The 288,358-nt window shown below is 41.9% G+C and overlaps 1 protein-coding gene across 1 annotated transcript; it reads right to left on the bottom strand.

Annotated features, from left to right (window-relative positions):
- Positions 1-102,074: 102,074 nt before the first annotated feature.
- LOC139687215 (zinc finger matrin-type protein 3-like) lies at positions 102,075-278,063 on the bottom strand. Its single transcript, XM_071584337.1, has 10 exons — positions 278,035-278,063; positions 277,783-277,934; positions 274,461-274,622; positions 270,909-270,997; positions 266,008-266,154; positions 257,870-258,036; positions 252,712-252,849; positions 249,967-250,106; positions 111,575-111,673; positions 102,075-103,799 (listed from the first exon to the last, which is right to left on the bottom strand). Exons 2-10 carry the CDS (start codon positions 277,799-277,801, stop codon positions 103,669-103,671), a joined length of 1,092 nt encoding a protein of 363 aa, XP_071440438.1. The 5' UTR covers positions 277,802-277,934; positions 278,035-278,063; the 3' UTR covers positions 102,075-103,668.
- Between the last annotated feature and the right edge of the window lie 10,295 nt (positions 278,064-288,358).

Genomic DNA, 288,358 nt, shown 5'->3' with positions numbered 1-288,358 from the left:
ATTTCACAGGATTTGGCCATGCGCAAGGTGTGCGCCAAGATGGTGCCGAAAATTCTGCCATGGCGCGCTCGCCGTCAGACAGCTCCTGGCCAAATACGGCGTTGCCACGTTGCCGCTCCCGCCCTATTCACCCGATCTGGCACCACCGGACTTCTTCTTCTTCCCCCTGATGAAAAGACAGCTCAAGTGACGACGTTTTGACTGGATAAAGGCCGTTCACGAGGCTTCGACGAGGGTCATCAACGGCATCCCCAAAGAAAATTTCCAGCGGGCGTACGGGGAATGGGAGCAACGTTATACTAAGTGTGTAGCAGCTCAAGGAGCATACTTGAAGATTATTAAGTCGATGTAAGTATATCGTCAATATAATTCTTGTAAAAAAATCAGTCCCACCACTTTTGGGTGCGACCCTATTCTAGTTCCATGTCAACGCGAGTTAAACAGCGTACTGTTATCAACTTGTCTGCCTTTACCTCATCGTCCGAGGTGTAATGATTACCCTCGAGCTATCTCTTGTGTTGAGGAGAAGAATAAAAATCGCAAGGCGCAAGATCGGGGGAATAAGGAGGGTGTGGAATCGGTTCGAATTTCAGGTTTCGCAGAGCCTCTCCAGTTGTGCGCGAGGTGTGTGGACGAGCGTTGTCATGTTGCAAGATTACTGGCGCCAGGCTGCCTTTAACACGACGAACTTCTTCCTTAGATATTCCAATATGGTTTGCGATTTGCTTTTGAGTGATTCGTCGGTCACATTGAATCAAATCTTCGACGAGATTGCGATGTTTATCGTCTGTGGCAGTGATTGGACGTCCGCTGCGGGTTTCATCAACAATTGTGGCCATTCCAGGCTCGCTCAACCACGACATTTTACTACCCATCGATTTACAGTAGACCTGTTAACAGCATCGTCACCATAAAAAGTCCTCAAACGACGATGAATCTCAGTAGGAGTCACTTTTCAGCAGTTAAAAATTCGATCACAGCACGATGTTTAACTCGCGTTGACATAGCACTGGAACACGTCTCCATATATTCGCTTCCAGAAATACGTTGGATGAATGAAATGACCTCAAACCTGCGCATGCGTGTTTAAGTGAAATGTTACTTCCACATGCGACCAAAGGTGCTTCTGAGGGTCATTTTTTTGCGATCTACAAGCATGTGTACATTAGTTTTCTGTCTACCCTTGCATAGATATGCGGAATAACTGAAAATAATTCATTGCATTTTTATTTTGATGAAAAAATAGAAGGCTAGAATATTTTAATCAGGATGAATATTGGTTGACAAACTGAAAACTTGAAAACCAGCTTCTCAAGAAATCTCATTAAAGAAGGGAAATGTTGGTTATTTTGTTTCGGGAAGTAATCTCAATTTTGTAAATTTCAATGGCTTTACATTGTAATGAAGGGGCTTTAGTTCTTATTATTTCCAATGGTTCTATACGGCAAAAAAGCTACATTTTATTCACCTTCCTTACTCAATGGAATATTTTGCTTTAGCGAAGTGATTCCAGTCTCAAGCATCCTTCCCTAATGGCGATGCATAAAAGAGCCCAGTCCGTAGGAAGTTTCATTGCCCGAATGTCGCTCATCAACACCTCGGCTGCGCTGAAAGGGCGCACTTTGTTCCAGCTAAGAGAGGGGAACACAAATTGAAGGTCACCTTCGATCCAAAGATGGAGGATCATTTCTTGCTCTCCCTTATCTAGAAGCCTCATCGCAGTAACATTTCCCAAGTCCCAAAGAACCCCCCCCCCCCCCCGAACCTCGGCCAAAGTCAGTCTGCACTCGCAAATAATTACTCAAGTTCTGCGAGCAGCGGAGGAGTAAAGACGTAATCATTTACATTTCTTGTGCGCATCACGGGTCCGATGTTTTGTGAGCCAAACATCTCGGCGGCTCCCCGCCCCCTCCGTACTTCTCCACCCCGTACTCCCCCCCCTCCGTCCCATCCCTCGCTATGATCACGCATGCGCGGATGCTGAACAAACTAGCAGAAGATGCAAACTCTTCGGTCCGGGAAATAATTCCCCATCTAAACTCCTCACCAAACGACAGAGATGCAGGAGTTAGCGAGTCGTCATTCATTTCGGCGGAGAATAGCTGACCGGAACGCTTGCACTTCACTCTGGAGGCTCCACGACTGGATCGAGGGAGAAACGAACGTGCCTAGTAAGATGCAGGCGGGTGGTCAGCGAATCTGAGGACACCCTCCCCCTCCCCCCCCCCCGTCGCCTCATCGCCCGCCAAGTCTTCCATTGTCATCCAGAGGCGACCCATAGAGCTGTGCTGGCTGGAGCAATGACAATTGCTCCTTTTAGGGTCACCCAGATGGATAGATGGATGGAGGTCTTTATTTCAGATAGGTCGAAGGGCAGGAGCCACACAAAAGGCAGTCCGCTCAGCCTGTGTTCCCCAGTGAGGCGGAGGTATGAGTGATGGGGTGTCAGGCTAAAAATACCATTGAGGAAGGCAACGGGAAATCACCTCAATTATTTGATTTTATGATTTTTTGAGGTAGGGGCGATGGTTGCAGAGTTTTGAAAGAGCTGAAATCATTCTATGGGATTTGCACGATGCGCAAAAATGCGCCCTGGAAGCACTTGACCGGACTTCTGAATATCTTCGGAAGATCTGCGCAATGACTCGAGATGCTTTGGTGGCGCAATGATTTTACCGTCTGGCGATTTCGGCCAAGCACTGCCATTGATTCGAAGATTGACTGCTGCCGACGAAATAAACGCTTACCTCAAATCATCAAATCTGTGGCGCTATGTGAAGAAACTTCAACTGACAACAAGCATTGCTGAAGATTTATCCAAGCAATCGTTGACTATCAGTAATGGCCGTGTTACTGTCGACCAATCTGGCGGATGGATTTCATTTCCTCACAATCTTTGCAACTTCTTTTCATCGAAAGATGAGCTCATCAACAAAGTGTCCCCGAACAACATTGATAACCACAAAAATCACAAATGGTGGAGTGAGCGAGCAATTTTGGCGGCTAAGAACAAAGATGTGGATGACTTAAACTTCGTAATACAGAATCAAATCGTTGGTACCCTGTATTCATTCAAATCTATTGACTATGTAACAAACGAAGACGGAGTCCCCAACTATCCATCTGAATGTTTAAACTTCTTGGATGTTCCTGGCTTACCACTGCGCAATTTACATCTGAAAGTTGGCTCGGTGGTCATGATGCTTCGAAACCTAAACCAACCAAAACTATGCAATGGAACGCGTTTGGTGATAAAAAAAACTGATGATCAATTAGATTCACGTGACTATACTCAAAAGGAACTTCAAAGATGAGGAAGTTCTCATTCCGAGGATTCCCATGATTCCAACTGGTATGCCCTTTGAGTTTAAACGAATTCAATTTCCAATTTGTGTTGTATGTCAACGTGAGCTTAAAAGCGTGCTGTTATCGAATTTTTAACTGCTGAAAAGTGACTCCTACTGAGATTCATCGTCGTTTGAGGACTTTTTATGGTGACGATGCTGTTAACAGGTCTACTGTAAATCGATGGGTAGTAAAATGTCGTGGTTGAGCGAGCCTGGAATGGCCACAATTGTTGATGAAACCCGCAGCGGACGTCCAATCACTGCCACAGACGATAAACATCGCAATCTCGTCGAAGATTTGATTCAATGTGACCGACGAATCACTCAAAAGCAAATCGCAAACCATATTGGAATATCTAAGGAAGAAGTTCGTCGTGTTAAAGGCAGCCTGGCGCCAGTAATCTTGCAACATGACAACGCTCGTCCACACACCTCGCGCACAACTGGAGAGGCTCTGCGAAACCTGAAATTCGAACCGATTCCACACCCTCCTTATTCCCCCGATCTTGCGCCTTGCGATTGTTATTCTTCTCCTCAACACAAGAGATAGCTCGAGGGTAATCAATCATCGCACCTCGGATGATGAAGTGAAGGCAGCTGTCAAGTCAAGTGGATTCGAGAAAAGTCGGAAGAGTTTTAAAGTGACGGAATGAAAAACATTTTACACGTTGGGAGAAATATGTTAGTCTTAACTATGACTATGTTGAAAAAAAATTATTTCGAAACTTAAGAGTCGTGCTTAAATGTGTATTTTACCCGATCTTGTTATTTGTTTTTGGTTGCGTTCCACATACATGTGTGCATTACTTTTCAGCCTCCCTCGTATTTATCACGGGGTCTGAGGATATTTTGCCTTAAGAGAGCAGATCAATTTTACAGCACCATAGTCCATTTCCAAAACCTACCTAATCCCGATAGACTACTGTTAATTACAATTCACTTTAAGAATAAAAACAAGTGACACTTACAGATGTCTAAATAATTCACATTTCGCAGAAGAGGATCGTGAGTAGGAAAGGTACTGATTTCTAATTTCTGACGAATATTCGAGCCCAGGAGTCAGCAGGCAACGAAAGAGAGGCAGCTTCACCCCTGAATCGACAAGTCAGTGCCCTTATCTTGAGTCACGTATCCGTTCTCTTTATTTGTGCTCGTTCAAAATATCAACCAACTCGCGTTTCACGTGAATCGTTCCGAACATGTTCGCGGCGCGTGTCTACCAAGTGCATAATATATATATATGTGACGCAATCCCAGTAATTATCACACGTGTTTGGAGCATTGCAAGCGACTCACGTGCGAACAGACGGGAGTCTGAACGCTCTTTCTCTCCTGCTCCCCCCCCCGCCCCCCACAATGGCCGCATTCCCGGGCTGAAAACGCATCTACACTCACCCACTCACGCCTTCCGCCCTCGCCCCCAGCTTCCCGTGCCCCGACGCGTACTCCCTGCGCCCCCACTCTCTCTCTCCCCCCGCCCCATCCCCCCTCACGCCCTTATCCCCGCGTTACTGCAAGCCCGTTCTTCGTGCGCATCCAAGTTTAAGTCCTTTTGTCCAATTAACTCGTGGGGCCAATCTAGTCTAAAAGCATTGGAATCTCTCTCGGTGTGAGAGAGAGAGAGAGAGAGATGAAGGGGGGGGTGGTGAAGGAGATGAGACAGGAGGGGAGGGAGTGGCGAAAGTTGGAAGTGGCCCGGGAGAAGAGTGTGGGACTTGAGATGGTGCCTGCTCGCTTACATAAGGGAGCATTCAACTTTACGGTTTCCATAAGATTTACGTCTGCAATCTCATAGATGCAGATGTTTCTCGGTCTGAGCTCCTGGGGAATAAAAAGCACGTGGGTGGAGGAATGCCCGAGCGAAAGAGTTTATTTTACAATCTCCTTCTCTTGGGAATACACCGTTTTGGCCGAGAGTCAAATATTATCGACGCGAATAGAAACTTTATAACCTAGGAGATGAAAAAGTCTCGCTTACGATACGGTGGCGATCGCGACTAAGGAAAAAGATCGTCAATTGATTTCGTGTAAGTTAAGACTATGTTTTTGGGTTCATGGCTCAATTATCAATGGTATATGTCCAAGAATAACTTAAATAGAAAAATTCCTGTTCCCAGGAATATTAATGCCAAGTTAATATTTCGTGAATATATCGCATTAACGGAAAGGTTACTGCATTAATGTATCACGCCAGCTCCCTTTATAGCATTTGCTATTACAATCGTCAGCCATGCAAATATCATTTGGGTTTCAAATAGAGTAGCTTCGGGCGTGATGTGGTGGAAGTCGAACAAATTTAATAACTGATCGAAGCACTTTTCCACTCGATAAAAGTTTTATTTCACGACCGGGTTTCGAGGTATTGCGATACATCATCATCATCAGGAGGGCGACCTGATGATGATGATGTATCGCAATATATTATATTTCGATGTAATACATCGAAACCCAGTCGTAAATTACAAATTTTAGCAAGTGGAAAAGTGTTACGATCAGTTATTCCTTATTTTGGTTTTGTTACCCCTGAAGCTGCGATGATAAATATTTTAGTCATTGTAAAAATGTAGATGGGAAATGCCGATAAATTCTTCCTAAACTTACTGATCTTTTTTAGAATTTTTAAACATTAAATCGCGTTCCATCCCATAGGTGCGTTGTTGACAGTATCTTGTAAAATATTTACAGACAGTGTAGATAATATGAAACCAATCAACTTAGTTCTTCGTGTAGCACGGAATAAGATGTTTGAAAAGTATTTTTTCTTAGGGCCTGATTTACAAAAACTATTCAATAGAGAATAATTCAACGAAACCAAGTAAGCAGGTAGCAAGACCCCTGCCACACACCCCAGCGGCTGCTTGCAGGATAATAAAATATCGCATTTAAAAAGTAAATTAATTATCTCCGACTCAAATTCATGGAATTTGCACAACATATTAAAATGATATGAAATTATTGACTGTAATTCCACACTTGTGTGGAATTTACAATAACTATTCAATCCATTTGAAGGTTATGGAACTCTAGTTTGGCATAGAAAATTATGAAATCTCTAACAAGAACATATTTTCTTGCGTTTATCCTCCATTGAATCGATGTGACTCTCTCTCAAAATTCCTAAGTGTCTTTTGTGTCAAAAACCATAAGATATGCGGGACTAACTTCAGCAATTTGAAACAGGGATATAAAATAAATTAGTTAATTCAAAAAGCAAATAGCTCAACGTTTAAATGGACCCGATGGCGATAACTTCAATCGAAGTATATATTTAAGAAGAATGAAATCACTGCGTGAGGCAAAGACTGAGGGGGCCGTGGCAGCACCACGTGGGTTCCATTAAGCGGGGGCGCGTAGCCGAACTTGGCTGCTTAAGTCGGTGATGCCCATAAGAGTCAAGGAGTGGTTGTAGGTTCGATCTTGACAATTTCGGGAGCCTCCAATGCCCTGAAGAGCCCCCTTGCCCTGTAGTCTCCCCGTGACCCGCCGCCGATGGGGCTCCATAAGGCAAGAGAAGCAATTTTGCCCCCACCCCATCCCCCTTCTTCTTGTCTTCTAGGGGGGGGGGAGTTCAGTCGAGGAGAGGAAAACCCAACGGGTGCGTCATCGTCCTTCCGCGGCGACGCCATTCACACAACCGACATCGATGCGACGGGATTGGTTCCTGCCTCGCCGGCAGTTTCGCCTTGCAATCGCTTGCTCTCTTGGAATACTACGTATTTGCATCACTAAGTGTACTTGGAACCCATCTAGGATCTAGCAATAGGATTGAAGTACTTGAAAAGCATCAAATCAGTCTATAATTGTAGGGGAAGCTTTCTACAACATCCCTTACCTATCCATTTGCATGGTATTCTGCCACTAGAGTACGGCTATAGTATGTGGTAGCAGGTGTTTACACATCAGCACTGCAATATTGAAAAGCATCACGCATATATATATATATATATATATATATATATATATATATATATATATATATATATATATATATATAAATATGCATGATACCTTTGCAGATTGAGATTATTAATCGAGAGGAATATAGAACACAACCAGGAGGTATTTGTCTGTTTCGCAGATTTCGAAAAAGCGTTTGATAGAGTGAATTGGGAAAAACTAATGAGTATTCTGCAGAAAATAGGAATAGATTGGAGGGAAAGGAGGCTAATCCGCCTCCTGTACATGTCTCACACTGCACAGGTGCAAGTGGGGAACGGAGAGTCCGATTGGGCAGTGTTAGGAAGAGGTGTAAGGCAGCGTTGCCAATTATCACCGTTGCTGTTCAACGTATATGCGGAGGAAATGATTAAAGAAGCATGGGAAGAACTGTAGGTAGGAATGAAAGTGGGCGGGGAATTCGTGAAATCAGTTCGGTTTGCTGATGACCAAGCTTTAGTTTGTCAGTCAGCCAAGGGGTTGCAGGCATTGCTGAGCAAATTGGAAATTCAGTTCGACAGGTGTGGGATTAGAATAAATTTTAATAAAACAAAGGTTATGTGATTTTCTAGAAAGAAAAAGGCTAAGCTAAACATTAAAATAGGAGGGCAAAAACTGGAGCAGGTAGAACAGTTTACGTATCTCTGTAGTGTTTTGGACCAACACAGTCAAAGTAGCAGGGACGTAAGGAGAAGAATTGCGCTGGGCAAAGAGGCTTTCACAAGGAGGAGGGAGTTGATGACAGGGACTTTGAGTAAGGATGTTAAGAAAAGACTCGTAAAAACTTTGACATGGAGCGTAGCTATGTACGGTGCGGAAACGTGGTCATTGAAGCAGGAGGATAGACGTAGATTGGAGGCTTTTGAAATGTGGGTGTGGAGAAGAATGGAGAAGGTGAAATGGACAGAGAAGAAAACAAACGAGGAAGTACTAGGTATGGTGGGCGAAGAGAGGGGTTTGTTGGGAGAAATCCTATGGAGGCAGGAAAAGTGGGTGAAGGGGGTATTGACCGGCAGTGGGATGTTGAAAACTGTAATTGAGGGGAGAATGTTAGGCAAACGAGGAAAGGGAAGGAACAGGATTGGGATGTTTGACGGGATGAAGGGAGGAAGAAAGTACTCAGAGATGAAGAGGGGTTTGAGGTAAAGTAGGATAATGGAGTTTGTATTTTGTCATTAGTCACAAAATATTTATTTAGTAGCTGTGTCCATCCAAAAACCTACCTTAACCGGTAGATTACCTAATAAGATATACTATATATATGTATATATATATATATATATATATATATATATATATATATATATATGCATATACATACATGTAACTGCAATAGCAACAAACAGCATAAGAACGCATAAAAATAACACTTCACGTTATTTATTAATAATTTCGGCGGAATTTAGCTCCGTCGTCTTCCTCAGAAGAAACAGTAGTACTGCCGTAGAAGGGCAGTACTACTGTTTCTTAAATTTCGGTATTCTGACCCATCGTGAGGCTATCAGGAGACAAGCTCTCTTACCTTATGATACATTTGCAGCAGAGTTCAATAAGTTTAGAAGCTAGTGAAATTTCTTCATGGTAGTTCAAAATATTGCATCTAATTAGCACAATTCTAAACAATTCTTGTCATGTCGATGAGTGCGCATTTTACGACACTTCTAGTTTTCTCAACATGGGCATTAAGCAATCACATTTCTTTAAAGGAAACTATCCAATTTAAACAATCATTGAACATGTCACGGCTTGCACTTCCTCAATTTGATTTTTTCTCCTTGTGCCTCTGAAAATCTAAATTAAGGAGCAGTGTGGAAAGTTGCCCCAGGTTCCTCTAAGCACATAAAAAACCAAATCCGCTGAAAATAAAGAGACTCAATGGCCCATTGGAATCCTTTGAAAAAGTTATAGCCACTAAGTGAAATGAAATCCAATACTTATCAAAGGAATTTCGGTCCATGGAACATCTTCAAAATGACTACCGGACGCCTGAGTATAAACTTAAATAGCGTACGTCTATGCAAGCACCCGTAAACCGCCAGCAAGGGTGTCTGGCGGGGGGTGTCAGCATACCAGTCATACATGCAGAGTTATGACTTAATTCGCACACACTTGAAGATCATGTGCAAATAAAAACACACGTTTCAGGCTTGATATGGTGGAATATCAGGCTAGTTAAAATTTGGCAATTTTTCACAAAATAAATTTTAATGCGACCGGTTTCAATGCAATTACATCATCCTCGGGTGTAGCTACATCATCTGACGATGGTATAGTTACATTGAAACCGGTGGCATTAAATTTCATACTGTAGAATATCGCCAATTTTTAATTAATCATACAGAAAACCTCTCGCGCACAGAGATGCCATTTTCAACGAAATTTCACCGTTCTTTATTATAGCGCACTACATATATCATCTCCGGTATCGCTCTGAGGGAGGCTGGGACTCCTTCACACCATATTTTACTAATTCTTGCATATAATGCAAAGGCACATTCATTTCTCCTTGAGGACATTTTTCGTTTCGTAAGATTGGTCAATTCCATAGGATACTTGACACCTCTGTCAAGAAGGAATACCAGTTTTTTTAGCATCACAACCTCATTTTCACTCCCACCTCCACGGATGCCACATTGGCATTGCCGTTGGTTTCCTACGAATGGGATTCGGCGCGATAAAATACACGCATGAACAACTTTCAACGACTTCCCAAGGCACGGCCGCCTGCAAGACCACAGCCAACCCCCGCACCCCTCCCTGGAATATCATTGCCCTTTGTGACAGATTGGGAGCGTGCGGGGAAACTTAAAAAGAGTCCTTATTTCGGCCGGATGCAATCGTTCGCTCGGGCGTCCGCCTGTGTACCTCTTCTTCTCCCCTCTTCTTCCCTAAATCTCCCTCCCTCCCCCAAGATCCCTCATTCTCCCAGCCCCCCAATGCCCCCGGCCCCCAATCCTCCCCACGGCCTCCATCTTTCTCGCCTCCTCCGCCCCCTTCTCCCTGCGCCCCCTCGCCTTTCTCCTACCCCTCCGACGCCCAAAGACTCCACTCCCTTCCATATTCACAAGCTACCCTCGCTCCGTACACCACCGCCGCCCCTCCCCCTCCCAAACCCGCTTTCGCCCTCTTCCCTCAATTTAGGGAGAACGGGGGAAACTCCGAAGCATTCGCAAGGAAGGGTGAGAAATCGAATTAAGTCCCGGAGAATTACAGGAGACGGGGGAAGATGCAGAGAGGGAGAGAGAGGGGGCGGGGGTGGGGGAATTGGGGGGGAGGCGAAGAGGGGCTCGATGCAAAGAGAAGGAGGTGGAAGAGGAGGGTAAGGGGAGGGATGAGGGGTGGTGCGGGAAAATATGGAAAAGGGGAGGCGAGGCGTATGCGCTTCAAACCTTTCGGCGGTGTTCGAAGGCGGAGGGTGGGGGAGGGAAGGAAGGTTACTACCTCTGCCGGTAATGGAAGCGGGGGAGGAGGAATCCAGGGTTGGGCGGGTGTGTGTGTGGAAGCGGCGGAGCATTCGGAGGAGGAAGGACCGCGGAGGTGAGTCCTGGCCCGGGCCGTCGCGGCGGAATTCTAGGCTTCCAATCGATGGCTGTTGAACTTCATTTCTTCGTGCACCGAGGCGGAATGGATCGGAACCACTGCGTGCTCGCGAGTGCATGCTCCAAGACGTGCGGTGCGGGGTGCTGCCATTTGAGTATGCTCCTCCGGTCCGACCGCCACCAACAACTGGTGCAGATCTTGCAGAGATTGCTCCTTCTTCTCATCTGAAAGGAACTCAATTTATACTTCCGTTTTTACACTTCTACATGGGAAGGCCCAGAAGTACCCAGCCTAACCAAGACATGGTGGTAGTTGTTTGAAAAATATCAATGAATTAGAAAGTACTCAATCTATAAAGCATGTGTATCAAGTTTGAACACGACACGTTCTTTAGTATTTGTTTGGCATCCATAAACAGTGAACGTTTTCAGTGAATTTGTGAAAATGGAGAAAATTAGCCATCGTTATGCTATACAATACTTTTACTTGAAAGGCCTTAGCCCAACCACTATAAAGGCTGAACTGGATTCTACTCTGGGTGAATCTGCTCTTTCGTTTACAGCCGTAAAATATAGGGTAGCAGTGAGGGTTTGGTAGTAGCACGAGGCAATACGAGCTGTCAAGACGAGCATCGCATTGGTCGACCAAATGAGCTGACGACTCCAGAAACGGCGAAGAAAATCCACAAAGTGATACTGGATGGTGGTCGACTGAAAGTGCGCGAGCTAGCAGACATAGTAAGCATTTCAAAAAGTGCGGTGCATTGCATATTACCTGAATACTCGTATTCTCAAATCCAAATGCGGCGATGCTTCTGCTGTCCGAATCACGCCTGTGTTTCTGAAAGTATAGTCTTCCGAGCGACCGCTAGGAGGGGTAGGGGGTTCCCGAGATCATTCCCGGGGTTTCGCGATAACTTCATTATTTTCACATAAATGCTTAGAGGTTTAATTTGTTTTTTCAATCTCCTTCTCTTGAAAGGTGGAGTTGTTGAGATGCGATGTGCAGTGTGATGACCTCATCGCTCGCATCCACACTCGGTTTGTCTATTGATTTCAATCATTTCCTTAGCTACTTTTTAAGCCTAGGCCAAGGGTGCTAAATTTTCTATTACTGGTCGTATAGTATAAAGAATCTGGGGAAATATGTTCATTCGCCTAAAAATCATTAAAATGTTTAAGATTTAATATTAATTCTTAAGTTATAATCCACGCGTTAATTAGTGATACAAATTCAATGCAACCATTTCAGAGTGTAAAAATCGTTCGCCTCGACTGGGATTCGAACCAAGATCCCTCGATGTCCGGCCGATTGCTTTAGCCAGGTAAGCTATCGAAGCGTCCTCTTAAACTCTGAAATTTTCAATTGCATTTCATTTGCGTTTGCATTGAAATTCATATCAGTGGATGACTCCGTAAAAAGTTACTGTTTGCGGCATCTCCCGCAGTTTTTCGGAAGATGAATTCGTTTCGTCCTAATAATCGGTTTTTGGGTGTTTTGTTTTTTTTAAAGTCATAAGGCGAAAAAATACTCTTAGATAACGTTTGGTATTCGGATCAAAAGGTTTTTACTACCTCTGGCTTGGAAAACTAATGCATTCGTTTTCCGAAATTACTTTGGCTTGCTCTCGGTACCCTTACAGCCCTCTCGTTAGCTCCCATCTTCGTTTATACAGGTCATACATACACTATGGAACCTCAATATCGTTGAATGAATCCTATTTCAAATATCCCCACATTTTCCCGAACACTTCATGGAAACACTTGATACTCGTATATTTTGCCGTTATATTTTTCACTAAGATTTTATTAAAATTCCTTACAATTAAATCGTTTTTTTAAGGCTCAACATAGTGGAGCTATCTCATAAAGGAGAGAAAAAGATACAGTTTAAAGCCTGTGTGTGCCCAACATGAATGATCAAAGTAGGAGAAACGAGGAGAAGAATGTCGGGGGGAAGGAATTGATGACGGGGACGTTGAGTAAGGAGGTTAAGAAACGGCTCGTCACTACTTCGATGACTTTACACAATTGATTTTTTTCGGTTCAACTAGGTGAATATAGAGTTATCTATTCAAAAATTGTCTGCCTGCTCGAAATCACCATTTTTCTGCAAATACCACGTTACAGAACGTTTTTAGAAATGTTTTTAACAAATAATGCTCAGAAAAGCTTAGAAATGTTTTAGATAGTTACTAAATGTTGATTCATGTCAAATCGTAAATCATGGGTTGTAGCCACTTAGTGTGCAGCCGTGTTTACAATCACGCACTTCTTCACGTTGAAATATTTACATTAAAACAACAAATAATTTAAATATTTTTATGCCTGCAGGTAAAATGGATAATTAGTCTTTAATCTTGCAAAATTTAGTCAGTGGGAGTGTACTAATTTCTAGTTTGAAATGAAATCACCTTATAACTCTTCAATTTTGTCTAAATATTTCGAGAAATGTGAAAGTGAATAGATATTGACAAATATTTGAATACTTTTAGTTAAACGCTTACGGCTGAGGTGCCTCCTCACTTCTGAGAAATGAGAAATCGATTTTGGGCTTTGCTAGAATGGTTGGGAGAGCAATTCCTCAAGAGCATGCATTTCCCTGCCGACTGGCATCCCACGGGACACTTCGGTTCAAGGAACGGTCTTCGCTTTCATTGATGGTGACTCACCATTGGTACCCAATTGCTTGGACTGCTACTTGGTTTCGCACGAGTAGTTTTGAATCCATAATATCCAAAATCCACAATGACGAAACAACGCCTTAATGCCCTGCAAAGTTCTCCGATTTAGTTGCAAACTGACGTTTGAACACGCTCGTATTACATCGATTTCATCCTCGATATCGTAGAGTGATGGGTCACCCATCTTGCCTCAATTTCAAATTTATGACGCAACGTAATTTCTACCCGTACACTCAAGATGCTAACAGCATTCGGAATTCTCACACATTTCCACACTTCTATTGAACGTTGCCATGCCATTAATGTATCAATCGAATCTGGATGGGAAATCTAGAAAATTCGGTGTCCTTTGCACTCATATGGGCACACTTAAAAAGTTGAAAACACTGATAAGTTATTTAATAAAACTCGGAGATTTAAAATACTACTCCCCAGTTTCTGTTCAGTTCCTTGGAGCAATCTGCCGTTCACAAAATAATCTTTTACAAACACTCGAAATTATCTTTCATCCATTTTTGGAAATGTGTAGACTCAAGTAAATACTTTGGGCGTTGCCCTCACTCACGATCTCTCCTGGGTGAAACACGCACGGGGAATATGTGGATAATCTAACAAAAAACTAGGATTTATTAAAAGAGTTCTAGGGAAATATGATGAAAAGCTCAAATAAAAATGTTATCTGTCGCTGTTTAGGCCTCATTTAGAATATTTCTCCAGTAAATGGGGTCCCCACGAAGTTGGATTAATTGTCGAATTGGATCGCGTGCAGCGCAGATAGGAGCTAGATTTGTAAAACGTTGTTATTATTAACTGAGTAGGGTAGCCAAAATATGAGCAGCTAGGCTCGGAATCACTTAATGGAGCGAAGGTTACAGATTGAAGCTCTTGCATATGAATTAGAAGGACGTCTCTTTAGCAGTGATGTTGAAAATGTATTATTATCCCCATCACAGTACTACGGTTGGAGAGATCAATGTAAAAAATAGAGATTAAGTGTAGAACAAATATGTTTAAGATGTCACTTTTTCCACGAACGATGAGGGATCTTAATAAGATTGTTCGACCGCGGTAGGGTTATGTTCGGGCAAAATTATTCTGGTGTGTATTCACCCCCTGCCCCACACCCTTGTGGTGGCTTGTAGGGTATACATAAATTTAAAAATTCAATATAAAAATCACCTGACTGGCTCGATTGAAACAAACGCCAAATATAGACCGACCAATTGGGTTGAATGTAAGTGTTCCTTCTCTCAAGAGATGGCGCTCCTTCACAATGGTGCATGCCATGCCATATCTCTCAGACTGTTCAAACTACCCTCGTAATTGAAAATGGTGACAATTAGGCAGAATTTCACGGCGCTTAGTTGAGATAGAACAAAAGAGTTTTCGGATGACTTCCGTCGACCCGCGCATCAGTGTCTCAGGTGCTGCAAACTCTGATCACTCGCCAAAGATATGATCGCCAGTCGGAGTCGAGACGGCAACCGGTCGATATTTGACGCGCGCACGTGTCGACGACGGTTCGGAATGCAAGGCCGTGCGCCAACCCCCCCCCCCTCCCCCCCCGGAGGAGCACACGACCTGCGGGCAGCTGCACGGAAGCGCGTGCACACTCACTGTAGACGGCAGTGATTTTGTTCCTCTTTCATCTTCATGCTGCCGCGCAAGACAACACTGGGCAGTGCGGCTCTCGGAGTGTTCGGTAACCATTAGCGGACGCGGAGATTGGACATTTCACGACATGCAAAAAAAGAAGTGGTGAAAAAACAAATTTGAATTCCCCTTCATATCGCGTCGCGATTGGCGTTCTTGAAAGCTATAGGCATCTAGTAAACAGTCATAATCTCAAAATGGCCGAGGTGTTACGTACAAGTGCGGAGTATACAATCGAAGAGTCGCTATTATCGAAATAAGTGTTATCGCGCTGGGCGTAATATTTTATCGAAATAGTTCGATTCTTCTTGCGGTACCCCACAGATTAACTGTATTTTACGATGTTGTGACTAAGTATAATGCTTGGGAGAAGTCTACTGGAGAAGGTTTCGCTGACCCGGCGAGGAAATCTCATTCGAGGAAACGCGTGCTTGTCCGGATTTAAGCGCCGCACCCTGAATATACGAATATACATATATATATATATATATATATATATATATATATATATATATATATATATATATATATATATATATATGTACACATGCATGCATATTAAAACACGACATCCCACCAAATGGCAAACGCATACTTATCCTAATGGATACAGTAACAAGGAAAATAAATCGGAACACATATAAAGAACGAACACGGGAGAGGTGGGGAAGGCTAAATCAAACAGATCACAAGCGCAAAAAAGGTTCCTAGACCTGGACTCGAACCACGGAACTTCAACTGGCCGGGCCGATGCTCTTAATCACTTGAGATATCGAAGAAACGTAAATTACATTGAAAATCCTGAGTTCGCCTTTAATATGCGCTCCTGTCCCTTTTCCTTATCTATATTTCCCTTTGAATGGATAAATACCGAAGCCCTAGATCGAAGAAATTCACCTAGGTGGAATCGAACCCGCGACCTCTGGATTCGCAGGTGAGGACGGTACTCCGCCGCCACCGGGCTCGGCAGTCAACATATATAAACTTAATTTGACATTCCATACCCGAGGTTACTCTAGCTGTGTAACACTCCGAAGTAAGACCTCCCCGTCTCAGGCTAAGTTCGAAGATCTCCCCGCTTATCATGCGATTACTCCAAGTTACTGTAATCAATTCCAAACATGATTTTCTTATGTGTGTGATAGAGTGACTTCTGAATACTTCATTGCTTCTCGTGATGATCTTAATTTTCCCTTTCGAATTTGAAAGTGTAGAGTGAATGCATTTATTTTCCCATTTATATTCCTGGCTACACATTCCCATTTACCCATGGCATTAATTCGTCTCTTTGAGATTTGTCACAATCCGTTTCACTAATTATGTCTATTTATTTTTACTTCTTCTTCTACTTAATACCCCGCAAACCGCCGCAAGGGCGTGTGGCGGGGGGTGTTAGGACACCACCCGTAATTTAGAAAAGAAAAAAAACCGCATGCAAAAACCACAAAATCATACATCCACAAGAAAAAAAACATGGCATACATTCATGCATGAACACTTACACCCCACACACATGCAAACACTCAAACTACATCTTACATACACATGCACCTGAAAGTATACCTAACAGCTTTGCAGTGTTTAACTTTTTAATTAAATGTTTTTTATATTTATTTTTATATATATTTTTTATTTTTATATTCAATGTTTATGTTTCAACGACTTTTAAATTCAATGTTTTTAATATTTCTAAAGTGACATCGGTTTCTTACTATTATGATTTCTGATTGTTCGGGGAAAGAGTGGGTATTTGTACCTATCTGTACTGGAATCTATCTCCCTTAGTTTATCTTTGTGATCTGATCTACCTAAGTAGTGTGGGGCCATTATAATTCCTTCAGTGTCATAGTTAAACTCGTTTGTTCTGAACCTTTCTAAAAGTCTAAGCCTCGCTTGCTCTCTCCGCACTTGAAGTGGTTCCCAGCCTAAATCCCCTAAGAGACCTGTCACACTTGTGTTTTTATCATAACAATTTTTAACAAATCTAGCGGATTTTCTCTGGACTTTATCTAATTCTTTTTGCCAAATTTTCTCCCACGGATCCCAAATACTTGCGGCATATTCCAAATGAGGTCTAACTAGAGCAAAATAACACCTCTCTTTAACTTTTTCATTACATTTCCCCACCACCCGTTTAATGAAGCCAAGTTTCTTTTAAGCTGATCCGCATATTGTCCTGATATGTGCTCCCCATGAAAGGCGTGGTGTTAGAACAACCCCCAAATATTTAACTTGATTGGCCGCAGTCAGTACTGAACCCTCTATTTCATAGTTTATATCCTGTTCCTCGCATCCTTTGTTCCAAAATTTCAAAACTGCGCATTTATCTATATTAAGTGTTAATCCCCATTTATTGCACCATTCCGAGATATTGTCTAAGTCTCTAGAGAGTAGCTCGCTATCTAGTTGGCTCCTTATTTCCCTGTACACCACCGTGTCGTCAGAAAATAACCTCAGATTGCTACCAACGTGTGTGCTTAAGTCACGGCAGTATATTTAAAATGCCTCGGGCCGTAGCCAAACTTCAATGATCACCACAGCACATTTGATTAATCATGCATCTATATTTTTAAGCGAAGCTTCCATTTGTAAAACGTTGTTATGATAAACCTAGTAGCGTATCCAAAATATTATAGCAGCTACGCTGGGAATCACTCAATGGAGCAAGGGTTAAATTATACATTGCAGCTCTTGAATTAATTGGAAGGGTGTTTCTTCAGCAGTGATATTGAAAATGTATTACTACTCCTATCATAATTGTGCTACGGTAGGAGAGATCATGTTAATAAATTTAGAGAGATTAATTGTAGAACTGATTATTTTAAGATGTCATATTTTCTTCGAACGATCGGAGATCTTAATAAGATTGTTCGACCGCAGTAGAGCCACGTGCGGGTAAAATTATTCTGATGTATATTCACCCCCTGCCACACACCCTGGTGGTAGCTTGCAGGGTATATGTAAATAAATAAAAAATAAATAAAAGCCCAACATCTCCAATTAAGCTGCTAATAACGTGTTAACTAATGTTGCAGGGTTCTAGGTCAGTTGGCTTAATCATTGCACAGACTTGACATATTAATTGATCAATTCAATAGAAGTGTGGTAATTGACCCGTTTTTTTTTATTTTCTACCAACGTGGCATCATTCCTTCTTCCGCCGCCATATTTGGAACTTCGACTCGATCCGTGCACCGCGTTTCCTTGCCTCGATTGCGTTCATTGCTTTGTTCCCAGCACTTCACCCCATTTCCCAATTGCACGATTTCATTTATTATCGACTACATTTTGGTCCGCATCCGTAACCAGGAAGCTCTTTGCTCGGCAATGCTGCGCCAAAATCAGTGTCTCACCAAAACGCACGTACTTTGACAAGTGCTTGCTAATCCAGGCATTTTCCATGCGTTCTTTTGGAGCTTGATACTTTCAGTTTCCTTTTCCTACAGGAATGACTTCAGTCATTCAATACTGGAGTAAGACATATCATATGATCATACATTTGAAATAAAAATACGTTTTGATCATAAGGTAATTATTCTTTGATTAAAGAACAGAAATACGAGGGCAGTCCAGAAAGTAACCAACGTTTCCGCCCAGCGTGACTACGGTGGTGGTCAGAACTAAAGCCCCAATCTTGGTGTGCCTAAACGTCCTTACACTCAGTGTGCACATCCCGCTGTGGTAATGTAATCAAACTGTGGTTCTTCTATACTTTGACTCACTCGGAGAACTGTTAAAATTTGCGCTGCAATTATAAAACCCCGCGAGTTGGAACTGCGACCAGTGATCACGTTTATTAATGGAAAAAAATAGCAAAAGCCAATTGAAATTGGTGTGGCACCACCACGTCCGATCACTGCCACAGACGATAAATGTAACAAACTCGTCGAAGATTTGATACAAAATGACCGGCGAATCACTCAAAAGCGTATCGCAAAACCATATTGGAATATATAAGGAAGAAGTTTGCCGTGTTAAAGGCAGCAGCCTGGCGCCAATAATCTTGCAACATGACAATCCTGGTCCACACACCTCGCGAGCAACTGGAGAGGCTCTGCGAAACCTGAAATTTGAACCGATTCCGCACCCTCCTTATTCCCCCGATCTTGCGCCTTGCGATTTTCATTTTCTCCTCAGCTCAAGAGACACCTCGAGGGTAATCATTACACCTCGGACGATGAGGTGAAGGCAGCTGTCCAGTCAAGTGGATTCGAGAAAAGTCGAAAGAGTTTTTCAGTGATGGCATAAAAAATACTTGTTACACGTTGGGAGAAATGTGTTGGCGTTAACGGTGACTGTGTTGAAAAATAAATATATGATTTTGAAACTTAATAGTTTTGATCAAATGCCCTATTTATTCCCGATATTGCTATTTGTTTTTGCGAATGGTCTGCAGGCATCTGTGCATTACTTTTCAGCCTACCCTCGCAATTCGGTGCATAATTTATGCTAATCTTAGGAGAAATGAAAATAGGATTTATCAATTAGCAGAAAATAAATTTAAGATTTTTAAATAGAGAACGAATCAAAACGGGATCAGCCAAATGAAAAAAAATTCCAAGTTCGGTTAACCTCGCCAAAACATTTTGGCGTGAACATGAAAATGAAATCATCGAGGAAGTACGAGTATGTGGCAAGCCATTAAGAAAAAGTTATCAGGATGCAAAATGAAAAGAGCATTTTACATTAGAGCTTGGGGAAATCTAAACCGAAAAGGACATGCAGACTATTAAAACGAAATAAGAGTGTGATCGGAATGAAAATTGTGATGGATGATAGAGAGTGCGCGTGCGTGCGTGCGTGTGTACAAAGCGAGTATTGGAGTGGGCGCAAATGGATGGCTGGAGTGGCGAGAGGAGGGACCGGGGTGGATTCAACACATTTTGGGAGGCGAAGAGAGGCTCTGAAAATAAATATTCCCTCCCTCCCGACGCGAGAGACTCTCTCGGGAGACCTTCTCTCCTTCAAACACACTCACACGCACACGTGCTCACCTCCCTCCATCCCTCATCCATCCCGGAGGCGCGGGGAGTCGACTCACGCGGTCGAGGTGGTAAGCTTTCTCGTTCGTGTGCAAAAGATACTGGATGATGCGGAGCGACGGAATCCGAGAGAACTGTGGATGGAGTGGACTCCTCTTATTTTTACATTGAAAACTATGTGATGTGAAAGACACATGGTCCCAAAAGTAAAAGGACTGAGTCGAATAGAAAGTATTTATCGCCAGAATTGATGAATTCACTCTGCAGTCGTCGAAGTATAGTACCCTTGTGCGTCCACACACCGCTGTGCCCTTAATCCACGCCTCGTATAAATTCTGGATGGCGGCGCTCGGAATGCTGCTAAGCTACCTCGTCAATAGCCTGTTGTTACGCTTCCACCGAGCCGAGGTGACGTCCTTTCAGCTCGGACTTGAGGCGGGGCAAGAGGAAGAAGTCTGCTGGGCAATTGTCTAAATAATTTGGATCCTCACTCACATCGTAGAGAAGATCTTGGAAGAGATCCGCGTGCGAGTTTCCTTTCGTTAGTCCGAGAGCACTCGCGGCACCAACTTCGGACACGCACCTTTCTCATGTCCATTTTTGGGGCACAAGTCGATGCTGATCACTTTTGGGCAAGCCAAGTTCATCAACAACCACGTGAACATATATTCCGCGACACCTGCCCAACAAAGCCTTTACTCTTGCAAGATTTTCGTCACTATTTGAGGTCGAAGGGCGTCCTGAACGTTTGGCGTACGTAATAAACGTCTGCCTGTCAAAAATACCGGATAAACAAATGGCGCTATCACTATTGGCTGCCTTGAGAATGCTGCATGAGCCTGCTTCCTGGTTTGGCCCAGTTTCACGCATTATTTGACGGCGTAGCGCTGTTCCAATAATCGGTTCATGACGGAGCGTAACAGGGGCACGTTACAGATATTTCGTGAACGAATGGTTCGCAATCTGTATAAGCTGATAGCCAACTGCCACCAGCCTCGAGCCTTTCCTGAGACTCCCCTCCCTCGAACCTAGCCAGAGAAACCGCCGCCCGCCCCTCCGGGAAAACATAAGTCATACTACTTTTGGGACACAGTATGTAGGAAGTAGTATTAGCACTCCCGAAGGATTGTTAATCATTCAGTTGATATTGCAGTACGTCGTGTTACCTACGCATCAAAGGAAGGTTCGTCGGTGAGGCATTTTTAATCGGTTCAGGAGAAACGAACGGGAACTCGATCCAATTGTAGCAGTGTACTCAACTATATCAACTACTAATTATAAGCCTGAGCAGCTCACATAATTATGTGGAATTCGGCAACCAATGCCAGAAAATATCAAACTGCTACCCTTTACGAATCTCTAGCTTGGCTAAAAATATCCTAGATCCTTCTTCTTCTTCTTAAGTTTCTACGACAATAACACACTTCATTGGAAATAAGCATTTGTACATAGATATACTTGAGGGCTCTCGTGGGACCCACCGAAAATAATCAAGGGAATTAATATAATTGATCACAGAGTAATGCAAAATAAAATTTACCCTTTAGGAAGGAAATCGTAATGGGTGTCTTAGGAAGATTGAGATTCAGAATACTAATTATTGCCGTGTGGATATCTGTACATGTCAATAAGTTGTTCCTAATGCCGATTGGGATAAGTTTCTTAATCGATGCCACAAAGTCTATTTAATAACTGCTACCAACATTTACCGTTTCGTGCCATCATTCTGGCCTGCAACAAATACCATATCTCTGATATTTTGTTTCCATTTTTAATTTGGAATGCTATTGATATTTTTTCTGCATTAATTAACCTAACTAGGTGTATTTGCGTACATGTACACCTTCTGAAAATGTCTTTCATGCACAGCAAATCAACATTTTTTATTTCATTTTCAATTATATTTTAAATCGCAATAACGAGGCTGTAACTTTATGCAATTTTTACCCATTTGTAAAAGTTTTTTTTTATAATTGTGGAACCAAAATATGTTCTTTTCCTTACATTGCGTAAAAGAGTTATTCCCGTTAAATAGATAAATAAGTCTGAAGAACTCGTATGTTCATTAAATACCGTTCGACTATCAGTCGGGTCATTCATCGGTCCTAGATGAACACTGTCAACTTGATCGATGAGATCGAGAGAGAGACACAGTGGTCTTTATTTTGGGGCAAGATTGAGACTATGGACTCTCTTCTACCACCCTTGAGAGTCGTAGGAAAATATTTTCCGCACGGTTATGCTGAACTCATGAAAAAAATAACACGGGAGCCGGAGAAGACACATTAACTGTCAACGAGCTCAGCCCAGCGTGAATTATGGAGGTCATAGAGGTAACTTTTGCCCGTTTCTCATCAGGTAACTGAAAATAAGTCTTGGAAACAATCCGGTCCCACAAATCAGAAGAAAAGCGCTCGAAGCGTTGACGTAATTCGCCTCAAACAACGAGGGTGGCTTAGAATCAAAGGGAGAACTGATAAAAAAGAAAGATATAAGTACGTCCATCCGACAGGTAGGTGCACACTTGAGGCATGGAAGGATTAAACAAACCGTGGACCACGGATGTGCCACGCAACCCATGCCTCATCTGCGTAAGTCCCCACGGGAGGGCTCTGAAGAATGAAAGAAAGCATTCACGGAAGAAAGATTAAGTCCCATGGAAATGAATTGCTGCAAAATGCACAGCCGACACCGTTTCATACACGACGATAGACGTCTCAAATAGCTTACAGAATATTTTATGAAAGCATATCCTTCGAATCACTTAATTGCCATTGAGTATTTCAGAATATATTAATATTCAGCAATAGTTCCCACACTCAAAATGCCTTGTCGTATTACTGGATCTTGGTGGTTCAAAGGCCAAGGGATTATCTCTGAACGTTTGTTTTTCTTAAATTACACCAAAATAATGAATGCGTTCTCATTGATTTGGCAGTGGACTCAAAAAAATATATTTTCTACTTTTATGAAGAGAAGCAATACCACATTTCTTAAAATGTTGTGCGGTTTTACTTCTTGAGTCAGCAAATACGTTTGTCCCACTTTGGAAATAAGAAATTCAACAGTAGGTCCTTTTATATTTATCGCAATGCTACTGCTTGGTATACGGCACATAATTTATAAAAAAGAAATTTTCGATCTGATGCATCATCAATCGACTATGGCATCATGATCAGGTTATCATCACGTAAATGGGTGTCGTTTCGTATTATTTGGAACCATTATTCTTTGCAACATATGCTTACATACCACAAAAACATACCTGATTCAATTTAGTCTATTAAAATAACTTTCTTTTCCGATAACATTTCATCAGGCATGCCAGCAATTGAAACCTAAATATCTCATAAAAATTTCTCTCATAAAATGTGGTTCTCATTGATGATAAGTCATATTACTTTTGGGACGGATCTTGTACAATTAATTTCAGTTGCCCTCCTCTCAGAAAAACTCATGGGTATACAGGGTGCGTTCCAAAAGTAATACAATTATTAATCAAAAGTAATTTATTGAATATATTTGCACAAACACTTAAAATTCTTCAAAGTACTGTCCTTAGGCCTCTATGCACACATTTTCACAGCGACTCTGCCACGACTGGTACGCGCCCTGTACACCTAATGTAACCTTTCTTCGATAAAGACTGAAAAATTCACGATGAAAATCTTTCATTAATTTATTTGTCGGCATGCGAAACCCCAGAGAACGGCAGAGTGGAATAAAGATTAACAATTTAAGTTTTATCCTCCGATATATTTAGGTACGCTACTACGGGTGAGGATCTACCACTTGGCGGATATCACATTTTATCCTTCCTATTTTCTTGTTGAAGCCCTAAACATTAATTACGCGCGCGGCTTAAAACTTCGCATTTGATTCTCGCTAGGTCCTTGCCCCACCCCTCCTCCACCGACCCCCCTTGAACTTGCATCCGCCGGAAGCATTGGAGATTTCGGAATTTCATATACTGCTCGCTTGCTTCCGGCAATGTGACCAACTCCCTCCTCGCCTTTATAAATACAGCAATGGCTGTGAGTATTGTTTACGTTGCCTGCTATTAGAGCAGCAACAACACCAAACCATGTCCTCCAAATTACTCAGCATCACATCACTAAAATCCAAGATGTCTCCTTAGAATTCACCTGCAATCCCTTAATTTTAAGGATCCTGCGATAGGAACTCAACCTTGACTTCAATCCTGTTTGATTTTCAAACCCGCAAGCGTGTTTTCGCATGGGTAATAAAGATGCTATAATAATATAATAAATTTCCGCATTAATTATATTAATTAAATTCAACAATTGGCAATTTTCCACAAAAATAAAATTTAATACGATCGGTTTCAATGTAACTACATCATCATCAGGTGACAGTCATGACTGTTACCTGATGGTGACTGATAGTCATGATGATGTATTTGTTTGCTGTTAGTCATGACTGTTATTCATGATGATGTTACCTAATGATGACTGAAGTCATGACTGTTACCTAATGATGATGTATTTTATTTTGTGGGAAATTGCCAATTTTTAATTAATTATGATATTCCATCATCCCACGCCGGAAATGTCTCATTTTAAATTTCTGCATTCACAAATGTTTGGATCAATTTATATTGGTTAAATAATCAAATCGTTGCATTGAATCTTTTAATTTAAAAATTTCAGCGGAGCGGGGGATCTATTTATATAAAATTCTAGTCATAGAAAAGATTGAAATGTTGTTCAACACCATGATTTAAAAATACCAATTAAGGGACCTTAAACGCTTAACGTTCAGGGACACGAAATATCTCCCAAATCCGAAGTTTATCGCCCGTCAAATGCGGTTGACCGAATAAAACTTAATGCCTGTGGCTGAGTACACAGCGTCGTCGGACGACGGAGAAGGCCTGACGCCAGTTTTTATGGCGAGATTAAAGTGGATATAAACCCTCCTTCGAGGAAGTGGGCGGGGAAGAGGGAATAAAAGTAACAGAAGGCACGCAGGATTATTAAGAAAGGAAATATTAGGGAGTTTCATGGCTTTTTTTCAGCTCCTCGTGTCATCCTTGATAAAGTCAGAAAAAACGCATTTGAAGCAAAACAAGCACGAAAGCAAAAAGTCCTCCCACTTCACTCGTTTCTCCAACCCGTCCGGCAACCGAGGGAAAAAATGCCCCATTGTCTCCGAGGCCTGGAAATGGCTCTGCATCAAAATTTTAATGCTAGCACTTAGATAGAACGACCGATATTAATACGTTGCTACTCCCGAAATAAAACTTGGGAAGTAGCTATAATAATTGGAATAAATGGTAGCAAAGTGAATCGCATGCAATAATGAGAATGCTTTGGGTTTATGCGGGTATTTAAACGGAAAAAATGAGGCTCTAGTAATCTTTACATATTTTGCTGAATATATGCATGTAGATGTTTAATTTAATTGCAGAATAGCGGCTACAAAGAAAATCAGATATAATAATTGAAATATGCTCAATTTGTCGAAGTTTTACGCGACCTCCCCCCCCCCACACACACACGTAAAAACAAAAAAAATATTTATTTATCTATATAAATGCGGGTCGCGGTAGCCAAGGGGGTAGAACGTTGGACTGCAGACCAGAGGGTCCCGGGATCCTTTCCCGGGCAAGGCAATCTGGGCACCTGCAGCTCCGCCCAAGCTATGTGATTTTTCGGGTACCAGGTCTTCCTACGAAACCATAACCGGCACAGGGAAAGGAACTGGGCCCCCTACCCTGATGTGTGAATTTCACACGCCGTCAAGCTTAGTACTGGGTGAGTTCCACCATCACCTACCAAATCAACGTTCGGGTTGATTATTGTGTTTATGGTTTTTATATATATGTAGTATCTATGAGGAAGGAATCTGGCCGGAAGACTTTGTGAGATCAGTTTTAGTTCCTATTCCGAAAAAGGTAAAGGCTACATCATGTGAGGACTAAAGGACAGTAAGTTTGATATCCCACCCAGCTACAGTTGTTCTGAGGATCATAAACAAAAGGATTGAGAGTAGGGCAAATGTTTACTTAGGGGATGATCAGTTTGGGCTTAGGAAGGGGAGAGGTACGCGTAATGCCATTGCAGTAATGAGATAATTAATCGAGAGGAATATAGAATACAACCGGGACGTATTCCCCTGTTTCGTAGATTTCGAAAAAGCGTTTGATAGAGTGAATTGGGAAAAACTAATGAGAATATTGAATAAAATAGGATTAGATTGGAGGGAAAGGAGGCTTATCCGCAACCTGTACATATCTCAGACTGCACAGGTGCGGGTGGGGAACGGGGAGTCCGATTGGGCAGTGTTAGGAAGAGGTGTAAGGCAGGGTTGTCCATTATCACCGTTTCTGTTCAACCTGCATGCAGAGTAAATGATTAAAGAGGCATGGGAAAAACTGGAGACAAGAATGAAAGTCGGTGGGGAATATGTAAAATCAGTTCGGTTTGCTGATGACCAAGATTTAGTTTGTCAGTCAGCCAAGGGGTTGCAAGCATTGCTGAGTGAATTGGGAGTTAAGTGCGACAGGTATTGAATGAGAAACAATATTAATAAAACAAAGGTTATACGATTTTCTAGAAAGAAAAAGGCTAAGCTAAACATTAAAATAGGAGAGCAAAAACTAGAGCAGGTTGAACAGTTACGTGCCTCGGAAGTGTTTTGGACCAAAACGGTCAAAGCAGTAGGGACGTTAAGGAGAAGAATTGTGCTAGGCAAAGAGGCTTTCACAAGGAGGAGGGAGTTGATGACAGGGACGTTTAGTAAGGATATTAAGAAAAGACTCGTAAAACTTGCGTGCGAACTTAAAAGCTGTGTTCATCCAAAAACCTACCTTAACCGATAGATTACCTAATAATAATAATAATTATATATATATATATATATATATATATATATATATATATATATATATATATATATTTATATATATATATATTTATATATATATATATTTATATATATATATATATTTATATATATATATATATATATATATATATACACATAATGTTGGCAGTGGCACTTGGAGAAGCTATCCTGGACCGAAGCAACGTTTATCGGTAGTGCAAAAGGTTCTCAGAAGGCCGAGAAGATGTGAAGAACGAAGAGCGTCCCGGATGCCTGAGCACGTCAACGACAGACGAAAACATTGATGAAATGGGGAAAATAGTATTGGCTAATCATTGAATCGCCGTTAGAGAAGTTACTGAGGACCTCAACATATCGACTGGCTCGTGCTATTTAATTTTTACCAATGATTCGGGCATGAAACGGGTCGCCGCGAAATTCGTACCAAAAATGCTCAATTTCGACCAAAAACAGCAACGAATTAACATTGCTAATGAGGTTTTAGACTCTGTTCACGACGACCTCTTTCTGGTCATAACTGGTGACGAATCATGGGTGCATGGCTATGACGTGGAAACTGAAGCTCAATCATCCCAATGGAAGCTGCAGCACGAGCCAAGACAGAAAAAAGCGCGCCATGTTGGGTCGAATGTGGAAGTTTTGGTTCGAGTTATCTTCGATTGCAGGGGCGTGGTTCATCATGGAGAGTTGTTGCCACAGGGTAAAACGGTAAATAAGGAATATCACCTGCAAGTAATGCGAAATTTGCGCGAAGTAATCCACCTCAAACGCCCGGATTTGTGGATGAACAAAAATTGGCTTTTGCACCATGACAACACCGCTCGTTACACATCGTTGCTTTTGCGCGAATTTTGGACCAAAAACAACGCACCAATGATGCGGCAGCCACCGTATTCCCAAGATCTGCCCCCAGTTACTTTTTCTTGTTCCCGAAACTGAAGAGGCCCATGAAAGGACGACGCTACGCAACGTTTAGCGAAACAATGGCTGCATCGAAGGAGGAGCTGAATAAGATCACAAAAGATGATTTTTTGAAGTGTTTCGAGGATTGGAAAAAACGTTGTCACAAGTGTATAATATCAAATGGGGATTACTTTGAAGGGGACAAAATAGATATCCATGAATAAATAAATAATTTTTGAAAAAACACAAAAGCCGTGATACTTTTTGACCAGACCTCCTATACGCACTGTTTGCACGCTATATGATGTTGTATGATTACTTACCTACAATACTATTCTGTTCTGTGCGTCGTCTATTTCTCCTTTGGTGGGTGAAACAGCTCCCTAACGCCATCTGTTGGCCGAAAAATCTGGGCACTTGGTTGCATAAAGCCCCCGCAGATCTCGAGGCATATTGCCTATAACAGGGCTTCTTTGTGAGTTGCATTGTAATATTTATAAAACTGTTATTGTTATACTTGTTACTGTTAAACTCTGTACAACTACTTGGTTAAATAAACATCTTTGAAAATGTGAATTACGTTTCCTGGATAGCTCAAGTGGTTAGAGCATCTAACCGGCAAGTGGAATGATCCGGTGTTCAAGTCCCGGTCAAGGAACATTTTGGCGTTTGTCATCTGCTCGATTCCGCCCTCCACGCCATTCTTGTGTTCGTCTTTTATACATGTCCCTATCCCGTTTTCTTAAATCTTTCTCAATGTGAAATAATATGTAACCGCCATTTGGTGGGTTTTCGTGTTATAATCTATATATGAGTGGGTGGCGGTAGACTTGGGGTAGAGCTTGGCCGGGATTTGCACCCGGAGGACCCGGGTGCAATTCCTGACCAAGTCTCTTTGGGCACCCACAGCTCCACACAAGTGATGTATGATTTTTCGAGTATCAGATCATCCTGGGTAACCATGATGGGCACAGGGGAAGGAACTGGCCGTATATTAAACACCCTTTTAATTCATACTTCACACGTCGTATAGGGTACTGGGTGAATATTACCATCGCCTAGCAAACCGACCTTCGGGTCAATTACTGTGTTTATGGCGCACATGCATATATACATACGTATATGCATACGTACTCAGGCAAAATTTAGTTTACATCGATTTTTTCCCCGTTAAGGTACTCTCCGTTCGTTGCTATACACTTATTCCATCTCCTTTTCAATCTTGTTTAAAGTACCCTTTGGAAGTCCTCGGCAGTTAGGCCTTTTAGTTTTCTCGTCATTTCTTCCTTTATTACGTCCCTATAAAGTCACAAGGGGTGAGTGATTGAATTTTTTGCCAGAAACTGGCGAACAACCAATGCTGAATGTGCAGCTGCATTGTCATGGTGAAGGAGCCATTCATGACGCTCGGTTAAAATAGTGTGCACTGTTGATTTTCCTAAATCCAGTTCATCGGCTATCATTCGGACAGTTTTTCGACGATCGATGTTTTCTTCAGAGCATCATCACCACAAGCAGGTGTCAGCATTTCAGTAATTTCTTGATAACTTTTACCGCACCTCACCAAAAAACTTGATGCTGATTCGTCTCTCCACAAATTCGTCAATTTCTATTCTCGACGAACAGTGAAAACAAGGACAACAGAAACTAACATAACTGGCACCATACGCACAGCTCGACGACCCGCCAGGCACGGACGGCTAATACGGTCTCAGGCAACTAGTGCCGCTAGTGGGCGGGGCTATAGTAGTCCGCGTCATTATTGCATCATTTCGCGCAATTATAGCACCGACGACGTACGCGAACGCTCTGTCCTTGGGTTAACACGTACGCCCCATAGCGCATTAATGAGCGGATCCAATATCGATCAGAAATCTACGCAGAAAGTAGGAAAACGAACTAGGCAACATTTTGGAATATCATGATATGACGAAACTTGGCTGATGCACATTTGACCCTACCCTTGGTCTAGCCTCATACCTTTCGATATTTTTCTACCTTTTCCTCAAACTAAATTAATAATTTTCCACGTTAAAAGGTAGAAAATGGAGATAGATTGAGTGAATTATCTAAATATTACAGTAGAATAACATTTTGAAGGGCTGCGTTGAAATGGGGCCATTAAGCTCCAATTCCAATCCGTGGGGTCCACTTTGAATGAGAGGTGCATACCCTGTTAATCATTGTTGCATATTTTCATTCCGTATTAATGTAATTATAAACAAACTCGCGTGAAAGTGCTTACGGGGGGAAAGAAAAAGATATGCCTTCATAAACACAGCCGGAAGATTTTGACTGAGAAAATACCGGAACAGAACACAGGGTGCGACGCTTAAATCCGGACAAATTTCAATTTGAATTTCCTTGAAAGCTATAGGCATCTAGTAAACTACCATAACCTAAAAATGGCCGAGATATTACGTTCAAGTGCGGAGTATACAATCGAAGAGCCGCTATTATCGAAAGTGCTATCGCGCTGGGCGTTATACTTTATCGAAATACTGTAGTTCGATTCTTCTTCGGGACCCCAGTACAGCTGCTTACAATATTGTGGCTAAGTATAATGCTTCGGAGAAGTCTGGGAAAAGTTTTGCTAACCCAGCAAGGAAATCTCATTCTAGTAAACGCGTGCTTGTCCGGATTTAAGCGCCGCAGCCTGGATATTTCGGAGCTAATTGTAATTGGGGAGAATGGAAATGAAGGAATCAATTTGGCGATAACTCCAGCGCATCCATCTAAGCAGGCGACACCACCCCTGGGTTGACGCACGAGAAGCGACATAGAGCAAACAGAAAACGGGGGGGCGTTCCTCTCAACCCCCCTGGTGGCCGATGGGGGACGCCCTCCCTACATAGGGGGGGATGAGCCACGGAAGAGGGGAAGATGGGGGCGGATGTTCGCGATGGGAGGCCGGCCACAAAGGCGGGGGGAGCAATCAGGGGACACGTCCGAGCTAGGGGCGACATCGCGAAACAGGAAGAGTAGGCAAGCGGAATAAGCGGGGGGCGGGGGGGAGCTGTTGGTCGGCTGGGAGGCGGAGGAGAAGGGGGAGAGGGGGTATACTACGGGAGATGGCGCCACCACACATGGGTGGCTCCTCCCTTCTCTCGGGTGCGTGGCAAACGGTCAGGGAACGGTTTCCGGCGAAAAAAAGGAGTTCCCGGTTCGGCCGGGAGTGAAAAGATGAGGAGGGTTGTCCCTTCTCCACTCGCGTCTCGTCTGAAGGTTGTTCGCGGGGAGGGGTGGTAGGGGGTGGGAGGGGGGAACGACGAAGGTCCCTCTTCCGGGAGTCCGGAGGTGGGAAGGGGTGGGCGAGAAGGTTCTAGCGGGGGGTGAAAGTACAAATCATCGCGAGTGAATGCTATGGATATCACCTCGCGCGAGAAAGGAGGGTGTGTATTGGGGGTTGGGTGAGGGGGGCGGCTGGAAAAAATATTGCTCGGAGGGTGGGCGGAGGGGGAGGAATGGCGGGCGTTTGGATCGCTGGGGGGGATGAGGGGGTGGTGCATATTTAGGACTGGCTTGTTTCGTTTCCAGCCATTTGAGCCCTCATTAAAAGCCCTCCTGTCAACATTAACGAGTCTCTTAGGGATTATTCATTGTTTCCAGTTTCTGGTGTATTAATCTTACTCCATGACTGAGACTTAAGACTTTCTTTATTTCTGTGTTTTACTCAAATGTGATCATTGGCCGCAGGTTATAAATTTTTATCTTCATTCACGCTCCCTTTTAATGGACTAATTTGACTGATTATATACGCCTTCAATACAAAAACACGGGATCGCCAGATACTCATTTGGCAGACTCTTTTTTTAAATGAGTGCTTGCTAGAAAAAATTGCTGTTGAAAGTTAAGAGTGGTTATGTTTACTCTTAAGCAAGATAGGATGTCGTTAAATGACCACTGCGGCCAAGGGAAAACACCCCCACGAGGTTTTCGCACGTGCTGCTTCTAGGGTGATATCAGGAAGATGTGCATCGGGGGCAAATATTTGGGGTGTAGCCCTACACGAATTTAACGAAAACTTCCCCCAAAAACGTTTTCAGTGTTAATAAATTATTGAAATGACTTACCAAATTAAAAAACGCACATGGGATACCAATGGTTGGATTTTATATGTACAGTTAACAAAAATGCCCGCTTAAAACAATGCGTTCAATTAGCAGTTTCTGGAACAAAACTCAATGCGGTTCAGACATCAAAATAACGATAACGTTATAGAGAAAAACAAAATTTGCACTTTTCCGCAGATTGATTTGTGATGTACAACGCGTTTCAGTTCATCGAACCATGTTCAGGTGCAACACCAGATTCAACTGGCGATGCATCACATATATTATACCTGTATGAGGAAAGGGGGGAAGAGGGAAGGAAAGAGTGAGGAGAGAGTAAGGTAGGCGGGGGACAAAGAGGGGAAATATGGAAAACCCAAAGAAAAAGGGAAACTGATGAAATCGAGGGGTAAAAAGAGGGGGTGAGGGAGATAAGCACTCGTGGTCGGTCATTATTTGAGAGGACGGTGGGAGGTAGCAGGCGTCCTGGCGGTGGGAAGGAGAGAAGAATAAAGAAGGTTTAAGCGGGAAGGGGCCATGGAAGAGATAGAGAAAGGTTGAGGGAGTTGTTCAGCACACACTGAGAGTGGATGGTAGGGGGTGGTGGTTGAATGGGAAATGCTCGAGAAGGGTGAAGTCAGTTGGAGAGAGAGAGAGAGAGTGTGTGTGAGAGTTTCACTTTTGCTGTGGAAACGGGATTCTGAGGAGAGGAGAGTGGTTTAAAAAAATACTGTCGTTTAAAATAATATTCATGTTTAATTTTGCAATTTCAATTTGCTCAAATATATTAAGTTATTTGCCCTTGTTTTCAAAATGTAGAATTTCCGGATAAAATTTACATGAGTGGGATAATTGTAGTATTTGCTTAGCTAGGAGTGATGTTTCATCGTAAGTCCTCCAAAATCTTTCATGACCTTTCATTCTTGTTTTGAAACTTCTACCGAGCTGGCCTATGGAGCACATATCACAGGAATCACACTTCAACTTGTTAATGCCGCATGAAACGCGTTGTAGGTTGCAAATAAATCTGTAGAAAGGTGCAAATTTTGTTTTTCTCATAATGACGAACTTCCACTGCATCTCGCCTGAATCTGTTGAATATATATATATATATGTATGTATATATATATATATATATATATATATATATATATATATATATATATATATATATATATATATATATAATTTCTTCGAAATGGAACGCTCTTCGGCGACGCACAAATATATAAAAACACAGATGTAGATTTTTAGAATATAGAGACACAAAGAAAGGACACTCACAATTTGTTATTTTACGTTTCGACAGCACTGCTGTCGTCTTCAGAATGGCGTTCTCGGGGAAGAGCGGAGAGGATGTGCGGGGGAGAGGTGGGGGAAGGAGAGGTAAAGGGACCAATAGGAAATGAACAAGGGGGTGGGGGGGATATGTAGGCAGCCAATTGATGCATTCAGTGGGCTTGGTTCAGCCCGGGCGGTTTGAATGATTGGGCCACCCAGATATGCGCCATCTCGCGGGTTCTCACCTCTATTATACTCGCAGATTTGGGAAGGATTTCAATCACCGAAACAGAGAAGCAGTCGTCAAAAGATTGGTTGTGGGAAGCGGTGTGAGTAGGGATGGGATAATTAAGAAAGGTGGGAGATTTGGTGGAATATCGGTGGTTATTCATGCGGAGGGAAAGTGCGGTCGTGCATTCGCCCACGTAGAAGGCAGGGCAGAAGTTACAGGAGAGGCGATATATAATATTTTTTGAGGTACAGGTGGCGAGTGGTTGGGAGTTGGTACTGAGTGAGGGGGAGGGTCTTAAAAGATGACAACATTTGCAGCGTGGGCGGTTGCATGGTGCGGATAGGGGCGGGGAAGAGACGGGGGTGCTTGAAGTTGGATTTGTGGACTTAAAGATGTCTCGCAAGTTCGACGGGCGTTTAAATGAAACAGAGGGACAGTGTGGGAATAAAAGGGATGTGGACTGAGTGTTATTGATAATTGGGAAGAGGTCACGGATTAGGTGTTTAATTTTGTGTGTTCCGGGGAAGAAAGTGGTGATAAGATTAGGGCATTTTGGGCGGTTTGGTTTGGGGAGGGGAGTGTATTGGGTTGACGGTTTGAGGATTTTACTATTTAGCAGTTTTTCAGGGTACCCACATTTTCTGAGGGATTCATGCAGCTGGTCCAAGTATGTCTGTTGGGAGGGGGTGTTGTTGCAGAGACGGAAGCCACGGATAGAGAGTGAGAATGGGATGGAACGCTTTGTGTGAGGAGGATGGCAGCTGTCGAAATGAAGATATTGTTGCTTATTGGTTGGTTTAATGTGGACTGAAGTGTGAAACGTATTGTTTTGGAGGTGAATATCGATATCTAGGAAGGTAATATTCGAGTCGGATATAGAAGAAGTGAATGATACTGAGGAGGAGGAGTTGAGAGAGGAAATGAAAGAGGATAAAGTTTCGCGTCCGTGGGACCAAAGGAGGAAAATATCATCGATATAGCGGGCCCAGAAAAGTGGTTTTAGGGTTTGTTGTTGCAGAAGGTCGTGTTCTAGTTTACCCATAAAAAGATTGGCGTATGCAGGAGCCATACGCGTGCCCATTGCAGTGCCTTTTATTTGTAAATATATTTGTCATTGAATTGAAAAGCATTCTACGTGGGCGAATGCACGACCGCACTTTCCCTCCGCATGAATAACCACCGATATTCCACCAAATCTCCCACCTTTCTTAATTATCCCATCCCTACTCACACCGCTTCCCACAACCAATCTTTTGACGACTGCTTCTCTGTTTCGGTGATTGAAATCCTTCCCAAATCTGCGAGTATAATAGAGGTGAGAACCCGCGAGATGGCGCATATCTGGGTGGCCCAATCATTCAAACCGCCCGGGCTGAACCAAGCCCACTGAATGCATCAATTGGCTGCCTACATATCCCCCCCACCCCCTTGTTCATTTCCTATTGGTCCCTTTACCTCTCCTTCCCCCACCTCTCCCCCGCACATCCTCTCCGCGCTTCCCCGAGAACGCCATTCTGAAGACGACAGCAGTGCTGTCGAAACGTAAAATAACAAATTGTGAGTGTCCTTTCTTTGTGTCTCTATATTCTAAAAATCTACATCTGTGTTTTTATATATATATATATATATATATATATATATATATATATATATATATATATATATATATATATATATATATATATATATATATATATATATAGGAGAAGAATTTGGCTAAGGAAAGAGGCTTTCACAAGGAGGAGGTAGTTGATGAGAGGGACGTTGAGTAAGGAGCGCAGTTATGGAGCGTAGCTATGTACGGTGCGGAAACGTGGTCATTGAAGCAGGAGGATAGACGTATATTGGAGGCTTTTGAAATGTGGGTGTGGAGAAGAATGGAGAAGTTGAAATGGACCGAAAAGAAAACAAATGAGGAACTACTTGGTATGGTGGGTGAAGAGAGGGGTTTGTTGGGAGCAATCCTATGGAGGCAGGAAAAGTGGATGAAGGGGGTGGAAAAGCCGCAATGGCAAATGGGGTATGTCGACGCTCCCAAGGGAAGGACTGCTTTGAAGAATTTTGAGGTATTGTAGCAATATATACTGAAATAAATCTATTTTTCTGAAAATGTTCCCGATGATTTTTGTAGTACAGTGTAGTACATCAATCTCTCTATCCACCACCAAAGGCGCACAGGAACGCCCGTTACATTTTCTTTAAACTTAAGAGATTGGCTTCAAGAGACGGACTTTTCCGACTGAGAAACCAGCCCGAGTAGCGACGGATATCCAACGGCAGCCTTAATAAATATAAGCTCTTTCTCTTATTCATGAAGCCCTTTCGTAATTCGTCATATTTTCAATATTTCAGTGGATCGATTGAGTTATCACAATTTATCAAGTTAGACAAATATTAACTCTAGATTTATGGGTACCATCAAATAAGTGAACTAATAAAAATCGAAGTAATTGAATTAAGGAATATCATTTACGCACTGGGCCACTCAGGAATGGAAGGATGAAACCGCAGCCTGGTTGAATGTACATAATCGGTTATCACCTCGAGTGCTTTCCGTAGGATTTTATGATTCGAATAATTTTAGTTTCGAGCTCATTTTTCGGATTTCTTGAATTTGAAATTATTCGATGCGGAAAATTTCGAGTCCAGCTAGACAGACAGATCTTTCGGTAAAAAAGATCCATTGACATAGGGCATCAAGATGTGAGCTTTGACGACGGCAGAAAAGGAAATCAACCGGAGAATGCATGAAAGGGAAATGCATTGAAAAAACTCTCTTGGAGAAATAGAGTGAGGGCTAATTACAACAAATAACAACCAGAAGGCACCAACTATCAACGGCAGTAATCAACCCCGAGACTGGTTTTCAAATTATGGGCAGAACTCACTTTGAACCAAGGGCATGGACCTCTTGGCAGTACCATTCCCTATGTGTGTCGTCTGCAGGAAGGTCTGGCACCCGAAAATATTTGACGCTGCTCGGGTGATACTGATGTTGCTTTTAAGCTCCCACGGTTGGAACTCAGACCCTCCAAAACCAGTGACTTAATACTCTCCCGAAAGAGTTTCACGGTGAACGCGAGCAAATAAATATTGGGATTAGCGCAGAATAAAATATTGGTTCAGGCCTCTGTGTCGACGAAACATAAAACCTTTCCCGCTGTCGAAATTCATATGAATGAATTATAATTAGGGAATTAAATCAAACGAGGCTAACCCTTATCATTTAGGCCGTGGTTCATTAAATTATTACTTATGCTTTGCATTGAGAATACTCCATTTCACTCAAAACTGCGCTGACCATAATTTAAAGTTAGCACGACGGTTCAAAACGGGACGAGTCTGCAGTCGAGGTTGCTCGGACCAAAACTCCAAACTCGGCATTCCCAACGACGAGTTTCAATTTGATCATCCCCAAGCGTTTAGGCAGAGAAAAACTATTCTGCCAACTCCACTCACGTCTTATGGAGAAACGAAAGAGTACAGGGGTTTCATGGGAACACGATAAGTCAAAAAAATCTGGCTTAAAGAAAGCACCCGTCATATTTCATAGTAAGCAGCTTCTCGGTCCAAAGGAAATCCTCTTCCTTCACTTGCGCTGTTAATCGTCAGGAGGGAGGGCCAGGAATGTTTCGAGGCTGGTCCTTCGTCCTGAAATCCTCCCGAGGGCCAAGCGGGAGATGCTATGGCGTGGGAGGCCCCTCTCACTCACCCGTGAGTTGAGGAGCCGATGCTAGTCGCGTTAAGTCCTTGGAATGGTCTTTGAAAAAAAAACCGAGGCGCCTTAGTTGAATAAATTTTTGGCGTGATCATTTGAGCCATTTTGTTAAAAATTAAAATACTAATTATCCATTAGATCAATTCAAATCACAATGGAAATAGGAAAAATTCATGACTAAATGTATCACAGAAATTTTAGACTTTTGGAAGGAGAAGATTACAAGCTTTGTGCAAAAAACAGGACGCCCAGATGGAGACGATTAGGGAATAATATTTCGTATCATTATCACGTGATGATTACCGTAAAATGTCAACCGGATTCCTGTTGAAAAAAACCCATTAACCAGGAAATCTCTCATTTTTAATACACCTATTAAAATAAATATATACACCAATTAGAGGCCTGGAACGTTATAAATTACATTTTCACTCACACTCATACAAAATACGCATTAAATTTCTCCCTTTCTCTCTCAACCAACTCCCGCGATGAACTCTTCAAAAAACGTCACCATCCCCCGATTAATAACAAATTGAGTAGTTTCAGGCGTGGTGTGGTGGAATTTGTGCGATAAAGAAACAATATGGAAACAATTTTCCACTGGATCAATATGACCGGGGTTTTGATGTATTTCATCATCTTCAGGTAATTAACTAAAAATTGGAAATTTTCCGGAACATAATTTTATTTATTCCACAAAATTTCAATTTTCAACAAAATTATTTAATGGTAAATTGCTAATTTTTTATTAATCCTGATATTCCATCATATCATACCTGAAACTTCTCTTTTTAATATGCAGGTAAGATCTGAAGAAGCAATGCATTGAAAGCAATTCGTGCCATTGAACTTATCAAGTGGAAAATTGTTACCATCTTTTATTTATTTATAACCCGATTAATATTTTTAATATTTAGATATTTTAGTACCCTGCAAACCACCGCTAGGGTAATTGGCAGTGGATGAATACACACCAGACTACTTATGACCCGAATATTTTTACCCCTACCGTGATCGGACAATATTATTCTGGTCCCTTATCGTCCGTAGAAAAGATGGCGTCTCTAAATTAATTTTGCCTACACTTAATCTCTCTCTCATTCTATTAAAATAATTTCTCCTTCCGTGGTAGGATGGGTTAATATAATACATTTTCAACATCACTGCGAAGGAGACATCCTCCCAATTTATTTATTTATCGAGATTAGTCTGTTGCGTCAATCACACACACATATAATGAAACATAAATAAACATTGTAGAGACCTCAGAAAGTATTGCAAAGATTATTCATGAGCGGTAGTGATTTCGTCAATGAATGCATTGCAAACATTGCTATTGCACATATTTGACTTCTTTCACTGTTCTAATTTCGAAAAAAGATCTATAGTATAAGCGACGGTATACATTATTGGTGATTTTTTAATTGAAATACCTCTGATATGTATAGTAGTCACATAAGCTAATATTCCATCGCCCCCCCGATGACATTACCCACAAATGTGAAGGACGCCGTCCTTCAGTCCCTCATTGCACGCAGCGGAGGGCTAGTCGTTGAACGCAGGGCGGGGTGAGGAAACTCGACAAAGGCGAGGCGAGGAAAGGAAGGGCGCGCGTGTGTCACCGAGGGGTCAATCCCCGAATCCCATCGGTTGAAAAGGCCGCCCCACCGCCCATTCGCCATTTACTAATTGGGTGAATGGCCACAAAATGATAATTACTTACAAAAATAATCAAGACTGGATATCTTTCAAAAAAGTATCTACACGAGGCATATTCATAAAGTGAGAGCCGTTTGCTTATATTTAAATATTGGCGCTTCAGAACACAGTTTTACTCCTGCAGTACCATCTACTGATTCATTGAGAAGCTATAGCAGCATTTGTTTTGTTTTGGAAGTCGTTTGCTTGTCCGTGCATGCAAACAACAATGTCCGCGACAATCGTTCATCCCGCCAGCTGTGAAGTGCATTGTTCTGCCATACGATTCTTGTATATGCAAAAGGATTGTCGGCTGCTGAAATTGAAATTCATCGGGGGTTATGCCTAGTTTATGAACCTACAGTTATGAGTGAAGTGCCATGATTTTAAAAATGGACGAATAATTGTCCATGACTAAGAGCGAAATGGCAGGCCTAGTATTCTGACCGATAAAATTTTTTCGCAAGTGGAACAAAAATTGCAATGTGATCGTCGATTGACGATTAATGGCCTGGCTTGGACGCAATACTGTCTACAATATTGTCACGGAAAACCTCGGACAACACAAATTGTGTGCAAGGTGGGTACTGAAACACTGCTGCTAAAACCAATAAGAAAATTCAAGGTTTTCATTGGGAACTCTGTGACCACCCACATTGCAATCCTGACCTTGCACCTAGCGGCTACGTCCTCTTCTTGCACTTGAAACAGTGGCTCGGTGGACAACATTCCGAAACTGAAGAGGAACTCAAGAACGGCGTTAATGTCAATTGGTTTAACTCTCAGGTGGCGAGCTTCTATGATCAGAGGGGTTAAGGAAGCTGGTGCAGCGGTACGGAAAATGCTTAGAAGTGAACGAAAATTACGTGGCGAAGTGAAGTAGGTTTGTATCTCACTAAAAGTGCGAATAAAATGTGTTTTAATACGAGTATATGTTTTCCCGTGACCAAACGGCCCTTACTTGATGACCATGCCTCGTAATTTTGTTTAGATAGTTTTATTCAGTACCCTGAGAGCCACCACAAGGGTGTGTGGCAGGGGGTGAATACACACTAGAATAATTTTTACCCAAACATGACCCCTATCGTGATCGAACAATCTTATTCTGATCCATTATCGTTGGTGGAAAAAAATGACATCTTAAATCTATCTTTTCTACACTTAATCTCTCTAATTTTATTGAAGGTAACCGTAGTACGATTGGGGTAATAACACATTTTCCAACATCATGGCTAAAGACTCGAGAAAGGAAACGGGAAAAGTATAAACATATATAAACATATAAACAATTTTTATTGCTCTGGGAGCAAAGTCCCTTGGAGCAGAATACAGATTACATTAGATTTTGAAACGTATGGAGTGACACTGGTTCTAAACTACTGAAACAAGACATAATTTGACATCAGTTGAACGAAACATATAGTACAATACATACATACAATACAAAGAACAATAGTTAAATATTTAGCCTGATAGAACAGCAATAAGGTCATTTTGGTAGTGTGGTAGACAGATATTCAAACATTTTCCGGTTGAATTGGGATGTGTTTCTGGATAATTTTACATTATTAGGTAAAGAGTTCCATAGTTTACAGGATGAAATACTGAATGACTTTTCATATATAGCCGTGCGGTATTTGGGAAGATGAAATATTTTTGTAATGCGGGTTGATCTTTTTGTCGTAAGAGAATTGAATATAAAATTTTCATATAAATATGAAGGGGTTTTTGAATTCAGAACTTTAAATAATTGTGAGGCCTTTTGAAGCATTCTCCTCTGATCGAGTTTTAACCAATTCAACATTTTATAGTAAGGAGTTACACGTTCATTAAAACGCATATTAAAGATGAATCGTAGACAAGAATTTTGGAGCCTTTGTAATTTGGTACTTAGCTCCTTATTCACATCAGCGTAGACAACTGAGCAATAGTCGAGATGTGGTAATACTAACGATTGAACAAGCTTCTGGCGTAACGTTATAGGGATTAGGTGTCTGAAATGCTTCATTGTGTAAAGAGTTTTGTGAACTTTATTAGAAATAGCATTTACTTGCTCGCGCCAGGTTAAGGTGCTGCTTAGATAAACTCCTAAGCTTTTCACTGTATTTGAGTAGTCAATTTGAATATTTAAAACACTTATTTTAGGGAGATCACTTGCGAGCAGCATATGTACATTGGCGGTGCTTCCAAAGATTATCGACTTGGTCTTTTTGGGATTTAGATTTAGCCGATTTTCGGTCAGCCATTCACAGATGAGTTGGATATCCTTGTTGACCAAGTCAATGGCATGGTTAAATTCTGAGGGGTAGGACTCAAGATATATCTGTAGATCGTCAGCATAAAAGTGATGTTTACAATGAGTTATTATGGTAGCTAGTTCTTTTATAAAAATAGTAAACAATAACGGCCCGAGAATTGACCCCTGTGGAACTCCACATAGGACAGGTTGGAAAACAGATACATTCCCGTCTTCATCTTTGACAGCTTGCTGACGATTAGACAGATAGGAGCGAAACCAGCGAAGGACAGAGTAAGAGAACTTGAGTTTGCTCATACGTTCCAGTAGTATGCCGTGATCTACTGAATCAAACGCCTTGCTCAAATCGAATTGGACTAAAACTGTTACCTTTTTTGCGTCTATGGATCTGCGTATATCATCAGTTACCTTTATCAAAGCCGACTGAGTGCTATAGAGCTTACGAAAGCCCGACTGATACTCATCGAAGAAATTGTGCCGCATAAGATGCTCCACTGTAACCGTATGAACGATTCGCTCGAGAGGTTTGGAAATAGAGCAAAGAAGTGCAATAGGTCGGTAGTCAGACATTTCTTTCGGAGTTGTTATTTTCATTATGGGCCGAACTAGGGCAGATTTCCACAGGGTAGGGAATGTAGAGTAGTTGAGTGAACAGTTATAGATGTTTAGTATCATAGGCATTACTACTGGGAGAATAACGTTTAGCATTCTTGCACTGATTCCATCGACGCCTGTTGAATTTGATTTTAACCTTTTCACTTGTGCTATCAGCATTTCAGGTGTATAGTGGGGGAAATAAAGCCTTCCATCGTCAAAGTCAGAGAATAATGCATGATCTAATGAAGTGAGATTATTTTGGGTTTGAGTAGAATGGTTACCATCCTCGACATCATTTTCATTCTTGAAAGCAGACGTGAGAAAGTAGCTATTTAAATCATCCAAGGGGAAGTTTATTTTGAATGGAGGACGTCTAGGCTTACCAAGTCCGAGGCGCCTCAGCTCCTGCCAAGTGGACTTTATGTCCCATTTATCGGAAAAGCACGAAACATAGTATTTTTGTTTAGCGGTACGGATTCGGTGCTGCACTTGATTGCGAGCCACTTTGTATTGTTCGTGAAGGTTCGGGAGTTGAGTTCTTCTGAAATTACGGCGAAGACGATCCCTAGCGGCCATGAGGTTCCTAATTTCGGAGGTTAACCATGGAGCTGGATGACGTTTTGGCTGAATAACTTTTTTTGGCGCATGTGTATCAAAGAGTTGCATGAGTATTGTATTGAAGATATTAATTTTTTTATCCACCAGATGGGTTTTGAAAAGTTCACTTAGATTAGTTTCAAGTGAGTCTGCAGCAAATTTGGACAAATCAAAATTCTTGAAATCACGAAAACACATATAATTAGGTTTATAAGTTTGCAATTTAAATCTATATTTAATGAAAACTAGGTCGTGTTCAGACAAAAAAGAGACAGGGAGCTGTCCATACTCTTCAACCTTGGACATGTCGTCGACAATAAAGAGGTCTAGGAGGGTACTGCTATTCACAAGATTATGGGTGGGCTGGTAGGGAATGAGGAATAGGTTACAACTAAATAGTAGGTCACTGAGATAGGTGCTATTGTGCGTTTTCTTCATGATGTCAATGTTAAAGTCACCACACAGAATCACGCCTTTGTAGCTAGGAAGAAGACGGATCAGAGAAGGCTCAAAGTCTTCAGACATATAGCCCGTTTTGGGGGGTCTGTACACGACACAAAACAATATTTTACCCTCCTTTCCAGCTATTTCAATGAACATATATTCTGGCCTGAAGGGGGAGCCATCAGACTTTAACAGCAATTTAAATGATAAGCTCTCGTGCAAGTACACACAAACACCACCACCAACTCTTCCTGGTCTGTCATTTCGCAAAATGTTGTAATTACTTAGTTTGACGGATTCCGAAGAGATGTTTTCGTTAAGCCAACTTTCAGAAACAGCAATGACATGATAATTTCCAGCAGAAAAGTAGTCCCGGAACTCATCGAGGTGTCTGAATAATGACTGTGCGTTTACATGGCACATTTTTAACATTTCTGTGGAGTTAGGCATTTATGTGAAATTACTGAGATCTTCGAAACAGGTAATCACACTTCGTTCCCCCCCGTCACTTATTCTCGTGTAAATCCTCCCTCCTCGTATCCAAAGATATTTGAATTTTCCTGCTCTTTTGAGTTCCCTAGCTTTAGCGTAAAGTTTCCTATTGAACTGTGTGAGAGCCTCGTTTATGTATATCGTCTGATTAGGGACGTTATTAAACCCAATGTCACGTGTACTAAGGTCGCGTTTAACTCTCCGCCGGCTAAGGAACTCGCTAACTATTCCTTGCCTCAAAAATCGAAGCATAATGATGGGGGGCCGATCTGAGTCACTACGAGTTTTCACACGATAGACGTAATCGATGTCCGATGTATCCACTTGAACTCCTATTGCCAGGCCTATCTGATGGATGATAGCACTGAGTATTTCGCCTTCTTTGATTGGAACCCCCTGGATCTCAACTACATTTCTCTTGGTTTCTTGCTCTAATTGGTGGGTGTATTGTAAGTAGTAACTGGGGGCATAATGATTCGTAATTTATAGAGTGGATTACTGTGATTGATGAGCTAACCAGTGAGATCACTTGTTCAACACATTTAGAGGGGAAAAATTTGCCTGGTTAAACAATAAATAATTAAAAACCATCGATTACGTGTTTCGCCGGACAAAGGAGCACGGAATTTTCCCAAAATAAAGCGTCATAAATGTACAGTAAACAAATTGAGTCCACCTCAACTGCCGATAACAACCAGTCTCAATATACCAGTCTCTTATGAATTGAATTGGGAAATACATCAAGCGACCTCTTATTCCGTATTTACGGCTCCATTTTCTCCAAATGTAGTCTTTCCCCCCCCTTGGATTCTTCGCCCAGGGACGTCAGCAGCCGGAGTCGTCCAATTCAAAACAAGGAAGGCATTTGGGGCGAGCTCAATTGAGGCCGACGGGAGAGTAATGGTTGAGGTTACCGCGAATGACGAAAGGGTTGCGGGAAGGAGAGCGAGGTGAAGGAAGCGAGCAAACAAACGCGGGGGATAGGGAGGGGTTGTTAAATTGCACGTGTGGACGAAGGAGAGGGAGTTGGAAGACCATGATGAAAGACGCAGGTGATATAAGGAGGGCATTGCTTGGGAAAAGGGGGGGCGCCCCTGAATTGTGGTGGGGGGAAGGAGGCCCTCCCTGTGTTTGCCGTGGAGGGCGGAACGAGGCCCTCCCTGGCTGGCTGGCGGGTGCTTCCGGCCGCCGGAAAAACATTGGAACGGTTACTGTGGCTTTCCGTGTGCCCTCAATAAACGCAGCAATTGGATAGGGGGAGGAGGACCATAAAAGGGAATGGAGCGAGGGGGCCGCACGGTGCAGGGTGGCGATGCTACGGCGGCAGACGGGGTTGGAAGCACCAGAGGAGCATCAAAAGGGGAGGCGGTTTGGACGTGGGTGGGGGGCGAATGCGGAGGGGATGGTGTAGAGGCTGCAATAAATTTCCTGCACCCCCCGCGAAAGGGAGGGCGCACGCCAGCCACCGAAAACCCCCTCTCCCCCACCCTATTGCCACACAGATCATGCACTCCCGGGGACGGAGATGCATGGCGCCCATTGTTGTGTGCGAGTGTTTTTCCCCCGACGCCATTGTCGGGGAGGCGTTTCGGATGGTTTCATTTGCACCGCGGCGACCTCTTCGACTCCTTGGCAATAGCGGGTTGGCGGAGGGGCCCTACCGGCAGAGGTTCATTCCACGAAGGGCCCTAATTAATGCCCTAGTAGACTGAGGCCGTCTTGGAGGTGGCTGGAAGATTCCACGGAGTGTTCAGATAGATATTTAGATATTTTAGTACCCCTCAATTCACCGCTAGGGTGTGTGGTATGGGGTGAATACACCCCAGACTAATTTAGGCCCGTCTTTGCACTCCTACCGCGGTCGGACAACGTCATTATAATCCCTTGACGCTCGTAGAAAAAATAACATCTTTATTCTATCTGTTCTACACTTAATCTCTCTGATTTTATTAGCATGATCTCTCCTACCGTAGTGCGATGGGGAAAATAATATATTTTCAGCATCACTGCTAAAGAGACGTCCTTTCAATCCATATGCAAGACACTAGAATCTAAAATTTAACCTTCGCTCCATTGTGTGAATCCCAGCCCAGCTGCTCTAATATTTCGGATACGCTACTCGGTTTATCATAACAACGTTTTCAAATCTACAGCTCCTCTACGCTGCACGCGATTCAATTCGGCCATTAATCCATTTTTCGTGAGGATCCCATAATATACTTGAAGCAGATCCTAAATGAGGCCTAACAAGCGACACATAATATTTCTCTTTGATCTTTTCGTCACATTAACCCAGTACTCTTCCAACAAATCTTAATTTTTTGTTATCTTGCCAACATATTCCCCGTATGTGTTTAACCCAGAAGAAATCGTAAGTGAGGGTAACGCCTAAGCATTTACTAGATGCCTATAGCTTTCAAGAACGCCAATCGCGACCGCCGGTGGAACTACGAAATGGCGGGAAATTCGAATTGAAATTTGTCCGGATTTAAGCGCCGCACCGTGTTTATGTAAGCCATTAACAGTAATCAACCCGAGGGTCGGTTTGGCAGGTGATGGGACGTGGAGCTCATCGATTACTAAGCCATATAAAAAATGTAAAATGAAGACATTAGCTGGGTATTAAGGGGGGACAGTTCCTTTCCCTGTGCCGGTTATGGTTTCCCAGGAAGATCTGGTACATGAAAAATCACGCAGCTTGGGTGGAGCTGCAGGTTCCCAGAGAGGCTTGCCAGGGAATTGAACCCGGGTCCCCCAGTCACTAGTATGTATTTATTTATATATTTATACGTAGATATATATTATTTATTTATTCACATGGACAGAGATATAGGATAAAGGAATAGGAAAAGATACATGAAAGACGATAACAGGAAAGGTTGGTCATAAGCAGTCCGGCACATCACAAGCGTAAAAAGGTTTCTTGGACGGGACTCGAACCATGGATCTTCAACATGCCGATGCTTTAGCCTTTGCGCTATTAGGTTTTTCGACCGTCCAAGTATTGAGCGGGCCGGACGCTTTAACTTAGAACCAGTGAACTCGGTGTGGAAGGAGAGGTAACGTAAATTAGAGTGAAATCTACGGGAGGTTTATGCTACCACTTGTCCCAATTCTTTGGCCAGAAGATGGCGTTGAGGAGCTACAATTATTTCACCCTCCATAGGAGTAATGGACTTTTATGTGTGTTCCTATTCCTCCCTTTTCCATACACAAGCGTAAGCTGAAATCTAATGCGCACATGCTTTTAGAGCACGAACAAAATGACCTTCAGAAGGACTTCTCATGGCATGTGGAAGTAACATTCCCTCTGAACGCTTATGCGAAGGTTTGAGGTCGTTTCATTCATCCAGTGTATTTTGAGAAGAGGAAGTATGGAGGCGTGTTCCAGTGCTGGCCAACGCATGTTAAACAGCGCGCTGATATCAACTTTTTAACTGCTCAATAAGTGACTCCTACTGAGATTAATCGTTATTTAAAGGCCATTATGGTGACCATGCTGTTCATAGGTCGACTGTAAATCGACATTCGTCTTCTCCTCCGGCGAAAAATTTCAAAAGACATCCATCCGCAAAAAAACTTCCTTTAAGTGTGTTTTGTGATGCTCACCGAGTTTATTTGGCCAATTTTCTGAAACTAGGGGCAACGGTAAATTCTTCTCAATATAAACAGACTCTTAAAACCCCTCCGACGCCGAGTTTGTTGCGTTAAAGGCAGCCCGGAGCCAATACCCTTGCAACATGACAACGCTCGTCCACACACCTCCCGCGCAACTGGAGAGGCTCTGCGAAACCTGGAACTTGAACCGATTCCACACCCTCCTTAATTCCCCCGATCTTGCGCCTTGCGATTTTTGTGTTTTTCCTTTAGCTCAAGAGACACCTCAAAGGGTAATCATTACACCTCGGACGATGAGGTGAAGGCAGATGTCAAGTCCTAGATTCGAGAAAAGTCGGAAGAGTTTTTCAGTGACGGCATGAAAAAAACTAGTTACACGTCGGAAGAAATGTGTTAGCCTTAACGGTGGCTACGTTGAAAAATAAATATATCATTTGAAAATTAAAAATTGTACTTTAGCGTACTTTTTGCCCGCTCTTACTATTTGTTTTTGTTCGCGCTCGACATGCACGGGTGCATAACTTCTCAGCCTAACCTCGTGTCTATATATATATATATATATATATATATATATATATATATATATATATATATATATATATAATACATAATATATATATATATTATATATTATATATATAACATAATATATTTATATATATATATATATATAATACATATATATAATACATAATATATAATATATATATTATATATATATATATATATGTATAAATATATATATATATTTATTTATATATATATATATATTTATTTATATATATATATATATATATATATATATATCCATGCGAATGAATATGTGTTTGCCATGTGGTGAGTTTTGGTGCTTTAATATGCGGTTGTATAGACACACACACGTCCTTAAAACCGCGCGCAGTGATTAGATTTCACGCATGTCCTCCCTCATTTCCTCTCCCTTTCCGCTCCTAACCTTGTTTCCAACCAATCCCTTTGAAGCAGTCATCCCTTTCGCCCTTATGAAATCCCTTTTCAAAGCATAACTGGCTAGACTTAAATTATCTGTGTACCTGTAAAAAAGTAATAAATATCATATAATGATGACCTGCCTCCGCTAAAATATGATCGCCACCTTTTAGGCAAAATTTGCAACGAATAATTTAGGCTTATTTTTACACTAGGCGCTGTCTACGCATTGCTAGCGGCACATAAAATATACAGAGAATAATAGGTGTAATTATTCCCCTACTTACGTAGTCCAAACACTATTATTCTCAATGAATCTTGATTAACACTGAGCTACAAACAGTGTAAGGCTATTTCATTCAAAAAGTACACGGAAAGGTAATTCCCCATGAGGAATTTCTTCGTAGAACAACGCAAACGGATGGTTTGAGATCAATAGCAATTAATTTGCAAATCTGATGGACGAGAATGCAGATACCTTTATCTGATAGATTATTTTAAGTTGAGAAAATCCACAAAAACTAACACATCATTTCTATGGTATATAATCGCAGCTTAATCATAAATTAACGTCGATTAAGAAACGGAGGCCATGACCCCGGGCTCCTCCAAGATAAGTACACCACTCCACTTTAAGCCTCGGAGTTGAAAATTTACAAATGTGCTGAAACGAGATTTTCAAGCTTGGGTAATCTCACACCCGGGGTGGCCATGTTTACGAGATACCAATACACCGTCCCAAACACGCACCCGTTCCAATTATCAACCTGGGATGACGCGGAATGATTACCATGAGAATGTCTTGTTTTTAGACGCTTAAAATCACAGTGATCGGTGTTTATCCTTTACTTCGCAAAATAAACGACTGAAAAACAACTGGTCAACCCGAATAAAAAATCCAACGCTTTCAATTGCTGATTAGATTAGATTCCGTTCTTTTTCCGCAAGGGTAACAGCCAATTAAATGAAATGGACGACCTTGAATTAAAACGCCTGTCCGCGTTACAGCAAGCCTTTGCCTGAAACATTCGACCACGGCACGAGTCACAATTAACGTATTTCGACGCACAATCACGCCCTCGATATTTATTCACTGATTAAACAGCCCACGCCCAAATAAATACACGCGTCCTCGTCTCTCGTAGATATTTACTACCCTGCAAGCCGCCGATGAGGTGTGTGGCAGGGGGTGGATACACACCAGACTAATTTGACCCGAGGGGATCTCGATGGTGTGGTGACTAACGTACAGGGTTCCCACAAAGAGGGCCCAACTTCAAATCCCGGAGGCAACAAATATTTTTCAGAGGTATCCCGATCCCTACTTGTGGAGAGCCCTTTGAGAGAGTACGCCGTCCGTTGGATGGGTCGTTAAACTTCGGACCCCTTGGCGCCTTTCGTTAAGAGTAGGCTAATGGTTCTCTCCACCCTTCATCCTTTCCTGCCCATCCCTAATGGCGCAAATGACCTTAGCTGTCGGTCACCTCCCATAAAAAACTTCTAATTTGACCCCAACCTGACCCATGCCTCAGTCTGAAAATATTATTCTGATCCCTTATCGTTCGTAGAAAAAATGACATCTTAAATCTATCTATCTACCTAAATAAAAATAAATCTACACTAAATCTACCTAATTTTATTGACATAATCTCTCCTATCGTAGTGCGATGGGTTAATATAATACATTTTCTAATTCATATGCAAGAGCTTCAATTTGTATTTCAACCTTCGCTCCATGGAGTGATTTCCAGCCTGGCTGCTCTAAGTTTATCCTAACAATGTTTTTACATATCTAGCTCTTAACTACTCTGCTCGCGATCTGATTCGCCTATTAATCCTACTTCATGAGGACTTGCCATGTACTTGTAGCATATTCTAATTAAAGCCCAACAAGTGACAGATGACATTTTCCTTTGACCTTGTCTTCACAATTACCAAGCACTCTTCCAATAACTCCAAACCTTTTCATTAGCGTTCAGGAGGGAATCGCTTTTTTCCAAAAATTCATCACTACGCACTCTTTTAAGTTTAATTCTAATTGCCAAGTGTCACACCAGCGTTGTATAGCTTTAAGGTCATCCGACAAAGCTGCTGTGTCCGCAGGATCATGGATATCTCGGTAAACCACAGCATCCTCGATATAAAGCGCGCATACGAGTAGAAAGCCTAAGGAGTTCTCTCAATCACAACTGAGGTGACTATGGCAGTTTCTATACAGTGACTATGGCAATGTTCATGTTTAGCCAAATCCTTACAAAGGAAATTAATGTCCGATGCATGTTTTCATAACAACGGCGAATATTTGAGAAAATAAGCTATATAATTTCCTTATATAATCATTCATTCAAAATAGATCTTCTTACAACTCATTTGTTTATGAAAAAGAGGCATACACAAGTTGAACAAATTACAGGTAGATATCAGAATTATGATAGTCCACACGGGATGTGTCGATCGAATCAATGACAAACCCTAAATGTTTCATAAATTATTTCATCATTTCCTGCGAGGCCATTCATAATCTGCGAGTCCAGAGATACTTGCCATTCTTACCGATGCCTCTTCTCCATTGTTGCTTGCCATTTCGGAAGCGTTAATATTCCCACGCTGAGGCCCCATAAGAAATGTTTCCGTGATTAATATTGAAACAAAAGTAAGTCGTGCAAATATATTGGTTCGGGCTCTCAATTAAATCCTAAGCATACGACATTATGATCGTTAGCTTCCATTACGGTAAGAGAATATCGTCTGCGGAGATTAACTCAGCTTACGGAGTTCGTTTACAAATGCATTCCTTCGTCTTTTACGATGATCTTGTGGATTTCGGGCAGATTTGAATGTCACGACTGCATTGGGCGGCCAGCGCCGCTTATACGAGGTCTGTCCAATAAAGTCGCTAACTGAGGCCATAAAAACTTTATTTTGCAAACTTTAGTCCACATCGATTTTGTTCCCTTTTCAAAGTACTCTCGAGTCATTGCTATGCACTTATGCCATCTTCTTCCATTCTAGGGTTTAGTAAAGCACACACTAGGGAAGTCCTCGGCAGCAGTTTAGGCTTTTTAGGTTTACCGTCGTTTCTTGCTTTATTGCGTCTTCCACATCTTCCCGGTGATGTCCCATCATCACATTTTTGCATTTTGGGGAATTAGGAAAAAATTCTGGGCGAGGAGAATTAGGAGAAAAGGGGGCGAGATCTGGCGAATTAGGAGGACGATAAAGTATGGTGATTGAATTTTTTGCCAGAGATTGCCGAGCAATCAATGCTGAATGTGCTGGTGCATTGCCATGGTGAAGGATCCATCCATCGCCTTGAGTCAAATTTGGTCGCACGCGATCTCTCAAACGCTTGAGAACTGTAAGGTAGAACTCAGCATTTACTGTTTGTCCTTCAGGAAGAAATTCATGATGAACAACACCTTCAACATCAAAGAAACCTAGGAGCACGACTTTGATTTCCGATCGGATCGAGGATTCCTCTTAAACTCTGAAATTTTGGGGCTTTTTTAAAAGAACAACATGTTTCGACGAAATTCCGTGCATACAATGTCACGGGCGTTTGTAGTCGTGCACGACGCGCCACTGTCCACGAGGGGTTAAACCAACTTTAAATAAAGGCTGTTTTTACCATTGACAAATCCCAAAGAAACTGCAGGAGATGCTGAAACAGTAACTTTTGGCGGAGTCATCCGCTAATATGCATTTCAATGCAACAATTTCTGAGTGTAAAAATCATTCGCCTTGATCGGGATAGCTTTACTAGCTACAGAACCGCACATCGAGGGATCCCAGTTCGATTCCCGGTCAAGGTGATTGATATTTAAACTCTGTAATTGTTGCATTATTATGCATGTTAGCGGATGACTCCGTTAAAATTTACTTCAGCGACATCTCCCGAGTTTCTTTAGAGTAACTCATAAAATTTCTCCATGGCCGTAGAATACCTCAAACCACCAAAATGGACAATATTGAGCAAGTAAATATGAATGAAAAAGCTTTAAATGAATTTTCGCTGATCGATTTACATGATCGCACTGAATACTGTAAGTTTAACAGGAGGAAAATATATGTAGATGAACAGAATTCAGAAGAATTAACTGATATTTCAGCGCCATTTGAGGCGGAAATAGGCTAACTGAATTTCTTTTCCTCTTTAAATTGAAGAAAATATCTGCAGCATGAACGTCCCGCTTCAGCGCACCTCAGTAAATGAAAGAATGAAGGTGTTTCGACAATTTCATTCAATGGCTTTCACCGTGAAACTGTAATGTGCTGGGTTTCCTAAGCGTAGAATGGCGAGGCTTGGCGGCACAATAATGCGACCCCTGGAGGGAGCGAGCGGTGAGGGGACAGAGGAAGATCAACCCATTCTCACACGCAATCAACATACTAATCATCAATTTGCCAGAACTCGACAGAAGCCTTCTCTCTTTAAATTTATTGAAATAACGTTCGCATTAATATCATCCTGAGCAAATACAAACCTGTAAATATTTCTCTTCCTCTCCAGTGGTAGTATTTAGGGGAGGCGACCGACAGCTATGGTAATTTGCACCATTAGGGATGGATGGGGAGGAAGGTTGGAGAGAAACACAGCGTCGGAATTAACCTACTCTGATAACGAAAGGTGCCAAGGGGTCAACAATTTAACGTCCCATCCGACGGGCGGCGTACTTACTCAAAACGCCCTCCACAAAGCACCTCAAGTAGGGATCGGGATACCTCTGAAAAAGATCTGCTACCGTCGGGATTCAAACCCGGACCCTCAGGGTGGGAAGCCAGGGTGGGAAGCACCGCACCATCCCGATCCCTTCTTGTAAATACTTATAGCCCCTCATTCTTGAGTCAACTCGCTTGGATCATGAATGTAAACTTCGGGAGACTAGGAGACTCAAGGACTCCTATTCACACTTCTCGACTCAGGATAGCAAAAATCTCACTTGCCACCCTCAGCGCCTTGGGAAGATTTAATAGGTCTATTCAATTGCATGCACTTTCACTTACCTCGTGTGGCAAAGACCTCCACAACGGAGGTGTCCCTCCCCCGTGCGTCGGGGGAGGGACACCTCCGTTGCCTGCCTGCTGCGGCGTGTCGCATTCCCTGCCTGTATTTATGGGGGCGATGACATGTGATGTATGTCCTCACGGGGGAGGCCTGTCACATGAGTCGTTTTGGTCATTTTTAATTTTCTCGTTTCGTATTGCAAATAACTAATTTATGTTGGCGAATTAGCCCTTGTTTTAAATGAAGCCCTCCTCCAGCATGTATACAAATTTGCACGTTATTGGATAGATTTTTAACGAATATTTTTCCCTTTCCTCTCCCACATCCTCCCTCAACACCTACCCTTCCCACCAGGTGCTTGCACCCCCTGCCCCTCACACACCTTATTCGTGGGTCGTGGGGTATTTACGCCGATGTCGAACTATGACAAATAAACGGGAAAACTGCCTTGCAAAATCTATATGGTTAAATCAATCAAGATCTCCTTATCGAGGCGTAGAGATATCCGATGAATTTTCATAAATCCACTGACCTTTGAAATAAGTGTTCTGACGATTCATGAGCGCCTCTTTTCGGCGTTTCTCATAAATGGGGAAAAAATGAAGAGGTCATCTCGATAACGCAAATAGCACTGGAGAGCACTTATGCCCGTTCTGCCGGTGTCGGTGTAAGTGCCGAGGGAGTGTGCGCGCCTTCTGGGCGGAAATTCAATCCCGAGGAACAAGCTCACCGTGAGCGTCGGAAATTCAAATCTAATCCAATCACTACTCACTGGAAATGTGCCTCCGTGCCCTGTGACTAACCCATATCAAAGCAGAACACCATCTCTCTTCCAAGATAGAAATTGTACTGAATTCTTCAAACAAATTATCACCACAAAATAGGTTATTAGGCATTTCCAATCGGAATCTTTGTCGGAAATGGCCTGGCAGGACATGGGAGGCCGAGTGACAAATTCAATGCGAGCCCTCTGGTTAAAGAGTTGCGTACAAAAGAGATTGCGAATCCAGATCTCATGCTAAAATCGCGAAAAGAGTGAAGGCGAGGGATTGGAAATAAATAATGGAAGATGCGTTCTTAAAAAAATGCGGGAGATACGGAATTCAGAGGGTTTAAGGTAAAGGATATATTGATAGGGAAGGTCGGATCCTTTGCGTGGGTTTGGGGGAGCAGCACTCCCCATTGGAGGAAGAGGAGCTTAAAGTCGGAGCAAAGACACGGAGAGGAACACCCCGCCCAGAACACCCACACGAGTGGCACACCGATTCCATGACGGGAATAAGCCAAAGGGTGTTTTGTGGGGGGACCGAGAGAAAGGGAGTTAAGTTTCGCATACGTCCTTCCTTCTCGAAGATCACGGAGATCTCCTTCAGCGTCTTTTGTTCGCTTCCTTCTCTTTGAGACATCATACTACATTCATTCCTTTTCCCGACTTGCTGTAAACTTCGGTGTTTTAATCCGTCGAAGGGTCGGGGTTCGTTTAGTCGAAAATGATTGCCCACCTCGGGTTGAAGCCAAAGCTGAGCGATTTATTTATGTGCATATGCGCCCACCCCCAAACCTCTTTGCGGGATCAACGTTCAAACACAAGTCCAAGTGTGGCGCTCTCAGCAGAGAGAGTTATGCGCGCGAGCGGAAGCTCCGAATAACGCAAACAAGCGAGCGATGGAGGGCGTTGCGAGGATTGGGACTGCTTCAAGACCAGTGCGAAGGGTCCGTCCCTTCGAAGAGCTACGAGAGTGGACGCTCCCGTCCGAGTCACGTTCGTGAATTGGGACCTGATTTCGTGAATGGAGTGTGGGGAGACGGAAGAGTAAGCGAGTCGGAATTGAGTGAATTATCGAGCCGGGACCAGACTGGGTTCCACTGGTGAAGATATAAAATACCATAGTAAAACACAACACTTGTGTGACACCAGAAGGTGATTGGCATGGAGTGCAAGTAACGGTGCCAAACAATGAGGAGCAAGCATTGTTAAATGGACTGGATTCGGAGAAGGGACCTTGAAATAGGGATGCTGATGTTTTACTTCAATGTAACAGAAGTGTGACAAATCAAAAATAAATACTCCTCAACAATACGTAGAAGGTTAACCATCGATGCATTCTAAAGGACTTTATTCTGTCAGCGCTGCCTTTGCAGAGTAATCAACCCACAGGTTATTTTGTATGAGTAAGAACCACATAGCAATATGGTTCAATAATGAGAGCTAAGTAAAATCTTGTTAATATAATTTATTTGATACTTTATTACCCTGCAAGCCACCGCTCGGGTGTATGGTGGGGGGTGAATACGCACCAGACTAATTTTGACCCAAATATGACCATGCTGCGATCAAAAAATGTTATTCTGATCACTTATCGTTCGTTGAAAAAATGACATCTTAAATCTATCTTCTCTGCAATAAATCTCTTTGATTTGTTTACATTGATCTCTCCTACCGTAGTACGATGGGAGTAATAATACATTTACAACACAAATGCTATAGAGACTTCCTTCCGATTCATATGCAATAAGAGATTTAATCTGCCATTAAATCTTCGCTCTATATTGGGCGATTCACAGCCTAGCTGCTCTTAATATTTTGAATACAACAACCGACCGCAATGATTACTTCCTCTTCCATTAAAGCAATAGCAACAAAAATCCACGTGAGCAGGATAGGGGGTCGAAGGGGTTGTTCCCCCGCATCCGTCCCTGTCCCGGTTCGGCGCTTCGAACGGCTCCGGCGACCTGTCGAGCGTCACAATGCGAGAGCGCTTCTACGAGAGAAATGGAATTCGTCGAAGTGGTACAGAATGAGGGTGATAGATGGCAGCAGCATCTAGGGGCAGAAGGTAGCTCCGTCTGCACCAAGAAGGGTTTCTGCCAAAGGAATGAAAAACTATTACACGCTTGGGGTCAAACCTGCTTCCTCGGACAGATTCACGCAATTTATAACTAAGATTTAGTAAACCCAAATCGGATGGAAATCTCAATGTGACCATCCCCAAATTTAGATAAGGGAACCGAAATATAATAATGATTTTTAAACTATTTAAAATGTTTTTTTTATTGATGATTAACTAACATTTTTGTCTCGTAAGTAGGGTATGCGAATCAACGCATCAATCATTTAATTTTAGGGCATGGGGAGATTTCACAATTTCAATCCGACGGAGGCGATCAAAAGGCGAACGAAGAAAGGGTTAGTATCGTGATCTTCACCTCAAATGACGGCGACCGCACCCTATGCGGCCAAGTCTGCGTCATCAATGACGCTGATCTAATTCTTCATCGTCGCCGTTTTTTCCGTGCAACATTCTTCAAGGTGCAGATTTGTTTTCTTCGAAATCGGTGGCATTCCTTGCTTCCAAAATATTTCAGATCGCGGTGCTAATTTCATAGTGCTCCTTCCCGCATCACCAAATGGGACTTCCATTTAAACTTCCACTGAAGACTCTAGTGATCGGTACAATTTTTCTTTTCTTTCTTTGTTGTTTTCTAGCTTCCTCTTCCATCCCTCGTCTTCCTCTCTCTCTCTGGGGGGAGGGGGGCGGGAGTCGCCTCCGTTTCCCGCCTACCGCATTCCCTATAATTGTCTTCAGGGGCGGTGACCATGCGATCGAAGAATTTCCCCTTCCTGCTCTTCAATTCTGAATGACCTGTCTTGTCATGGTGGAGGCCTGTCGTTTAAATGGTTTTGTTTCATTTTTATTTCCTCTTTTGACGCCTAATAATAATTAAGTTATGTCACGTGAATCAACCCTTGTTTTGAATGAAGTCCTCCTCCAATATGCATACAGATTAGCACGTTATTTGATGGATTTCCACGACATTCGTAGATGCATGTGCATGCGTGCGTTAGTTCATAGTATATGCATTTGCATGTGTGAAAGTCAAAAAGGTCTTCGCATGAGTGTAAATGCGCCTCTGTGGGCATAGATTTGCATGAAATTGTTGGTTTTGCATGTGGATTTATTATCTCTTTCACTCTTTTACGTGTGGGACCTAACATCCCCCACCACACGCTCCTGCGGCGGCCTGCGAGGTATTACGTAAGTAGATGACTTAGATGTAGTGTTTAACGGTTGCCACGCATGCTGGTACTCTAGGAAAATACATTGGTGAGAACGCCTTTTTATTAACAATGTCCTCCGTTTTCTTGTCTCCCCCCTCAATTTTCCTCGAAGGTGCCGTGCGCATGGTAGATTGCGCGGGAGGGGGAATGGGAATGCAGGTAAGGGGGGGAGAGGATATCTTTATGCAGAGGGGAACGCGGAAGGGAGCGTTGGACCAGGGGGTGGGGGGTCGGGTCAAAGGTGAACGAATGAGTTGGGGGGGGGGGGTTTGCCACGAGGGCACCATTCCTCCCCTCTGGTCGCAGCGAGGAGACTCGCGTTAGAAGTGTGCAAATATTGGAGTCCAATGAGAAGGAAATGTCTCCGAGAGATGATAACAGAGAGAGAGAGAGATTCGTAGAACACAAGAGGAGGAAGAGGGCGATTGATGCGAAGGAAAGCGTGGAGACGGAAGAGGAGAAGGAATTTCAAATAATCCCAAGAACGGAACGCTAGAATTGCGATTGCCCCCCTCCCCCGCAAGATATTTCAATTTCATGCGGGCACCTAACGTCGAGTGATACGGAGAGCATTTCTTGAGAAGGCTTGCCTTACTTTTGCACGTGCTCTGCCGAAAACTCGAGCGCAATTCCTGAATGCTCCAATATCTTCAGCGGGGAAAGAATGTTCGCAGCGCGAGGAGAATCACGAAAAGATTCTTGCGAAACTATTGACGGCGGAGACTTTCAGGGGCGGCGCAAAGGAAGGCAACGGCCGGCGGTTGATAAGTCTTATCACGCAGACTTGAAAAAGCGTCAAATCCGTTCCATGCGCGAAGGATATTTAAGTTGACGTATCCGTAAATGAACAAATCTCTTAAAGGCGGAGAACTGCACAAAAAACTCTTTGCTTGCGAGGGATTAAACATAAACCAACCAAGGTATTGAATACGCAAGCATATGATCTACACAAAAAGCATTATTTCACAATTTAATACGATGGCCGCCCAAAAAGATACTTACGAGATTTTAAAATAAAATATGAACCTAGTAACGAGTTAAGTTTTATTATACGAGAGTGGCCCAACAAGATTCCGACCTCAGAAAATTTCAGGAAAAATGTTTTATATCTTTGTTAGGTCGGAAACCCGCGTGTGTATGTGTGTATGTATATATATATATATATATATATATATACATACACACATGTGTATGTATATGTGTGTGTATATATTTATATATATATATATATATAAATAAATATAAACCATAAACACAGTAATCAACCCGAAGGTCGGTTTAGTAGGTGATGGTAGAGTTCACTCAGTACTAAGCCCTATACGGCGTGTGAAATTCACACATCAGGGTAGGGGGGCCAGTTGCTTTCCCTGTGCCGGTTATGGTTTCCCAGGAAGACCTGGTACCCTTAAAATCACTTAAGCTTGGGTGGATCTGCAGGTGACCAGAGTGCCTTGCCCGGGAATCGAACCCGGGACCCTCCGGTCAGCAGTCCAACGCTCTACCCACTGGACTACCGCGACCCACATATATATATGTATATATATATATATATATATATATATATATATATATATATATATATATATATATATATACAAACATATACACACAAACATAAAGATTTCGTCAATAACAACAAACAATCTAAGACCATAAAAAAAGAACACTCACACGTTATTTCTTAATTCTTTCGATGGAATTTAGCTCCGTCTTCTTCGGAAGAAACAGAAGTGCGGCAAGCACCTGTAACAGTGGTTAGTTGCGTTTGATAGAGTGAATTTTGAAAAACTAATGAATATATTGAAGAAAGTAGGAATAGATTGGAGGGAAAGGAGGCTTATCCGCAACCTGTACATGTCTCAGACTGCACAGGTGCGAGTGGGGAACGGGGAGTCCGGTTGGGCAGTGTTAGGAAGAGGTGTAAGGCAGGGTTGCCCATTTTCACCGTTGCTGTTCAACCTGTATGTAGAGGAAATGATTAAAGAGGCATGGGAAGAACTCGAGGTAGGAATGAAAGGGGGCGGGGAATTCGTAAAATCAGTTAGTTTTGCTGATGACCTAGCTTTAGTTTGTCAGTCAGCCAAGGGGTCCATCCATCGCCTTAAGTCAATTTTGGTAGCACTCGATCTCCCAAACGCTTGAGAACTCTAAGGTAGAACTCAGCATTTACTGTTGGTCCTTCAGGAAAAAATTCATGATGAACGACACAACTTCGACATCCAAGTAAACCAGGAGCACGACTTTGATTTTCGATCGGCTTTTTCTTGATTTTTTGGTTTGATATAATCCACAGGATCTTTTCTTCTGAGCTTTATCACCGTAAACAGCTGTCAATATTTCAGTAATTTCTTGATAACTTTTACCGCACTTTACCAAAAAACCTGATGCTGATTTGTTCGTCCGTAATTTCGCCGATTTCCATTTTCGACAAACAGTAAAAATAAGGACAACAGAAACTAACATAACTGGCAACGTACGCACAGCTCGACGATCCGCCAAGCACAGGCCCATTGGGGGTCTCAGGCAACTAGCACCGCCAGTGGGCAGGGCTATAGTCCGCGTCATCGCCACCAGATTACACCAGTTCGCGTATTTATTGGATAGACCTCATAAGTAGTCGGTGTCCATTTTTCTTCCCTCCTTTACCTGGGAATTAACGCAGAGGGTGAAATCAACACTTGCTTTGAAATGAGTTTCCCGCTAACATGTGTACGAGTTCCCACCACCATGCGCGTTTCCCCGGGATTCTGAGAGTATTTTTTCCCCTTTCCCAAACACTTAAAAACGCCCTTATCCCCAGCCCTTTCCGCCCGGTTCCTCAACCCCTTGCAACACACCCAAGCGCTACATAGCGGGGTGCTTATGTACGATGTAGACAAATACATCCCCGCGCGTGATCTTCGTGTTTCACGGGCAGAATGTCTGCGTGATAGAATAAGGATATACGTCAGCGTGTATTCAACGTTGCAACTTGTATTTTCACGTGCAATCTCCTGACTTTTTGGTGCGGCAGAGATTCTTGAAGTTATAACTTCTGGCGTTCTCGTGCGCAAGGGAAGGGAACGATTCTTGAGGGAGGGAAGGCGCATTCTTTGGTTGGATTCGTGGCGTGCCCTGAAAGGTCATCGCATACCGTGCCCTCCCTCCCTCCCGTCGAGTCTTGCATATGCTCGGGCGCAAGAGTTCGGGGAATCTGGGGCGGATTGAAAGACCCGAAGGAATATGGGGTGGGCGAAAGAAATGGAGTTATCGTCGCTGGAGGAATTCGCGTTCAAAGCAAGTCGCACATCGAAGCGTTGGAGGAAAGGGATGAGTGGAGGATGGTGTGAAATCCTGGAGGAAAAGAGATTGACATCGTTTTGCAATACTCAATTTATTCCGAGGTCAGGTAATAAATAATTCCAGTTAATGAAAGAATAGGCACGTTTCTAAAGTGGAAATATAACAGCGAATTCACGTCAACAGTACAAAATATCGAATGTTTATTTGAAGGTAAAATGTTAAAGCGTTTTTCTATCTCAGGGAGGCATTTCCAAAAAGCAATACTGATCATTGTAATACTCATCAGAAGTAAATATATAATTCTAAATTTAGGTGACATTAGCTGATATTCCTGGGAACTCCAAATGATTTATGAGGCTGGAAAGTCAAATATTTTGAAGCGAACTCAGTGAATGGGCATTTCAATTTCGAAGGAATGATTCAAGTGTATTAAAATTGAATATGTAACATTGCGTTGACTCCAGTTATAGTCTGCAAAAAATATTTAGTTTATTGATTATATATTTTAACAAACCAGCTCACATTTAGACAGATTAAATACATTTACACGAGTGCTGTCAAGGAAGTGACTTACGTTTCGGCAACTATCGTGGCGGTGGTTAGGACTAGAGCCACTACCTTCATGTGTCTTAACCTCCCTACACACTCAGTGCACGTACCCTGCTGTGGTAAAGCGAGCAGACTGAGCTTCTTCTATATTTTGATCACTCTGCGAACTATTTAAATTGAATGCAATGCGATTGAAATTCCCAACGCGAGTTATGAAGTGCGATCTGTGGGTAGATTTTATGCAGTCCAAAAACCAATTGAAATCCGTATGGCGACTTTGTCAAGTGAGCGGAGACTGAATAAAGAGTGAAGACGGAGTGAGGCAGTGATGCAATCTCAGTTTAAAAATGGCCAAAGCATCAATGTTCACAGGACCAGAGGACACCGCAGTGATATTTTTGATAGGTATTTAATTACCCTACAGTCCAGCGGAAGGGTGGTTGGCAGTTGGTGAATACACACCAGACTAATTTTGACCCGAATATAACCCATACTGCACCTCCGGACAATGTTATTCTGATCCGTTATAGTTCTTGGAATAAATTACATCTAAAATCTATCTATTCTGCCGTAAATCTCTCTAACTTCAAGGGAATGATATATCATACCGTAGAATGGGGATAATAATACATTTTGAACAGTGGTCGGCCTAGCCTCGTGACTGGCGACAGATTGCGAGAGAGGTGGAATTGAAATGCTTGCGTATCGCTACGCTAAATGCCACACTTTAAATGGTGACTATGTTTAAAAATAGGTTAATTATGTGCCTTTCAAATATATACATATATATATATATATGTTATGCATATATTTGTATATATGTATGTTTGTGAGTTAATAAATGTATGAATGAATGTATGTATGTTTAAATATGAATATATGTTTATGTATATATATATATATATATATATATATACACATAAACATATATTTTTAAGGTAATATGCCGGTCAAGGTAAGTTTATGGATGGACACAGCTACTAAATAAAACATTTTCTGACTCCTAACAAAACACAAAATCCAGCATCCTACACTATACCAGGTCCCTCTTCATCTCTGAGTACTTTCTTCCTCCATTCATCCCGTCCAACATCCCTATCCTGTTCCTTCCCTTTTCTCGTTTGCCAAACATTCTACCCCCTATTACAGTCTTCAACATCCCACTGCCGACAAATACGCAATTCGTCCATTTTTCCTGCCTCCATAGGATTGCTCCCAACAAACCCCTCTCTCCGCCCACCATACCAACTACTTCATATGTTTTCTTCCGAGTCCATTTCACCTACTCCATTCTTCTCCACACCCACATTTCAAGAGCCTTCAATCTATGTCTAGCCTCCTGCTTCAATGACCACGTTTCCGCGCCGTACAGAGCTACGCTCCATATCAAAGGTTTTACGAGTCTTTTCTTAATATTCTTACTCAACGTCCCTCTCATCTTAACTCCCTCCTCGTGAAAGCCTCTTTGCCTTTCTCCTTACGTCCCAACTACTTTGACCATGTTGGTCCAAAACACTTCCGAGGCACGTAAACTGTTCTACCTTCTCTAGTTTTTGCCCTCCTATTTTAATGTTGAGGTTAGCCTTTTTCTTTCTAGAAAATCGCATAACCTTTGTTTTATTAACATTGATTCTCATCCCATACCTGTCGTACTGGATTTCCAATTCACTCAGCAATGCTTGCAACCCCTTGGCTGACTGACAAACTAAATCTTGGTCATCAGCAAACCGAACTGATTTTACATATTCCCCACCGACTTTCATTCTTGTCTCCAGTTTTTCCCATGCCTCTTTAATCATTTACTCTGCATGCAGGTTGAACAGAAACGGTGATAATGGACAACCCTGCCTTACACCTCTTCCTAACACTGCCCAATCGGACTCCCCGTTCCCCACCCGCACCTGTGCAGTCTGAGATATGTACAGGTTGCGGATAAGCCTCCTTTCCCTCCAATCTATTTCTATTTTCTGCAATATACTCATTAGTTTTTCCCAAAAAAACTCTATCAAACGTTTTTTCGAAATCTATGAAACAGGCAAATACCTCCTGGTTGTGTTCTATATTCCTCTCGATTAATAATCTCAATACTGCAATGGCATCACGCGTACCTCTCCCCTTCCTAAACCCAAACTGGTCATCCCCTAAATAATCATTTTCCCTACTCTCTATCCTTTTGTTTATGATCCTGAGAGAAACTTTAGCTGCGTGGGATATCAAACTAATTGTCCTATAGTCCTCACATGACGTGGCCTTTACCTTTTTCGGAATAGGAACTAAAACTGATCTCACAAAGTCTTCCGGCCAGATTCCCTCCTCAAAAATATTATGAACACAAGTTGAATAAATATAAATATTCTTCTATTTTATTCTATACATACTCCTCGTACCAGTTTTTTTACTCAGTACTCACTGACTGGTAATGAGTGCTTACAGTACTCATTACCAATCCTTTAGACAGTTCCGCTAAAATGTTATCTACCCACACGGTCTTATTTGGTTTCATCTCCCTTAATTCCCTTTCTATCTCATCGTCTAGTATGCCTGGACCTATGTATAAGCTATGTTCCTCCACGTCATGTTCCTTTTCTATGTCTAAACTTGTTGGCTTAAGTTCCTTGCCATACAGTGCCCCTATATATTCCTTCCATCTTTCTTGGAACTATTCTCTTTAATTATTATCTTACCCAATTTATCTCAAACTGTTAGCACAGATCTTCCCTTCCTATTTTCCAATAGCTGTAGAGCGCACCAATTACGCCCTTCCTCTGCAAACCTTCCATTTCCTGGCACTGCGTCTTCCACCATGCTTCTTTTGCTTCATTTGTTACCCGTCTCCATTTATTATTTAACTCTTTGTACTTCATTTTGCCTAGCCCTATGTGTTTACATTCTTCCATTTTCTCCTCTCATCTATCTTGGTAATCATCTCATCCGTGATCCATGGTTTCCTAGTCCTTTTCCCATTAACGGTTCCAATTGTGTCTTTTGCGGCTTTCGATAACCCTTTCTTCATCCTTTCCCATTTTTCTTCGATAGTACTTAGTTCTTTACCATCCTCCATGATTTCCTCTACCGCTTGTTTGTACTCCTTCCTTCTCAATCCATTTATTGCTTCTACGTTCCATTTTCTAACCTGCCGCCCCTGCCTTATCTTTTGAAATAGACGCTACATTTCATTACAAATAAAGTGTGGTCAGAGTCCGCATCCGCTCCCGGGAAGCTGTGCGACTTGATCTCAATGTTGCTTCCAATCATAATAATTGATACATTTTGGAGTTCCCCGGTATTTTTTATTTATGCCTACGCATTTTGTGGTGTCTAAACCAAGTGTTGGTGATGACTAGCTCCTGTCTCCTGCAGAACTCAATTGCTTTTACCCCGCGGTCATTCCTCGTGCCTAAACTGCAGTCCCCGACCTCCTCACCATCTCTTCCTTCGCCTACCGTCGCATTCCAATCCCCCATCAATATCAAATGTTTCCGTGCAAGAACACACGCGATTATGTCCTCTAACTGATCGTATATCCTATCGACCTCTTCCTCCGTTTGGCTGTTCGGTGGCATGTATACCTGAATAATAACCAAGTTCGTCGGTTCTGCTTTAATCTCTACTAGTAATATTCTATCCCTTACCTGTTCTATGTTGACTACGCTTCTTTCTACCTCTTCATTTAATACTATGGCAACCCTTCGTTGGCTCTCCTCCCCGCCGCTGTATATTATTCTATAACTATCACTCCAGTATTCCCTGCTATCCTCCCATCTCACCTTACATAAAACGAAAATATCTATATTTCCCCTTTCCGTCTCTCACCTAATATTCTCTAATTTTCCTATTTTCAACGTTTTCCAAACATTCCTCGCGCCTAAACTGTAGTCCCCCACCTCATCACCATCTCTCCCTTCGCCTACCATTGAATTCCAATCCCTCATCACTATCAAATGTCCCCCCCCCAAACCCCCACTTTTCAACTGTCCCAGGGTAAATTGGGGTAGGGGAGGGATATTTTACCTGAAGGGGGCGTTTAAAGTGCCATCTTTGGCAACTAGGTAGCCTTTGGCGAAAAACTGAATCGCAATGATTTATTTGAGAATTCCGCGCCTTCTAAAGTTCCTTCCATTTCCGTTAAAGTGAATGTGACCCCACATAAATCTTCTCCGAGTTACCGAATCTCCGACAATGCATACGTATTGAGAGCAGAACATTTGACCTTGCATCGCAACTGAACCCTATTTAACCGACTAGTAATTCATTGGTTTCCAACGGCAGAGCGCCGTTGACTTAACCGCTAAAGCTTCATCAACTGCACAAGCGCCGTCATATGCGGAGACAGGTCGGGTAGCGTTTACACCGAAATAAAAATTGCCGCCTACCACTATGCCAAAGACCCCACTCCGAGCAAAGCTGTCTCCTAAAATGGTCCTGCGGCCTAAGCGGAGAGGGGACTCCGTCTGTGTCGGGATATGCCGTCAATTGAACGGCGGTCTGCAAGCGGCATCGCCACCGGCAATCATCTTAGCGAGGGGTCCCAGGGTCAAACGTCGAGAGCACACCGTCGGTCGCCTGTTATCTCATCTTCGGAGCCCCCATCATCCCCTTCCGCCCCTCTCGACATGTACAAGGGCCTCCCCCCCCCACTCGCTCTCTGCGCTTGCTCCGCCGCCCCTGTCCTTCGCGATGACTCAAGATATCTCTCCCCTCCCTGTCAGTTCCTTATCTTCTGACACCTTTCTGTTTATTTCCCGACCCCCCTCCCTTCCATTTCCTATCTTTCCCCTCCCCCTTGTCTTCCCTCGGACGTATCTCCGTTACGGAATCAAAAGGAAAATGCTAAAAGGGGGCCTCTGATGATTTCATGAAAGGGGATCACTCGGCCGTGAGAACAATGCCGAGGCCGCGACATACTGTATATCGATATAACGCTAACGACTCGGGATCCGCCCGACACGGAATTCACGATCGACGCGCAGGGAAAATTCGTAGAGGAAGTCCATTTTAGAAATAGACACAAACACGCGGTGATGGAGAGACGTTAGATGGGAGGATATGAATCCTCTGTGTACTTTCATAAAAAGTATTGAATCACATTTAAATTAGAGGTCGAGAATGAGAATCAGTCTTACTTCTGGAAATTGTAGGTATGAGGAGGATAGCACGGGGAGCTCACAATCTCAATTTATTATTTTATGATGTCGCTATTAAAATGGTGGCTCATTACTCTCTTGCTAGTTGAATGCACAGATATGATGTGACGTAATGCGTAGGGTTTTGTTTGTTTCAACCAATGCGCGGTCTGGGTGCAGTGGACGGAGTCACGATCCCCTACACCACTTCTCCTCGCCACCTGATCTCCATTTCTTCGTCTTTTCCACTTCACCGGCGGGAGCGGCATTCATTTCAGAATCCCTATTCTGCCCTACCTGGAAACACCGGAGTAGTAATTGGAATTATGTCTCCTTGACCCTTTTTATGGACCCATTTGTTTGCATCAATCAATTCCCAACGATGGAGAGAAAATGTTGGTGGTGCCAATGTCGAATCGTTGTTTTACGCTCCGATCAAAACTTTAGATTTTCGTTTTTAGTCAATTACAAAAGTTGAATATTTTACTCTAAATTCAAGAGGAGCGTAGTAAAGTGAAGCGCAGTTCTGATATGGAGAGCGGACAAGTACACGAGGAGTGTTTTCCACAATTAAGGCGACTTTTCAAATTTTGCAGGCAACATACATTCGATTTTTTATTTCCTGCTGGTAAAAATGTCATACACATTTGTTTACAGTTTCAATAACATAGAATATTTATTTTTGGAAAAATTTGGGAAATTTCTGTAATCAAAAATCGATAAGAAAAAGTATATTGATGGATGATTGGCAGAGGGTTAAATTTACATGTACTCGTAAAAATATTATTTATCAAATTTATTTTCCAAATAATATTTTTGTTATTTACTTCTGTCAGAGAAAGGGACGTGATTGGCTAGTACAAACTTCCGCTACGCCTTGCTTTAAGGTCAAAACTGGGGAATTTCACTTTCTAACTCGAAAAAAGTGTGGTCGTAAAAAAAGAAAGCGACATTAAATTTCGGATGGGCATTTGCTTCATAAGCGTGAAAATGATTCAAAATTTTCATATTTCGGAAAAAATGAAAAATATGACATACGCTTATACGTATACAAGTACGAGGTGTGTTCAACTCCACCACTATCGTGCCTCGACCACTATGGAGTAGTATTTAGGGGAGGCGACCGACAGCTGAGGTCATTTGCGCCATAGGGGATGGATAGGAAAGGATGAAGGGTGGAGAGAAACCTGGCGTCGGCATTAGCCTACTCTTAACGAAAGGCGCCAAGGGGTCCGCAGCTTAACGTCCCATCCGACGGACGGCGTACTCACTCAAAGTGCCCTCCACAAAGCACCTCAAGTGGGGATCGAGATACCTCTGAAAAATATTCAACACCGCCGGGATTTGAACCCGGGCCCTCTGGGTGGGAAGCCAGTACGTTAGCCCCCGCACCATCTCGATACCCCCCTATATAGAAACTACGCAATATTAGCAGAAATAATTATTTTAGCTGGTTCTGTATCGCAGCCATGTATCTAATCCCTCGTTTCCATTCATGTATACTCCAGACTGTTCGACCACTGGCCTGGACAGATGCCTTTCCTCCCTCTTCACCCCCCCCCTCTTCCCCACTGCCCTCCCATTACTTGCTTTTCAGCCTGTATGTACGCTGGACTGGATATTGTGATGACTATTACCTGGTGATGATGGAGTCACTGCATTGAAACCGGTCGCGTTAGTAAATTTTATTTTGTGGAAAATATTGCCAATTATTAATTTTTTAACTAACGATTAAGAGGATAAAGACTGCATCGCTGGAAGAGCCCACGGTTATACCAAAAAGTGCTTATCAGAATTGCTTGGAGGATTGGAAAAAGCGTAGGCACAAACGTATTATATCTTGGGGGGGGGGGTACTTTTAGGGGAAAAACTTGATTATTGAAGAATAAATTAAATATATTTTCAGAGAAATATAAAGCCCGCTTACTTTTTGAGCACACCTCATGTAAGTGCTTCCTTCGAATTCCCAACCAACCCACCTCGGACTCTCTCGTCTCACGGGCACCCACCTCACTTCACGCAATTCCTCGGCGGTGCCAAGAGGGGGTGGGTGAGTGCAGATAACCAGCGCGTAACCATGAAGATGTCCCCGTTGCATTCATTCGGAGGAAGGCGAACGGACTGCATTTGCTCAATGCGGGCGCGCAGATTTTGTTTTTCGTCGAGGATGGAAAATGTTGTGTCCAAGTGAAAAAGTATGCATCACCGTTTTTGTTAAAGATGGTCTGTATCTATCTGAAACAGAATATTCACCAGGGAAATAATTGAAAGGGAGATAAAAGAGTATGTGAAATACTGCAGTTGATGCAAAACAAGGATGTTTGATGTAGCGCGTCTAATTGAGAGGGAGAAAATAATTCCTAGACTGGAGTGATAATAACTTATCGATAACGACACTCCCAAAACCAACCATCTCGCAAAATCGGCGGAGCGCTCGAAATTCATGTGTTTACCTAACGATGAGAGCGGCGAATGACCCTGCTGCCCTCTTCCGACATACGACGAAGGCTGTCCTCAAAGTAACCTCCGTTATGCCACTAAAATACCCTGGAACAGACAAATGATATTTATTATTTTCATCTCAAAAATAAATATCTCTACTATTTTTATAAATATATGTAAAACGGATTTAAACATTTGTCATATCTCTGAACTAGTTTTCAAATTCCTTCGGTTTTTAAGTCCTGTGCCGCCTGAGATCGCAGCCAACCGAAGACGCTAGCATCTTGAATTTCCTCGTCGAGACGAGCACAATACGTGTAGTAGCCTAACTTTACAATCATATTTCAATGCAACAGAGTCATAGAAATCTGTAGAGAACTTTCTCAAGATTTCAGATATCGTAAAGCGCCAGTTTAGAAGAAGTTTTCCGACAAATTTCAGATGAAATTAATTGTAACACCACAGACGGGCGGTTACTACTGTGATCATCATGGACATTAGTGTTCGCTCTTAAACGAACGACACCGATGACGCACAACTCTCGTCACTCATCACATTACGTCCGTAGAGAACACAAATTTCTCAATGATTAATTTCAGCAGCTTTGCCGCGTTTTTCACATCAGGACAAACTATATCAGTGAACGGATTTCACATTTGGCGGGAATTGACATTGCATTGTTCATTTTGGCTCGCTATTGTAAACAAACGATAAGTGACGCCACCTTCAAACCACTACAGTTCGAGGCGTACCGACGTAGTGTCTGTGTGAGTCGACCATTCGGCTCCCACCACACCACGCTACACGAAAACGGAGGGAACTTCATCTTCTGTAGAGCCCTCATATTTACGAGGATGGTCCCAGAAGTGCCCGGCGTGACCTAGAGATGGCGGCAGAAGTTTAATTAATATCACTGTATCAGAAAGTATCCATACTAAAAAGAAAGACTCGTACTTTTCCACAGATTTTCTTATACGGTACAACGCGTTTCACCGACTTGCGGCATCATCAGGTACAAATTTGCAAAACAGACAGAGCAAGCATATATACCCTCAGGACAGAGTGGGGGCGGGGAGGGTTGGAAGGATTTGAGAGGGGTGGGGGCTCGCAGGTGCGTTGATGGATTATTTTGACCATTTCCAGGCTAGTTTCTCGGAGAGGAGTGGGGAGGGGTATGGGAATAATTGCTCATTACAAAGTGTCGTGTTGGGGTTTACCAAGTGCCTTCTAATCTCTAATTGCTCGAGAGCGTCCATTTTTAATCCTTTTGGGAGTGTGTGTAATATCTCTGGGACAAAGTCACTGCTGTGGTTGAATTCTAGTAAATGCTTGGCGAAGAGAGAGTTGTTATTCTGATTTTTGTGACACCTAGCGTGTTCCTTGACTCGTAACTTGATATTCCTGCCGGTCTGACCGACATAAACGCTGTTGCAATCCTCGCATTTCAGTTTATAAATGCCTGATTTGAGAAGGCTATCCTGGGTGTCTTTTCCATTGGCTAGAAGTTTGGAGAGGGTTATGGGTGGGTAGAAGGCCGCTTTGAGTGAGGTGGGTAGGCAGTTGGAAATCCTATATGAAAGATCTCCCAGAAACGGGATCAAGCACCACTTAAAATCTTTAGATACTGCGGGCTGTGATACGAAAATGCTTTTTATGGCCATTGCTTTTTGTTTTTTCCGTAGTAATGTGTCAACTAGTTTGGGGTTGAAACCATTGTTGGTAGCTATATTAGTGATATTCAAGAGTTCAATTTTGAAGTTTTTGGAGGAAAGGGGGATGTGTAGGAGGCGGTGGATAATGGAGTGGAGGGCTGCGTGTTTGTGAGAAAAGTGGTGTGCGGAATCATTAGAAATTATGTAGTCTGTATATGTGGGTTTCCTATAAATTGCAAATTTCCTATAATTTGCCATTTCTGAGAGATCTTTCATATAGGATTTCCAACTGCCTACCCACCTCACTCAAAGCGGCCTTCTACCCACCCATAACCCTCTCCAAACTTCTAGCCAATGGAAAAGACACCCAGGATAGCCTTCTCAAATCAGGCATTTATAAACTGAAATGCGAGGATTGCAACAGCGTTTATGTCGGTCAGACCGGCAGGAATATCAAGTTACGAGTCAAGGAACACGCTAGGTGTCACAAAAATCAGAATAACAACTCTCTCTTCGCCAAGCATTTACTAGAATTCAACCACAGCAGTGACTTTGTCCCAGAGATATTACACACACTCCCAAAAGGATTAAAAATGGACGCTCTCGAGCAATTAGAGATTAGAAGGCACTTGGTGAACCCCAACACGACACTTTGTAATGAGCAATTATTCCCATACCCCTCCCCACTCCTCTCCGAGAAACTAGCCTGGAAATGGTCAAAATAATCCATCAACGCACCTGCGAGCCCCCACCCCCCTCAAATCCTTCCAACCCTCCCCGCCCCCACTCTGTCCTGAGGGTATATATGCTTGCTCTGTCTGTTTTGCAAATTTGTACCTGATGATGCCGCAAGTCGGTGAAACGCGTTGTACCGTATAATAAAATATGTGGAAAAGTACGAGTCTTTCTTTCTTTTTTAGTAATGGATATTAAATACTTCCACGAAGTGAAGCCTGAAACAATTGAATATATTATCAGAAAGTACACAATCTATAAAGCATATGTTTTAAGTTTGAAGACGCCATGTTGTTTAGTATTTGTTTGGCAACCATCAATAGTGAACTCTTTCAGTGAATTTGTGAAAATGGAGAAAATTGGTCATCGTTATGTGATATAATACTTTTATTTGAAGGCCTCCGCCTAACCAATATAAAAGCTGAACTGAATTCTTCTCTGGGTGAGTCTGCTCCTTCGTTTACAACAGTAAAATAGCAGGGTAGCAGAGTTTAAACGAGGTCGTAAGGGCTGTCAAGACGAGCATCGCATTTGTCGACCAAATGAGGTGACAACTCCAGAAAGAGTGAAGAAAATCCACAAAGAGATACTGGATGATCGTCCACTGAAAGCGCGCGAGCTAGCACACTTTCATAGTAGGCATATCATAAATTGCGGTACATGGCATATTAACTGAAAATTTGGACTTCAGAGAGCTGTGTATAATATGGGTGTCGCGTTTGCTCACACTCGAGCACTCACCAATGTGGTGAAGATGTTTCAATTGAGTGTTTAGCAAAGGGTCACAGCAACAATTCAGAATTTTAGCACCATTTAACAGCTATGGATGAAATATGGGTCCATAACTTCACACCCGCGAAAAAAGATCAATCTAAACAATGGACTCAAAAGGGAGAACCGCCTCCAAAGAAGGCGAAAACCGTTCCATCCGCAGGCAAGGTCATGGCGACTGTTTTTTGGGATGTGCGTGGGATAATTTTCATTGGCTATCTTTAAAAAGGAAAAACTATCAACAGCGAGTATTATGCAAACTTATTGCAATGTTTGAGCGAAGAAATCAAGCAAAAGCAGCCGCATTTGGCTAAGAAGAAAGTTTTGTTTCATCAAGGCAAGGCACCAGCTCACAAATCCATTATTGCAATGGCCAACATTCATGAATTAAAGTTTGAATTGCATTACCTCAAGTACCCTCATATGTCTATTAGGCCGACTTTCATAATTATTTGGACACAAGCGTAATCGCGGAGGTATATGTAGTCGAAGCTCTAAGTTGTTCTCCAGATTCTGAAAAATAATAACTGCGCAAACCCCTTGATGGAGAGGAGATAAGTTGGCGTTCTTGGCGCACGATAGAGGAAAAAACCCTGAAAGTCCTGATGGCTTAAAAGTGGAATGTCACTCAAGAATTTGAAGTACACGTTGTCACTCTTCACAGACATGGCCGTTGCAGATTTCCGGGTCCAATGTCTCCCTAGGGCCACGACAATTGCTAGTTACGGTGAAAGAGACGTAAGGTGCTTTAAAGGTATGAAAACTGTATGAGACCTTTATCAATTACACAAGCACAAATTAGTAGGTCAAACAATTGCAATTATACTGTCTACCTTAATGGAGACTTTATTCTACCTGAAAAGATTACTTCGTTGGAAAGATTACTTTGTCCTTTGGAAATCTATTTTTGATAATATTTCATTGATGCGTGACGGCATGCGATGGTGGAATAAGAAAATTGAACCTCAAGCAATTTTAACATTAAATCAAAACAAATCTTTTGATAGATCCCGGCACACAACACTGCAGTAGTTCCAAATTTGGGATTCGGGAAAAACTTTATTAATATTCTCAAAACATTTGACTCCTAATTGTGTCTCCTTCATCATGCCCGTTGATAGATGTATGTATGTACGTATGTATGTGATGGGTCGCCGCGGTGCCAATAAAACCATCCGAAACCCATCCCCGACAGTGGAGTCGGGGGAAAAACACTTGCTCACCACGATCGGCACCATGCATCTCCCGAAGAGCAACAGGAAGTCGCTCAAGCAGGCAAAAAATCCTCTCATCCTGAATCTACGGTCCACATCCCTACTAACCCGCAAATACCCATACCCGCAACAAATAATTAAATCCTTACCCTGTATCCCTACGGAGAAGTACTAAATAACCCCAAATAATCACCCTTCGTCCAACCTCTAAATCAACTGCTACGCGATTTTGCCCTCACCTAAACCTCAACCACCTCAGTACAACAAGAAAAAGATAAATGAAGGTCTTGGTTCTCCTAAACTTCCTCAAGTACAACCACTTGGCGCTACCTGAACAACCAAATCTTTAAGGTGATATAAAGATTAATTTATAAGCTTTGAAAATGAATACTAAGCTGTATTCGATCCAATACCCATAGCATTAATTTCCAATACACGAGCTGGAATACAATTTCCTGGTTTTTTTAATTAATAATTATTCATTCAATAAAAACCTTTATGTACTTTTAAATATTTCATATTTACCGGTTATTCCTTTGATAGTATGTATTGTGTCTTCATAAGGGAGGCTATACTAACTGAACGTCTCCTCTCGGTGAGGCGAGACCAAATAACAGCGTTGAATTCTTGATGCACGGCTCAAGGCCGTGATGAGGGGGAAAAGGGGCGGGAGATGCTGACAATCGAGGGACACAAGGGATGAGTGGAAACTATTCCCAACACGTTTCCATAAACATTTTAAGTAGCTCCACGGGAGTGTTGTCTACCCCGAAGGTCTAATTTGGTTTCATTTCCTTCAATTAACATCTCGACATTGATAAAAATCCGGGCTTAAGCTCTCCTCATGTAAATCATGCTCTCTTTTTATGTCCAAACTTGCTATCCTAAAGTTTTTACCATAAAATTCCTATGCACGAAGTGTGTCCAACAAGTATCCGACCAGCGTTTTTTTTATTGTTGAGGATGTTGTGCACTATGAATTCGATCCAAGAGGTCAGACGATCAATAAAGAATATTACGTTGAAATTCTGAAAAAGATTGCGCGTTGCCGTGAGAAGAAAATGACCGCGGGTCTCTGGTCAATCGAGGTGACTGGCTTCTTCATCACGATAACGCGCCAAGCGCATTCATCGAACCTTGTGCGGCAATTTATGGCAAAATGAGATTGTACAGCTTCGCCAGCCTCCTCCGTACAGTCCCGACATAATAGCTCCCTGCGACTTATGGGGATGTTCCCAAAATTGAAAAGGCGCTCAAAGGACAGCGGTCCGAGACGACATAAGAGAAATGCGAGCCGAAGGCCATTCCAAAATCTGCGTTCGAGGACTTCTTTAAGATGTGGAAGCACCGCTGGGAGCGTGTGGTTCGATTCCAAATGGGCAAAACTACTTCGAAGGATGCCACTCGGCCCGGATGACCATGATGAAGATTAGCACCAATGCGGAGATATATGTGAACGCAGGTCGGATAGCTTTCGGACACACCTCGTATATTCTTTCCATCTCTCATCAATCTTCCGTGGTTCGATGAATATTTTTCTGACTTTTCTCTAATTTTTAACACACATTCTCCCTTCTTACTTCCCGACAGGGTTTTTAAATTAATGTATAGCGCAATAATTTCATCATTCCTCTGCAAACTTTACATATTCTCGCACTGCGTCTTCCAGCATGTTAATTTTACTTTATTTGTTTACCGTCCCAATTTGTTATTTAACTCCGATCATCTCATCCGTAATACTGTTTACTGTTCCCATAGTTTTCCACACAATTTAGCACTGCTTCACGGCAGCCCTTTTTTCCGCCCTGATTGATGCCTCCTGTAAATTCCATTTCCTCGACCGTTTTTCCTGTTTTATCCTTTTGAATCTGACGTTACCCCTCACTGGAACCAAATCCACGTCCACTCCCGAAAAACTCTCTCTATCTCCCATTTGTAATCCTATTTTCAAAAAACACGCGATTATTTCGTTCACTAAACCCAACTATTCAATCACGTCCCACTACTTCCAACTCATCGAAGCATGTAAATTTCATTTTATCTGGATATATATATCTGATTTTAGGTAACGCAAACGTTTCAATGCGATCAATCTGTCATCCGTTGTACCCGTTAAATATAGACTATTGACTAGAGTGAAGCCAGACCCCGCAAGGTTAATTGACTTTGTGACCCTATAATTGAAAAAATTGTTTTGAGTAAGCCAAAATAAATAGGCACGATATTCAAAATCTCGTTCATATAAAGTGATACCGAATTCAATTTAAGGTATCATTCCAACAAAACTTTATAGCATGTACGTAAACGGATGATTGTCAAAAAAATAATGTCGTTTCACCCTCGGCTTTGGTGAAAAACATGCCATAGAACATAAATGAGTATCTTCTAATTGCTTTGACATTTACTATTCCAAAGATTGGTATATTTCAAGGCACGTGGTGTAGATTGGAGGCTTTTGAAATGTGGATGTGGAGAAGAATGGAGAAGGTGAAATGGACCGAAAATAAAACAAACGAGGAAGTACTTGGTATGGTGGGCGAAGAGAGGGGTTTGTTGGGAGAAATCCTATGGAGACAGGAAGAGTGGATGAAGGGGGTGTTGACCGGGATGTTGAAGACTGTAATAGAGGGGAGAATTTTAAGCAAACGAGGAAAGGGAAGGAACAGGATAGGGATGTTAGACGGGATGAAGGGAGGAAGAGATTACTCAGAGATGAAGAGGGGTCCGAGGTAGAGTAGAATGATGGATTTTGTGTTTTGTTAGGAGTGACAAACTATTAATTATTTGGCAGTTGTATCCATCCAAAAACCTACCTTAACTGGTAGATTACCAAACAGCTCCGATAATTTACCCATATCCTCCCCGTAATATATGGATTTCTAAACTGGAAGACATCAGTTTTTAAATATATGTATATATGTATATATATGTATATATATATATTTATGTATCTATATATATGTATATATATATATATATATTTATATATGTTTATGTATCTATATATATGTATATATATATGTCAAGCTAAAGTGATTTTTCGGGTACCAGGTCTTCCTGGGAAACCATAACCGGCACAGGGAAAGGAACTGGCCCCCCTACCTTGATGTGTGAATTTTCACACGCCGTATAGGGCTTAGTACTGGGTGATCTCTACCATACTACTACCTATACCTACCTCTACCTATACCTACTAGGCGTGTAAAAATTCACACATTAGTTATGTAGTGTGTTCACACATTATTTATGTGTGTGTGTGTGTGGGTCGCGGTAGTCCAGTGGGTAGAGCGTGGGACTTCTGACCGGAGGGTCCCGGGTTCGATTACCGGGCAAGGCACTCTGAGCACCTGCGGCTCCACCCAAGCTAAAGTGATTTTTCGGGTACCAGGTCTTCCTGGGAAACCATAACCGGCTCAGGGAAAGGAACTGGCCCCCCTACCCTGATGTGTGAATTTTCACACCCCGTATAGGGCTTAGTATTGGGTGAACTCTACCATCACCTACTAAACCGACCTTCGGGTTGAATACTGTGTTTATGGTACATATATATACATATATATGTATATATATATAATATATATACATATATACATATATACATTATACACATATATATATATATATATATATATATATATATATATATATATATATATATTACATGCCACCGAGCAACCATAAGGAAGAAGAGGTCGATAGGATATACGATCAGTTAGAGGACATGATCGCGTGTGTTCCTGCAGGGAAACATTTGATAGTGATGGGGGATTGGAATGCGACGGTAGGCGAAGGCAGAGATGGTGATGAGGTGGGAGACTACGGTTTAGGCACGAGGAATGACCGCGGGGAGAAAGCAGTTGAGTTCTGCAGAAGACGGGTTAGTCATCACCAACACTTGGTTTAGACACCACAAAAGACGCAGGTATACATGGAAAATGCCAGGTGACTCAGGAAGATATCAGCTAGATTATATCCTGGTTAGACACAGGTTTAGGAATAGTGTGATAAATTCGCACAGCTTCCCGGGAGCGGATACGGACTCAGACCACAATTTAGTTGTTATGAAATGTAGCGTCCGTTTCAAAAAGGTAAGGCAGAGGCGGCGAGTTAGAAAATGGAATGTAGGAGCGTTAAATGGGTTGAAAAGGAAGGAATACAAACAGGCGGTAGAGAAAACCATGGAGGATGGTAAAGGGCTTAGTACTATCGAAGAAAAATGGGAAAGTATCAAGGAAGGGTTGTCTAAAGCCGCAAAAGACACTATTGGAACCGTTAACGCTAAAAGGACTAGGAAACCATGGATCACAGATGAAATGATTACAAAGATGAATGAAAGGAGAAAATGGAAGAATTTAAATAAGGAGATAGGCAAAATGAAGTACAAAGAGTTAAACAATAAATTGAGGCGGGCAACAAATAAATCGAAGGAAGCATGGCGGAAGACACAGTGTGAGTCTATGAAAAGTTTGCAGAGGAAGGATAAAATTGGTGCCCTGTACAGCAAATTTAAATCTTTATCAGGAAGTAAGAAAAGAAGATCTATGCTAACAGTTAGAGATAAAGCGGGTAAGGTAATAGTTGACGCAGGAAAGATCCAAGAGAGATGTAAGGAGTATATAGAAAAACTGTATGGTAAAGAACTCAGACCAACAAAGTTAGACATTGAAAAAGAAAATGACGTAGAGGAGGACAGCTTAGGTCCAGGCATACTAGACCATGAGATAGAAAGGGCATTAAGGGAAATGAAACTAAATAAGGCCGTGGGGGTAGATAACATTCCCATGGAACTTTTAAAATGCTTAGGAAAATGTGGGAGGAAGAGGCTACTACCTTGATCAAAAATTTCCCGGAATTTATTCAGAAAATTAAAAATACAAGTTTATTCATCTAAATCTATATTGTCCCCTTCAAAGTAATCCCCATCGACTGCAACACACTTATGCCAGCGCTTGATCCAATCCTCGAAACATTTTTTATATTCGGTTTTCGGTATGTCCATCAGTGCTTCCTGCGATTTTTCCATTACTTCCTCTCGGCTGCTAAAACGCGTTCCCCGTAATGGTTTTTTAACTCGATTGAACAGAAAGAAGTCACAGGGAGCCAAATCAAGTGAATTCGGTGGCTGTTGGATGGTATTTGTTGCATTTTTCGTCAAAAAATTACGAATAATGATAGCACTGTGCGACGGTGCGTTATCATGGTGCAAAATCCACGAGTTTTCTGCCCACATTTCTGGTCTCTTTCGGCGAATTGCTTCACGCAAACGTCTCATAACGCCCAAATAATACTCTTTGTTTACTGTCTGGCCTTCTGGCAAAAATTCATGATGCACTACACCGTTGTAATCCATGAAAACCGTCAGCATTGCCTTCTTTTTTGACTGAAAACGACGTGGTTTTTTTGGTCTCGGCTCATTTGGTGAACGCCATTCACTTGCCTGATGTCTGGATTGCGTGTCGTACTCATAAACCCACGTCTCGTCTCCAGTAATGATCCTTTTGATGAATGTGGGATCGGATTCAGCCTCGCAAATCATGTCTTTTGCGACGTCAACACGGTCTCTTTTTTGCATGAAATTGAGGTCTTTTGGCACCAACTTTGCTGCTACACGACGGAAACCCAAATCATTAACCACAATGTCTTGGGCGGATCCATAGGCAATGTTCAAGTCCTCCGCTATTTCTCTGATGGTTAATTTGCGGTTATTGACCAACATTTCTTTTACTTTATCAATTTTTTCACCGACTTTCGATGTCGATGGTCTGCCACTGCGTTCATCATCTTCGATTGACTCACGACCACTTCTGAACCGCTCGTGCCACTGGTAAACGACCGTTTTTTTTAGAGAATCGTTGCCGAAACACTTTTCCAACATTTCCAACGTCCGTGCGCCACTAAATCCGTTTTTTACGCAAAATTTAATACAAGTTCGTTGTTGCAAATTTAAATCCATTTCTGCAATTGTAAAAGATCGCCAACACACACAGAGATAGATGTACTCTTGGCTACGTAACTTTTGCAAATGTCAAGTTATGACACTAAGATTTAAAGGGAATATCAACAACAGATGTACCAATTTAACAAAAAAAAACAGAACTCAAATCGGAACGATGGGAGCGCCACACGGTGGTTATTCCGGGAACTTTTTGATCAAGGTAGTATATGGGCTGATCCGTTGTATTTATGAGGAGAGAATCTGGCCGGAAGACTTTGTGAGATCAGTTTTAGTTCCTATTCCGAAAAAGGTAAAGGCCACGTCATGTGAGGACTATTGGACAATTAGTTTGATTTCCCACGCAGCTAAAGTTTCTCTCAGGATCATAAACAAAAGGATAGAGAGTAGGGCAAATGATTACTTAGGGGATGATCAGTTTGGGTTTAGGAAGGGGAGAGGTACGCAGTAATGAGATTATTAATCGAGAGGAATATAGAACACAACCAGGAGGTATTTGCCTGTTTCGTAGATTTTGAAAAAGCGTTTGATAGGGTGAATTGGGAAAAACCAATGAGTATATTGCAGAAAATAGGAATAGATTGGAGGGAAAGGAGGCTAATCCGCAACCTGTACATGTCTCAGACTGCTCAGGTGCGGGTGGGAAACGGGGAGTCAGGATGGGCAGTGTTAGGAAGGGGTGTGAGGCAGGGTTGCCCATTATCACCGTTGCTGTTCAACCTGTATGCATAGGAAATGATTAAAGAGGCATGGGAAGAACCTGAGGTAGGAATGAAAGTGGGCGGGGCCTTCGTAAAATCAGTTAGGTTTGCTGATGACCAAGCCTTAGTTTGTCAGTCAGCCAAGGGGCTGCAATCATTGCTGAGTGAATTGGAAATTCAGTGCGACAGGTATGGGATGAGAATCAATATTAAGAAAACAAGGGTAATGCAATTTTCTAGAAAGAAGAAGGCCAAGCTTAACATTAAAATAGGAGGGCAAAAACTAGAGCAGGTAGAGCAGTTTACGTATCTCGGTGGTATTTTGGACCAACACGGTCAAAGTAGTAGGGACGTAAGGAGAAAAATTGCTCTAGGCAAAGAGGCTTTAACAAGGAGGAGGGAGTTGATGACGGGGACTTTGAGTAAGGATGTTAAGAAAAGACTCGTAAAAACTTTGATATGGAGCGTAGCTATGTACGGTGCGGAAACGTGGTCATTGAAGCAGGAGGATAGACGTAGATTGGAGGCTTTTGAAATGTGGGTGTGGAGAAGAATGGAGAAGTTGAAATGGACAGAGAAGAAAACAAATGAGGAAGTACTTGGTATGGTGGGCGAAGAGAGGGGTTTGTTGAGAGCGATTCTATGGAGGCAGGAAAAGTGGCTGAAGGGTGTGTTGACCGGCAGTGGGATGTTGAAGACTGTGATAGAGGGTAGAATGTTGGGCAAAAGAGGAAGGGGAAGGAACAGGATAGGGATGTTGGACGGGATGAAGGGAGGAAGAAAGTACTCAGAGATGAAGAGGGACCTGATATAGAGTAGGATGATGGATTTTGTGTTTTGTTAGGAGTAAGAAAATATTTGTTTGGTAGTTGTGTCCATCCAAAAAACTACCTTAACCGGTAGATTACCTTAAAAAAAAAAAATATATATATATATATATATATATATATATATATATATATATATATATATATATATATATGTATATATATAGTACAATACACAGTAACACATAATATAGAAACACAAAAAAAGAGAACACTCACACGTATTTTCTTGATATTTCGACGGAAACAATCCGTCTTCCTCTGAAGAGATAGAAGTAATGACTGCTGGAATTGTTGAGGTGAGGGGTGCGAGAGAAAGGGAAGGGGCCCAGGGGAAGGGGAGAACGGGAGGCGAAGGAGGGGTGAAAGGAATGGTTGGGGAGAGGAAAGGGAGAGGGAAGGGGTGAAAGTAACAGTTTTAGGCCACTCCCATCAGTGAACGACATTGAGGCCCGGATGCTGATAGGCCATACAGATGTAAATGAAAGCCAATTCAAGGGTTTTTAATTCTATAGGGTTATCGGATGTGGGAAGGGACGCTAGGATGGAAACATTGTAACACTGGTTGAAGGGGGTATTATGATGGGAAGCATGTTTAGGGATGGGGACACCCGCGGACGGGGAGGAGGGATTGCACGAGGCGCGGTGGTTGTTAATCCTAATGTTAAGTGGTGTGGAACATTGGCCTATGTAAAATGACGGGCAGAGTTTACAGGTAAGAAGATAAACTACATTCTTGGAAGTGCAAGAGGAATAGGGGAAGGGCGGGAGAGAGTTAAATGGTGGGATGGAGTGGGGTGGAGTGGTGAAAATAGGGCAGGTTTTGCATCTTGCTCGATGACATGGAGTGGGTATGGCTCTGGGGGTGTGAGGGGATTTTGAGAGCGGCCTGGTGGATTTGAGGATATCTGCTAGGTTGGCGGGACGTTTGAAGGTGACAGAGGGGCAATTGGGGAGAAGGTTGGAGGAAGTGTTGTGATTTTTGAGGATGGGGAATAGGTCTTTGAGGATGACTTTGAGAGACTGAATGCCTGGGAAGTAGGTCGTACAGATTGAGAGAGGCTGGGAGTCTGTGGTTGACGCAGGCTTGGGGGTGTAGGAATGTTTAAGTATTTTTTTATATGGAGGAGAGAATCAGGGTATCCTCGTTGGAGGAGGGAGTGGTGAAGGTTGTTAAGGTATTTGTTAAGGGATTCGGGATGGTTGCAAATGCGGTGACCGCGGATAGAAAGAGAGTAAGGGAGGGAGCGCTTGGTATGGGAGGGGTGACAACTGCTGTAATGAAGGTATTGCTGCTTATTAGTAGGTTTGGTGTGAACAGAGGTAAGGAATTTGTTGTTGCTGAGGGAAATATTAACATCGAGGAAGGTAATCTGAGAGGATGAAATGGTCGAGGTGAAAGACAAAGATGAGGAATCATTGAGTTTGGAGATGAAGGAATTGAGGGAATCTATGCCGTGTGGCCATAGTAGAAAGATGTCGTCAATGTATCGGAGCCACAGGAGAGGTTGCAGAGGATAGTTGGAAAGGAAATTCTCTTCCAGGACACCGAGGTGGAGGTTTGCATATGAAGGGCTGAATCTGCTACCCATGGCACAGCCCTTTATTTGGAGGTAATGGTTATTGTTGAAAGAAAAGGAGTTGCGGGTGAGAATGAAGTTGGAAAGATCAATGAGAAAATCGGTACTGGGGATTTGAGGGGTAGGGCGTTTGGAGAGGAAGTAACGTAGGGAAGAAAGGCCTTCTTGGTGAGGAATGGATGTGTATAAGGAGGTGACATCGATTGTAGCCATAGTAATTTGGGTGTCAGGAGGGAGTGAAGTTGAGTGGAGCAATCTGAGGAAGTGGTAGGTATCTTTGATAAAGGAGGGTAGGGAGTGAACTAAAGGTTGGAGATAGTGGTCCACGAAGGCGGAAATTCTTTCGGTCGGAGAGCTACGCGAGGAGACTATAGGGCGGCCTGGGTTGTTGGGTTTGTGGATCTTAGGAAGGATGTAGAAGTGAGGGGTGTGAGGTTGGGAAGGGGAAAGGAGGGAGATGTCCCTGGGGGAAAGATTCTCCTTAGGGCCATTGTCTCGGAGGAAAGCGATTATTTCTTTTTGGAATGCGGGGTTAGGGTCAGCAGGAATATGTTGATAGGAGGAAGTGTCGGAGAGTAATCTGTTGCATTCTTGAAGGTAGTCTGTAGTGTTTAGGATTACAACTGTCGAACCCTTGTCGGCAGAAGTGATGACTAGGTTGGGGTTGCGTGTGAGTTTTTTTAACTCAGCTAATTCGGCCGGGGAGAGATTAGTTTTCGGATTTAGAGATTTAAGGAAAGAAGGACTAGATGTTTTGGACAGGAGAAGATTGATAAAGATTTCGACCGGGTGATTTGGAGGGAGCGGTGGAGGCTCAAGGTGGGAAGGCGGCCGGAACTTGGTGAGAGCGCTGTGTGTGTGTGCCGGGGATTGAGTGGCGGGTTGCATCGCCCAGAAATGTCGCCATCTAAGATTTCTGGCAAAATTGATGACGTCTGCGAGGATGGTCACGTGATTAACCTTGGGGGTGGGGGAAAAAGAGAGGCCTTTTCCCAGAAGAGAGGTTTGGTGCTCATTCAGCGTTGTGCTAGAGAGGTTCAGCACGTGTTCGGCAGTATCTTTTGCTTGGTCAGCCGGCGGGGAAGGGACGGATTGAGAAGGGTTTTGTTGGTGGCAACGGCTCGGTGGACTAAATGCGGAAGAGGAGGAAGTGTCTCCGGGTGAATTAAACGCAGAATGGGCCTTTGGGGAAGGTCGGGAGGGTGCTCGCGGGAGGGAGGGGAAATTGTTCCTTCCTCCCCAAGGATACTGTTATAAAGATGAATAAAAAAAGAGCAAATTTTCCTCCATCCCCCCGGAGACTCCCTTCTCATCTCGCGACCCAGAACAAAAGAAAACTACTCACGCCATGAAAAAGGTAAACGAAATAGACAAGACAGCCTGAACACCGAGTCATAACGTTTTAGGAGTAAGAATATGGATTATATTTTTAAGGATGGGAAGATTGAGTGGTTGTGTGTATGGGGCAGAGGTGCCTGGAACTGCGAGTGGAAAGGGAGGAATGCTTTGGCGGGCGCTGGACCTCCCGCGGCGTGGACTCGGAGGGCGGTGCGGATGAAGGGAGGGACCGGGGAAGGTGCGGGGAATCGAAGGGATAGGACGGCGACCGGGGCAGGAGGCGGCTGGCCGTGGTAGGGTTTGACAGAGGTCCAGGTAGGAAAAAGGAGCCAGATGTGGAGAATACAAGGTATGTCCCAAATGTGGTAGGATTGAGTCGATTTAAAAAATGTATTGCCAGAATTGATACATTGACTCAAAAGTCTTCCAAGTAGCAAGCTTGTTCGTCCACCCGCCGCTGTGCCAGCGTGTTTTCCAAGCCTCGTATGCATTCGGGAAGATCTTCCTCGTCACGGCACGCTTCCATCGAGCCGTGGCTAAGACCTTTCAAAACGGATTTGTGGTGGGGTAAAGGGAAGAAGTCCGGTGGGACAAGGTCAGGGCTGAAGGGTGACTGTGGTTTTGATCGAGAAGTTCTTGGCAGAGATCCGCGTGCGAGTTTCCTTTGGTTCGTCCGAGAGCACTCGCGGCACCAACTTCGGACCTTTCCCATGCGCCTGTTTTCCCTCGCAAGTCGATGCACATCACTTTTAGGAATGCCACCCCTGTCCAAAAACCTTCACTCATGCAAGTTTGCGTCACTTTTTGAGGTCGAAGGGCGTCCTGACCGATCGGTGCCTTCAACATCTTCTCTACACTCCCGAAACGACTTGTGTCAACCAAAAACACCCGTTCTACCCATGGCCTTATCATCATAAGTTGCCTTGAACATTTAATGAGTCTCTTTCAAGATTTATTTCCAGTTTCACGCAAAATTTCATAGCGTAGCACTGATCCAAAAACCGGTTTATGACGGAGCGTAACGAGGATACGTTATAGTGGTTTCGCAAACGAACGATCTGCACTTTGCAAAGGCTGGGAGCCAACTACTGCCGTCCTCCAACCTTTCCTGAGACTCCCCTCCCTCGAACCCGGCCAGAGAAACCGCCGCCCGTCCAACCGTTCATCTGGGAGGAAATAAGTCCTACTACTTTTGGGACAGAAACTGAATATTGATATGAGGCAAGTTGAGGAATTGGTTGTTAGTTAGAGGAATAAATATTGTGCATGACCTCATGTCAAAAATATTTAAAATAATTTCATTTACTTTATTTACCATTCAAGTTCGTGCTTTCTTATAACATTGAGATGATTACAAATTTTCGACCAAGGCACTGATCTCGAGTCAGGATATCATTTCGTTACTGTAGGTATTTGAGGTCAACAATCAATATTTTGCGGATATTGCGGGTCGATCACGTCACGGAGCCGAGGCAATCAGCATCTGGACGCCAATTACGCGTTACGATGAGAAATGCCCCCGACGCGGGCGGAATTCGGAACATGGGAGACGATCGTGGGGAGGAGACGAGTGAGGGGGAGGCGAGTGGTGGAGGAGGGAGGGAAGAGGGGTTGGGGGTGGGGCGAGATGGAAATTAAGGGGAGAAGAGAAGGCTTTGCTATGCGGGGGGGATGATTAATAGCCGAGCGGTGACGGACGAGGGAGGGAGACCCATGATTCCGAGGTAAAAGTCGGCAGGGACTCGACCAAAGGGGGGGAGGGGATGGAATGGTGGCATTTATTTACTTTCGGAGGGGGAAGGGCGAGGGACGGAGGCCGGGGGGCGCGGTCAACGCCGCTAATTGCATTACTTGGGCCTCGGTGAGGAGACATCGGGAGGTCGTCATAAAATGCTGCATTCCGGTATCTTCTTCGATAAAAGAGTAGTTGAAGGGTTGAATACGACGCCTGACAGTTGAGTTCAAGATTTTTTTCCTCCTTTTCAATCGAGTCCTTGACGAAAAATCAATGATTTTCTCAACAACAAAGCTATCATCGGCACATTAGTGCGGGACTAGGAAATTGGAGACGGATAAATTGAGAAGTGGACAGGGAATGTTATCAGTTTTGCTCAAGGGAATAAAAATATTAATTTTTTCAAAAGAAACTCCTGCTCCCATTTAAGCATATTCTTTCAGTCTTCATTTTCTATAAAAATTATGAGAAATCGCCCAAGACGCCCACTTCCATCGGCGGTGTGAATTTCCTCTCATACGGATTTTCATTGAATGTCTTCAGAGGATCCACCGGAATAATTCTGGAAAAGATAAGCAGATGGCATCTTTCCCCAATTGAATTTCGAACCAAGGCGCAGAAACACAATAAGTTACGGGCTGCTCTAAAAAACCGGAAAGTGGGAAGAAACACGAAAAAAAGAGTATATATTGGAACATGTTCAGGATCTGGGCGATGATCACGCATGGAAAATGTTCAAGGGCGGGAGAGGCGGAGGGTGGTCGCGGGGGCGGATGGCTTTGCAGAACGGGTCGAAAAAAACTCTCCACGAGTATCGACATTAAATACGTAAAAGGACTGCGAATGCGTTTTATTCCCAACCCTGGGGAACCTCATCCACGTATGACTTCTCGAAAGACGAAAGCAATATGTTATGACGGAAAAAAATTATTTCTTTTATTTGAAATTTTTATCGAATGCATTAACGGAGAAAACACCCTCGTAGAGCAGACCATGGTAAAAAAAGACACTCTTGAAAAATTATGAAAGTGTGTTCATATTTCGCACGCCCTTCGATGTTGCCCCGACTCCGCTGAAGATGGACGGTCATTGTGGCAACTGAAACCAGCGCAGTCAAAGAGGAGTTTTCAGAAACTCAAATTTAAATCTGGTTGTTCCGTTTAAGGGTAAAAAAGTATTTTTTCCTTCAAAATACGAGGGCTGACAAGAGAGTAACTTCCGTTTCGGCCTGGCGTGGCTTAGGGTAGGGCTAGAACTACCATCCTGGCGTAGGATTTAAGCCACCACCTTGCTGTGTCTAGACGTCCCTACAACATCAGTGCCCGCGTCCTCATATGGTAGTGTATGCAGACCGTGGTTCTTCTATGCTTTGACTCACTCTGCGAACCGTGAAAATGTGCGCAGCAATAGAAAAAGTGCGATGTGTTATTACATTTTTCATTGGCCAAAACTAATTCAAGCCAATTCATAGGCAAAGGCTTTGTGAAGCGTGTAGGAGGAGACGGAATAACAATGAATGAAGACGGAGTGAGGCAGTGGTGCATTCTCAGTTTAAAATATAATGGCCACAGCATCAATGTCCACTCGACGAGAGGACACCGCAGTGGTCGGCCTATCCTCGCGGTGACAGATGAACTGACGGACGGCCAGTTCTTGGACATCATGGCTAACAGACCAACAGCACCCACTGACGCACACAACTCTTGCCAATCATCACTTAGTCAATGCACAGCACAAATTTCCCGATGATTCTCAGCAGCTTTGACGTTTATTGCCACTGAAAACGTTCTCATAAAACGGCTTTAACATTTGGCGGGATTTCCAATTGTATCGTTCATTTTGACTCGCTACTGTAAACGAAACGACAAGCGGAAGGGACTTCCACCGAACACCGCAGAGCGAGGCGTGCTGACCCACTGTGTGTATGTGTGTCGATACAGCAAACATTCGTCTCACACCTCCTCTCCCACTAATTCCCTCGCCACATGCAAACGAAGATTGCTTTCTGGTCAGCCCTCGTACTTATTGTCGGCTTTTCAGAAGTCTTCTTCCCCGTCAGCCGGTCGGGCGAGTGGTGGAAGAAGAGGAGGCAAGCGGGGGCGGCGGGGAGGAGGCACCGTCTTGATTGGGCCCGGGACGGAATCCCTCAGGGCACCGCGGAGGGCGTTGAATTCGACGGCGGGTGGCCGAAATGGGTCCACCGCAGGAGGGACAAAGGCAATGCGGGGATGGACTTACTTGTTCTTCCGGACGCAAATAAGTGCACAGAAGACGGAAACCTTTTACGAGTCAAAAGGAGAGGCAGGAAAGGGGGGCTGGGCAAATGCCTGGAGTAACTCGGAGCATCATAGGGGAGAAGAGGGGGCGGCATGGAAGGAGGGGTCACCGAGGAAGTTGATTAATGGACCCCGGGTGGTGGAGAGAGAGGGCAGATTTGCATATTGATACACGCTTATTTTGGAGAGGTCCTCCTGGGGAGTCGGGGAGGAAGGAAAATACTCCCGAGGATTTGTTCGGAGAAATGGGCGAGTATATTCCGGAAATTCTGGCAGGTAATGGCAGGAGTCCCGTGATGAAGGGTAGGAAGGCGAGGGGTAGAGAGATAGGGGGAGGAGGCGGGAAATGAGCCGTCGGAGATAATGAGGCAAGCCAGAGGGGTGTGGGAGGGAGAGAGAGGGAGAATGGGAGAAATTAACGGAGGACAAAAAAATGGTCGTTACTCGCGAATTGAGAGAGGGACACACAATGGGTCATAATTTCACAAACAGAATGGAAGAAGATTCAGCATTCTGCCCCCAGATGGGCTCACTTGCGTGAAATGAATTGATGATATCGTAATAATGAAATCAGTCGTGTTTCCACGGGGAAGAGAGTCCGACAATAAGACAGTATCCTCCGAAAATGAAGTCGGAGAGTCCCGGCTCATTTGTGACGGGTTTGGGAAGGAAAGGAGAGAAGACGGAATGATGATAATATTAAAAAGATGAGCGTCCCAATCAACTCCTCCGCATCCAGGTTTGCTTTAAGAAAGGGGATGTTTGTTACAAATTGGCGGCGCTGTGACGTCAACGCCAAGGATTTCAAATGGACCGTTAATTAAGCCATTTATTTTAGGATTGAATTGGGATGGATGAAGATTAATGAAAACATGCTTATATTTTCATTTTACCTTAAAGTCTCCTAACTCAATCCTAAAATAAATTATATTATGCATAAATATATATATATATATATATAAAATATCTTCGAAATGGAACGCTCTTCGGCGACGCATAAATATATAAAAACAGACACGTCTGAAGAAACACGTCTGAAGACGACAGCCGTGCTGTCGGAACGTAAAATAACAAATTGTGAGTGTCCTTTCTTTGTGTCTCTATATTCTAAAAATCTAAATCTGTGTTTATATATATATATATATATATATATATATATATATATATATATATATATATATATATATATATATATATATATATATATATATATATATATATACATACATACATACCTATAAAAGTATATGCATATGTGTGTGTGTGTGTACACGCACACAAACACACACACACACACACATATATATACTACCTTTATCAAAAGGTTCCCGGAATAACCACCGTGTGGCGCTCCCATCGTTCCGATTTGAGTTCTGTTTTTTTTGTTAAATTGGTACATCTGTTGTTGATATTCCCTTTAAATCTTAGTGTCATAACTTGACATTTGCAAAAGTTACGTAGCCAAGAGTACATCTATCTCTGTGTGTGTTGGCGATTTTTTACAATTTCAGAAATGGATTTAAATTTGCAACAACGAACTTGTATTAAATTTTGCGTAAAAAACGGATTTAGTGGCGCACGGACGTTGGAAATGTTGGAAAAGTGTTTCGGCAACGATTCTCTAAAAAAAACGGTCGCTTACCAGTGGCACGAGCGGTTCAGAAGTGGTCGTGAGTCAATCGAAGATGATGAACGCAGTGGCAGACCATCGACATCGAAAGTCGGTGAAAAAATTGATAAAGTAAAAGAAATGTTGGTCAATAACCGCAAATTAACCATCAGAGAAATAGCGGAGGACTTGAACATTGCCTATGGATCCGCCCAAGACATTGTGGTTAATGATTTGGGTTTCCGTCGTGTAGCAGCAAAGTTGGTGCCAAAAGACCTCAATTTCATGCAAAAAAGAGACCGTGTTGACGTCGCAAAAGACATGATTTGCGAGGCTGAATCCGATCCCACATTCATCAAAAGGATCATTACTGGAGACGAGACGTGGGTTTATGAGTACGACACGCAATCCAGACATCAGGCAAGTGAATGGCGTTCACCAAATGAGCCGAGACCAAAAAAACCACGTCGTTTTCAGTCAAAAAAGAAGGCAATGCTGACGGTTTTCATGGATTACAACGGTGTAGTGCATCATGAATTTTTGCCGGAAGGCCAGACAGTAAACAAAGAGTATTATTTGGGCGTTATGAGACGTTTGCGTGAAGCAATTCGCCGAAAGAGACCAGAAATCTGGGCAGAAAACTCGTGCATTTTGCACCATGATAACGCACCGTCGCACAGTGCTATCATTATTCGCAATTTTTTGACGAAAAATGCAACAAATACCATCCAACAGCCACCGAATTCACCTGATTTGGCTCCCTGTGACTTCTTTCTGTTCAATCGAGTTAAAAAACCATTACGGGGAACGCGTTTTAGCAGCCGAGAGGAAGTAATGGAAAAATCGCAGGAAGCACTGATGGACATACCGAAAACCGAATATAAAAAATGTTACGAGGATTGGATCAAGCGCTGGCATAAGTGTGTTGCAGTCGATGGGGATTACTTTGAAGGGGACAATATAGATTTAGATGAATAAACTTGTATTTTTAATTTTCTGAATAAATTCCGGGAAATTTTTGATGAAGGTATTATATATATATATATATATATATATATATATATATATATATATATATATATATATATAATATATGTGTGTGTGTGTGTGTGGGTTGGTGTGCGTGTACACACACACACATATGGATATATTTTATATATAAATATCTATACATAAAATATATATACATATATAATATTATTATTAGGTAATCTACCGGTTAAGGTAGGTTTTTGGATGGACATAATTACTAATTAAATAATTTGTGACCCCTAGCAAAACACTACATCCCACTTTACATCAGGCCCTCTTCATCTCGGAATACTTTCTTCCTCCCTTCATCCCATCCAACATCCCTATCCTGTTCCTTCCCTTTCCTCGCTTGCCTAACACTCTTCCCTCAATTACAGTCTTCAACATCCCGCTGCCGGTCAAAACCCCCTTCATCCACTTTTCCTGCCTCCATAGGATTTCTCCCAACAAACCCCTCTCTTCGCCCACCATACCAAGTACTTCCTCGTTTGTTTTCTTCTCTGTCCATTTCACCTTCTCCATACATATATAAATATATATATATATATATATATATATATATATATATATATATATATATATATATATATATATGTATATGTGTGTGTGTATTTAAGCATGTGGGTCGCCGTATTCCAGGGAGTAGAGCGTTGTAGTAATGACCGGTGGCTCCCGGGTTGGATTCCCGGGCAAGTCTCCTGGTACCTGCAGCTCTACTCAAGCTATGTGATTTTTCGGGTAACAGATCTTTCTTGGAAACCAAAACAGGTACAGGGAAAGGAACTGGCTCCGTTACACTAGTGCGTGAATTTCACGTGACGTCGGGCTTAGTACTGGGCGAACTATACTATCACCAACCAAACCGACCTTCGGGTTGATTATTGTATTGATGTTTTTTATGGTTTTATATGTGTATATATATACTACCTTGATCAAAAAGTTCCCGGAATAACCACCGTGTGGCGCTCCCATCGTTCCGATTTGAGTTCTGTTTTTTTTGTTAAATTGGTACATCTGTTGTTGATATTCCCTTTAAATCTTAGTGTCATAACTTGACATTTGCAAAAGTTACGTAGCCAAGAGTACATCTATCTCTGTGTGTGTTGGCGATTTTTTACAATTGCAGAAATGGATTTAAATTTGCAACAACGAACTTGTATTAAATTTTGCGTAAAAAACGGATTTAGTGGCGCACGGACGTTGGAAATGTTGGAAAAGTGTTTCGGCAACGATTCTCTAAAAAAAACGGTCGTTTACCAGTGGCACGAGCGGTTCAGAAGTGGTCGTGAGTCAATCGAAGATGATGAACGCAGTGGCAGACCATCGACATCGAAAGTCGGTGAAAAAATTGATAAAGTAAAAGAAATGTTGGTCAATAACCGCAAATTAACCATCAGAGAAATAGCGGAGGACTTGAACATTGCCTATGGATCCGCCCAAGACATTGTGGTTAATGATTTGGGTTTCCGTCGTGTAGCAGCAAAGTTGGTGCCAAAAGACCTCAATTTCATGCAAAAAAGAGACCGTGTTGACGTCGCAAAAGACATGATTTGCGAGGCTGAATCCGATCCCACATTCATCAAAAGGATCATTACTGGAGACGAGACGTGGGTTTATGAGTACGACACGCAATCCAGACATCAGGCAAGTGAATGGCGTTCACCAAATGAGCCGAGACCAAAAAAACCACGTCGTTTTCAGTCAAAAAAGAAGGCAATGCTGACGGTTTTCATGGATTACAACGGTGTAGTGCATCATGAATTTTTGCCAGAAGGCCAGACAGTAAACAAAGAGTATTATTTGGGCGTTATGAGACGTTTGCGTGAAGCAATTCGCCGAAAGAGACCAGAAATGTGGGCAGAAAACTCGTGGATTTTGCACCATGATAACGCACCGTCGCACAGTGCTATCATTATTCGTAATTTTTTGACGAAAAATGCAACAAATACCATCCAACAGCCACCGAATTCACCTGATTTGGCTCCCTGTGACTTCTTTCTGTTCAATCGAGTTAAAAAACCATTACGGGGAACGCGTTTTAGCAGCCGAGAGGAAGTAATGGAAAAATCGCAGGAAGCACTGATGGACATACCGAAAACCGAATATAAAAAATGTTTCGAGGATTGGATCAAGCGCTGGCATAAGTGTGTTGCAGTCGATGGGGGTTACTTTGAAGGCGACAATATAGATTTAGATGAATAAACTTGTATTTTTAATTTTCTGAATAAATTCCGGGAACTTTTTGATCACGGTAGTATATATATATATACACATATACATATCCGGGGAAGGATATATATATATATATATATATATATATATATATATATATATATATATATATATATATATATATATATATATATATATATATCCTTCCCCGGACTACAACCTAGACGTTTTGGAAGGGCTTGTGCGCTCTGATGACCCCTAGACCTGTGCTGGCGGGAGTGATAATAATTACTCCTGGTAGGTTAACCCATGCCAGATAGGTCGAATGTTAGGAGCCAGACGAAAGGTAGTCCACGCAGCGTCTATTCCTCTGTGTGGCGGCTGCAATGGCGTCTGACCCCAGTGGGGCGGCCAGTAAGTGATGCTGTCACGTTAAAAACACTATTGAGGAAGGCAACGGGAAACCAACTCAATTATCATTCCCAAGATAAATATGATGGTAACTAAAGAGATTTTGAGTCCTGGTAACTACGGGGATCGGCCGTGTGTCGTGCCCGGCAGCGGGGGAGGCAAGGCATCCGCGGTCGTAATCCCACGAAGCCCTTGTAATGGAAAACGAGCAGCAGCGGGGCAGAAGACGCAGGAGAAGAAAACCAATTTATTAAGAAAAGGAACGTGGAATGTTAGGGCAATGATGTGGACTGGGAAATTGGAGAATGTTAAGCGAGAGATGGAAAGGGGAAATGTAGATATTTTAGGTCTATGCGAGGTGAGATGGAAGGATAGCGGGGATTACTGGAGTGATAAGTATAGAATAATATACAGCGGCGGAGATGAGGGCCAACGAGGGGTTGCTATAGTATTAAATGAAGAGGTAGAAAGAAAAGTAGTCAACATAGAAAAGGTAATGGATAGAATATTACTAGTAGAGATAAAAGCAGAACCGACGAACTTGGTTATTATTCAGGTATACATGCCACCGAGCAACCATCAGGAAGAAGAGGTCGATAGGATATACAATCAGTTAGAGGACATAATCGCGTGTGTTCCTGCAGGGAAACATTTGATAGTGATGGGGGACTGGAATGCGACGGTAGGCGAGGGAAGAGATGGTGATGAGTTCGGGGACTACGGTTTAGGCACAAGGAATGACCGCGGGGAGAAAGCAGTTGAGTTCTGCAGGAGACAGGGGTTAGTCATCACCAACACTTGGTTTAGACACCACAAAAGACACTGGTATACATGGGAAACGCCAGGTTACTCAGAAAGGTATCAGCTAGATTATATTCTGGTTAGACACAGGTTTAGGAACAGTGTGATAAATTCGCACAGCCTCCCGGGAGTGGATGCGGACTCTGACCACAATTTAGTTGTTATGAAATGTAGCGTCCGTTTCAAAAAGATAAGGCAGGGGCGGCGACTTAGAAAATGGAATGTAGAAGCATTAAATGGATTGCAAAGGAAGAAATACAAACAGGCGGTAGAGAAAATCATGGAGGATGGCAAAGGCCTTAGCACTATCGAAGAAAAATGGGAAAGTATCAAGGAAGGGTTGTCTAAAGCCGCAAAAGACACTATTGGAACCGTTAACGCTAAAAGGATTAGGAAACCATGGATCACGGATGAGATGATTACAAAGATGGTTGAGCGGAGAAAATTGAAGAATGTAAATACCGAGTTAGGCAAAATGAAGCACAAAGAATTAAACAATAAATTGAGGCGGGCAACAAACAAAGCAAAAGAACCATGGTGGATGACGCAGTGCGAGGATATGGAAAGTTTGCAGAGGAAGGGTGAAATTGGTGCGCTGTATAGCAAAGTTAAATCTTGATCGGGAAGTAAGAAAGTAAGATCAATGCTAACAGTTAGAGATAAGGCGGGTAAGATAATAGTTGACGCAGGAAAGATCCAAGAGAGATGGAAGGCATATATAGAACAACTGTATAGTAAGAACTTAAGAAGACCAAGTAAGACCAACAAAGTTAGACATTGAAAAAGAAAATGACGTAGAGGAAGATAGCTTAGGTCCAGGCATACTAGACAATGAGATAGAAAGAGCATTAAGGGAGATGAAACTAAATAAGGCCGTGGGGGTAGATAACATTCCCGTGGAACTTTTAAAATGCTTAGGAAAATGTGGGAGGAAGAGGCTATATGGGCTGATCCGTAGTATTTATGAGGAGGGAATCTGGCCGGAAGACTTTGTGAGATCAGTTTTAGTTCCTATTCCGAAAAAGGTAAAGGCCACGTCATGTGAGGACTATAGGACAATTAGTTTGATATCCCACGCAGCTAAAGTTTCTCTCAGGATCATAAAAAAAGGGTAGAGAGTAGGGCAAATGATTATTTAGGGGATGACCAGTTTGGGTTTACGAAGGGGAGAGGTACGCGTGATGCCATTGTACTAAAAGGATTATTATTTGAGAAGAATATAGAACACACCAGGAGGTATTTGCCTGTTTCATAGATTTCGAAAAAGTGTTTTATAGAGTGAATTTTCATCAATATACTAATGAGTTTATTGAAGACAATAGGAATAGATTGGGGGGATAGGAGGCTAATCCGCAACCTGTAGATGACTCAGACTGCTCAAGTGCGAGTGGGGAACGGGAAGTCCGGATGGGCAGTGTTAGTATGAGGTGTAAGGCAGGGTTGCCCATTATCACCGTTGCTGTTCAACCTGTATGCAGAGTAAATGATTAAAGAGGCATGGGAAGAACTGGAGGTAGGAATGAAAGTGTGCGGAGAATTAGTAAAATCAGTTAGGTTCGCTGATGACCAAGTTATAATTTGTCAGTCAGCTAAGGGGCTGCAAGCATTGCTTAGTGAATTGGAAATTCAGTGCGACAGGTATGGGATGAGAATCAATATTAATAAAACAAAGGTTATGCTATTTTCTAGAAAGAAAAAGGATAAGCTTAACATTAAAATAGGAGGGCAAAAACTAGAGCAGTTGGAACAGTTTACGTATCTCGGAGGTGTTTTGGACCAACATGGTCAAAGTAGTAGGGACGTAAGGAGAAGAATTGCGCTAGGCAAAGAGGCTTTCACAAGGAGGAGGGAGTTGATGACAGGGACTTTGAGTAAGGATATTAAGAAAAACTCGTAAATACTTTGATAATGAGCGTAGCTATGTACGGCGCGGAAACGTGGTCATTGAAGCAGGAGGATAGACGTAGGTTGGAGGTTTTTGAAATGTGGGTGTGGAGAAGAATGGAGAAGGTGAAATGGACTGAGAAGAAAACAAATGAGGAAGTACTTAGTATGGTGGGCGAAGAGAGGGGTTTGTTGGGAGAAATCCTATGGAGGCAGGAAAAGTGGATGAAGGGCGTGTTGACCGGCAGTGGGATGTTGAAGACTGTGATAGAGGGGAGAATTTTAGGCAAACGAGGAAATGGAAGGAACAGGATAGGAATGTTTGACGGGATGAAGGGAGGAAGAAAGTACTCAGAGATGAAGTGGGATCAGATATATAGTAGGATGCTGGATTTTGTCTTGTGTTAGGAGTCACAAAATGTTTTATTTAGTGGCTGTGTCCATCCAAAAACCTACCTTAACCGGTAGGTTACCTCATAATATATATATATATATATATATATATATATATATATATATATATTATTATAGAAGACCAAGGTCTTCATTTTTATAAGATCTTCGTATTTACGATCTTATATATATATATATATATATATATATATATATATATATATATATATATATATATATATATATATATATATATATATATAAGATCGTAAATACGAAGATCTTATAAAAATGAAGACCTTGGTATTTAAGAAACAGAAGTTAAGGTGCAGCAATATAAAATCTTACTAGATTAAGTCAATAAATAAATGCTAATAAGCAATAAAAAGTGCTATTGAATTGACTTTGTCAATAACATTCTATGTGTATATATCATCAAATTATGCACCAATTTAAAATTATTTGAATGAATAAATGAAATTGTAACTATTCAATTTTAGGCAATAAACTACCAAACCTTATAATATATTTAATAGCTGACTCTCTGGCAAATATCAAAAGTTTGTCATACTCTATCCACCAGAAATAATACTTTTTCATCGTTTCAAATATATCATTTTAAGCGTTATGAGTTACCATGAGGTGCCGTAGATATAATAGCTCCTGAACCTTAAAAAATACGGAATAAAAAATAGCACGAAAATCAGATAAATAAAAGCTTTATTTTTAATATTTCTTAAACATAGCAACATACCAATGACAATTCAGTAAACACTAAAAAATTCAATTGGTACTACTGGCAAGCGCAGCCCTCTTATACGAGATATGTCCGAAAAGTATGAGATCTGCGTTTTATTTTAATTATTTTTTTATGATTGTGAGGTTGTTGTGCGCTACGAATTTGCTCCAATAGAAGGTGAGGCGATCAACAAAGAATATTGTACGTTGAGTTTCTGAAAAGATTGCGTGATGCCGTGAGAAGAAAACGACCGCGTGTCTCTGGTCAATCGAGGTGACTGGCTTCTTCACCACGATAACACGCGCCAGCGCATTCATCGAACCTTGTTGTGCAGCAATTCATGGCGAAACACAGGAGATTGTACATACAGCTTCGCCAGCCTCCTCCTTTACAGTCCCGACATACTAGCCCCCTGCGAATTTTGGGTATGTTCCCAAAATTGAAAAAAGGCGCTCAAAGGAAAGCGATTCGAGACGACATAAGAGTAATGCGAGCAGAAGGCCATTCCGAAATCTGCGTTCGAGGACTGCTTTAAGATGTGGAAGTAGTTTAATTAGTACCAATACGGAGATATATGTGAACGCAGTTCGGGTAGTTTTAGGACACACCACGTATGAATCAAATCTCCCCCTACATGCTTTACACTTTGTCCTGAATAAATATTTTTCGAATCATCAGGAATTTTCACTCCCTTAATAATGAGCAGATGAAAATTTCAACAATTTTAAACATCTTTGCAGGAGTGTTTTACAAATGTTTAGTGCATAAAATCTCACTTAATAATACTGCATTCCTCCCAATTGCTAATGATTTTTTGACGCTAGCAATAAATGTACAGATAATACCTTCTAAAAGCATTTCACTCAATGTCCATTCTCAGTCGTAATCAATATTTGATAAAAAAATAAAGTCTTCACTATATCATTTAATTCCATCGGAAATATATGGAAACTCTAAACATATAAAAGTTAAACGTTTGAAATGGTGATCTATTTACTTAAGCTACTACAATATTTCAATACCAATGCCAAGAAAGCTACTGAGAAGAATGATTACGTCTGGATAATAAGACATTGAATATGCATTAAAACCACGGAATAATGTTTGGCAGTTCAAATTGATAAAGTGTCTGGAAGAAAATGTACATCTGGCTCTTCAGTAACTCAATTTCTGTGCGAAGCTCTATCCTAAGCTAATGCGGGCATATGCACCGCCTACAATTGATGGACGCTATGGTCTATGTATGTAGAGAGCTCTCTTTTAGTAAAGACATGGTTTTAATATTTCACAGAGACATGATGAACAACCCTTTGGAACTTTCGGAAATACCATTGACTTAGATTTAACACATACATACACCAGAATCAGACTTCACTGGTTCACTTATGGCACAAAGATTTTAAATACCGTATTTTCACATCGATAACGCGCGCGTGATCTTTACAAAAATGCTCAGAAGATCGAAAAAATACATGTTATGCAATGAAAATTGAAAAAATCCAAACATACACGTATTTTTACACAAACCCATCCAATATGGACGTATTTTTACGCTCACTATTATATGTATGTACAGATGCGCGGCATCTATTCACATTCAAGATAACTATGAAGCCCTGGGCGCGCGGTATCTATACAAATTCATGATAACTACAAATTTCTTAGTGCACGTTATTCGTAAGATGCGCGTTATCGATGGGAAAATACGATACATAAATTTGGTGTATTGCAATTCAAAAATCAATCACCAAATTATACACATTGACACATTACAACAAATACCATGCAATATATTACACCATCTTTACGCATTTAAACGTAAAAGTGCCAATATTTCCTTTGAGCGTGAATATTAATATATTCTCAATCTAAATCAGGTAGAGTGTTTTTGCGGTGCAAGTTAATGCCAATAAGGAATGTTTCCCTCGGTGCAAGATTTGCATCCACACGGATTAGTGTATAATAAACCTTACTAAGAAATTATTGTAATACCGATGAGAGAAATTGAATTAAAATTGATGGACCACTGATGGAAATTTTAAAGTTAAAGCGATAAGCATAGAGTTTATTTTGCGAATAGAATAAAAGCTAATATGAAACACTAGCATACTGAATAATGTATTGCTTGTTTCATATTGAAATAACCAGGAGTCAGCATTCCACACATTCTAAAAGTTCATGGATCGCTGCATTTTACGCTTTCTAATCGGGCATAGAAGAGGACTAGGGCCAAATATTATTCTTTGGATATTGCTCTCCCGTTTAATCAAGGGAGAAAATTGCAATTTATTTTTTTTCAATTTCTAACCGATCACCTGTAAGTATGGAACCTCGCAAAAGTCACGAAAGAATATGAAATACACAGATTTTGGGATTCAATAGCAATTTCTTAATGCCAACAAAGGAATACGGTACGAGAAATGCATTGATATTATCATCTTCAACTCCAGTTATGTCCAGACGCCACAATCACGGTAGGATAGGACTGTTTCTGCTTCATTCACAGAAATCAATGCAAAAAGATGGAAACAATAATTGTTCGCCTGTTGAGAATCAGCAACAACCCTGACTGAACCCTGAATGATCCTAATATGCCGCCACCATCGGACTCATTCACGCCGCTTTATAGTTTGGCGAAACCACAGAGCCATCGCGATTCTTTTCCTAGTGTCGGACTTTTAATTCGGATGCATTCCCAGCGGAAGACGTTACTCTTCTAGACCAGCCAGATGGACCAGAAGAGATCACGCAATGGAAAAGGATGGAGGGCTAACGATGCGTTTATGAACGCATTCCAATCATGAAATAATTCATTCGCCCAATTTAATATTTTATCAATAATTTATAATAACTAACTCTCTGCCTAAATTCTGAAACGTCAATAGAAAGAAAAGATTTGGAGGTTCTTTGTGATTCATCCCGTGGGACTTTTCCCCTCTCTCTCTGTCGGAGAAGAGAGCGAATAAGAGGGGAAAGAGCTACTACGTACAGAGAAGAGAATCCGGAAGTCCGAAATGAGAACCTTCAAGGGTGAGAGAGCATTAAAAAAAGAAAAGAAATTTAAAAACTCTCGAGTTCGAAGCGAAACATGCAACTGTGTTGAAAATGAACATGATGTACGTACTCGTGTCGTGCCAGGGCACATTCATTAAAACAGAGTGAGATGAAATAATTGACTTATCAAGCATTGTGCACACTCCCTGCGGAAAAAAACCGTGCCTCCTCTCCTATGTGACCACTGTTTAGTAATGAGCGCGATTCCGAGTACTTTTGATATTGTTATAAATGGTAACAAACGTGTTGAGGCTTGATTCAGTCCTTCTTAGTTTCTTCCCTACCCGACGCTTCTATTACGAGGGTTGCTACATACATTTTGAGATTTGACGACACTAAGTGATTTAGATGCCATTAGATGTTTCCACCTGAAATTTTGACCCTTTCAACGCTAATTTTCTTCAGAAAATTTTGTCGTTTGATCGTAACTTGTGTTGCTTGCAGTGACTCGAACATTTTGTTTCAGCGAAGACATTGAGTTAACTCGTGAACACTTTCGAGCGATGATTTTTAACCACTTTAAAAGTGGATTATCAAGACAGGAGTGCATCAAACAACTTACTTCCACTTCTGGCGATGAAGCCCTATTCTTTGCTGCTATGGAATGAAGCTATAACGAATTCCATCATGGCCGCGGTTCGCTCAGCGGCGAAAGTCGTGAAGGTCGTCCCAAATCAGATGTTGTGCAAAAGAACATTGACGCTGTGCAAGATCTAGTGAAGTAAGATCATCATGTGACTTATCGTGAGATTGAGGCGTCCTTGGGGATTAGTATGACGAGCATCTTTTATATATTGCATGAACATTTAGCTGTGAAAAAAATTTGTTCGCGTTCCACCCCGTATGATTTGACAAAATCTGAAAAATATGCTCGTGTCAATTGGTGCAAATGTTCAACAAATACAGTGGCGGTGTATAAAAATCGGTGTACCTATAACATCTACGTGCACAGGTGACGAATCTTGGATCTATGCATATCACAGCAATCCACTGTCGTATGGGTCTTTAAAGACGAGCCAAATCCGACAAAAGTGATTCGTGCACAGAGCACACGCATCGAAGCCCGGTTCTTCGGAATAACTGGACATGTGGCAACAGCACCGTTAAGAGCAACGTACAATGGTAAATTCTGAATGGTAAACGAGCGTTTGTTTGCCACAAGCGCTTGGTGAAATACGGAAAAAGAAGCGGCAACGAAAGATCATTCTTCATCATTAAAATGCAATCTCTCACAGATCGGCTGAAACAACTATGTACCTATATGACTGACCAAAACGTCGAATTGATGGGTCATCCTCCGTACAGCCCTAATTGAGCACCAAATGACTTCTTTTTATTCTCATTCGTCAAGAAAGAATTGCGTGGCCCAAGTTTTTCGGCGCCTGAAGAAGCCGTTGATGCATTCAAAAACCATGTTTAAGGAGGTACGTACATCAATAGGAGTGGAAATAGTCTTACGATAGATTGGTTCGAGCGCATTCAAAAGGGTATTGATTATCGTGGAGATTGCTTCGAAAAAATATAAAGCCATTTTCAACAATAAATTACTGTCTTTTCGTTGCTAGGCTCAAAATATTTATATAGGGGCCCTTGTAATTATTCAAAATGTATTGACAGCAGTGCGTACTCGTATATAAATCTGTTCCTCTTCGAGAATGCTTCAAATGTTTAATTTTTTTGACGCCGAATCACACTCCTTATTTCATGGTTTTATTAATTAATTACATTTCCTGGTGAGTGTTCCTTCATTTGAGAAATAAGTTGCAACCAATGAACTAATTGAATAAAGATATTGCTCAAAAATATGTGCACTCATGGTCTTTCGCGTCTTAAATTTCAGTTAGTGCCTGCAAGTCATCAGAAATCACTCAGCCCGTTGGGCATTCACTGTTATTCAGGTAGAACAACACATCAAGTTATTATCAATTATCATTTAGCTAAAATGTCTATTCCAGCTAACTTATAATTATCAATTTCAAGAATAATAATTTTCTCTCGATTTAAACCATGGTATCTATCTCACAAGACAGGTTTCGAGATGTTAACATTAAAACGGACAGCGCAATTGCATATGGTGTAAGGTCATGGCAAAGTATCACAGAAACACAATCAATGAAATCACTGACATTACAGATGCCATTACATGAATCTATCCTCCTCCTAACAGCATGATCCATGGTCCCTCGCAAATCCACTCTATATAACTTCCTTCTTCCTCGCCGTCAAACGTCTTTAATTGTTAAAAATCTTTTGATGCTTCAATGCAAGCTTTTGCAATCGGCTCAGAAGTAACATCCAGAAAAATATTTTATCCTCTACAAGGCCGGCCCCGGTGGCGGCGGGGTAACGTCCTCGTCTGCCATTCCAAGGGTCGCGGGTTCGATTCCCGCCTGGGTGAGTTTCGCTCCATCTAGGGCTTGGGTGTTTGTAAATGTGACCATTGTTATCGTTGTTAATAGTTCGATGTAAAGGCCAAAATGTGCTGTTTTCGGACTTATACTGAATATATAAAAATAAATAAATAAATAAGGAGTATTATGTATAGATATGAATAGTGAATATTGAGACTGTCACGTAGCTAAAGCATTATGAATTCCACATTAACAAAGGGAATACTAAGCGAAACACAAGGGCTACATTATGGAACTGGAGGTCACTCCTCTTTTGTGACCTCCCCCAGTCCTGTTACGAATCACATAATACCCTTTCGGCTAATCGATCCTTTCACACAGCGGCTTTAGACAGGCATTTATTTTCTATGCATGTGTGTTATATATATAAATATATATATATATATATATATTTATATTTATTTATTTATTTATATATAACACTTAGCACTAGTGGACACAGGCAAAAACTCAATTTATTGTGTTGTACGATGATTTAACTTACGCATGACGCAAAGACGCAAATTAAGACGCAAATTAAATTAATTTGTTAGGTGAGAAATTTCAAAGCTATGATTGGCAAGAGTTATAATTCTGTTGAATGCCTGCCAACGGTACAATAACGGATGAGACTAGTTTTTGGGACGAAGTTTAGACAACCGCTAAGAATCCAAACTTTTCAAAATATGTGTGTAATTTAGTTAGACACTTTTCGGTTGGGAAACCTGTTGGTTTAATAAATCTTGGATTTTTGTTTATCATTTGAAGAATGACGAGACACCTAAACAAAATAAACTTGAAATAAGTTATATTTTATTTACCCAATGTTCAAAAATCGAAGTCATATTTAAGTGATTCCGATAATTTTTTCCTGCGGCGCTCTGACAGTCGCCATTTTTACCCACCAGCATAAGGTGATGCTGTCCCTATGAATCATTTTAATAATTTTGGAAATGAAAAATGATTCCCTGCACTGCCAAAAGAAACTGAGTAAATGTATGTAAATGTCGGCTATGGTACGAAATGGGCTATATGTCAAGGTTTTTTCACTATACTAAGAATTGTATCTAAATATTGCCATTATGTCATTCTATTCGCTCGTAAATCACGAAAACTCGAAAGTTATAATCGTGCAGTCGTGATCTTAACCCAGACACACTTACACTTCGATAGTCTTTTTTCACCTTAAAATCCAAACTATTTAAATTTTCTAAATGTGTCGCAGAAATATCTTCATATATTAACCAATTCAAATATTTATCATCAAAATATCATCCACAACATTTCTGAAATAAAAATAAATTATTTTTGCCTACTTATATCCTATAACTAGGATATATTAGCACAAACATTTTATAGGAAGATATAATGCAATTCACAGTCATGCAAACGGTTCGAAAGGATATTTCTCCGTGAGCATTCAGTTCCATAGGTCCCATTATACACGTTAGGTCAACAATTAAGCTGCTGACAAAACAATTGAAACTAACAATTACACCAATGCTAAAGTGTCGAAAATATTACAAAGATAAAGCTCGCTCTCCCGTGAGTTAAACCAATATAGAGTGACAATGCAAGAAGGTCTAGCGAGGATGGAATATCAACTGACAATGTCTAATTGCCATAAAAAGTACACGAAATTTCAATATTACATATTTTCAACAAATTAAATGGCATATAAATGCTGCCGAACTGAAAGAATAATTACATAAGCAGAATGTTTTGAGTTCCCCTATCAAATTCTAACATTGAAGAGATGAGTTATGAAAGTTATTCATCAGAGCAACTCGAATGTAATACATCTTAACATCCCACATGTCCAATTTGACTACAGCGACCATTATTTAAAGGGAAAACTTATACGCCTACACAGAATGCTTCCACGTTTGCCTCAGATTTGGAGGCTTTTGATTTCAAATACTCGGCCGATTCCATCATTTAATTTCCAAAATGATGCGAGTGACATAATCACTTCCACACAGCGCCTTCAAGAGCAACATATGGATGGTTTCCACTGCTTCTTCCGCCCACCACTGAAGCGGGTGCTGGTCCCAGCTGCGTCACCAAGATACCAGATGATATCACGAGGTTAACGTTGAAATCCACCCGCTGAACACTTCCTTGGGCCTGTTGTTATTCTGTGCTTCTTGCTATCCAAATGTTGAATGAATTGCAATTCACTCTGAACAGTCAGGTTACAGAGTTGGCAATAAAACCTCCCTGGAATCAGAAAGCATTCGTTACCAACAAGAACCAAAACCGCCTGCTAAAAATAACGGAACTCTCAAATATTCATAGGTACCAGTTAATTGGCTGTACTTTCTATGAATATTAATACTATTCACAAAGGTAATTTAATCTAGTAATCTAGTAAAATCAAGGTAATTCAATCAATCAATCATAAATCAAGCAATTAAAGTCACAAGGCCAATGGATACAAGGCACAGGTCGCCGGATATGCTCAATCGAACTTATTCAATTGAACTCATCCCAATCAAAAATATACCCATATCAATTTCCAGACTGTACCTGGAAGAAGAGCTCTTTCACAACAGTTTAATAAACAATAATTAGGCATTTTCAAACTGAAATAAATACTTGATAAGGAAACATTGATGGAGAGCAGATACACACACACACTTTAACTGGGAAATAAATCATTGGAAAAATATTAAATATGCTTCATTGAATGGCCATACTTACGATTCTTCACTGATGGCGAGTGTACGGGTTTAAGACTTATTCTGGTTCAGCAGTCACAGTTTGGAATCGTGTCATGTGACAAAATTGTCCTGTTGTCAGTCTTTGAACGGTTTATGACTGTTAAAATTTCATGATTCAGGATAAATTCCCAGAAAAAGAAAAAAAAATCGAGGTAAAAATTATATTTTTAATACGAATAGTGAAAATATTGATCAAAAACTGAAAATCTGACGATGAGGCCAAAAAGGACAAATTGAGGAAAATGGATGCAGATGGAGACGATTAAATCTGCGCGCACGAAAACACCTGCGAGGTGCGAATTCCCGAGGGGACTGAGCAATATCCCATTAATGACGATATTACTTATTTAAAAATGTTCCCCCTGGGTATATTGCAGTACAACAAGATTATTCATTCGCTGGTTCAAGAGGGGTTTCAACTGCGAGTGAGTCTAAAATTTTAAACAATTTTAAATATTGACCAGTACATGAAACGTCGCGGTCATAAATGAGAGACATAAAAAGCAGAATTTTGAATCGATTAGGTCATTCGTGGGATTTCAGATAAATTTTTGAAAGAAAAACCGAAGCACTCCGAAAAGCATTTGGTAGTTTGAGGTCGTGTACGTGCACATGAATGAATTTGAATGTGGCATTGGTTCAAGCCACGAGGCAGGATGACAAAACTCCCTTTGAATTGGGGAAGTGGCACACGGACAGACAGCGAACAATATCCGCGGATTATCACAGCTCGTTAGCCTAGCCTTACAAATTAGATTTTGAATGGACATAGGCTTAGCATCGCTGCATTTCTTATCGTCGTCCACTCAGACAAAATCAATTCAATTCCGTATTCATCTAACAGGGTGCGTTCCAAAAGAAAATCTTTTATTAAAAAAAATAATTTATTGAACATATTCGCGCAAACACTTAAAATTCTTCAAAATCCTATACTTGAGCCTCGACACATTCTTTCCTTCGACTCTGCCCTGACCGGTGCGCGCCCTGGAAGGCGTCTTCGGGGACCTCTCCCAAGGTCTTCGTCACGGCTGATTGGATATCTTCCATGGACGAAAAAGGGGTTCCTTTCAGGGCTACGTTAATCCGAGGGAACAAAAGAAGTCTGCTGGGGCGACGTCAGGACTATAGGGGGGTGGGTCAGCGTTGGCACCTGGTGTTTGGCTAGCGACTCGTGGACTCGTAGCGCGTTATCGTGATGGAGTTGCCAGGTAGCGGAGATGTCACTTCTCATCCTGATGACCCTTTTTCGGAGTCTTTCCAGAACATGCACGTAGTATGTAGCGTTGACTGTCTGTCCTTGAGGAACAATCTCCTTATGGACCTGTACGTGCACATTAATGAATTGGTTACCGTCGAAAGAGACAATGAGCATTTTTTCAACGTTTGATTTGTTCATTCTTACCTTTCTGGGCTTGGGAGACTGATCGGTGTGCCTTCCAGAGCTTTGTCGTTTTGTTTCTGGGTCGTAATAAAAAATCCAGGGTTCATCACCAGTTATGACGTTTTCCAAATAATTAGGATCATTTTCAATGCGTTGCAGAAGTTCACTTGAAATAACCGCTCCGTTGGTCTTTTGTGACACAGCCGGCGCGCAGAGGTTTACAATAATTGACGTCCTGCCATTTTCATAGTGGAAAAGCACTGACACCCACTTGGCGGCAAAGATCCCCACCTACTTCAAGTTCTTTCATTCCACTTTAAGCAATGCGAGCGGCGCGGGAAAATTAATTGCATTACTTTTGGAACGCACCTTGTATATCTATTCGTTCAGTTCATCACCCCTATCCTCTCCCTACCCCAATCTAAAATTCCTATTTTTGGCACTCTATCACTGCATTTCCGATATTCCGTCTCTAATCACTATACTCTGCTTCCAAATTTCCCGACTCCTTGGATTTCTCCTCCCTTATCTCTCAACCCCAAACGCACCTCGCATCTCTTCGTGGATTTCCCAATCCATCAATGTTACCTCTTCCATTCTTCTTCACAAACAAATCTGAAGAATCTCCAATCGAGCAATGGAATGTTTTCCCACGGCTATATTTCCGTGCCGCAAGAAAACACGTCCCACCTTCAACGCCTGAATAAACTTTTCTGAAGAGTACTCAACAGCCATGTCATCAACTCCTCAAACCCTTTTTCATTTTTATTTCTTAGCAAATTTTTTTATTGCATTCCTACTAATTTGACAATCTTAGTCCAAAACATTTCGGAAAAATACCAACTGTTCCACCAACTCTAATTTAAGGACTAGAATTTATCCTTTCCCAGAAAAAAATTTTTTTTTCAGCACAATGATTCTTATCCCAAATTTACCAAACTGATTTCAAAAACGCGCAATATCGACGGGAACATTACGGCCCAATGACAAACCAATGCTTGAGCATCTTCTAGTCTAGCTGTTTTCATGGATTCTTCTCCAATTTTTACTCCACCAGCTCTTATCATTACTTCCGTTCTCTAGTCACAGTTATCCTACGGCTCAAGGGGGGAATTAGAGAATATTATAAGGGCTATCGATTACCTACATGTAATTAGTACTATGAAATAGCTGAGATATCTGGATAAATTTTACTCTGCATACTGATTGACAACTATGCGCATAATGCTGTACATTAGAGCTCCTAATTTAGATTTGTTTTGTTTCAGGAAGCCATAGATTGAAGTAGCCCGCAGTTTGGAGAAGATACGGGCACACAGATCGACTGGGTTCCTTCATTTTAAAGATTACAGTGCCCGGCTTATACACGATGCAATTATGGCTGTTTATGTAAATGAAATTCCGTTATATGACACAATTCTGTTGAGTGGAATATGAATATCCAAACTGAACCCAAGTCCCTCTCAGAGACGATCCAAGAAGTGGAAGTGGGCCGTCACTCACGGACGATGCTGCCGCTTAAGTGAAGAAATTGGATGACTTTATCCTCGTATTAGACAGAAAAGAAACCCTCAAAATGATCATGAATGAGACTAAACTTGGTTACGACAGTGCAAGAAAAAAATTCACGAAGAAATGCACATGTCAAAAGTGTCATTACGCTTGATTGCCCGACTACTGACTCTTTTTCAGAAGCAAACATGGCGCGAACGGCAATCAAAGCGATGTGGCTTAGAGATTTTGCCAGATCCACCCTACCCTCCCGATCTCGCCCGAAGGACCTTTTCTTGCCACCAGAACTTAAAAAATCTTTGCAGGGTTAGAGATACATGTATGGCAACACAAATGATGCTATTCAAGAGGTGGAAAAATGGTCTTCGACACAGTCTACTGAGATCTACAATGACGGTTTTCGAAAGGACATGAAACGCCGAGAGAAATGTCTAACTTTGGATGGTGACCATGTAGACAAATCTTAACAATAAGGAATAAAATTAAAGTTTCTATCTCGAATATTTTTTAGTAGGAGTAATAATTAGAAGTTTACGATGGAAAACAAAGACGCGATAAGGCGAAACACTTCTTTGGTTATCCTCACAAAACATAACCTCACATTAAACCCTACAATATACGAGGGTAGGCTGAAAAGACACAGACAATATAACCTTCAGAAGCACTCGTGGTGACATGTGGAAATAACATGCAAGCGCAGGCTTAAGGTCGTTAAATCCATCCAGTGTATTTCGAGGAGCGGAAGTATGGAGACGTGTTTTTGTGCTATTTCAACGCGAGTTAAACAGCGTGCTGTTATCGAATTTTTACCAGCTGAAAAGTAACTCCAACTGAGATTCATCTTCGTTTAAAAACTGTTTATGGTGACGATGCTGTTGATAGGTCTACTGTAAATCGATGGGTGGTAAAATTTCCTGGTTAAACGAGCCTGGAAAAGCAATAATTGTTGATGAAACTTCTTTTAACTGTGTTTTGGGTCGCCGTATTTATATGACCAATTTTCTTGAACGAGGGGCAACGGTTAATTCTTCTCAGTATATACAGACTCCTCCGAAGTCGGTTTTGCCGTGTTGAAGGCAGCCTGGCGCCAATAATCTGGCAACATGAGAACGCTCGTCCACACACCTCGCGCGCAACTCGAGAGGCTCTGCGAAACCTGAAATTCGAACCAATTCCACACCTTCCTTATTCCCCCGATCATGCGCCTTGCGATTTTTATTCTTTTCCTCAACTCAATAGATACCTCAAGGGTAATCATTACACCTCGGACGATGAGGTGAAGGCAGCTGTCAAGTCAAGTGGATTCGAGAAAAGTCGGAAGAGTTTTTCAGTGACGGATTGAAAAAAACTTGTTACACGTCGGGAGAAGAATTGTAATTTAACGTACTTTTTGGAAAATCTTGCTATTTGTTTTTGTTTGTGATCTACAAGGACGTTCGCATTACTTTTCAGCTTACCCTCGTACCTTTGCTCATTTCTACATACCTCCGACCTCCTTTCTTTACGTCCATTCCTACCCCTTCCTCGTTGGCTAAATGCTCTCCCTTTCATCGCAATCAGTATTCAGAAATTGCCAATCAAAATACCCTTCATCCACACTTGCTGCCTCTCTTTAATCTCGCCCAACAATTCACTATCCCACCATATTCTATCTGCTCGTTTGTTTTCCATTTCCACTGATTCACCTTTTCCCATCTCCTCCACATCCACATTTCAAAAGCCTCGTCTTATTTCAACGACCAAGTTTCCAAGCCGTACAATATTACTCTCCATACCTAATTTTTACTGGACTTCATTAACCTCGTTATTTAAAGTTTCTATAAAAAATTCTGTGATTTCCGTGAAAGATGTGTCTTGCCCAACACAATACTTCTTATATCCCAGCTAATTTTTAAATTTAAGGCGTTTGGAGCTGCCTTTAATGCAAGGTACAGGGGTTAGGTGGAAGAAGGCAAAATAACGCCTCAACTTTTACTTACTCAACTCAACCATTAATATACGTTTCATAAATAAACTACGTCGACCATTTCTGTCCAAAACATTCCCAAGATAGATAAATTGTTCCACATGATCTATGAACTACAATTTTTATATTTAACTTATCTATCCCCTTTCTGAAAAGTCACATAACTTTTGCTTTGCTTACAGTTATTCTCATGCCACATATGTCTCTCCAATCTATTCCTATTGTCCGCAATACATCATTAGTTTTTCCCAATTAACTTCATCAAAAGCCTTTTCAAAATCTACGACCAGGCAAATACGTCCTGATTTATTCTATATTCCTCTCGAATAGTAATCTCATTACTGCAATGGCATCATGCGTACCTCTCCCCTCCCTAAACCCCTTAAGTTTGACCCATTCATTTGACCTAATCTCTATCTTTTGTTGATGATCCTCAGAACAACTTTAGCTTCCCACCTTTAACTAAACGCCTAAATAGTTCCTCGGGAACGTTACCACTCGTGTCACGTACCGTAATATTCGGTCTTGTTTGATTTCAATTCTCTTTCTACCCCGCCATCAGGTTTACCTGGATCTAAGCTATCCTCATCTACGTCATATTATCTTTCTATTTCGAAGCTTTCCGAACTAATATTTATACCATATACTACATTTACTATACATTATTTGTACGGACTTACTACCTGACCGAATTTTCGCATTTCTTTTACACTATTAGTTTCCAATGTCAGTTTTGTCTTTCAATTATTGGTTTTTACTTCTACTCTAACTAACTCTTGAGTTTCCATTTTTCCGTTTCTTTCTCTCCGCTGTTCTTCTAATTATCTTGTCCGTAACCCTTTCGTTTCTGCTCCTTTACCATTTTACATTTGCTATTCTTTCGTTTGCGATTTTCGATTACATTTCTTTTAACGTTCCCATATTTCTTCTTTTATACAATCTTCCTTTCTTCATGCATAACTCTCTCCACTGCCTGTTGTAGTTCCTTTCCTATCGCCCAGTTCAAATGTTTACAAATTCTATTTCTTCAACCGTCTTCCCTGTTTTGTCCTCTCGAATATTACGTTGCATTTCATTATTACTAAATTAATATCTGCATTCACATCTGCTTCCAGGGAGCTGTGCAAATTTATTGCACTGTTCCCAAACCTGCGCCTAACCATAATATAATCTAACTCATGCCTTTCTGAGTCATCTGACATTTTCCACAACTTTTGTGGTGTCTGTGACCAAGTGTTGGATGATGACCAACCCCTGTCTCATGCAAAACTCAATTGCTTCCTCCCCGCGGTCAATCCTAGTGCCTTATTTTTTTGTCCTCTTTTTTCATTAGAGTGTTCTCTGATTGATCGTATATCCTATCGACCTCTTCCCCTGCATGGTTACTCGGTGGCATGTATACCTGAATAATAACCAAGTTCGTCGGTTCTGCTTTTATCTCTACTAGTAATATTCTATCCGTTACCTGTTCTATGTTGACTACGCTTCTTCCTACCTCTTCATTTAATATTATGGCAACCCCTCGTTGGTTCTCGTCCCCACCGCTGTATATTATTCTATTATTATCACTCCAGTAATCACCACTATCCTTCCATCTCACCTCGCATAGACCTTAAATATCTATATTTTCTCTCTCCATCCCTCGCTTTATATTCCCTAATTTCTTCGTCCTCAACATTGTCCCAGCATTCCAAATTCCCATTCTAAGCAATAAAAGGTCGTTTTCTGCGCCTTCCATGCTGCTGCTGCTGTCGCTTTTCCTTTGCAAGGATTTCTTGCGAAGACATCCGCGGTACTCAAGCTTCCCCGCTGACGGGCACGACACAGGGCCGAGTCCTGTAGATGTCACGACTCACTGTCTCCATATTGTTTACTGGGGCAAATTTTGGATAAATAATTTATTTGTTATCCCATTGCTGCCCTCAACAGTGTTTTGAATGCGGCGACGTCAGTCAATGGGTCAGACGCCTCTTCTTCCGCCTCATTGAGGAACAGAGGCTGGGAGAGAAAGGGTAGGAGTCTGACAACCGTCCGTCCGTCTGCCCCCATTCCTTCAACCTATCTGCCATAGGTGACCCCCACCAGGATTCTTTATCATTGGCCTCACCAGCACAGCTATATGGGTCATCAGAACGCACCAACCCTTCGGCAAACGGGGTTGCAGTCTATGGGGAGGGACATGTCTATTAGCTATTCACAAATAGAACCCTGGCTCCACGCTACATTATTATTATTATTTACATGTGCAGATGGACAGTTTCAGGTGGCACACAAGTAATCACGAAAGATAATAAATATAAGGTCTTTACCCTGGTTAATGACATTGTAGATTGCTCTGAAATATTATATATGATTATCATGCATTATGTTACGAGTAGGAAGCTTAATTTTTTTAAAAAAGTGTTGACATTACCTGAGGGAGTCCTGTAAATTGAAAAATCCTTTATTGTGTATTTCTTTGGTTTTTCACTCTCTGTCGTCACCGAGGCCAATATCGAGTCCGCAGGGGGCGCTGAAAGAGAGAAAAATCGAATAAATAAATCAGGGATCAACAGCATATAAACTGACTGCGAGAAAAAATGAGCCAAGAGTGCTTCGATTTTTTTTAGTATTAAGCATTAGTACGAGTGATGAAAAATGAAGTTTCACATGAAATCACAGGAGGGCCATCAATTGAGTATGACCGCTGTCATTAAAGAGTGAATATCGCGCTGGATATGTGAACTTGTGACACCTCAGCAGATAGACTTCTCTTTTGAAAGTCTCACAAACTCTTGTGCAATCATTTTTTATCTGGCTCACGTTCATTAACCGAAGGCACGATTGTACCATACTGTCTCAAAATCATGGTTTTTTAAAAAGAAATATTCCTCTGAACAAACGTAAAGCGTGATCTATAAAAATTTTTAATGAAAGGTACGACAAATGATGAAAAGATAAAAGGAAAAACTACGCAAGGAAAGCAAAACCTATAATAATTTCCGGAAAGAACAACTTGTGAAAATTTTGAGAGCCAAAACCAGCATCGGGTACCTTGGTCGGTCAAGCAAAAAAATATATTTAAAAAATTAAAATGTTAAACAGTCCCTGTATAATTTAACGAACTGAACATCCGCGGATACGTATGTGTTAAGGAAATAAAAAGAGACTCCCGCTTACCGATATACTTTTTAATTCTACAACTAGTCATGCTAATGAGACCAGCCCGAGATAACATTGACGACAAAACCTCGCCCCGAAAACCCAAATTAAAGGAACCTCTCGCGCCGTGAAACACGCCCGCCAACATCCACCACAAAGAGAGATTGAAGAGGAGGGGGAGGAAAATGGAGATTTAATTCACCCAGATTCGGAATGCTTTCAGTCCCCATTATTTATATTAAACATGGCACACTAATTTAGAGACGCGCAGTAGGTTTCACGGGAGAATAAGAAACAGCATCGTGGCAGATATAGCCGCCGTCCTCCGAGAGGGAAAGACAGGCCACGGCTGGAGATATTCGGGATGAAAGGAGGAAGCAGGAGGATAAAATGAACGCGTTAAAAAAAACCAACTATGCAATCGACTTGTTCGTTTTTTACTTAATGCCAGCGCTCCTCTTGACTCTCGGGCGAGGCGACACGCGGGTGAGGAGGGGATGGGGGTGGATTCAAGAGGGAGAGGAAGTCAAAAAGAGCCCAGAAACTCGTCGACCAATCCGCTAGCTAGCAAGAAGTAGTCTCTCCCTCCTCCCTCCCTCCCTCCCCCTCTCTCTCCATCGGCCTAAAAATGTCGCCTCGCGTCCTCCACTCCGTCCCGTGGCCCACGCCCGAAAATTCACCGGATCCTTTATTAATTTTTGCCCCATTCAAACTATCTCCTCTCGCTGTACCCGAAAAAGTCTTTGCTCTCTCTCTCTCTCCCATGCTTCTCACTCCCCTCTCTTTTGTTTTGATATTTTGGCAAGCCGGGTTGACTGCTCAGCGATTCTTTTCAACCGGCACGACGGGCGGAGATGATCCTCCTTTCCCCCCCCCCCCACATCTCTCCTCTCTCTCTATCGCGAGAGGAAAAAAATAAACCAAAGGTTCCTCTCTCTCTCTCTTCCTCTCTAGCGAGCCCGGGGTCTATTTACCCCCGCCGGAGTCCTCTCTACCTGTGCCCCCCTCCCTCCCTTCCTGCCTCTCTCATTGTTGCGCGAACCTACGCTCCATCGTGCTGCCATCAAGAACCCTCCCTCCCCCCGTGTGCACCCCTTCATCGCTTTCTCTTCCCCCTTTCTCTCTTAAGCACTCCGCCTTCCCTCATTATCACAATTCCACTCTTTCGTCCCGGTTTATATATTTTTTAAGGGGAATGGATAAAAAGCGAAACTATAAGGACGGTTTTTTCATTAATTTCGCCTCTAGCGCAGGAGGCAGCACGGGGAATGGGGTGGGGGTGGGAACACGGTTTCCCCCTCCCATCATCTCCGCCATTTCCCCTCCCCCCCCCCCTCCCTCCTCCCCCCCTTCCTCCCCCTACAACCTTTCTCTTCTACGCCTCTTTCTCTACCTCTCTGCCAAAATTTCGACACGGCGTCATATTTTTTTTCCATCCTCAGCGAATAATAATGCTCCCTAATTTTCGCGAGTTCCACCAGCAGCTTTATATACACACACAAAACCGAGACTCAACGGCTCCGAAATACCAAAAAAATAATTATAATTTCAATGATTACTCATTTTTTCCACTAGACGAGATGATGACGATAAGTGTCGCAAAATGCAGAGCTCATGAAAAAATTAACGGGTGGAAGCATTTCTGGGAGCAATACGTATGAAATATCAACAAGCGAATTTCTACCGCCGGCGGGTCTAAAGTATGTGCATCCCCTTGCCCGTGGCTAAAGAGTATGTTGATTTAGCATTCAATTTAGTCAGTATAGTTTACTATTTGGGAAATTCAATTCGGTCAGCATAGTTTAAATTGGGAAAAAGTTGAACTTCTGTGCCATCGGGGAGTGATGGCGAGAAAATTAACCAAATGAAAATTTGGAATAACTAAAGAAGATTTAACGAAGTGATGGAGAAGATAAATGTGTCTGGCAAGGACAGAGATGAAGAAGAAGAAGAAAGAAAGGCCAATCCGAGTATGTCTCGGAAAGGCGAGTGAACGGGAGGAACTGAAGAGGGAAACCACGGATAAGAGAATGAGAGAGAGAGAGATGGCCGTCTTCATTTTAGGGCGAGATTTAGTCCATGTAGTCTCCTCTACCTCGTCACACACTTACAAGGTTAAACTTACAGATAAATTTCATAAATTGTACACTTATAAATTAAACAAATAAAATAAATATAGACAACATTTTAGGACTGATATTCAGCAACAAAATACATTAGTTGCCTGGATAAATAATTAAATATAACACAATGTATGCATCATACACACATACAATAACATATGTACACATACTATACGTGGCCTGCGCAATAAATGCGCGAACTGGTAAAATCTGGCGGCCATAACGCGGAATATAGCCCCGCCCAATAGTGGCGCTAGTTGTCTGAGACCCTATGAGCCTTCTATTCTTGGCGGATCGTCGAGCTGTGCGTATGGTGCCAGTTGTGTTTATTTCTGTTGTCCTTGTTTTCACTGTTCGTCGAGAATAGAAATTGACGAATTTGTGGAGAGACGAATCAGCATCAAGTTTTTTGGTGAGGTTCGGTAAAAGTTAACAAGGATTAACTGAAATGTTGAAAGCTGTTTACAGTCATAACGCTCTGAAGAAAACATCTGTTTCCAAGAGGGTTAAGCCTTTTAAATATGGCCGACAAGACGCCACGGCATCCGGCAAGACCTTCAACCTCCTGTGTTGACGACAACATTGATCGTGTGCGGTCCCTTGTCCTTACCGATCGTTGAAAAACTGTCTGAATGATAGCTGATGAACTGAATTTAGGAGAATCAACAGTGCATATTAATTTAGCCGAACATGATGGATGGATCCTTCACCATGACAATACACCTGCAAATTCAGCATTGATTGTTCGCCAGTTTCTGGCAAACAATTCAATCACCTTGATCCTTGATCATCCTCCTTATTCTCAAAGATATCGCCCCCTCTGCGACTTTTTATTATTCCGGAAATTCAAAAATGTTATGAGGTGACATCACTGGGAAGATGTGGAAGAAACAAAGCAAGAAACGACGAGACAACTAAAGAGCCTAACTGCCCAGGACTTCAAATGGTGCTTTGAACAAGATGGAATAAGTGCGTAGCCTACGAATGGAGAGTACTATGAAGGGGGCAAAATAGATGCAGAATACATTTTGCAAAATAAATTTGACGGTGTATTTATTGGATAGAGTAGTACATACACATGCCAAGGTATGCAAACAATATTCGTATTTATATTAAAAAGGCTAGGGGGGGAGTGAGGAGGAGAGTTTCACTCTTGTCCCGACGCGGCAGGGTTAGGCAGGACATAAATACCCCGCGTTCCAACGAAAAGGTGCCTGGCGGGGGATGCAAGCACCGGGTGGGAAGGGTGAGTGATAGGGAGGATATGGAAGAGGAAAGGACAAGGGAGAAATATCCAGTAAAAAACTATTAAATAACGCGCAACCTTGTAAGCATGCTCGAGGAAGACTTATTTCAAAACAAGGGTTAACTCACCGAATAAATTAGTCATTTATTATCCGAAAAAATGGAAAAAGGCATACTGTTATTGTGGCCAGACAGAGCACACCCACATACACAGCAACTGATAATTCCCGGAGCTCACAGCACGAAAGCCATAAAAAATATCCGATTTAAACAATCTCCAGAGTAAATTGGGCAACCGCAGGAGATTTGGCCCCAGGCGATGAAGTTTACTCCCCATACTACGCGCTGCGAGCATGTGATTTCAACTGCTATTGTAACGAATTCTGCCGTGATTGGCATTTACTTATAAATATACAGATAAGTTCTTGAGTAAAAACTAAATAGTTTACATATATATATATATATATATATATATATATATATATATATATATATATATATATATATATATATATATATGATTATACTTAAATGCTTAATTATTTTTTTTTTAATACCTAAATAAAAAAGGAATGTTTCATTTCACCGATTTTCGTGATAATGAAATGAGAGCGCGTAGAAACCTGATGTGCGAAACGTAAGTCCAAATATCAATTTTCAAATGAGAATATAGTACGAAATTTCGTTTCCACTTCAAGTCTAATTTTCCCCCAACGAAATTACTGACGACAAACATTATGACACGCCCAGTTCCGGAAACGCATATTCCACACCCACTTCTCCAAGTCAGGCCACGTTGGAATGCCCGCAATGTGTGCGCTAATAAAGGCATGAAATCCGACAAAAACCGTTCGCCGCAGACAGGTGGGTCTTTCGACGGCGAAAAACACCGCGTAAGTGAGCGGGCTAAGCTCACAGTGGCTCGGAGCCGAAAAAGCCGACACGAACGCAAAACTTTTGCATAACGAAAGCGCACTGCTTTAACAGCAAACTCGCGCGATAACGGTGGTCGGCTTTCTCCCGAATAAAAATTTCATATCGATTTGGAGGCGGTGTTATCTTTTATCGCATTTCTGTCGAACCGGTGACAACGCATTCAAACATCAACGACTCCCGGAAGTCGAAGCTGCAAAATATAAACGCTCCCCTTTTTAACCACTTTTATAACGATCCAATGAAAACAAAAATTCAGGCATCCGTGAGCATAAATTGAAAGCAGGAATAATTTGCGTACGGTTGCGTATTTGCCTTGCGACAATGCAACTTTAATAAGGACGTATTTGACTACACACGAATAATTCCCGCTCGTGAAAACATACATGCATGACCAGAGTGCAGCATTTGCAGCCAAGTGGCTTGAAAAATATCAAACGCACGAAGGAAAATAGTATTCGAGCTCATGGGAGGAGCAGAGATTTGCTTTTTTTTCACGTACGAAATTAAGTGGTTACCGTGCGCCTGTTATCGCCGACCTTAACTAATGAGATCCAAAAAATACATGGCGACGCTTGGAAATCATAATTTCGAGGACCTGTTCGTGATGTATTAACTTTTATCAACGCTTTCACGTGGACTCAACCGTCAACGTCTTTCACTGTAGTATCTTTCATTGCAATACGTCGAGGGGCCTAGAAAAAAGAAAACTCTCGCGAAATTAATTGCTCGGATTGGTCCATGTTTGCAATTTTCACAATCTTGGAGACGCAATATATTTTTCAGAGTTCACCCCTAGTGCAGAAATAAAATTTCGTATTATTAAGTGCTAAACGTTCTGCACATCTGACATAGCCACAGCTAAGAGAAAGGCAAAGAGACCAAATGAATCGCAATTAAAAGACGCACAGTTCCTTCGCTTTATATTGACCAAAGAAATAAAACAAAAATTATGCAAGAGAAGAGGAAAATAGTTCCGATATTATTGATGCTAGCCGTGGGCATGAGTTGGAGGTGGAGAGAGAGGATAGTTTAAACTGATAAGGGAGAAGTTACATTTCCAAACTCATGTTATCGATGGAGGAAGAAGAACAGAGTAGTAGCAGTATTTAGGGGAGGCGACCGACAGCCGAGGTCAGTTTCGCCATTAGATATGGTTGGGAAAGGATAAAGGGTGGAGAGAAACCCCTACTCTATTGACGAAAGGCGCCAAGGGTTCCGCAGCTTAACGTCCCATCCGCCGGCGCTTACTCACTCAAAGCGCCCTCCATAAAGCACCTCAAGTAAGGATCGAGATACCACTAAAAATTATTCAACACCGCCGGGATTCGAACCCGGGTCCTCTAGGTGGGAAACCAGTACGAAAGCCACCGCACCATCTGGAACCCCAGAAGTTTAGGTAACGATTCATACGGATGTTGAGACTTTCCAAAACATTTCAACAAATCTGTGTGCTTCCAAAAAAAAGAAAATTACATTACGACTGATAAATATGTTCCTGCAAATAGTATGGAACATACATGAAGCTAAGGAATGCTTCAGAAAAATAGAAATTTGTAAAACCTGACTCCTCGAGCACACAAAATCAAAATTTATTTAACGAAAAAAGAAGACCGAAGGAAAAAACAACGAAGTGGATTTGGCTCAGTAATACGCTAACTCATAAAAAATCGAGTTTTTTCTTTCCTCGCGTGCAATATCCATAATTAAGGAATGAGTGGAGTTCCGTAGTGACTGAATAATCCAAACACACGATCTCTCGAACGGGACGAAGAAAAAAGTTTCCGAAAGACACTCGTGACATCATAAAGCGCATGATCCGAATCACATCAAAAAGGTCACCTACAGGAGGAGAAAAATGAAAAAGAAAAAATTGGACCAAAAATTAAAAGGAGTCGACTTGGTTCTTCACTATAACAACTCAAATATTCAGGAAAATTTCCAATAATTACGAAATATTACCATTCCCTAAAGTGCTCGCGCAAAATGGATACCCCCAACAAAAGTGTGGACCAAATTCGAAACTCTTCATCCGAAACTCCCGTGATATCCCACCCACCCCACCCTTCTCCCCTCCACCCCTTCACCAACACGCCCCCAAAATGTAAACCTCCGGGGCAGGCGGTGGAAAGGTGGGGGGGGGGGGGGCCTTTGGGACAGAGAGGAAAATTTCCAAATAACGGGTCCCGAAAATCGAGAAACAAAAAAAAACACGTTAAAAAACCGGGTTCGAACGAAAAACACGAGATAACTCAAACACAGTGACTTCAAAAAAATTACCAGACCGTAAGCCTCTTAATCAGCGTTACTACTTTTTCCCTCACCCCACTCCACCCTCACGTATATGCCCCAATTTTTTTCAATGCGAATGAAAGAAAAGAAAAAAAATATAATAGCGCTCGACGTACTTTTTCCACATAATTTTTCTGCGCCCTCTCTCTCCTTCTCTTCTCTTCCGACCCCCACCCCACCCACTAATCCCGCCACCTCCCCCCGACCCCCTCCGCGGAAAAATCTTCCCAAAAGATTCGTACTAGACCAAAAAATCAATCCCTTCCCCACCCACCCACGCCTCTCCACCCCCTCCTTTCTCCCCCTCTTGGAATATTCCCGAAATATTTGCCTTCATCCCGCGTCCTCTCGCCAATGAGCCTCTTCCCCATAACTCACCCTTTAAGAGGAAGATGGATATAAACATTGACACACCAAGTATTAAGAAAAAAAACCTCCAGAACGGGAAAAAAATTCCCCTCGTCACACCTTCCCGAATCGCGACACGGCGAGGGGAGGGAGGGGGCGGGGTCGGAGGCGGTGGAGGCGGCGGGGGGCAGTGTCGCGCCCGCGGCTGGCGAAAACAAAAATTATCCACATAACGAATCCTTAAGAATAAAGAAATATACGCGGGGCAATGAACCTTGGGTTTTGTCGTTGAGAGGGGAGTGTTGTGTGGGGGGCAGAGTATCGCGGGGGGCGGCGACGCACGGGGGGTGTGGGGGCGGGGGAGGTCAAGCGAAAGAGGGGCGGAGAGGAGACGAAAGGGGGAGGGGCGAGGATGATATGGAAACAAGGGGGGGGGACCCGAAACTGGTGCTCTGCGGGCCCCATTCGAAATCTCCATCCCGCACGAAGAAAGCGTGCATTTCCCTTTTTAGGGACGCGTCACTGCGAGGAAGGAATTTCGAGGGCGGCATGAATGAGGAACAGGGGTGGTGTCACGAGGAACCAAGAGCGTGGCGTTCGTCGGGGAGGGGATCCCGAAGGAATGGTCGACAACTCCACTATCGCTCGGCACACTTCGGCCGCGTCTCACATTCGATACCTTGTTCATTCCTCGCTAATCTAACATCCGAGAAAATGTTGATGCTCCGGTCTTCCTTCCCTAGACTAATTCTTTTACGTTTTCCTCATTTATGTCTTAATATTTGTCAAACATTTGCCAAACCTTTGTTCGTCCTTATTTAATTTTTCATCAAAATAATTCATTAATATTCCTTCCATCTCCATGTCCCTACTTGGCCTATAAAATTCTCCTTCGCCACTTGGCGCAGTTCTGGCGCATTAGAACGGAGAGATGGAGCAATTCCAATGATTACGTCAAAAAATGTTCCGTCCGTTCGCTTGGCGCGCCTTAAATGTAAATTCGTTTGCCTTCGAGAACAGGACAAAGGGATCAAAAAATCCAACATGCACATTTAATGAGTGCCTTGGAACATGTGGTCGTGTTAAACAAAGTTTCGCCAGCAAATCTCTTTAATTGGAGCCCAAATTAGATAGATAGATAGTGGTCTTTATTTGGTGGAATTAGTACTGTGGATGAAGGAAAAATCGAGATATTTGGCTTTCTATCTTCTAAGCTCAATGTGCGAGCTGGGGTGCTGGGTAATGCTTTGCTGGATGCGGTAGCGATGGCAGGAGGCAGTTGTCGGTTGGTCCCAGGAGACAAATGAGGAAAGATGCGGGAGAAGACGCGATAGAAAAGCAGTCAAATTAGTAGAGAGGTGGTAGGGGATAAATGAAACAAGTTAATACAAATTAATTACGCATACGGAAATGAATATTCAAAATTTAATACTGTGCGAAATGAACACATTCCACATCTTAAAGCAGTCCTTTAACACAAATTTTGGAATGGCCTTCAGTTCGTATTACTCTACATATGTCCTCTCGCACCGCTTTCCTTTGAGCGCCTATTTTCAATTTTGAGAACATCCCCAAATGTCGCAGGGAGCTAGTATGTAAGTAGTGACTGCAAAGGAGGAAGCTGGCGAATCTGTATGTACAATCTCCTGTGTTTCGCCAAAAATTGCCGCACAACAAGGTTCGATGAATGCGATGGCGCGTGTTATCGTGGTGGAGAAGCCAGCCAGTCACCTCAATTGACCAGAGACACGCGGTCGAAATCTTTTCCGAATTTCGACGGGATATTCTTTGTTGATCGTCTGACCTCTTGTAGCGAATTTGCAGTGCAGAACACACTCACAATAAAAAAAATAATTTAAAAAAACGCAGGTCGGGTACTTTTCGGACGCACCTCATATATCAAAAAGTTGCATTTTCGAGTTTATCTTCTATATAGTGTGATCTCATTTAGATATCTTTCAAAATTTCACAGAGACTTATCGTAAATTAGTTTATTGCTTTGAATATATATGTAATAATACGTGTCAAAACATACGTGCAGGTCTCTCAGCTTGTGTTGTCATCCCCGGCGTAAGCAATGAATTCCTTAGAATGGATTGTATTAGAAAGAGGCCATTTAGTGAAGCTTCGAAATTCACAAGGTAAGGGTAAAATGTTTTGTGTAATTTTCAGGAAGATAAATAGTAAGTATACATATATACATGTATATATTTTTATATAATGAAATATGTATGTATATATGTATATATATATATATATATTATATATATATATATATATATATATATAATCGTAACCATAATTCCGCTTTAAAGAAACTTAGCTTCGTAAAACGGGTGGTGGGGAAATGTAATGAGAAAGTTATAGAGAGGTGTTATTTTGCTCTAGTTGGACCTCATTTAGAATATGCCGCAAGTATTTGGCATCCTTGGGAGAAAATTCCGTAAAATAAATCAGACCAAATCCAGAGAACATACGCCAATTTCGTTAAAAATTGTTATGATAAGAACACGAGTTTGACAGGTCTCTTAGGTGATTTAGGCTGGGAACCACTTCAAGTGCGGAGAAAACAAGCGAGGCTTAGACTTTTAGAAAGGTTCAGAACAAACGAGTTTACCCATGACACTGAAGGAATAATTGTAATGGCCCCACACTATATAATAGGTAGATCAGACCACAAAGATAAAATAAGAATAGATTGCAGGACAGATAGATACAAATACTCATTCTTTCCCCGAACAATCAGAAATCATAATAGTAAGAAACCGAACCATTTGAGAAATATTAAAAACATTGAATTTATAAGTCGGAACAAAATTAAACATTGCAAAGATATCCGTTACATTTGTAGGTCCATTTATATGTTCGTTGGTAGTTTAAGTCCTTGCATGTGTGAGTGAGTTGTAAGGGTTTTTGCATGAATGTATGCCATGTTTTGTTTTGGATTGTATAAATTAGCGGCTTTTGCAAGCGGTTTATTTTCTTAACTACGGATGGTGCCCTAACACACTCCACCAAACGCTCTTAGGGCGGCTTGCTGGGTATTAAGTAAATGTAGATGTAGACTTGTAATAGAAGAATACAAATAGATAGAAGGCTGATGGCATAGCCTTATTTCTGGGATGAGGTTTTGGTCTGACGTAGACTAGACAAGGGAATTTTAAAAGAGCGGCAATATTTTTCCGCGAAGCAAGTCAATTCCCGAAAAATCTTCGCAAAATGTTGAATTGGAAGGCAAAACGACAAAGATGAATTATTTCATAAAGAAAAAATCATAATTAGAAACCTACTCGCTTCCCACTAATATTTATGCATTTAAGACGTTGAGGCCGTGATTTGGTACTATCCTTAGTTATAAAAACACGGATCAGTTTATATTTTCCCAAAAAGCCAAAACATTTTTGGGTGATAAGTTTAGAAAAATTTGAAATCAATCGGTACTTTTTCAAACCTTCTAATTTATCATTCCTTGCACACAAACGGTGAAATACGGTGTATCATACTCAGATGGAATAATATACTCGTAGGTTATATCTACCGAATGTATTTTCAGCATCAATACATTTTTCCTTTCAACATTGAGATCGCTTTGAAATCAATTTATTTAACTTCCTTAGTTATATTATATTACGAAAAATGCTAGTGACCCTATATTTTAAATTGCAAAAATTGACAACTTCGTAAGGACAGTTTCAAAGTGCAGGGTTTCTTTCAACGTGAGGAGATGGTCGGTGTCTCTTGACGTCTTACTTAAAGGGTCGGAGTGAGATATTATGACTGAGGGAAACCTCCTACAGTGGGTGGGGAATTGGTGCGAGACTTTCGGCAGCGCATGAAACATGATAAGGGTGAGTAAGAGACGGCGAAAGTCCCGGAGAGTCAGTCTGAGTGGTGAAGTGCTCAGGGTAATAAGGGTGAATTCCCTCGGACCTGACCTGACTCAACAAACTCAGGGTTTGACGAGGTAATTCAAATTTTAAAGGATTCCACATCCATATCCCTTGGAGTCACGACTTCAAACGTAAAAACCTCACACGACGCATAGGTCCAATAAACTCTCTCAGATTCACAAGTTACTGACTTCAGCTCCCCCCAAGACACGCTTAAGAAATCCTATTCAAAGAAACATGCTAACGCTGAAAATAACGGAGTGCATGGAAAGCCTAGAAACTGACCTAGATATGGCGGTAGTTGCTTGAAAAATATCAATGTATCAAAAAGCATGCAATCTATAAAGCATATGCATCAAGTTTGAAGACGCCACGTCGTTTAGCATTTGTTTGACGGCCAACAATAATAAACGTTTTCAGTGAATTTGTGAACATGGAGAAAATTGGTCTTCTTTATGTGATACAATACTATGATCGGAAAGGCCTCAGTACAACCAATATATAAGTTAAACTAGACTCTACTCAGGACGATTCAGCTCCTTCGTTTACAGCAGTAAAATATGGCGTAGCAGAGTTTAAACGAGGTCGTAAGAGCTGTCAAGACGAGCATCGCATTTGTCGACCAAATGAGGTGACGACTCCAGAAAGAGTGAAGAAAATCCACAAAGAGATACTGGATGATCGTCGACTGAAAGTGCGCGAGCTAGCGCACTTTAATAGTAAACATTTCATAAATTGTGGCACATCGCATATTAACTGAAAATTTGGACTTCAGAGAGCTGTGTATAATATGGGTGTCGCGTTTGCTCAGACTCGAGCAAAACCAGTGTGGTGAAGATGTTTCAATTGAGCGTTTAGCAAAGTTTCAATGCAACAAAGCAGAATTTTTGCGCCGTTTCATAACCATGGATGAAACATGGGTCCATTACTTCACACCATTAAGACAAAAGAACAATCTAAGCAATGGACTCAAAAGGGAGAACAGGCTCCGAAGAAGGCGAAGACCGTTTCACCTGCAGGCAAGTTCATGGCGTCGCTTTTTGGGATGCGCGTGGGATAATTTTCATTGGCTATCTTGAAAAAGGAAACACTGCCATCAACGAGTATTATGCAAACTTATTGCAATGTTTGAGCGAAGAAATTCAGCCGCATTTGGCTACGAAGAAAGTGTTTTTCATCTAGACAATTCACTAGCTCACAAATCCGTTATTGCAATGGCCAACATTCATTAATTTAAGTTTGAATGGCTACCTCATACGCCCTATTCGCCATATTTAGACCCCTCGGATTATTTTCTGTTCTCAAACTTTAAGAAATGGCTCCGAGGTCGAAGATTTTTCATTTTTCCGTGAATAAGTGATGTCGGCAGTTAATGACTATTTTGAGTAGTAAGACACTTTTTATTATAAAAAGGGTATCGAACTTATTGTATATCGCTGGGAATAGTGTATGGTACTGAAAGGAGATTCTGTTGAAAAATAAATACAATTTTCCAAAATATTTGAGTTTTCTTTGTTGGGTCGGGTGCTTTTGTGACCACTCTCGTAACACACAGGTCTAATAAACTCAGTCAGATTCACAAATTACAGACTGCACCTCCCCCTGGACAAGCTTAAGAAATTTACAACAGATTCTCACAAATCAGACTAACGCTAAAAATATGTAGTATACGACTATGCCATACATAATTACACTCGTATGAAGTTCTTTCCACAAAATTCATTCACAAAGGATGTATTAAGATTGAACTGGGAAAATTTCTGAAAGTTAATAATACCAGTTGATAAAAAGCAGTCGCCATCTAGTGCGAGGGTTTGAAACATTGTATTTCTGAGCTGCTACGATCCCCTTGCTACAACCTGATTTTACCAATTTTCGATGGGGATGGTCTTCTTTTAACAAAACATCTTACGTTTCCTGTATTTTACTTCTTATAACCAAATAATCCAATACACACGCAATCGAATGCAGTACGTTAAAGGCAGAAAATGAAGAACATCCGCCACCTACGAGTACGGGGTTTATTATTAGGTAATCTACCGGTTAAGGTAGGTTTTTGGATGGACAAAATTACTAATTCAACAATTTGTGACCCCCAGCAAAACACAACATTCCACTCTACATCAGGTCCCCCCTCTTCATCTCTGAGTACTTCCTTCCTCCCTTCATCCCGTCCAACATCCCTATCCTGCTCCTTCCCTTTCCTAGTTTGCCTAACATTCTCCCCTCTATTACAGTCTTCAACATCCCACTGCCGGTGAATACCCCCTTCATCAACTTTTCCTGCTTCCATAGGATTTCTCCCAACAAACCCCTCTCTTCGCCCACCATACCAAGTACTTCCTCATTTGCTTTCTTCTTGGTCCATTTCACCTTCTCCATTCTTCTCCACACCCACATTTCAAAAGCCTCCAGTCTACGTCTCTCCTCCTGCTTCAATGACCACGTTTCCGCGCCGTACATAGCTACGCTCCAAATCAAAGTTTTTATGAGTCTTTTCTTAACATCCCTACTCAACGTCCCTGTCATCAACTCCCTCCCCCTTGTGAAATCCTCTTTGCCTAGCGCAATTCTTCTCCTTACGTCCCTAATACTTTGACCGTGTTGGTCCAAAACACTACCGAGATACGTAAACTGTTCTATCTGCTCTAGTTTTTGCCCTCCTATTTCAATGTTTAGCTTAGCTTTGTATAGCTTAGAACTCCCCGCCCACTTTCATTCCTACCTCGAGTTCTTCCCATGCCTATTTGATCATTTCCTCTGCATGCAGGTTGGTCAGAAACGGTGATAATGGGCAACCCTGCCTTACACCTCTCCCTAACACTGCCCATCCGGACTCCCCGTTTCCCTCCCGCACCTGAGCAGTCTGAGACATGTACAGGTTACGGATTAGCCTCCTTTCCCTCCAATCCATTCCTATTTTCTGCAATATACTCATTAGTTTTCCCAATTCACTTTATCAAACGCTTTTTCGAAATCTACGAAACAGACAAATACCTCCTGGTTGTGTTCTATATTCCTATCGATTAATAATCTCATTATTGCAATGGCATCACGCGTACCTCTCCTCTTCCTAAACCCAAACTGATCATCCCCTAAGTAATCATTTGTCCTACTCTCTATCCTTTTGTTTATGGTCCTGAGAGCAACTTTAGCTGCGTGGGATATCAAACTTATCGTCCTGTAGTCCTCACATGATGTAGCCTTTACCTTTTTCGGAATAGGAACTAAAACTGATCTCACAAAGTCTTCCGGCCAGATTCCTTCCTCATAAATACTACGGATCAGCCCATATAGCCTCTTCCTCCCACATTTTCCTAAACATTTCAATAGTTCCGTGGGAATGTTATCCACCCCCATGGCCTTATTTAGTTTAATCTCCCTTAATGCCCTTTCTATCTCATTGTCTAGTAAGCCTGGACCTAAGCTGTCTTCCTCTACGTCATACTCTTTTTCAATGCCTAACTTTGTTGGTCTAAGTTCTTTACTATACAGTTCTTCTATGTTCTCCTTCCATCTCTCTTGGATCTTTCCTGCGCCAACTATTACCTTACCCGCCTTATCTCTAGCCGTTAACATAGATCTCCCTTTCTTACTTCCCGACAAAGATTTAACTTTGCTGCACAGCGCACCGATTTCACCCTTCCTCTGCAGACTTTCCATAGTGCGGCCAATAAGTGATTGTGTCACGTTAAAAACACTATTGAGGAAGGCAACGTGAAACCACCTCAATTATCATTCCCAGGATTTATATGATGGACAATACAGAGTACGAGGTATTAGCCCGAAAAGAAACAGCAATCCACTGCATGGGTCTTCCAAGACGAGCCAAATCCGAAAAAAAGTGATTCGTGCACGAAGCACATCGGAGTAAATGATCACCTATTTCTTCGGAATAAGCGCACATGTGGCAACCGTATCGTTAGAGCAACTCACGTTAGGACTGTGAATTCTGAATCGTTCGCGAGCATTTGTTTGCCAGAAGTGCTTGGTGAAATACGGAAAAAGAAGCGGCAATGGAGGATCATTCTTCATTATGACAATGGGCAAGCTCTCACAGATCGACTTAAACAACTTTTGACTGGCCAAAACGTTGAATTGATGGGTCTTTCTCCGTACAGCCCTGATTTAGCACTAAATGACTTTACGATTAAATGAAAAAATTGCGTGGCCAACGTTTTTCGGGGCCTGAAGAAGCCGTTGATGCATTCAAAAACCATGTTTTGGAGGTGCGTCAATAAAAGTGGAAAAATTTTATGAAAACCGGGGATAATCTCGTACAAGTTCAGTCCCAAAAGTAGTGTAATCTATTTTTCTGGATGGACCAACGAACAGGCGGCGATTTCTCTGTTTGGGTTCAAGAGAGTGGAGTCTCAAGAAAGGCTGGAGCCCGGTGGCAGATGGCTCCCAACCTTTATTTTATTTATTTTAGTACCCTGTGAACAACAGCTAGGATCTGTAGTAGTAGATGAATATGCATCATGCTAAAAGGAAAGACTTGTACTTTTCCACAGATTTTATTATACGGTGAAACGCGTTGTACCTCATAATGAAAATCTGTGGAAAAGTACAAGCCTTTCCTTTTAGTATGGATATTAAATACTTCCATGAAGTAAAGCCTGAAACAATAGAATATACACCAGACTAATTTTGACCCGAATATGACCACACCGCGGTCGGGCAATGTTATTTTGATCCCTTATCATTTCTGACCCGTTTGCAGAGTACTGATCGTCTGTTTTCCAAACCTCTATGACGTGACCTCATTACGCTTCGTCAGGAATCGCTTATTGGTAAAGTACTAACACATAAAATTTTGCGTGAAACATGGCAAAGCTGGGAAATATATACATGACGTGGTCAAGGCAGCTTATGGTGATAATTTCATGAGTAGTTGGGTTGTTTTTGAGGGGCACAAGTTGTTTTGCGAGGGTAGAGAAGATGTTGAAGACGCCGACCATTCAGGACGCCCTTCGACCTCAACAAGTTACGAGAATCTTGCAAGAGTGAATTCATGGTTGGGCAGGGTTCGTAGAATAAGCGTTCGCATGATTTCTGATAGCCCTGAATAGTTGAGGCCTTAACTTTGTAGAATTCCATTCCTGATGATGTTACAGTGTAAACGAAACTAGTCGACGAATAAAGTTTATTTTGTAGAAAGCAAAGATAATATTATTTTTCCTAAGTTCTGATAGCCCATTGGCGTCCCTAAAAGTAATGCGCATCGACTTGCGACCGTAAACATGGGCATGAGAAAGATGTGTATGTACTTGGAGCCGCACGTGCTCTCGGACGAACAAAAGGGAACTCGCACGCGGATCTCTGCCAAGACCTTCTTGACCAGGTGAGTTAGGATCCAAATTGTTTAAGGAAAACCCCACCATACTTCTTGTCTCTTCCTTCGCCTTAAATCCGTGCTGAATGGACGTCACCACGACTCGGTGGAAGCGTTACAACAGGCCGCGATGAGGGAGCAGCATTCCGGGCGCTGCCTTCCAGAGGGCGTAGGAGGCGTGGAAAACCCGCTGGAACAACGCTGTTAGTGGACGTACAAGGATGTGCTGCATCGAAGACTTTTGAGTGAATGTATCAATTCTGGCAAATGCAATTTTTTTACACGAGTAGGTGTTACTACGTTTCGGACAGACCTCGTCTTTCTAGAGTAAAAAAATAATACTGATTGAAATTGCCGTTGTAATAAGGTGTCCTCGTAAGTACGCATTAAATTAGTACCACCAATGATTTCTTGGAAAGCAAAAGAAAACTCTAGTGAATCGATAGCTATCCAGATGCATTCACGTTTATCTCCGTTTATATGCGCTCCACGTGAGCACCAGCAAGTACCTATTCGAGTACCTTGGGGAATGAGCGCCCCAGCACTCCAGGGGCTATTGCGGGGGAGAGAGGGCGCTCCTACCCTTCAGACTGACACGCATATATTGGCCAGGCCGGGCGAGCGGCAGGAGAGCTGGAAGGTTTACAAAACCTAGTATTAAAAAACTTAGTGGCGTATCCAAGATCTTAGAGCAGCTAGGATAGATAAATCACTCACGGAGCGAAGGTTAAATTACAGATTGTAGCTATTGCATATGAATATGAAGGAGGTTTCTTTAGCAGTGGTGTAGAAAATGTATTATTACCCCCATCGTACAAGGGTTGGAGAGAACATGTTAGTAAAATTAGAGAGATCAAGTGTAGAACAGATAGATTTAAGATGTCATTTATTCCACGAACAATAAAGGGTCAGAATAGCATCGTCCGACAGCAATAGGGTCATTTTCGCGTAAAAATTAGTCTTAGAGCAGCTAGATTTGTAAAACGTCGTTATACTAAACTTAGTAGCGTATCCAAAATATTAGAACAGCTAGGCTGGGAAACACTCAATAGAGCGAAGGTTAAATTACATATTTATTAAATCTCTTGCATAAATTGGAAGGACGTCTCTTTAGAAGTGATGTTGAACATTATTATCACCCCCATTGTAATGCGGTTGGCGAGATCATGTAAATTAAATTAAAGATATTAGTTGCAGGACAGATATATTTAAGATGGTATTTCTTCCAAAAGCGATAAGGGATCATAATCACATTCTCCGAACGCTGTTGGGTCATGTTCGGGTCACATTTAGTCTGGTGTGTTTTCAACCCCTGCCAGACACCGTAGCGGTTGCTTGCAGGGTATTAAACTAATTTAATTAACTGAAGGATCTCCCACGGGAAGTGTAAATCTCCCGCGATCTGCTCAACCTGCAGCAGTATAATGTCCCATCCGACGGACGGCGAACTCACTCTAATTGCCCTCAGCAAAGCACTCACTCCAAGTAGGAATCGGGATACCATTGAAAACTTAATGCCGCCGCCGGGATTCAATGCCCGGGCTACCTGCGTGAGAAGCCAGTACGCTAACCACCGCACGGTCGCGATTCCCTCCTTTGAGGGAGGATTTGACTTTTGGGTATATGAGGAAAAAGTCTGCTGGTGTCAAGTTGGGACTGTAAATGGGTTGGGGAATCGTCGCGATGCCAATGCAGAAGGTCTTCGCAAAGAGACGAATACACTCGACTCGGTCATTTTTGGTTGTCCGTCCAAAGTCATTCGGGAGGACGAGTTCAGCGCAGATCTTTCGCATCGCCAAATTGTCAGTGATATTAAATGGTGTGTGCAATGTCAGTGTCTTATGTATCAATGCCAATAATACGATCTCTGCGATCATGCGCACGCTTAACCAACCGACGTCTGCATTCAGTACTTCACACGTAATGCACGTAAGAAAACCATTGTTACCAATACTATTTCATACAAACCTGTATCTAACCTATGCCCCTGAGAGTGACAATAGAAGGCCTTGCGAGGTGGAGGGTAGGAAAAAGGAGCTTAAGAATTGGGGGTGGTGCAATGGGGGAAGAAAGGAGGGAGGAGATGAGAGGGGAGGGGTCGTCTCCGCTCGAGGAGGGGAAGAAGCGAGAGGAGGTGGGGGAGAGGGCGTCGCCTTCGAGAAGGGTCGCAGGGTTTCCCCCGCACGAGTGCGCGTGAGAGGCCCGGTGAAGGAAGGAGAAGGGGAGGGGACGGTGACCACTCTTCCTCGAGTCATTAAACCCCAACTGGTCAATACGCAGCGCTGAGTCCGAGGGGAGGCTAGGTTTCCATTCGGATTCGGACAATACGTTGAAGGGCACGCCATTTACGTCGGGCGAAACTATTCGAAGCAAAACAAAAAAAATGGAGAGAGAACTAATACGACAGCCTTCCATCGGACCAATTAAGATGGGCTTGGCATTATTATTTCGCCCCGTGACTCTCATTCTATTCGGTGGAGAGGAGACCAAGTTGGACGGCTAAATTGGGAGTGGATCGAGGGAAAAGACGGAAAGGAACGCCTTATTAAATACATACCCTAATCGTGCATGCAACGAGTAATGTTGTAGTCCTGGTAATCCTCAAAGGGACGGTTGTCAAATTCCCGGAACACATTATGAGGAAATAAATGTTTGGGTACTCCTCCACGGATATATTTGTGAGCGTTCCAGTTCATCGAACCATCTTCAAAGTACAAGATAAATAAATTAATAAACAAAATTAAATAAATTTGTGTAAGACCGAAAAGTGCATTTTTTTCATAATGACCAACTTCCACAGCATCTTGCCTGAATCTGTTGAATATTTCCTCTGAACTCATTTCGTCGGCCTACTCTAAACTGCGCAGTGAAGGTTTAGAATAACACATCGCAAATTGGCGAATTTCGGAAGCGATCGAAATTACAGGTGCTACTATTTCATTTCGAAACCCTGCCTTGGTATTGATCGCATAGTTTGAGGGAAATAAAACATTATTAATATCAGAGGCGGCGGCCATGATGCTAATGATTGATCTGAAAAATTCGTTTTCAACTCACAGGCATGATCCCAACTCGTGCGCCAAAGGATCTCATCGATCATGTCATTAACACAACAAAGATCCAACCTGCTACGTGGAGATATTTTTAAAGCAATGGCTGCGTTATTATTATTTGAGGCGGAACTGTAATGACGTTATAGGGACGGTAACAGGGCTTAATATTACGGGTTTTACACAGCATAATATGTCTTTACAGTCTGGTGGATGGCCTTTTACGTTTACAAGATACATCTCATCTACATCTACACCATCCTCCGCAAGCCGCCGCGAGGGCGTGTGGCAGGGGGTGTTATGTCACCAGCCAATTGCATGAACCATCCTAATCGGGTTACCTCTACACAAATATTGGTTAGATTATGCACTCGATAAATGTTATTCACACGAAAGAAAGTACTGCTAATCCAAAAAATATTCAATAACAGGATAATTTGGTTCCAACCATTCTGTAGAGATAATAAAAATAACGGTTTATTAAATAAAATAAATATAATATTCCGGAAAGAACATGCAGGACATCGACAAAATGGATAATCGGCCAATTATAATTATGTCCTTTAAGATTGCTGTCACTTCTACCTATTTACAACTCTAATGGTACAAGGAAAAACTTTTTAAAACTCTCCGTTTTACAATAAATCTCCCTGATTTTGATTCAGTGATGTGATCTACCACAGTAAGTTGGGGCCTGTAATACATCTTCAACATCTACATCTACTCAATGCCCCGCAACCCGCCGCAAGGGCGTGTGGCGGGGGTGTTAGGACCCCACCCGTAATTAAGAAAGAATAAAACCGCATACAAAAGCCACAAATGAATACTATCCAAAACAAAACATGGTATACATTCATGCAAAAAGCCTTACATCCCACACGCACACAAACACGCAAAAACTACCAACTAACTTACACATGCACCTACAAATACACCTAATATTTTTGCATTTTTTAAATTTTGTTCTGACTTGTAAATTAAATGTTTTTAATAATTCTAAAATGGCTTCGGTTTCTTACTGTTACGATTTCTGATTGTTTTGGGATAGAATGAGTATTTGTATCTATCTGTATTGGAATCTATCTCCCTTATTTTATCTATGTGGTCTGATCTACCTATAGTATATGTGGGGCACTATAATTCCTTCAGTGTCATAGTTAAACTCGTTTGTTCTGAACCTTTCTAATAGTCTTCAGGCTCGCTTGTTCTCTCCGCACTTCAAGTGGCTCCCGGCCTAAATCCTCTAAGAGACCTGTCACACTTGTGTTCTTATCATAACAATTTTTAACGAATCTGCCGTATTTTCTCTGGAATTCCTTTCGCCAAATTTCCTCCAAAAAACATCTTCAGATAAGTAACTTGCTTCAAATTTAACGCATGAACTAAACCTGTATTTCAGCCTAAGTTCCGAAAGGGGTTCCCATCTTAATTCTTCCAATAGTGTCGTGACACTGCTACGTATATTCGAATCATAGTGGAGATCTTTTATAATGATGGGTCCATTAAATAAAAAAATGACATGCAGGATATCGAAAAACATGTGCACTAACTATTCGAACGGTCTCACACGCGATTGCTGTCATTTCTATTTTTGATCACTAGTGGTACGAGGAAAACATTTCGTTCTACGATGAATAAAAGTGAAGTGCATTGTCTTTTGACTGAAAACATGGGTATGAGAAAGGTGTATGTTCAAAGTTGGCGCCGCGATTGCTCTCGGACGAACAAAAGGAGACTCGCACGCGGATCTCTGCCAAGAGCTTCTCGACCATGAGAGTGGGGATCCAAATTGTCTCGACAATGCCCCAGCAGTCTTTTTCCTCTTCCCCCGCTTCAAATGCGAGCTGAGAGGACGTCACCACGGCTCGGTGTAAGCGTCACAACAGGCCGTGACGACGGAGCTTAATAGTATTCCGGGTGCCGCCTTCCAGAAGGCGCACGAGGCGTGGAAACCCCGCTGGCAAAGCGGTGTGTGTGGACGCACGAGGGTGTGCTACTTCCAAGACTTTTGAGTGAATGCATCAATTCTGGCAATATATGTTTTTTAATTCTCTCATTCCTACTACTTTTGGGATAGACCTTGTAGAATAAATGGTTTAAATAAATCCGTAAAACGCGGAACGGGATTTGACAAGGGTATGATCTTAGAACTTCATATTTTTGGTATAATTTTTCTTTTCAAACGTACCTCTCATTTTAAAAATTTACCTTGAGAGAACACCAAATCTCTGAAATGTTGGAAGTAAATATTCAGTAGTGATCCACTACAACCCGGGAAGACTGCGCTACCCACATCTAGTTCATTTTTTAAATTGTCTCTGCTTTACTTTCTCCTCTGGATGAAATACACTTGCCAAATTCCCGTGTCTCAAGAAAGAAACCTGTTTCCGATATAGCTTCGTTTCCTGTGGGTTCAATCTCAAGTTCGCTATCCTAAGTCTCTCAAAAACATCTCCATGAGTGACAAAATGTTCTCCCCAGGTTCTGTCTTATCTTAGTACGTCGTCTAAATAAAATGCACAGCCTTAACGGACGATTCCCTCGATAGCAGTAGTCATCAGCCTCATAAATGTCCACTGTCCTGCTTTTGGGGTCCCACTCCAGTGCGGCCCTGGCCGCTGCAAACTCAACGTTGGTCGGCGCATACTCTTGATCGGGCGGGAGGAAGTTTTTCTACTTTTCATACTTTTCCCGAGTATAGTGACTGATGTCGCCCCCCCCCCCACCATTGGAGGAGCTTAACCGTGGGTACGGGGAGTTTGTCGCAAAATCTACATCTACATCTATATCTACTTAATACCCCGCAAGCCGCCGCAAGGGCGTGTGGCGGGGGGTGTTAGGACACCACCCGTAATTTAGAAAAGAAAAAAAACCGCATGCAATAACCACAAAATCATACATCCACTAAAAAAACATGGCATACATTCATGCATGAACACTTACACCCCACACACATGCAAACACTCAAACTACATCTTACATACACATGCACCTGAAAGTATACCTAACAGCTTTGCAGTGTTTAACTTTGCTCCGACTTGTAAATTCAATGTTTTTAATATTTCTAAAGTGACTTCGGTTTCTTACTATTATGATTTCTGATTGTTCGGGGAAAGAATGAGTATTTGTACCTATCTGTCCTGGAATCTATCTCCCTTAGTTTATCTTTGTGATCTGATCTACCTAAGTAGTGTGGGGCCATTATAATTCCTTCAGTGTCATAGTTAAACTCGTTTGTTCTGAACCTTTCTAAAAGTCTAAGTCTCGCTTGTTCTCTCCGCACTTCAAGTAGTTCCCAGCCTAAATCCCCTAAGAGACCTGTCACACTTGTGTTCTTATCATAACCATTTTTAACGAATCTAGCGGATTTTCTCTGGACTTTATCTAATTCTTTTTGCCAAATTTTCTCCCAAGGATCCCAAATACTTGCGGCATATTCCAAATGAGGTCTAACTAGAGCAAAATAACACCTTTCTTTAACTTTTTCATTACATTTCCCCACCACCCGTTTTATGAAGCCAAGTTTCTTTAAAGCTGATCCGCATATTGTCCTGATATGTGCTCCCCATGAAAGGCGTGGTGTTAGAACAACCCCCAAATATTTAACTTATTTGGCCGTAGCCAGTACTGAACCCTCTATTTTGTAGTTTATATCCTGTTCCTCGCTTCCTTTGTTCCAAAATTTCAAAACTGCGCATTTATCTATATTAAGTGTTAATCCCCATTTATTGCACCATTCCGAGATATTGTCTAAGTCTGTAGAGAGTAGCTCGCGATCTAGTTGGCTCCTTATTTCCCTGTATACCACCGTGTCGTCAGCAAATAACCTCAGATTGCTACCAACGTGTGTGCTTAAGTCATTTATGTATATTAAGAACAGAAGAGGCCCTATTACACTTCCCTGGGGGACGCCCGAAGTTACATCTCTATCCGTTGAGCACAACCCATCTATGACTACAATTTGTTTGCGGTTTGACAAGAAGTCTCTAATCCAATTAATTATTTTCTCGTTGATCCCATAGTATTTAAGTTTATGTAACAATATATTGTGTGGGACTTTGCTATCACGCTATACCCTCAAAATCCTTAAATACGCGACAAACGGCCGACTTTGCTTGGTTATTACACAAGAGACCGATGATGCAGTCGCCATGATGCAAGCGAGCACCAATTTGAGGTGTCGCATCGCACCAAAATGGGACGAGAGGCCGCAATACCCTCTCTCGTTCTCTTTCTCCCTTCCCTCCTTCTCTCTCTCTCCTCCCCTACAGAGACCGTCTTCCGAAATTCAGCTGGATTTTGGGCGGAGGTGTAAAGGAAACCAATGTCGACCGGGGCTGTTACCTTGGCCGGTGGACGTGAGAGGGCGGAGGCGGGAAGGGGGTTGGTGAGCGGAAGAGCACGGGGGATTGGAAAGAAGACCCAATTAGCGGAGGCATGATGGGCGGTTCGGTTCAGCACACCCCCTCCCCTCCCTCAGCCCCCCCCCACCTTCTCCCCTTCCCACCCTCGTCTTCTCTTGGTCGCCACCCTTGGAGTCGCTTCCGCCGACGGAAAAAAACGCTCCCTCCGACCCGAGAGCCCAGCTTCCCTCCAGCGGCTCCAGGAGAGGCAGGCGCGGCGGGAAATTCCACCCTTGACCCCACCACACTCGAAAATGTCTCAGTATCCCGATTCCCCCCCTTCACTCCCTGGCACCCCCCCCCCCTACAACACACGCCTCCACCAATCCCGCTCTCCAAAAGCCGAAATGTTTCGGGGACTTCTCTCCAACGGCAGGGCGCGGCCCATGATTGTGGGGGGGGAAGGGGACATCCAGAAGGACTCCTCCCTCCTCCGCCCTTTTTCCAGTTTAGGTCAACGGGGGAAGGTCGATTTTAAAATTCTAAAATTGTCGTCATTAATTTCGATTTGTTTCTTGTAACTAAATCCCCGTTTGTGATTAATTAACGAATTAATTATTCGAAAATCAAGCATATAAGTTTCTAAAAAAATTATAAAGAGACAGCTTTTTGGGGGAAATTTTGCTTATTTCTTCGACTACTAGCCAAAAAATGCCACGAGAACTGCTGAGAATACTTTTAAAATGACATATGTATGCGCATTGGTCGGACGAAATAGTTAGTCTTTCAATTTTATATCCACTCCATTTAAATCTTTTGAAAACTTACCGTTGATCCACCCACACATATGTAAAACATCAGATTCGTGAATATCATCAATGAAAAATGAACTGCCTTGAAAAATCATTCACGTTGACCGAGATACCGGTCAAGGCGAATGATTTTTACATCTGTAATTGTTGCATTGTTCTAGTGCTATGTCAACGCGAGTTAAACAGCGTGTTGTTATCGAATTATTAGCTGCTGAAAAGTGACTCCAACTGAAATTCATCGTTGTCTAAAGGTTGTTTATGGTGACGATTCTGTTGTTAGGTCCACTGTAAATTGATGGGTAGTAAACTTTCGTGGTTGCGAGCCTGGAGAAGTCATTATTTTAGCGTTCCAGGGGGAATGCTACTTCCACATCCTTCCAGGCAAGCTTCTTAAGGTCATTTCTTTCACGCTGTACAAGCATGTGTGCATTACTTTTTAGCCTGCCCTCGTACTATTGAAAATAATTCCTCAGTTTGAGGCCAAAGGACATAATAGATAAAACGTTTCCTGCAATATTATTTTAACGAGGAATATTTCCGCACAAAGTTGAACTGGAATGAATCTTCTCAACATTTTTCAATTCATTAATGTTTCAAATATCAGGCATACATCATGAAATACGAGCCGAGGAAATCGATAGGCCGTGTGTATGCCACTTGTTCTGTGTCAAATTTTCAAAATCATCACACTTATTTTTCTCTTAAAAAAGTTCCTAAGAAAACTGAGTTTTTCAGATTTCAGAATAATAGTTACCGGGTTATTTCAACGAAATTCCAATTAAATTCGAACATAAATTTCAGGGAGTATCGATAAAATGTTGTTCAGGAGACCTGAATACGTGAATATCTCTCTGAATCTTAAAGTCGATTTCTTTCATTCCCTCTCTCTCTCTCTCTCTCTCTCTTTCTCTGCTTTAGGGGATAGCGCCATATCATGCTCAGCCCTTACTTCGACGATTTTCATTTTTATCACTTAAAGAAAGGCGTCCACAATACACAGGGAGGCGCGTTTTACTCTGATTCAAACAGAGCCTAACTTTGAAATGACAAAACTTGGATAATATCTGCACTGATTTCCTGGTAATATTTCCAAAATATTATAGGATATTATCCTAAGAATCACTCAATGGAGCGAAGTTTAAATTACAGATTAAATCTCTTGCGTGCATTGGAAGGAGGTCCCTTTAGCAGTGATGTTGGAAATGTATTATTATTACTCCCATCGTGCTACGGTTGGCGAGATCGCCTCAATAAAACTAGGCATATTAAGTGTAGAACAGATAGATTTAAGATTCCATTTTTTCCACGAACAATAAGGGATCAGAATAACTTTGTCCGACCGCGTTTGGGTCATATATGGGTTAAAAATAGTTTGATGTGTAATCACCCCTTGCCACACACCCTAGCGGTGGCTTTCAGGGTACAAAAATATCTAAAGTACCTGAAATATCTAAAGTACCTAAAAATATCTAAAATACCTAAAAATATCTAAAATACCTAAAAATATCTAAAATACCTAAAAATACCTAAAAATACCTAAAATTACTATCCCTTACTGTTATTCTGACAGCCCGTGGCTTGTCTACAAATGAACCAGCCCTTATTTTCCTTTGCCATGAAAATTATTTTGATTTGGTAATAATTCGATGAATCGAAACGATAACAACTCATTATTTTCCACCGTAGTAGCGCGAAAATACAATAAATTTCAGCTGTATTATTCGTGTCATTGATTCAACGCGTTAAAATTCATTGAAAATAAACCCATTTGGACGGCTTTTATTTCACACAAACGCACGTAAATGGATAAATCCTATACAACAGTAATATGTTACCCGCTCTAGAATGTAAACCGAGTTAAAACTAGAATGTAAGGCAAAGTTCCGTGAGGTAGAACGCCCTATGAGTGACCTAGCCGAGCGAATGCCTCTTAACCCGCGGCCTCGTTAACGCCATCATCGGCTCCAATCATCGCTAACTGAAATTTCATCTTTCATAAACAGAGAATTGCGCAGCCAAAGGAAACATCCTCTGGTTGACGACCAAGAGAAGCTCTCGCGATCTCTACCTAAAACGTGATTAAAATTAAAGTTGTTTTTTTTCCGGCAATTAAATGCCATTTTTTTATCCCAGCAAAAACGTCCTTTCTTTCAGACTGCCACTCGACCTCTCCCCCCCCCCCCCCCGGGGCCATTTCCCGCCCTTCGACTATGAATCCTCTCCAGACTACGCTCTCGCTCTCTCTCTCGTAAATCTTCCCCCTTCCCTTTATATTTCCTCTACAATTTTTGGTGCTGATTTTTTTGGTCCCTTGGCTGTAATTTAACCCTTCCTCGCTTTCCCTCTCTTTAAATCCTAAATTTCTCTTCGTCCTATCTCTCGCTTTTCTTTCTCTCCCTCTCTCTCTCTCTCTCTCTCTCTCTGTCTACCCCTCCCTAACTCTTTTTTTTAAATTTCGGAGAAAAGGTCTTTCAGGACCTCTGAGCCAAATGGAATCGATACGAAAAATGTCGCAAATTGCGAATTTCCATCCCTTTGATTCGTTCCTTCCCCGGTTAAAAGTTGATACGGAATAGGGAAGGATTCCTTCTTTCAGATTCCGAGATTGATGAATATTGAAATTTCCCAGGCGGAGGAGAAGGGAAAAACAACTCCTCTTGCTGTGAGGGAAGGCGGCAATGCCTTCAAACGCGCACAATAATCTCACAACAGGTCAACAGCTGCCTATATTATAGAGCAATGCGTAGGACGTTATATTACAAAAATATTGGTTTCAGACATTTATGACGGCGCTTTCAGTGCATATTATCACTTTATTCTAAAAACTTCTGGCAACTCATTACGCTGCGTGCAAATCATTACTCTTTGCGTCCAATTAAAATGTTTCTTCTCTTCGTTTTTGAGTTTTGACCTTCGACCACGATAACTTTCCAAATGTAATGAATTTTAACCAAGAGTTGTTGGCAGTAGTATCTAATGTCTAGCTTTTAATCCATCTCTATCGATTTACGAATTTGGAAATTAAATTCATTAAAATATATGTCCATGCTAAAGTGCACTACAATTAAGTCACTTTGAGGAGAGCACTTTTGGCTCATGCATTCCATAGAATTAGCTCATTGTAGCCGATCGAACTACATGATCAGTGAATGAAATCAACATCTCAAAGATGTCAAGGACCGCTTGCAGCGTAGAGGAGCTAGTCTTGTGAAACGTTATTATGACAACAAGAGTAGCGTATCCAAAATATTAGGGGGGCTAGACTGGGAATCACTCAATGAAGCGAATGTTGAAATATAGATTAAAGCTCTTGACTATGAATTGGAAGGAGGTATCTTTAGCAGTGATGTTAAAATATATTATATTAACCCCATCGTACTACGATAGGAGAGATCATGCCAGTAAAATTAGAGAGATTAAGTGTAGAACAGATAGATTTAAAGAGGTCATTTTGTCCACCAACGATATGGAATCAGCATAGCATTGTCCGACCGCTGTAGGGTCATATTCGGGTCAAAATTAGTCTGGTGTGTATTCACCCCCTGCCACACATCCTGGCGGTGGGTTGCAGTTCATTAAAAAATACAAATAATGCAAAAAAGTTTTCGTCACTCAGGGCATGAATGAGGTTGGTTAATGTAAATGAAGAGAGAGGTACAATGGGGTTATAAATCTAAGGTGTGAGTGAAATTAAATCAAACGAAATCCAGATATACCTTTGTGGTAAACGTTTACAACGAATTGCCGTGCTGTGGAAGAGGAGGCTGTATACGACGACAACCACGAAGTCATAAAAAATTGAAGGGAAGAAGAAATTTTTATTACATTTTTGTACTGTCGCGTGTTTGTTGGTGAAGGTCAAGCATTGGTGCAATATTATTAGAAAGGAAATCTTGGAAAGCGAATTGAAAGAGGAGTCATATTTTCGAGACAATACAAAGCAGTGTAGGGAAAGACGCACTTTCAGAAGCACCCACGAAGACTTGAAAGACGTGAAAGATGTCACGAGATGCAAGAAGATATGAAATTGGCAATATTCTTGAACATCTGGAAACAGGGATTCAGGAATCAAATGAAGACTGCAAAAAGCTACTCGGAGGCAGATAACGACAGCGAACAACCGCGGTTAAGAGCAAATGAAATGCCTCGCGAAGTTGAAGAAGCTTAAAGAAGAAAATGAACGCGAAATTAGAGTTAGATAATGAAGAAAACTGAGGCACGGTTTGATTTCCAGAAGAAATTGGAAAAGAAATGGAAAAATGGGGCATTATGAGATTGAATAAAGATGCTGGGTAATGAAGATTGGAGTTTTAGTTATCCAATCGGAAAATTGTAAACGAAAGGATACCTGTGAAGAGGAATCTTGAATTATTGACGAAATACTAGACTGCAATATAAGATAGAAAAATGCGAAAACCTAAGGAATGAGTTGGAAAAAAGTTGTTAATAACGTTCCGAAAAGTTGCTGAATAATGTTGAGAAATTGAATCGGCAGAAAACCGAGAAGAGACGGAGGAGAATGGTTGGATTGCCTGTGCGAAGAACAGCGAGAGACAAAATCATAAGCGGAAAGTAAAGGGAACTACTGCTGGACAGATCGATGGAGAAAATCGTTGTTCCTTATGTGAATTGTGACCAAAACAGTGGCAAACATAAAGAAAGACCATTTCAACTTCCCGAATACCTCTGATCACCGATTACGAGGGTGATCCCAGACGTAACCGTGACGTAACGCAGACGTAACAGAGAAAACACAAAAATGTTTGAAAAAAATGTATTTATTTTTCAACAAAATCTCCTTTCAGCTCTATACACTTTTCCCAGAGATGTCCAATAAATTCGATACCCTTTTTGTAATAAAAAGTGTCTTGCTCCTCAAAATAGTCATTGACTGCCGACATCACTTCTTCACGGTTGGAAAATCTTTGACCACCGAGCCATATTTTCAAGTTTGCGAACGGAAAATAATCCGAGGGGTCTAAATATGGCGAATAGGGCGTATGAGGTAGCAATTTAAACTTTAATTTATGAATGTTAGTCATTGCAATAACAGATTTGTGAGCTAGTGCATTGTCTAGATGAAAAACACTTTCTTCTTAGCCAAATGCGGCCGCTTTTCCTTGATTTCTTCGCTCAAACGTTACAATAAGTTCGCATAATACTCGCCGTTGATACGTTTTCCTTTCTCAAGATAGCCAATTAAAATTATCCCACGCGCATCCCAAAAAATCGACGCCATGACCCTGCCTGCAGATGAAACGGTTTTCGCCTTCTTTGGAGGCGGTTCTCCCTTTTGAATCCATTGTTTACATTGTTCTATTTTGGGGGTGTGAAGTAATAGACCCATGATTCATTCATGGTTATGAAACGGCGAAAAAATTCATTCTGCTTTGTTGCAGTGAAACTTTGCTAAACACTCAATTGAAACATCTTCACCACACTATTTCTGCTAGCCCGCGCACTTTCATCCATCCAGTATCTCTTTGTGGATTTTCTTCGCCGTTTCTGGAGTCGTCAGCTCATTTGGTCGACCAATGCGATGCTCGTCTTGACAGCTCGTACTGCCTCGTTTATACTCTGCATCCCAATATTTTATTGTTGTAAACAAAGGAGCAGACTCACCCAGAGTAGAATCCAGTTCAGCTTTTATATTAATTGGGCTGAGGCCATTCAAGTAAAAGTATTGTATCGCATAACGATGACCTATTTTCTCCATTTTCACAAATTCACTAAAAACGTTCACTATTGATGGCTGCCAAACAAATACTAAACAACGTACCATCTTCAAACTCGAAAAATATACTTTATACATTGCATACTTTCTTATACAGTGATATTTTTCAGAAAACTACCGCCATCTCTGGGTTCCGCCGTGTACATCTGGGACTATTATCAACTGTTGCCAAGTGGACAAACAAGTTTATGTTTGGTTGGGACAGTTTAGATGATGATCCGCGTAGTGGTCGGCTAAATTGTGCCACTACCCCAGAAATTATTGCAAAATTGCATAAAATGGAGAATTGCTGACTGGTCAGGTAGGATCGCCGACTGAAAGCGCGAGAGATTGCTGAACCTGTAGGGATATCATCTGAGTGGGCATATCACATTTCAGCAATGGCATTAGATATGAGAAAATTATCTGCTGGATAGGTGCCGCGACTCTTGACGCAGGATCCCAAACGCATCAGAATGGAAATTTCCAAATAATTTTCGACCCATTTTAAGAGCAACCAACAGGATTTTCTGTGTCGGTTTGCAATCACAGATGAAACTTGGGTGCACTACTATACCCAAGAGACAAAACAGCAATCAAAGCAATGGAAACATGTTGATTCCCCACCGCCAAAGAAAGAAGAGGCGATTTGGGTGACCGGAAAGGTGATGGCTTCAGTTTTCTGGGATGCGAAAGGTATTCTTCGGATAGATTTTTTTCCCACTGGCCAAACAATTACTGGACAATACTGCAATAACTTCCTGGACTAACTACAGCAAAAGGTACCGGAAAAAAGACCAGGTTTGGCGAGGAAGAGAGTCATCTTAATTCATCAAGGCAATGCACGCCCACAAATAAGTCTCACTGCCATGGAAAAAATACGTGAACTAAGATAGAAATTATTGCCACACCCGCCTTATTCGCCTGATTTGGCTCCATCAGATGTCCGTCTCTTCTATAAGCTCCAAATTGTCCTCGGTGGACGAAGATTCTCTTCAAACAAAGAACTAACGTCCGAAGTAGTAGCCGGGTGGACACAGGCCTGAAGGAATCTAATTTTCGAGAGGGGATGAAGACATGGGAGCATCGCTGGACCAAGTGTACAGGGAGACTACATTGAAAAATAAAAAAAAGTTTCACCTATGTAAGTCATTTATTTCCATTCCATCCTGAGAACCTTTCTAATTACCCTCGCTCACACGCGGCTAGTATTAATCCTGCTTTTATGCTACTTGTTTTCTAGCGGAATCCGGTAAGCCTTCGTTCCAGTATCGAAACTTTCATGGTATCTTTGACCCATAACCCATTCACAACGCGCGAGGTTCTCCACTGCGAAACTCCTGGCAAATGGGTCGCAGGAGCCGGCCAAGGGAAATAAGGCTGCCTGCCGAACTGTCCAAAGGAAGAACTCTAGCATAGTGTGAGTGCTGCAAGAACACCAGCTCCCCCATGATTCTGATTATGCCGGCGACTTAACAGAAACGAGGGCACTGCACAACCTCAGACTATGTTTGGAAAGAAGCACAGAGGCTTCTGAAAGTCAAGATGGATTGCGGCGAAAGGGAGGAAATACGAGTACCTTGAGGAGTGAATGGGCACTTCGAACTGAGACAGAGTGAGTGGAAAGAGAAAAAACTCCCTACGGTGTCGAAGGAGATAATTCTTTGCACGAGATCGTGCCAAAAGCGATTGTGTTAACAAGAAGCTGAAAACGAAGGGAAGAGGCAATAAAGATGGGAAGGAGAGGCTGGGAAACTGAAAGGAAGAGAAATATTAAGTCGGATGGCTCTGGGCGAGGGTGTCGGGGGATGAAGGGTGCGTGCGGAAGGAGGACCAGATGGAGGGTGTGGGGGGCGAGGGGGAAATGGGGGGGATGGGGAAAGGGGAGGGGATTCCCAAAAATATCACTCAAATCACTCCGAAGGGAGAGTATCCATTTCAGTCCTCGTTTGTTTTTTAATTCGCGAGACAAATGAAAACCGTTATGAGGAAAATTGAGTCGTAAAATGGAGTGTGGGGGAGGAATTGAGTGAGAGAGGGTGAGTTGGAAGGGGGTGGGGGGTGTGTTCCAAGACGGGGTGGGGGAGGCGATAAAGCACTTTAATCTGCGAGTGGCGAGGAGATTGGGGGCGTGGGAGGGCGCAATTATGGATCGGAGGAAAGTATTCAAAGAGGATCCATTCCGAAAGATGTTTACTCGCCAAGTCTCTAGGCCAGAGAAGAACTGCTTAAATAGTTTCTTAATGAGGATGGATGAGGAGATGGGCTGAATGCTTCTAACCTTCGGGAGGCATTGGAGTGGAGGATAAACAATGGGGCAGTGCGGGGACTGAAGTGAGGGACTGCAGGCCATGATCGGGAAAAATTGGAAAACTAAGGAATGGAATTGAGTTCTGCCAGCACGGTAAATGCGATGCCTTTGTTCCTCGTCGACAGTGCTGGTGGATTGTTCGAATTTTGATATTTGTGGAAAAGAAGTCCTTCGGGTACGGCCTTGCCACACGCTTCGATCACAAGGTTGGATAGAAAGTATCGCGTCAAGTTTCGTAAAAAAATAGATTTATTTCAGTTATTGTTACATCGCCTCAAATTATTCCGAGTACACTTTATTGTCCCCGGCGTAACAATATGGCATTTGCGTAGTATATTCCAATGAAATGATATTATTGATTTTGTATCGGATGCACCAGTCCCTAACGATGACGTTCAACGTCGAAAACTGGGTCGTGCTTATGAATAAAATGTGAGGAATTAGGAATTCAATAATTTCATTACATTCCAGTTATTAAAAGCACATCCCTTGGGAGCATTTACACTTTTGCGGTTTTTCCACGACTCGAAAACTCCCTGGAAGGCGGATTCCGCGTAAGGGTACTCTTAAGGGTACGCGAGCAAGCTGCTGTGACGGCTTGACTTAGGGTCCCATGGTGGTTTCTTTTGAACGAAGGAGGATTTCACTTTTGGGTACAGGAGGAAATAGTCTGCTAGTGCCAAGTCGAGACTATAAATGGGGTTGGGGAATCGTCATGATGCCATTGCAGAAGGTCTTTGCAAGCAGACACTCGACTCTGCTCTTTTGATCGTTCGTCTGAAAACATTCAGGATGAATTTAGCGCAAATCTATCGCGTCACCATATTTTCATTGACTATTTTGTGCACTTCCATGTTATAAATGCCATTAATACGAAATCTGCGATCACGCGCACACTTAACAGCCGACGCTCTGAATTCAGCACTTCACACGCACACGTTTCGCGTTGTCTTCGGTTCTTGACGGCGAGGGCTGTCCAGCGCTGGACTCACCCTCCACACTCTCTTTGGCCATCTTTGAAGAGATTATGCCACTCAAAAACAAAAGTTGGTGATATGCTTTCATTCTTGAAACCTTGGCAAATCATTCCCAACTTCTCCGTACCCGATGTTCCCAGTCAAACACAAAATTTGATGGCGTACCGCTGTTCAATCGTTCGTTGAATTTTGTGCATGCACCGAGGCACTCGACAGGGGTACACTAAAAACAAGATCTAGTCGGAACGAACGCTCGCAGGCGATTGGCGCTTGGCGCGGGTTGAAGGTCAGACACCCCCACCACCGATCCTATGCAGCGTAACGTAATGTCACGTCAGGAAAAATTTGTTCCCGATGCCCTGTATCCAAACCATGTACAGTTTCTTTCAAGTTAAATCTTGCACCGTTGGTGAAATGATACCGTTATAAACTTTTGTACGACTACACAACCTTCCTTGTAAGTAGCTATTCCGCGAATGGCCTTCAATTAACCATGATACGAACTACCCGACATGTTTTGATTGGTACACCTGAAAGGATAAGGCAGGCGACTGATATCAGAATATGAGATTAGAGTATGGTTTCTCGAAGAAGAAACAAACTCACGGAAATCTAATAGATATGAATACGTTTCTACAAATTGCATGTCCATCAAGGAAAACAATTTGACCTAATTAGAGTTATCTTTACTAAAATAAATGTTTGACGTTTTATCTAGGGGATAATTTAATATTAATTTTACGCAGCCAATTTCTTAATGAAAGAGGAATGTAATGGTAACCAACAGTCACCGATAATTTTAGGTCGTACCAATCAGATTTATAACTACGAGGGTCATCCTCGTAGAAATACTTGGAAACAAGGCCTCATATTTGATCCTTGAGGAAAAAGATGCACATTCTAAACGCGCACATTCACACTCAATATACATTTCAGTGTCTTTACTTCAAATTATTTTATCTCACTCTAGTTATTCCAGAGAAGTGCAAGTATTTGTAACAATCCCACGGGATCATGATAAGAGCATAAGGTTACAACAAACCGTGTATCCCAACCTTCAAAGCACGTATATCATTACGCCCTCCATAATGGATTAATGTCGGCTGCATTGCAACTCCTTTCCAAACTGAAGGTTTATTCGCGATAAATTCACTTGGTAATCGTCAGAATAAATGCTCCATTCATCTTTTAATACATTCACGCCTTTAATAAGTGTCCCCCGCATAAAAAACATATGCAATTAGCCCATGAATCCTCTTTGCACATCAAAACTGTAAACGCTAGTTTATGGTATGGTAATCAGAGTTTACAAACAACACGCACGAAGCAAAACATTAGCTTTGATTGAAGACGGAAAGTAACAACGGTGTTTGCAGCGAAGGCGCAGTCATACGAATAATTCTTTCATCCATCCATTCATCCATCCAACAACAAAGCCACAGACGGAGTATACAAATAGTGATACAATCGGAAAAATATGAGGATTCACCATGAATTGATTAAAAATGAAGTAAAAATAAAGCCAACCATACCAACCAAGAACAAACCGCCAATCAGAGCACTTGGAAACCACTCTGGTACCCACACTGCCACCACAGGCAGTGGTACCCAGCACAGTAGAAGTAAATATAAAGGATACCAACTTGGTTTTTTCTTAATATCATTGTTCGTAGTAGTATTTAGGGGAGTCCACCGACAGCTAAGGTCATTTGCGCCATTAGTGATGGATAGGAAAGGATGAAGGGTGGAGAGAAACCCGGCGTCGGCATTAGCCTGCTCCATTGACGGAAGGCGCCAAGGGGTCAGCAGTTTCACGTCCCATACGGCGGACGGCGTACTCAATCAAAGAACCCTCCAAAAAAGCACCTCAACTAGGGATCGTGATGCCACTGAAAAATACCTGCCTCGGCCGGGTTTCTAACTCGATCCCTCTGGGAAGGAAGCCTGTACGTAAGCCATTGCACCACCCCGATTCCCCCCCGCATTCACTCATATGTTATACATTACACACTGGTGATAGATTGAAGAAGGAGTAAATTAGGGTGTGCTACAATGACCGAGCCTTTTCCCTTTTTCCCAGTGTCCAAGTTTCGCATCCATGTACAGAATAATGTACTCCCAATAAACGTTTCTGCAAAGGCTTTTCTAATTTTTCCAATTTTTAATTTTACTCACCGTGAATTCCCGAAAAATAATAAAAAATCAATGCGTCAGCCTTCTGCTACATCACGACTTCATTGACCTCAATTGTTCACAGTCACGGCGTGTATTCCCATTCATTGCGATTTAGCTTAATAATGAACAAATAATTACACTCGTACACAGATTTTTGTTTACGGTTACAATTCGACTTATTTGCTTATTATTAGTTTTACTTTCGATGAACCTCATAAGAGGGTGGGCTGAAAAGTAATGCACACATGGTAAATATTCGACGCTAAACACATTAAAAAATATTTGACGGCACCGAGATTCTAGGTTGGAAGGCAGTACGATAGCCACCACTCCATCTCGGTCATTTAATTGTTGCTGACAATGCTAAGTTATTATTATGACTTATAATACACATGTTTTTCACCGTTTTAAACTTTGAACCATTAACCGTATTCTAAAGAATGAGGGTAACAAAAGGAGTAATAAGATGGAAAATACTGGACAAGGTTTAGTTATAATGTACCTCCATGCGCACCAATCTGATGGAATATTAATCATATATACATATACATATATATATATATATATATATATATATATATATATATATATATATATATATATATATATATATATATATATAGATCTGGCAGCACACCTCCAGGCTCGACTTTCCAACCGACTGCCGCCTCAGGCCTCGTCCCTCCTATATATCCATCCAGCCGCCGTATGGGCGGCCGATCTGGCATAGGGAGGAAGGACGGTCCGAGACGGACGATCGGCTGGATTATCGGCGGTGGAGATGTACTGCCAGGTCACAACTTGTGACATTTCTTTTATTAAACATAAATACATATACTTTACATCTGGGTTGCGGAAGACCGCCCCTTTACCTTTACATAATGAAAATACAACCGCCATGTTGTCACAATATATGTTTAAATTACAAATGTCAGGCGCTACTTGCGCCGCATGTAAGGCGGACATCAAGGCCGCGTAAGCCTCGGCCTCTAAAATCGGGAGTGTTTCGTCGAACGACCATATTTCAATTAGGTCTAATTCGGGAATCGTCCAGGCCGCCTGAAAGGGCGTGGCATCCGCGTATATGTCTAATTGTGCTGATACGTTGGAGAAGCTTCGCTTCTTTCTCCATATTCCCGCCTCCCATAGTTCCTCTGCCCACCTAGTTTGTCTCCTGGCGAGGTCAGACATGAGGAAGTATGGGAGACGGAGAATATAGACGCACCAAGATATATATCCCAAGGCTTTTGGGAAGTCCAGGCGTCGTAATTTAGGAATAACATTTAGAATATAGCGAATTCTGGTCAATGTTCCTTTTGTTAATGACAATTGTCTTATATCTGTCTGTATTAGCACTCCTAGGTACTTCAATCGCTGGGTTGGTACAATCACACTCTTTTGGATGTTAATTGATATCCCTAGGTCTTTCTGGAGGAATGCCAAGATTTCGGTTACAGGCTGAGGTGCCGCCGGAGGGAAAACGAACAGCCAGTCATCCAAGTAGGCAATCATCGGCACGCTGAAACGGGTATAGATTTCTTGTGCCACTGCCCGCGCCCATCGCTGCATGATAGCAGGTGCTAGGGCATGCCCCATAGGTAACCGGGTCCACTGAAAATATTCGTGGTGGTGTTGTTAATTGGAACCGGAGGCGGGCCTCCTCCCGCCTCGTCCGCGGCCGCGAAAGGGCCGTAATTGGCGGCCTGTAGGGCGGTAGCTCTGGGACCGTTTTCTTTGGAGTCCTTGATGGAGAGGAATAGCGTCAGGCATTCCTCCTCCGGTGGTAAGTCGATATAATGACCGGAAATATATATATATATATATATAAACCATAAAAAAAGTAATCAACCCGAAGGTCGGTTTAGTAGGTGATGGTAGAGATCACCCAGTACTAAGCCCTATACGGCGTGTGAAATTCACACATCAGGGTTGGGGGGCCAGTTCCTTTCCCTGTACCGGTTATGGTTTCCCAGGAAGACCTGGTAACCGAAAAATCACTTTAGCTTGGGTGGAGCTGCAGGTGCCCAGAGTGCCTTGCCCGGGAATCGAACTCGGGACCATCTGGTCAGCTGTCCAACGCTCTACCCACTGGACTACCGCGACCCACATATATATATATATATATATATATATATATATATATATATATATATATATATATATATATTAGGTCTATGCGAGGTGAGATGGAAGGATAGCGGGGAATACCAGAATGATAATTATGGAATAATATACAGCGGCGGGGAAGAGAGCCAACGAGGGGTTGCCATAGTATTAAATCAAGAGATAGGAAGAAGCGTAGTCAACATAGAGCAGGTAACGGATAGATGATTACCAGTAGAGATAAAGCAGAACCGATGATCTTGGTTATTATTTAGGTGTATATGCCACCGAGCAACCATAAGAAAGAAGAGGTCGATAAAATATCAGTTAGAGGATATTATCGCGTGTGTTCCTGCAGGGAAACATTTGATAGTGATGGGGGATTGAAATGCGACGGTAGGGGAAGGAAGAGATGGTGATGAGTTCGGGGACTACGGTTTAGGCACGAGGACTGACCGCGGGGAGAAAGCAGTTGAGTTCTGCAGGAGACAGGGGTTAGTCATCACCAACACATGGTTTAGACACCACAAAAGACGCAGGTATGCATGGAAAATACCAGGTGATTCAGAAAGGTATTAGCTAGATTATATCCTGGTTAGACACAGGTTTAGGAACAGTGTGATAAATTCGCACAGCTTCCCGGGAGCGGATACGGACTCTGACCACAATTAAGTTGTTATGAAATGTAGCGTCCGTTTCAAAAAGATAAGGCAGGGGCGGTGAGTTAGAAAATGGAATGTAGAAGCATTAAATGGATTGCAAAGGAAGGAATACAAACAGGCGGTAGAGAAAATCATGGAGGATGGCAAAGGCCTTAGTACTATCGAAGAAAAATGGGAAAGTATCAAGGAAGGGTTGTCTAAAGCCGCAATAGGCACTATTGGAACCGTTAACGCGAAAAGGACTAGGAAACCATGGATCACAGATGAAATGATTACAAAGATGAATGAAAGGAGAAAATGGAAGAATTTAAATAAGGAGATAGGCAAAATGAAGTACAAAGAGTTAAACAATAAATTGAGGCGGGCAACAAATAAATCGAAGGAAGCGTGGCGGAAGACACAGTGTGAGTATATGAAAAGTTTGCAGAGGAAGGATAAAATTGGTGCCCTGTACAGCAAAGTTAAATCTTTATCGGGAAGTAAGAAAAGAAGATCTATGCTAACAGTTAGAGATAAAGCGGGTAAGGTAATAGTTGACACAGGAAATCTCCAAGAGAGCTGGGAGGAGTATATAGAAGAACCGTATAGTAAGGACTTGGACCAACAAAGTTAGACATTGAAAAAGAATATGACATAGCCTTTTCCTTTCTAGAAAATCGCATAACCTTTGTTTTATTAATATTGATTCTCATCCCATACCTTTCGCACTGAATTTCCAATTCACTCAGCAATGTTTGCAACCCCTTGGCTGACTGACAAACTAAATCTTGGTCATCAGCAAACCCAACTCATTATACGAATTCCTCACCCACTTTCATTCCTACCTCCAGTTCTTCCCATGCCTCTTTAATCATTTCCTCTGCATACAGGTTGAACAGCAACGGTGATAATGGGCCACCCTCTCTTACCCCTCTTCCTAACACTGCCCAAGCGGACTCCCCGTTCCCCACCCGCACCTGAGCAGTCTTAGACATGTACAGGTTGCGGATTAGCCTCCTTTTCCTCCAATCTATTCCTATTTTCTGCAATAAACTCATTAGTTTTTCCCAATATACTCTCTATCCTTTTGTTTATTATGCTGAGAACAACTTTAGCTGCGTGGGATATCAAACTTATTGTCCTGTAGTCCTCACATGATGTAACCTTTACCTTTTTCGGAATAGGAACTTAAACTGATCTCACAAAGTCTTCCGGCCAGATTCCTTCCTTATAAATACTACGGATTAGACCATATATATATCTCTTCCTCCCACATTTTCCTAAGCATTTTAATAGTTCTGGGGGAATTTTATCCACCCCCTCGGCCTTATTTAGTTTCATCTCCCTTAATGCCCTTTCTATCTCATCGTCTAGTATGCCTGGACCTAAGCTATCTTCCTCTACGTCATGTTCTTTTTCAATGTCTAACTTTTTTGGTCCAAGCTCCTCTCTATACCGTTCTTCTATATACTCCATCCATCTCTCTTGGATTTTTCCTGTGTCAACTATTACCTTACCCGCCTTATCTCTAATTGTTAGCATAGATCTCCCTTTCTTACCCCCCGACAAAGATTTAACTTGATGTTTTTGTAATGCGTGTTGATCTCTTTGTTGTAAGTGAAGAGAGCAACCCGCATTATACTACATTAATTACGCTTAAGGATGTAAATGAATTATATAATAACTGAGCGATTACCTATTTCTACATTGATTCTGTAAATAGGAACCAGGAAAAATTCGGCACCAATCAAATCTACAGAGGCTGATTACGGTGTCCATATTTTAGATATTTGAGATATTTTAGTACCCTACAAGCAACCGATAGAGTAAATGGCAGGGGGTGATTAGACACTAGACTAATGTTGACCCGAACATGACCCTACCGCGGTCGGGCAATGTTATTCTCATCTCTTATCGATCGTGGAAAATATGACATCATAAATCTGTTCTACACTTAATCTCACTAATTTTATTGACATGATTTCTCCTACCGTAATACAATGGGGGTAATATTTTACATTTTCAACATCAGTGCTAAAGAATAATCCTTCCAAATTATGTAAGAGATTCAATCTGTAATTTAACCTTCGCCCCGTGAGTGATTGCCAGACTAGCTGCTCTAATATTTTGAATATGCTTCTCTTTTTGTCACAATAATGTTTCACAAGTCTAGCTCCTCTACGTTGAATTTGATCCAATTCGGAGTCACATACTATATTCCCCGTATGTGTTTCACCCAGGAGAGATCGTGAGTGAGGGTAACGTCTAGGTATTTAATCGAGTCTGGGCATTACATTTTTCTGTTCCTGATGCAATGGGCGTTCGGGAGGGAATTGCTCTTTTTCCAAAAAATTATAATTACGCAATTTTTTTAAGTTTAATTCTAATTACCAAGTGTCGCAATGGCGTTGTACAGCACTTAGGACATCTGAAAAAACAACTGTGTCCTCAGGGTACACGGATATCACGGTAAACCACTGCATCTGCGGCAAATAAACGTATCTTAATTGTGATTACGGAGTCAATGTCGTTATGTTTTTCCCTCCAAAATAAGTTCATATCTTGCAGAGAATTCATTAAATTTTTCAGTCAATGTACATGTGTACAAGAAACAATTTAACATGATGTTTGAGATTTTAAGGGGCTTGGGGAATCGTCGCGATGTCGTTGTAGAAGGTCTTTGTAAACAGTAAGACACACTCGACTCTGCTCTTTTAGTCGTCCGTTCAAAGGCCTTCGGGAGGACGAATTTAGCGCAGATCTTTCGCATTACCAAATTTTCAGTGAAAATAATGGTGTGTGAACTGTCACTGACTTGTCAATGCCAATAATCCAATCTGCGATCACGCACGGACTTAACTGACGGTCTGAATTCAGCAATTCACATGTAAAGCATGTCAGGAAAAAATGGTTACCGATACTTTTCATAAAAACCTTGTATACAAAAAAATGTCTCACAAAAGCGATTAGAAAGTTTAAGAATTAATATGTAAATCTATGCAAGCTGAATCACTGGCAGTTGCCAATCCTCGCATGTGAGGTGGAAGTCAGAAAGTGCACATTAAAAAGAGCGACAACGGAAGTGGTTCGGGCCCGGAGAATATCGAGGAAACAGCGAGACGGATTTCAGAAATAGTATGCGAGTCGGTTGTGAGGGTGGAAGGCATCAGAATGGCTTCCCGTCCAAGGATTTATGGCCGGCATAAATGAAGCAGGCCTTGCCGAGCAAAGAATCGAGAACTCATTTTTTATTTCGCCCGATGTGCGTTAAGGTCCGCCAATATTTCGCGGGAGTGATTTATGATCCGCTGGCGGTGGGTGGGGTGCTGCGGGGGTAAAGAAGGGAGACCCCCCCGCCCCGAACGCCTAGCCCCCGCTCGAGAAAAACCCGACACCGGAAGGGGGGAGGCAAGTGCCGGAGAACTAAATCAACGGCTCCGCATTAAGGGTGTGGGAGAATCGGGGGTTGGGGGTGCGGTGGCGAAATGAAAGAAGAGGAGATGAAGAAAGGGGGTTGGTTGGTTGGGAGGGTGGGGAAATTGGAAAGGAGTGGGGGGAGGGAGGGAGGGCGAAAAAGGGAGAAGTTATTATTGCCGTTTTTATTCATAGTTCCTCAACAGGCGTGGCCCCGGGGGAAAATGGAGATGCGAACACCATTTCCCCACTTCCCTTTGAGATAATATTAACTATTAGATTTTTGTTCACTCTCCATATTCCTCCTCCTCTTTCATATTTTTCTCTGCGGGAAAAAAAGAACTGGAGAACCGGTCATATGGAAACGCTACTTTTCATCGCCGGGAATTGTCAAGCGACTATTTAAGGGTGGTAACATGAAATTGGCGCAGTCTTGCATGAATACCTCCACTTACAACACTTCGGAGATTTTTAAATAAGGCCAAACGAAATGTATGTAGGTGCATAAAAGTTCACAAATGATATATATATATATATATATATATATATATATATATATATATATATATATATATATATATGTATTTGTTTGTATATATATGTGTATATTTTTTATGTTTGTATATATGTATGTATGTATGTATATGTATGTATATATACATACATATATATACATATATATATATGTATATATGTGTGTATGTATATATAGTATGTATATATATATATATATATCATTTTTTATATGTGATCGTATGTAATTTTCGATGTAAGAGTTATCTTTGACCTAACTTGACCGTTGCCACCAGGAAATTCGCCTAATTGCAACGCAATTGTGTAAATAATAAAAAATATGAAGTTAGCACTAGCGGGCAAAGACAAAGAAGCACATAAAAAAGAAAAGAAACTCACTAGTTTTCGAATTTTCGGTGATCCAAGCCACCTTTCTCAAGGAAGAGATGAAAATAACTCATTCTTTCCTTCTCTTCCTTGAGGAAGGAGACTTGGACCAACAAAATTTCAAAAGCTAGTGAGTGCCTTTTCTTTTCTTTTTTGTGTGTTTCTGTGTTTTTGTCTTCGTCCGCTAGTGCTAACTTCATATACATCATTTGGACGGCACGATAAAATACAAAATAAAATAGATAATTCGTAAAAGGACACTCACATTGTATATTGTTTTAGCTTTCAGCCATCTTCACATCGTCAGCTTCCTTAACCCCTCTGATCATAGAAGCTCGCCGCCTGAGAGTTAAACCAATTGACATTAACGCCGTTCTTGAGTTCCTCTTCAGTTTCGGAATGTTGTCCACCGAGCCACTGTTTCAAGTGCAAGAAGAGGAAGTAGTCGCTAGGTGCAAGGTCAGGATTCCAATGTGGGTGGTCAAAGAGTTCCCAACGAAAACCTTGAATTTTCTTATTGGTTTTAGCCGCATTGTTTAGGTGCCCACCTTGCACACAATTTGTGGTATCCGAGGTTTTCCGTGACAATATTGTAGACAGTAGTGTGTCCAAGTTGAGGTAATCGTTCAGCCAGGCTATTAATCGTCAATTGATCACATCGCAGTTTTTTCGACTCGTGAAACAATTTCATCGGTCAGAATACTGGGCCTGCCACTTCGCTCTTCGTCATGGACATTTGTTCGTCCATTTTTAAAATCACGACACCATTGCCTGACCTGACAGAGCGCACTTCACAGCTAGCGGGATGAACGTTTGTCGCGGACAATGTTGTTTGAATACAGGGACATGCAAACGACTTCTGAAACAAAACAAATGCTGCTATAGCTTCTCAACGAATCTGTATATGGCGCTGAAGAAGTAAAACTGAAGCGCCAATATTTACATATAAGCTATATATATATATATATATATATATATATATATATATATATATATATATATATATATATATATATATATATACATGTATATATAGTATATAACGATTGTACGGAAAAACTCACACGAGTGGCACAATAATGGGCTGACACAATATAACACAAATAGAATAGAATAGCAACATTTAAAAGGACACTCACACAGTAAATAGTTCGAGCTTTCTCAAAGGCCTTCTGCAAGAGAGACTGAAAATATGCTGTTGCTGCGGAGAGGGGAAAGAGGTATGGGCGGGGGGGGAGGTGTGGAGGGAATGCTGGGAGGGAAATAAAAGATGGCGGTTTAGTGTGGGAATTTTAAAGGAACGGAAGGATAGTATGTAGGCGGATTCACGAGTTCTCACCTCTATGTTGGTGGCTGAATCAGGTAGGGATTCTAGGATGCTTAGAGCAAAACACTGGTCGAATGAAAGGTTGTGGGAATTGGCGTGTGAAGGGATAGGAAGAGAAGAGAGTGAGGCAGAATTGCAGGAGTACCGGTGATTATTCATTCGGATGGATAAGGGGGTAATGCATTCGCCTATGTAAAAGGAAGTGCAATGTTTGCATGACAAAAGATAAATAATATTTTTTGAGAGGCAATTAGCGTGGGAACGAGGTGAGGGGGCTATGAGGGGATGTAGGGAGAGGGGAGTAGGCATAATAAGAGGACAGGTTTTACATCGGGGGCGGTTGCAAGTTGAGGAAATATTGGGAAATTTGTCACGGGGGGGCGCCAAAGGGTTGGTGGATCTCAGAAGGTTTTTGAGATTGGCGGGTTGTCTGTATGCGATAGATGGGCATTGGGGTAGTAAGGATAAGGTCGTGTCATTGTCATGTAAAATTGGAAACAGTTCTTTAAGGAGGGTTTTCAGTCCGTGTGATCCGGGGAAATACTATAGGTGGTGCAAAGGTTGAGTCCTGCGTCAGATGTGGGCTTGTTATTGCGTGGTGACCACAAACACCACTAATATTGATTCTCATCCCATGCCTGTCGCACTGAATTTCCAATTTCCGAGCCCCTTGGCTCACTGACAAACTAAAGCTTGGTCATCAGCAAACCTAACTGCTTTAACGAATTCCCCGCCCACTTCCATTCCTACCTCCAGTTCTTCCCATGCCTCTTTGATCATTTCTTCTGCATACAGGTTGAACAGAACCGGTGATAATGGGCAACCCTGCCTTGCACCTCTTCCTAACACTGCTCATCCGGACTCCCCGTTCCCCACTCGCACCTGAGCAGTCTGAGACATGTACAGGTTGCGGATTAGCCTCCTTTCCCTCCAATCTATTCCTATTTTCTGCAATACTTATACTCATTAGTTTTTCCGAATTCACTCTGCGAAACAGAAAACTACTTCCTGGTTGTAGTCTATATTCCTCTTGATTAATTATCTCATTACTGCAATGGCATCACGCGTACCTCTGCCCTTCCTAAACCCCAAACTGATCATTCCCTAAGTAATCAGTTTCCCTACTCTCTATTCTTTTTTTGGTGATCCTGAGAACAACTTTAGTTGAGTGGGATATCAAACTTATTGTCCTGTAGTCGTCACATGGTGTAGCTTTTTTCGGAATAGGATCAAAAACTAATCCTACAATATTTTTCGGCCAGATTCCTTCCTTATAGATACTACATATATATATATATATATATATATATATATATATATATATACACATATACATATATATATACATATACATATATATATATATATATATATATATACATATACATATATATATATATATATATATATATAATGGGCTGACACAACATAACACAAATAGAAAAGAGTAGACACATATAAAAGAACACTTACACGGTAAATTGTTCGAGCTTTCGGCCCTCTCAGGGGCCTTCTTCAAGAGAGACCTATATATATATATATATATATATATATATATATTCATACGGAAATATTTTCTACATCATATAGTAATAACTATGTTCAATGAGTGTAATAATAAATTACATACAAGATTTGTATAAAACGTATCGGGAACAATTTTTTCATAACGTGTATTGCGTGAAGTGCTGATTTCAGACCGTAGGTTAAGCGTGTGCAAGATCGCATTATTGGAATTGATATAAGACCGTGACAGTGCAAACACCATTATTATCACTGAAAATTTGGCAATGCGAAAGATCTGTGCTAAACTCGTCCTCCCGAAGGTTTTTGGACGGGCGAACAAAAGAGCACAGTTGAGTGTATCTGTCTTCTTCGGACCACCTTCTGCAACGACATCGTGACTATTCCCCAACTCCAATACAGTCCTACTTGGCAACAGCACACAAAATCCTATTCCCTATTAAAGTGAAATCCTCCCTCAAAGGACTCCACCGTGGGACCGACCCTAAGTGCCGTCAAAGAGGTTTCCACGCGTACCCTTCGGAACCTCGCGGAACCCGCCTTCCGGGAAGCATTCGAGCCGTGGAGAAGCCGCTCAGGCACAAACGTGTGTGTCAACGCGCTCAAGGGAAGAAGTACTTTGGAGAATTTTGAGAGGCATCGCAGCAATATCCAGCCATATAAATCTATTTTTCCGAAACTTTTTCCAATACCTTTCACACAAACCATTTGAATTACTATTTCCTGGAGTCAGTATTCTACGTATATGGGCGTTTTGTGGAGTTTCCTCATTTTCAAAAAAAAAATGACTTCAATTTAATGTATACTCGGGGGATAGACATACAATCACTAACAGTTATAATCCTTAAAAGGTCCTCTTTAGCTGTGAATATTCATCATAACAGTAATACAATATGCTTAGAGTTTTACATTGCTCAGAACATGATACATCATCACCAAAATTTATTCATCAAATATAAAACAAATAGTTCTCCAGCAGTTCCCCAAGAGGCGCCCACTGTGAAACACATTCGGTTCCATGTGGCCAGAGAATTAATGCACTTAGGTATTGCAATAATCCCCCATTCAGGAAATTAATTTTAGAAACTAGGATATTTTTGCATCTTTGTTACAAGTCGAACCTCAGAATGTGGATCTATGATGAAGTGCCAGACTACAGTCTTTGATACCTCCGGAAAACTAACAAATACCATTTAAGTTCTTAAAACACAAGACAGGTTTCATTTTGCAGAAAGCTCGCTGAATTTTTCCGGTGTTATGCCACGAAGCAAAATATGACACGCCGCCTTTAATGCGAGCAATAACTCGGGTCTTTACTTCAGAAATAAAGCATTAAATCCATCCAGGAGAAATTTGTACGCAAAATGCGTCCGATATAATGGAAATGCTCAATAAAATAATAATTAAGGTTTCAAATGTCATTTCGAGGCAGGAATGATCCAGCGAGTTCCATAGCTCTTTTATATTTTTAATATCCGTGTCCCCCTTGTCCCCCTAACTTTTATTGCGACTCCGCCCCCCCCCCCCGCCTCACGGCCATTCCGACGCTGCTCCAACACGCCGGCGTCAATTTTCGGCGCGTCCCAATGACGAGGGGGGCACACATCGGGGCGGCGGACCCTGGAACTCGGGAGAAAACATTCCGGATCGCCCCCCGTCTCAACCGAGGGCAAAGTGCTGGCGAACCAAGCCGATTCATCAAGGAAGCATACTGCACGAGTCTCATGAAAATACAATTTTCCCTTTAGCCCCGGATGAGAAAAATAAACAGTCCCAAACCCCCTCTAAACTCATGGCGAACGGCTTTAGAGCACTAGGCTGAAGGGAAGGAGGGAAAGGGGTGTTGAGAAGGCCGGAGGGGGGAGGGTCGGCAGGGGTGGGGAGTTCTCAAACGGTCCCCTGGGGGGGAGGGGGAGAGAAGACGTCTCCCTGCAGGGGGCATTCCCGCGATTCAAATGGAATATATTCCTCTACAAGAAGGACACATTTTTCACCCGAACCCAATGGATTTTTGCACCCTCGCCCGGCCTCTGCCCCTCTGCTCCGCTACCACCCCCTAAACCCCCCCCCCGGGTGGCACACAATTGCCTCCTCCCCTCACGAACCCCCACTATTTTTTCGTTTCCAACCCCGGGACGACCGAACGAGACCCCTCACCCCCCTCCCCTTGCGCGCCCCCGGGGGGATGAGGGGGGGGAGGGGGGAATCCGCGCCTCCCCCTCTCCTTACACGCCTCGTGCTCTCCTTTTGTCATACCCCACGCGGGACAATAAAAGTCGACACGAAATACCCCGACCCGACAATAATCGAACCGTATGTCACAAACAGAGAAACAATGGAAAGAGATGCGAGAGAAGAAATGTTGGCGGAGGACGAATTGGGATGAAGAAGAAGTGGAGAAATATTCGCGAGAGAGCAGTGAACACTCGCAGGCATTTCTCCCGAGGAACTCTTTTAATGCGTTTAAGTGCTTAAGACGTGACTAACGAAGAACCGGAGAAGAAACTTAGGATCGTGAAGAGCTATGCACCAAATTTTAGAATTGTTGCAATCACTTACGACTCTATGAAAACATTTAAAACGCTGACTCCCAGATGAAGGTTTATTTAAATTTCCAAGTCGGAATTTCACGTTCCAGTCTAACTTGTGGTTGAACAATATGGTGCTAGGGTTAGTGGAAGGTGATAAAGAGTTCCTGGCTATTTACGGCGGCGTCGTTGGGGAACAACCGAATCAAGTCTCTTGTATATGCACGAGTTCTATCCAATAAATACGCGAGCTGGTGCGCCCAGCGGACATGACACGGACTATAGCCCCCCGCCCGCTAGCAGCGCTAGTTGCCTGAGACCCAATGAGCCGTCGATGCTTGGCGGATCGTCGAGCTGTGCGTATAATGGTGCCAGTTATGTTAGTTTCTGTTGTCATTGGTTTAACTGTTTGTCGAAAATGGAAATTGACGAAATCACGGAGCAATGAATGAATATCAAGTTTATTGGTGAAGTGCGGGCAACGTTATTAAGAAATTACTGGAGTGTAGACAGCTGTTTATGGTGATAATGCTGCCTGAAGAAAACATCCGTTTTCAAGTGGATTAAATTAAACCAAAAGATCAAGAAATAGCCGATTGAAAATCAAAGTCATGATGCTCCTGGTTGTCTTTTATGTCGAAGGTGTTGTTCGTCGTGAATTTCATCCTGAAGGACAAACAGTAAATGCTCCTCCTTCCTCCATCGTCGGCTGAAGAGTATTGGGAGAACTGATTCTAAATTATCCAATTAACAAAAGGGAAGCCGAGAAGAGGAGGAAGGCCAATGAGGTAATGGATTATTGGTTTTTAGCATGTGTTGATAATGAGTGACTACAGTCTCCAAAGTGTTCAAAGGTGTGAGAACTCGCCAACTACCATTGTGTGGTTATTTCTCCATTAGTATTGAAGTACTTGCAGTAACCTGCAAGAATATCCTCTACATAGTCGGCTTCAAACTTATAATAACGTAGACTATCGTTTTTTCATGCGATTCGCGACATAATTACGTAATTCCAGTAATCAAATTAAGGGACGTATGAGATGTAATGATTACTGTTCAATGCAAACAATATAGTCTCAAATAAAACTAATTCTATTTTAAGGCAATTATTGTGGTAGAACAATATGGGTTTAATTTTAATCCATCCACTCCATTTCTTCTTACTATTCTTCCTTAGTTAGTTCCTATTGATACTGAGTTGGGATCTGGAACCTATATCAATGTACATAAAAATGCATCAAATTGTAACTAATCAGTGAATTAACAGGTCGAGCAAAGGAGTATCAACAAATTGATCCGCAGTAATAACCGGCGAATTTCTTTAAACTCACTCTCCTATGTCGAACACGAGCCACATTGCTGTCGGTTTTGCTGGTCGACGGTCGCCTAGAGAGCGTTGTTCGTCGTGATCCTCTTCCCTCTGCCCTCCTATGAAGGCCTTTGACCACCTCCTTTAACTTGTGAGTAGGACAAAGCGGAGTCCCCGTAAGCCTCACGAATCATTTTGTTTGTCTCCTCGAGAGAGAATTTTTCAGTTTCGCACAAAACTTAGTAATCGGGAACGTTGCTCGATCGTCGATTCCATTTTATTCGTGATGCGGTCGGCGCGCACAGGTTTACAATAACTGACGTCCTGCAGCTTCCGCAGCTTGGAAAGCACTGAGACCGGTTTCGTGACAAAGCTTAGATCCTTCTCTCACCTACTCCAAGTAGTTTTATTCTACCCCGGCTAATAGGAGCGCCGAGGGAAATTTAACTTCATTACTTTCACTTTACTTTTACTCTGCATATGTAGAGACTCATGGCAAGATTAAACCTTTTGCAGAGATACCAATCATATGGCGTCGCATCCGACATAGAAGACATAACTGCGCCACTTCATTGCTCAAGTACGAGCAGACACTTTCACAGAATAATATGAACAGCCAACCGGAGAGATTCAAGCAATCGATTTTTCCTTCGCGCTATTTGCTACAAGAGGAAATACTAAGACGAGGCATGCGTAAGTACTAAAGGAAAAATGGCTAATGGGGCATACGAGGGTAATCCCAAGAGGAAGATCTCAATTTTCTTTTGAGAATAGAAAATAACGTTCATTTTCAATAATTGATGCGTGATCCATATATGCTTGGATATTCTTCTGTTTTTCCATATTATTACCATTTCGCTCGGGGCAATCATGACGGCGCTCGGGGCGAGTGGCAGGGGGTGTCATGTCGTGTAAATATGGTTGTTGAGCTAACGCAATTGTGCATTGTGCGTCCTGCATCTGTATATGGCTACCTAGCAAATAGTGTCCACGTTTCATGAGAGCGAATCCATTTGAATGTATTTCTTTATTTGTCTTCTTATTGTACATAGTTCGCGGAGTAGTTAATAACAATATAATATTCGTGATTTGTATAACTGATGTCGCGTGAATCTTGGGTTCTAGGAGCATGTGGAACTATTGGATTAGTATGGCTGGTGACCTAACACCCCCTGCCACACGTCCTTGCGACTGCTTACGGGCTAGTATACGAGATCTACCCAATAAATGCGCGAAATTAGGCCATAAAAACTTTGTTTTGCAAAACTCAGTCTACATCGATTTTTTTCCCTAAAGTACTCTCAATTCGTAGGCTATAGACTTATACCATCTTCTTCCATTCCAATGTTTAAAGCACCCTTCGTGGGTCCTCGTGGCAGTTTAGGCTTTTTAGTTTTACCGTCGTTTCTTGCTCTATTGTGTCTTCCACATCTTCCCAGTGATATTTCCTCTCATCACATTTTTGCATTTTGGGAATTAGGAAAAATGTCACAGGGGGCGATATCTTTAAGAATAAGGAGGACGATCAAAGATTGAGGTGGTTGAAATTTTTATCCAGGAACTGACTAGCAATCAATGTTGATTGTGCAGGTGCATTGTCATGGTGAAGGATCCATCCATCATCTTCGGTTAAAACAGTGTGCGCTGTTGATTTTCTGAAATTCAGTTCATAAGCTATCATTCGAACAGTTTTTCGACGATCGGTAGGGACAAGGGACGGCACACGATCAATGTTGTCGTCAACACAGGTGGCTGAAAAGGACGTCGTCACGGCCTTGCATCATCATCCGTGGCGTCTTGTCGGCCATCTTCAAAACACTTAATTCATTTGAAAACGGATGTTTTCTTCAGAGTATTATCACCGTTTAACAGCTGTCTATATTTCAGTAGTTTCTTGATAACCTTTACCGCACGTCACCAAAAAGTTGATGTTGATTCGTTGCTCCATGATTTCGTTAATTTCTATTCTCGACCATCTGTAAAAACAAGGGCAACAGAAACTAACATAAGGGGCACCATACGCAAAGCTCGACGATCCGCCAAGCATCGACGGTTCATTGGGTTTCAGGCAACTAACGCCGCTAGTAGGTGGGGCTATAGCCCGCGTCATGGCCGCCGGATTGCACCAGTTCGCGTATATTTTGGGCAGACCAGGTATCGATGTCTAGATGCAAAACGTTGTAATCTATCAATACCAACTAAATGATGAGAAACTGACAAGAACATTTTGCAATGCTGACTATGACTGCGGTAAGAAAGTCTCCTGCCCTGAACTTATATAACATGTAATAGCATTAAATTTTACATTTTAAACAAACCTTTTAAAACCCTATTTGTTTTATATCTACATAAATATTCCATGTACCTTAATACCCATTTGAACTAAAATATATTAATTTCGAATTAGTGAGACGACCAAAAGAAGGAAAAATATAAATATCAACACTCGCATAGGTAGATTAGACCACAAAGATAAAAAACCAATCATAATAATAAGAAACCAAAGGCATAGTTGAAATAGAACGACATTATATTTACAAGTCAGGGCAAGATTAAGCGCTGCGTAGACATCTAGTTCATTCGTAGGCGCATGCATATTCATCGCCAGTATTTGCATTTTCATGCGTCTAAGTTAAAATAAGCTTTGCATGAAAATATATATATATATATATATATATAAAAGTATATATACATATATATATACATATATATATATATATATATATATATATATATATATATATATATATATAAGTATATATACATATATATATATACATATATATAAATGAGTATATATACATATATATAGTATACGGTACAATAATGGGCTGACACAATATCACACAAATAGAATAGAATAGCAACATTTAAAAGGACACTCACACGGTAAATTGTTCGAGCTTTCGACTCTCTCAGAGGCCTTCTTCAAGAGAGACTGAAGTCTATCTTGAAGAAGGCCTCTGAGAGCACTTCCAAGAATGTTGTTTATCTTCTAACCTGTAAACTGTGCCCGTTCTTTTACATAGGCCAATGTTCCACACCACTAAACATTAGGGTTAATAACCACCGCGCCTCGTGCAATCCCTCCTCCCCGTCCGCGGGTGTCCCCATCCCTATACATGCTTCCCATCATAATACCCTTTTCACCCAGTGTTACAATGTTTCCGTCATAGCGTCCCTTCCCACATCCGATAACCCTATAGAATTAAAAACTCTTAAAATGGCATTCATTTGGCTCTGTATGGCCTATCAGCATCAGAGCCTCAATGTCGTTCACTGATGGGAATGGCCTGAATTGTCACTTTTTGGAAGCAATGCATATCGGAGAGTTGAATACTTTGTTTTTCCGCATGAGTTTTGGTGTGCGTGGCCTTTGTTTCGACTTGCAGGGTCTTGATCACGACTTTGTAAGTTGAAACCTGGGTCTCGGATGTTGCAAAGGTTGCGGTGAGCAGGTTGTTTTCTTTTCCGACTTTTTGTCAATTCCACCTCCTCCCTATCCCTCCTTCCCTATCTCCACTCCCCTCTCGCCTCTCCTCTCCCTTTCCTCTCCCCAACCATTCCTCTCTCATCCCTCCTCCACCTCCCGATCTCCCCTTCCCCTGGCCCCCTTCCCTTTCTCTCGCACCCCTCACCTCTACAATTCCAGCAGTCATTACTTCTATATCTTCCGATGAAGACGGAGTGTTTCCATCGAAATATCAAGAAATAACGTGTGAGTGTTCTTCTTTTTTTTGTGTTTCTATATTGTGTGTTACTGTGCATTGTACTATTCGGCACTTCCGTGTTACGTCTACGAAAGCATATATATATACATATATACATATATATATATATATATATATATATATATATATATATATATATATATATATATATATATATATATATATATACATTCAAACACGAAATCCCGCCAAACGGCGAATAAATACTCATATATACAGAAACAGATATAAGGAAAAGGGATAGGAACACATATAAAGGACGAACACAATAGAGGTGGGGAAGGCGGAATCGAACGGATCACAAGAGTAAAAATATTTCCTCAACAGGGACACGGTCCCGGTTGAGGAAATATGAGGAACATGAGGAATATGAGGAAATATGAGGAACACATATAAAGGACGAACACAATAGAGGTGGGGAAGGCGGAATCGAACGGATCACAAGGGTAAAAATATTTCCTCAACCGGGACACGGTCCCGGTTGAGGAAATATTTTTACTCTTGTGATCCGTTCGATTCCGCCTTCCCCACCTCTATTGTGTTCGTCCTTTATATGTGTTCCTATCCCTTTTCCTAATATCTGTTTCTGTATATATGAGTATATATATATATATATATATATATATATATATATATATATATATATATATATATATATATATATACTGTATATATATATATACTGTATATATATATATATATATATATATATATATATATATATATATATATTTATATATCGCGGCGGCGGTTTGTAAGGCATTCTGTAGATGTATATGGACGGTTTACAACCTAATAAATTCTTAAAAAATAACAAATCTTTAACGGTCAACTACCAACCGAGTTATGTTTACGAGGTGAGTCCGAAAACTATCCGACCTGCGTTCACATGTATCTCCGCATTGGTGCTAATCTTCATGGTCGTCCGGGCTGTATGGAATCCTTCGAAGTAGTTTTGCCCATTCGCTTGAACCACATGCTCCCAGCGGTGCTTCCACATCTAAAAGCAGTCCTCGAACGCAGATTTTGAAATGGCCTTCAGCTCGGGCAACGCATTACTCTTAATCGTGACGAACATCCCCGAAAGTCGCAGGGAGCTAATGTGTCGGGACTGTAAAGGAGGAGGCTGGCGAATCTGTGCACAATCTCCTGTGTTTCGCCATAAATTGCTGCACAACAATGTTCCATGAATGCGCTTGGCGCGTGTTATCGTGGTGGAGGAGCCAGCCAGTCACCGCATGATGACCAGAGATACGCGGTCGTTTTCTTCTCACGGCATTACGCAATCTTTTCAGAACTTCAGCTTAATGTTTGTTTTGTTGACCGTCTGACCTCTTGGAGCAAATACGTTGTGCACAAGACCCTCGTAATAAAAAAATAATTAAAAGAAAAACGCAGGTCGGATACTTTTCGGACACAACTCGTAGTTTGGAATGTGCAACGTTTGCATGAGGTCATGACACCATGCATTTAGTGAAGTATTTGATTGAAGTAAAATCCAAAACGATAAGGATTATTGGTAATAAGTTAGGATAAAACTACGATAGAATACCATTTAAAATTATTGCTAAAGATTTAGGATTTAATTGCTTGAATTCAACGGGCAGGGACGCGCCGCCATCGCGACTCTGTAAATGAGACTCGAAAAGGAGGCGCCTGAAGAGAGAGGCAGGCGCCGGGCTACCTCTCCGGGTGATCCACGCGGATGGGGGGAGGGGGGAGATAGGGGGTGGGGGGATTTTGGGGGGAGGGGTGGCGTGGTGCGTGCCTCCCGCTCGGCCTGAGAGCCAAATCCCGCCCCTTTCCCCGTCCTACGCCTCGCGGGCTGTGACGGCGCCTATCTGTCTCGCCCGTCCTCCAAAAATATGTAAGGAGGGTCTCCGAACCCACTTGACAAAAGAGCTGAGCCGTGGACGGGTTGGGCGAAGAGGAGGAGAGGGGGGTGGTTGGTACAGGGTGGGGGGATGAGGAGGGTGGAAAGACCTTGCTTTCGGGTGGGGGGGGAGCGGAGAAAGGGAAGAAGTGTTTGTTTATATCGATCCACTCCCGACGGCCCCCCCCTTCCCCCGTCCCCCTCACCCCCCTTCTCCTCCCTCTTCTCATTCTTTTTTTTCATCTCAACCTCCTCACCCTCTGGGGTTGCACACCCCCTTCCCACAATCCCCACCTCCCTCCCCCTTGCCTTCTGCTCCTGCGAGCAGGTGTTTTAGACCCGGCCCTCTCCTCTCCTCTCTACGCCATCGCTCGCCGTTGCGTTCCCATCGGGGGTCGCCACTGAAGGATCCAATTCTATTTTTTCGCTGAAATCCGAATATCCGCAATCTTCACTCTCGCAATTTTTTCATCATTGACCTCCTTGACATTCCTCTCTTCCCCGCCCCCCACCCCACTTTCCACACATCCGAGACTAAGAACAGAGCGGCCGGATGGTATAAATGAATGCCCGCTGCCATTCTACACCGCTCTTATTCACTTTAAAAGAAAAGCATCCTAAAAGAGAAATGGTGTGGAAAAATTCAAATTCCATCTGCAATAGGTCCACTGCCTGGCAGCATCAAAAGGACCGCATTCGGGATGTACTGCTGATCTAAGTCGGCATACTGATTCTTCTTCGTGATTTTTTTTCAATTTAATTATTCTTTTCTCTATTCAATTACATCTTAGGTGTTAAAAAAAGGGTAGCTTTTATGAAATTAATCGATTTGCCTGTTACTTGCATTTTCCCATTCGTAAACGAGAGTTATAAGGTTTGTATAAAAAGTATCGGTAACAATTATTTCCTGACTTGTGCTTTGAGTGCTGACTTCTGACCGTCGGTCGCTAAGTGCGTGCATGATCGCAGATCAAATTATTGGCATTGATGTAAGACAGCGACAGTGCACACCGCTATCACTGACAATCAGGCGATGCGAAAGATCTGCCCTAAACTCATCCTCTCTAAGGCCTCTTGAGGGATGACCAAAAGAGCAGAGTCGAGTTTATGTCTGCTTGCGAAGACTTTCTGCATAGGCATCGCGACGATTCCCCAACCTCCTTACAGACCCGACACTTGGCACCATCAGACTATTATTCCTTTCCCCTAAAAAAGTGAAATCCTCCCTCAAAGGACACCACCATGGACCCCAAGTGCCTTCAAAGAAGCTTGCACGCGTACCCTTTAAGGACCTTCTGGAATCTGCTTACCAGGGAGTCTTCGAGTCGTGGTAAGTCACTGGAGTAAAATTCTGCCGACGCTCTCAAAAGATGTGCTTTTTTGAAGAATATTTTGAAACATTGCAGGAATATTTGGAATATATTCACTTTTTCCAAACTTATCCCGATGCATTTAAAGATAGCATGTTTATCATAATGCGTAAAAATGACTTTTTATCCTTATCCGGCTTATATTTTTTACTACCTAATCTTTTTGCAACAACGAACTGTCTTCGGCGAAGTGACGGCCAAAGACAATGAAGAGTTCAAATGGCGCATCGACATACTTCCTTCTCCTTAACCCTAATCATAGGCAATTGCCGCTGACTATCTTCCATGCTTGCAATATAAGACGACCTCGAGGTAAGAAAAAGAAGCAACTACCATCTTATTCAACATCTTCTTAATGCTGCTCTTCTCTCCCTTCAGAATCATTTCTCACACTTCGGCATCAAATTCTCTTGAGATTTTCACTCGAATAGCCCCGTCCTCAAGAAAAGGTCGTCGTTACTACAACGAGGTTAGTTCTTGAGTGAGCAAAAACAAATATAAGGTTTAATCCTAAACTTGGCGGACCAAATCGATTTTTTTAAATATTGCTAGAAATGATAAATATACTCAAAATTCTTCGAATTATAGCACCCTTGTGGGCCCACACGCCGCTGTGATTGTGGGTTTTCCACGCCTGGCAGGTGGCGCCCGGAATTCTGCTTAGCTCCCACGTCACGGTTGTTTGTAACGCTTCCACCGAGCCGTTGTGACGTCATTTCGGCACGGATTTGAGACGGGGGAAGAGGAATAATTCCGGTAGGGCATTGTCTAATAAATTTGGATCCTCACTCAAATTGTTGAAAAGCTCTTGGAAGATCCGCGTGCGAGTTTCCTTTTGTTCGCACGAGAGCACTCGCGGCACCAACTTCGCGCAAACGCCTTTCTCAAGCCCATGTTTACACTTAGAAGTCGATGCATATTACTTTTCAGGATTCCAAGTTAATCAGAAACCATGCGAACACCTAAACTGCGATCCCTGTTCAACAAACACTACAATCTTGAAATAATGTCGTCACTTTTTGATGTCGAAGGGTGTTCTGAACGTCTTCAGGGTGTCGGCATCTTCTCTACCCTCCCCAAACAACTTGCACCACTCAGAAACACCCGATTTACCCATTACGTTATCACCCTAAGTTGCCTCGGGCATTTCATGAGTCTCTTACCCGATTTTGCCCAGGTTAATGCAAAATTTTATGGCGTAGCCCTTTTCCAATTGACGGTCATGACGGATCGCAAACAGGTCACGTTGTAGAAGTTTCGCACTCGCACGATCCGCCCTCCGCAAAGGCTAGGAGCCAACTGCAACCGACCTACCCGTCCGTCCGCCCATCCGGGAAAAAATAAGTCACGCTACTTTTGGGACACATCTTGTATATATTTTGAAGAATTTTTATACTTTAATATACACTTTTTATTCGAGTTGAAACAAGTAGCAAAACTAATTATTGTGATTGGTCATTCTTCTTATACAATATTAAAAATATTAATCTTTTTCTCAATTAGATATTATCTGTATAATGCACAATCTTTATATATCTCACATTCGGTCCGATTGAACATTTCTACCCCACGGCGGTTACGCTTACGGCTATGTTTATTCATGTTCGGTGTCGGCAGAAAAGGGGCTCCCCTGAGAGCATAGGGGCGATGACAGTATTCCAGTGCACCCACTCCGCCGCAGACAGCACCACGACGGGAGTATTTCCCGCACCGTCACCTCTCATCCTGCTTCCCCCAGCCCACCGATTTATGCCCTGAAGTGTACAGGGACCCTGACCCTGCAGTCCGCGGCCCATCTCTCTTTCACTTGTGATCAACCCCGTGATCCCCAACCGGTCCCAGGATCTAACATTTAAATGAAATGATATTTTTTATAAAAAAGGTATCGGTTCCAATTTTTTTCTGACGTGTGTGCGTGAAGTGCTGAATTTAGACAGTTGGTTAAACGCTCGCATTATCGCAGAGATCGTATTATTGCCATTGATATCTAAGACAGTGACAGTGTACACACCATTTAAATCACTGAAAATTCGACGATGCGAAAGATCTGCGCTAAACTCGTCCTCCCGAAGGTCTTTGGACGGAACGATTCCCTGTCCCCCTTCGAGTCCCGATTTGGTATGAGGAGACTCGTATTCCTATTCTCTATAAAAGTAAAATTCTTCCTCAAAGGACACCACCACAATTAAAGTTGCTTGTGTACCCTTAAAGGACCTTCCGAAATCCGCCCAACAGGGAACTTTGCAGTCGTGGAAAAGCCGCTAGGTTAAAAGTGTGCTGGCGCTCTCAAGGGATGTAAAGCGAGCGTCCCAGAATTAATGCAATTGAATTTCCCGCTCCGCTCCTAGTAGCCATGCGAAAGGTCGCAGTGGGATGAAAACACTTTGGGTAGGTGGGGGAGACGCATAGCTTTGCCGCGGAATGGGTCCCAATGCTCTTTAAGCTGTGGACGACAAAATCGACATCAACATGTCTCGTGTTCGACAATTTATGGACTCTGACCGTGGATAGATTATCAAGATGGCTGCCAATGAACTGAACTTGTCGTCTAATGTTGTGTTTCGCATTGTTGCAGAAGATTTAGCGATGAGGAAAGTGTGCACCAAGCTCGTGCCCAAGGTGTTTGCCACGAGTCCGCGAGTTCCTGGCAAAACACCCTGTGCCGCCGCTATCCCACCCCCCCTATGGCCCTGATGTCACCCCAGCAGACTTCTTTTAGTTCCTTCGGATGAAGACGGCCCTGAAAGGAACCCCTTTTTCGTCCATAGAAGAGATCCAATCAGCAGTGACGAGGACCTTGCGAGAGGTCCCTGAAGACGCCTTCCAGGGCGCGTACCGGTCATGGAAGAGTCGCTGGGAAAAATGGTTAGGGCTAAAAGACAGTACTTTGAAGCATTTTAAGTTTTTCAGCAAATCTTTTCAATAAATTATTTCTTTTAGTTATTGTATTATTTCGGAAAGTATCTTGCAATGTGAAGAATTTTAAGAGGCATTGCAGCGATGTTTACTGAAACAAATCTATCTTTTCCCGATAATTTTTCTACAAATCATTTGGGTTCATTTCACGTTTTGCAACGTCTCCCCGCCTTGCAGACTTCATCATTTCGCCCAAATCGTTTGTCCTTTTCCCCTCCCCTCCGCTGGATTTCAAACCCCGCTGCATCCTCTGATGCCTCCACACCCAAAGAGCAGTTTACCCACTCCCCCCAACACTTCGTGCCACCCTCCACTCGACTTCCGCTTCCGACCGACCGACCGCCCGCTCGCTCCTCCTCGGGGCGACATCCCTGGGACGAGGACCAGGGTTCGACGCCCTCCCCCCTCCTTCCCCACTACCTCTTCCAACTTGGTAATCCGAGATCGCTGAAGGCGCTCGGGTGCCGTAACCCCCGCGAATATTTTCGGTCGGACCCACTCCGTTTCCTCCCGTGCTATCCGCCACCCCACCGTTTGTCGCCCCTCCTCCGGGTTCCCGCCGAGCGCTGTTCCATTCCTTGCTTTCTCTCTCTCTCTCTCCTCGCCTTTCTTCCCTCTTTCCCCCCCCCCTCAGCCCGATCCATCCCGAAAATAATGACAATGATCCCGGGAGAGGGGATTGATCGAAGGTTTGAGTCCAAATGAATCCGCCCGGCCGTTCACCTTCAGATGGTTGCGGCAAAGGATTAAATGAAGGGGAATGGGGGGTGGGGGGGGCATTGCCAATGTATTATGACGCAATGGTTTCGTTCGAGTCGGTGATGATTTCCTTGGAAATTGACAAAACCACCAAAGACAAATCGGAAAAATGCAACTTACAGGGGGCGTTCCTTAAGTAGTGCATTTATTTTTTTCAAGTTATTTATTGAATAGATTTGCAAAAACACTTAAAATTCTTGAAATTGTTCTCATTGGGCCTCCTCATATTTTTCCAGCGACTCTGCCATTACAAGTACTCGCCCTGGAAGGCGTCTTCGGGGACCTCTCGCAAGGTCTTCGTCACGGCTGATTGGATCTCTTCTATGGACGAAAAAGAGGTTCCTTTCAGGGCTACCTCAATCCGAGGGAACTAAAAGAAGTCTGCTGCGGCGACGTTAGGAGTATAGGGGAGGGTGGGGCGGCGTTGGCATCTGGTGTTTTGCCAGGAACTCGCGGACTCGTGGCAAACACCTTGGGCACGAGCTGGGCGCACACTTTCCTCATTGCTAAATCTTCAGTAACAGTGCGAAACACAAGATTAGGCGTGAAGTTCAGTTCATTGGCAGCCATCTTGACACCCAATCGACGGTTGGAGTCGAACGGTTGTCGAACACGAGCCACATTGTTGTCTGTTTTGCTGGTCGACGGTCGCCTAGAGAGCGTTGTTCGTCGTGTACCTCTTCCCTCTGCCCTCCTTAAAGGCCTTTAACCACCTCCTTTAACTTGTGAGTAGGAAAGAGCAGAGTCCCCGTAAGCCTCACGAATCATTTTGTTACTCTCCTCAAGAAATTTTTTCAGTTAAGCACAAAATTTAGTCATCGTGTAACGTTGCTCGATCGTCGATTCCATTTTATTCGTGATGCGGTCGCCGCGCAGAGGTTTACAATTACTGAAGTCCTGCCACTTCCACAGCTTAAAGAGCATTGGGACCCATTCCGCGGCAAAGCTATGCGTCTCCCCCACCCACTCCAAGTGGTTTTATCACAATCCAACCAATTGGAGCGGCGCGGAAAATTAAATTGCATTACTTCTGGAATGCACTCTGCATGATGCAGATATATTACATACGATATATGCACTTACAATGTAGCAGGAAATAAGCCGGTAAATAGTCGGTAAATAAAATTATGATTCGCGTACTAATTCATTGATAAATAATAATATCATTATTTCAATTTTGAAAACAAAAAGAACTTGGACGCAAGTTTATGCGTGAATCTGCAGAATAATACTTTTGTTAAAATATATGAAAACATTACAGCAACAAAAAATTAGCCCTCAATTGTTTTATCAGGTAGTTTAAAAAGTTTTTGTCCTAAAAACTAACTCTTTGAGATACGATGTTTCCACAGAACACGTTAGAGGAAGTCGCTGAAAACTCGGATGAGAACAAATGAATGAAATCAGTAGTAATAGTATGAGTTAGCTTATAGGAGGCGACTGACAGCTATGGTCATTTGCACCATTAGGGATGGACAGGAAAGGATGAAGGGTGGAGAGAAACCCGGCGTCGGCTTTATCCTATTATAATAACGGAAGGCGCCAAGGGGTCAAACAATTTAAGTGCTCACAATAAAAAACCTCAAGGAGGGATCGGGATATCACTGAAAAATAATCTGCCACCGCCGGGATTCGAACCAAGGTCCTCTGGGTGGAAATCCAGGACGATAGCAACCGCTATCAACGTAGAATACACTCATGCACGAGACAAGGGGAATAATGGGATGATCTATTTGAATATCCATTCATTCTCTCATGGAAATAAAATAAAACATATGTTGGCGCAATTTATTTAATTTACCGATGATTATCACAAATTAATGTAATTCGACAAGATAACTAGTATTGCATATATGCACTTTGGTGCACGTTAGGATCGATGCAGTCACGTGTGCACGAGATTTTAAAGTCTGACGCGGCTGCAGCTCAGGTAGGCAGCAAGTAGCCACTGGCGTAATTTGGCAGATCCGAGATGGTAGCGGGAGGAAAGGGTAGAGGTCGGTGGCAGTTGGCTCCCAGCCTTTGCGGAGGGCGGATCGTTCGTTGGCGAAACCTTTATAACGTCACCTCGTTACTTGCCGTCACGAACCGATTATTGGCACAGCGCTACGCCATAAAATTTTGCGTGAAACTGGGCAAATTTGGGTAAGAAACCCATTACATGCTCAAGGAAGCCTACAGTGAAAACACTATTGGTAGATCGGATGTTTTTGAGTGGCATAAATTGTTTATGAAGGGTAGAGAAGATGTTGAAGATGCCGAAAGTTCAGGGCGCTCTTTGACCTCAAAAAGTGAGGACAATCTTGCAAGAGTGAAGTCTTATTGGACAGGAATTCAGATGAAGTATTCACGTGGCTTCTGATGAACTTGGCATTCCGAAAAGTGATGCGCATCGCCTTGTGACCGAAAACATGGGCATGAGAAAGGGGTGTGCTCAGTTGGTGCCGCGAGTGCTCTGGGACGAACTAAAGAACGCGCGGGTTTTCCAGGGTGCGCACGAGGCGTGCACACCACGCCGGCACAGCGGAGTGTGGGCGCACAAGAATGCTACATCGAATACTATTGAGTGAATGCATCAACCCTGGCAATATATATTGTTTCTTAATCGACTCAGTCCTACTACTTTTGGGACAGACCTTATTTACGAGTGTAGGTCGAAAACTAATTCACACATGCTTGTAGACCACAAACAAAACCAAATAGCAAGATCGGATAAATATTACATCAGAGTACAATTCTTAAGTTTTAAAATCATATATTTGTTTTTCAACATGATCACCGTTTAGGCTGACACATTTCTCCCAACGTGTAACAAGTTTTTGCAATCCGTCATTGAAAAACACGACTTCCGACTTCTCTCGAATCCAGGACTTGACAGCTGCCTTCACCTCACCATCCGAGGTGTAATGATTACCCTTGACGTGTCTCTTGGGTTGAGGAAAAAAATAGAAATCGCAAGGCGCAAGATCGGGGAATTAAGGAGGGTGCGGAACAGATTCAAATTTCACGTTTCGCAGAGCCTCTCCAGTTGTGGGCGTGATTTGTGGACGAGCGTTGTCATGTTGCAAGATTATTGGCGCCAGGCTGCCTTCGACACGACAAACTCGACGTCGGATGTATTTAAGCGTCTGCTTATACTGAGAAGAATTTACCGTTGCCCCTCGTTCCAGAATATTGGTCACATAAACACAGTCAAAACTCGACAAACGTCTTCCTTGGATATTCCAATATGGTTCTGCGATACGCTTTTGAGTGATTCGCCGGTCATTTTGAATCAAAGCTTCGACAAGTTTGCGATATTTATCGTCCGTGGCAGTGATCGGACGTCCGCTGCGTGTTTCATCAACAACTATGGCTATTCCAGGCTCGCTTAACCACGAAGTTTTACTACCCATCGATTTACAGCGGACCTATCAACAGCATCGCCACCATAAACAGCCTTTAAACGGGTCAATTTTTCAACAGTTAACAATTTGATAACAGCACGCTGTTTAACTATCGTTGGCATAGCACTAGAACACGTCTCCATACTTCCGCTCCTCGAAATACACTGGAAGAATGAAACGACCTCAAACCTCCGCATGTGTGTTGAAGGGGGAATGTTACTTCCACATGCCACCAGGAGTACTTCTGAAGGTCATGTTTTTGTGGTCTACAAACATGTGTGCGTTATTTTTCAGCCTACCCCCGCAGGTTAGGCACTATCCTCATGTTTTACAACGGAAAGCACATTCTTAGTCTACAAAGCATATTAACTGATACTGAGAATACTAAAATGTAAGGGTTTTGTGTCAACGTCGATGACTTATTTTACGGTTTCTCATATTTACAGACGTTCATTCATCACTAGCATTTCATAATAAAATTCAATGTTTTAAGTTTATTTTAATGGGCACGAAAATTCGCGCGTAGTCAGTTTTCATTGGATTCACCTGCCCATCACACTTCTCGCGCAAATATAACCAAAACAAAGGCGAAATACGCGATGGAATGCAATGAAAACGATCTGGCAAAATGGGCAATACTTTCCCGAGGAATAGTTTTTTTATGTCCGGCGATATTAGAGAGTGAAAAGGGAAAACAGCGAATCATATTGGAGTGACACATTTCGTCCGAAATATTTCGAGAATTTCGCATTGCTCTTCGGAATAGATGACAGTGACGGGAACCAATCCCGCGCGAAGGCAGTCATAGTGATGCCCCTTGATCGCTCTAATGGATTCATTCAGAGATCAAAATAACAAAAAACAAGCGATATTTCACAATCTCCAAAAAAGGCGACAGAAAGGATTTTTTTCCTTCCCTCTTCTCTCGAATGCCTGAAGTTGGTGGGGAAATGTAACGAGAAAGTAAAAGAGAGGTGTTATTTCGTTCTAGGATATTTAGAATACGCCGAAAGTGTATGGGATCCTCGGGAAAAAGAATTGCTAAAAGCATTTTTAGGGGACATATTTATAAAACCTTGTTATACTCAGTAACGTATCCAAAATATTAGAGCATCTAGACTGAGAATAACTCAATGAAGCGACGGTTAAATTGCATATTAAATCTCTTGCATATGAATTGTAAGGATGTCTATTTAGCAGTGATGCTGAAAATTTTTTACTACCCATTGCACTACGGCAGGAGAGATCATGTCAATAAATTTAGAGAGATCAAGGGTAGAACAGATAGGTTTAATGAATAACCGATCGTAACACTTTTCCATTTGATATTTTTTATCAAGATGAGAAGTGCTTCGATCAATTATTCATTATGTTCGACTTCCATTACATCACGCCTGAAGCTACTATATTTGTTCTTAAAGGTAGATTTAAGATGTCATTTTTTCCACGATCGATAAGGTATCAGAGTAATACTGCCCGACCGCGGTAGGGTCATAATCAAAAGCGCGGTAGGGTCAAAATTAGTATGGTGTGTATTCACCACCTGCTACACACCCTAGCGGTGGCCTTCAGGGTACTAAATTATCAAATATCAATTACATAATTTAAGCCACCACTAGGATGTGTGGCAGGGGGTGAATGTATACGAGACTAGTATTTATAATTTTTAACACCCTGTTAGCCACCACAAGTGTGTGGTAGGGGGCGAGTACATACTATGCTAATTATGACACGCACATTTTTCTCCATAGCGCGATCGGATATTATTTCTTATCGTCCGTGGAAAAAATGACATCTTAAATCTATCTGTTCTACACTTCATCTCACTAATTTTATTGGCATGACCTCTCCTACCGTATTACGATGAGGGTTATTATACATTTTCCACATCACTGCTAGAGAGACGTCCTTCCAATTCATACGCAAGAGATTTAATATGAACTTTAACCGTCGCTTCATTGAGTTATTCTCAGTCTAGATGCTCTAATATTTTGGATACGTTACTGAGGATAACAACGTTTTATAAATGTAGCTTCTCTACGCTGCAACCGATCCAATTCGATAATTGATCCGTCTTCGTGAGGATCCCATTCATAGACCTACATCCACACAATACCCCGCAAGCCGCCGCAAGGGCGTGTGGCGGGGGATGTTAGGTCACCACCTGTCAACTAGAATAAACCAACATGCAAAACCAAATCATGTTACCTCTACACAAATATTAGTTTTCTCGAGCACTCCACAACATTAATCACAGGAATAAAAGTACTTACATGCAATAACATTTAATAATACGATACGTACATTTAAATCATGCTGTAGTTCTCTTAAAAAAATAGGCTTATTGTAAAAAAAGAATAACATGTAGGCAGAAACATGCAAGAGAACGACCAATGTACACACTACCAACTATAATCATCCCCTACAAGAATCATGTCATGTCTATTATGAGCTCTAATGTTTCGAGTAAAAAACGATATTTTAAATCTATCCTTTCTACAATAAATCTCCGTGATTTTCCGTTGGTCATCTGATCTACCGTAACAAGTGAGGCCCTGTAATACGTATGCCATTAACTTCCTCAGAAAAGTGACCTGCCTCAAATTTACGCAGTAGATTTAACATGTGTTAAAGCCTACGGTCAACTAGCGACTCCCTTCCTAATTCTTCCAATAGTGTCGTGACTTGGCTACTTCATTCTTTAGAACCTTTCACAAACCTAGCTACTTTACATTGAACTTGATTTAGTTTCAAAATTAAGCCCATTTCATGAGGATCCCATACACTTTCAGCATACAAAATTTTGGGCCTAACTAAAGAGAAATAACAAATGACCTTAACCCTTTCATTACGATTCCCTTACCAGTATCCTTTTCAAGAATCGTAAGTTTTTATTTGCTATTCCGCAAATTGACGAATGTGTTTTCCACAGAACATATTCGTAGTTATCGTTACACCCACGTATTTCATCGATTCCACATGTGTAATATTTGTTCCCTGTACAGTTAAAATGTTTTCTGGTGAAGTACCTTTCCTCCAAAAATTTATCAAAACGCATGTATTCAAATTTAATTCCAGCTCCCACTTCTCCCGCCACTTTTGAATTGCATTTCAGTCGTTAGCTATTGATTCTCCATCTTCATGACTGGATATTTCCCTATAAATCATGGCATAGTCATCAAATGGACGAAGTTTACTGGAAACCTGAGACCCAATCTCATTAATCTATAAAAGGAACAATGGCGGACCGATTACACTTCCTTGAGGGACAGCCGATGTTACGCTTACTGTGTCCGATGATAACTCGCCGATTACGACCCTTTACTCTCGGCCTGTTAAAAAGCTATTAACCCAATATATTGCACATTCATTAATACCGTAACTTCCCAACTATTTGAGAAAATGTCTATGAGGGACTTTGTCGATAGCCTTTTTAAAACCTTGAAGTATAGCATCGACTTAAACGTTATTTTCACCCGAGATCAAAATATCATGAACGAAAAATGTGTGCTATACCAATTGGGTATAGCACAAATTTAGTAGCATATTCAAAATGAGGCCAACCCAGCGATTGGTAACATTTCTCTCTGACCTTTTCATCAAATTTACCAGTACCCTTTTAATTAATCCTATTTTTTTCGCTTGCCCAAATATTCCCGCGTGTGTTTCACCGAGGAGAGATCATGATTGAGGGTAAGGCCAAGGTATTTAACTGAGTTGAGGCTTTGAGGAAAGTCATCGACAGGAATCGAACCGGATTCCATATACTTGAGTCATGATCGAAGTATCACTGGTCTCACAAGATCTCTCTCAATGACCTTCCCTTCGGCTCTCGTATCTTTTTCATAAAAATTATTCAGGTTGCCTATTTGACTTATTTTGTTAAAATTCAATTAAAAACTTAATGTCTATGAATGTTTCTCTTGCGACCCATACGACAAGGAGTCAGTTTCTAACAACACAAGAAAGATCGCGAGGGAAGGTAGCGTCTAATTATTTAGTTGAGTCTAAACATTCCATTTCGGCGCTCCTGATGCAGTAGGCGTTCGGGAGAGAATTGCTCTATTTCCAAAAATTTATCACTTTCCACTTTTTTAAGTTTGTTTCTAATTACCTAGTGTCGCACCAGCATTGTATAGCATTAAGGTCATCTAGTAAAACTGTTGTGTCCTCAGGATCACGGATATCACGGTAAACGCCATCGTCGGCAAATAAACGTATCTTACTAGTGACTACGGAGTCAATGTAGTTAACGTTAGGATGGAATAAAAGAGGTCCGATAACACTTCCCTGGGGAACACCTGAAGTAACGTCTACTGCATTTGAGCTAATCTCTGACTACTCTTTGTACTTAGCAATCATAGAAGTATTAGCTTACAATGTTAAAATTTAACTTAGCGAAAACTGCCGGTATGATGGGTTCAGTCTCTTTTCAGTCTCAGTTAGTTCAGTTCTGTCTCTCCTCCACTTTCCCGTTCCGTGGATCACGGGTTGCCGTGTTTATCGTAAATGGAAAAAGCTCGATTGAACGTAAATGGCAAGGCGTACAAACGGAATAGCAACTACATCTAGACGAATACCACCGATCCACCGATAAGAGAGTGAAAGGTTAAGAGAGAATATTTTATGGTTGAGGGAAATTGGAGCAAAAATCGACTTAGAATTCCAGAAATGCACGTACACGGTTCCGCACTCACTCAAGTAATCCTACAGTTACTATCCCGTATTGTATGCAAGTGGAAAGAATGCCTCGAGTCTGCTAGTTCTGGAGTCTACTTCTTGAATTTTATATTAACGATCCAAATGACCAATAATAACGGATGGCGAATTATTGGAGAGACCTCCGTGGTGAAAGAAGCAGTTCTCAATGTATTCATTTATTTTATTTTGCATTAGTCAGCAAACATTACCTCGATCTTTACAATGGACTTTGAACATTGATATAACAATTTTACCATCACATACACCCAAAATAACTAATTTACATACACCCAAAATTTAATAATTTAAAGCTAGCATTAAATCTTCTTTGTACCAATGAGTGCCGACACAACTCTGGAAGTGTTCCTGTGACAATTTGCGTTTTGTCGAAGCAATTTTGGACGAATCTTATCAACCTGCGTTGAACCTTCTCAATTCTCCGAATGAGGTCTCCTTTCCCCCAGGTCCCACACACGACACGCACATTCTACTTTTAAATGAGGTCCAACGAGAATATGGGAGCTACGCTCCGTGACCTCACATTCACTCCTTCCAAAACTGCGTCTAATGAATCCCATTTTTTTATCTTTCTGCCCGAATATTTTACGTGTGTGGGGGTCCAATGAGTAGTGGTCAATGATACGTAGTTACATTTATGAATGTCATCATATCAACCACTTCTAGATCAACTAAAGCAAATTTGTACAAAATTTGCGACTCCTTTAAAGAGATGTACCACCGATCTTCTGTTATGGTTTAGTTCCAATCCCTATTTTGTGCGCATTTCGAATACAATTGAGATCAGATATCTCTCGCTAAATAACCTTATCATCCGCGAAAATTCTAATCTTACCATTCAATTAATGATTCAAATATTTAACAAAATACCAGTAGAACAGGGCCCCGAGTACACCTCCCTTAAGTACCCCAGAGGTCAATCGTACACTATCAGAACTAACGCCGTCGAAGACAACCCTCTGTTCCCGTTCCGTCTTTCGCCCAAATTATTGCGCTCGTATTATTATTGCGCCGACGAGATTCAATATATGTATGTATTTGTTTACCATCGATTCAGATTTGATTTTAAAGTTCAAAAAAATCGCATCCAGTAACCGCCCACTCATGTGATCAGAGCCGTGAGACAAAAGAAAGTCAACCTCCGACTGGATGACATGATTATAACCGAGTTTCTTTGTACTCCAAAAATAAAATAAGAAAATTTTACCAAAGTTCCTTAGCATCAAATGCTTCCGTATCCATTTATATCTTACATTAGATTTTTGATTCTAGCATTTATTTGAAGGAACAACGATTTCAGCTCGACGTTTTTCTATCGTTGACGTAATTGCACAAAAGTGTTCTTCTTTTCGATTAAAAACTAGCATTTCTATCGTCAAAACTTTTAAACGAAAAATAAGAAAACTAACTAAAATTCATCTTTCAAACTCTCTTCTCCTCGTGTTGAAGCTTGAAACAAGGGTTCAAAATGTTTTCGAAACAACTTTAATCGATACATTACACCTTAGACAGGCAGGCTTTGGATCACTACCAAGTCCCGGATGTTTGGCTCAAGCGGCCTAGGCCACTAAACATCGCTAACCTACTGAAAACTGTACCTTTCGCTCAAGAAGAAAATCTTGACGAGTTCACTAACTTCCCTTGTTAAAATATAATAAAAAAACTCGAGTGAACAGCAAAAAAAAACGAAAGCCAAAAATATCACGCCTTCATTATGAGACCGAAACTGGTGGAGCGGGTGACAATGGAGCACGAGCTTTGAACCGAGGCAGGTCACGAACAAAGAAACAAGCACATGCGGCAACCCTCATTCCCCTTCCCCCCACTCCCCTCCGTGGGCCAACAAAACAGGAATAAAAGAGAGAGAGAGGGAAGAAAGCAGCTACAAACCTATCCGGATGCTCACACGAGCGGAAACTACAACGAAACGAACGGAAGAGAGGAGAAACAAGACCGCGTCGGAATGGAGAGGCGGGGAGTGGGAAGGCCTTCCCCCGCATCCCCAGCCACCCGCGCCCCTTGCTTCACGCCCTCAGACACTCGTCGCCTCCCACTCACGCGACCCCCTCTCACCTGTGCACTCGCCCCCCAATGTAATCCATCCACTCGAGCGACACCTCGCGGGGCTAATAGGGGCGGAGGGGGCGAGATCGCATGGGCCCACCCCTTCTCCGACACCCTCCCCAACCCCCAAAATACTTCTCCCCGCTGCCCCAGACCTTTTCCACCCTCCCCCCACCCCCCCCCCGCTCCGTTGCAGGTTCACACCTTTTGTGATGCATCACGTCCCTCTCTTGCATTCCCCACTTCAACCCCCGCTCCCCCCCCCCTGGACCCCCTTCCCGCCTCCTCTCCCGCGATGCTTAATAAGGGAACTCGTCCGAGTGGATTCACTTTCGTCCGCCCGGGAAAAAGTCCATGTGCCACCTTATTGGAGGAGGGTGGAATGCTCGCTTCATTTTCGATTCGGGTCCAGATATTACGTCAAACGTGAGGAGAGTGCTCCCCAGATTGCTCGCTCGCGTCGGTTTTTCCTCTGGGAACAACCCGGCAAATTTTTCCTGGGTTTTTCAAGTGGATGTTTTCCCCATTCCTTTAAACACCCTACCGACTGGTGATCCCACCTCCTGCCACACATCTCTTCGGTGAATGGCGGGGTATTTGTGTTGATATAGATAGGTACATGGAGACTGACAGATTTTCATACAGAGGTGAATGAGAGGCAGATGAGTGAGAGACTGCTAAGAAGTAGTGGTAATAATTGTAAGGAACTAATGATAGGATAAATGCTTCCTATCGCTTTTTAAAGGTTTAAATACATCAACTTGATCGTATATAATCTAGGAAACTTGAACTCTACGGCCTCTTGAAATAAAAAAATAAAGAAAATCTCCTACAGCCATATTAAAGAGTAATCACCGAAATATGGAGAACACGTGAGTCACTTCCTTGAGATCACCGGCTCAGCAGTCAACAAGTTCATTTCCAGTATATTTATAAATAATGACTAGGAATCTGGATAGTACAACGCGGACGTTAGTAAGGCATTGCCACGTCAAAAGCTTTGTCACGCCAAGTGAAAAATATTCGGGGTGACATCTCTAGCGATGAAAAGAATGAGATCACTTAAAATTACAAGATATCTACGACGAATGCCAAGAAGGGATTTCGGAAAGCGTTAAGCGAATTCAAAAGGAAAAGGCTGACAGAAAATTTGAAAGAGAATCCGAAAGTATGTTGGTCATACGTCAGAGAAGTTCAAGAAAAAAGTCAACTGTTAATTCACTCAAAAAAGATAAAGGCATAAGAGTAACCAGCATTTTGGAAAAGGCTAACTTACGAAAGTCCTTCTTTCAAAGTGTCTTCACCAATATCTCACCGAATGCCTCCGATAGCTTACCAAATCATGCCGGTCAACCGATGCAAAAAATTGAAAGGTCGTATAATGGAATAGAATGCTTGCTAAAAAATATTTAGTCCAATTAATCCTCCAGGCCCGATGAAATACCCGCTCGTATATTTCAATATCTAGCTTCGGAAAATCCGCTGTATCTAGAAATAATATTTCAGAAGTCGCTGGTAAATCAAAGGTTTCCCAGAGATTGGAAATCAGCTGACTTCACGCCAATATTTTTAAAACGGAGACATGGAGGAACCGAGTAATTACAGATATATTTCCCTCGCATCTATTTCGCACATAGTAATGGAGCATAGAGTTGCTAGCTTGATCGTGAGACACCTTTGATAATCAGGAGTTATTAATGAAAAATCAGCACAGTTTCCAAAAGGTTAGATCCTGCGAGATACAGCTTGCGCGATTTGTTCATGATATTCTTATTTCGGGAGAGAGCAATGTTCCAGTGGACGCATTTTTTCTAGATTTTAAGAAGCCCTTCGATAGGGTACCTCATATAAAACTACTCGCAAAGCTAAAAGCATATGGCATAGACCTTTTTATTAGAAATGAATGTTGTAGCTCAAGTTTGCAGGATTAACGCTATTTCACCCCAGTCACTCTCCCGGCTAATGAGAAATGAAAATGAGGGAATTTTCGTGATCGTCGAGGGGCGACAGGCGCTCCAGTACGACAGAATGCGACCGGGGTAGGTGATGGGACGGAGAATGGTCCATGGTACTGTGACGTAATTTAGGGATGCTGCCGCATTTTGGAGTGTGTATATCTATAATTACATGGACGTCGTCCTCGAAGTGTTATCTGCAGGATATATATACTCACATCGATTTCCATATTATTTACGTACACTGAAAGAACAATTAATGGGGAGATGCGCAAGATCTTAATTTCCAAAAGTAATCATTTACAACCCGACCCTACTCCGTCCCAACACTGAGAAAGTTGTCTTAAAATACCTGGCCGCCGAGAGGAAATTTCCTTTGATGTATAACATATTTCCAGGCAAGCAGAAGCAAGGGTTATGCTTCGGTAGAACATAAATCACACAATTAATCGTGGGTTTTGATTTTTTTCAACTTCCCTTTCGTCAATCTTTTAATCAAAATAGAAAACACGCGACCAAAATATAAAGAAAAAAAGGATATTACCCGCTATATTAGGCAAGCTCCGTGCGAATGCCTCATTTGGCAAGGGATGCACGAGCCAGCTCAAACACTTGCAGCAGAGCTGCATTCAATTGCAGTGTGCAAACTCCAAAACAAGAGAGTGCACTTGGCGCGTAGCCACTCGGAACATGAATACAATTTCCATCGGCCCTGCGTCCCCGAAAGCATTCCTCCCGAAATTATCTGCACCGCCCGCACCCTAGCAAGATGGAGAAAGACATAGCTGGCCACCAGCATGACCCCCCCCCCCCCCGAAGGTACAGGTGGAAAAGGGGGCATAGGTAGGTGGCACCCCCGTGTTGAGGTGTAGCCCCCGCTCCAGGAGGGCGTTTTCCTCGCTCCCGCACGACAAGACGCCCAGGGGAGAGAGCACCCAAAGGGGGTGAGGGCGGGAAGGAGGGAGGGGTTGGAGCGCTCACCCCAATGCTGCAATTACGCGGTGCATCGAGGTAGAAACTAAATATAAATGGAGAATGGCGAAAGGGACGCTCGGTCATTAGGAAGAGAAGGAAATCAAAACGGTTTATTCATGCCGAGTGAACAAATTAGGCCAGTCGCGGAGAGTCAATTTCAAAGTCTAGGCCAATTTTCACATCGTTGAAAATGCCTAAAATTTGCATTTCATCTTGTGAATTGCATAAAAACCCTCCGGTGATTTCTCATTCACACACATACATACATACATACATATATATATATATATATATATATATATATATATATATATATATATATATACATTCAAACACGAAATACCGCCAAACGGCTAATAAATACTTATATATACAGAAACAGATATAAGGAAAAGGGATAGGAACACATATAAAGGACGAACACAATAGAGGTGGGGAAGGCGGAATCGAACGGATCACAAGAGTAAAAATATTTCCTTGACCGGGACTCGAACCTCGGATCTTTCCACTTGCCGGGCGGATGCTCTTAACCTCTATTGTGTTCGTCCTTTATATGTGTTCCTATCCCTTTTCCTTATATCTGTTTCTGTATATATGAGTATTTATTCGCCGTTTGGCGGTATTTCGTGTTTGAATGTGTATTTGGCCAATGTGGCTCATCTCTTTCTTCTGGCTATGCGTGCCACGAAACGCACTGTTCCTTTCCTGTATGATGTTGTATGAATTCTAAACCACACTCTTCTCCTCTTGTGTGTGGTGTATTACTCCTTTGGTGGGTGAAACAGCCCCCTGACGCCATCTCTTGGCTAAAGAATCGGAGCGCTTGGCGACATATTAGACCCACGGATCTCAGGGTAAATTACGTTTCCTCGATAGCTGCCTAGATAGCAGGACGTGCCTGTGTTCACCGAGTGTCTAAAATCGCCGGCGTCCGAGGCTTCGGTCGCCGGGGTTTGGAGAGCGGCAATGCCGGACTCTCTCGGAAATCGAGGTTCCGATCGTGTTTTGTTTCGAGCGGCGGTTGACCGCCTAGTTCATCAAGAAGTGTGCAGTTTGACTCTCGACTTCCTCCGCCGGGAAGGCCGTACTCTTGTTTTGTTTACTGGATCAAGACTGACCTTGACTCCTGGTGTAGAGCTTAGGCTCCTTTTGTTTGCTACCGCCGGGTGCGTGTGGCGGGGAGGGAGCGTTCGTGAGTGTTTTATTTCCCTTTAAAGTGCTCGTTTTTTTTTGTTGCGCTTTCCTTCTTCATGCTAGTGTGCTGAATTTGATTTCTTCAAATGGCTGTGCGCCGTTTAAACACGCTCGCCTTGCAAGTTGACGAGAAGGCGAAGCCCCCTACCCCGTTGGAGGTCCACCTCTTCACGTTAGAGTCGCTGGGCCTCACACCGGAAGAGATAGTGGCGATCCAATTTGGATACAATCGCCATTTGATATTCCTGAAGTTGGCAACCGAAGCTACAATGACTAGGATTTTAGACAATACTCCGCGGAAACTACCGTTTCCGTCTTTAAGTGACCAGAGGACGACAATAACAATTGACGAGACTTCCGGCAGCCCGTGTAATGTCAGGGTTCTTTGTCTCCCCGTGGAGACCCCATTGGAAGACATAACAGGCGAGCTCCAACGCTTTGGTAAAATACATCGCTCGTGGGAGAACAGGTGGGAGGGAGAAAATATGGCGCGGGTGCTTTCTGGCACCAGGGTTGTGCGGATGACGGTCGAGAGAAATATCCCCTCGTACCTCCACATCGGCGGCAACCGGGCCATCATCATCTATGAGGGTCAGCGCCGCACTTGCGCCCGCTGTAATCAAGAAGGCCACGAGCGCAAGACCTGCCCTCGGAACCAGGGAGGTAAGAGCTATGTGGAGGCAATGATGATGCCCTCCAACCCTAACGCCGCCGTGGAGATGAATCAGCCCGAAGTGGCTGTGGAGGAGAGAGCGCGGTCGCTTCTACTCATCGAGGGTGCGGTCCCGGCTGCTCCCGTTGGTCCCCCGCATCTCCCTTCAATTGGAGGGAAATGTCAGCGGGAGCGAAAATCGTCAACGGAGGAAAGGGAACCGAAAAAGAAGAGGACAGACAAACCCAAACTCCTGGTCTCGAATACCGTTCAACAAATGGTTCACATACCTATCACCTCGCCTAATTCACACGACCTCCAGCCCCCGTCTCCGTAGGCTCGTCAAATGAGGAGGGATGGTCTTTCGCCCCCCCTCCCCCCGCTCTCGCCATCGACGCCCTCGCTACGCAATCCTTGCATCACGGGTTTCAAACACCCCAAGAACCTCTGGTGACAGGTGAGGAGGATGCATCTGATTGCGATGTTTTCCAGTCCCCAACAGCTCATCCCTCGACCCCTTTATCATTGACTGTAAAGGAAGCGTCACCGACCCCGGAAGTCGACCCGCATACAAGTTTCCCAAAGTCAAAAATCCCACATACCCCATCTTCTTTCCCCATTAAGGACAGTCAATGTGTCGACGATCTTCCCAGCACTTCTCAAGATACGGACCACAAGCAACTATCTCCCCTGATTTTTCCCGACCACAACCCTTCCGCAGATGAGCCCCAGTCCGCCACTCCGACCCTCCCCGAGGGTGCGTCCTGCCCCTTGGCGGCCCCCAGCGGTGCTCCTTCGAAGAAGGCCCCCTGTGGAACGCTGCCGAGTTACCCGGTCTTCGTGGAGACCACGGCTGGCTCTTCCTCTTCGGACGAGGCCGGGGGGGAGGGATGTGGCGAAATGCCGCGTCCTCGCTCGTCGACCCGTTGGACGAGGCGTCCCGGGAAACGGCGAAGCACTCGTCGCCCGGGGTCGAGTCGCGACCGGAGCGACGCTAGCCACGATCAGAACTCTGGGAAGTGATGTCCGGTAGCCACCCGGTGCCGGACACACTTCGTCCATCGTTGAAGAGTTTTTTTTTTGCTGAATGACTGATTGAATCGATAATTTCAACCCTGCCGTTGATAATTTCTTACAATACATAATTTTCCATTGCTAGCTAAAATCTCCCTCCTAATATCTGTGGACCTTGTCTTCCTTTCTTTTTTCTTTCTAAATGTAAATGGTCAAATGTACGAGTATGCGTCTGTATGCATATGCTTATGTATGTGCGTGTGGATGTGCATGTGTGCGTATGTATGTACAAGTGGATATGTATGTGGTATATGTATCATATATAGTATGTATCCATGTATACACTTATACTAAAGAAAAACATGATGTACCCATAATCTGTGACCTGATATTATGCATAATGCTAACAAACTCCGTAATATTCTGAACGGAATAAAATAATTTATATCATAGCTCAAGTGGTTAAGAGCATCCGCCCGGCAAGTGGAAAGATCCGAGGTTCGAGTCCCGGTCAAGGAAATATTTTTACTCTTGTGATCCGTTCGATTCCGCCTTCCCCACCTCTATTGTGTTCGTCCTTTATACTATATGTGTTCCTATCCCTTTTCCTTATATCTGTTTCTGTATATATAAGTATATATATATATATATATATATATATATATAATATTTATTTATATATATTTATTTATTTATTTATTTATATATATTATTTTTAGGTAATCTACCGGTCAAGGTAGGTTTTTGGATAGACAAAGCTACTAAAAAAACATTTTGTAACTTGTAACTCCTAACAAAACACAAAATCCAGCATACTACTCTATATCAGGTCCCTCTTCATCTCCGAGTACTTTCTACCTCTCTTCAACCCGTCCAACATCCCTATCCTGTTCCTTCCCTTTCCTCTTTTGCCCAACATTCTCCCCTCTATCAGTGTCTTCAACATCCCACTGCCGGTCAACAACCCCTTCATCAACTTTTCCTGCTTCCATAGGATTTCTCCCAACAAACCCCTCTCTTCGCCCGCCATACCAAGTACTTCCTCATTTGTTTTCTTCGCTGCCCATTTCACCTTCTCCGATCTTCTCCAAACCCACATTTCAAAAGCCTCCAGTCTACGTCTATCCTCCTGCTTCAATGACCACGTTTCCGCGCCGCACATAGCTACGCTCCATATCAAAGTTTTTACGAGTCTTTTCTTAATATCCTTACTCAACGTCCCCGTCATCAACTCCCTCCTCCTTGTGAAAGCCTCTTTGCCTAGCGCAATTCTTCTCCTTACGTCCCTACTACTTTCACCGTGTTGAACCAAAACACTTCCGAGATACGTAAACTGTTTTACATGCTCCAGTCTTTGCCCCCCTATTTTAATTTTTATCTTAGCCTTTTTCTTTCTAGAAAATCGCATAACCTTTGTTTTATTAATATTGATTCTCATCCCATACCTGTCGCACTGAATTTCCAATTCACTCAGCAATGCTTGCGACCCCTTGGCTCACTGACAAACTAAAGCTTGGTCATCAGCAAACCTAACTGATTTTACGAATTCCCCGCCCACTTTCATTCCTACCTCCAGGTCTTCCCATGCCTCTTTAATCATTTCCTCTGCATACAAGTTGAACAGAAACGGTGATAATGGGCAACCCTGCCTTACACCTCTTCCTAACACTGCCCATCCGGACTCCCCGTTTCCTACCCGCACCTGAGCAGTCTGAGACATGTACAGGCTGCGGATTAGCCTCCTTTCCCTCCAATCTATTCCTATTTTCTGCAATATACTCATTAGTTTTTCCCAATTCACTCTATCAAACGCTTTTTCCAAATCTACGAAACAGGCAAATACCTCCTGGTTGTGTTCTATATTCCTCTCGATAATAATCTCATTACTACAATGGCATCACGCGTACCTCTGCCCTTCCTAAACCCAAACTGATCATCCCCTAAGCAAGATGTGTTCTTCCTTCCCCACCATCATCGCATAGCATTCCATGTCGCCATCACAACCACGTCGGGACTCTTCATATATTATCCAAATATTGTTTTCCAACTATCATAGACAAACGAAAGCTGTTTTTTTAGTACAGGCGTTATGAAGGTGCAATAGTAATATCTATTTTGGGGGAATCTATGGAAAATACAAGCTTTAAAACAAATTAGGTGGAGGTAGATAATTTGAGTGCCAATAGGAAAGTAGGATAATGGAAACGAAGAGAATGGAAGAAAAGGCCGTTGGTAATGCATTTACGTGTATAATGCGTGTAAAAAATATCACGGTAGATATCTTAGCTCAGACTTAAAAACTGCTTCACACAGCCTCGAACATTTCTTGCGATAAATTTGCATGAAATTACCCAGTTGGCGCAACTAAATAAGGAGCATGGCGCAGAGGAAGAAGGGCCGGCGGAGAGACTTGGTGGGCAGGAAATGTGGGCGGTGGGATGAATAATTTTTTTCGGGCGACGCTATTTCTTTACTGGCGCCACGATGTGTTTCACGCATTAACCACTCGCGAGCCGGTTGGGAGGGGAGGGCTGAGGGGTTGTAATAAATTCAACGGAGTATTTCAAAGCGAAGGACTCATTGTATCTCTTTTCACAAAAATGCATACAATTTTATAGTTCAAAATTTTAATAAAATGGGCCTAAATTTTGGGAAAGAGAGAGAAAAGTAGATTCGGACGGAGAATTAAACGAAGAGAAAACCTGAATAAAGCTCAGAACGAGGAAGAAAGACAATAGATGATACAAAAAAGTGCTCATTTCCGGAAATAGAAAATTAAAAAAGATGGGACTGCACTGCTTCCAGCGATTGGGCAATGCGCATTCGTGAAATGAGAAGGGAGTTAATGCAAAGATTGGCAGCAACCTATGAACTCCGCGCGTAATTATTCTCTGTATATCTGAACCGATATGGATCAGTGCAGATACATAGGTCAGTAGCCCGAGTGAACAGTTGACTGTTAGCCGTTAACTATCGTCTTAAATATCATTATTTTTAATTCCATAGTTTGAAGGGAAAAAAACACTTCATGTTCAATCATCGAAACTACGCTATGTTAAAGGCAATGAAATGCGTCAGAGGTTTGTAAATGAAACAATGTTCATGTTATCCAGTCACTTTTCCTCAGAATATAATGAAGCTACAATTTCAGGCAAAAGGAAAACGTAATCCATCTTTGACGACGCCATCGCCGCGAAGTTGACATAAGATTCTCAGCACGCGCCTGGAGTCTAAATTGTTAATTCCGCTTTTAGATGTTATTACCAAAAATAAACTTTTTTAACAACCACTAAGAACTCGCTAGAACAAGAAGTTAAACCACTGACAAGAGGTAACGACATACTTGCGACTAATGCCTTAAAGATAACCACAAACATTAAAACAACTTTGGACCATACCGATCATGATGCTATTATTGTAGAAATAAAAACTAAGTTTGGAAAGTTGATCAAAAAAGTATAAACCATACCCATTCAATAAAGGGAACTTTCAAATGATTTTGGAGAAATTAAAAAACCGAAATATAACTTTTCTGTTTCGAAACTCACAATGCTGACATGGACCGTACTAGAAAATTATACTTTAATACTAAACTTGTAGTAATCTCAAATCCACTTAGCACTGCGCTTCGTATTTAAGTCTCCGGGGTATCGAGATAGTGCGATGGCTATCGTGCTGGCTTCCCACCCATAGGGCACGGGTTCAAATCCCGGCGGTGTTGAATTTTTCAGTGGAATCTCGACCCCTACTTGAGGTGCTTTGTGGAGGGCACTTTGAGTGAGTACGCTGTCCGTCGGATGGGACGTCCTTAAGCTACAGACCCCTTAGCGCCTTTCGTTACGAGAAGGCTAGTAGGGTTTCTCTCCACCCTTCATCCTTTCCTGCCCATTCCTAATCGCGCAAATGAAATAACACTACTACTACCTAGGTTGTCGGTCATATTTCCTCTTTCTCGTGTCTTTAAGAGGTTGTACCCTCACCGATCAACGGTGACTTTCAATCATTCCGTTCGAAAAATGTAGTACCTGCCGGATTCTTCGTAGGGCACAGAAATAAACTCATGTTGAGCCGTCAATGCATATGCGCTAAGGAAGAGGAATAATAATAACGATTATACTATTGATTGCATCAGAATCATTACTTCCAATTGGGGTTGCCTCTCGGCCTGTCGTGGCGTCAAGGCAGAGCGAACACGGACCGATCGCAATGCAATGTATTCGAGAGACGCATTAAGAGGTGCGGTGTCGGCGAAAACAGAGTGGCACTCGACTTCCTGGCACCATCATCTAATGGTCGCGAGGACAACCGCCCACGACGACGGCTATCCCTCCCACGACATGACCAACGCTGCCTTTGACCCAATTACTCCAACCCCACCGAATATTTCAAGAACAGATTACACTCTCAATTTCCCCGGATCTTTTTAATTTGGGCCAATTTTTATTAGAAGTCACAAACTGCCTCAAACAAATATTTTCCGAATAAAAAATAAAAGAATCTCGAGAGTACGGCGCCCTTTTCCTCCCCTCCTCTCCCTCACCCTTAAAATTCCTCAACTCATCACTTCCCCTATAATTTCCTCTTCCAATACATCCAGAATTTCCTCATCTTCCTTCCCTCTCTCGTCCCCCTCCCTCCCCCTCTGATTGATTTGACTTTGCCACCTCTCTGCCCTCACTCCACAGCCCATGGAGATATCATTTTGTCTTGATTTCTCCCCATTCCGAAGAATATCTCCCCTTTCCATCCTTTCTCGTTTTCACATTGAATTTCCAAGAATTGGAAAAAGGGAATGGAGGGAACTCTCTTTTCTTAATATATACATATACATACGCAACCCTATGATCTCAACTTTTCTCTCTCCGGCATACAAAATTATAAAAATTACATTACCCGCTGCGAACGATTCCCTTTTCCCCACCTTTCCCCCCAACCCCCATCCTCCCTCTTTCCCCCCTCCCCATTCCTCCCCTTCCCCCCCCCGTTCCCTCGCCCACCCTCCCGAAGGACCGCAACTTCCTTATGCACAAGGATTTCGCCCACCTCGAGGATTCGATTCAGAGGAATCAATGCCAACCAATCCCTCCGGGCTGCAGATGAGATGGCTATGCGGCAGAGGAGGGGGATTTCCGTTATTCCCTCGGTAGAAACGAATCCTATGAAATACCAGCATTTGCACTTCCACCCGTGTGAAAACTTGACTGAGCCACGCGAAATGTCGCTGTTTGAAAATATTAAAGTGCGTGGTTCTAATCAAAACATTAACATTTGATTCTAACGATGACGGATAAATGTCAAGAATTGAAATTTAATTATACGCATACGCATAACTCTTTCTACCAGTGTGAGATATATGGCATTTAAAAGTAATACAATCGTATTTTCTCGTTTTTGACGAAAAGAAGAATCATCCGTACAAATTTTGCCTCCTAATGCATATTAATAAATCAATAAATGTAATCTTGTTAAAAGACTACTTTCCTCGCCGAACGTTCTTCATTTTTCCTTCTTATTTGTTCATCAGTTGCTCGCCCAGTCCTCCAAACGATGATTCCTCTCTTTGCTAGCGAGATTAGAATTTTTGCTCTCAATTAGATGAATAAATATCTCTTCTAAAAAAACTCACTCCACTCGCACACTATAGAACCCACCAAAGTTAGCACTTTAATTTATATTTAACTAAACATGCACTAAAACACTCTCCGTGGACTACGTGCAAACTCGATGCGGTGGGAGGATTGTGAGTAGTGACGACCCCCTAGAGCTATTCTGGCTTCACCAGACACACTTGCCGAGATAGAGAAGAGCATTAAGGGAATTGGAATAAGTTAAGCTCGCGAGAAATTAAGAAAATAAATAAAGCCCGTGTGGTGAAAAACATACCCGAGGAACTACTTAAGGGTTTAAGAAAGCGTGGAAGGAGTGATTACATGAGATAATTCGTGTCATTTAGGATGGAGGAATTTGGCTGGAAGATTTCGACATACCAGTGCTCAATCCAAAAAAAAGAAAACCTGCCATATGTAAGGGCATGAGAAAAATAAGCTGGATTTTCCTCGCGGCTAAAGTGGCACTCAGGATCATCGATACGAGGGTGGAGAGCAGTGCAATGGAAGAAAATGTTGTAAGTGGTAAGAAATATGTTTCCGTTTGTCATCCACACCATTTCATCTTCCCCAAATATGCAGTTTCTCTTTTACATGTGTTCTCAAACATTTGCTTTATACCTTCATCCATGTGAACATATATATTAATATTAACTAATCCACCGGTTAAAATAGATTTCGGATTGACAAACCTACGCAATAAATATTTTGTGACTCCTAACAAAACATAATCCAGCAACCTACTCTACATCAAATCCCTATTCATCTCTGAGTACTTCCTTCATCCCGTCCAACATCCCTATTTTATTCCCGCCCTTTCCTCGTTTGCCCAATATTCTCCCCTCTATTACAGTCTTCAGCATCCCACTCCCGGTCATTACCCCCGCCATCCACTTTCCCTGCCGCCATAGGATTTCTCCCAACAAACCCCTCTCTTCGCCCACCATACCAGGTTCCTCGTTTGTTTTCTTCTCTGTCCATTTCACCTTCTCCATTCTTCTCCACACCCACATTTCAAAAGCCTCCAGTCTACGTCTATCCTCCTGCTTCAATGACCAAGTTTCCGCGCCGTACATACGCTCGTAGCTACCTACGCTCCATATCAAAGTTTTTACGAATCTTTTCTTAATATGCTTACTCAACGTCCCCGTCATCTAATCCCTCCTCCTTGTGAAAGCCTCTTTGCCTAGCGCCATTCTTCTCCTCACGTCCCTACTACTTTGACCATGTTGCTCCAAAGCACTTCCGAGATGCGTGAATTGTTCTACCTGCTCTAGTTTTTGCCCTCCTATTTTAATTTTTATCTTAGGCTTTTTTTCTAGAAAATCGCATTATCTATGTTTTATTAACATTGATTCTCATCCCATACCTGTCGCACTGAATTTCCAATTCAGATGCAACCAACATGGCCGCCATACTGAAGTCACGCGTTCCTCTCTCTCTCTTGTGTGTTTCTATCTCTTTGGGTTAAGTTCGACCCTTTTTGTGCCTTTTCCTGTCCGTGTGGGTGTGAGTTTATATAACGGATTTCCCCAGTAAAAAGTGGATCCTGTTCCCACCAGCTGTTTCAGCTACAGAAAATTTAGATTTACCGGCTTCGCCTCGTGTGGTTTGTCTCCCGTCGGCCTTCAGTACCCCATCACCTCGCCAACAAGGCCCCGGCGATCTGCCGGCCTCTCCCCGGAAACCCCGCCGCCGAACCCCGGGAACGGTCTCATCCTGCTACTCCTTGTGATCCTCTCCGGTGATGTGAGTGTTAACCCCGGCCCCTCCGGCTCTTCCTCGAGCATGTATCACCAAAATGTCCGGAGCATAATCAACAAAATATCTACGAGCAACTCCCACGACCATGAGCTATCCAATTTTGATATTATAGCTGTCTCCGAGACTTGGCTGGCACCATATTTCAGTGACAGTGAGTTGTTCTCACTCTCGCGATCTCACTCAATTTATACACGAGATCGCCTCTCTAGAGGAGGCAGAGTGTTACTCGCAATTAAATCGGTTTTTCTTCTTTCGAAACGAAGAAAAGACCTGGAGACCAACTGTGAAATTGTGTGGAGCGAATTATCATTACCCCATGTAAAGGCCTCAAAGGCCAACAAACTATTCGTAGGCTGTTTTTACCGTCCTCCCGCAAGTAACTTGAGTGTACTTGAAAGTTGCCTCGACTCTGTGTTTCTGGCCATAAATCTGGGACCTGTGATTCTTGTGGGTGATTTTAATTTATCCATTCCCTGGGAATCTCCCACGAACGGCCACCCACTCAATGCCAATGACAATTTTTTTATAGAACACTTTGTAAATGCGCTCCAACTCCCACAACACTGTCTCAAGAGCACCCGTGATACGGCAACCCTGGACTACCTGCTCTCGACCGCTGTGCCCGAGGCAATCACCCCCGGCAGAAACATTTTCGACTCAGACCACCAGTCCATTGGTGCCCATTTCTTCTTCCGTGGCTCCTGGAAATCGCGTGGGGCTCCTCCCACTCCATCTAAGCCCTTTCTGGCCTGGTCGAAGGTTCGCTGGGAGGACGTCAACCGCTCCCTCGACCTTATTCCCTGGGGTGTCCTTTCCTCATTATCTCCTGAAGAAGGAGTGGACTTCTTTCACGCTGTCCTCGAGGCCGTCATGAAAGACTTTGTTCCTCGAGTTAAGCCCAAAACAAAAAAATTCCCCTCATGGTTTAAACAAGATACCACACATGTCCTGGGTAGCAAAAATCGCGCTGGGTATCTCCATAAGGCCGTCCCTAATGTGGAAACGCGCCGTTCATTCGTTGATATCCGCCGATATTCCAAATTCCTCATTCGCCGTGACTATGAGAACTACGCGCAGACTGTTTCCTCCAATATTTCCTCCAGCCCCAAAAAATCTGGTCCTACATCAATCAGCGCCGTAATCGTCATCAAATTCCCGAAGCACTCTCCTATGGCACCAAAAATACCGCGGGATCAGAGAGACCCAACCTCTTTCTAAAATTTTTTTCCGATTGCCTGCAGCCTGCTTCTATCCTCAGTATTACCTCTGTCCATCCCCTCCTTCCTAAAATAAACCATTCATTATCCCACTTACAGACAGACTCCTGGGAAGTTTTTCAATACCTTTGCAAAATACGCCCCCACCGCTCACCTGGCCCAGATGCTCTCAGCCTCAGAATTTATTCGCAATTGCGCTTCATCCCTCTCACAACCTTTAGCCATCTTGTTTAATCGCTGTTTTTCCCTAGGAACCTTCCCTCCTCAATGTAAATGCAGTAATATCATTCCGATACATAAAACAGGTCCCAAGAATGATGTTTCAAACTATCGCCCTATCTCATTGCTTCCAATCCTGTCTTCCGTTTGTGAACGCATTATTCTCAACAGGATTTATTATTTCGCCTCTCCCTTTTTATCTTCTCAGCAGCATGGTTTCCTCCCAGGCAGATCATGCCTGACAAATCTCACTGTCTTTCAGCACCACGCCGTCATGGCAATAGACAAATGAAGTCAACTTGATACCATCTATATTGACTTCTCCAAGGCATCCGACACCCTGCATCATCAACTCCTCCTTCATAAACTCAGCCAACAGTTCGGCATTCATGGTATGTTCCTTAACCTTCTCTCTAGCTTTCTCACCCACAGAACCCAGCGTGTGATACTCTCGGATGCTTCTTCCTCTTGGTCTGCTTTCATGTCTGGGGTTCCCCAGGGCAGTGTCCTTGGGCCATATCTTTTCAATTTATTCGCTAATGATCTTCCTTCCCGACTCCTCTTCTCCCAGGTCCATACACTTCTCTACGCTGATGATTGCAAGATCTACAAGCAAATTAATAACACTTCTGACTGTGTTCACCTTCACCTTGTTTTAGATAAAATTTCCCTATGGTGTGACACTTGGAGGCTTAACTTAAACCCTGGATAATGCAACATCATGACTCTAGCTCTGAAAAAAACCCCTGATGTTCAACTACTCAATTAATTCAACTCTCTTAAATAGAGTAACAACCATGAAAGACTTTGGCGTTTTAATTGACCAGAAACTAAATTACTCCGACCACATACAGACTTTAAAAAATAAAGCAATGTCCCTACTAGGCCTTCTTTACCGCTTCACAGAAATTAAAGATCCAATTGCACTCCATTCCTACTTCTCAAAAATTGTCCTTCCCATCATATCATATTGCTCCCCCATTTGGTCCACCTCATCCCCAACTAATCTTAAATCCCTCGATTGCATCTCTCACTTCTTGTGAGAGATGCAAATAGTCAAACACCGAGTCCCACATTACCGCAATGTGTCTTCAAATGCTGTTCTGTCTTCCTTATCCATTTCTAGTCCCCAAAGCTGCAGATCTAAAGCTGATTTAAAACTCCTCTACAAAATCCTAAACTCGGCTATTGATTGCCCTGAACTGCTATATTTCTTCAACTTCAGGATACAAACCCGATCCACCAGCACCCACTCCCTACTCCATCTGCCTATTCCTAGAATATCTATCACCAAGCGCTCACCTTTACTATTTCGCCTCTCCTCCCTTCTAAATTCACTCCCTCACACTGTCGACCCCTTTAACCTATCATGCAAAAACTTCACCACCCAAGCTTTATCCCACCTTTCAGTAAATTCAAACTTTTCCCGGTCCATGCTTGGTTCTCGTTGTTTTTGTTATGCTGTTATTGTCTTTTGTCCTCTTTCATGTTTGTTATATTATTCACTGTAAAATGGCGCTACTGCTGTATATGAAAAATGTTTTAAAATAAATAAATTCACTCAGCAATGCTTGCAAACCCTTGGCTGACTGACAAACTAAAGCTTGGTCATCAGCAAACCTAACTGATTTTACGAACTCCCCGCCCACTTTCATTCCTACCTCCAGTTCTTCCCAAGCCTCTTTAATCATTTCCTCTGCATGCAGGTTGTACAGCAACGGTGATAATGGGCAACCCTGCCGTACACCTCTTCCTAACATGCCCATCCGCACTCCCCGTTCCCCACTCGTACCTGAGCAGTCTGCGACATGTACAGGTTGCGGATTAACCTCCTTTCCCTCCAATCTATTCCCATTTTCTGCAGAATACTCATTAGTTTTTCCCAATTCACTCTATCAAACGCTTTTTCGAAATCTACGAAACAGGCAAATACCTCCTGGTTGTGTTCTATATTCCTCTCGATTAATAATCTCATTACTGCAATGGCATCACGCGTACCTCTCCCCTTCCTAAACCCAAACTGATCATCCCCTAAGTAATCATTTGCCCTACTCTCTATCCTTTGGTTTATGATCCTGAGAACAACTTTAGCAGCGTGGGATATCAAACTTATAGTCCTATAGTTCTCACATGACGTGGCCTTTACCTTTTTCGGAATAGGAACTAAAACTGATCTCACAAAGTCTTCCGGCCAGATTCCCTCCTCATAAATACTACGGATCAGCCCATATAGCGTCTTCCTCCCACATTTTCCTAAGCATTTTAAAAGTTCCACGGGAATGTTATCTACCCCCACGGCCTCATTTAGTTTCATCTCCCTTAATGCCCTTTCTATCTCATCGTCGAGTATGCCTGGACCTAAGCTGTCTTCCTCTACGTCATTTTCTTTTTCAATGTCTAACTTTGTTGGTCTGAGTTCTTTACTATACAGTTCTTCTATATACTCCTTCCATCTCTCTTGGATCTTTCCTGCGTCAACTATTACCTTACCCGCCTTATCTCTAACTGTTAGCATAGCTCTTCCTTTCTTACTTCCCGATAACGATTTAACTTTGCTGTACAGCGCACCGATTTCACCCTTCCACTGCAGACTTTCCATATCCTCGCACTGCGTCTTCCACCATGCTTCTTTTGCTTTTTTTGTTGCCCGCCTCAATTTATTGTTCAATTCTTTCTACTTCATTTTGCCTAATTCTGTATTTATATTCTTCCATTTTCGCCGCTCATCCATCTTTGTAATCATCTCATCCGTGATCCATGGTTTCCTAGTCCTTTTAGCGTTTTCAGTCCCTCAAATTCATCCTCAAAGACTTGTTCCGCATCCTCAAAAATCACAACACTTCCTCCAGCCTTCTTCCCAAATCCCCCTCTGTCACCTTCAAAGGTCCCGCCAACCTAGCAGATATCCTCAAATCCACCAGGCCGCTCTCAAAATCCCCTCACACCCCCAGAGCTACTCCATGTCATCGATGAAGATGTAAAACCTGCCCTATTTTCACCACTCCACCCCACCCCATCCCACCATTTAACTCTCTCCCGCCCTTCCCCCACTCCTCTTGCACTTCCAAGAATGTTGTTTATCTTCTAACCTGTAAACTCTGCCCGGCCTTTTACATAGGCCAATGTTCCATACCACTTAATATTAGGATTAACAACCACCGCGCCTCGTGCAATCCCTCCTCCCCGTCCGCGGGTCTCCCCGTCCCTAAACATGCTTCCCATCATAATACCCCTTTCAACCAGTGCTACAATGTTTCCGTCCTAGCGTCCCTTCCCACATCCGATAACCCTATAGAATTAAAAACTCTTGAAATGGCATTCATTTGGCTCTGTATGGCCTATCAGCATCAGGGCCTCAATGTCGTTCACTGATGGGAATGGCCTGAATTGTCACTTTGTGGAAGCGAAGCATATCGGAGAGTTGAATACTTTGTTTTTCCGCATGAGTTTTGGTGCGTGTGGCCTTTGTTTCGACTTGCAGGGTCTTGATCACGACTTTGTAAGTTGAAACCTGGGTCTCGGATGTTGCAAAGGTTGCGGTGAGCAGGTTGTTTTCTTTTCCGACTTTTTGTCAATTCCACCTCCTCCCTATCCCTCCTTCCCTATCTCCGCTCCCCTCTCGCCTCTCCTCTCCCTTTCCTCTCCCCAACCATTCCTCTCTCACCCCTCCTCCACCTCCCGTTCACCCCTTCCCCTGGCCCCCTTCCCTTTCTCTCGCACCCCTCACCTCCACTATTTCAGCAGTCATTACTTCTATATCTTCCGATGAAGACGGAGCAGAATTCCGTCGAAATAATCAAGAAATAACGTGTGAGTGATCTTTTTATGTGTTTCTATATTGTTTGTTGCTGTACAATTTATTATTCAACACTTCCGTGTATCGTCCACGAAATCATCTATATATGTATATATATATATATATATATATATATATATATATATATATATATATATATATACTCACTATATTTTCTTATATTTACAGTATGCCGTGCAGCATTTCCGTGAAACTGGGCAAAACCGAGACAAAAAAGACACTCCCGCATTACATGCTCAAGACAGCTTATGGTGAAAGCGCCAAAGGAAGATTGGGTTTTTCGATGGGTGAAAAATGTTTGGGAAGGGTAGAGAACGTCCAGGACTCCCTTCGACCGCAAAAAGTGAAGAAAATCTTTAAAGAGTGAAGGCTACGTCGGACAAGGGATCCCAAATTAAATATTTCTGGCATGGTTTCTGATTAACTTGGAATCCCTAAAAGTGATGTGCATCGACTTGTGGCCGAAAACATGGGCATGAGAAAGGTGCAAGTTCAAAGTTGATGCCGCGAGTGCTCTCGGGTGAACAGAAGGAGACTCGCACGCGGATCTGTTATAAGCTCCCTGACCATGCCTCAGCCACCCTACAGCCCTCAAAATTGGCCCACCAAACTTTTTACTCTTACCTCGCCTCAAATCCGAGCTAAAAGGACGTCACCACGTCTGGGTGGGAGCGTTACAACGGGCCGTGACGAGGGCAGCATTACGGGTGCCGCCTTCCAGAAGGAGTGCGAGGCGTGGAAAACCCGATGGTACAGCGGTGGGTGGACGCGCAAGGGTGCTATCGTATTTCGAAGAATTTTGAGTGAATGTATTAATTCTAGCAATAAATATTTTCAAACTACTCAGACCTAATAATTTTGGGAAGAACCATGTAAATGTATGCATAGACATATTAAAAACCCAGCTGATTTCAGAAGTATCAAACACGTATAACAAGAGAAAATGTCGTCCCCTATGTTCGACGATCTCGCTCAGCGACGAACGACGGTATGATTCGTTTTATTCCTTTTGAGCCATGTTTTAATATCGCTGATTCCGATGTTTTCTATTAACGCTGTTTTGAAAGGGAATGAAACAAATACCCCCGAGCAAAGTAGTCATCTTTGAACGGGAAAAGAAACACCACCGAACATATCAATTCTCTCAAATCCCATTTCTCCATTATTTCCTTTTCCAACGTTCCAGAATAATATTATTTTTTATTAATTTTCGAACATCCATTTCATTAGATTTTCCTTTTCTTATTTTTTGCTTCCTGCATAGTCTCAAGATTTCCTCTCCTCCCCCCCCCCCCCCAACCAGGTGCCACCACCTTGCCATCATCCCCTCGCCAACCCCTCCCTCTTCCGACCCCCGTGCCGTGCTTTCCCACCCCCCGTCCCCGAACAGCCCCGAAGGAGAAGAGGCGACCTCTGGTGCCTTTTTTGTCCAACCGCCTACTCCCTCCCGACTCCCCCTTTTCCCGATTCCACTCATTCTGCTCAAAACTGCAAACCGTTGTCCTACTCCCGCGATTATGCCACCCCTCTCCTCTCTCTCCCCCTCCTCCCCCCCCTCTCCAGCCAAATGGACCCCACACCCCCCCTCCCACCTCGCGCGGAATCTGAGGGAATTCGCGCGAGTCGGGAGGGGGAGGAATGGCCGGCGACAATCGATTCCTTCCGCCCAGTCCCAGTCGCTCTCTCCCCAATCCTCCATCCCTCTAGAAACCCTCTTCCCACACCCCGCAACTTCTCCGTTTTTTCCAATTGTACGCCCTAGGGTTGGTCGTTTTTTATAAAGAAACCCCTTCCACTCTGCCTCCAAAGTTGATGCCTAATAGGGGCAATAGCGCCGTGCGAGCTGTCAAGATGAGCATCGCATTGGTCGACCAAATGAGGTGACGACTCCAGAAACGGTGAGGAAAATCCACAAAGTGATACTGGATGGTGGTCGACTGAAAGTGCGCGAGCTAGGAAACATAGCAAAAGCAAAATAAAGCATTTCAAAAAGTGTGGTACATCGCATATTAACTGAAAATTTGAACATTAGAAAGCTGTGTGGTGGATGGGTGCCGCGTTTGCTCACACTCGAGAGCAAAACCAGTGTCGTGAAAATGTTTCAATTGAGTGTTTACCAAAGTTTCACAGCAACAAAGCAGAAATTTTACGCCGTTTCATAACAATGGATGGGACATGGGTCAATGACCTCACACCCGAGACAAAAGAACGATCTAAACAAAGGATTCAAAAGGGAGAACCGCCTCCAAAGAAGGCGAAGACCGTTTCATCTGCAGGCGAGGTCAAGGCGTCGGTTTTTGGGATGCGCGTGGGATAATTTTCATTGACTATCTTGAGAAAGGAAAAACTATCAACGGCGAGTATTATGCGAACTTATTGCAAAGTTTGAGCGAAGAAATCAAGCAAAAGCGGTCGCCATTGGCTAAGAAGAAAGTGTTGTTTCATCAAGACGATGCACAAGCTCACAAATCCGTTATGAAATGGCCAAAATTCATGAAATAAAATTTGAATTGCTACCTCATGCACCCCATTCACCAGATTTAGCCCCCTCGGATTATTTACCGCTCGGAAACTTGAAAAAATGGCTCGGTGGTCAAAGATTTTCCAACCGTGAAGAAGTGATGTCGGCAGTTTATGGCTATTTTGAGGAGCAAGACAGTTCTTATTATAAAAAGGATATCGAACCTATTGAATATCGCTGGGAATTTTATAAAGATGAAAGGAGATCATGTTGAAAAATACATAATTTTTTTCCAAAACTTTTGTTTTCTTTGCCGGGTCGGGTACTTCTAGGGCCACCCTCGTATGAGTAAATACGTAGCCTCTCAGTGTTCTGGGAAGATATCTGTGGTGTGAACGTCTCTCTGTAATCGTTCCTGTGTAGTGATTTGTGAAGGTGGAAAAAGCAGTGATTAAATACTTCGTAAATAAAGTCATGAAAGCAAAAGGCATTCATGCTCTACCATCAGAAAAGAGGACTAACTCTGCTCCTTCATGCTGTCTACTGTTGTCAAGTGGAGAAACGAGTCTAAGTTTGGTCGAGACAGCTCTGATGGTGATCCGCCTACTGGTCGGCCAAAACCTCTGGCCACTACCTTAGATGCAGACGGGTATTTCGTTAGATCTGAAGGAATCTAATTTTCGAGATGGGATCTAGACGTGGAAACACCGCTGGACTAAGGGTACATTAGTGTACATACAGGGTTCGTCCGGAAAATAAGTGTACTGAGCTCAGGAAAAAAAATGTATTACACTTTTACATATCTTAAGCTAATATTCCTCAAAATAGGACCCTTGTGAGTCGATACACTTGTTCCAGCGGCGTTCCCATTCCTGGAACGCTCCCGCGAAGGCATCATCGGGAACCTCTCGAAGACACGTCGTCACGGCCTCTTTGACGGCGTCCAAAGTCCCGTATCGCGTTCCTTTCAAACTCCTCTTTATCTTCGGGAACAGAAAGAAGTCCGGTGGTGCCAAGTCCGGGCTGTAGGGCGGGTGCGGCAGCGTTGCCAAGCCGTGCTTGGCCAAGAAGTCTGACACGACAAGCGCGGTGTGAGACGGCGCATTTTCGTGATGCAGCCGCCAGATGTTTTTGATGGCTGGCCGGACGCGGGCGACTCGTGCACTATTGTTTTTGGCACATTACACTGCTCTGCTATCATCCGAACACTAAGACGACGATCAGAGTTCAGTACATCGCGAACTTTTCGCACATTTTCGTCGGTGAGTGTCGTTGATGGGCGTCCAGGCCGTGGTTCGTCGTCGACCTCTTCTCTGCCCTCAACGAATATCTTGTGCCACCGAAAGATCATGTTTCTGGACATGGCTGACTCCCCGTAAGCCTGGTTAATCATACCGACAGTTTCGGTAGACGATTTCCCAAGCTTTACCGCAAATTTGATGGAATAACGCTGCTCCAAAAACTTCGGCATCGCGTTCCGTGACGTGGGTCGAGCGTGGAGGTTCGCGTTAACAGAGCTCCTCACTACACCACAGCTCAGAGTCGACTGCCTTTTTCAGCGTCGCTTGCCAACATACCCCCCTCCAATCGCAGCCCGTCAGAGCGGTGCTGGGCGCGCCTGGAGCGGCGGGAAAAAATCAGTACACTTATTTTCCGGACGAACCCTGTATATATATATATTTATATATATATATATATATATATATATATATATATATATATATATACTGGGTGTGTGTATATTATTATTATTAGGTAATCTACCGGTTATGGTAGGTTTTTGGATAGACACAGCTAGCAAATAAATATTTTATTACTCCTAACAAAACAAAAATCCATCATCCTACTCTACATCAGGTCCCTCTTCATCTCTGAGTATTTTCTTCAATAATATAGACGAGAAATCTCTATGAAATCCCACTCGGGACATCAAAGTACACATGCTTCAATTACGAGGGTAGGCCGGAAACTAACTTACACATACTTGTAGACCACAAACAAAATGACCTTCAGAATCACTTCCGGTGGCATGTGGAAGCAATATCCCCCATCTACACGCATGTCCAGGTTTCAGGTTGTTTCATTCATCCAGTGTATTTTGAGAAGCGGAAGTTTGGAGACGTGTTCTGGTGCTACATCAATTCGACTTAAACAGCGTGCTGTTATCGAATTTTTGCCTTCACCTCATCGTTCCAGATGTAATGATTACCCTTGAGGTGTATCATGAGTTGAGGAAACAAATGAAAATCGCAACGCGCAAGATCGGGTGAATAAGGAGGGTTTTGTTTGTTCTCGGCGTGGAACCCATCGTGCACAGATTTAACGGTATCCTAACTGTTCCATAATGATGCCGACACGGTCCTTGGATATTACAATATGGTTTGCGATGCGATTTTGAGTGATTCGCCGGTCGTTTTGAAACAAATCTTCGAAGAGTTTGCAATGTTTATCGTCTGTTGCAGTGTGTGGGCGTCCGCTGCGTGTTTCATCAACAACTATAGCTTTCCCAAGCTCGCAACCACGATATTTTACTACCCATCGATTGGCAGTAGGCATACCAACAGCATAGTAATAATAAACAGCCTTTAATCGACGATGAATCTCAGTAGGAGTCACTTTTTCAGTTGCTAAAAATTCGATAGCAGCACTCGCGTCTCCAGAGCTAGAACACGTCTTCATACTTCCGCTTCTCGAAATACACTGGATGAATAAAACGACCTCAAACTAGCGCATGCGTGTTGAGTGAGGGAATGTTAATTCCACGTGCCACCAAGAGTGCTTCTGATGGTCATTTTGTTTGCAGTCTTCAAGCATGTGTGCATTATTTTTCAGCCTACCCTCGTAACCTCCCTGGCCGCTGCGTCGTTGTTCACTATGATGAGTGAATGGAGCAAGACAAAATCGCTGCAGCCTAACCCCTGGTGCGTGTTCAATCGATGACTTCTTGGCTAGTCTACCATAATTTTTAAAGTGATCTAAGCAACTAATGTGGTTAATAATAGCTCCTCCGTTTAGAACATAGGCCTTATTTAACGTAATAACCAAGAGGAAAACATATTAATGATCAAAGTCTGCTCATTCAAAATATTTCGTTCATGATAGTATCTAAAGTAAAGTTAAGAATATTGATGCATTTACTTGTAAGTTATAACAATTGTCTTTGAAAAACCTGTTAACTATCACATGGCCACCGAAAAAATTTCATTACAGGCCTTTATAACAATTTATCACGAACGAGGTCGCGTCCTGTCTACCCTTCACCCTCGCTTCCAATATTTCCAGGAACGATACAAGTCAAGCGTCTAAACTTCAGGTCGTTAGTCTGTCACTCCCCGCCCCACCTATTCCTCTCTCCTTTTCCCTTCTTTCCTTCCCTTCTACGTTTCATTCCATCCCCTCACTCTCATCACCGCCTAATCCTCACTCCCCATTTTCACTCTCAGACTCTCCCCTCCCAACATCCCCCCCTCCCAAACACCACCACCCGCCGCAGCTTTCACCAGCATCTCTCCCGTCACACCACGAAAGAGAACGGAGGAAAAAATAATAAGTTCCCGCGCCCGAAATTTTTGAGACCACTCCTCTAATCTTTGCGACGGATCCATCCACATCCCCCCGAACTCCCTCCCTCCCCCCTCCAACCCGTGCCCCTTTCAACCCTCCCCCTGCCCCCCCTCCGCGCCTGCCGTCTCCGAACCCCACCCCCTTAGCGCCGAAAAATTTCCATCCACTTTCGCCGCCTCGATTCGCAAGACTCCTTTCTTTCCCCCTCCTCCCTTCCTGCTCCTCCACTCTTCCTCTCCTCCTCCTCCACCCTTTCTCCTCCTCCTCCACCGTTCCTCCTCCTCCTCTCCGCCGCCACTCTCCCTCACATCCTCTCACGTGACTTTCCTCCCCGGCGTCCGTCTCGCGCGTGCAAGACCTATCGCACCGAGAGCAGAGCGTCGTTGCCCTCGCCAAAACGGCTGTACAAAGAGGGTGGGAATTATAAACTGACGCCACGCCAACGTTCCTCCTTGACTCCTCGACTCGTTCCCTCGACATGAAACCTGAAAGAGGATGATTATTTTCGGGGAATGTCCGATGTGGCAGCGCCCATCGCATCGGCCCTCAGATTATGTGCGCCCAAAGGCATTGCCAACATTTCAAGCGATCGTCACGATTCTCATGGATGAGTGGATTACTATTTTGACCACTCGATTATGTCAATGAATCGGCGTTCGCGATTAATTGATAATTACGTCGGCTTTATTGGTTTGCGTTGAGTATTGCCCTCGAAGAAAAATTTTCACAAGCTAAATAATACAATTTGTGAATGTCATAATCTATCGATAATATAATTAACAGAAAAGATTAAGCCTTATTAATATACTTAGGCAACATCCTCCCAGAACAAATCCTCTCTTCCTATACCCTTCGCCATATTCTCCTCTATTCCCCTCAGGTGTCCTCCCGCCAGCCCCATTCAACCGCCCCTTTCAATCTCCACCGCCATTCAACCTATCCTTTGTCTCATTCCGTCGCCATTTCGACCCGCCATCTTGTATCCTCATTAACTGCCCAACTCTCTACCTCCATCCCTCTTATTTTCTCTCTTTCATTCTACAATTCATTTTTGTAGCAAGAGAGATAGTGTTTTTTAATTTCCACTTACAATTTGAAAATTGCAGATCACAATACAGAATATTTTAACAAAATGAACTAGCTTTGTTTGGATTCTCGCAGGAAACTCCACGTGCTCTCCTTACTCTGCCAAATACTGAATTATAAAAAAACCCTCAGTATTTTCCCATTGGTTTCAACAGCCTTGGTATAATATAAAAACTAAATACCAGAGGTAATCATAAACTCGTTATCCTTCATCACAGAACAACTACATACAACCAGTCATTTGCCGTCATAGTATGTAGTCATTGGAGTGAGCTATCATCCGTCATAACTAATGCACCACCATTCAAGCGCGCACTTCATAAATCACTAATTTCCCAGCAAACCTAAAAGTGGCAATAGAGCCGTAAACAGACTTCTAGATCCTTCCTTTTTCTTTCGCAGGAAGATCATACTTTCCATTGGCGTTTGTAACTGTAATCGGGAATATTGTATTATAATAAGTATTGTCTGCATGAATTGGCATGTGCATGAATAGTATTTGCATGTAATGTGTGTATGTTGCATATTTTGTGTTTTATTAATTAATTAACTTTGCAATCAATGTATTGAGTTGCTGTATGTTAGTCCTAAGATATTATTTGTATTGATTTCATTGCTATTTTTGCATAATTTGTATAATTTATTTATAATGCTAACAATTTTTACATGTGTGACGATGGGTTAGGTGGTAGAAGAGACTCACCCCATGAACTCAATCTCGCCCCAAAATAAAGACGACTATCTATCTATCTATCCATCCCATTCTACAGAGACACGACTCGAAGGTGGCGAACGAAAGGTCTCTTTTCCTAAAAATCAAAGCAGGGCGTGGGTACACTTCAGAATCAAAAGAAGAAAAGGCAATGATTAATGAGATAACAATACGTTTGCGGATAAAAATGTGAATATATTTTATGAAAAGGGAGGAGTGAAACAAGCGAGCATCTACGCCCGCGGAGATTGAAGAGCCATCAGAGAAAGAGATTTTGGAGGAATACGTTTTGTGGTCGAGAGGGAGAGAGGCACAAACCTAACGAACATTCGGGAAGATAAAAAGATTCGGTGGGATGGAACAGTCACCATGGTGAGGAGAAGAGACCTCGTGTAGCTCTTCAAAGCACACTGGGAGGGCGCGATGATGAGAGATGCCTTACTTCCCAGCATTCGCTCGCTGAAATCAATTCACGACCTAACTCAGACTTAATTTATTATTCAAAGAGTAATGGTTTAGAGACCACCAATATTCATTATCGCAATTGAACTTTAGGAGCCGTTCGGAAAATCGCGAGGCAAGAGGACCTTGAGCAAAGGCAGTATCACACCAGCGACTACATTAATGCGATAACTGGTACCATTTTATATTATAAGAACACGCACACATGTATATATATATATATATATATATATATATATATATATATATATACATTTATATTTATAAATATTCACATGGATACAGATAAAAAGGAGAAGGGATAGGAATACACAGAAAAGACGAACACTAGAATTGTGGCTCAAGGCGCAATCGAGCAGACCACAAGCGCTAACAAGTTTTCTTAACCGAAACTCGAACCACGAAACTTCGACTTGCCGGTCCCCCTCCTAAAGGGTGAAGGGACTCTTTCACCACTCTGAAGTTCATCTTTTATGTGGGTTCCTATCCCTTTTCCTTATATATCTATTTCCGTGTGAGTTAATGTGTTCGTCATTTGGCGAGTTTTACTAGGAATACACAGAAAAGACGAACACTAGAATTGTGGCTCAAGGCGCAATCGAGCAGACCACAAGCGCTAACAAGTTTTCTTAACCGAAACTCGAACCACGAAACTTCGACTTGCCGGCCCCCCTCCTAAAGGGTGAAGGGACTCTTTCACCACTCTGAAGTTCATCTTTTATGTGGGTTCCTATCCCTTTTCCTTATATATCTATTTCCGTGTGAGTTAATGTGTTCGTCATTTGGCGAGTTTTCGTGTTTGAACATATATTATTATTATTTTTATTAGGTAATCTACCGGTTAATGTAGGTTTTTGGATGGACAAAATTACTAATTCAACAATTTGTGATTCCTAACAAGATACAAAATCCAGTATCCTACTCTACATCAGACCCCTCTTCATCTCCGAGTACTTTCTTCCTCCCTTCATCCCGTCTAACATCCCTATCCTGTTCCTTCCCTTTCCTCGTTTGCCTAACATCCTCCCCTCAATTACAGTCTTCAACATCCCACTGCCGGTCAATACCCCCTTCATCCACTTTTCCTGCCTCCACAGGATTTCTCCCAACAAACCCCTCTCTTCTCCCACCATGCCAAGTACTTCCTCATTTGTTTTCTTCTCTGTCCATTTCACCTTCTCCATTCTTCTCCACACCCACATTTCAAAAGCCTCCAATCTACGTCTATCCTCCTGCTTCAATGACCACGTTTCCGCACCGTACATAGCTACGCTCCATATCAAAGTTTTTACGAGTCTTTTCTTAACATCCTTACTCAAAGTCCCCGTCATCAACTCCCTCCTCCTTGTGAAAGCCTCTTTGCCTAGCGCAATTCTTCTCCTTACGTCCCTACTACTTTGACTGTGTTGGTCCAAAACACTACCGAGATACGTAAACTGCTCTACTTGCTCTAGTTTTTGCCCTCCTATTTTAATGTTAAGCTTGGCCTTTTTCTTTCTAGAAAATCGCATAACCTTTGTTTTCTTAATATTGATTCTCATCCCATACCTGTCGCACTGAATTTCCAATTCATCACGCAATGCTTGCAACCCCTTGGCTGACTGACAAACTAAAGCTTGGTCATCAGCGAACCTAACTGATTTTCGAATTCCCCGCCCACTTTCATTCCTACCTCAGGTTCTTCCCCTGCCTCTTTAAGCATACACAGTAGAGGTGGGGAAGGCGGAATCAGGCAAATCATAAAAGTCAAAATATTTTCTAAACCGGGACTTGAACTCCGCATCTTTCCACTTGAGCAATTCAGGAAACGTAATTTACACTGAGATCTGCGATGCTTTAAGCAACGAAGTGCCCCGATTCTTATATACATATTCACTACATAGCTACTTTGAAGTCATCCCTCCCCCGAAGGCGCGATGCCTTATAAAGCGAGACGATCCTGGAGCAGGGAACCATTCCCTTCCCCATTCCCCACCCGATACCCTGCCTCTGAGTCCGTCGGTCGAGCCTACGACTACACCAGAGATGCCCAGCCTTGCCCCGCTCGCTCGCCCCTACTCCCTGGTGCCTGAACCCCATTTCTTGTCAAGGGTTAAATAAAATACTCATAAACCGAATACGACTCTCTCACTCTGTGCTACGCTCCCGCCAATGATGTCGCGGCCGCCAACCACGCGACAATAGACACACAAAGAAAGGATTCTCAGAATTGTTCGACCGCCTCGCCGTCATCCTCCGAAATGATTTCCTCACCCGATAAAAGTTGATTGATGCTTCAATGCTTTTCATTTGCCATTTTTTCCGTCGGCTCTGATTGGCCTTAAGTATCGGCCTGGTAAGTCGAGGGTCCGAGGTGTAAGTTCCGATCAATGAAACTTTTCCGTTTTCGTTACGTTTCCGAAAAGAATCCGTCCCTTCCACCTTCCTTACTTATCTTTTTTTGGTCTTTCGTGTGTTTCTATCCATTTTCCTTATATCTACATCCGTGTGAATTTATGTATGGGACACAGAAGAGAACAGAACCATTTAAAATATGGACATGTAATGTTAGAACGGTATTGGGGATTGGGGACTTATATAAATATAAATATAGAGCAAGAGATGGACAGGGAAATATATGTAGATATTTTAAGCCTGTGCGAGGTGAGTTGGATGGAGACCACTGGAAAGATGGTTAGAGAGTAACCAACTCTACCGGGAAGGAATCGAAATGAAAAGCAAGAAGGATTGTAGTTTCCATTCCCACGATACGCCATACGATGAGTATTTTAGGCTGAATCCATCTGGCTACGCGGAAGCTGATACCGTCTTCTCGCAGGTACTCCTTTAAAAAATATCCACAAAAAATAAATATTTCATATCAAATGATAAAATGTTTCCTCTGGCAAGCTCCCATTTTCATTTACCACCCAAAGTCATCCACTTGCCCTACCGCATCCTTGTATTTCAACCTGACCATCACCATTGTCACGTATTCATAAAAGTGCTCCTTCCCAAATGGAGCTGAATAGAAAGACATCATTTGAATGCATCGGTATTTCAGGTGCTTTGTATATTTTTCTATTATTTTTGGCGCAAACCTGCATCATTTCATTATTATTCCGAAGACCACTTTCATAATTACCTGACGTTTATCTGCGCATCAATATGCCTTGGATTTGCTCTCAAGAATTCAACTTTAAATCAGTTCGTCGTTCCTTTTTCTCTCCAAATCGAGGGGTAATCACTTCCTACGCTCCACGTCACCGAGAGCAGCGAAGAGCGAACCGTCAGCGGGTAAGCCTCCTGGTAAGTGACCACCGCGACGGTCCCGCACACACGCCGATGCTATTCCGCCGCCCCGCCTGCTCTTTTCGCCGCGGATTCCGAAGATTCCCCCCGTTCCCCTCCTCCGCGGGTGGAGGATGGGACGGGAAAGGAGAAAACAAACATCCCGTGGAGGACAAAGAAATCCGCGGGGAATACGTCGCGGGGGAGAGGGGCGGAATGTAGGCGCGAGAGAGTATCGGCGACGTGAAGTGGCATTGACAACGCAGGGACGGAGAGAAAGGGTTTCATTCCTCCCCCTCCCCCCCCCCCCCCGGGAAAGCATGTCCGCATCAAAGCGACAATGGAGGGCGAGACGATATTTAAACGGGTAGCGGAGTTTTCGAGGATGAAACGAAACAACGGGAAGAAAAAAAGAAAAAAAACCGCGAGGAGACGAAAATCGACGGCCACGTCTTCCCGATCCCGCACTCCCCTCGAGAAACAGAACCTCCCTTGACAATGTCACCAAATGCGGGCGGGCCGCACGGCCGCAACCATCCCCCGCCGACTGACGGCCCAATCCACCACACGCGGACTCTACACTCCATCACTATCAATATTGAACAAAACACAACCCATCATCTCTATATACTCCCTTCATACCGTCCAACATCCCTATCTATCCTATTCCTTACCTTTCCTCGTTTGCCTAACATTCTCCCCTCTATCACAGTCTTCAACATCCCGCTGCCTGTCAATACCCCCTTCATCCACTTTTACTGCCTCCATAGGATTGCTCCCAACAAACCCCTCTCTTCGCCCACCATACTAAGTACTTCCTCATTTGTTTTCTTCTCTGTCCATTTCACCTTCTCCATTTTTCTACAAATCCACATTTCAAAAGCCTCCAGTCTACGTCCATCCTCCTGCTTCAATGACCACGTTTCCGCGCTGTACGGAACTACGCTCCATATCAAAGTTTTTACGAGTCTTTTCTTAATATCCTTACTCAACGGCCCTGTCATCAACTCCCTCCTCCTTGTGAAAGCCTCTTTGCCTAGCGCAATTCTTCTCCTTACGTCCCTCCTACTTTGGCCGTGTTGGTCCAAAATATTTCCGAGATACGTAAACTGTTCCACCTGCTCTAGCCTTTGCCCTCCTATTTTAATGTTTAGCCTTTTTCTTTCTGGAAAATCGCATAACCTTTGTTTTATTAATATTGATTCTCATCCCATACCTGTCGCACTGAATTTCCAATTCCCTCAGCAATGCTTGCAACCCCTTGGCTGACTAACTAACTTAAAGCTTGGTCATCAGCGAACCTAACTGATTTTACGAATTCCCCGCCCACTTTCATTCTTAATTCCAGTTCTTCCCATGCCCCTTTAATGATTTCCTCTGCATACAGGTTGAACAGCAACGGTGATAATGGGCAACCCTGCCTTACACCTCTTCCTACACTGCCCATCCGGACTCCTCGTTCCCCACTCGCACCTGAGCAGTCTGAGACATGTACAGTTTGCGGATTAGCCTCCTTTCCCTCCAATCTATTCCTATTTTCCGCAATACACTCACTCGTTTTTCCCAATTCACTCAATCAAACGCCTTTTCTAAGTCAAAAATACCTAGAACTTTCTCGTTTGTTTTCCTTTCGGTTCATTTCATTCTTCTTCCTAACTCACATATCAACTATAGCCTCCATATTACGCCTATCATCCTGCTTCTGTGACCACGTTTCCGAGCCCCACGAAGGTCATGAAAAGGGATCAACATTCCCCGCGAGTGCGCCGCACTTCGTCGAACTAGTCGGGATCGCGGTTGAAGTAGGCCAAGCAGGGGGCTTAGTTGATAGAGCGTCATCGCGAGGAACTAGTTCCATTCCAATAAGTGACTAATTCTTATGGCAACCACCTACATCTAAAGGCAAACATGAGCCATCAATCGATCACAGATCGAAAAATCGATCGTTTCTAATTCTTAAATCTCCTTGTACCAGTCTTCGCTCTCTTCAGCGCCCCGCTGCAATGGACCCGTTGTATTAATCTGTGTGTAACTTCTGAAGAGGTAAATGATTAAGATAGTTCACATCATCACCACCAGCACCCACCAAAGTACTTGATTCATAGGGGAAAATACCACGATCCTTTCCCTTCCCAAAGGTTTTGATTGCATTTTTTCACCCGACGAGCAAATGACATCCCCGGACTGACCATTTATATTGCAATCTACTTTTGTTCTGTACGTGGGCTCTTTAAATCAAGCACTATTGCGAATTCATTGTGATCTAGAGAAGTTCCATCAAGTGTTCGAACCGCTTATTATATAACGGTGAAATAATGGGGCATAAATGACTTTTCTTCCAATTATTGCCACTAAATTGAAATCATCAGCCCATACTCAAAATCAAATTCCAAATTTATCTGCAGATAAAATAAACAGAGCATTGTACATAATTTGCGATTTTCGACTTCAAAAAAACATAAATTTAAAATGACAGAGGGAGCGGTCACCCTGTTGGATCAACTTCGCTAATATCAGTCAATCTATTAGCGAAGGTAAACATAAAATTCGGTATTACAGTGCAGTAATTTCAAAGTGCGAAAATCATTTCACTTGAGCGGGATTCGAACCGAGATCCTACGATATCCAGCCGCATACTTTAGTCGGTTAAATCACCGAAGCAAAGTAACGTACACTGCAATATTAGGGACTTTACAGGAGTTAAAAACAAACATTGTAAATACTTAAATCTTTCAGGGCGTAATGGGACGACTCGGTAACTTAACTGGCTAAAGCGCTAGAGAGAGATCCTCGTTCGAATCCCGGTCAAAATGAATGCTTTTTACACCTTGGGATTGGTACAATGCAATGAGCATTAGCGAATGGCTCGCTGAAGTTATTGTCATGGCATCTCCCGCAGTTTCTTGGAAAGTTTTAATTTCATTACGCCTACAGCATAAAAAATAATCAAGAACTGGAGTCAAAATTGCAACACTTTAGATTGACTGAATATTAGTTAAAACTATTAAGAAAAACTCAGGATTAGTTTAAAATAATTAGGATTTTACCCAACCACAACCTCTATTAATGATTGGTCTCGATCCGTGGGAGGGGCGGTAGGTGTATACAGCTCCCAGTCATTTATTTATTTATACCCTGAAAGCCACCGCCAGGGTGTGTGGCAGGGGGTGAATGCACACCAGACTAATTTTGACCCGAACTTGACCCTACCGCGGTCGGAGACTGCTATTATGATCCCTCTTCGCTCGTGGAAAAATTGGCATCTTAAATCTATCTGCTCCACAGTTAATCTCAAAAATATTCCCAGCATGTTCTCTCCTACCATCGTTGGATGGGGTGATAAAACATTTTCAACGTCACTGCTAAAGCGACGTCCTTCCAATTTATGCAAGTGCTTCAATCCGTAACTTAACCTTCGCTCCGTGAGTGATTCCCAGCCTAGCTGCTCATTTTGATAGTACCATAGAAATACTAATTTATAAAATGAAATAATCCGTCAACCATTATGATAGGGAAACTAAGGTAATGGTTAATTCACATGGAAGTAATTTGAAACGCACTTCTTGACAGGATTATGACGGAAAGCAAAGATCAATCCTAGATCTATTTAAGCCGCTTAATTATAATCTACGCGTGGGACGGTTTCGAAACTGAGCATGTTCATGAAAACGGATCCCGATGGTTTATTATTTGAAATAATGATCCCCTTATTTTTTTGTGCGTACTCCATCTATATAATGGGAAACTGCTCTAGGGGCATACGTTTTCCCGTCACTCAAAGGTCCCTGCCTTTTACAGTCTCCTCGGGGGGTAGAGTGTTTTGTGGTGCATGTTCATGTGGTAGTGGTGTTTCACATTCTTGCTTGTTGTGTCCTAGCTTGCGTGTTGTTGGATGGATTTCGTGCTGCATCCTGGGGTGCAGTTGTTTGTTGGTTTATGGCATGTGCGTTTGCATGAGTGTCGGATAAAGGGATTTTGGCATGAGTGTGTGCGCTGCTGTGGGTATAATTTTCCATGTTGTTGTTTTGCATGTGGTATTGTTCCATTTTACGGTTGGTGACCTAACACCCCCCGCCACACGCCCTTGCGGCGGCTTGCGGGGTATTATGTAGATGTAGATGTAGAAAGGTCTAATTTTAATCCTACTACGAAATGTATGCAAAAAGGGGTGTGAAAGCATAGTTTAATGAAAGACATGGCATTAGAAACAATGGCCAACTACATATATGAGGTCTGTTCAAAAAGTACCCCCACTTTTGTATTTTTTCAAAAATTATTTATTCATTCGTGAATATCTATTTTGTCCCCTTCAAAGTAATCCCCATTAGACATTATACACTGGTGCCAACGTTTTTTCCAATCCTCGAAGCTCTTCAATGAAATCATTTTTTGTGATCTTGTTCAGCTCCTCCCTCAATGCAGTCTTTATCTCGTCTATCGTAGCGTAGCGTCGCCCTTTCATGGGCCTCTTCAGTTTCGGGAATAAGAAAAAGTCAAGGGGGGCCAGATCTGGGGAATATGGTGGCTGCGGCATCATTAGTATGTTGTTTTTGGCCAAAACTTGGCGCACAAGTAACGATGTATGAGCAGGGGCGTTGTCATGGTGCAAAAGCCAATTTTTGTTCTTCCACAAATTCGGGCATTTGTGGTGAATTGCTTTGGCATCATTAGTGTGTTGTTTTTAGCCAAAAACATTGCGCACAATCAACGAGAGGCTTCTCAGGAAAGGCTGGACGCCGGTGGTAGTTGGCTCCCTGCCTTTGCGGAGGACCGATTGTTCGTTTGCGAAACCTCTACAACGTGATCTCGTTACGCTCCGTCATGACCGGTTATTGGAACAGCCTTACGCCTTAAAATTTTGCATTAAACTGGAAAAACTGGGAAACAGACTCATGCAGCATGCTCAAGGCAGTTTATGGAGATAACGTCATGGGTAGATCGAGTGTTTTATGAGTGGTACAAGTTGTTTCTGGAGGGTAGAGAAGATGTTGAAGACGCCGAACGTTCGGGACACCCTTCGACATCAAAAAGTGAAGAAAATCTTGCAAGAGTGAAGTCTTTGTTGGTGGGGGATCGTAGATTAAATGTTAGCATAGGTTCTGATGAACTTGGCATCCATAAAAGTAATGTGCATCAAATATAGATAGAAAACATGGGCATGACAGAGCCCAATTTCTATGAAGGCGTACTTGCCAAAAAAAATCATTCTCGCCCTCACGGAAAGTTTAGAGCACGATGTAGAGTTCATCCAAATTAGCATCATGGCGGGCGGTGCATTGTGGGATGGGTTTAAATACCCCGAGCCCGAATACGTCGAGAAAGAGGGAGAGAGCAGTCCCAATGTGCCCGCCCTCCTTCCTCTCCCAATCCCTCTCCTGGCTCCGAAAGAGACGACGCTCGGGCCGCGGGAGGATTCGCCGAAATGTCTGGAAGAAGGGGGATGCGGGGGGGCAGTGAACGAGCGGAAGGGAGTCGCAGGGTACCAGGCACTTGGTCCCCGTTTGTATGGGCAAGGAGACTCGCCCAGGTCACTAGGAGTCAAGGATGACTACGCCGAGAGGTAAAGAAAATAAAAGGATAAAAAATGAAGAGAGGATCTCCGGGAAAAGTCTCCCGGATTCGTTAGCGAGGGAGATAGAGGGCTTCCTCTCTCTCCGCCACCCCACCACTTCTCCTTCCTATTCCCTGTCTCTCTCTCTACCTCTTGAGCGAGGCAAGGAGCATGTAAAAGCAAATGAAAGAAACTACGCCGGCGAAAAATGTGTGGTGATAATTACACATACATATACACATTTACATTATACACACACATACAAACACACACACACACACACACACACACACACATATATATATATATATATATATATATATATATATATATATATATATATATATATATATATATATATACAGGGTTCGTCCGAAAAATAAGTGTACTGAGCTCAGGAAAAAAACTTTATTACACTTTTACATATCTTAAGCTAATATTCCTCAAAATAGGACCCTTGTGAGTCGATACACTTGTTCCAGCGGCGTTCCCATTCCTGGAACGCTCCCGCGAAGGCATCATCGGGAACCTCTCGAAGACACGTCGTCACGGCCTCTTTGACGGCGTCCAAAGTCCCGTATCGCGTTCCTTTCAAACTCCTCTTTATCTTCGGGAACAGAAAGAAGTCCGGTGGTGCCAAGTCCGGGCTGTAGGGCGGGTGCGGCAGCGTTGCCACGCCGTGCTTGGCCAAGAAGTCCGACACGACAAGCGCGGTGTGAGACGGCGCATTGTCGTGATGCAGCCGCCAGATGTTTTTGATCGCTGGCCGGACGCGGGCGACTCGTTTTCGAAGCCTGTCGAGCACTTGGACGTAAAATGCAGCATTTACAGTTGGTCGTTCAGGTACAAATTCGTAGTGGACGACTCCCCTTTTGTCAAAAAAGACAATGAGCATCGCCTTGATCCGAGATTTGCTCATGCGAGCTTTCATTTGACGGGGTGATGACGAGGTGTGCCACTCCGCACTTTGTCTCTTCGACTCCGGGTCGTACTCAAAGATCCACGTCTCGTCACCCGAAACAACGTTCTCTAAAAAATGTGGATCATTTTTGCAGTGATCCGCAAGTTGTGTCGCGATTTCCAAACGATTGAGTCTTTGATCATCATTGAGCACTTTCGGCACCAACTTTGCACAAATTTTTCGCATCTGCAATTGCTCCCTAATAATCTCGTGCGCTATTGTTTTTGGCACATTACACTGCTCTGCTATCATCCAAACACTAAGACGACGATCAGAGTTCAGTACATTGCGAACTTTTCGCACATTTTCGTCGGTGAGTGTCGTTGATGGGCGTCCAGGCCGTGGTTCGTCGTAGACCTCTTCTCTGCCCTCCACGAACATCTTGTGCCACCGAAAGATCATGTTTCTGGACATGGCTGACTCCCCGTAAGCCTGGTTAATCATACCGACAGTTTCGGTAGACGATTTCCCAAGCTTTACCGCAAATTTGATGGAATAACGCTGCTCCAAAAACTTCGGCATCGCGTTCCGTGACGTGGGTGGAGCGTGGAGGTTCGCGTTAACAGAGCTCCTCACTACACCACAGCTCAGAGCCGACTGCCTTTTTCAGCGTCGCTTGCCAACATACCCCCCTCCAATCGCAGCCCGACAGAGCGGTGCTGGGCGCGCCTGGAGCGGCGGGAAAAAATCAGTACACTTATTTTCCGGACGAACCCGGTATATATATATATATATATATTTTTTTTAAAGGTAATCTACCGGTTAAGGTAGGTATTTGGATGGAAACAACTACCAAACAAACATTTTATTACTCACAACAAAAGACAAAATCCGTCATCCTACTCTATATCAGGTCCCTCTTCATTTCTGAGTACTTTCTTCCTCCCTTCATCCCGTCCAACATTCCTATCCTGTTCCTTCCCTTTCCTCTTTTGCCCAATATTCTACCCTCTATCACAGTCTTCAACATCCCACTGCCGGTCAACACACCCTTCATCCACTTTTCCTGCCTCCATAGGATTGCTCCCAACAAACCCCTCTCTTCGCCCACCATACCAAGTACTTCCTCATTTGTTTTCTTCTCTGTTCATTTCACCTTCTCCATTTTTCTACAAACCCACATTTCAAAAGCCTCCAGTCTACGTCCATCCTCCTGCTTCAGACCACGTTTCCGCGCCGCACATAACTACTTTCTGTGCCAAAGTTTTTACGAGTCTTTTCTTAATATCCTTACTCAAAGTCCCCGTCATCAACTCCCTCCTCCTTGTAAAAGCCTCTTTGCCTAGCGCAATTCTTCTCCTCACGCCCATACTACTTTGACCGTGTTGGTCCAAAATACTTCCGAGATACGTAAACTGTTCCACCTGCTCTAGCCTTTGCCCTCCTATTTTAATGTTTAGCTTAGCCTTTTCTTTCTGGAAAATCGCATAACCTTTGTTTTATTAATATTGATTCTCATCCATTACCTGTCGCCCTGAATTTACAATTCATTCAGCAATGCTTGTAAACCCTTGGCTGACTGACAAACTAAAGCTTGGTCATCAGCCAACCTAACTGATTTTACGAATTCCCCGCCCACTTTCATTCCTACCTCCAGGTCTTCCCATGCCTCTTTGATCATTTCCTCTGCATACAGGTTGAACAGCAACGGTGATAATGGGCAACCCTGCCTTACACCTCTTCCTAACACTGCCCAACCGGACTCCCCGTTCCCCACTCGCACCTGAGCAGTCTGAGACATGTACAGGTTGCGGATTAGCCTCCTTTCCCTCCAATCTATTCCTATTTTCTGCAGAATACTCATTAGTTTTTCCCAATTCACTCTATCAAACGCTTTTTCGAAATCTACGAAACAGGCAAATACCTCCTGATTGTGTTCTATACTCCTCTCGATTAATAATCTCATTACTGCAATGGCATCACGCGTACCTCTCCCCTTCCTAAACCCTTACGGCCAGATCCTCAAAAATACTACGGATCAGCCCATATAGCCTCTTCCTCCCACATTTCCCACATTTTCCTAGGGATTTAAAAAGTTCCACGGGAATGTTATCCACCCCAACAGCCTTATTTAGTTTCATCTCCATATATATATATATATATATATATATATATATATATATATATATATATATAGAACACTCACATACGCAGTTTTAACCTTTTGACGGTACGACCGTCGCCATCAGATTCTGATGACGACGGTCGTGCCGTAGAAACGTCAAAATTACAAATGTGAGCAGCCTTTCTTTGTGTTTCTATGTTTTAAAAATCGTGCCTTTACGAAAAAAATATGTATATACATATATACAAATATAATGTATATGAAGGTAGGAATAGTGGATAGTGGACAGAGAGAAAAACACAGAAACACACAAAAAAAGAAAAGAAGTTCACTCTGATCTTTTTTTTCTTTTTTGTGTTTTTGCCTTTTCCACTAGTGCCAACTTCATAAACATTATTATTCACGTCCGTGAGACTTTCACTAAAGTGTTATATATATATCTCCCTCCCCGGACCACAACCTTGACCTGGTGGTGGGGCTTTTGCGTTCCGATGACCCCTAGAGCTGTGCTGGTGGGAGTAATAATAATTGCTCCTGGTTGGGTCACCCATGCCAGATAGGTCGAAGGTTAGGAGCCAGACGAAAGGTAATCCACGCAGTGTCTGTTCCTCAGTGAGGCGGCTGAAATGGCGTCTGACCCCAAAGGGGCGGCCAATAAGTGATGGTGCCACGTTAAAAACACTATTGATGAACGCAATGGGAAACCACCTCAATTATCATTCCCAAGGCAGGAAAAGTGGATGGAGGGGGTATTCACCGGCAGTGCGATGTTGAAGACTGTAATAGAGGGGAGAATATTAGGCAAACGAGGAAAGGGAAGGAACAGGATAGGGATGTTAGACGGGATGAAGGGAGGAAGAAAGTACTCAGAGCTGAAGAGGGGCCTGATTTAGAGTAGGATACTGGATTTCGTATTTTGTTAGGAGTCACAAAATATTTATTTAGTAGCTGTGTCCATCCAAAAACCTACCTTAACCGGTAGATTACCTAATAATATATATATTTGTGTGAGTTTATATATATCCAATCCTGTCCAATTTATTATATATATATATATATATATATATATATATATATATATATATATATATATATATATATATATATATATATATATAATTAATTGTACAGCAACAAACAATATATAAACACATAAAGAGATCACTCACACGTTTTTTCTCACATCGTTTTATGTGTTTCTATATTATATATAAATGAAAGGACTAACTTTGTAGTTCCACACGAAAACGATTTATTCACACGACCCGGGTTTCGAAGTAAAACTTCATCATCAGGTGAATGAGGTCGTGTGAATAAATCGTTTTCGTGTGGAACAACAAAGTTAGTCCTTTCATTCATTTATAATGAATCGGTTCCATAAAGTTACGCCAGAAACCATTAATTATGTTTCTATATTGTTTGTTGCTGTCCAATTTATTATTCAACACTTCCTTGTTACTTCGACGAAATCATCTATATATATATATATATATATATATATATATATATATATATATATATAATTATCTTATAATTATGGTACATGCATATAGATGTTGATATGTATATAATTACACACCCACCCGGCATCCTAGCCCGTCTATTTTTTCCCGAAAGGAAGCGTGGTCGGGAGGAAGGAAGAGCGAAAAAATCCCCCTTTCTGAAAAATATTCCTCAGAGAATGAAACACGTTTCACACGTCGGCAGTGCATCAAGGGGCATGAGACGGATTCCACGAGGGCGCTAATGGGTTTGAGGTTTCCTAAATGCTGAACGTGGATGTTGTTCCAAGAGCACAAGACTCTCATTAAAATGGACAAAACGGAAGGGAGCAAATTCCAAATATTCGCACGGCCGTGTTTCTGACAAACAGCCAGAATAATAACTCAACAACACATCAAATATTAAGATTTTCTAAAGGTATTATAATGTTACTTGATTTATTTAAATGCTATATTTAAATTTCAGTGTTTTACAAAATCCACAAATTGTATGGATATGTACTCGGTGGTGATGCCAAATGAAAAGTGATCAAATGACGCATATTGCTTTACAAAGTTTTCTCCGTTATGATGCACGACGCACCTAACTATCACTGCACATCCAGCAAAGTCCTCTTTGCTTCGGGGAATATAAAGTGCGTTACTCCAAGAGGTAGAGGTATAATAAGCGTATTGAACGCTTACAGGACCTACAATGGAAATATGCGAGGTGTTTGGAATCTTATCAGGGCAATTATATAGATCAAATGATAATGAATTAAAAATGAATGTCAACTCACCCCGTCTCAAGCATTTCAACCAACTCCTTTCCTTGGAAGGCGAATGGGAGAATGGAACATATCGCGAGATATTCATTGATTATATGCCAGATGATTTTTTAAGACTACATACTATGTCTGCTCCAAACAATGTGTTCAAAATTACAACATCCAATTGTGTGTTTGGATTCATAAGACATTGTATTGAATTTTCTGCATATTTATGCCTTGTTTTCTCTAGAAATATTCATGATAGTGCCCCGTGCCAACGTAAATTTGCTTCCTTTCGGAAAGGAAAGTAAATTCGGTTTAAAAAAATGCAATGTCGGAGTTGTAATACATATCGTGAGTACGCATCAGTAATGATGAAAATCAGATATGGGAATTAACCTCGAGGATTTTTGTGAAGAATCAAGGAACAACATCTTTGTGAAAAAGTTAAAGAGAGGTGTTATTTTGCTGTAGTTAGACCTCATTTGGAATATGCCGCAAGTATTTGGGATCCTTGGGAGAAAATTTGGCAAAAAGAATTAGATAAAGTCCAGAGAAAATCCGCTAGATTCGTTAAAAATGGTTATGATAAGAACACAAGTGTGACAGGTCTCTTAGGGGATTTAGGCTGGGAACCACTTGAAGTGCGGAGAGAACAAGCGAGACTTAGACTTTTAGAAAGGTTCAGAACAAACGAGTTTAACTATGACACTGAACGAATTATAATGGCCCCACACTACTTAGGTAGATCAGACCACAAAGATAAACTAAGGGAGATAGATTCCAGGACAGATAGGTACAAATACTCATTCTTTCCCCGAACAATCAGAAATCATAATAGTAAGAAACCGAAGTCACTTTATAAATATTAAAAACGTTGAATTTACAGGTCGGAACAAAATTAAACACTATAGAGAAGTTAGGTATACTTTCAGGTGCATGTGTATGTTAGTTGGTAGTTTGAGTGTTTGCATGTGTGTGGGGTGAAAGTGTTCATGCATGAATGTATGCCATGTTTTTTTTTATATATGATTTTGTCGTTATTGCATGCGGTTTTTTTTTCTTTTTCTTTTCTAAATTACGGGTGGTGTCCTAGCACCCCCCCGCCACACGCCCTTGCGGCGGCTTGCGGGGTATTAAGTAGATGTAGATGAACATGAAACTAGTACTTATTACCGAGGTGTATTTATTTATTTGTCAAAAATTACGCCCAGAGCATATAGTAAGGAAAATACGAGCAGCACCGACTAATTAAAACACGTGAGTGAACCGGATGAAAAGAGTTACTGCTTCCGGGTGCAGATTTATGTCGGGGAATCGCTCAACCAGAATGTATTTGCAGATAAATTCTCTACAACATATTATGCACAATATATTTAATTCCTTTCGTCAAATTCTCTGGAAGTAAACAATTCAACAAAAAAGCGATAAAACTTCAAAATGTTCACGTGTAGGGCGAGAGTTATGCCCGAAATTAGGGCCCACATCGAAGGAAGGAAAGGATGAGTTGGTCGCCGACGCAATGGAGTGAATCCCGTAACCAAGAGGGGGATGGGGGGGGGGGTTGTTGGGGGTTGTAGGGGGGTGGGGCTTATTGCATTTGAAACGCCTCCACTCCAACCCTTCCGGGAGATAGGTAACCGCGCCTAATTACTCCAAATGTGGAATTATGGTCAGCGCCCGCCCCTCCTCCCCCCCGACACACAAACACACCTAACCCCTGGGCACCCCTAAAATGCGAAGGACGCGGAAATATAATTAAAATTCGGGCCGACTTGACGTGGGAGGGAGGCTGCGTGGCCTCACCCGCCCGCTAATTCGCCCGCCACATGCATCCTCCGTCCAATTACACGCCCCCGCGAGGATAACAAAGAGCGCGGGGCCGTCCGCACATACGTATCTAACTAATCCGAGGAAATATCGTCCCAAATAATTCGGAGCCTGGCACGCGGAACCCTCAAGTACAACACCGGCTCGCCGGGTCGATTGAATGTCCTCAGTTGGTGCGTGCGTCCTTTGCCCTTGGGCGAGCGATGCACTCGGGGGAAATGACGCGGGAGCGGGCCCGACGAAATTGAAAGGGAGGAATACTTGGCGACGGAGGAATGCATGAATGAAATCAGTCGATATCCGCCAAGCAATGCAAACGATTGCATACAAACATGAGTCAACATTTTAGAGGGTGCGATGTTTTAGAAGGCATGTGCAAGATGTTTCCCTAAAGGTAGTAGGACTGAGCCGATTAAAACTTATTTATTGCCAGCATTGATGCATTCACTCAAAAGTCTTGGAAGTAGCACACCCTCGTGCGTCCACACACCGCTGTGCCAGCGGGTTTTCCACGCCTCGTACGCCTTCTGGAAGGCGGTGCCAGGAATACTGCTAAGCTCTCTCGTCACGACCTTTTTGTAACGCTTCCACCGAGTCGTGGTGACGTCCTTTCGGTTTTGGGTCGGAGAAGAGGAAAAAGTGTGGTGGGCCCATTTTAAGGGTTGTAAGGTGGCTGAGGCATGGTCGAGAAGCTCTTGGCAGATCCGCGTGCGAGTTTCCTTTTGTTCGTCTGAGAGCACCCGTGGCACCAACTTCGCACACACCTTTCTCATTCCCATGCTTTTGGTCGCAAGTCGATGCGCGTCACTTTAAGGTTGCCAAGTTCATCAGAAATCATGCGAACACACCATCTGAAATGCATACCCAACAAAGCCTCCACCCTAGCAAGGTATTCGTCACTTTTTGAGGTCGGAGGGCGTCTGAACGTTCGGCGTCTTCAACACCTTCTCTGCCCTCCCGAAACGACTTGCACCACTCAAAAACACCCGAGCTACCCTTGGCGTTATCACCATAAGCTGCTTAGAGCATGCTGCATGAGCCTGTTTCCCAGTTTTTCCAGTTTCAACCATAATTTGATGGCGTAGCGCAGTTCCAATAACCGGTCATGACGGCCCGTAACGAAGTCCCGTGGTAGAGGTTTCGCAAACGACCAATCGGTCCTCCGCAAAGGCTGAAAGTCAACTGCCACCGGCGTCCAGCCTTTCCTGAGACTCCCATCCCTCGAACCCAGTCAGAGAAAGAGCCGCCCGTCCATACGGAAAGAAATAAGTCGTAGTAATTTTGGGACCCACTTTGTGGACGAATCCTCACGTGCGTTGGTGAACAAGAGAAACATGAGATTCAGCAACCTTTTTGCATCTTGGCGATCAACCTAATGAATGCGAGCTATGCGACTACCAGGTCAGCATACCCATGTGCACATAAAACGAAAGAAAACGACGTACATATAGTATATGAAGAACGGCGCTGGTAACATCAAGTTCTCTTTGTTTATCTAAATAAATGAGAAATCCAAACAGATACGCGAATGAAATTGCCGCAGTTGTCCATTTACTGGTAAAGTGCGTATTCAAGAACGAATGGCGCTTAGTATCAATATGACACCATTCAAAAATTCAGCGCACATTGTATCGCACAAAATTATTTTTTTTTTCAAAAATGGTAAATAAATGGTCAAGGGCCGCCACAGTAAAACAAATAGACGACGAGCCAAAGGAACTCTGCAACCAGAGTTCCCTCCTGACGATTTTCACAACACTGAGATTTATTGCATCGTTGACCTTTTTTAACGATACACAATACAGGGTAATAAAATATATAGTGCAATATAAAATACGGCAAAACAACCTTCAACGGGCATAGGTTAATACTAATGAATTGAGAAAAATAGCAACGGATCTTGGGCTAGATATTATATTGACGCAGGGACCATACCGTAGAGTGTGTGTACAGCAACAGTTATGAAAGAAAATGAAAAATCCCGGGATTTGAAGTGCAAACGCGTATTACACCAGCAAATACCAAAGAAAAATTCTTTGTTAGCATCATAGTCTTCAACAAAAATTATAATTTCTTGAGTTTTGAGCACTGCACAACAAACTACTTCGCAGCTGCATAAATTCGGGCTGATAGGAAACCATTGATACTGATTTCCGGATATATGCCACCATCGGAGGACATCCAAGAATGCATCACAGAATTAAAGACCCTGATGCAGAAATTCAAAAATAAAAGGATACTAGTCGCAATTGACTCTAACGCAAAGAACGAAATATGGTTTAGTAAGGATACCAATTACCGAGGCGGGGCATTGAAGGACTCAATAGCTTCCGAAGATCTGTATATAATAAACGAACCGGGGCAACCGTACACGTTTAGTTCGACAATAGGCTGCTCAAATATAGATCTAACCATCAGTAACTCGGCATTAATACGAAACGTGAGCAGATGGGAGATTCATGCCGTACTATCCATCAGCGATCATAGATTAGTCACATACCAGATTGGCACGACAACAGAAAATGAACGCTGTCATCAAAGAAGATTTAAACATAGGTGTAGCAAACTGGAGGAAATTTATGGAGAGATTATTACAGAACATCTGGTACGAATGTGAATTGTTGCCATGGGATCCAAGGAATAACAACATCGATGCTCGAGTTAGATCACTTACGGATGCGCTGCAAGGTTCAGCTCTGGCATCGATCCCTCTGACCAGAACACGACGAAAAGAAACAGTATGGTTGAATGAGAAACTTAAAAGGCTTGAGATAAATTGTAGAAACCTACGGAGAACTTACCAGAAAAGCATTTGCCACGAAGAACGTACCATCAACAAAAGAATATACTTTGAGGCAAAGGAGAACTATCAACAACAAGTGCAAAAAGCAAGGAAAGAAGCTGGGAGAAATGTCCGAAGTCAAATATTGAGGTAAACCTCTGTGGGATAATATATAAAGTGGCCAGAGAAAAATTTAAAATCCTACCAACGTACTCGGCTAAGACCAACGCCAGAGGGGAGCTTCTATTCCTGGACGAAACCATTTCCAACATCATCAACACGCTAGTGCCGGATGACACAGCAGAAAGTGAAACTGAAGAACAAAAAGTAATTAGGAGTGAGGCTAACCTCCCTTGCCTGCAAAGTACGGAGATAGACATCACCGATGAGGAAGTGAGAAGCGCGATCAAAGAGATGAAAATGATAAAGGCCCCGGGCATTGATAGCATAAACACTGAATTGATCAAAGCAGCCGAGCCGGTTATCCTCAACTATTTAACTAGATTGCTACAGGACTGTTGCAGAAACAAATACTTCCCTGCGACATGGAAAAAGAGTGTCCTATGCACCATCTTCAAATCTAAGGAAAAAGACCCCTCTGATCCTAAGGCAATCAGACCCATAACACTACTACCCGAAATGGGGAAAATGTTCGAAAGAATCATCAAAATGAAAATTGAAGAAGCAGTTGGTGAGGAGGATCTACTCCACATAAGCCAATTTGGCTTTCGAAGAGGCGGATCCACCGCAGCCGCGGCAATAAAACTGCTGCAAAAAATCATAAAGTACAAGGTGGCCTTATTCATAGATTACAAAGCAGCATTCCATTCCTTATGATGGCCCCATTGAATAAACCAGCTCAAAAGTTATAAAATCCCGGGACCAATAGTAGAACTTAATAAGAATTATTTCTTGAATAGAACAACCAAAATACAACTAAATAATCTAGAAGTTAAAAAGAGCATTACAAAAGGGGCACCACAGGGATCCATACTCGGTCCTTTTCTTTGGAACATCTCCATGAACGATTTACTGAATCAGCCCCTTCCTGGAAACTTCAGATGGACGGCCTAAACCGATGACTCTGTGATCACAATGCCTGCGAATTCCAGGAGAGAAATAGAAAACATCGCGATAGAATGTTGCCATATAGCGGAGTCATGGAGTGTGGAAATGAAATTAAAAATTTCTGTTAATAAGACTAAGTACGTCGTATTCGGGAAAACATTGTCACGAAACCCAACTATAAAAATCTAAGGTCAAAACATCAAAAGATCCTCCACATTCAGATACCTGGGCATTGAATTCAACGACAGACTAACATTCCAAAAACACGCAAATTACGCAGCAGGCAAGGTCAAGAAAATATTTAACTGCTTAAGAAGGCCGTGTAGAAACAGATTTGGCATCACCAAAAATAGCTTAAGAACTATATACAACGGAGTCACCATCCCAATATTGGCATAGGGCTGTGATGTGTGGGGAGAGAGACTCAATTACAGCAGAATCCGGAGAAAACTGGAGGAAGCCCAAAGATCTTGCCTAATTGCAATATCCGGGAGTTGCAATACGGTCTGTAATGAAGCTCTGCAAATGATAACTGGGATACAGCCGATAACGTTCTCAATAGAGGAAAGAAGAATCAAGTCACGGATGAAGCAGATGGAAGAGGCTACTCTAGGAGATGCAACTTTGTCTCCAACCGAGAAATGGAGCAGGAACAGGAATGTTATAAGAGCGCATTTCCTGGATAAATGGGAACAGGAAACATCAGAAAAGGGGAAAACAACCAGACAATTCCCACCTAGTGTGAAGGAAATAATGAAGATAAACTTTAAAACTTACAAAGGAGTAGAGCAAATTTCAACGGGACACGGGAAGTTTAGATCATACCTCAGGGAAATAGGGAAAAAAGGAGGGGACGTGTGAATGAATGATGGATACGGCAATACACAAGAGTCCTTTATTTAGTCCCAATTTATGCCGAGGAAAGACGCGAACCTAAGGAAGCTATCCTTGGATTTTTGCATAAGACCCAACAAATTGGGAAATATCTCCACGAGGAACCGATTGGGAAAGTGTTAGATAGATTTATCAACAAACAAATATAAAGTGGGAATGGGGAGCACGACGGAAAGGAAGGGCATGTAACTCATATTTTGTATTTTGTAAAAAATTAAAGAAAATGTAGTGGGGGTTTAAAAATAAGGCACCCTAAAAAATTGAAATTGAAACAATAAATTGCCCGATTCTGCTCGAACGGACCCAATTATTATTATTATTATTATGATACACAATACGCATCAAGAAGTTCCGAGATTCCACGCTTTTGTAAAGCCGCGTTTACAATGTTCATGTAGCGTATGAAATCCAAGTGTAAAAGGCCTCATTCGGGAAATTGAGAAGGTTCAACGCCGGGCAGCCCGTTTCGTTAAAAACTCTTTCGATAAAACGAAAAGCGTCACCGAAATGCTCATGGAATTGGGGTTGGAATCATTAGAAGAAATATGATTCAATGCTAGTCTGAACTTAGTAAATAAATTCAGAACCGCATGTTTCAGCACTGAGGTCTCGCAAATTATTCGTACTCTTACATACACATTGGTCGCTTGGATCATGCATACAAAATTCGGGAAATAGATGCCAGGAATAGCAGACTAAAGGACTCCTTCTTCCCACGGACAATACGGGATAGCAACTGCAGAGTTATAGATGGCAAAAATTCCTCTTGCCACCCTCAGCGTCTAGGGAATGATTAGGTCTGGTCAATTGCACGCACTTCCACTAACCTCGTGTGTTTTGTTGTCAAAACCCTTTCTTTCCGTATGACCTCATTAGAATGCCATTAAATAATTTGGTGCTCTTTACTGTACTGTTTGCTCTGCCTTTTCTGTTTCTCCCCTTCCATCCCCCGTCTCTCTCCGTGGGGGGGACCCTCCCGCTACCTGCAGCGTTGGGTCACCTTCCCTACCTCTGTCCTTGGGGGAGACGACCGTTGTATGTTGCATGTCCAAATGGTAGTGGAATTTCCCCTTCTTGCTTTTCCAATTCTACCTTACACTTTATTGAATACATTTCTTACGGCATTCTAAGGAGCAATTATTTTTTGGGTGATGGTGTACATGTATGTATTTACATGCGTGTAGAATGAAATGATTTATCGCATGAATTTATGTGCCACTATAGGTATAGTTTTCCATGTATGTGTTCGTTTTGAATGTAGTTTTGTTTCCTTTTACGGGTAATGACTTAACACCCCTCGCCACACGCCTTTGAGGTGGCTTCCGAAGTGTTATATAGATGTAGATGAAAAAAAGATACTGTGAAAACGCTAATTGCCATGAAAACCCTCAAAGAAACCCTCACTAAAAGTTTTCTGCCAGTTCAAACTTTTTCGGCGCGTTTAGGATACATGCCCTTTCCGATTCATTTCATCGCTCGTCGAATAGGGTGTCAAACATTCGAATAGCGACCATATTTCATCAGAGGAAGACTAAAGAGAACCATAGGGTCTCACTCTCTCTCTCTGTATTGCTCCTGTTCCAAATTGCTCGCCAAGTGCGATTGATATACTTGGTGGATAAGTTGTGAGTGACCGATTCAATGATGGGTTCAGCATTGAAGAGTTAAATAAGCTTCTGCAACTGAATAAAATGCATGATTTCCCTCCGCTCTTAACTTGTTCTAAGACAGGGGCCGCAATTCATTTTCAAAGATTAATTCCCAAGATAAATTATAATTAGTTCATTTCTCAAAACGTCTCAGCAAAAAATCATACGAAGGAAAGTATTATTGAGGTACTCAAATGAATAGAAGTCGGCTACAAGCAGAGAATTCATTATCAAAACGCGGAAAGGCGACAACGGCGCCTTTTAATTAATGAACGTTTCCTTCGCCCATTGCTCGTGCCTCAAGGCAGCCGCAGATCCACGAGAAGGAGAGAGAGAGAGCAGGAAAGAGGGAGGGGGTCTTCTTTATCTTGGCGGTGAGAGGACTACCTACCGTCCGCAGACATTTTCCCGTGGACTATCGAGACATTGGCCAATCTCGCTAATGAACGATCCTCGCTCACCGCTCTGCCCCCACCCCTGCCTTACCCTTGGAAACCCCACTGGATCACTCGCTGCCCCCCCGGTCCACCCCCTTTCTGGACTTGATCCCCGGCGATGGCGCCTCCCTCGTCCGATACTCCGCCTGCCCCCGCGAGGAACGACCAGCTCAACGCCCCTGCCACACACCCTCCCCCCTTTCACTTTATAAGGGCCACTTTGCCCCCGTAAGGCCCCCCTCCCTCTCCCCACCTAGCAACCCCCCCCCACGAAAACTCCTTTGATTGTCAACATCCGTTGACGATTCTATGCCGCTATTCTCGCTATCCGCACCACGCAATAACGTTGTTCACGCCTTTTCTCCATCTCCACATTAATTTTTTCCCACCCCCATTAAGCATGCGAATTTCACCCGGCTTCCTCCCTCCCCCTCCGAACAAATATCCTCTATGCAACCTCGACCATAATCCCTCTAACCTTTTGGCGAAAAATGTTTGTCCGTGACGATGTCGTTTTATCAGTTTTGTCCTTTCAGATGGACAACGCAATGATTCTCTCACTTTATATTACCTGATAAACCTTATTCGCCGAATATGATTTTGTCCGATTGAAAGGAGCACTCACAGTGGTGCGCGTTAATCCTTCCGGGGTTTTGACCTTGACACGAAAAAATGAACACTTCACAGAGAGCATTCTTCGGGAGACTGAGGAGAATTTCCTCGAGAAGAAACCCCCCATCGGGACATATTAGGAGGGCCAATGACATACATACCAGATTACACTTTTAACGGGGATTGTTTTTAGGTCCAGCACCGTCAAAATAGGGCAAGTACGGAGGAGAGTTTTGGAAAACATCAAGCGAAAAATGAAGAAGAGAGTACAGGTAAATCTAAGCGCGCTGGGTCGATACGAGGCGAGATGACGAGAGAACTGGGACCATTGGAGCGATGGTTATGGAGTTATATAAAAAAAGCAGAGGAGTGGAGAGTCAATGTCGGGTACTGTAATAATGAATACATGGTTTGTATAAAAAGTATCGGGATATATTTCGGAAGAAGAGACTTCAGATATTGCTAAAATATCCATTATTGAAATAGAAAGAAAGACTCGTACTTTTCCACAGATTTTATTATACGGCATGACGCGTTTCACCGACTTGCGGCATCATCAGGTACTTGGTACCTGATGCCGCAAGTCGGTGAAACTTGCTTTTTAATCCCCAAGGGTGATGGTGGACATAGACTCATTTACGACCTGTCCCCCTGGACAGAATTTTATCGCACGCCCAAATTTAGCCTTATGGGACCAGGGCGAGCCTTAGCAGAAATTCCGCAATTTGCCACCCTAATTAAAATCGACCTCACCAGTGCATTCTACCAACTCCAGATACACCCTAGGCATTGGAAATTCTACGGTGTTAAATACCGTAACGAAAAATTAGCCTTCACCAGGCTGCCAATGGGGCATGCCTTAAGCCCAGCCATCCTTCAGAGGTGGGCAAACGAAATTGGGGAAGATATCAGTAACAAATTCAAAGTTAAATTCATTGCCTATCTAGATGACTGGTTACTCTATAGCAAGGAAGAAATCAATAGTAATGCTATCACCAAATTTATCGAAAACGAATACGGTGTCCAAATTAACTACAGCAAATCAAAGCTCGAACCAGTAACCAAGATCAAATATCTCGGTGTGATAATTAATTCAGAAGACTCATCCCTCAAGCTAACAACAGGGTCCATCAAACGTGTGCATCATGGTATCCCACTTATTCCCGTCTTGCGAAAACAGGACGTGCCGAAATTAGCAGGATTCCTAAACTGGATCGTGTGGTTGCTGCGCCTGCCAAAGTTCCTCGTCTCACAGGTTTTCCAGAGAAATGTGTCTTGGTGGTTTTATTTACAGGAATCCGAGATTTTTAACAGAAAAGTGACTTTGCCTAGACCGACGAGTGATATAATTGTGTATACTGACGCCACCCCGGGTCAAGGAGGCGTAGTGATACCGGAGTGGGGCATCAGCCAGAGTTTCCCGATCCCTGAGCTCTCATCAATTAATGCGGCAGAAACATATGCAGCACTCACCGGCCTTAAACTTACCTTGGAACTTTTGAACGAAATGAAATTATGTAATGTGAATGTCCAAATGCATTGTGATAACGCTGCAACTGTTTATAGTCTTTGTAAAGGCCAAGGCCTTGTTTTTCATTTGAATGAAACATTGGTTGAAATGTATATGAATATTTACATTAAAGAACAACAGTCACAAACAGTGACCTGGCTGTGGGTCCCCACTACGGCTAACCCGGCGGACGCGCCCTCTCGGGCCGTACCTCCCAGTGTGCGTGCGCCCGCCATTTTGGCGGGTTAGCCATATATACTGGGGGTGCGAACCAACTCGGGAGTGCGAGTCAAAAGTCCGGATTAGCAACTGTGTGCGGGGACTCGCAGCCAGCAGCAGCGTACTTGGTACCTGATGATGCCGCAAGTCGGTGAAACGCGTCGTGCCGTATAATAAAATCTGTGGAAAAGTACGAGTCTTTCTTTCTATTTCAATAATGGATATCAATTACTTCCACGAAGTGAAGCCTGAAACAATAGAATATATATTGCTAAAATACTTCAAAATTCTTCAAATTATACATCCCTTGAGAGCGTCGACACACTCCTTTGCCCTTGCGGCTTTTCCACGACTCGAAGGCTCCCTGGAGTGCGGATTCCGAAAGGAGGTCCTTAAGGGTCCGCGTGCATGCTTCTTTGAGGGCACTCTTTTGAGGGAGGATTTCACTCTTATAGGAAATTGGAATAATAGTGTGCTGGTGCAAAGTCAGCTCTGTTGGGGGTTGGGGAATCGTCGCGATGTCATATGCAAAAGGCTTTCTCAAGCAGACAGACACTCGACTCTGCTCTTTTGGTCGTCCGCCCGTAAGACCTTCGGGAGGACGAGTTTAGCACAGATCTCTCGCATCGCCACATTTTCAGTGATAATTGTGTAAACTGTCACTGTCTTATATCAATGCCAATAATACATTTTGCGATCATATGCACATTTAACTGACGGTCAGAATTTAGGACTTCACGCAATGCACGTCAGAAAACATTTGCAAACGATACTTTTGAAACAACCCTTGTGAGAAAGTGGAGAGGAGAAAAGGGTAAAGTGCATGGGCCAGGTGGATGATGGAATATCATCAAAAAAATAAAAGTGGATCCGGTCAATCTATTAGTAATTAGGGAGGACCTGCCGATAACCAGTCATAGGGATGAAGAAATGGATATTCCATGCGATCAATAAGACGAAGTGATTGAGAATTTAGCTGGAAGACAGCATTTGATCGTGATTGGGAGTGGATTGCAATATACTTATGCCATGGAACAGACGGAAGTGAAGGAGGAGAGTGAGCTCAGGAAAAAGGATTGGCCCATAGAAAACTATGGCATTTTGCAGGTGAAATGGCTTAGTTATGACTAGCACCTAGTTTAAACACCGCAGTAGATTTAAGTAAACACGAAATGTATAGAACGATATCAGTTAGTTTATTTTATGTTCAATCATAGATTTCGGAAAAGCGTTAAAAAAATCACACATTTTCTAAGGAGCAGATGCGAATTCGGATCATAATCAAGTTCCCATTAAGTGCTAAGTTAAATTTAAGAGAAAGGCGCGGGTTGAGCGAAAGAAAATGAAATGTAAAGACCTAACTGAGGAGAAAAGGAAGGAGTTTTATGGGACAGTAGATACAAAATAGAGAACAATAGAAGAAAAAAAGTAAATATCTCAAATAAGAAATAAAAAAGCGACTACCGGAAAAAAGGAACGCTAAATAAAAAAGGGCTAAAAATACATTGTTTACATCAGTTTTTTGGTTAGAAAGATGCAAATGAAAGAAGAAAACTGAAGTACTCAAATACAGAGTTATGGAGAGAAAGTACCAGCAGGTACACAATTTGCAAGGCAATGAACTATTAGGGCTGAAGAAATGTGGGGAAGAGAGGAGTCTGAGGGTATTGTGAGTTTACAGAGACGGGCGCGCTACTCAGGAAGGTGAGGGAATAGTCGGGAGGTTAGAAAAGAAACTCCGTGCAGAGCATAAAAAATGAGAGTAAAATAGGAGCAGGAGAAGGGGAGGTCCTCTCAAGATGGAAATAATACATTGAGGAACCATATACGTATGGTAAAGGCAAAAGGTCAGGAAGTTTGGATATTGAAAGGTAACATGATGTTGATAAAGATGGCTTCGGGCCAGAAATACTAGATTGTGAGATAGACAAGGGATTAAAGGAAATGAAATCAAAGGAAGGTGTGGGAATAACGCATCCCTACAGAACTGCTCAAGAATTTAGGAAGGAACTGTTTTATGAGCAAATACGAGGCTTAAACAAAAGTAATCCACACATGCTTGTAGACCACAAACAAAATCAAATAGCAAGATCCGGCTAAAAGTACATTCAAGTACAATTCTTAACTTTAAAAATCATACATTTGTTTTTAAACATAGTCACCGTTGAGGCTAATACATTTCTCCCAACGTGTAACAAGTTTTTCCATTCATACACTGAAAACCTCTTCCAACTTTTCTCGAAATCAAGACATTAGCCTACTCCTGTCGAAAGGTGCATAGGGGTCCGCAGTCTAACTTCCCATCCGACGGACGTCATACTCACTCAAAGTGCTCTCCACAAAGCACCTCAAGTAGGGATCGAGATACTACTGACAAACATCTGTCGTCTCCAGGATTCGAACCCGTACCCTCGGTGGGAAGCCAGTACGTTAGCGACCGGACCATATATCCCGGTCCCCACATATTATTATATACGTAATATTATGACATATATATGGACAGGTATCTATTACATGTGTACACTTTTTAGGATCGTGGATCCTGTTCACCTTTCCTACTATCGCGGAATGAAGCAATCGGTGATGCAAACTTGAATTGTAGAGGCAAAAAAAAGAATTGAAATCATAAGTTAATTATTTACGATACGTAACTCATTCCTTTTTACAAAAAAATCTAGAGTCCTTTGTTTTTGCCGACGCTTCAAAATTTTATGAAAATACGACTCAGAATTATTATAAAATAAATTTCATGGCGCTCACTTCCTTATTGGGGCGATGCCTCGGATGCATGGTGCGATGCAATCGTTTCCCATGACCTCCGAATCACATTTGGCCAGCTGTTTTGGACTCAACACTTGTTGAAGGCTCGCGGAGTTTCCGAATGGTAAACAAACTGGAGCTTGAATTCCAATCCGCCGCTCGCATTTGCACGGCGTGAGATGGCCTTTCACTGGGTTGTAGCCGGGTAAATTCATTCTCTTCTACTGTTGGTTGCAGAAATATACAAGTCGTGGCAGAGTCGCTAGAAAAAATGAGCATGGGCCCAAGGTCAGTGCTTTGAAGAATTTGAAGTGTTTGTGCAAATCTGTTCAATAAATTACTTTGAAAAATAATTGCATTACTTTTAGAACGCGTCTTGTAGGCTCACTTCGGTATCTTCTTACAGAAGAGACTCGTCTCGTCGCAATTGAAAACCTTTTCGAGCGGGCAACCCTCAGAATTTCGGCGAGTTTCTTGGAGTCGCCGATGAACTTCTCAGCTGCCTTTGAGTAATGGCTCGCTGCTTCACCATGCCTCACGACGATGTGCATACTGTTTCTTCTCGTAAACTTCGCGAATCGCTCACGGCTCCCCTTAAATACTTCTGCTGCCGTTGATGATCCTGACTTCTTCTAACGAGGTCGGCAAAAATGACTTCCCCCTCCTCACAAATGACATTCTTGTCAACAGTACCCCATTGAAATGCTTTTCATTTATCCATATGAGAAGAAACCCGTTAAAATCTTTGGGAATACGTAACCGCTGCATAGATATTCTAATCACTCTCGTTGAAGCATCTATCTCCTTAAATGTTGCCCTTGTGTTTGATGAAAAGGTAAATCGTTGATGTGGACCGTTAGTTGATGGACGTAATAGATCAGCCGCGCTGACGCCTCGTTCCCCATTTCCAATTACTTCACTTTTCATTTCAACTGTTGTTTTTATACTTTTTTCGATTTCCCCTTACGGAATTTTCTCATGGGTCACTTTTTCAAACTATGCACAAAATATTATTAAACTTTGCATCAAAGAATCACTAATAATGAGACTGAACACAAGGTCAGAAAAATACGTCATCACCAGCGACACTACGTGATGCTAGCCGAACGAGTGCAAAACACAAACTGCATTGGCAGGCGTGCAATGAACCCGGGGGAATTCCCCTCTCCCAACCACTCGTTAAGCGAGTCTTTGTTGGGACCAACAACTATGCTCGTAATGCGAATTACTCGCTTTACGACGTGCTCGTAGGGCGGTTCAATAAGTTCCCGTGTTAGAAATGAAGAAACCATTTTTTCAAAAACATTTGTTTTATTTTTCAACACAGTCCCCTTTCACAGAGATACACTTCTCCCAACGTTCCGGCCATTTTTTTAACCCCTTCAAAAAATAGGATTTGTCGAACTCTCCAAAATCTCGGTGATAACTTCCTCGTTTGAGCTAAATTTTTTCCTGCGAGCCATTTCTTCATGTTAGGGAATAAGAAAAAGTCGGCAGCAATTCATGAAGTAGCTCATGCAGTTTGGCGGCGACAACTCCGGATGAATGTGTTGTCCACCGTGAGCAATCGCGGCACCCATCGGGCCGACAATTTTTTCATCGCCCACTTATCATGTAAAATATTAATTGCCGTTCCGTTCGACACACCCACGGCCTCGGCTACTTCGCGCACACTCTCGTTCGTCGATCAGCGAGAATCATGGCGTGGACTTTTTGAATGATTTCCTCGGTAACCACGTCTGCCGGGCGTCCTGGTCTCCCCTCATCAAAAACAGATGTTCGCCCACGTTCAAATTCGTTGAACCAATATCTAACTGTGGTCAAAGATGGCGAAGTGTCCCCATAAACAGCATCCAACTTTGCTTTTATCTCCTCGCATTTCTTCCCATCCAAAAACAAAAAGCGAATTACCGAACGATAGTGCTCTTAGCGAAAATCACGAAACACGTCTTCCTGGAATGGCTGCCAAATCCAAACTAACCTTTAAATGAGCCCGAAATTTGTTTCGCCGTCGTTTGATAGATGGCAGCACACGATGATAACATAAACTTCCCTCAGGAACGCCCTTTGTCGTCAAACACGGGTACATATTGAACCACTCGTAAAGCGAGGTTCTACTGCATACGAGGGTTGCTATTTATATTGTGAGCCTTGACAACACTAAGTGCTTTATGCGCCATTTGCCGTTTTTATCTGAAATTTCAACTCTTTTAACGCTAACCTTTTTCAGAACAATTTGTCGCTTGATCATAACCTTTGTTTTTTACAGTGACTCAAACATTTTGTCTGATTGTTTACGACTTTCGGCGTGTATTATCAAGACAGGAGTGCATCTATCAACTTACTTCCACTTTTGGTGATGACGCCCCATCCTTTATCACTGTGGAATGCTGGTAACACGAATTTCATCATGGCCGCCGTTCGCTCAGCGACGAAAGTCGTGAAGGTCGTCCGAAATCAGTTGTTGTGCCAGAAAACATTGATGCTGTGCAAGAATCATGCAGTAAAGGAAGAGTATCATGTGACTTATCGTGAGATTGAGGCATCCTTTAGGATTAGTATGACGAGCATCAATAATATAATGCATAAACATTTAGCTGTGACAGAAATTTTTTGGCGTTGGATCCCGCAAAATTTCACAAAAGCTCAGAAAGATGCTCGTGCCAATTGGTGTAAAGAAATGCTCAACAGATACAATTGCGGTGCATCAAAAGCTGTGTACGTATAACATCTACACAGGTGACGAATCTTGGATCTATGCGTATGAGCCCGAAACAAAACAGCAATCCACCGCATGGATCTTCCAAGACGAGATAAATCCGACAAAAGTGATTCGTGCACGAAGCACATCGAAGCAAATGATCGCATGTTTTTGCATTGAATATGTATAAATTATCATGGAGAATATTTCGAAAAAAATAAAGCCATTTTCAGCAATAATTTACTGTCTTTTCATTATTATGCTGAAAATATAAACAGCAACCCATGCAATTGGGCAGTGGATAGGGGCATAATGAGAAGAAAGCTTTGTTGAGAGATTCAAAGGGAAAGAACACTAAGCAAAAAAATCTAGGAAAGATTAACAAGGAAAATTATCAATATCACCGTAAATAACACTGCAATTATAAAAAAAACCTGGTGTTTAAAGCAATAAAATACGGGATAGGAAGGAAGAGGGGTATTAGGGCATGAAGATGTAGAAAGTATGGAACACTTAACAGAATGAAATACGTAACATACGGTCAAACGGAAGCAGTCCTCGCGAAGTGTAGTAGCGAATTGTGTCGCTTATAAAAACCTACCTTCTATTGACATCAAGATCAATAAACAACGATGATCGCAGTAAAGCACTTCCTGCATCAAAAATCACGACCCAGGGCGATTTAACTCAACTGTGAGCAAATTCCTCAACACTTAAAGGATTGAAAGGCCAGCAAAAAAAAGATAGATAGCACTGAATATATTTTATGTTACTTCAAACTTCCTACGCTAAAACTACCAGCGGTACGCGTCTAAACATTTATAAAAGAAAAAAAGGGGGCAGATTGCAAACGCGATCCTTTTGCTAGAATGGAGCCGGGTGCACACAGGACGGGATTCGTCATTTCAGTCGGGAGGGAGGGGGAGAGAGAAGGGGAGGAGAAGGCGAAACGGGGGGGCGTTTCCGCACACTCATACTTTAGTTTTCGCACACAAAAAGAACGAATAAGATGAAGGAAGAGAGAGAGAAAGGGAGAGATTGGGGGAGGGGGGGGGAGGAGGAGGTAGGGGAAGGAGGAGAAACCGGCGGCCTTCCAGATGGATATAAAGGCATCGGATTTTGAAATGAAACAAGAGTTGACGAAAATTTTCCTCTCTTTTTTTCGGCTCCCCCAGTCCGTCCCCCCGCCCCCCCCCCTTCCACCCCCCTCCCTTTCACCCCCTCTCCACCGCCTGGCCCACGACTCCCGATTCTTTGAACCAGCTCTACTTCGACAGCGACGAAATACTCGTTATCCAGAAGAGAACTTTGGGAGGCGAGTGGAATGGGGGGGTGTCGGATGGGAAGGGAGAAGAGACGAGGGTAAGGAAGGAAGGAAAGGAACGGTTAACAAAAGGAGATAGAGGGAGGGAGGAGAAAGGGCCGAAGAGTGAGGGGGGAGGGAAGAGAAGCCTAGGAAAGAAGACAAGGAGAAAGGGGAAACCTCCGTCCATTGGCAGCGAAATACATTCTACACACACTACTCTTTTTCGCATCACGGTCCAAGCGGGAAAGCAGCAGCGTTGGAAAACAGCATCGCACGCGCCTCAGGTGCCGACGCCGAGAGTTCTTCCCGATCGCCGGCGTCGGACAGAACCGGTCGGTAGAAAGGTCACTTTTAAACAATTATTACGGTTCCGTTTGCGGGAATGATCACTTTTTTTGCCCGAATTTAAAAGACATAGCCGAACGTAGCTGATGGACCAACCAGGTCTTCCTGTACCCATGGTGACCATTAGGCACTGGTGGCGCAGACCGAGTGGGTCGGCCCGGCATCAGCTGTGGCAGCTGCTGGCGAGAGTGAAGTTCACCGTTTTGGCCGCAGTACTGCGAGGTGGAAGGCAAAGGGAAACCACCACATTACGTTCTCCCTTGAACATGCAGCCTTATCTTGCATTCAAATACAGAGATAGAATAGAGGGGCATGTGTGCTGCAGTGAACCAATCCTAGGATTTAAATACTAAAAAAATAACCCTTCAGTTGCTATCCCATATTGTCCGTGGGAGGAAGGAGTCCTTGAGTCAGCTATTTCTGGCATATATTTCTCTATGGATGGAGGAGGACACGGCAACACACTAAGTCCTTAATTGCCCAATTTATGTCGAGGTAAGACGCGAACGGAAAACAGTCCTTGGATATACTCAACAGATTCAGGTAATATGTAGTGGAAGTTCGTCATTATGACAAACAAATTTGTACTTTTCCACAGATTTATTGTAACGTACAACTCGTCTCAGTTCATCGAACCTTCTTGAATCTTGTCTTGTGCCTTGAAGATGGTTCGATGAACTGAAACAAGTTTTACGTTAAAATAAGTCTGGAAAAGTGCAAATTTGTTCCTCATACTATCTTTGGATATTTGTATAACGTCCAACAAATTGGGAAATATCTACCCGAGGAACCGAATACCCGAGGAAAATATTGGATAGCTTTATCAACAAAAGGTAAAGTGGGAACGGGGAGAACGACGGGAAGGAATGGCATGTACAACTCATTTATTTTGTTTTTTGTACAAAATTAACAAAATTGTATTGGGCGTTTAAAATTGAGGTACCCCGAAAGAAAATGAAACAATAAATTGCCCGATTATAATCGAACGGGCCGAATTATTATCATTATGTATTTCCCTGACTTAAGTGTATGGATCAGACACATTTTTAAGCGCTTACAAAAAATATTTTAAAGGCTCAATTTAAAAATTTCGAAACCCAGAAGTGGTTAAAAGTTGGGAGTGCAGAGGGGAAAGATACACGCGCCGAGCCAACAAGGAGAATGAATCAGCGTGAGAAAGATCTGAGAGGCACTCCGAGCATGCAGTGATTGGGCGGTGGTGAACAAGGATTCAAATCGCAGATTCAGCAATGTTACATTTAGAGGAATAACATCATCCCACCAGGGACAAGCGACTGCTCACTTATTCATTACAACTGGCTGAGGAGAAAATTCGTCATCTTCAAAAACCAAATAGGAACAAATTAAGGAACAGCATGATTACTTGGCACAGTTTCCCATAAGCAGATATAGATGCAGATAATAACTTAATATCAATGAAGCGTAAGAGGATGAAGTGGGGGAAATTCGTTCTGGAGAGCATAACAGACCAGCCTATGGAATTAAGACCAAACCACCGGAGCCAACTCGCTAGTAAGATCGCATGGAATGCCCAAGACAAAAGACGAATTTATAAAATTTACTCAATCAAATCATACAGGGGGCGTTCCAAAAGTAGCGCAATTATTATTTTTTTAATGCAATTAATTGAACAGATTTGTAAAAACACTTAAAATTCTTCAAAGTACTGTCCTTGGGCTTCTACACATATTCTCCAGCGAATCTGCCCTGACCGGTGCGCGCCCTGGAAGGCGTCTTCGGGGACCTCTCGCAAGGTCCTCGCCACGGCTGATTGGATCTCTTCTATGGGCGAGAAACGGGTCCCTTTCAGGGCCGTCTTCATCCGAGAGAACAAAAAGAAGTCAGCTGGGGCGACGTCAGGACCATAGGGGGGGTGGGGTAGCGGCGGCACCTGGTGTTTGGCCAGGAACTCGCGGACTGGTAGCGCGTTGTGGCAAACAACTTGGGCACGAGATTGGCGCACACTTTCCTCGTCGCTAAATCTTCTGCAACAATGCGAAACACAACAGTGGACGACGTTTCTCGATCGTCGATTCCATTTCATTCGTGACACGGTCGGCTCGCAGAGGTTTACAATAACTGACATCCTGCCGCTTCCACAGCTTGGAGAGCACTGAGACCACAATCGCGGCAAAGCTTAATGTCATCTTCTTCAACTCCAAGTGATTCAATCCCAAACCAACCAATAGGAGCGGCGCGGAAAATTTAATTGCATTACTTTTGTAACCCCCTCTGTATATGCCGTCGTTAATTTCTGATGGGTAGTGCAATTTATGCCGTGGATAGTTAAGTTCCCAATTCCACCAAACCAGGGCGAGAAAAGATTGTGGGGCAAGACTTTATGCCGGTCTCCAGGAATTTCAGCACTTTTTCGATTTTTTTAATTTTCTAAGTGAAAACCATAGATTACAACAGATTACGGAGTGCTAAATATGTGTACACCATTACATATGCTGAGCGTGTTAACAGACTTGTAACCTTTTCTCGCATGTACATTCATAAATTATTTGTTTACAAGGAAAACGTGTAAGTGTTGGGAGACTCCGATTAGATACATACATAATACGAGGGTTGCTATTCATATTTTAAGCCGTGACAACAGTAAGTGCTTTAGGCGCCATCTAACGTTTCTATCAGAAATATCAACTCTTTTAACTTACTTCCACTTTTGGTGATGAAGCCCCATCCCTTATCACTGTGGAATGCTGGTAACACGAATTCCGTCATGGCCGCCGTTCGCTCAGCGACGAAAGTCGTGAAGGTCGTCCGAAATCAGTTGTTGTGCCAGAAAACATTGATGCTGTGCAAGAATCATGCAGTAAAAGAAGAGTATCATGTGACTTATCGTGAGATTGAGGCACTCCTTCTTCCCATGGACAATATGGGATAGCAACTGCAGGGTTATAGATAGCAACAATTCCACTTGCCACCCTCAGCGTCTAAAAAATAATTAGTTCTACTTAAATGCATGCTCTTCCACTAACCTTATGTGTTTTGTTATAATAACCCATTCTTTCCGAATGACCTCATTCGTGTTCCGTTCATCTGTTTTTAAGTCTCCCTTTCAATCCCTCGTCCCTCTCCGCGGGGGGAAATTCCTGCTACCTGCAACGTTGGGTCGCATTCCCTGCCTTTTACAGTCTCCTCGGGAGGTAGAGTGTTTTGTGGTGCATGTTCATGTGGTAGTGATGTTTCACATTCTTGCTTGTTGTGTCCTGGCTTGCGTGTTGTAGGATGGCTTTCGTGCTGCATCCTGGGGTTCAGTTTTTTGTTGTTTTGCGGTATGTGTTTGCATGAGTGTTGGATGAAGGGATTTTTGCATGAGTGTGTGCGCTGCTGTGGGTGTTATATTCCATGTTGTTGTTTTGCATGTGGTATTCTTCCTTTTTACGGTTGGTGACCTAACACCGCCCGCCACACGCCCTTGCGGCGGCTTGCGGGGTATTATGTAGATGTAGATCTAGATCCTTTAGGATTAGTATAACGAGCATCAATAAGATAATGCATGAACATTTAGCTGTGACAGAAATTTGTTGGCGTTGGATCCCGCAAATTTTCACAAAAGCTCAGAAAGATGCTCGTGCCAATTGGTGCAAAGAAATGCTCAACAGATACAATTGCGGTGCATCAAAAGCTGTGTACCTATAAAATCTACACAGGTGACGAATCATGGATCTATGCGTATGAGCCCGAAACAAAACAACAATCCACTGCATGGATCTTCCAAGACGAGATAAATCTGACTAAAGTGATTCGTGCACGAAGCACATAGAAGCAAATGATCGCATGTTTATTCGGAATAACAGATCATATCGCAACCGTACCGTTAGAGCAACGTAGAACCGTAATTTCTGAATGGTACATGAGCATTTGTTTGCCAGAAGTGCTCGGTGAAATCCGGAAAAAGAAGCGGCAACGAAGGATCATTCTTCATCATGGCATTGGACTAGCTCTTACAGATCGGCTGAAACAAATGCCTGTTTGAGTGGCCAAAACTTCGAATTGATGGGCCATCCTCCGTACCGCCCTGATTAAGCACCAAATGACTTCTTTTTATTCCCGTTTAACAAGGAAAAAAATACCAGGTCAACGTTTTTCGGTGCCTGAAGAAGCCGCTGATGCATTCAAGAACCATGTTTTGTAGGTACATACCTCAATCAGAGTGGAAAAAGTGTCATGAAAATTGGCTCGAGCGCATGCAAAAGTGTATTGATTATTATGGAGAAAACATCAAAAATAATATAGTCTTATTTAACAAAAAATTACTATTTTTCATAATTGGGCTGAAAATATAAATAGCAACCCTCGTACACACACGCTCGCACAGACGCACAAAGTGCCAAAAGTGCAGTACCTAGAAATGGTACGCGGAAGATAAAACGGCAAATGCAGACAATACCACAAATAAGGGGGCATACCACGCGAGACACTGAGCTATTGGAATAAAAGATACGGGCGTGCTCATTTTATTACTGGAGACTGGCACAATTTACCATATTTAATTAATTCGAAGAAATCCAGTTTACAACTTGGTATAATTCTTTTAACGAAAAAGTGCACAATCGATATTGAAGCATAATACTGAAAATGAGGTCGAAACGACACTCGTGTTGACACGGATGAAGCCCGGTGGACTGCGCTTTCAAAACGAGGTGAACAACAACTAAGGAAGGAAACACAATATATAGAGTGCAAGCCGCGCCTATGTATCGATTGGGTTTTGTATCGATTCTCGCGAAATGCGATCGCAAGCATTGAATGTGTGACGCAGTGTGAAGAGGTGGAAAGAAAAATGGTAGGCAGGAATTTATTGCGGTTTTCATTTGAATGAAAATGAAAACTTACCTAACTTGCTGTATCATTGTGTATTAGTGTGGGGATCCAAAATGTTTAGGCAATGCCCCACCAGACTTCTTCCTCTTCCCCCGCTTCAAATGCGAGCTGAGAGGACGTCACCACGGCTCGGTGGAAGCGTCACAACAGGCCGCGATGAGGGAGCACCATTCCGGGCGCTGCCTTCCAGAAGGCGTACGAGGAGTGGAAAACCCGCTGGCACAGCGCTGTGTGTGGACGCACGAGGGTGGTATACTTGGAAGAATTTTGAGTGAATGTATCCATTATGGAAATAGATAAGTTTCAATCGACAAAGTCCTGTTACCTTTGGGGCAGACTTTTTATTAGTTGCTCTATGCTGCCTTATTCTTCATGCCACGTGAAATTCTAGAAACATATGAGAGTAATCATGGGAAGTACAAAAAATAAGAGTGTACCAGTACTGTGATCGCGCAGACGAAGCAGGAGAGAGAGAGAGGCTTGGAAATTCAGAAAGTACGAAGTCCCGAATAGGAGGGGCCCTAATGTGAATAAAAGAAATGGCAAGGCGGGCATTTGGTGGGAAGGGTGGGTTGGGGGGAAAGGAGATAGAAAGACGCACGAAATTATTTCCGGCGAAGCACAGTCCCGTATCGGGAGAGGCGAGAGAGAGCTGCCACAGAAACCACCAGCGCCGCGGATAAAAAATGGCGGCTGAAGAGGCCCCATTAGTGTATCTGCCTCGCGTCTCTCCCCTCCCCCGCGACCCCTTCCCTGAACCCCCTCCCCCCAATCCCCCCTAACCCCTTTTCAACCCCCCTCCCTCGCCCGCTTGAATGTTCCAATTTCGATGAAGAAAGCTCGAGCGAAAAAAATGTGAGGCACCGAAATCGCACCGACTCGGTTAAAATTGCTCTGCAAAGTCAAACGGACGTTCTTTTCCGCCAGGGTTCCTCTATTCCCCCACCCGCCCTTTTTTACCTCCCCCCACACCCGCAAACTGTCGCGCCTGTCCCCTCGCGGTCTGAGGGCATTACACCCTGGCCCACATGCCCGAATTTCCATCCCCGTACCCTTTGTTTCCCCGGAGGGATCCTGTGGAAATATTGAATGCACGCCGGGGATCATTCCGCGCCTCCCAGGTTCTTGGTCGAGGCCGAGCGGGAGCATGGAAAATGTAAGGAGCTCGGCTCGCCTCCCCCTCCGACCTCAGAGTTATTTTTTATCTCGAAGAGCGCCCACGCCGTTTCTAGGAGAAGTTGAGATTCCCATTCCGCTTTTATTCTTCCTTGATGAACACACATAAATACGGAGGAGGACGAATTTTAGCAAAAGGATTTATAATACGGTTGCGGATTTCAGGATTTTTACCATCAGACGGAATTTTTTCATGAATACACAGATCACCGAGGGATTTCAATCGTCGGAATGTGGCAAGAAAACCACGGTAGCACAATGAATTCGTATTTGACGCCCAATTTGGTGCGACCATTTCCGTTATAATATCCTCCTCCTCCAGCTTTAGTTTGTCAGTCAGCCAAGGGGCTGCAAGCATTGCTGAGTGAATTGGAAATTCAGTGCAACAAGTATGGGATGAGAATCAATATTAATAAAACAAAGGTTATGCGATTTTCTAGAAAGAAAAAGGCCAAGCTTAACATTAGAATAGGAGGGCAAAAACTAGAGCAGGTAGAACAGTTTACGTATCTCGGTAGTGTTTTGGACCAACACGGTCAAAGTAGTAGGGACGTAAGGAGAAGAATTGCGCTAGGCAAAGAGGCTTTCACAAGGAGGAGGGAGTTGATGACAGGGACTTTGAGTAAGGATGTTAAGAAAAGACTCGTAAAAACTTTGACATGGAGCGTAGCTATGTACGGTGCGGAAACGTGGTCATTGAAGCAGGAGGATAGACGTAGATTGGAGGCTTTTGAAATGTGGGCGTGGAGAAGAATGGAGAAGGTGAAATGGACAGAGAAGAAAACAAACGAGGAAGTACTAGGTATGGTGGGCGAAGAGAGGGGTTTGTTGGGAGAAATCCTATGGAGGCAGGAAAAGTGGGTGAAGGGGGTATTGACCGGCAGTGGGATGTTGAAAACTGTAATTGAGGGGAGAATGTTAGGCAAACGAGGAAAGGGAAGGAACAGGATAGGGATGTTGGACGGGATGAAGGGAGGAAGAAAGTACTCAGAGCTGAAGAGGGACCTGATGTAAATTAGGATGTTGGATGGACATAATTACTAGTTTAATAATTTGTGACCCCTAGCAAAACACAACATCCTACTCTACATCAGACCCCTCTTCATCTCTGAGTACTTCCTTCCTCCCTTCATCCCGTCCAACATCCCTATCCTGTTCCTTCCCTTTCCTCGTTTGCCTAACATTCTCCCCTCTATTACAGTCTTCAACATCCCGCTGCCGGTCAATATCCACTTCATCCACTTTTCCTGCCTCCATAGGATTTCTCCCAACAAACCCCTCTCTTCGCCCACCATACCAAGTACTTCCTCGTTTGTTTTCTTCTCTGTCCATTTCACCTTCTCCATTCTTCTCCGCACCCACATTTCAAAAGCCTCCAGTCTATGTCCATCCTACCGCTTCAATGACCGCGTTTCCACGCCGTGCATACTGCAGCTATGCTCCATATCAAAGTTTTTTCTTAATATCCTTACTCAAGGTCCCTGTCATCAACTCCCTCCTCTTTGTGAAAGCCTCTTTGCCTAGCGCAATTCTTCTCCTTTCATCCCTACTACTTTGACCGTGTTGGTCCAAAATACTTCCGAGATACGTAAACTGTTCTACTGTTTTTGCCCTCCTATTTTAATGCTTAGCTTATCCTTTTTCTTTCTAGAAAATCGCATAACCTTTGTTTTATTAATGTTGATTCTCATCCCATACCTGTCGCACTGAGTTTCCAATTCACTCAGCAATGCTTGCAACCCCTTGGCTGACTGACAAACTAAAGCTTGGTCATCAGCGAACCTAACTGATTTTACGAATTCCCCGCCCACTTTCATTCCTATCTCGAGTTCTTCCAATGCCTCTTTAATCATTTCCTCTGCATTCAGGTTGAACAGCAACGGTGATAATGGGCAACCCTGCCTTACACCTCTTCCTAACACTGCCCATCCGGACTCCCCGTTTCCCACCCGCACCTGAGCAGTCTGAGACATGTACAGGTTGCGGATTAGCCTCCTTTACCTACAATCTATTCCTATTTTCTGCAATATACTAATTAATTTTTCCCAATTCCCCCTATTAAACACTTTTTTGAAATCTATGAAAAACATTATTTGTTTGAAAAATGTAGAATTTATAACTGTGATGTTATAAGCAATTAGCACAGTTTTAAATGTTACAAAAATATCTGTATGCTAGAAGAACAATATAAGCAGTACTATGCTTACACTACATTACGCCAAAGTCTCACAACTCAATCGACTGAGGGTAATGTTGCTTTCCACTAACATTATATCATACCACAAATGGATGAATTTTATGGAAAAAAATACATGAAATAAACAATTATTCCATATGACAGGTTATCATTCAATATGAATGATTTCTCCTGGACAAATTTCAGTATACTGCTGTGTTCTAAATATTGCTTAAAAACTAGGCTTTTGAATACATATTAATACTCTCATTCTCATGCAATGAAAGTCAACCTTTCTGAAAATTAGGTATTTAAAAAACTTCAACTGTGTTTCACCAACTATATGGGCTCTAACTTTCTGGGAAAAGTTTGCCACACAATCTGCCAATACCCGTAAAAATAATGAAACACTTGAAGACAAGGGAAAAGATAACTTACCTTTCACCATATCATCATCTTCCATCAACAGATTTAATTGTATTAACATTCTTTCAGCCTTTTTATGCTTTCCACCTTTAAAGTGTATGTTCAGTTGTCCTTGTGAGGTAGCTCCGATATTGCACAGCTCACAAAAGAATCTAAAATTGAGAAATTAGAGTAAATTAGAATCTGCAAATTGGACACTGCTCAACAGTGTACAAGTGTTGGCAGTTATCAGGGGAGGTAACCAACAGCTCTGGTCATTTGCACTATTAGGGATGGATGGGAAAGGATGAAGGGTGGAAAGAAACCTGGCGTTGGCCTACTCTTAGCAAAAGGCACCAAGAGATCTGTAGTTTAATGTCCCATCCCACAGATGGTGTACTCACTCAAAGTGTTCTCTACAAAGCACCTCAAGCAGGAATCAGGGTAACACTGAAAAATATCTGTTGTCTCCAGGATTCAAACCCAGACCCTCTGATTGGGAAGCCAGTAAACTAATCACTGAAACATGCTGATCCCCTTCCCCTCTTTCCTCGATTCCCTTCATCCCATCCAACATCCGCATATCCTATTCTAGCCCCTTCCTTGTTTGCCAAACATTTTCCCCTTTATATACCACAGTTTTCAGCATCCCACTATATCCAATCAATACGCCCTTCATCTGTTTTTCCTGCCTCCATAGGATTTCTCCCAACAAACCCCTCTCTTCGCCCACCATACCAAGTACTTCCTCATTTGTTTTCTTCTCTGTCCATTTTACCTTCTCCATTCTTCTCCACACCCACATTTCAAAAGCCTCCAATCTACACCCATCATCATTCAGTAACCATATTCCTGTGCCAAACAAAATAAAAACAGAAATTTTGCAGAAATATACCTTAAATAAAATTAAGAAAAATGATATTCTTGATGTTGCATGCTTGGTGCATAATGACCCCTGCCACACACCCTAGTGGTGTTGGTGGGCAATCACTTCTTCCTCCTTATGATTGCTCAGTGGCATGTATACCTCAACAATGACCAAGTTTGTCTGTTCTGCTTTTATCTCTACTAGTAATATTCTATCTGTGACTTGTTCCATGTTGACTAGGCTTCTTTCTATCTCTTTATTGAATATTATGGCAATCCCTTGTTAGCTCTCGTCCCCGCTGCTGTGTTTTATTCTTTAACTATCACTCCAGTAAATCCTGCTGTTCTTCCATCTCACATCACATAGACCTAAAATATCTATATTTCCTCTCTACATCTCCCAATTTTTATTTTATTGTGTCCCTGTCCTCGGCATCATTCTTACATTCCAAGTGCCTATCCTAATTGGTTTGGTCCTCTTCCGTACTGTTGCAGTCGATTTCTCTTCGCAAGGATTTTATGAAAGGATGATGATGAGAGCAAAAGCCTTGCTTCACCTGGTACTAGGTACAATACACAGTCTATTGGACTGAGTCCCATAGTTACCAGGACTTGTGCTCAATTCTATGTCTATCATTTTGACATTGTATTACAATATTTATTTTCAATAAAGTACTTTCAATGTCAATGTAAATGTATAAAATAAATACTACATTCATATATGAGGCATATCCATAAAGCAAGGGTCGTTTGCTTATATTTAAATATTGGCACTTCAGAACACAGTTTTACTCCTGCAGCGCCATCTACTGATTCATCGAGAAGCTATAGCAGCATTTGTTTTGTTTTGGAAGTCATTCGCTTGTCTGTTCATGCAAACAACAATCGTTCATCCCGCCAGCTGTGAAGTGCGTTGTTCTGTCATACTATTCTTATATGCAAAAGGATTGTCAGCTGCTGAAATTCATCGGGAGTTATGCCTAGTTTATGGACCTATACTTATGAGTGAACGAAAGGTTGGACAATGGTGCCGTGATTTCAAAAATGGGCGAACAAATGTCCATGACGAAGAGCGAAGTGGCAGGACCCGTATTCTGACCAATGAAATTGTTTCGCAAGTGGAACAAAAACTGCAATGTGATCATTGATTGACGATTAATGACTGGGTGTCTGAACAATTTCCTCAACTTGGACACACTACTGTCTACAATATTGTCACGGAAAACTTCGGATACCACATATTGTGTGCAAGCTGGGTACAGAAACACTGCTGCCAAAACCAATAAGAAAATTCAAGATTTTCATTGGGAACTCCGTGACCACCCACCGTACAGTCCTGACCTTGCACCTAGCGACTACTTCCTCTTCTTGCACTTGAAACAGTGGCTCGGTGGACAACATTCCGAAACTGAAGAGGAACTGAAGAACGGCGTTGTCAATTGGTTCAACTCTCAGGTGGCAAGCTTCTATGCAGAGGGGTTGAAGAAGCTGGTGCAGCGGTACGAAAAATGCTTAGAAGTGAATGGCAATTATGTGGAGAAGTGAAGTAGGTTTTTAGCCAACTAAAAGTGCCAATAAAATGTGTTTCATATGGGTATATTTTTTCCGGTGACCAAACGGCCCTTAATATGAGCATGCCTCATACTTTTTTGAGTACACTTACTTACTAACAGAGCATGAAATAATGTAAAATATGTATATGAGTCCAATGTAATAAGATAGCAAATTTATAACAACAAAATAATGTACAAAATATTGCTAAAAAATAAATAACACTGGGAAATGGTTAATTGACTGCTGTTCATCATTGTTGGCAGTGTGCTCAAGTGTGGGAATTCTGTAAATTAACTGGCAGGAAGCAGTACAAAGAAATGAAACTACACCAATTACTTTGCTCAACTTATAGCTCACCTGCCTCTCTTCACCCCAGGATCTTCTCGTTTTTCAGAAGGCTTCTCTGAACTATGAACCATTAGCTCTGAACTCAATAAATCATGATAAAACATTGGCTCAGAGGGTCTGCTACCATAGACTCCTTCCATTGGAGGGCTGAAATGAAAATAAGGGAATAAAATGTATACTACCAATGAAATGAAAAATGAACAATAAGTAGACAATTTTTTATAAATATTTTATGGGTAAACCCATGCACAAGTAACCAATTTTTGTAGTATGGAGCACTACTTGTAGTTAGTATTTTCCCCACTTAAATCTTTAATACTGCCCAAGGTTTCAACTGATCACTGTCATTTTCACCATTTCTCACATTCAAGGATCTTGAAAATAAAGTGATCTAAAAAACATGGTCAGTATTAAATATTAAGTGAGGGACAATATTAAGCATTGTTTGATAATATAGAATATTTCCACCTTAATCAATGCATTTACAAGTGAGCAGCCATTTAGCATTTATATAACATGAGCAGTAAGTTAAACTAAAATTAGAAAATAAATTTAATAAATGATTTATGTTAGTTTATTCAGCAACACCATTTATATAGATATTTTTCATATTTTAGTTTTGAACAAAAAGTAACAAAGATAGTATTTTCTATAGTCTTAAAGCTGCTTTACTATTTCCATTATGTCAGGTCATTTACATATTACCTAAATATATGTTTTGGACATTCACTAACAACTGTTACATCTTATGCACCACATGGACTACTTCTCACTTCAATGTAATTTGCATTGAAGTGCATATCAATGGATGACTCTGTTAAAAATTACTGTTGCAGCATCTCCCGCAGTTTCTTGGAATCCTTCTAATTTGCCTGGCTTTGATTCCTTTCATTTTTCATACCGTCCACTGTCCTTCATGCCATTAAAAAAACCTTTTTCCCTAACTTCCCCTCCCTCATTTTCCTCACATTCTCCTTTCCGTGGTGGTCTTTAACATCCCTATATCTATTAATATCTCCCCTACCTATTTTATCTGCATGCTTCAAAGTTTATTGAGCAATTATTGGTCTTCCCCTATCACATCTAAATGTCAACTGTTAGTCATTCTCTCCGTCCAATCACTTTTTTCCTCCTCCTTCATACCCACCCGCATTTTAAACACCTCTAATCAATGCCCCCTTAATGCCAAAATAAGATTTTCAATCTGTATACGTATATGAGAGTTATTTTTTAAATTAGGTCTATTTTTCAAATAAAAATTACTAAAAATATAGTCCAAAACTCTTCCCTTGTTTCCTCACACTTATTTATTTTCTACATAGTTTCATTGTTTTTTAAATGTAGCATTCAATTAGTTTTTTTATCACTGCATAGTAAGAGGAATATCTCTTGAGTTTGAGCAGCCAAATGAGGTCATGAAGTCTCGTGAAGTAACATAACTCCAGATGACAGTTGACTGCATCACTTATTATTCTGCCATGGTGCACCAAAACTTTTTAAGGTCTTGCTGTGAAAAAAATTGCTACCCAATGGAGTTTCTTAGTGGCCAGTTGTTTCACTCCAATGATGACGTGAAAAATAGCTGCTAAAGAATGATTGACTTCACAGGCAGCTGATTTGAATACCATGGGTACTTGATAACAAGTTGAATAATATGATAAGTATTTAAACAAAAAACAGGAATACTAAAAGAAAAAATGGCATCAAGAGTGAGTAAGGCGATAAAACAAATGTAGACAATATCTTCAGTAGTTTTTTCTTTGAAAAATGGACCATACTGAAAAATAACCCCTGTAAATAATAGTTTCAAAAAATAAAAAGATTCACAAATGAAAACTTCAGGTTAACCATTTTATAATAGGGAGAAGTCACTGGAAAGTTCATAAGTGAAGGGTCAAGGCCACACCCTCCACAATGACTTTGGTTGAAGTCTATGCTTTTAGAATTCATCAGATGTACTGTCACACAAATTGAGCTGTCTTTCTCCTTCAATGGACCCACCTACACAACGTTTCTATGATTCTAAGGTCTAATTTCCATCTCAGGCATGATAAACAATTGAGCCAGGTCTCATTTAAGAACTCACTCTCTCTTTTCATCCCAAACATGCTTGTACTTAGCTAAATGGGGGTATCGGAGGCCTTTAAATTAAGTAATAAGACTGGACACGTAGCTTCCAATCTGGCAACACTGGAGACGCTGGGCTTGGAGAGGCGGCAGGGGAACATGTGATCCACCTTCAGTACGGGTTTGAACACACTCGGGTCATTTGGTTGTCCATTGTGATTTTTTGCGTGAAACAGTTTTTTCTGTATTGAGTTCTAAAAATGAGTGACATCAATTTTGATGTGCTATCAGGCTTTGCTTCAGACTTGGGCACAATGCAATGGAAACTCTTACTAAACTTGAGCAAGCCTACAGAGATTGTGTTTTGTCGAGGGCCCAGGTTTTCTGGTGGTTTAAGACATTTTCAGATGGAAGAGAGCCGATTGAAGATGAACCACGAAGTGTAAGGCCTTCATCTTCAAGAGCCAATGAAAATATCCACAGAATCCCGGATCTTGTGGGTTCAGATCGTCGGTTGACGGTCAGAATGGTCAGGGAAGAGTTGAATTTGACTCACATCACCGTTGACCAATGAATTGGGGATGAGATAAAATCCGAACAATTAACTGGGTGTTGCATCACAATTAATGCTCCTAGTCACAGAGCACTTTCAATGAACGGGTTACTGGCCAGTGAAAGCATTCCTGTGGATCCTCAAGTCTCCTTATTCGCCTGACCTGAGTCCTTGTGACTTTGTTCTCATCCCGAAGTTGAAAAAGGGAACTCATTTTGGGACAGTCGGAAACATTCAAACGGCTGTAACCAACCAGCTGAAGGCTATTCCAGCGTGAATCGGAGTTCCAGCACTGCTATGGAAGAACCAACCCATTTCCAGCGCTGTGTGGATTCAGACGGAAGTTATTTTGAGGGTGATAACATAAAATTGTAATTCTATTTGAATAGAAAAATATGAAAAAAATTAGTCTCATTGCTTAATTAAAGACCTCATACATTGAGGAATATTTAACATTGTACAGCCAAAATTTCCAACAGCACTTGAAACCATGTTGGTTCATTACATAGGCATCAAGATTCAAATCATTAATGACAGCAGATCCCTCACTAGAACAATAATGTAGGAATGAAGGCAGAAGGCAAATGGCTGGTGGGCACAGGGGTAAATTAATTGACATGATCAAACGGAAGAGTAGAGAAAATACATGTGAGGGGTTGAAGGTCAGGTCACCTTGTGCCTTGTGCTCCCCAAAAACGCAAGTCCATGTGCTTCAAAGGCAGGGATCGAGAAGAACCAGAGAGGCACTTATTCCTTCAACTTTACAAATCTAATGAAATATGCAACACATGTTCATGGTCTATCTAACTCCTTCATTTCACCAGATGCCAGCCATATATATTTTTTAATGCTCATAACTCTCATTAACAAATTTATTGATAAAACTTCTTTGGAATTAGGTAATACAGATTTTTAAAAAAATTAAAGTCCAAAACAAATATGTTTACCGTTTAAGAGATCATCAATATCAAATTATTTCCCATGCTCAACATATTAAGACTAAATGCCAATTGGACAGTAAATTTTTCATAACAGATGCTTAGCTCCATCCAAACTCTATCACTCAGGATTGTTAAATTAACTCAAAAATCACTTCAGATTTCAATGCAAGGTTCCACAATTTTCTGATAGTAATATGTACCCATTATCAAATACACCCATGTCTTCAAGGGTGGAATATATATGATAAGTTTTCTCACGGCTGTGTGTAATACGCGACCAACATTCCCCCTGGCTCTGCCTAACCTCCCACTCCAGGCAAAACCATTGCTTTCCAATTTTTGGTAGCAAAACAGACACCATCATTCTCACAGAAAGCTATTTCACTTACTGGTTTAAATTTGGATGATATATTTAGATTTAGTTGAGCATGTCACCTACCAGAGTAACCTACCATGATAATTAAAGTCAAATATTTTTAAAAAGACATTTGTTCAACTCATATCTTTCAGATGTCTTAGTATATACAGGGTGCGGCTCTTATCTACAGACAAATTTCAATTTCCCACCATTTAGTAGTTCCACTGGTGGTTGCGATTTGCATCCTTGAAAGCTATAGGCATCTAGTAAACATCCATAACCGCAAAATGGCCACTATGTTACGTACCATTGTGGAGTACCATCGGAGAGCCGCTATTATCGAAAGTGTTCGCGCAGGGCGTTCGCCCAGAGAAATAGCTAGATTCTTCTGGTACTCCAGGTCAACTGTTTATGATATTGTAGCTAAGTATAATGCTTCGGAGAAGTCTGCTTGGGAAGGTTTTGCTAACCCAGCGAGGAAATCTCATCCGAGGAAATACTCAGGTACTGATTTCAGAGGAATTTTGCAAATGCTAGCGAATTAGCAAATGTTGAAGAATGTCGTGACACCATGGATGGTAACTGTTGGCCTCAGAGAGAGACAATATGTCTTCCAACAGGAGGATGGTGCACCAGCTCATACGAGTCATTTAGTCCAAAACTGGCTCTCAGATAACATTGACATGTTCTGGTCAAAGGAGTTCTGCCCCCCCCCCTGAACAGCCCGGACTTGAACCCCCTCGACTATTATGTATGTTTGGAGTGCAGTCAAAAGGAAATACCAATAAGACGAGGCACCCCAATGTCGCATCTCTACGCACCGATATCGTAGCAGCATTCGCTAATATATTATTGACAGCTCTGTTTTAAAGACTGCGTGCGATCGAATCAGGAGGACAATATCTAAGGCGGTCATTGCAGCTGAAGGGGGTAATTGCATTGAGGCATGTCACTCTCTTGACAGATACCACTACTTGAAATGTAAAAGGATTTTCATTTTCATTTGCATTTTTTTAAATGCATTCTCTTTTAAACAAAAGTTTCATTTGTCCAGATTTAACTGTCGTACCCAGTATAGGCCATTATTAGAATGCCACAGAAGCAAGCAGAATGACCATGTTTTGCCACAAATTCCAAAGGAAATTTTATATTTTGATCATCAATTTACATCAAAAGTAGACTTATTATAAAACTGATATATGAATAAACTGATACATCAAATCAGATGATGATAGAATTCATACTTACAATCTCTGCCATTTGCAAGTCAACTTGTTGTAGTATCCAGACCTTAGTGGCTGCAAACCATTTACAACCCTTTGATGATTTCTACCCCTGTAGTGCTGTTGGGCATGCAAATGTGATGTGAGTGATAAATCACACCACTCACAATAGAGCTTCTTGTCACCGGGAGTCTAAAACACATCAATTCAAAACTGAATGTTAATTAATCTCTATTTTAAATAAACAATCCAAGCACACACGTTACCAACATAAAGTCACAGCACCCGCAATTCATCCTCTTCTCAACAGGAGTCTAAAGAACATGAAGGTATTTTTGCCAGAGTGAATCTTTCATTTAATGCATTCAACTTTTCCCTCATAATACTGTATCTATGCACAATGGTTTTTGATTGGTTCTCCATCCAAAAATTACCAGATTTATTTACTGGAATCAACCAACAGGTAGGTACAGAGGGTATTTAGATGCTGATTACAAAGTTTAAAATCATTTATTCCATTTTTATCCATTCCCAAAACAGCTCCTCATTTTCTTAAAAATCATCATGCATTATTCAACTCAGTGGTATCAGGCTCAACCTTGCAAAATCACATCTTGAAGATTTATAAAAACTCTGTAGATTTCACGAAACTTTATTGTGTTATGACCGGCTTTGTCATATATGTGACATTTCATCACATTGGGGCTACATTAAGACGTCACGTACAAGTGTGTGATGGTGAAACCAGTCATACTACTATAAAGTTTTGTAAACTCCACACAGTTTTTCTCTGATTCCTAATTATGGATTAATTTCTGTTTATAGCATTCATATTATTTCTCTACTTTCTCTCAAAATATGGGTGCATTCGTTGCTTTTCTCTTTGCAAACATCTTTGGCATGCCATCTCCCAAACTTCCTCGTCATCTGCTTCATTAAACCTCAGGTGAGCCACTTCCTTAGCATTCAAGGAACGAAAGACTTGTACTTTTCCACAGATTTTATTATACGGCACGACGCGTTTCACCGACTTGCGGCATCATCAGGTACAAATTTGCAAAACAGACAGAGCAAGCATATATACCCTCAGGACAGAGTGGGGGCGGGGAGGGTTGGAAGGATTTGAGGGGGGTGGGGGCTCGCAGGTGCGTTGATGGATTGTTTTGACCATTTCCAGGCTAATTTCTCGGAGAGGAGTGGGGAGGGGTATGGGAATAATTGCTCATTGCAAAGTATCGTGTTGGGGTTCACCAAGTGCCTTCTAATCTCTAATTGCTCGAGAGCGTCCATTTTTAATCCTTTTGGGAGTGTGTGTAATATCTCTGGGACAAAGTCACTGCTGTGGTTGAATTCTAGTAAATGCTTGGCGAAGAGAGAGTTGTTATTCTGATTTTTGTGACACCTAGCGTGTTCCTTGACTCGTAACTTGATATTCCTGCCGGTCTGACCGACATAAACGCTGTTGCAATCCTCGCATTTCAGTTTATAAATGCCTGATTTGAGAAGGCTATCCTGGGTCTGTTTTGCAAATTTGTACCTGATGATGCCGCAAGTCGGTGAAACGCGTCGTGCCGTATAATAAAATCTGTGGAAAAGTACAAGTCTTTCTTTCTATTTCAATAATGGATATCAATTACTTCCACGAAGTGAAGCCTGAAACAATAGAATATATTCAAGGAACCTTTCAACTTCTTCATTTTACCAGGCATCCCTTGCACAAACCTAACTTCCTAAGCAACAATCATACTTTCATTCTCAACATAAAGGCTGAAGTTCGTGCATAATTTCAGAGTGTGGTGGGCCATCCAACTATATGCAGTTTTTGCCCTAAGGACATGCAATCGTAACTCCTTAGATATGAAGCCATTCCAATGCAAACATTCTACCGAGATAATGTTGCAGTTCCCATGAAAACTCCTAATTGTTATGATGATCATCGTATCTGTAAAATTGAGCTTAACTTTTTTTGCTTCTTCTGTATATCTCTTAGTTAATAAAAGGGTAGTCCCAGAAGTACCCGACCAAACAAAGAAAACACAAAAATTTTGGAAAAAAATGAATTTATTTTTCAACATAATCTCCTGTCGGCTCTTTACGCTTTTCCCAGCGATGTTCCATAAATGCAATACCCTTTTTATAATAAGAACTGTCTTGCTCCTCAAAATACCCATTAACAGCTGACATCACTTCTTCACGGTTGGAAAATCTTTGACCACCGAGGCATTTTTTCAAGTTTAAGAAGAGAAAACAATTTGAGGGGGCTAAATCTGGCAAATAGGGTGCATGAGATACCAATTCAAACTTTAATTCATGTATTTTGGCCATTGCAACAACGGATTTGTGAGCTGGTGCATTGTCTTGATGTAAAAACACTCTCTTCTTAGCCAAATGCAGACACTTTTACTTGATTTCTTCGCTCAAACATTGCAATAAGTTTGCATAATACTCGCCGTTGATAGTTTTTCCTATTTCCAGATAGTCGATGAAAATTATCCCACGCACATCCCAAAAAAGCGACGCCATGGCCTTGCCTGCAGGTGAAACAGTCTTCGTCTTCTTTGGAGGTGGTTCTCCCTTTTGAATCCATTGTTTTGATTGCTCTTTTGTCACGGGTGTGAAGTAATGGACCCTTCTTTCATTCATGGTTATGAAAAGGTGCAAAAATTCATTCTGCTTTGCTGCTGTGAAACTTTGCTAAACACTCAATTTAAACCTCTTCACGACACTGGTTTTGCTTGAGTGTGAGCTAACGCGGCACCCATCTTGCACACAACTTTGTCATGTCCAAGTTTTCTGTGAATATGCAATGTACTGCACTTTTTGAAATGCCTACTATGTCTACTAGCTGGTGCACTTTCAGTTGATGATCATCAAGTACCACTGTGTGGAGTTTCTTCACCGATTCTGGAGTCATCACCTCATTTGGTTGACCAATACAATGCTCGTCTTGACAGCTCGTACTGCCTCGTTTAAACTCTGCTACCCAATGTTTTATTGTTGTAAACAAAGGAGCAGACTCACCCAGAGTTGAATCCAGTTCAGCTTTTATATTAATTGGGCTGAGGCCTTTCAAATAAAAGTATTGTATCGCATAACGATGACCGATTTTCTCCATTTTCACAAATTCACTGAAAACGTTCACTATTGATGGCTGCCAAAAAAATACTAAACAACGTGGAATCTTCAAACTCGAAACACATCCTTTAAAGATCGTGTAATTTTTAATACAGTGATGTATTTCAAGCAACTACCACCATCTCTAGGTCAGGCTGGGTACATCTGGGCCTTCCCATATACTTAGCATTTATTGCTTACCCACACATTTCAAAATGGTACCTGCAATTCATTGTAAAATTTTCATGCTAAAGGTTATTTGTTATAACCTTTTCCTTCAAGAGATAATAGAGCACACTGTAATTTAATTATTAAAAATATTAATTTTCTAACAAATAGAGGCAAAATTAATTCTCCATATCTATTTCTGGAAAATATGTACATGGCCTACTTTGTGATAACCTGAAAAATCAACATTTCAATTGAGCATCAATATTTAGATATGTATTCAATCAGAAAAGAAGGAATGAGATAACAATATCTAAGATACGAAGCAATTGCTGAGGATTAAACATTAAAATCTCATTTTGATGGTAAATAATCAATTAATCCTATCCTCTAAAACAATGTACTAATTATTGAATCCAATGTGATAATCTCTGCCACTGTATAAATTCTATAGAAAAAGCGTTACACATTTAAGTTCCCCTTCAACCACATTTAAATGTTTACAACCCGCCCACTTCAGCACCCAATAACATTTACCGCTATGCAGACAGTAAAAAGGAAATGATTTCATTATCAGCAAAATTGCTGTTATACAATCAGCTGGATGGGATGATGTCTCATGCTCAGTCTCAAAGGGGAAATGCTGCAATCATCTTTTAGTTCCTCTTAGTCATTTAGTCAATGCCTCTCTGCCTACAGGAATATTTCCTGACAGACTAAAAATGACAGTTGTCCTTTTACACAAAAATGGTGATCCTCAAATAATGGACCATTATTGCCTATCATCATAACCTTTGTTCCTAAAAAACTTCAAAAATGTTAGAAATTGCCATCACTAATAGAATAATAACATTTCTGGCAAAAAAAAAACAAAATTTCATCAAGTGCTTAATTTAGCTTAATGAAAGGGGATGGGGATAGACCAGCAAACCTTTCCCATGGCCAGCAAAACCTTTTCAGCTTAGAAAAAGTTTTTTAACGATTTTACAGAATGAGGCAACACATTAACAGAAACACTAGGATATTTTGGGACAAGGCGAGAAAATTAGACCCCAGAGGTGGACCAGAGTCTAATGGTAAAACTGCCAACTTTCACCCATGGTGACCATTAGGCACTGGTGGCGCAGACCGAGTGGGTCGGCCTGGCATCAGCCGCAGGCAAGAGTGAAGTCCATGGTATTGGGTACAGTAGTGCGATGTGGAAGGCAATGGGAAACCACCACATTAATCTCCCTAGAATACGCAGCCTTGCCTGGCATTCTAATAAGAGTAGAATGTAGTAGTTGCAGTGAACCAATCCAAGGATTGAAATACTGATGATGATGAAGAGGATGTCTAGCAAAATTTCCCACTCATAAATTTATAAGTTCAATTCTAGATGACCTTAACCATCAGTTCAATACTAAAAGTAATTTTCATTATCTTAAGGGTGTATTTGACTCAGTTGACTGACAAATCCTGTTGAACAAAATCCACATTCATGAATTAAGAAGTCGGGCAAATGATTTGATAAGATCCTTTCTTGCAAAGAGAACTTAATCATTTTAAGTGGTTCAGCAATGTGACATTCATCCTTCTGCCAGGAAGTTGTCGGGGATGTTCCTCTAGGTTCTGTGGTTTGCCCTTTGCTATGCTCACTGTAGATAAATGATCTGCCAACATCATTGAGTTGTGAATTTTGTGTGTATGTTGATGATGAAAACCAGGATCTTCAATGTACAACAATCAAATTGCAATAACTCACATTCATTAAGTTACATTTGATTTTGTGCACGATATGGGAGAGAGTTCCAACATCTATTAAGGCAAGTGAGTACGAAGAAAACTGGTCTAAATGCTTTCCTATTTGGTAAGTACCTAATTAAACCATAGCAAGCATTGCAGATGGCAATGTGTCATAATTGTCCTAAACTTGGATATAACTCCACACTTTATTCATCATTCCTGTTTCATCCAATTTAAATATAGATGTAATGTCATATAAAAAAGTAATGCAAAGTCAAAAAAACAGCATTTCAAGGTCATATGCTATACACATAAGTCATTATATACATAAAAATATTTTTTTTTTTTAAATCTTCAATCAATTTTTCCTCTGATTACTAATAAGATCGAATTTCAGGTGGATGAATAATAATGTCTTCCCCAAAAAACAATATAAGCGAATCAGTGAATAAATCACTGGTTTCTCGGCTCAAATTTAAACACATCATCTCTGTAACCTCAAAGAAGTACGTAAGTGTCCACGTTAATCATAGCACTTTTTGACTGTGGCAATGTAGTTTACCGAGATTTACCAGATGAATTATCGTTAAAACTTCAGTATTTGCTCAATTCATGGCTTAGATTCATATTTAATCCACAGATATCTGATCACATCACAAATTACATTAATAAACTCTCATGGTTAAAGCTTAGCGACAGGCGTCAACTTCATTCACTCTCTCTACTTTATCACATTCTGAACAACAAATACCCCTCACTAATTACTTGTTGGATTATTTCAAAACACCAGACCACGCTAATAAAAAAAATACTAATGGGAATAAAAACCTCGTAATGCCACAGCTTCAAAAGGTCATCTATAACAAGTCATTTACTGTTACTGCTTGCAGCAAGTGGAACAACCTCAGTCCAGCCTTGAGGAAGGCTTATTCAATTTCATCGTTTGAAAGAACCTTGGATAAGACATTCCTAAGGTCACAACATAATTGCAAGGAAAACACTTCAGGGGCTCACGGTCATATCATATTCACTCAACCATTAGTCAGACATACCCACTTCCCATATTAATCTTATAACATTAGCATTATCTGTCAGTAGGTTTTTGTTAGTTTCTCATGCTCCCCTTCATGTGCGTGTGTTTTCCTTCAGTGGGTTTTATTCATCAAGGATAAAAGCCTTAGTCCTTACATTTTTCTCACAAGTTTGCATATCTTTATACACTCTTTTTACTCATGTATATTCAATGTAAATCAATCGTCATAATCTAGTTCTTTTTTATATTATTTAGCACTCAAATGTAACCATATTTTCATTGAATGTATTTTACGATGGGTTAGATGGAAGAAGGGACTGCCACAGTCTCAATCTCACCCGAATAAAGCATTATTATCATAATAAATGTTAGAATATTCAATTTATCATTTCTCTACATGATCTTAAAGTCTTATAAACTTACAAATATTCGATTTGTTAAAATTATCACATGAAACAAAGTAGCAAAAGACAACCTGAGTGGAAGTGGACAGCATTGTCCACATCTCATGCCATTTTTATAATGATTTCATAACTGACCTTTTGGTCATAATACCATTTGTACAAAGTATTCCCAACAAAATAACATCAATCACATTGTGAATGATTATCAACTTAATAGAATTGAATTAGTATTTCTTTCTCAGTTGATCCAACCCAGAGTAAGAAATCATTTGCTGAAATGCAATGTCAATACAGTTACTCTAGTAATCTAATACCTTTAGATACTTTACCATAATAAATAATTAAAACCTGTTCAAGAGTTCATACATTTACAGAGGACTGTTCAAGCTCTACAATGATGTATCTATTATGGAAAATAAATGTTTCTTCCTATTTCTATAAAAATTGAAGATCTCAACTTTGGGAGTACCCTCATACGTAGACTTTAATATGGCAGTAGAGCCCTATTTTTCACCCATTCATGTAAGTAAAATTGACTTAGTCCAACCACATAACTAGAAACTAAACTAGAAACTATGAAATAAACGCTTGCGTCAAATCATCAAATCTGTGGCGCTATGTGAAGAAACTGGTTGATTTCATTTCCTCGGAATTTTTACAGTATTTCATCTCATCGAAGATCACCTTTTGAAGTTTCGTTTCATCGAAAGATGAGCTCATCAACAAAGTGTCCCCGAACATCATCGATAACCACAAAAATCACAAATGGTGGAGTGAGCGAGCAATTTTGGCGGCTAAGAACAAAGATGTGGATGACTTGAACTTCGTAATACAGAATCAAATCGTTGGTACCCTGTATTCATTCAAATCTATTGACTATGTAACAAACGAAGACAGAGTCACCAACTATCCATCTGAATTTTTAAACTCCTTGGATGTGCCACGCTTACCATCGCACAATTTACTCCCGAAGATTGGCTTGGTGGTCATGATGCTTCGAAACCTAAACCAACCAGAACTATGCAATGGAACGCGTTTGGTGATATAAAAAACTTATGATCAATTAGATTCACATGACTATACTCAAAGGGAACTTCAAAGATGAGGAAGTTTTCAATTCGAGGATTCCCATGAGCCCAACCGATATGCCCTTTGAGTTTAAACAAATACAACTTCCTTTTAGTGATGCATTTGCGATGGCAATTAACAAATCCACAAGGTCAATCGTTTAGTGTTTGTGGTCTGAATCTACAAAACCCATATTTCTCTCATGGTCAATTATATGATTGCATGTTCACGTGTTGGTTAATCGTCCGCTTTATTTGTTCTTGCGCCTGATAACAAAACAGAAAATATTCTATATAAGGAGGTGCTTGACTCAAGAGAATAAACCCGAATGTACATATGTACAGATTGAATAAAGAAAATGTCTTTCCGACAAGCCATTGTAATACTTTTTTTGTAGTTTTAATGAATTTTTTTCCTTATATTATTACAACAAGTCAAGTATGATTCAAATCGGTACAGCCATTCTTGATTTATAAATGGTTTAACCAAACTGTTTATTGATTGTTAGGCGGTAAGAAGTTTGCTGTGTTAGCTAGTAATCTTATAATTATAAATCCATTAACACTGGATATTTCAAAACCATTCATAACAAAGTACATAATTTGCTATTTACATCCATGCATGAATAAATAATAAGGTGATACCATATACCTTCAAGCAATCAACTGCATCATCCTTCACAATCTTCTTAGGATAACTGCCCCCATGTTCTTTTTCCCAATTATTCATAAAAAATGCAACTTTTTTCTGGTGCTGCTTGCCATGATAGTGCATCCTTGACTGAAGTGCGGAATTCATCTGTGTAAGAAGGAATTTACACTAAATCCATGAGTATTTATATGGATTATGAATGAACTGCCAAAGGATAGCCAATTGTGCACCTTGACTTGTGCCATTTGCATTCTTTGAATGGAAATGAGTCAGCGATAGCAAGTATTATAAATTACAATTCTGGGTTTCACACCTAATGCAAACTATATTCATTGTGTCTATTTTTTAGAAATGATATTGATACAGCATATAACAATTTCAATAAACACAGTTTTGAACCCCAGACCATAATGAATTTTTGGAAATCATATATCTATATGCAATAAAGTTCTTCTTTGGGAGCTTGTGCACTGTTTGGTATATAATATAGATGGCAACTTAAAAACTATCTCTGCCATCAGAGAAAATGAATCAATTTAGGAGCAGAGTTAAGCAAAATATAGGATACATAAAAAAAATACTAGCCTCATAAACATTAGGCTTACACCAAACTGTTTTTATGAACATTAATATGGTACTGTTTCTTCTATCTTTCAAGATTTTAACTTCTGCTGATGTAGATTTATTTCATCCATTTTTATGTTGTTATCTCCTGACAGTTAAATTATTAATAGGAATTCATCATAAGGCTGAACCAAAAAATCCAAATTTTCACGTTTTTGTTTGAGAAACGCTTACTCCAATGAGTCATAATATGTGACGACTCTTATCTTGTACACATAACTACGGCATAGAAAAATTGGGTATTTTGAATGGGGCAAGAGTTGTGGGTTCTCATTTTAAAATCATCAGAAAATGTGGCCCAGTTCGGATTTATTAGAAATAAGATTGTTCCCTCTTGCTCAAGTTGACTATATTTCAAAATAGATCCAGACAGAGCAATAATTCCAATGCCTCTCGTTGATACCCCTCCCAAACACACCTGTCTGGAATAGGTGTCCAATCTTCTAGGGATAATGCACTCACAGTTTTAAACTCAAATATGCAGAGTAATAAAAATAAGCAATCGGAATTAGAAGTACTTATCACTGAAAAAAACCCAAAAATTGAATGTTTATGTGAACAATGGATGCAAAAAAAATGAAGCAGGTTACGCTAATATCCCTGGGTATGACCTCTCGGGAATCTTCTGCCTTTCAGAATACAAAAACGGTGATGCATTAAACCTCACAAAGCAGTCACTAGCAGTAAACAATGTAGATTTTACATATATGATGACTAGATTGAAGAAAAAATGTTTGAATGTGTTGTGGTGTTTATGCAAAATGATCAATCTCATATTAATAGCATTAGAGTATAGACCTACTCCTCCAAAATTTGACGTTTTCCTGACAGAATTGAACTGTCTCCTAGACAAAATGTTTGATTCTCCCCATAATCCATGAGTCATTATGACAGGTGACTTTAAAGGCAGCATTCTGTCAACCTCAAGAGCAACAAGTGATTTTATCACTTACTAATACTTACTAAAGCCATGAAGGGTTGTTTACACCACTGTAGAGGGAAGAAGGAAAAAAAGGAGGGGAATATTGAGATTTGTGTGGTGATTAAAGGGGAAAGTTAATCCTTTGCCAGTAATGAGATACACATTCAAAATAGTAAGGTGCTCGCAACTGAATAACGAGTTGTTTTACAGATACACATATTTCACGCCATTGTTTTTCCTTAGTTTGTTCATGTTATTTTTCATTCCTCCTCTATTTTCAGTTTGTTTCTTTCTTTTGACGGAAGGGCTTTATGTCCCACCAGATTGTAGTGTTGATATTGCCACCAGGCCCATCAAGTGTTTTGTCAACTTCATGTTCCCCAGTGCTGCTATTGCTTCTTTGAAATACCAGCACTGGAAACATTTGCAAATTCTCACTACTACAGTAACTATACCAGAACCCAACCAAACCATATGTACCATTGAGCCATAGCTGCAAGCCAGGGACCAAAGTCAATGGGAACAAACGTGTATAATAAATTACCTCAGAACCATGGGCACATGAGAGACGTTAAACAGTTTGAAAGACAAAAAAGAAATTTCTGGGAAAAAATATTGAGCTTTCGGTCTTCTCTGAGGCTTCCTTCGGGTCAGCCTGGAAAGTTTCGGGCATGAGGATCAAGGAGTATGGGGGGGGGGCGCAGGGTATGATGGGAAGGGAATTAAAGATGGTGGTTAAGAGTGGGAATTTCAAAAGATGGAAAACTAGTACATATGTGGATTTGGGAGTTCTCACCTATATATTGGTAGCAGAATCAGGTAGGGATTCCAGGATGGTTAGGGAGAAACACTGGTCAAAGGAAAGGTTGTGAGAATTTGCAGGGAAAGGGATAGGAAGAGAATAGAGTGAGGCAGGATTACAGGAGTAGCGGTGATTGTTCATTCAAATGGATAAGGGGCTGATGCATTCACCGATGTAAAATGAAGTGCATTGTTTGCATGGCAAAAGATAGCTGGTACTTTTTGAGAAGCAATTAGCATGGGAACAATGTGAGGCGGCAATGAGGGGATGTGGGGGGGGGGGGAGCAGATCTGATAAGCAGACATCTTTTACATCAGGGGCAGTTGCAAGTAGGGAAATATGAGGAAATTTGTCAAGGGGGGAGTGCCAAAGGGTTGGTAGATCTCAGAAGGTTTTTGAGATTGGCAGGTCGTCTGTATGCGATAGATGGGCATTGGGGTAGTAAGGATGAAATAGCATCATTTTTGCGTAAAATAGCAAACAGTTCTTTAAGAAAGGTTTTCAGTCTGCGTGATCTGGGGAAATAGGTGGTGCAAAGGTTGAGTCCTGCGTCAGATGTGGGTTTGTTTTTATGTGGTGTGTGTGGTCGGGTGGAGCGGTGGATTTTATTTTGCAGGAGCTCCTCTGGGTAACCATGGTTGTGGAGAGCATGGCGTAGATTGCGGAGGTATTTGTTAAGGGTGGCTGTGGTGTTGCAAATCTGGTGTCTGCGGATAGAGAGAGAGTTGAGAATTGAGTGTTTGGTGCGAGAGGGGTGACAGCTGGTGAAATTTAGGCATTGCTGATGGTTAGTGACTTTGATATGTACTGAGGTGGTGAATTTGTGGTTGTGAAAAAAGATGTCTGCGTCCAGAGGGGTGATGGTGGAGTTTGAAATGGAAGAAGCAAACTTAACAGTGAAAGAAGAATTGAAAGCCGATAAGAAATTAATGAGGGACTCAGAGCTGGGTGGCCAGAGAATAAAATTGACATCTATATAGCGAACCCAGAAAAGAGGTTGGAGGAGTTGTTGTGAAAAGAAAGTCTCTTCAAGGTTGTCCAGGAAGAGATTGGTGTATGATGGTGCCATCCTTGTTCCAATTGCTGTGCCTTTGGTCTGTAGGTAAAAACAATTTTGGAACAACAATGCATTTTTAGTCAGGATGAAAGTGGCAAGATTGAGGAGAAATTTGGACAAACGATGCTGGGGTGGGACCTAAGGAAGGCCTCAGAGAAGGCCAAAAGCTCAAACTTTCTGAAATGTGAGTGTCCTTTTACATGTTATCTCCTTTATTTTTGTGTTCTTGGTATACATTAACTTAATCGAAAGCCTTTTCAAAGTCTAAAAAACGGGCAAATACGTCCTGATTGTATTCATATTCCTCTTGATAAGTGATCTCATTACTGCAATGGCATCATGCATTCCTCACCCCTTCCTAAACACATTTTAATCAAAATAGGAACTAACATTGACCTCACAAAATCTTCCAGCCAGATTCCTTCCCCATAGATGTTCTGAATAAGTCCATACAGACTCTTCCTAAGTAATCAATTTCCCTGCTCTCCATCCTTTTGTTGATAATCCTGAGAATCACTTTGTCCGCATGAGAGATCACCCTGTTATAGTGAGAGCAAAAAGTAAAGACTGTCACAGCTAACACAGTCAGCTGTGTATTACAGTACCATTGAATTCACCATTGTATATGCATTTACTTCTGAAGAATGGTGGTGGAAGGACTAGTCCTGAAAATATTAAATAAATGTGCCAAATCAATAACAACCATGAATTTGATGCCACTGGTTGGGAACTCAATCCTCACCCAGGTGCTGTCAATGCCCATGCCTCTTTGCCACCAAGGCATTAGCACCAGCGGAGAGGAGGAGATTGATTACATCCAAGGGAAAAAGTCCTAAGAATAGCAGTTGATGAAAATTTTCCAGTGAAAAACCTGAACAGAAAGAGGGATATAATTCTATCAAACACATTTTGAGGTATGATGATCTGATGAAGATAGTCATGGAAAAAGTTAATTGAATAACTGCAGGGAGAACACAGATGAGAAACACAGAACAAGTAACGACTAATGTCAAAGAAAGTAACTGTGTTCATATGAAGGGTTTAGTCATTTGAACAGCTGAATTAAGTGCAGCATCCAACCATTCTTAAGTCTGATTACCCATGACAAAGTCCTTACAATGCCTAGATGAAATGTCCAAAGAGTTGCCTGAATGAGGCTGCCATTTTTTCATGATTCTCTGGAACTTCCAATTCACAAATCCCTAGATGCAATACCACAACTTGTCTTCTGCCCTCAAGATTTCTCAAAACGGTTTTTCTATACATATGCATTTTTTCAATACTCAAATATTGATGGAATTTGTGGAAATATTTTCCATCAACTGATATGGTTATAAATATGTTTCCTAATTGTGTGTACCTTGCTGATACAATTTTTAAATAATTTTATTTCAGTGGAATTTCAAAGTATTGAAATTACAACACATTAATTTGAAGATTTTTTTAGTGCCAAGGTATAATAAAAATGGTAACATTCCACAGGCCCTACACCTTACCTGTGCAGTGCATAAGTCACAATGTCGGGGAGAAAACTGTGACACCAGCTCTTCTGGAAGGTCTTTTGATACAATTATTTCTTCCATATCTGAAAGAGTGCGTACAAACTTCAGTTGTACAGGATTTCAATGCATTCAACCTGATCAGAATTGTCTAAAATCCCTATATTTATGTTCACTATGAGGAGTATTTCCTCCTATTTAAACTCTAGGACATCCATTTAGTGTAAATAATACCCATGAATAAGATTACTTCATGAAAATCAGCAGAAATGCATACTGACAATCTATGGGAGAAAACTTGACCAAATACCAAAACGCAATATTCATGCATAACTTCTATATTTTGCCTCAAAATTTGACTTGCACATAGAAATTAAGTCCTTTAAGGTACAAGAAAATATATGCATATGCAAGCATTTGGACAAACATTCCAACCACCTTAATTCTGCCTAAATATCTTACTTTAATTTTTAATTGTTTGAATATTGCTATGCTCTAGAATATGACAAAAAGGCAGAATAATAGGATAGTTTCCTACATCAGAGAAGTAGGAATTTATGCTTGGACATATGGTATACAAAAGCGTTTACAATATTTAATTTAACTAAACAGTTGAAGCTAAGAAATCTATCGATAACAAGGCAATGCACCTTTAAGAAATCCTATCATAGTCTTCACATCACAGATTGGCATCATAGGTCAAACAAAGAAGCATAAATTAACAGCAAAGAATGCTAACCTAAGCATGTAAGTTCATTAAAATATAAATATGAAAGTTGTATTGCTGAAATGCGGAGTGCAATTAATAGTAACAGGTAGAGTGGAAGATAGCAAGCGATGAAGCTACTTAAGGATGATATAATATTGGATATCCCCAGTGATTAATATAGTTTTTCTTTGAAGAAAGGGAGTAGAAAACAGTCTAGGAAATATAGGCCGTTAACCCAGTTGAAAATGCCATCCTATTGAGGATGGCTGGAAAAATATGGAATAAGAAGCAAAGATTTGTTCAAGTCCTATTTATTCAATAGAAAACAATTAGTGGAAGATGCAGGTACCTTTGAAGACTCAATGATATGTGCTCATTACACTTCCAAAATAAAAACCATGAATATTAGGGTTCCACAAGGGTGTATATTGGATCCTTTGCTTTTTATCATCTATAGATGTGATTTACCATTATCTACAATAAATGAAGGAATTGCTCTCTCTGTAGATGTTACAAATGTAATTATAAATGATAGTGGTATTGGTTATTTGCTAGGTGAGGTAAATGAATGCATATCACAAAAGGGGAGCTAGTTCAGCAACAACAAAATAACCTTGAATGCCAGTCAAACAAATCATATATATAACTATACGTTTCACTTTCAGGCTTCACTTTGTGGAATTTTTCATGTCCATATTAAAAGACTGTAATTTTCCACAGGCTTTATTACTTAGAAATAAGGACTGTGGAAAATTAAAAACTCTTTTAATATGGAGGCATGCACATAACATTTAAAAAGAAGTGTCATGTGCCTCCTATAAATGCATGTGTTGGTGATAAACAAGGGCAATAAGTTAATTCAATTTAATTTCTTTGCCTCTTAATTGATAACTGCCTCAACTGGAATGAATATCTTACAAAACTATGTAGAAAACTGACAAAAACTATTTTTGATATTTGTGATCTTATCAAATTTGTTGACATTTCAGTGTTAAAATATTGTGCTTTAGAAATTTTCAGCCTCATCTCACTCACAGATTCTGGGGATCATGCTCAGCTCACAAAAAGGCTTCCACATTACAGAAAACAGCAAGGACTCACAATAAGAGTGCAAGAGCGGGAATCTTGTAAACCATTTTTTCTGGAAATTTTTCTGTCAAATGAATGAAACTTATATATGAGGAAATATTAGTACAATATTTCATTATCAGTGATATGGGGTCAAAATCTGCTCATGCAGCAGAGAAAGAGGCATTTTTTTTGTCATAGGTCTGAGAGACCACACGTGCGATCCAGGGAAGCCTACAAACTCTTTATACAGCAAACTCATAGGATATTAGGCTATTGGAGATAAATACTAAAGTAGAAAGGCGCCGATTGAAAATCGAGATGGATACATGTTGGGGAATTTTCTGCCTGAGTAGAAAATGTTATCAAATATTTTTTGCCAAATTTCCTCAGTCAAGAGAAAGTCAAACTTTGATCATATTTGAATGATGCCTAAGGATATTGTTGAAGTGGTAGTCGACAACAAGGGTAAAGTGTCACATTTGCCTATGTTTTTTAAACATAATGTAGGTCCACCTATTTTAGAAGGGAATTGTAATCTTGTGATGCTCAGATTGAGTGCTTTGAATGTTAAGGAAATGTAGGGAAGGTTTAACGATGATTATATTGATTTTTGGACAATTCCAAAATTAAGATATAATAGCTACATATTTTCAGCAAAACTCAAAACATGTACAGGTAGTGGATTAGCCTCATGTCCCTCCAATCTATTCATATTTTCAGCAATGTACTCCTTAGTTTTGCCCAGTTCACTCTAGCAAACGCCTTTTCAAAGTTAACGAAGCAGGAAAATACTTCCTGGTTGTGTTCTATATTCCTCTCGATTAATGATCTCATTACTGCAATGGCACCACACATGACTCTCCCTTTCCTAAACCCAAACTGATCATCCCCTAAGTAATCATTTGCCCTACTCTCTATCCTTTTGTATATGATCCTGAGAACAACTTTAGCTGCATGGGATATCAAACTTATTGCCCTGTAGTCCTCACATGATGTAGCCTTTACCTTTTTTGGAATAGGAACTAAAACTGATCTCACAAAGTCTTCCGGCCAGATTTCCTCCTCATAAATACTACGGATCAGCCCATATAGCCTCTTCCTCCTGTATTTTCCAAAAACTCTTAGTGTTTCCACAGGAATGTTGTCTACCCCTATATCCTTATTTGATTTAGTCTCCCTTAATTGCCTTGCAAAGCTTTCATGAGTTGACGACCATGGAAATCTTGCCTCTCCCACTGCCGGGCACAAAATTCCTCCACAATTTAACTTTTTCGGAATAGGAACTAAAACTGATCTCACAAAGTCTTCCGGCCAGATTCCTTCCTCATAGATACTACGAATCAGCCCATATCGTCTCTTACTACCATATTTTCCTAAACCTTTTAGTAGTTCCGCAGGAATGCTGTCTACCCCCCATGGTCTTATTTGGTTTCATCTCCCTTAATGTTCTTTCTATCCCATCGTCAAATATGCCCGGACTTAGGGTATCTTCATCTACCTCATATTCTCTTTCTATGTCTAAGCTTGTGGGCCTAAGTTCTTTACCATACAGTTCTTCTATATATTCCTTCCATCTCTCGTGGATTTTTTCTGTGCACTATTGTTTTACCTGACTCACTACTAATAGAGATTTTCCTTTCTTAGTTCCCAATAATGTTTCAACCTTCTTTTATAGTGCACCAATTTCACCTAATCCAAAGCACTGCATAATAATTGAATGTGATTTATTTCAGGTGATGTTTTAAATGTAATATAAAAACTTCAATTACCTTTATCATTAATAGGTGATGTTGGCTGTTCATCAAAATAAGTGAAGACTGGAGACATCAAAGGTTTCCCATGGTCTTCTTGAATAGGTATTTGAGTAACAAAATGCTCACTAATCTGAGGCTGAATGTATGGTGGTGGCAGATCCATTGCATAGGGATTATCTGTAAATTCAAATGACTTTTCATTGACAGATCTTGAATCATTGTGAACTCAATACATATAGTATTATTTGCTCCATTGTTGATATCACATTTTGTATGTTTAATTCCAACTTTTAAAAAACTATTTTTCAGTTGATTATAATTTTTGTAATCATTACATTTGACACAATTAGAATTTTTTTCATTTTTTCTCACATTTTCTCTAGTCTGGAGAAAATAGCTAAAAACCCTCCCCTATTCCCCTTTTAAAATGCCTGGTTGAAAATGAAACCATACAAATATCATTGCACAATTCTGCAAATAATTGATCCACCTGATCAAATAATTAAATAATTTGCCTAAAATGCATGTTATTTTTTTATTAAATTCGCAGTATTTAAACCAGAAAAACTTACTCCACAACTAAGATTAAGGTCGTATTGAAATGTAATGAAATAATTGACTTTGTAACTCCACACACTTTATTTTAAAAACACGACCCAGGTTTCGACGTTGAACGTCATCATCAGGTGGTCCTCATAGAAGGCTATATATACCTTCTGATCATGGTCAGAGAGGGAGGTTGGAGGGGTAAAAAGGTTACAATGTAGTTGGGAAGAAAAGAGAATTACATTTTTGACTTAGGAGAGTGGTAGGTCTAGGAGTGGGGAGTGAGAGGGATACAAAAAGTTTGTTGGCAGGATCATCTTTCCAACGGACACATTTCAAAATTTCTAACTGCTCCAAAGCATCGAGCCTTTGACCTTTTTCTTCAAAATGAATAATTTTTGCCACAAAGTCTCTGTTGTGGTCACTTTCGATGAGGTGCTTTGCAAAGAGGGATGTTATGTTCTTATTTTTTACACATGTTTGGTGTTCTTTAATCATTTCTTTAAATTTCCATTCCACGAAATTTTGTATCCCTCCCACTCCCCACTCCTAGACCTACCACTCTCCTAAGTCAAAAATGTAATTCTCTTTTCTTCCCAGCTACATTGTAACCTTTTTACCCCTCCAACCTCCCTCTCTGACCATGATCAGAAGGTATATATAGCCAGCGTGCTTCTATGAGGACCACCTGATGATGACGTTCAACATCGAAACCTGGGTCGTGTTTTTAAAATAAAGTGTGTGGAGTTACAAAGTCAATTATTTCATTACATTTCAATATGTTAAGCAAATTCCAAAGTTACGCCTGAGATAACAAGATTAAGGTCTATAAATGTAGAAGCGGAAGTAAATATCAGTAATTTTGCTTAAAATTCTCCCTGGTAAAAGTTATTTAGGAATGATAACACAACTAAAGTATAATTCATACAACATAAGACAATATCTATGCTTGAACTACAGCAGCTGGCACTTGGCTTGAGTAATTAACGTCCCAGAGTTACAAGTATACTGCATGATTTCAATCAATTGCTGCATGCTAACTAAAATGAATTTGTAGGGACAAGGCATCTCATATAATTTCGTCAATAAAACATTTTGTTTGCCAGGGATCGGGGTGTGAGTGAGAATTGGGAACTTTTAATCACCTCGTGCTAGGGATGGTATGCTAAACCATGGCTTTTTTCAGTAGTTTCAGGCGTGATGCGATGGAATTCGAACATGATGAAGAACTTATCGAAGCAATTTTCCTCTAGATAAGGAAAATTTCGCTAATGTTGTGGAAAAATGCTACTATCCTTTCTTTATCATGACGTTTTTGTTCATGGACTGAAGGAAAGAAACATACTACCCACGTTTAAACATCCGGCTGAACATAGGGTCAAAGGAAAGCCTGAACCCCCGGGTATAATAAGACTCAACAATTTTTCATTTTCAAAATATGTTGTGAAAGAGTACAATGACCTACGCTGGACAAAATATTCAAGAAAAATTTGAGTTAATCACAAAATCTTACTGATTCTTAATACCATATCAATAATACAGCACACCTTGATCCTGATTCCATGGCACAATCAATTGTTCAATGTTATGTTATTTCCGGTCGGTTCTATGATTTTTTGCTAGAGGGAATTGTTTTTTGGATATTTTGCCATGGCGTAGCCTTAATCCCAGTTTTCTACCAGCTACGCAATACGCAAAACATGTGTGTGTGCCGGGTAGTTTACCGTCGACACGCCATTGCAAGCTGCTGAGGCGGAACCGGCATGTTGGCAGGGTATCCCCGGGACATTAGCGAAGAAAGTGTCTTAAAACTGCCAGAGGGTAGTTTAATTTGGCTACATCACCTTTCTCAGGCATGAGTATGCTAAGGCAGGCCACGCATTGCAGTGGCAATGATACCCGATATACTATATATTGGACAAGGTATTAGTCGGTAGGAATTCATATTCCGAGGTTTTCCTACTGCTGGACGGTATTTAGTCACGTAATATAAGCGAATAAACAAGATGTCCAATTCTTTGCCAAAACTAACGAGTTGTCTGGTGGCCAACCCCGCACTGTGAGAGAAATTAAAATGACTTGGAAACTTAGTGTAGATTATAAATTTCTTACTGAATGAAAACTTGAGTACAAAAAATTGGCAATCAATTTTCTTTAGAATGTGTTCAATATTGAACGTCTTGGACAATAGGAACACCAAAATGAAGGTGAACAGCTACTACTTTACAAGCTGTAAAGCCTATTCCTAAAAGGATAACTTTTTAAAAAATCACAAATTATTCAATATAAAGTAGTACGATGCCTTTTCCTTATCCTAAATGCTAGCATTACTGTAGACTCTTTCCCATGACTTGTTTATGATATATATATATATATATATATATATATATATATATATATATATATATATATATATATGTCTACGTAAGAGAGACGTTAAAAAAGTGGGAGAATGATCCATGCGCCAAATGTAAATAAAACATTGTGTCAGGCAAGTCATTCCCGAACTTCAATCGCAATGATTAAGTATAAGATTAGCATGCATGTGTGCGAGCATTGTGAAGAATAAATGAATATTCCTCTCCTCTATAAAATCAGCCAGAGTACCATCCTGATGAGATTATATTTTGTAAATATGAAAAATAATATAAATATGATAATATGGTGTACCAGATTTTGCACCATAAATAACATGTTTACCAGACAGCTCATAAACAAAAATATAGTCACTATTGCTCACAATCATTCCTTTATAATTTACACTTTATATTTAACAAACAGAATTACCCACCATAATTTTTAGTATCCATGCAATTAGCTGCAACTTTCCAAATTCATGTACTTGTATAAACCATAAACACTAACATAATAAACAATTTCTGCCGATGAAGTCTTAGCCGCGATTTTGCATTTCAATAAACATTGTCAATACTGGGTCGAAACCTGCCAAATGAAATTTCGAACGCGAGGTACTATGACGTATTCTTAAATTAATTGCTACACTGATTTATACAAATTGGGAGTGATGTCATTAATTTCCAACCTAACTCACTGGCTCTCCTCCAATGGTAGAATGCAGAAATAGAGCCATATTGCCAAACCTAGTTCCAAGTATGATTTTCAACAAATGAATCTACGGGAAGCGCAATTTGATCCCAGCTTCGGCAAGTGAAATTAGTGAGCGAAATATTATTTCAAGTTGCTGATAATATCTCACTTTTCCCTCTCCCGTCCCTTGTAATACTAAATATTGGTAACTTACTTAATTCCACGTCGTTGTACGCAAAAGTAGCTTTACCACGGAAAGTTTTAATATGTTAGTTATTTGAGAAAGGGTTATTCACTAAATACCCTGGCAGTGTAATATATTCTATGGAAAACATAAGCCCGCCTGTGTATTAACGACAGGATTGTCATTAAGCCGAGGATGTATCGTTTGCAAAGTTCTCATATGACGTTGGTTGACGACGTTCCCCTCCTCTCATTCCATTGTATAAACTGCTTGATGCCGATCATGGTATTTTCTATGGCTAATAATACATCGAAAATATCTGGAATGATCGTTCATCTCGTTGACTTATACCACACATGATGGTATCTTTAACACTTTCTTGAAAACTCTATCACAGGATATGTTTCTATGTTACTCGAATTATTCATTATATAGTGCAATTCATTTTACTACATTTTAATTGAATCCCCTTCCGACAAATATTGGAGAGAGATATGAAACCTAAATTTTTAAGTTGAATTTATGCCTATCGTGCAAATCTATTGATAATCAATGTTTGGTAACATTCTGAAGTTCCTACCCCACAGTGCTGATTTTTACCGTGGCCAGTAATTTATAATAATCTTAATATAGTACCTAGATCTGTTATATATGGTCTATGTGGTAGACAACGGTTTGTGGCAGAAATATTGTCCAACTTCATTTACTTTGTAATCATTACTTCGTTTGCCAATAACCAGGATGATTAGATTTTACGAAGCGCAATTAGGACTGCCATAATTTAGTCTTCCTTTGGTGAATTGAATAGATATCACCTTTTTGTTTTCCGGAGCTGGTGGTCCGTGTGATCATTGGGCTCCAGGTAAGCTCGTGGCTTGTCATTAGGGGCCAAAATACTAGTGTTGGCCCAACAACCATTCACGAGGCTGGGCTCGAACCCATGCTTCGGGTTATCAGCTCTCGAGCAAGGTTTTTGTATAATATGCGTGTATTTTTCCGTTCTAAACTCATGCTTTTTGCTCATTTTTCTTTGTATCATAATGCAGTTGAACCCATAAACGTAGGTTTAATGACGGTTGTCTGAAATGAACTGCGAATTGATCCTACTAAACTTTAATTATTTCTCCCATTTAAATTGATAACTTTATGAAAGTGTAAATGAAATATAATTATAGAGATTGTATTACATGGCCTTTCAACAAAATGTTGGCGAATGAATAGGTTTGACCTAGATATGGAATTTAAGTGTTTTATGGTATTTCACGTAACATATATTGAAAAAAAGGCAAGGGATATAAAGCTAGATCACCTCTACATGGTTCACCCTGGAATCGCTAATGAACTGGCAATACTTTCAGCCAGAAAATCGTTATCTCCTGGGTCTAACTCATCGCCCATCCTTACTATGATTGCAATGAAGCATTAAGAAGAGCATAAAAGCAATTAGCGAATGCACTTCAGTTCTTATTTGCCTAATATAGGCATTAAAAAAATAATTACTTGATTAATCTAGAGGCTCAACGGTATTTTGTACTTAAATGTAATATATTTATCTTAAATATCTTGAACATCTAAAAGTTGAAAAAGGGTCCATTGCACTATATTTGTCTACTTATCTAATGTATGTACAATTTTAAAAAAATCTTTTTAGCCAAAGCTAAACATCAGATTAAGTAACAAGTGTACCAATGGAAAGATTCCCATTTCTTTAATTCCAAAACCTTCATACAATATGACATGGGCCAATTACTGACCACTCATGTGACAAATAGCATTCACATTGCCTTAAATGCATATGTTGAACTGATCAATCTTAATATGTTCTTTATAAAACGTTAATCTTTAAAAAAGATATAAATTTTTACATTTTTGTCTTTGGCTTCATTACCTGGAGTAATCCTCCATTTAGGAATTAAAAAGGCAATGGCCAATGCATTTGTAGAAGTGTAAACATAATGAAAGGAACCTTTTCCCAAATTCTAGAGAAGGGATGAAGCAGAGAAAATGTCCCCTGCTGCTAGTATGGCAACGTATGTATTCACCATGAATCACCAGGGGCAAATGAAAAGTTCATTTGAGAAGTTCTTTATTATTGCTACACCGACATAGTATCTTCTGGCATTTGTCCGAAGTGAAGGGAAACCTGTAAAAGCCATCACAGGTCACCTCCAAGTTTTGAACTTGACACAATTTTCTCATTTCATAGCATTTAAATGTTCAAACATTATTTATTTTCATTATTGAAAAAAATATCTCTGTTCATTTCTACCAAATGAAATGTTTGCCACATACACGTGACCACCTGCTAACTATTCACCAAGCTAAACTGAAGCTCCAGTCAGCTGCTTGCAGTCTCACATCTGTATATTTATTTGCTGTTGTCTGTAGTTGATCAGATATTCCAAACCACTCGCCAATGTTCACCCTCAGTAATGCATTCATTCAGATTAGTTGTTGAAACTCTAACAACCTTGAATCTAAATTAACATCTACCTTACCAGTTACAAGTGGAGCAACAAGCCATACCATACACTGTATAGCCTGTGATTCTGTTTGATAGAATAGGTGTGGAAACTTGATGTGCCTTTGCTGCTTTACCAGTCATACTCCGTAATGCCTGTGCAATTGTAGTTTCAGCTCCGTAAAACTACTGCAATGTACCTATAGCTCATTAATCGATACTTCCTCGGGAAGCAAATGGCATTAATTCTGCAATAATGTGAACAAATAAGCAATATACAGCATTTCAATTAAACTGATTCCAAATTAATTATCTTAAACCGCAATTGTCAAATGCATCATCAGCAATCCATCTGGGAATGGAAACATAGTTATGTCCCCTGTCAGTCATGTCCCCTAAATACTACTACTACTACCAACTATTGAGTTAACTGACCATGAAAAAGCTGGTCCACGACTTCCTCATGAACAGATCATTGTATGAATTATAGGGTTACCCAAGAATTACACAGAACATTTTATAATGATGAAAAGGATATTACAGAAATAAAAACGAATCAAGTATTCCCTCATTGCTGTGCAACAGAGAAATGCCATTAAATCTCATGATCCAGGTCTATCTACTCAAAACAGCAAGGGTGCACTTTTTCTAAAGGTCAACGCACCCTACTCCCACAGCACCTGCTGCCTTCCCCGTGAAATAACGAGCATCTGGCCAAACAACGCAAGATGACAACATTGTCCCAGCCACCCAAAAACCCCAATGTGTCACCTCCGGATATCATATTGCTCCCTGAAATAAAAATGAGCTTGAAAGACAACTATTTTGGAACACTGGATACCATCAAAGTGATTGTGGCAAGGCGCCAGATTTGCTTGCACTTTCCCTCCATTCATTTTCCAGATATAACTAAAAATTGCAAAAGCCTCGTTATGTTGCTTGGACTATGTCATAGCAAATTTCCAAGTGAATTTTACAGGTTCTGCATTGGAAGGCTGCAGTACACCCATCTAATGATTAAAATACATTATAATACACAATTAAAACTAAATAACCTACCTTAACCGGTAGATTACCAAATAATAATAATGGTGTAAAAGAAAAACAGGTAAGAAAAGAAAAGAAACACAGAATGACGCTACCACTCTTTGCCTCTTTCAGGGTTGAAAGGGTAGATAAAAAAGGAGATATTAACTTCAGCTAAAGCAGTATTTGTGATGGCCGTACTACTTTTAAGGGGTCAATTGACAGTCGAGGTCATTTGCGCCATTGAGGATAGGCGGGTGATTTGGTGGAGATACGATTTTCGGAGAATGTGGGGAGCCTCCAACCTCTGAAGGGTACAGTGCCACCTGGGTTTGGCCTCAAGTGGCAATGCAATTGAATAATAGTCCATCTGACGAATGTCATGCGGTCCTGAAGCAGCACTCTCCTCATGGCAGCTCAACCAGGGATCAGGATGCTTCCAAGACAGTGTTGAGGTCAGGGTTCAAAGCCATGCGCTTAGGGTGGGAAGCCATTACCCCATCCATGGCACCAAACCCTTCTCTTCCAATCGGTGGAAGGCAATGAGGGGTGTTGGAGTGGAGAGGCACCACTGGCCTTGACCAACTGCAGAATCAACAACCCTCTCTCTTCATTTATACGGTCGCTGACATTTCTCCTTCTGATGCTCCCTTGCGCACCAAGGTGGCCAAGACTACCTTGGTCGGCATTGGGCTTCATTCTTCTCTCACTGTGTCCCCGCATAAATTCCAAGAATCTGCAGAAGATGCCACGACAGTAACTTTTAACGAAGTTATCCACTGAATATGCATTACAATGTAACAATTTCAGAGTTTAAAAATCATCCCCCTTCTCTCACAATGTCAGCAGATCTTCTTCTGGACTGCCGTCAAGTACAGCAATCTCATTGCCAGTCCCCAGTGGATAAGGGGAGGTGATGGGAAGAGGAGGGCATCCTCATAAATGTGTACTTACCATGCACGAGGGCTGACAAGAAAGTAAATTACGTTTCAGCCAGGTGGTTGTGGGTTGGGGGCTAGAGCCACCATCTTGGTGTCTATACACGTCCCTACACACTGTCCACGCATCCTGCTGTGGTAGTGTGGGCAGACTGTGATTCTTCTACTTTTCTCACTCCGCAAACTGTTAAATTATGCGCTGCCATAGAAAATCACGTGAGTTGTGAAGTGAGATCTATGATTAGGTTTTTACTGGCAAAGAACCACAAGCCAATTGAAATTCATAGGCAATTTTGTGAAGTGAATGGGGACTGAATAATGGGGGAAGACAGAGTGGTGCATTCAGTTTAACAATGGCCGCAGCACCAATGTTCACAAGGACCACAATGGTCCGCCTAGCCTCGTTGATAGATTAACTGACAGTGAAATTCAACAAAATATTCATGACAATCGCCAATTTACGATTATGGATCTCTCGCTAGATGTGCCTTGCAACACAGCACTTTGACAGTGACACAGAATTGTATTCTAATGTAAAGAAGTAGTTAAAATGTAAGGCGGCAGATATCTTCACATTTATAATTGAAAAACTTGTGTCTCACTGTGATAAATGCCTCAATTTGAATGACGAATGGCTGTGATTAAAGGGTATACTACCTTGATCAAAAAGTTCCCGGAATAACCACCGTGTGGCGCTCCCATCGTTCCGATTTGAGTTCTGTTTTTCTTGTTAAATTGGTACATCTGTTGTTGATATTCCCTTTAAATCTTAGTGTCATAACTTGACATTTGCAAAAGTTACGGTCGGTTTTCGGTATGTCCATCAGTGCTTCCTGCGATCCATTTCTGCAATTGTAAAAAATCGCCAACACACACAGAGATAGATGTACTCTTGGCTACGTAACTTTTGCAAATGTCAAGTTATGACACTAAGATTTAAAGGGAATATCAACAACAGATGTACCAATTTAACAAAAAAAACAGAACTCAAATCGGAACGATGGGAGCGCCACTCGGTGGTTATTCCGGGAACTTTTTGATCAAGGTAGTATGTAGAAAAGCAAAGTTTGTCCAAATAATTATTCTGATCAAGGCTGTATTTTGACACAATCTGGCCTGAAGGTACAGTTAAAACTTATCTTTAACAATCCTGCACGTAACAAAATTCCACCTATACTGAGGCAAGTTCTCTCCCTTTTGACTTACCTATTGTCACTCATGTTAATTGTCCGGCAAATAACGAGTACGGATAAGATGAAATCACCACTAAAGCAAACTTTTATTTGCTCTCTTGAAAATTATTACCCCTTTTTTAATCAAATTCTCACCATTTCCATCACCTAACTGCCCCTTTCTACATCGTAAGTTGTTCTCACGCATCATTTTAACCTCCCTTAAGGCACTTGCAGTACTGTTTCAATACACAAACTAACACTATGTTATCAACTAAATTGATGAGAGAATGAGGCATCTTCCACTGAAATGGATGCCATTGGCTCTAGCTTGTAAAACCATTCCGCAAGCACATCCTCTATCTAACTCCTCATTCCTTGCTGTTTTTAGTTAATTTCTTTTTAAGTTTCCCTCAACTGCAGCTTTTTCAATGGGACCTCTTTGAGCTAAAACAGCAAAGAGAGGAGTAGTCTAAATCTTAGCCATTTCCTTTCTTGAAATTTTAGGATTATTGTCCATCTCTATGAGGGTGGTCTGAAAAGTTTCCAACCTAACAAAGATACAAGACATTTTTTCTGAGGTCAGAAACTTTTCAGACCACCCCCGAATAAGAATTTTTATCTTCTCTTCAATAAATAGAAAAGTTCTATTTCTTCAACTCCAATTGCAACCTGAATCATAGACATTCTACCACCTCGGTTATGAACAATCAACCTCAAGGGCCGTCCACTTCTCGGGGGTCTGAGTTCTAAGACTATGATTTGTAGATTTGTTGAAGGAGGATGACGTGTGAGCTTAGTGGTCATCATACTCGCATCCGACCAGCATTTTTGGCCTCAGATGTTGATTTTCACGATATGCCCTTTTGATTTCTTTCATACATTATTCATAAAAAATACTGATTTGGTGTGGTAGGACTTTATTCTTCACTTATTGTTATATTTCCACATTTAAAATTCCTTGATGCCAGCGGAGCTCGTAATGTTTGCCTGTAGATATCCTGCATCATAGTCTGCATGCGTGAAATACTAATAGCTTTCCAAGATTATTCGGGTCTCCCACCGGGTCCACGTTCGTAGGTTTGCCGACGTTTCGATGGCCGAGTCGTCCATCGTCTTCATGCCCTGAAGACGATGGACGACTCGGCCATCGAAACGTCGGCAAACCTACGAACGTGGACCCGGTGGGAGACCCGAATAATCTTGGAAAACATTATTCGCCGGGAAAGTACCAGATCATTCTTCAATACTAATAGCGTTATAGTATAGAGATGGTGTTGAGTCGAAAGAGGAGCATAGGTTAAATCTGTCACTAAAAGGGTCACAGCAAAGGTACACCAGAGGATGCAGACAATATTTTCAATTTTTATTCATTAACCCTCTTAGTGCGGCGGGGATTTCAAGGGTACTAGTGAGAAGTGCGAAGGGTAATTTAAGAAAATGTATCACCTTAGGAAAAAAAACATTATGAAGTTTTTTGTTTACATATCCATATACAGTTTTTTTTATTTTAAAATATAATATTGTAGTTAATAATGATATAATACATTTACATCATCTGAAAAATAAATGTAATTATTACAGTATCATAAATTTGAAGAATGTTTTTTAAGCAATAATATTTCGATTTTTAGACACAAAACTAATATTTTTTTAAAACATTTTTCAATAAAACTACGATATTTAAATAAAATAAAGAATTAAAAAGACCAGTAGAAAATATTATAAATAAATAAAGAAAAACCATTTAATTGCAAATTTTTTTGTCAGTCTCTGCATAGTTCGATTTAGTTGAAAAGGCTGATCTCACTGAGTCAAATTGGAACTTTTCCCCTTTCCTTGAGACTGCGGCTATGTGCTTACAATCTAAGGCAGAAAAAATCAAGTTCTAACTCACAGAGAACTGCTGACAATGTAATCCATTACACAGGGCGCAAGGGGATCGAGATGGTGCGGGGGCTAACGTACTGGCTTCCCACCCTGAGGGCGCGGGTTCAAATCCCGGCGGTGTTGAATATTTTTCAGAGGTATCTCGATCCCTACTTGAGGTGCTTTGTGGAGGGTACTTTGAGTGAGTACACCGTCCGTCGGATGGGACGTTAAACTGCGCCCTTGGCGCCTTTCGTAAAAAGTAGGCTAATGCCGACGCCGGGTTTCCCTCCACCCTTCTTCCTTTCCTGTCCATCCCCTATGGCGCAAGAGACCTTAACTGTCGGTCGCCTCCCCTCAAAACTACTACTACCACAGGGCGCAATTGATTAGATAGGATGGACGGCAAGAGAAACCAAAATGATTACAAAGCAGTGCTTTCATTTCCATTGTCTCAACAAAGTCTGAATAAGCAGCTATATATCAACACCACGACACCATAACACATTCAAGAGATTACAGATGAAAACAGATTAGTAGCCTTTCAGTGGCTTTTCATAGTGGAAAGACCACTCAGAAAAAAACGAGCAAACAATTAGGCTGAGCTTCCCGACATGTACAAAACTGAACGAAAAATAGTAGTAAGAATTATACCTTTTGAAAAGCATTTAAAATTGCTAATAAAAAATTAGTTGCGTAATTCTATGGAATTCAACCTATCGATAGCACAAAAACCATAAATTTTTAAAGAAAAAACCAGAGGTTACAATGATTTAAACAATAGCCTACACAAGAGCCGATATATCGGCCCGCCGCACTTTTCGCCAGGGATACGAAAGCCGATATATAGGCCCGCGGCACTAAGAGGGTTAAGAATAAAAATTGGATAATAACGGTTATAATGGCGGACCAAGGTGAACTGTTAAGCATCTGTTAACTTGAGTCAATTAACGGCATTAAGGCCTGTGATCCTGCGATGTCCGCAGAAAAAATGCCGTAGTCTGGATGTATCGAAATCTTTTTTGTAGCTAAGTAAAAGACTGGTCTCCTCATTAGCTTTAAGTAAGTTTCACAGTATTTCAAAGCTGACCATTTGGGTGGCCAAAATAAGCATAAAAAAGTTTTAATATGTCAAAATACCAACTTCTAATTTGGTGAGAAAATAATGTGTGAAAAAGTAAAAATGCCATTTCAAGGTTGTCAAATGGCCCTTTGGAGTTAATTAATTTTCAGATTTCAGGCATCAGAAACTTAGGAATCCTCATCTCCAGGGATATTGCACCAAGAATTTTCAAATGGCCACTCTTGTTAGACATCAGGAGAACGCATTGAGTCTGTGAAGTAAACCAAGTGGGAGCACACCATCTTCCAAGGGCAGTGACAACCATTACATCAGAGGCAATTATGAAAGTGAATATCCAGGCCCATTGAGATAGACTCAAGTCCTCCAGTCATTCATCTCACGGCTGTTAGGCACCATGTCAATAAGTTGAGCACTATGGCAGTCAAGTACTTTTATAAAAATTGATTGTAATCTTCCAAGTCAATTAAATTAGTTTGTTTAAAAATGAACACAATAATTTGTGAACATTGTTAATGACTTGATAATGCATATTTGTAACAGGCACCTTTTCTCCCTATATCAATGTTATTAATGGTAATGACAACACAGGGTTTCTCCTGAAGTACACTTATTCCCTCGTTTTAAATTACACATTTCTGATAAAGTACTATGATATTAAATTGTTCCCAGCTCAACTTTGTGGAAATTCATGTTTATTAAATGGAGAATACAATGCATCTTTCCACTGTCCTTTATTCACGTACAACTAGTTGGTCTACTAGGTCTTGCCTGGTGATGACACTTGAGCGTTGAAACTGGCTGTACGTGAATAAAGGACAGTTGAAAGATACACTCTATTCTTCATTTAATAAAGAACTATGATTATGATATTAGTGGAGGCGGAATGAAAATAGTGTTACCAATTATAATAAAAATTTTCTTTCATGCTAATACTACATAGTTGTGTATTCGGCTCACAACAACATTGCAGTATTCAAACAATTGTCTTCAAGATTAATTTTGTGAGAACTATGACAGAATTGAATTGAAACCCACCAGTAACAAAAATACCCAAAGGCTAGAGAATAATGAGGACATAGGAAATGCAGCATCATAGAACACAAGTTAAAATTTATTATCATCAAGGTATGTTACATCTTCCAGCACAAGTACATATTGAAATTTGTGCTGAAAAATACCAGGGACTCAATATCTCAATATAAGTATGACATGATAGGGTGCCATAGAGTAAATATATGGATGACATTGGTATGATCTGCATATTATCTCGGCCATTCCTTCAATGAAATTTCATCTGGCAGAAAAATAGTTTACCAAAAACATCTTTTATGTAAGTCAGCATGACTATTAAGATTTAAAAGTATAATAGTAAAATCTTTTTAATGGCCTATAAAAAAACCCTTTTAATGGCAGCTACAGAATAATACATTTTCTTTATTCAATTCACTTCAAAGCAGCAGGCACAAGAATAATAAATGATAACACCAATCACTTTACCATATTACTTTTAACATGACTTAGATAACTGAAATTATAAAACGTAAGATATACAGTTCAATGCAAATTTAAATGATGAAACGTACTA

The sequence above is a fragment of the Hetaerina americana genome, unplaced genomic scaffold (genome assembly GCF_022747635.1).
Source record: "Hetaerina americana unplaced genomic scaffold, ioHetAmer1.1.p SCAF_18, whole genome shotgun sequence".
Taxonomy (NCBI): Eukaryota; Metazoa; Arthropoda; class Insecta; order Odonata; family Calopterygidae; genus Hetaerina; species Hetaerina americana.
This window is presented reverse-complemented; position numbering and strand designations above follow the sequence as displayed.

Excerpts from the sequence above, each read along its gene's own strand:
- LOC139687215 (XM_071584337.1), bottom strand. Across the intron at positions 250,107-252,711 it reads CCTGGGGTGAAGAGAGGCAG|ATTCTTTTGTGAGCTGTGCA; the intron begins GTGAGCTATAAG and ends TCTCAATTTTAG. Across the intron at positions 111,674-249,966 it reads AGATGATGATATGGTGAAAG|CGCCCCCTGCGGACTCGATA; the intron begins GTAAGTTATCTT and ends TCTCTCTTTCAG.